The sequence below is a fragment of the Schistosoma haematobium genome, chromosome 2 (assembly GCF_000699445.3).
Source record: "Schistosoma haematobium chromosome 2, whole genome shotgun sequence".
NCBI classification, from domain to species: Eukaryota; Metazoa; Platyhelminthes; class Trematoda; order Strigeidida; family Schistosomatidae; genus Schistosoma; species Schistosoma haematobium.
Window position 1 is genome coordinate 11,644,164 of NC_067197.1, and position 288,358 is coordinate 11,932,521.

General features: G+C 33.3%; 5 protein-coding genes across 5 annotated transcripts; 4 read left to right on the top strand and 1 right to left on the bottom strand.

Annotated features, from left to right (window-relative positions):
* The first annotated feature begins 636 nt into the window (after window positions 1-636).
* Window positions 637-20,729, top strand: POLR3C (DNA-directed RNA polymerase III subunit RPC3). The gene is made up of 16 exons (XM_035732733.2): window positions 637-745; window positions 4,525-4,706; window positions 4,750-4,848; window positions 4,899-5,038; window positions 5,080-5,298; window positions 6,385-6,494; window positions 8,855-8,959; window positions 9,072-9,173; window positions 10,994-11,062; window positions 12,062-12,113; window positions 12,933-12,993; window positions 15,578-15,644; window positions 16,916-16,999; window positions 18,298-18,449; window positions 19,034-19,243; window positions 20,287-20,729. Exons 2-16 carry the CDS (start codon window positions 4,546-4,548, stop codon window positions 20,357-20,359), a joined length of 1,704 nt encoding a protein of 567 aa, XP_035585898.1. The 5' UTR covers window positions 637-745; window positions 4,525-4,545; the 3' UTR covers window positions 20,360-20,729.
* Window positions 20,730-26,439: 5,710 nt separating this feature from the next.
* PDE2 (3',5'-cyclic-nucleotide phosphodiesterase) lies at window positions 26,440-154,536 on the top strand. The gene is made up of 10 exons (XM_051214336.1): window positions 26,440-26,787; window positions 106,386-107,496; window positions 125,271-125,613; window positions 126,927-127,090; window positions 131,620-131,857; window positions 133,713-133,835; window positions 140,829-140,989; window positions 142,238-142,490; window positions 146,688-146,834; window positions 151,653-154,536. Exons 1-10 carry the CDS (start codon window positions 26,754-26,756, stop codon window positions 151,809-151,811), a joined length of 2,733 nt encoding a protein of 910 aa, XP_051067490.1. The 5' UTR covers window positions 26,440-26,753; the 3' UTR covers window positions 151,812-154,536.
* Window positions 154,537-165,490: 10,954 nt separating this feature from the next.
* GUCY2F (Retinal guanylyl cyclase 2) lies at window positions 165,491-213,025 on the top strand (the record flags this gene model as incomplete). The annotated part of the gene is made up of 16 exons (XM_035732732.2): window positions 165,491-165,661; window positions 167,511-167,955; window positions 169,799-169,883; window positions 174,531-174,639; window positions 177,094-177,255; window positions 179,176-179,358; window positions 186,807-186,878; window positions 188,972-189,128; window positions 191,508-191,704; window positions 192,620-192,744; window positions 194,154-194,294; window positions 196,171-196,363; window positions 200,150-200,324; window positions 203,029-203,127; window positions 208,505-208,679; window positions 212,456-213,025. 16 exons carry the CDS (start codon window positions 165,491-165,493, stop codon window positions 212,739-212,741), a joined length of 2,775 nt encoding a protein of 924 aa, XP_035585897.1. The 3' UTR covers window positions 212,742-213,025.
* Window positions 213,026-224,570: 11,545 nt separating this feature from the next.
* Window positions 224,571-242,832, top strand: MS3_00010748 (uncharacterized protein). Its single transcript, XM_051219144.1, has 8 exons — window positions 224,571-224,685; window positions 226,613-226,693; window positions 226,730-226,973; window positions 227,024-227,123; window positions 233,616-233,815; window positions 235,150-235,233; window positions 239,481-239,867; window positions 241,476-242,832. Exons 1-8 carry the CDS (start codon window positions 224,599-224,601, stop codon window positions 241,808-241,810), a joined length of 1,518 nt encoding a protein of 505 aa, XP_051067491.1. The 5' UTR covers window positions 224,571-224,598; the 3' UTR covers window positions 241,811-242,832.
* Window positions 242,833-254,990: 12,158 nt separating this feature from the next.
* Window positions 254,991-281,794, bottom strand: MS3_00006211 (uncharacterized protein; the record flags this gene model as incomplete). Its single annotated transcript, XM_012936368.3, has 6 exons — window positions 281,347-281,794; window positions 264,656-264,807; window positions 263,023-263,459; window positions 261,612-261,826; window positions 258,481-259,138; window positions 254,991-255,142 (listed from the first exon to the last, which is right to left on the bottom strand). The coding sequence occupies exons 1-6, from the start codon at window positions 281,440-281,442 to the stop codon at window positions 254,991-254,993; spliced, it is 1,710 nt and encodes a 569-aa protein (XP_012791822.1). The 5' UTR covers window positions 281,443-281,794.
* Window positions 281,795-288,358: the final 6,564 nt, after the last annotated feature.

Consider the following 288,358-nt stretch of genomic DNA (forward strand, 5'->3'; position numbering starts at 1 on the left):
GTATATACATGATAATCGATTGATATTCCTTTTTTTTCTTCAACAATTACTGTTTTCTGACTGAGATCATGAATCGATGAATGTTAGACAGCCGCTGGAAACCTGGAAGCAATAGATGGGTGTTTCGCGAGCGAACACCTAACCTCTAGAGCACTGAGCCGGCATCCAGCGGTGTTAATGTCTAAATTCCATCGATCTATGAATGACTGCGCAACCATTCGTCCATTGACTGAGGTGGGTACCTGTCTCTAACCGACACAGATTGAGCTCCACTGGTTACGGACAGAATTCCTACACTTGAATAGCATACGGAACTGGAAACAACTGTCGACCGATATCGAAATCATAATCTTCAATACGAAGGAAAAGACAGTTCAACTGTACGGAGCCGAAAGTTGTGGAACTACTACAACCATCATAAAGAAGGTAAAAGTATTTATAAATAGTTGTCTACGTAAGATACTCAATGTCCGTTGACCGGATACCATCAGTAACAACCTACTGTGGAAAAGGATAAAACAGAATCCATCTGAAAAAAAATGAAGAAAAAACGTCGATGAACGGATCGTTTTGTGTCATTTAATGGAAAGAGTTCATTCGGTATGTACAATAAAAGAATGTAAGGATATTTGAGGTATTCTGCAACCAATACGAACATCAAGAGTCCACTTACCGGTCTTTCGAAAATTGTCAACAGTAACATTGGAATTTGCGGTGGATTTAGATTGCTGCGGTGTTTTTTCGCGTGGGTTTGTTTCAAGTTCTTGGCAGAATACAGGCTATCTTTTTCCTTTTTATTTCTCATTCGAAATCCGAGTTTTTATCATTCACTGCTCAAGCTGAATCCTGACCATAATGGTGTTGTTATCTCTTCAATAATATTAATAAGTGCATCGATTTTTATATAAGAATAGCCTATGTACTTTTTGCACTTTATTTTTTAATGAAAGTTCTACATTTATCCTCATCGAAATTTCTTTTAATTTTACTTCTTGAAGGGTTTGGAAAAGTTTCATTGCTTCAAGTCGTTACATATGTAACAACTGAATAGAATATTCTATACACTTGTACTTGCAGCCCATGATGGTTTTAATTGTCACGCTCAAGGAATTGAAATCTAAGCGTGTAAGACACAAATAAGGATAAGGAACAAAAGGTTTTTGATTGTGGTATTATGAACAGCAGTATGATATTGAGGACTAGCAATTTACGGCAATCAGTCAGCTACAACGTAGGACCAGGCACATATGTGCGTCGGTCCAAGCTGCCATACCTCATCGGCACAACAAGATGAACACCGGATTCATAGTAGTTAATTCAGTGGTGGTAGTATATAAAAGAAATATTGCATATAAGGACATAGTACAGAACAAAAGAATTAGTTCGTAGAAAGAAAGATATAAAGCGATTTTAATCTCTTAGTTTAAGGGAAGACAGAGAGTGCACACACCGACGCCTTTGTGATCTATTCTGAGCCATGTCACTCAGAGTCTCCAACCATTGTTTACGATATTCACACGGACCCCAACCGAGTAGTCTGCATCTACTAACATGGCTTAGACCAGAAGTTAGTAACTTCAAGCACTGATGCCACGTTTTGGTTTGGCCGCCCCTAACGTTCTTCCAGACATCCCCAACACCGGTTAGCAATGCGCGTTGTGGTAATCGGTGTTCAGGCATACGCAACAAGTGGCCCAACCACTTCAGTCGATGAAGATTTACAACCTCATCAACTGATTTACCATAATCCCCTAATACCCTACACGTCTAACCTCACTATTACTTATCCGGTGATCCCAGAAGAATCAAGCAATATTTTTAAGACATCTGTGGTCAAATGCCAGTAGCTTACGAGTATCTCCAACTCTTGATGGCCACGTTTCGCAGCCGTAAAATAGAACAGAACGAACTGCCGCGCAGTATACTTGTCCTTTTATTGATAGACGGATATCTCGCCTTCGCCAAATGTGACGCAAGTTGGCAAAAGCCAATCGAGCTTTTCGAATCCGTGCTGAGATTTCGTCCGATACCAACCCATTAGGGCTGATCAGACTTCCAAGATAAGTGAAGTTGTCAACGCGTTTGACTACTTCATTCCCTATCCTTAGTTCAGGTGTTAACGCAGACCAGTCCTGAAGCAACAACTTGCATTTAGAGGGAGAGAAGCGCATTCCAAACATCCTGGCATTGTTGCTCAGTGTTACCAGAAGACTCTGCATTTTGTCAGCGTCTTCACCAAACAGGACTATGTCATCTGTGTATTCTAAGTCGATAGGTGGACCTCCTGGAAGGAGATCAATGCCCGAGAATCCAGTCGGCGAAAACATTATTTCCATCAGTAGGTCTATGATGAAGTTAAACGAAAATGGAGAAAGTGGACAGTCTTGACGGACACTACTTCAGGTTGCAAAAACAGCAAGTTAAAGAAGTAGACATACAGGTTAAGCTGATTTTCAGATCTTCAAAGACCTGATTTATTTACCTGACTTTAACTGATGTCAGCTTATGCCTTACTGACGTCAGTAAGTTATGCTTATTACGCAAGTGATTTCATTGTACTTCTCCAATCAATATTCGTTTATCTATTAAATGATGCTCAATGCATCTGTGGTACTTCAGTCGATCATAGTTTACGATCTCATCAGTCGAAATTCGCCTGTTTCTTTACTCCTAATATTGGCACTCAGCCTCATCGCTGATGGAAACTATGTTGTTTGGGTGTCCGAAGTCTATATTAGAACCTGAAAATTGCAAGTAGCCCCCTCACAAGTCAGGATAAGAAGAACAAAGATTTGATCGTTCAATTCATGTAACAGTCCTAAATATGATTGGTTTCGATTAGCTGTTTTCGAGATGGAATAATTAGGGAAGCTATGGTCGTGGAACTTACATTAGTGGGGGTGGATGATCGGTTATAACAGGATTTTCAACTACGTAATCATGAACAGTCGATGGCAGTGACCTGTGGTATATGATTAGGTCCAACTTCCAAATGTTGCTATCACAATACAACAGAATATTGTACTAAAATACGTAATCACCAAATTCGCAAAAATTTAGTGGGATACCAGAGTGAACGCTTATCACATTGAATTGGTTGATTATCTTAGTCTTCTTATCGGGGTAGCGATTACGGTTGTTTTTTTCTGCACTCAGTGCATATCTACTCCTGTTGTCACAATGATCCTCTCAGTTATATCACAAATTATGTGAATCACTGAAGTTGCCCAACATGACTGAGTCAGTGGTCTGTTTTTTTCGCTATCGTCCTACTAACTCCCAAAGTCTCAAACCCATCATTCGTGACGGTTGTGAACAATTGTTTTTTTTGCTTCTTGCTTTTCCCTTTTTTGTGTACTGAAATACCACAGGTGTCTTGCCAGATATTTTATGTAAAGTACGCCTAGATGAATTTCTTGGTGTCCATTTAAAGGGAGCTATGAAGACCGATCTTTTTCCCACAAGTAGCTGAACGTTGCTCAAAATCATTGCTACTGTTTGAAAAAAATTGTTTGTTGTGTACTGCTCCTCACTAATCCTGGTTAGTGTTTTGTCCACCACATCTAACAATTCCTCTGTATACTTAGTAAAAGGTACTAGTCAAGAATTAGTGATTCACTTTATAGTTGCAGCAAACAGTTGGAATCGTAGAGTCGGAAATAGCAGCTTAATGTTTTTCATCTTAGTGAAGTTCAATTCTTTAGAAGTTGGAGCCATTTTTCATAACCACCACGCTGACGTTTAGGAGGAGACTAAGAAAATTCCAGTCTGCGCTACAATCACCGTAAGCAGGGACTTGAAACATGCGATGATAAACATCCTGACCCATCCGAGTATTTACATTGGATAACTCAAAGATGACTATTTACTCGAAGTAGCTATTTATAAAGTAAACTAGTTTTATTTTCCAGATCCGTGATCAGTGCTTAAGTAATGCTAATCAACTCTCCGTTTAAATATAAATCATTAGCCATTTGATCATGGGGACATGTGAATTCACATTTAATTGTGCTGTACATGTTATTCTAACCCTAAGCTCTCGGTACCATAACGTTTCCATTTGATTTTATTATATTTAGAGTGTAGCATTATGAACCTACGGGATAGTGTCCCAACTAATTAAATCTAGCCAACTAGTTATTTTTGACTAGTTGAAGAATTATTGGGGATGAGACGTACTCTCATATCGTCACGCTATAATTAGTCTTGATGGTTCAATTATGTGTTTCATTCTGCACAACTTTTTTCATAGGTTTTCAGGTATAAGTCACTCATAATTTTATACTTCAACCTTAATGTTTACAAGGGTTCGACATACATCATTTTTGGAGGTCATCGGTCCGATCGTCGAACAATATGTTTGTATATATTCATATAAAAAGTAAACAATATGTGCAGCTAATTACAATCCACAATAACGCATCTCTTAGCTCAAGATTTTCTAACTGGTTAACTTTTTATATATTTAAATACATCACAAATATATTTTATATACATCATGATCTCGAGTTTTCTTTGTTTTAGGGACAGACCAATAATTTTTAAATGTCAGACACGGCATCTGAATATGCATGTTATATTCTAAATAAGTATTTTGGTGAAGCTGCCACAGTAAGCACACATATTCTGTGTGTTAAAGGTTCATCAAGTTTGTCGGAAATTTTAAGGGATTCTCACAAAAAGTTACACTCAAGTCGAGTTTGCAAGTTAGTCTTCTTGTCCTCATAATTATTAATAACTGCATTTTAGATGCCTTATTTCACTTATCAGACATTCCATGTTAACTATACAGAAAGATTCGATCTTAAAATACAGTTTAAATTATGAACGAATATTTTTTGTGCCAAGGTAATGATGATATTAATAATTTACTGACTTGGATATTGTTCTTCATTTAGACTTCCATTGCTTTGCAAACTCGTGTTTCATTACTATGGCAAGGTTGCTGAGCAGGCTATGATTTATTTCTCTATGTTTGGGCGTGGATCTTTAAGTGACCTGTTAGTGTATTGTGTTAAAAAGCATCTTCATAGTAAACGTAATTTGGCTATTCTTCAGTACTTTTAATCTATTATAAAGTCCCTGTAGAAGAACAACACAGCTATGTCGAAGCTTTAGGAACCACTGTGACTACTCTTGTTAAAACCAATGTCCTGCAAATTGTAAATCCGAAGCTGTGGTCAGTTGAATCTAACAAGGAAACTAATGTATCGGCTGTACCTTCTCGAACAGCTGAAGCACCTGTACATGTCAATGTCTCGGAATCTGAAATGCAAATACCAAAGGACGATATATGTGGTTAGTTACCTGAACTATCCTAATTCACTTCCTTCCTGCCTTCCTTGCGCGATTTACCATGCTAGAAGTAATATTAATTGACTTTTGTCTACACATCGTCTCGTTTTTTTTACAAGAGCTGTTATACAGATCAATAATTTCGTTTTACTTATTTATTTTCTAATTCATATTACCGGGTACGTGGCTTGGTATCTATGCACTGATGTTTCTTAATATTGCTGATTATGCAGAGATTTATCTTCAAAAGTTTATTTTTACCAACTAATCAAAATATCTGTTTCCCAGCCAACGTTTTCTGTGTTTTTATATCGTATTTACAAGCAATTTCAAATACCAATTATCGACATAAGAGGTTTGCTTAGTAACAATTTGTTGTTCATCTGAGATTAAAGTAGGTCTGAGAATCCAGATGTATTTCATACAAAGTCTCTTCAATTGTATAATAATTAAGTATATCTTTTCGATGTTTCGGCAGCATGCTGTTTACGAAATTCTATGGTAGGAAGTAAATCCATGTACCGTTGTTTCCATGACTACGAGCCTACATTACATCAGGTATTAATCATGTTATTTCGGCTATGGAACTATTCACTCTTGAGATATTTTCTAAATATCGACTATCGAAATACTTTCTTACTTCCCAGCTGTTAACTGTTCAGATGTCTGGCGTTTAAACCGGGTTGGTGTGTACTGAGGATTCACCTACGGGAGTGGAAAAAACCTGATTCCAAATCAATAGTACACATAGGCTTCATAGTCCTGAAGGAACGAATTGCGTATGAACCTATTGTTGGTCACCGGCTACCATGGATCAAGAGTTTCTAACGTTGCTCCCTTGTCTCGTGGATTAGACCTCTGGGTCAAAGGCTCAGGGAGTGACTCTCCAAGAAAAGCACCTACTTCAGCTTGGGTATCTGAGCAGTATTCAAGGCCGCACACAAATTTAATGGTAACTACTTTGTATTGCACATATATATTTTGGCGCCCCCTTATACTAATGTCTACGTGCTTGAATAAATGAATAATAAACAGTGAGTGATAAACTTACTAATGTTGTTAAATGAAATTTATTTATTTTTAATTTAGAAGCATTACATAATTACATTTCTAGTGGATTTGTTAACTGGCCTATTGCAAATGAAAGAAATAATGAACCAGTGCGTAAACGTGTAAAACGTTATGATGAATCATCCGAGGTGATTTTATTAATTTTTCCATAAGATTTCAACATGATCCTCTAAATGCTTTAAATTAATCCTAGATACTCATTGTTGTAAGTAGTATAAGTTGTTTGTACACCAGCTGAGTAATGGTTATGGTATTCAGTCTTCAATCACTAGGTATCATGTCTGAACCCCATCCATCTACTTAGGCCTTGTCAGCTGGTTAATATTGGTAGTCCTGGCTGGAATATGGATGCTGTACTTGGTGAGTCAGCCATCTCGACTTGTGATGAGTATAGGTCGTCCAATTATTTCATCTAATCACTTTTGAATAGTTGGCTCATATTTATTCGATCAGTTGATTATTGATTCGTAAATTGTGGCCATACTTTGAGTAAGGGTTTATTCACTCTGCTCACAGTCACGGTTTCTCAAAGCGAAGTAGATAGAGCAGGGTGTAAATTAAGCACCCATTGATCGCGATTAGACTGTTGATTACGACAAAAAATGAACTTGGACGATTAAAATCTTGTTTGAAAAAGGTAATCTAATATACTGTTACCTGGAAAACTGATGGAAATCACTAATTGTTATCGGTTAATACCTGATGAGTGAACAATGACTTTATGAATAACATTGTCATGTGATACTCTTCCTGATTGGTTTATTTATTCATAAAAAGATTCTGTAAATAATTTTAGATTGGGAATTTGTATGGAAGGCATTAAACAAAGAAGTATATTTGTGAAAATTTCGACAACAGAAATTGGGTATTGGACAAGACTGCTAGGGGATTTCGCAAAAAAATTTATTTATTGACCATGAACCTGTTACATATATTAGTTAGTGTTTTTATTTGCAAGTTGTATTTATTACTTGGGGTGCTGTTAGAGGTGTCCGTCAAGGCTGTCCACTTTCCCCATTTTTGTTTAACTTCATCATAGATCTACTGATGGAAATAACTTTCTCGTCGACTAAGTTCTCGGGTATTGATCTCCTACCAGGAGGTCCACTTATCGACTTAGAATACGCAGATGACATAGTCCTGTTTGGTGAAGACGCTGACAAAATGCAGAGTCTTCTGGTAACACTGAGCAACAATGCCAGGATGTTTGGAATGCGCTTCTCTCCCTCTAAATGCAAGTTGTTGCTTCAGGACTGGTCTGCGTTAACACCTGAACTAAGGATAGGGAATGAAGTAGTCAAACGCGTTGACAACTTCACTTATCTTGGAAGTCTGATCAGCCCTAATGGGTTGGTATCGGACGAAATCTCAGCACGGATTCGAAAAGCTCGATTGGCTTTTGCCAACTTGCGTCACATTTGGCGAAGGCGAGATATCCGTCTATCAATAAAAGGACAAGTATACTGCGCGGCAGTTCGTTCTGTTCTATTTTACGGCTGCGAAACGTGGCCATCAAGAGTTGGAGATACTCGTAAGCTACTGGCATTTGACCACAGATGTCTTAAAAATATTGCTTGATTCTTCTGGGATCACCGGATAAGTAATAGTGAGGTTAGACGTGTAGGGTATTAGGGGATTATGGTAAATCAGTTGATGAGGTTGTAAATCTTCATCGACTGAAGTGGTTGGGCCACTTGTTGCGTATGCCTGAACACCGATTACCACAACGCGCATTGCTAACCGGTGTTGGGGATGTCTGGAAGAACGTTAGGGGCGGCCAAACCAAAACGTGGCATCAGTGCTTGAAGTTACTAACTTCTGGTCTAAGCCATGTTAGTAGATGCAGACTACTCGGTTGGGGTCCGTGTGAATATCGTAAACAATGGTTGGAGACTCTGAGTGACATGGCTCAGAATAGATCACAAAGGCGTCGGTGTGTGCACTCTCTGTCTTCCCTTAAACTAAGAGATTAAAATCGCTTTATATCTTTCTTTCTACGAACTAATTCTTTTGTTCTGTACTATGTCCTTATATGCAATATTTCTTTTATATACTACCACCACTGAATTAACTACTATGAATCCGGTGTTCATCTTGTTGTGCTGATGCGGTATGGCAACCTGGACCGATGCACATATGTGCCTGGTCCTACGTTGTAGCTGACTGACTGACTGTATTCATTACAGATTTATCGCCATCAGAGTACCTTTAGAAACCAGGAGACAATAAACTACTGCTTCGTCTTAGTATGTGAGTACTCAGCATTGTGCACTAGTGACGTCACCAGGAATCTAACCCAGAACATCTACCATTCCATTAATTCCTGGTTTTCAAAATTTCCCCCAACCGAGATAAATTTTCCTCATACATACAACCTGCAAATTGCATTGATCTCCACAAACCCTTTCAATTATTATCTTTTAATCAATCATTTTAGCTAATCTTTAAAAAATAAAATGATGTCTTGTTTTAATTTTCTTAACTTCAGTTAGTGAAATCTCTTAAATTGGTGGTCTGTCCAAATATTAAAACATTAGAGACAATGTGGAGAGATCGATTGATATGTCAGCTGGCAAGTGAAAAACTTGGTGAAGTAAGCTCTTTCTTGTTCATTTTATTCTGCTAGTACATCTGTTGAATCTTCCCTCTTTTCTTTGGGGAGGGGGGTAAAGTACTTATAGATCATCTTTTCTTTTCTGATTTAGATATGCGGTGATATTCTTTCACATTTATTATGTATTGCTACAGCTGCTAATAGGGGCACAGGAATCACCTCTACAGAGTCAGGAGCCGTTTCACGTTCAGAGGTTGGTCTACATATTTCACTTTTTTCATAGTATGGATCATTAACAATAAATGATATAATTTATTCTATAGTTTCTTATATGTATATACAGTTTCCTGAATTTGATTCTTTCATGTGTAAACAGTAATATTTGAAGTATTGAATTGAATAATGAAATTTTACTCACTTTTTACCATTTGTGGTTCATCTTATCCTTTATTGAAATAGTAAATACCATAACAAAATCACAATTTTTTTTTCATAATTATGATTCAATTATTTTATTTACTTACGCCTGTTACTTCCAATGGAGCATAAGCCGCTGACCAGCATTCTCCAACCCACTCTGTCCTGGGCCTTTCTTTCTAGTTCTATCCAATTGTTTTTCATTCTTCTCACGTCTGTCTGTCTCCATTTCTCGGTGTAATGTGTTCCTTGGTCTTCCTCTTTTCCTTTGGCCTTGAAGATTTCATGCAAGGGGTTTCTTTGTGTTGTTTTACTTGCCTCATATTAAATTTTCCAAATGAATAAATTCTATTTTGTATATATTTTGTTTCAGTTAAAGTGATTACCATGTCATTTTAGTCTAACAATAGTATTTACCATATGTAATATTTGATAAGAATCTTATATTCAAAGCACTCAATGATATAGAATACGACACAATTCTTACTTTAAAAAAAGGATAGCATTGTGAAAAATTTCATAGATACTGATCGTTTAATAAATTTAAACAAACTGAGAAGGTTCACAGAATAACATGGATTTATTTCAAAGTTTCTCATTCGCTTCAAACTACCCATAGTTACAGTTATACCTACACATTAATCAGGGAAGTTGAGTTCAAAACGAAACAGAGGAAAACAGACAAGAAGAACAAAAACACGGGTAATACAATAGTTAAAATTGTTCAGTATTTACATGTTGAAAGTAAAGTTAGTCATATAAGAAAGTGGATGGCATCAAAATAATGAGATAGTGAAAAAAGACATTTTTTAACAACTAAATGATAATCAAACTGAGTCATAAATGTCAGTGGAAATTTCTACTATATATGGTAAAACAAAATAAAATAAGATTATGTAGTTGACAACTGTTGAAACAATGTAATTGTTTTACTATGGAAACAAGAGGTTTAGCATATTTTATTTATACGATTGTCAAATGGAAAGCGCTTAATAGTAATGGCCTTTGGAAAGCAAAGTAAAGGCGATGTTTGCTGCTTCTTAGGATTAGAGGCACCTACGTTATATCTACTGTCCATTAAATGCCTAGTGATCGCACTTGTAGACAGTTTACTTGTTTAAAACACAGCTTTCGAGGAATATGTTCATAAACCTTGTAAATGTGCTTCTGTCAGTCTTTCCTACTCACTTGCTGCTTCAAGTACAATGAAATTCATAAATAAATTTGTAGTTGATTTTGGAAAAGTATTGATCCACTTGTGATTGGTTAAGGGAACATCCGGTGTTATATACTGGAAATCGTTGTGCTTCAGGGAAGCTTTTTAGTTTTTCCTTAATCATTTAATCAAATTTGAATACAAGACTGATGAAGACAACTGTAAAGAAAAATCTGTTAGTTAAGATATAATTAATGTGGATATATCAAATAATAGCTATCTTTAAGAAACGACATCACTTTATATAACTGAAACCAACAATTAAATGAATTTATGAACTGAAACTATGTCTTGAGGTCTGTTCAACATAATCCGTTTTTCAACATAATCCTCCTATCCTTGATAACAGCGTGATAAAATATGCGGTAGTTTTGTTCATCATAAATAATGATTTGCCCTTCTCTTTAACTTTTCTGTAATTTGCTTATTTATTACGACAGCTTTTGCGAAGTATGCGAATTGTACCGGATCATATATCCTCGTATATATCCTTATTGATAGATGATGAGGTAATTATGGTATGCTTTTTTGCTAGTATTAAATGTAAGCATTTTAATTATCAGTGTTTTTTGCACGCTAAGTGAATTTATAGTACTTCAAGCTAATCGTGCACAAAATTAAAATCCATAATCAACACAATTATTTAGCTTTCGGATTCAGTGAAACGTGAATTGTTATACTCTTCACTCAATCCACAAAAATTTTCAAATATCTACCGTCACCTTTTGCATTTTCTTTGAATACTTCAGGGTTATTTTTCCTCCACGTTGTTTGAACGTATAAAATTTGCTACTTCATGGTGCTGTATAGGCCCCATAACCTCAACGTCTATGGAGAGATTTGTATTATCTCGTAACATTTTCTTAGTGTTTTCTGTCTTTGGCAATATAGTCGAGAGCCTTTGGGACTTAATCACTAAGACATATCTGTCAGCTTAGAGATTTCTTTGGTATTTTAAGGACTTAAACCTACATTAATAATTAATCGTCCGAACTATGATTGACTCTCTAAAAAATAGTTTTACATATGAGTGAGTTTATTGATTTTTAGCAATCAGTGTAAATATCTCAATCGTAAAGTAATCTACTCGCACTCTAATGGACTCAGTAAATAAGTCTCAGACAATGACAGGCTCGAACCCAATGTTAAATATTCACCTCTCTAAGACTCCATAGAGTGATTTATTCATAAATTTCTTACTGTCTTTATAAATAACATCATATCGATTGATATATTCCATCTTCAGGATTTATGTGCTCAACAATTAGTACGAGATCAGTCAGTAATCAATATGATAGAATCATCTAAAATTCAGTATAACTTTTACTTATGTATTCAATTACTTTAAAAGTTGTAAATCAGATAAAAAATATAAATAACTTGTAACTAGTAAAGTGTTTCATTTAATCATCAAGAAGTGTTTCAATCAATGTCTTATCCTTATATTTTGATAACTGCATAGTTATTATTTATTTATTCATTTCTAAAGATTTCCTTTTTTTTTGTAGGTAAAATTCCTTTTACAACAACCTGGATTAGCTGGTTACATGTACACATGTCGTATTCCTTTTTTTGGTCTTTGATGTTTCAACACCAATTGAGAATACTTACCATTTTAGAGTTTCACAACCACGTCATTTACATTGAGGTGAAACAATCAAGATTATTACTAAAATAGTGGAATAGTAAAATGAATGCATTTATGTCAGATAAAAACGTATAAAACCATTTTCCTAAACTTTATGATCGAAGGGAAGACAAATGATGAAAGCATTCATTAGTTAGCAACTATTTTCGAGAATATTTCCAACTGTTGGTTATATTAATTACGTGTTCTCCAACTAGAGAAAGTAGAAATAGCATTATTTGTACTTCATGTTGGGTAATTTTTTTCAACTTTTATTACTTTACTTATCGCTCTTGAGGTGTTTGACCAGGATTCTTCAACCAACTTTGTTCTAAGCTCTCCTTTCTAGTTGTTGTCAAGTGTAATTCATTCCTTTGATGTCATGACTTTTCAAACTTGTTACAAATTAATCAGTAGTAACATTTCAGCTAAATATTCTTACTTGATCCATGATTGAGAAATTAATTTATCGCTCTGATGTTTTCAGTATACATTTTTTTCTCTACATAGAAACGATAGTTATTTTTAGTGCATAACTTTTGTTTACAGTTATCTTTTCCAATCAGTGAAAAATGTTCATTTCAGAGAAAGAAATAAAAATATAGTACTAATGTCAGTAGTGAAATATTCACTCAAAGATGTAAAAAGATAACAGATTTTACGCATTATCTATCACATTCAATATACAGTGAAATGTTTAGTTTTGTCATTTATATTATTGTAATAATTTCCTTAACATTTAATAATATCAGCTTATAAATATGTCATTAAACAACTATTTATCAAAAATGTGGAGTATATCATACAAATCCTGTAAGTTGTTTTCTTATTTTATTTTTTAATACTTTTATGGTTTTGATTGGGATCATGAATCGATCGATGTTAGACCACCATTGAGAACCTATAAGCGGTGGACGGCCGTTCCGTCCTAATATGGTACTCCTAGGCGTTGCCCATCCATGATCTCTCACACGGGATTCCAATCCAGGACCTTCGGTCTCGCGCGCAAACGCCTAACCTCCAAACTAATGAGCCGGCATCCAACGGTGTTAATGTTTAACTTCAACCAATTCACGAATTTTCTGGTTGAAAACTTCACTAGTTGCCTTTTCTAATTCCTTCAATAGCACGCCATTTTTGTAATAAATCACCTGCCGTTTTAATTTGAGACGGAATATGAGTACATACATGTGATATAATAATTATACTCACTTCCCCTCACAAAAAATTTTCTTTGCCTTTAGCCGAGATGAAGGAACATCAAATTTGCACTATCATAGTGACAAGCACTTAACAAAATAAAAGCCAAGGGAATCCGTAATAGTAGAAAAATCAAGCATAGAGAATACCTTTTGAAAGGAAAGAATGAAACCAAGAAATCAGGGATATATAAAATAATACTTAGACTCAAAATTTAAAGAAATGTGAGCACTGCTGCACTCAAATGCCCTGGCATGACCGAGGGTGGGGTGGGCCCGCCATCCCTCTCGAAATGCTCTCACACGGCCACGCGTATACAGCCTCTGCCAGGGAAGTCCTACCCAATGCCTTCTCGTGGCATTATTGTTGTTTACGAAATTAAGAGGACGGAAAGCGAATGTCCGGCGCTTTAACCGGATTCCAAACCAATGGTACACATGGGCTCCAGTATCCTGAGGGAACAAATGGCGTATGAACCAATCGTTGGTCACCGGCTACCACGGGACTGCATCTCCTCACGATACTCTACTGCCTTGTGGGTCAAACTTTTAGGTCAAAGGCTCCGGGTGTGGACCCCTAAGAAAACCATCTGCTTCGGTCTGGGCACCCGGGCAGTATCACAGCCCTCACACAAATCGAATGATTTATGTGGCGCATATCTACTTGGTGCCTCCTTGTACCAATGTTTATGTGTTTAAATAAATAATAATAATAAAATAATACTGCTGCACCACTACGTCCATTTTTCAACTGAGCTATATAGTTTTGATTTGTTGTTTACGACTTAATATGTGAGTAGCTAAATCGTATAGATCAACTTATCAGAAAGTATTTGGAAACCGAATATATAAAATATTACATTTATTACTGAAGTTCATAATAATAATAACGTCTAGGTATATGTTACTTAAAACGTTAAATTACATCTATGAATGACACTCTAACATGTATAATCAACTTAGTATAGCTTTTGAAGTTAAGTTTTGTTAAATTTCAATCCTTTTTAATTATTACTCACTGAACATTGAAATAATACTGAATCATAGTTTTTTGTCAAATTCGAAATTTTTTGAACCTACTCACCATCAGTTTCAAATGTTGATTTTTGTTTAGTCACTTGGGTTTGCGAAGCATGTCTATAGGCCTCTAGTGAATATATCATTTGTGTTATTATGACCATGATTCATATATGTGCAGTCAGTCAGTCAGTAACAACGTAGAACTTCGTACGTACGTACATCAGTTCGAGTTGCCACACCACATTAGCACAGAGATGCAGTGGTCGGTTCAAATCCCGTAGTGGTAGAGATAATAAGAGTATAAGCAGTAATCAGGAAAATTAGTGTTTGGAGATGTTATTTAAAGAGTATAATCCAGTGAAATAAATTTGGAAAGAGAAAAAAAAGAAGGGGACATAAAGAAATCAGAAGATTAGAATTTGGGAGAACACAGAGAGTGGATGCACCTGCGCCATTGCAAACGATTTTGAGCCATGTCATTCAGGTTCTCTAACCATCGGTTGCTATCATCTCGCGGTCCCCAACCAGGTAGTCTACACCTACCAACATGACTCAGTTCACTTGTCAGTGACTTCATGGACTTGTGCCATGTTTCGGTTTGGCCGCCCCTAGCTTTCTTCCAACCTACTCCTATACCACTGAACATAGCACGTCGAGGCAGTCGGTCGTTGGGCATACGTAACACGTGTCCCAGCCATCTCAACTGATGAAGTTTCCCCACTTCATCAATCGATTTGCCATCCTTACCTAGTACCCGTTTCCTAACTACTGCGTTACTTACTCGATGGTCCCGGGATATACGAGCAATGTTTCTAAGACACCTATGATCAAATACTAGTAATCTACGGATATCCTCTACTCTTACCGGCCATGTTTCACTGCCATAAAGTAGGACGGAACGAACTGCTGCGCAGTAAACACGTCCTTTGGTTGATAGACGGATATCTCGCCTACGCCATAAATGACGCAAGTTGGTAAAAGCTAGTCGAGCCTTCTGTATCCGTGCTGAGATTTCGTCACACACCAGACCACAAGGGCTGATGAGTTCATATATGTGCTCAATCCAGTATATTTTATTCTTGTCTATCACTCATGATAAAAGGTCTTACGTTATCTATAGCTGGCTGTTGGTCTACTATAAATTAACATTTTTTTCCCGTTTTTATTTTGAAACTTAGCTTTGAAAGTAATGGGTTACGTATTTTCCGATTTCTTCTGCTTTCTGGACCTTCAAATTTAGAAGAGGTGAATGAATACTAGTTTTGATGCTCAACTTTTCAGTAGTTTCGATATGAGTACATATTTTCATTTTGTTTTCCTTCGTAATAAATTATCTTATTTTGGTGATGATCCTTTTTCATAAAATAATCACACATTCATAAAATATCTTGTTTATGCTTACTTTGATGGATTGTGGTCGATTATTATCGTTTTGAAATATCTAATGTTCGGTTTATTGGTTAAACCCCTTTTTATGGACAACAATTTTTACATAAATTTATCCATAGTGTAATAATAGTTATGTTGTTTTTATAGAAGCATCAAAATATCATTATTAGAGTTTGTTTTCGTTTAAATAGCACACAGCGAAATAACATTCACTTTTTTCGAACAATGTCTATGTGGACACTGTTGTATGGCTTAAAGTGGAGTGCTTGAATTTTTAAATAATTACCGAAATGCACTAAATTAAGTAAAGTTATGTACTACTGGGTACATTTTATCAGTAACACAACCGAAACACCCTGAAATAATAATATTTCAACTAGGTTTACGTTTTATTAAACTCTTTCAATTATTGGAAAATGGAATATGCTTTGTTAGATCAATGAATTTCGATCAGCATTAAAGTATCGTTAACATGACACTAATTACTATCAAACGATCATTTAATTTATGTTTATTTTTTTATAACTGACTATTTTAAACGAGATATTTTCATTCTGGTATAAATTGACTGCCATGATGTTGAAAGGAAAGTAGTAGTTTCGCTGTTTTGATCATCACATTTCTAAATGGCCAAATTACTATGAGCATTATCACAGTTGTATGAAAGAGAACACTTTCTTGATTCATCGACCACATTGCAATTAATTAGCATAAAGCTTCATTTTCATTTTGTTTTGTAAAATGTTTTCACTTAATGTTATCTACTTTCCGAATTAATCATATTATTTCATTTTTGTATTGGTTGTTTGAATCTTCGCATTGATGTTTAGGACTACAACTGACCAGTCTCTTATTAGTATATATGCATCCTATGCGGATTGCCTCAATATCCCTTTAAGTCACAAGTATTATAAGCAGATATCGTATTATCGTTATTATTATTATTATTATTATTATTATTAGATTTATTTTCATTTCTTACTCTTTATTTTAGACTTCTAGAAATTATCTCTACATCTCGCTTGTTCTTTTATAGTTAACTTCTTAATTATACAATTAAGTGTTGAATTTCCTTTCTTGCCATCATTTTTTCTTTTGTTAAATCATTTTCATTGTGTTCTCTATAGGTTGAACGAAAAGTATTGCTTCCCCAAAGTGATTTCCGACGAATACTACCACGTATGGTATCTATGGGACTTATTACAACAACTGTAAGTTGTAATTTACATATTGACTTATGCATAAATGTTACCAATAGTTTTACTAATATTGAGATTGTGGAAAATGTTTATGGCTCAGGGTAATGATTTCCAGGATGTTTCATTCTGTGAGCTGGATGGTTTGATCATTAAGTTTACATTATCTTTGCCGACAATACCATCACTACAGACGTCAATAAGAAATGAATTGTTAGAATTTCTCCACAATATTGACTATCTCCTTGTTCTGTTGACCGAGAAGAATTTGTTTGGTTGTTATCCATGCGTGTGCGTGGGCGTTATTCACATGGTTGTTTTGATTGTTTCCACCTATAACCTTGGGGTTGTTTATCCTTTTCCTGACTAGTTGGTGGATTAGGCTAATTTCAATGTCTATTGATTGATCTGTTACCAGAGTGTCATGCTTCTAAGAATTCACTAGCTTTCTTTATGTGCCTTCTGTCCAGTATCTTAACAGTTTTTCAATTGAAATCATGTTCATGGTTGTTCATATGTATTGGTTTGAAAGAAGTTGTTTCTTGGCATTTAACTACTAGATGGTGTTCATGTAGACGTAGACGGAGCAGGTGATCGCTTTGGCCTGTTTAGGGCTTCTCATAATTACTGAAAATGATGTTTTTTTTAATGTGTTGTAATTTGGTCTGGATAACATCCATATTGTTTTAATGGCCGAATCGTTCGTATAAGTTTTATTACAGATCCTTCAAGCCGTCGATTAGTCTAACGATTATTACATATATCTTTACAGTGTCTTTGGAATTACGGTAAAAAAGTGTTGTGTATTGGAATAACGAAAAATCAATGATAAAATGTAGGCTGCAGCCGTTGGTAATCATTCCTGTTGTGTCCCATACTAAAGCGAAACAAACTGTCCAGTGCTTCGCAGTCTTCAATAGTTTTCTGACTAAGGTCAGTTCATGAAATAAATTATAAAACTAGGGAGATAGTTGAATTCTTTATAGAAAATCTCTAAAGCTGATAAAAACTGGTTAACATTAATTCCGTTGCTACATAATTATCAATTTAGGGAAATAAACTTCAAATATTATGAAACTTTAGTTTTAATTAAGTTGCTTCTGTATTATAGAATAAATTGACTTGGTTTATAAATACAAATTATTAAAATCTAGTTTCGTGGCCTTGATGCATTGTTCTCACTTCGAGATTTGATGTTCTTTAGCTGTGTAACTTGCTGAATAGTTAGTTTTTGTTCTTGAAGGAAATCATTTTTAAGGGCAATTGAATAGTTATATATATATTCATCTTCTATTAATCTATAAATATATTAGGAACTATCGCGAACAAAGGAATACACAGCAGACACTATCTTTTGTTTGTATTCCATCAATTTGTTGCAAGTTGCTCGATTGGTAATTGAACTTTCACAACATGAGGTTTATCGTATCTCTTTGCGTCGTGATTATGAATTTTCACAGAAAAGGTATGCTATTTAATTTGCTTTGTTGTGTTGATTTTTAAAGCGTGTAATATGATATTACTCATTGTTGTCACATCTAATTTTCAGTCATTGATAATATCTTCATCTAAAAGAATCTGAAGTTCTTGTAGTTATATATATATATATATATATATATATATATATATATATATATATATATATATATATATATATATATATATATATATAGACCTTAAACGTTAATACTGTTGGATCTCGACTCAGTGGTCTAGAGGTCAAGTGTTTGTGCGCGAGACCGGAGGTCCTAGGTTTGAATTCCGTGTGTATGGTCGTGGATACGCACTGCTGAGAAGTCTCATAGTAGTACGAAACGGTCATCCAGTGCTTCCAGGCTTTTGTTGGTGGCCCAACATTGATCGATTCATGGTCTCAATGAAACTCCAACAATCTCCACAACCCTATACTTACAATTCTTAAAAATTGTTATCTCTATTATTCAAACCTTGATATCGATGACTTGTCTGTCAAATTGATGATCCTATAAATTGAAATCATTGTCAAATATCTGTACTTGTGATAGTTGTATATATGTTTTCCCTTTTCAGTCGTCTAATTGAACAACGTTACCGTATTGAATCTCTTATCCTGCAACATCAGGCTAAGTTGAATGAATACAACGAATCATCGTCTAGTGCATCTCTAAATGATTCGAATGAGTCTGAATCACAACACAAAGAAAGTATAGAATCTTTGAAATCTTCAATAACACCTTCTGAACTGCATCAATTAACAGTTTTGTCAGATAAATTATCTAAGTAAGAACTATTTTCAACTTTTTTCACAATAATGTCTTTTAGAATGTTTTGTTGCATGGTTTGTTTTCAGTTTATTTTAACTCACCTTGTTTTATTTCTTTATGCGCGTTTTATTGTTTGTTATTGCGTTCGATTAGTTCATTATTGAATAAAATTTTAATGCTTCTTTGAAACACAGATTTGTCTTAATAGTATTAAACATACTTTTGTTAATTTATGGAAGCATGATTCTGCGATATACTCATTTTTTCTAGGTTGTAAGGGTGGCATCGCCAGTTGCTGAGTTTATTTCTACTTAATCACTTACGCATGTTGCGCTTCGTAGAGGAGTATAGGCCACCCGTCAGGATCCTGCATACAACTCTGTTCTAGACAATCCTTTCCAGTTGCTACTCATCCTTTTCACATCTACTTCCGATTATCGACACAGTGTGTTCTTTGGTCTTCCTCTTTTCCATTTCCATTCAAGATTTCAAGTTAGCTCTTGCCTCGTGATGCAGTTTGGTGATTTCCGTAATGCATGTCCTATCCACCTCCATCGTATTTTCCTAATATCCTCTTGAGCTGGAAGCTGGTTTGTTTACTCCCACAGTAGGCTGTTGCTGTCGGTATCCGACCAAAGGACGTTGAGTATCTTGCATAGGCAATAGTTTATAAGTACTTGTACTTTTGATTTCATTCTGCTGCAGTAATATTTCTGTAAAAAATACCGCGAAGAATAAGCTTAAGTTGACTTTCATCGACCAGTTAATCAATCTGTTTTGTTTGAAGTTGGACATTTATAGACAATATATCTTCATATGGATGGCCTAGAAGTCGTTTTACTGGTAGGTGATTCGTCTCATTCTGTTAACTGCGACGTTGATCAATATTACTGCGATACATTTGATAACGTTTACAGATATATATATGAAATATTTACACTTCATCTTTACACAAATAAGAAATGAAATCATTAGCAAACCTCTTGCTTTTTATTTTTTTATTAACAAGTCTATATATTCATTGATTATCTTTGATTTTAATTTCGTTTCATTTATTAGGTTAATTAACTGTGAATACAAATGTCATACAGCATGGTTTGTAGCTGATCTTTTTCTTCGTTTACATTCTTGATTACATTAAACGTAAAAATCTATGTTCTCCAGTTGTATGTAAATAATTTTTATGCTAAGTTACCCAAGGTTTCATGATATATAGGACATAAATGAATCTTGTAACGTTTTCATAATTTCAAAATATATATTACTGTTTTAGGAAATGACGTTTTGGTTTACCATCGCTATTGTAACGAGTACTTTGTATTTATTCAAATAAAGTATTAAAGTAACTGTGTATTGCTGTCATCTTTTTCTGTTTAAACGGTCGTATAACGATAGCTTTTTCTATGGCGTCTGGTGTTCATATAGGCCCATTAAAATTTGAGGCTAAATAAGTAATTTTAGAACATGAATTCGACCAACAAGAACGTTAAAAGTAGTCGGGGTTTGTGTATTATAAGCAAGCCTTCGTGGTATTATTGGTCCTCTTGGTATATATCTTCGTTGATGACATGATCATTTTTCATTTCCTTAAGAATTGCTAACAAGAGACTAGACTTAAAACCTGTTGTCCGTTCGATTAAATTTTCAAATTGAAAATGTGTATGGAGTTTGTTAATTTTCTCACTCACGCCTATATATTGAAGATTTGAATCTAAGAGAATTTGGATCATATACGAAATATTATCGATCTAATTCTTAGTCTAATGCAGTGTTGCAGACTGGATTTGTATAAGTCTAGAAATAGCTTATGTAGATATGTAGCATCGACTGAACGAACAGTCCAAGCAAAATCTAAAGTTGCAGTAAATTTATAGTCCAAACACCGTAAATTTCTGGTATTTGTATTTTCTATTTGACCATGGATATCTGCAAATAGAAATTAAGCTGGCAGTGATGAAGTAAGGAAAAAAACATTCTAGGTGATGATTCCTGACGTTAAACTGTGTATGAATTGATTAAGCCAGACGATGAAATTATATTCGACAGCTGATCGATTTTTGCCTACATATGCTACAGACATATGTGTTTGCAGTACATTGTAGCTATACTTACGAGGAGTTGGTATTTTAAAAGATATATCATATAGGGACACTAACATGCTACTGATGCTTGTTAAATAACAATGATATACCTTCATAATCGTAGTTGAATAGTTATTTCGATCAGCTGACCGACTTAGTCGAAATCGAATACTACTCAACATTGAGATAAGACAATAAGTGTTCTCAGTAATTGACAAACTTAAGCAACGATGGAGATGAAAAAGAATAAGTTTAGGATGCATTCATAATGCTAGTCTAGCAGACCATTGACGTAGACGATCTGTATCAAATGTTTGGAGGCTACTCGAGTTAGATGACGGTTGTGTTACCAACCACCTAACACTGAAGTCACACCTCGCGGTTAGTATCCGACGTAGATTATCCTTTCGTTGTATCCCGGCGCTGTGGCTGCTTTGATGACTGTAAAACACGAATGACGTCATTACATAAATATATTAAGGGTAGCTACAAGCAACAAAGTGCGAGCACCTCGTGGGTCAGTCCATGGTACGCAATTAACTGATGCTCCTTGGTCGTCCTTGATCTTGAGTGGTGGACTGTTCGATACTCAGCGACCCGTTTACAGATTGATTTAGCTAGGGCCCAGAGACATCTCACTGCCTCTACAATACTCTATCACTGAATTGGACGGCCATTTGAATCGACACTATACTCGTCGGGGGCAGTCGCTTTCCATAGGTTGCCGAACGATGGATAGGAATGCTCTGACCATTGCTGAGATGTAAGACCGATGGAAAAAAGACGGCAGCCACTGGTCAGGAAATAGCAAGTAATGATAAATCTGGGAATGTTAGATTTGTTGATGTGCTAAAAAGTATGACTTTCAGGTTGGGTTAATGTTAGGCAGTTAACGATGACAATAAAAAACTATGATATTTTCAAGTTCCCTCAAGCCTTTTTGAAATAAATTGCATTGTTAAGTGACTGAGTTTCTCAGATAAGCAACCTTCAGTCCTCTGCAAGTGTGAAGATACTATATTGATAGTACTAAAAGTGTGTTATTAATTGGTGCAGATGTTTGTATTAACATTGATTTATAGTAGAGAGTTAGTCTGTATCGTTGAAATGTCGAATTATATCTATACATATGTTACAACTTATTTTCTCCCTCATAATCATATAGACAGCACCTATTTTTATCATGTAAAGATTTATTCATCCGAAAGCGTCGTACAATAAGTCACATATATTTGTGGCACATAAGCTTATTTGATTTCAATGCCTTATAAGTGCTCACATTCATAGACAAACATCTCTATACTATCTCAATCTTGATACTTGCAACTGACTTGTATACACCATCAGTAAGTATGTATGAATATGAATACTTGGTCTATTGCAAATCAGAGTATTTTACTCACGGTTGCACTCGCGTTTGACGAACTACCGTTAGCTATCTGACCAAAATCCATATAATTAACACCTCTTACGTTTTAAAATATTTTGAATAATAATTCGTATGTATTAGTTTTATTACTGAACTTTGTCACAGGCTTTATGAAAATTGGATAAATCTCCCCGTAACTAAATAAACGAATTAAAATGAACAAACCAACTAGGACACTAGATCGAATTTTTCCTCTCCATGGTTATACTCCTGTTACTTCATCTAGCCTAATAATAAAAATGAAATTGGAAATTAATAACTACGGACAGAATGCCGACATTAAAATCAACTTTCTAGTCTAAACCAAAGATAATACTATTATCAGAATCTTTACAACATTGATTACTTTTTTGTTTTTAAGCACAACGTACTCATACTACCCATATGTTAAGCCAATAACTAACGATTATTTCCATGCAGTTTAAAGTAACTTGGTGTAGGGCCAGCAAAATGTCACTAAGCCCTAGCCAAATCATCCGGCATTTGGGTCATTGAATATCGAGCAAATCGTCGATCCTCGTCAAGGTCGGTGACAACCAACACGCATCAGTTAGTCATATGCCATGGACTGGCCCATGCGGCAGTAGTCTTACTTTCTCTTGTTTCTACTTTAACTAATATATTTCTGTAATGATGTCCACTGTGTTGTACAGTCTTCAAAGCATCTGTGGTACCTTGATACGTCAACGGGGTAGTCCACGTATGGTGCCGACCATGAGGTGTGACTTCGATATTAGCTAGTTTGTCACATCATTCACGTCTAACTCGAGTAGGCCTCCAATCATTTTCGACATAGATCATCTACGCTGGTGATGTACATTAGTAAAATATCTCCATATTTGATCATTCTTCTTTATTATAATCCCACTTTGTTTACCTCTCATTTTAAGTGTATTAACAATGAAACCAAACATTCTGAAATTGCTGCCGCCCTACTTCTGACTTACTTTTCAGTTTATTAATGCCTGGAGGACTCCTAATATTCTTTCGGTAACCTCTAGAGAGCGACAATCCCACGTGATTTGGTATCGAACCAGAATTACGTCAATTCTGGGGAGAGAGAGAGAATGTTGTAGTGACTCACTTATATCACGAGAACACGATTGGTTTAATGAAAACAATTATTATTATAACCAATTGTGCCAGTGACCGTTTCAATGTGCTCTTTGTTTAACTCTGCTAAAAACATACATTATACACACTTTGATTGTGACCTCGCGCGAATTCGGTTACATTCTGTAACCAAGCTTGTATCCCGGCACGATCTCGGTACTCTTTCGATACCATGAGATCGCCAGCAAATATATCTCGACTTGGTCCATTAACTGCCTTCTGATATTTAGCTTCCGTGGGATTTTATGGATTTATTTGGCGCGCATTCCTTTGTAGTGGTGTTCATAGTCAACTGGGACTCGACCCCACGCTACAGTGTAATGGCATTTATTCCCAACCACACGATCTTCAAAGCTGAGTGTATAGTCACTGAGGATTTAACACTTAACATGTAACACTAAGAGAAAACCGACAGTGGTAACGTGAGAGAAAGGAATCGAATTGGCACGGCTCGACCATGCAGGCGTGGTCAATGTTTATAACGTTTTTCTTTTTGTATCCAATATGCTACCCTATTACCGGGACATATGTGCTCTTCGAAAATGTTAGAAGTCATATTGCTGATTGTCACGGTAGGACGAGTCGGTGTGATTTCTGCGTAAGATCTTATAGGTTAGGCAGTCACATCATGATAAATCCACCATTTTGGAAATAGTTCTATTATTGTTGTATTACCATTGATGAACTAGACCATATTAATGTGTATATTTGGCAGGTTAACTGGAAGTGCAGAAGTGAAATCATGAAGTTATCGATCAACTTTTCGTCAGAGCTTTGAGTGCTGATGATTTTCGTTATAATAAGTAAAGGAGAAAACAAGGAAACATAAGAGAACATAAGAAAACAGGACTGTCACTCCAGACTCATGTCAACAATATTGATGCAAACGCTGTCAGTGGTGGTGTAGAAACAACACTGTCGTTTTCAGTCTGCAAGATATTTGCTTGACTGTATAAACTGATGATTCGTGCGAATGATTGTGCCGTCAGACCGCCAGTTGAACAGGACAGTTATTATATCGTCGAGTATGTGAAAATCTGATTTATGTGTTGGACTGATTTGATAGATTACAGCCACGAGGAAAAGATACTTCATAAATCGCGGAAAGTACGACGTTGAAGTAGAACAAATGAATAAGTTAGGATGTGCTCAAATGTCACAGCGAAATAATTTATATTGCTAGTTGATGTGAACGTTAGTTTGCGTAATAATAATGTAAGAGTTGGATGCGTAAATACAAACGTATACGAAGATTATAGTTAGTTTCGTCAAGAATTTTAGACGACGTTTCGATGTTTCTCAAACCCGAAATGCAAGTTAATAAGCCGCAAATGGAATTAAGATGACTTACATGCAATAGAGATGTCGAGTCATGGTTTGCCGTATGAGATCACATTAAATGTGTAGCCGTAAATAAATACCCAAAGTCAATAGCTTTGTAAGTCCTCGATATTTCGATGTTGACCTCGTCAGTTTTTGTAGACTCATCTAGTTGAAACCTCCTAGCTACGTATCCGCAACTGTTCAAGGATGGGTATGCCGTGCTTCACATCCTCCACAATCTATAGCCAGCTTAGATTCATCACTTCTCGATACATCAATAGCTTATCAAATATATCTTCAAACCTCTTAGTTTCCGATGTTTGATTTGGCCGGGTTGGTACATCTTGATAATAAAAGTTGTTACTGATTTTGGTGCTGTCAAACTCCGAATACTTGTGGCATCTTTAAATGCAAAGCGGATAGTAAACATTAGTTAAAATGGCAAACGCCAATGTAACCAAAGTTTGGGAGCTTCAGATAACGTAGCTATTTCGTAAACAGCTGATGCGGAAAGCTTATTATCTAGCGTCAAGTAACATATTTCTTACGGCAATACGACGAATTATGTAGTTAAGTTTTAGATTAAGATTGCTTGTGTACATTCAATATGTTTTTCTACAGTAATGTCGACTTACAAGGCATGAATATACATGGTTTCGACCAAAAAGTGACGGGAGTAGGGTTAAATGGCCCGCAGAGAAGAGAGAATAGGAAGCAAATGACTGTGAAAATGACGGTACAAAATGATGATTTATCTCATAAAAATAGACTGAAACGATTCATCCTATATCTTCTGCTATAATGTTAATTCCAAAGTTGTAGTAAACTGGTTTTCCACATTTTATTAACTTATAAATAGGAATAGGGATTTTCAGTACTGCGTGCAGTAACTATTGACGTGCCTCACTTGAATTACTATAGTAATCCCTGAAGACTATATATATTTTTTCACGCGGAAAATACTTTCAAAGAATGTTAGGACTGAGAAAGGAAGTTTTAGAGTTTGGTTCAAACTATTAACTAATAGGTAAGATGCTGAGACATTAGACTACTCAAATTCTTTAAATAGGCCACTGCACACCAGACTATCCCTCTCCAACATTGGACCATAAGTTTCACGACATCTTTCCTTATTTTTTGCTGCTGAAAATAGATGGATCTTACATATACTGTGACAAAAAATATGACAGGACTATACTTTACCTTTGGTTTCTTTTTGACCTTGAGTTTGTTTGTACACGTAAGAAAGAACTATTCACTTGGTTACGCGTCACTTAAGTTTAATCATGTGTTACCCAGATCCAGATCTAGCTCTTTGAGTAACACTATATTCCATATTTATGGTCATCCACTTCCGGGAACATCTCAGTGATTTAACAGATGAAATAAGCATGTATGTTTAAAACAGTTTGAGACTCGAGAAACTAAACATTGTCACAAAATGCACAAATGTTTCATTCGTCTTTAAATCTGCAATAATTGAGTTGAAAATGATTGTTAAACCGTCATAAAAAGGTGGCATTCAGTTTCGAGTTTGTGTTTTTATTGGGATGTTTCAATCTTGTTAATATTTGTGCCAAATGAGTGTGACGAAGTGTGAAGAAGATATTACCTGTAAGTATGCTATTCACTTATGTAATGATTCTTGAAAACTTTTATACTATAACTTATCATTCGTTTCAAGTTCAAAGAAAGAACTGTGCTTCCTTGAAGATTTTTGAAACACAAAACCTGAGCACGACGTTCATATTCTATACGAGCGATACGCAAAATATAAAGTAAAATACTCATTGACCAACTATAGGGTGCCTTCACGCAGAAGTACTACATATATTAGTGACTCTCTAATGACTTTAAATTTCGTCTTAGACTGATGAAACTATGATCTTCGTAAACACAACCGTTCATTAGAACATAGTAATAATAATGTGGTCAATCGAGTGTCTACAATTGATTTCGCATTGAAACTTAAATATTCAATGATTTATTGTATACTTGTATTTTCAAGCATTTATGGAACAACTAGCATTCGTTTTCAATATTCATGTATGGGGAACTGATTCGTTTAGTGGAGTACTTAATAAGAGAATTAGTTAGGGATTGTATCGCTGACAAAACACCTTGAAACTGTTCACTATATGAAAGATGAACCCCTTCTATTCCTCCAGATCTCGAATTTATTTGTTCATACTTTTTCACCCTAATTTTTGGGCAAATTTCTGGATCTGTTCTTTTTCTTTAATGTCACATTATTCCAACCTCTTAATGATACACTTTATGATTATCGTGTGCAAATGTGCTGTGGCAACTAAGTCAAAGAATATGTGTCACTCTATGCTGACGGTGATTGAATATTTTAGACTTTTTAGAATCATATGAAGCTAACATTCCATGTTCTATACCTGAACGTTGATCACCCCTCACATTACCTTAAGACAAAAACTAGCCACATCTAAATTCCTTACTTATTATATTAAAAACAATATTGTGGGGCGAATTCGAAGCTGGGAGGAGTTTTGAAAGTAGCATACAGGAATTAGCAAAAAATATCTGCTGTTATTGGTCAGAATTTGATATCAAGAATTGCTTGAGAAACATTACGCTTACAGGTCGTTGATTGAAATGATTCAGAATAGGTTATATTTATTAGTAGTCGTAACTTCACTATGAAGTGCGTGTAAACACAACTCACTTGCGCACGTTTGTGAATAAACTTATTATTTTTACGTACCAGAGGAGTTAGTGTTATTTAAAAGCACCAAATCTACAATTGGTTGTTTGGCGTTTTTAAATAACATAAAGAGTTTGATGCGTTTGATTACAGTCATGATTAGCGTTGTAACTAACCTTTGATAACCGATTTCAGATTAAAAAGCTCAATCAGGGCTACTCTAAAGGTAATGGATTTAAAATTGCACAACGTGTACAAGCAGTATAAAAAATATCAGCTCTTACTACGAAAGTGTAAACAACACAGAATAATAAGTAGTAAAATGATTTTTTGAACTAAAAATGGTTTGGGGACTTTAGAGGTGGTTAAATAATTGTAGAAAAAATTTTAAGTTCATAACTCCTGCCCTGGCTCATGGAGTTATTTTTAAAGATAAAGTGAGATATTCTATCAGTTAATCAATTACTAAGAAACCTAAACTCAGTTTTCCATGTCGTTCTGCACAACCGCCATTGTTATCTTTTCTGCTTCCTTGTTATTCATCTTCTTAAAGTACTTTTGCTGTACCTGTGGGACAAATATAAACGTGAATATACACATATATATGCCAGATTCCACTTATTTTGTGAATAAAAACGTTGTAAACAAACACGAACCATACTCTGAAATAATATTTAGCGTCGGCTTTTTTAGAATATGCATTCATCTTGACCATGGTGACGTGTCTATTTTTACTTTGTCCAATCGTTTCATATTTATGTGTAGAAGTATCTATTGAACGATACATGGGAAGCAGTACGCACTTTATACACGTACTTATATATCACTTAAATATTATATTCAAGCTGAAAATTTGTAGTTGTAAGTTGTTAAAATAACTCCACACTAATCAGGCCTCTGAATATTAGTTCTGAATCATTTTTATTATATGTACTGTATCATACATTAAACGAACATTTTAAATGTTTAAATTTGTCAATGTTATTTAATGTCTACTGTGTATATAAATAACGTCACTGTAATAATGTAAACACTAGCACAGATAATAAATATCTCTATTTACACACGTATGTATTGGGTGTGATAAGAACTTTTGCATGATTTGAATCGGGAATCATAATTATTCCTAGTGAAAACTTTAGTCTGAAATATTTCCTGACTGATAGAACTGTTTTAGCTCTATGAAGTAAATGTATTATTACGCTAGTCTTGAGTTTTCATCTCTTTACTCTATTCAAGTTTCGAACATACTTAAATTCTACAACTATTTGTAAGATTAATAGGGTAGGTTATAACAAATTGACATAGATTTAATGCAGTTGCCTGGTTTGGTGAGTTTAAATTGGAGTTACATTAACATTATAACTCGTAAGGATTGAATTCAAAATTCTAACCACTATTTTATGTCTTGTAAAAGCTTTATTTACTTAAGTATTTTGCAAATGAAACTGTTTGTGATCTCGTCTACCAACTAAAATACAATCTTTTTGCTACAGTCTATGAATGATATGCTTTAGCTTATTCAATTAAGGCAGCCTGATAATATTACCTTATTAAATATCTAATTATGTATTTTGTAAATGAATTGCATAATACATAAGTAATATTTATGACATTTTGACATGGAACTCAATTCGGAAATGATCACAATCGTTTATAACACAAATAATCTCAATGATATAATATATTTATCACTGATAAAACTAAATTCCTCACAGGTAAACAATACAATTTCTGAATTTCAAATACTTTGTGAATCATCTTAAGCTTATTGAGAAAAAGAAAACAATCTCATCATAGATGTGGATTATTATTATTTTTTTGTTTTATAAAAAAACGAATTTTATTTTGTCTCTAAGAAGAAACAAAACAAACTAAAACGTTAAGATTGATTTCCTGCTCTACCTCCCCCTATTTTTTTTGTTTTATTTATCTTGTAAAATATAATTTTTAAATAAACCTTTTAATTAAATTATAATTATTATGATGATAATAATAATTAGAATCTATTTCTAAATTATTGTGTTAGATTTGAATGAGAAAACAAAAAATATTGCTAAATAATTAATAAGTAGCATTACATCCTTGATTAGGCTTGTTGTGTTCATTGAGTACACATTCCAATTTTGTTACTCTCTCTGCAATGTGTTTGTACATGTGTGTGTGTGTGCACGCACGGGCGTATGTGCTCATTTAGTCTACAAATAAATGTTGATATTGTTTCTTTGTTCTTCTTATGAAAAACTGATGAATTTACGTCATTCCTGGAAATTGATAATAATAAATAATTACCATTTATATCATTCAATTCTAATCATGTGATCGGTGTTTTTCATGATGAAAGACTTTATCCTAGAAAAAAAAGAGAAAAAAAACTCTGAAATTCTTTCTTTGTTTCTAAGATGGAAAGAATTATTGAGAGTTGAACAATAGTTTAATAATTAGACGAATGATATTTTCAAATATCAGATTGTTGTAGGTATTAATATTTGTTTAATGTTTTGGTCCTCTTTTTTTTCATCTAGCTAGTCAGTTATGATCAATATAGAGTTAGGGAAAATTGTATATTAGTCTTAGCTGGCATATCACGTCTATATGATGAGACAAAATTTGCATAATGAATAACAATAGAATCAAAATAATTGTCATAAAAATGATGATGAGAAAGATGATACATTTTGATTATGGTTAGAGAAGATAAAATGGGTAGGTATATGTGGAGGAATATAAGATCAAAACTAAGTAGTCTAAATCTATCAACATAGCTCAGATTAATAGTCTACAAATTCATAGAATGATGCCGCTTCCTTGTTCGGCCGTCTTCGGCTTTCGTTCTACTTACTCGTACTTTATCAGACGGTGGTAGCTGGTGATTAGGCATATGTGGTACATGTTTCAACAACCTCAGTCTATGAATAATCACATCCCCGTCAACTGATTACCGATATTTACTTAATCATACTCGACACCCTATCTCAACATTGTTCGCTTGGTCATTCAAGTGCTTCCAAAACACTGTTGACCAAAAGCTTGCTGCATATACTTGTCTTCTATTTTTATAGATCATGCTTTATAGTATATCTCATCATTATCTACACAAATCTGTGCGTAGTATATGTATATATATATTCGCTCTAAAAATCGACTTGCAACACTGTTGATATCGGGTGTAGTTAAGCTTCTATTCCGTTTGATATCATTTCCCTTGCTATTGCTTCTCATTTTTGTTGATTTCATTTCACTGTACTGAATCAAAATCTACTTTTACAAAATACGAATTATGTAAACAATTTCAATAGCTAGTCAATACTGTAAGTGATATGGTGACTTAATGGTTAATAAATTTGACTAAGTCTCAAGTTCCAATACCGTTTTACCTAATTCACCTTTTAGTAACCAGTTTCTTTATTATTATTATTATTATTATTATTATTATTATTATTATTATTATTGGCTTTATTCAATATCATATTTTGGGTACAATATAGAATTCTCAGCACAAAGTATTTCAGCAAGTTTCATTTTCTTATTTCTTGATCGATCCTGGTAATAGGTATTGAGTGGTCACCAGTTAGATGTTAACAGTTCAGGAGTTGAAATCTGATTAATATATATTCTTTTCAATGCATATTGTCAGCAACCACAATGTCTCTGATTGAACTGTTTTGTAACTTGTACAACAAAATATCGTAAACTTTTCACAAACTCACCTGAATAGGTTATACAACTAATAGGTATAATGATGACAAGAAAATAGATAACTTGTTAAAATATCCAGATGGCGGAAACAGATAGTTCAGATATTCAAGCAGGCCTCACACTTAAAGTATGTTTTATTTCCAAATTACCTAGTGGATCACTAATTATCATTAATATAAGACGACAGTTATTCTGAATATGTACATAATTTTTTCTGTGTATTAAGGAAATTAAAATCTTTAATACAAGTAAAAAGGTTTTATGCTTCATTTAGATTTGAATAGTATTCCTTCTGATAGTTGATTCAATGTAAGTATAAGCCATTACATATTTCAACTAATGATTTTAAATGATTATTAAGAGGATTTAAGTAACATTTTGTGCAGGAAATAAAACATATACGTACACACACTAAATTACTCTCGTTAGTTCGACTCTTTTAATTATTTCAGTTTATTTATTTTTTTGAAAAATTTCTTCCTTAATCTTAAATCTTATATCATGAATAAAGTTTGGAAAATTAAAATTAATTTTAAACTGAATAAATTTCATAAAATCTTTTATTTAGTAACTTGCTTATGCCTGTTACTCCTCGTGGAGGAACATGGGCCGCCCACCAGCACTCTCCATCGAACTCTGTCCTAGGCAATCCTTCCCAGCTCTTTCCAGTTGTTATTTATCCATTTCACAAAATCTCGTTTGAGTAAAAACATTAATAAATGGTAAGCTCAATAGTTACTAACTTTAGGAAACAGTTTTAGAAGTTCTTATTTCGAAACCATTACCGCTAGAGACCAATTATTTGAAGAGTGGGACAAATGTATTAATCGCTGAAAAATTCCCATTATATTAAAACACAATTATATGAACGAAGAATATTCTTTTTAATGTATTACTGATTGTATTGCATAATGTTACTAGTATATTGTTGATAGACTTTATAGGACTAATCGATACCGTCTCAGTGATTTAAAGGTATCATATTCATCATGAGAATTAATTCTCCTGAGATCAATCATGAAGGAATATTGTTTAGGAGTCCTAAACTTGATCAGAACAATTTTGTAATGCTTATGGTGTCGTGGCTCAAAGAACAGATAATGGCGACCGTCTGTTGCAGCTATGCTCAGATAACCGCCTGTTCCTTGCAAATACTAACTTTAAACATAAGGAAAAACATCTTTTAACATGGAGACCCCCTAATTCGTCCCAACGTTGGACCCAAATAGATCACATCGCTATCAGCCACCGATGGAGGGGCTCGATAGAAGACTGTCGCTCATTCTGGAGCACATGCCTAGATTCAGATCATGCTCTAGTGCGAGCGCGTATTTGCTTGCGTCTTACTGGACGTAGGAAAGACGCTGCAAGGAAACCTCTTAGGGGCCTACTTAATGATAGTCAAACTAAGAGTATATTTCAGGAACAACTAGGAAAAGAGTTAGGCAGCCATGTATGTGATGCCCACCCCGATGCAGCATGGAATGATATCCGAAAAGCTGTGGAAACAGCAGTGATATCTGCTAGTAAGGTAAACCAGAAGATTAGGGAGCAACACTGGATCTCAGCAGCATCTATCGCACTGATAGATGCTCGGAAACTCATTCCACCTGGCTCTGAACATAATGAAAAGCGGAGTCAGCTTAAGCGCAAGCTGACAAGAAGCCTACGCAATGATCGCGAACAGTGGTGGGTAGCGAAAGCAAGAGAGATGGAAAAGGGAGCGACAATAGGTAATAGCAGACAATTGTTCAGACTCGTTAAGGAAACCGGAATTAGGAACCCGACCGTTAGCGAAACAATCTCAGAGAAAGATGGACATATTATTCATTCTCAATCCAGAAGATTGGATCGATGGGCAGAACACTTTAGGAATCAGTTCAACTGGCCTTCAGCCACACTTCGGTTTCCCACGATCTCTAGTCAACCTGAATGGCAAGTTAATGTAGGTCCTCCGTCCCTTTACGAAGTTGAAAAAGCCATAGGAAATCTGAAACGAGGGAGAGCAGCAGGCCCTGACAGGTTTACTCCTGAGATTTTTAAGGATGGTGGTCCAGTATTAGCAATGAGATTAACCGAGGTCTTAGGTAGAATTTGGGAACTGGACGTAATCCCATCTGACTGGTCTCAATCACTGATTGTGCCAGTCTATAAGAAAGGACAAAAGTCCTCTTGTGACAATCACAGAGGAATCAGTTTGACTAATATAGTGTCTAAAATATTAGCTTCAATAATACTTCGACGCCTAATCAAAGCTCGTGAAGAGCAGATTAGAGAAAACCAGGCCGGTTTTCGACCTGAACGTGGTTGTATAGACTAGATATTCACACTACGTAAGGTTCTAGAACACAGACACACGTTCAGACGCCCCACAATCGTAATATTTCTTGACCTTAAGGCAGCATTCAACTCTGTTGATCGTGAGGTTCTATGGCAGTGTTTGTCACTGAAAGGAGTACCAAAGAAGTACATTAACCTTATAAATGCTCTCTACTCGAACACAACCGGTAGAGTGAGAGCTTATGGCGAACTGTCATCAGAATTGATTACCTCAAGTGGTGTTCGTCAGGGCTGTCCACTCTCCCCATTCTTGTTCAACTTTGTCATTGACGCACTTTTAGAGATAACACTCTCCTCATCTAAATTTCCAGGGGTTGAACTTCTACTGGGAGGTTCACTTGTTGACTTAGAATATGCCGATGACATAGTTTTATTTGGTGAAGACGCTGACAAAATGCAGAGTCTTCTGACCACTCTAAGCAACAATGCAAGCATGTTCGGGATGCGATTCTCTCCCTCGAAATGCAAAATGTTGCTTCAGGATTGGGTTACATCGACACCTGAACTAGTGATAGGGAGTGAAGTAGTTGTGTGTCGACCGCTTCATTTATCTTGGAAGTCTCATCAGCCCTTGTGGTCTGGTGTGTGACGAAATCTCAGCACGGATACAGAAGGCTCGACTAGCTTTTGCCAACTTGTGTCATTTATGGCGTAGGCGAGATATCCGTCTATCAACCAAAGGACGTGTTTACTGCGCAGCAGTTCGTTCCGTCCTACTTTATGGCAGTGAAACATGGCCGGTAAGAGTAGAGGATATCCGTAGATTACTAGTATTTGATCATAGGTGTCTTAGAAACATTGCTCGTATATCCCGGGACCATCGAGTAAGTAACGCAGTAGTTAGGAAACGGGTACTAGGTAAGGATGGCAAATCGATTGATGAAGTGGGGAAACTTCATCAGTTGAGATGGCTGGGACACGTGTTACGTATGCCCAACGACCGACTGCCTCGACGTGCTATGTTCAGTGGTATAGGAGTAGGTTGGAAGAAAGCTAGGGGCGGCCAAACCGAAACATGGCACAAGTCCATGAAGTCACTGACAAGTGAACTGAGTCATGTTGGTAGGTGTAGACTACCTGTTTGGGGACCGCGAGATGATAGCAACCGATGGTTAGAGACCCTGAATGACATGGCTCAAAATCGTTTGCAATGGCGCAGGTGCATCCACTCTCTGTGTTCTCCCAAATTCTAATCTTCTGAATCCTTCATGTCCCTTTTTTCCTCTTTCCAAATTTATTTCACTGGATTATACTCCTTGAATAACATCTTTAAACCCTAATCTTTCCGATTACTGCTTATACTCTTACTACATCTACCACTACGGGATTTGAATCAACAACTGCATCTCTGTGCTAATGTGGTGTGGCAACTCGAACTGATGTACGTACGTACGAAGTTCTACGTTGTTACTGACTGACTGACTGACTGGCTTACAGTCAATAACCACGACAAATTCCACCTCTCATCCAAACATGAATATATCTTCGTTACATATAATTAGTTGAAGCCTAAGATTTCATAGCGCCTAAAGATATCCATAATATATTTATCCCACATTTTATTAGAATATGTCTAAAGCATATTTCATATTGCAAAAAATGTTTAGTCTGTGTGTAATTTTGAAAGGCATTCTTTTACCGTCAAATCGACTGAAAACTATTTATCATCACTTCGCTTTGATAAAATATACCAGTTACTGATGTACAAAATGGAACAGCAAGCTTATTTTTAGGTTTTCTAATGTATAAACTTCTAAATTCGTACAGTTCAGTGACCACCACATTTTTACTCCTTAGGCATCAGCATGAAATCATGTTCTATCTACTTTAGCTTAAACATTCAGGTTGTATGACCAGGTCTTTGAAGAAATGTTTGCCTGAAATCTATCTGTATGAATTTACTCTTGATTATTGAACTGTCGAAAATGAGGTGGTAAAAAGTCATTCTTTTACTAAAAATTACTGGTTTTAAATGTATTTTATGCAAACTATCTTACTTCATATAAGTTTCTCGTACATAAGTGTTTCTTTTCTCATATTCCGTTGTATTTTTCTTATAATTAAGATATGTAATTAACGTCATATTTGTCGGATTAAATGAATGAATCATGTGAAGTTCTCCTAAAAGCTTTAGTTTATTATTTACAAGAAGATGAGATTGATGGTCACACCAACAATTAAGATTAAGAATTTCAAGTTTCCAAGTGCCTATTCATCTAAATTAGTTATCGAATAACTTAAGAATTACCTAAGAAGTCTTTTTGGTAGTAGGTTATAAAACACACAATCTACGTCCTTCATTCTGTCATACGACGTTTTGGCTTAATTCATATGAATTCTTGAGTATTTAGCTGACCTTACTTGATTAGCATACTCTACCGCACTAGTTTGAAATGGATTAAATCACATTTGTTTTATTTGAATTCTAATGAGTAATTATTAATTTATAGTTTAACAATGAAAAAAATAGTGTCAAGATATCCGTACAATCAGACGATATAAACAACATAAACTGTTAAATTCCTACTATTATATTAGTAAACACTAATTCACTTGTAAAGTAACGTTTAAATTTAGATTTTTCTCAAACCCCTCATATTGTTCATTAAACGTATACAACCCATCAGTGCATGAATGAGCTGTGTATCTATGGATGTGAATGCAGTACAGAACAACTCATTCCTTCTTAATTAATTTTAGATTTTCATCTACTGTTAGCCACCATTTTGTAAAAAAAACAAAACAAATCAAAAGCACTGTAAAAGTTATCACCAAAATAAAGGATGATCATAGGCATATGATCGTAACCATAATATTAATTAGTTGTATGACATTCTTTGTTTCTGTCATTACTGTTATCATGATTATTAATTTTTATATTGTTGTATAAATGTCATGACTTAATTTTCTCTTCTAATATATTATGTCTATGATCATAGAAATAAGGAACTTGATTGAGCGGGGTAGGGGTGAATGTTATGACGTATACTGACAATTTGGTAGATATTTAATTAAGCTTACTTGAAATTTGATTGACAATTGTTTAATAACCATATATATATATATATATATATATATATATATATATATATATATAATCTCAATTTTTAAACTTGGAATGTAAACAACCGAGAAGATCACCAGAATGCACTTCATTACCAGTAGTATATATTCTCAAAAAGTACAAGAAAATAATCACCTAGAGTGCAAAGTAAAATAATATAGAATTTTAAAGAAATTTTACCTAATCTTAAGTAAATAATAATTTAGTTTTCTATACACAATTATTCCCTATTTATAAGCATAATGACAGTTAGTATATTGACAGATTAACTGAATAGTAATTGAAGTGGTTAAAGAATGATATAGTAGAATTTAAATAATAAATTGTCGATTGTTTTTCTAATCTATGTTGAAATATTTCAAATAATTGGTTGAGATTCATGAGGTATTCACTGTTTATAGTTCAAGACCTTAGGTGATATATGTATATATATGGTGTGAATGTATTAACTGTTTCTCTCTTGTTATGCTAATGCAAAATGTGGTCACTTGATTCATCACAGTTTGGTGTTACATTTACTTATTATTTATAAAAGAAATTACTTGAACGGTTACTTAAATGTATCTGAAGTAAGTATTCGCATTTCAACTTCAAAATTATACACAAAACTGAAGCTATTTTGTTTGATAGTCATCTATACAAATGAAATTGTTTGTAAAACAATTTATTTTTGTCTGTTATTTTAAAGCTACATTAGAACATAACTCATTTAATTGTTGGCGCAAAGTTTTTATTTTATTCCCCGGCTTTTATAATACAATGTGGTATTTTGACGAGACTATAATTTATGGACGAAATAATTAGGTATTAGGTAACAGGTCTCAGATTTTGGCACAAAATTCACTCATCCATTTGGTCAAATAAAGTTTTGACATTATAGCTGATGTCAGTTCGTGATGAAAACCCTAAATCGAATTCCTAACCCTAATCATCAATTATAAATCATAATTCTTATTCTTCACACTAGTTTATAACCCTCATTTCGTCCTAGTTATTAGGTGGACAATCTCAAAGTCACTCTAGCGTCACTCAAATGTCATCCATAAATTATCGTCTCACCGATATTTCCAATGGTATAATAGATTGATATACAGCTTCACCGATTGTTTAATTGTCATATTCTTGTTAATTGGATTTAGAATAACTTATACAGTTTCAAGTCACTAATATGTACATTCAACCAGTTTTTTTTCTTCTATAAAATTTATTCAATTAATATATGCTAAATGGATTCCATGAAGTGATTTAAACATTTCTAATCTGATATCTTATTCAACTACATCACAGAATCTCAATATTGACTATTGAGTAATTACTCATTTTTGAAGTTAAAATATGACTTTAATTATACTACTAATAATGACTGGAAAGCACTAATGTTAAATAAAAAAAAATCCATTTTGGTAATAATTATCAGTTTGTTCGGTCAAAGAGAGTTCAAATTTGAGAGTAACATTGACATTGTAAACTTATTTGATAACATTAGATAAAATGAGGATAGTTGATGAATTTGTTTCATCGTTAAAAGAAAAAAAAAAGGTGACGATACTTGTTTAGTGTAATCATCTCAATAGAAAAAAAAAGAAATTACTGAAGCAATTTGGAAGACTCTCTTGCTCTCGCACATTGTACGAGCATTCAATGTACTTAAATTAATTGTTGCTCTGGTTGTCAGAAGTGGCACTAACCTCGTGATTTCTGAACGAAATCAACTTTCACCATAAAGCATCATAACTCTTCTAAATGCAGAGCTTCTGACTCCCAGGGCAGAGTTTAAATGGTTTGAATTATTTTTCTCCGGTTAGCGTTTTTTTGGCGAGTTAGTTTACTACGGGATGGGGTCTCTAATCCTATGCTCAACCCTTCCCCATTATCCGGGCCTGGGACCGGCAGTTTCCCCAGGGGTCTCCAGGCAGAGTTAGAGAAATTAGTAGATTTACTTAAATGTTCGTACGAGTAGTTAATGTGACTATATTAGTGTAAAAACTGCCATAACATTTGAGTTCCACAAAGTTTTTCTTTTTTTTCTAAATATAATATTTGGCTGAATCATTTCATATCTCCTTAGATAATTATTAAGAATTATACATCTTACATAAAAACGGATATTTAGGTATTTGTTCTTTAGTTAGATGATCTATTAATATTACTGCTGGTCACTTTTTAATATTTTTTAATGACTACACTTTCTAGGGTGATAGTCATATTTTCACCATTGAAGCAATGATTTCAAACAATGTAACAAATTAGAATTAGATTGCTATGAAAGGTGATGAAATGTAATAGATTCTTTATGCAACACCTCATCGTCTTTGGAACAGGGAACAAGTAGAGAACAGCATGAACCATAATTAGGTTGAGAGAAAGCTCATTGCTAATCATTTGTCTATGAAATCATTGACAATTAAACAGAGCCATGAATATAAACTCAGCCTACCTGGTTGCGTTTCGCGTAATTATCGTAAACAGTATTTGGAGACATTGAATACAAAACACAGAATGGTTTGCAATGGCACAGATGTATTCTCTCTTTGTCTCCCCTTAGATCCTAATTCTCGAAATCTTCATATACCTTGGTTCTTCTTTCAATACCTTATCTTTCCTACTACTACTGATTAGTAGTTTTGACAATTATATCTCTCCGTGCTAATATGATGTGAAAACTTTAATCGACGTACATATAGTCTAAGTTCTGGGTTTATGACTGACTGATAAACTTCATTCTAAATAATAGCACAATGAACCCAAAAAACCTCAATGTTAAATGTCATTTTTTGATTTATATAACTCAGAACAGGCAAAAGAAGTTTTCTTTCTTGTATTCAATTCTTAAAACTATAGAAAAATTAGTCAATAAAATGTTGGCATAATCATATTAGTATTAACTTGTCCTGAAATGACCTATCTATTCAGTGTTATTTATTAATACAACAATAATCACAATAATAACACCAAAACACAATCAAGGGAGAACTATCTACTTTTGGCTGAATAATTTATTGATTGATAATGATCTGAGGTTATATTGATTCGTACAAATACGCCACGTCTTAGAGTTTGTGAATAGTAAAATTTGATGATTCTGTCAACTGTTACTTTAAAAAGATTCCATGTCTAGAATATTTTAACAAGGTTACCGTATTCATGATTTTACATGCTAACCTGATACTTTTAATCTTAGCTAATTTAAGTAGTGATATTTTTATTCTTCCAATGTTATCAAATTTTCTTTCAAATTTAATAATATTTGGTTTAGAATACCTCATTCAGGGAATAGCATGTCAGATAATCTAATTTAAGATGATAATGTTAATCTAGCTGGTTTTCATTTTTCGAAGTCTCCTGGCTTATGTATAGTCTTTCACTACTAATTTACCAAATATAGATTCTTATGCTTGTCTTTAAACTTCACTCTAAGTATGAGGACCAGTGATTGTAACCAAGTTGATAGTACCGAAGTAGGTAGGGTGGAGTTTGAACCTGTTCTACATTGGCGGTAACTCAAACTTTTAACACCTGAGACGCATCTCCTCTAATAAGTTATTGTATTTCGCTTCTCGTCTCACATCCCCGTCTTAAAATGTGACAACACGAACTGATGTTCATCTGTGACAAGCTCTGTGTTGTTCCTACAACTGACTGACTAGCTATGATATGAGGTAAATTCTAAGAATTTGTAAGAATTCCTTTGTTGTTTAGATATTTTAATCTGTTTAATTTCATTTTAATTAAGTTAGTAAGTGATATGGATTTGTTTTCATACTACAACATGATTTATCACTACAACTCTTGCTATTCAAAAGTAAATGGTGAATTCATGCATACTTAGTGTTTCATACTCAGTTCGAAGGGTACATCTTTTATTATACGGTTGTTGAATACACCAGGTAAGATACGCTTAGTTTATACCAATAGAAAACTACTAGGCTCCAAAGTCCTAATTGGTTTAATTCACTCTGATATGTAACTGACAGCGTACTATTTAGTCTTCACTGTTGGCCGAACGATATATGCTTAGGGAAAAGTATAGTTCAGTCGGTTGTGTAACATGAAAACTTGTGAAAATAGTCTTTTGATGCGTCAGTTTTGACATTTAATTTAAACAATTCCTGCCTTTATTTGGCGCGAAAATGAATTCCACTAGGTAGATGAAAGAATGAAACAACTAAAAATGTCTACTAATTTCACAAAATACTGAAATCAAATTGCTTCAAGTGAAAAAAAATCGTTAGATGAAGACGTAAACGGTGAAGCACATCTGTGTTGGGTGTGACGGCGGTACTGCTGAAGTCAACAGATGATCGCGCAATATCATAAGTCGATTGAACTTAGGCCTTTACATCATTGGATCTTGGCTTAGTGCTCAAGAGGCTAAAAGATTTCTGAATTGTTTACCTGACTTCAAAATACATTATAAGTGTGTGAGCTAGTCCTACTATCGAATTACTCAAACAAAAATACGATTAGTGTGTTTGAACCCACCTTAACCACTAAACTACTACATCAACAAGTCTGAAATTAGTTGTTGATTTCCGTCGTGAGACTTCCGAAAAAATAGATGAAATATTACCACTTCATCCAATTATATTAAAATTTCTATAGATTAGAAATTGTGTATCAATTGAGTGATTAATGAATATGACCAGTTACTGTAAGGTGATATTTAATCTGAAGTATGTATTTTCTGACCCTCGTTTGATATAATTGTAAAAAAAACAGACAATAAGACAAGTACACTGGTTAACCAGATGACTGATTAAACCTCGGTAAGTGGAACTAAATTGAAATGTTTTCACCTCATTTTTTCTGTCCCAAATGACTCATTTAGTGGTAAGATCTTAAATATCGTATAAACGATATTTGTTTTTCATTATCATATTATGCATATTTATGTATTCATTGTCCTTAAATTAGTAAGTATATGTTAGTGTTTTATATTGTGTATGTTTAACATTGGTGACCGCATTTACCTCAGTCATACCAATATAGTAGACAATTCATTTACATACCTGTTATTATGCGTAAGATTTGATCGTATTGAAGAGATAATTACATTTGTAAGACGTTAATATTTATCAGGGATTCTAAAGTAATCATGTGCTCACTAGTGAATAATTTCAAGAGGTAATTTCCGAATTTCTAATGAGAAGCGGTCACTAGTGGAGCCCAACTATTCCATGAGTGAGGCAGCCATGCATTCATCTCATCGAATGGACGTTTCGTAATATTACCTATTAATTAAAGTCAAAAAATATTCAAATCATTGTATGCAAAGTTAGTGGTCTGGAGATCAGGCTTTTGCTGCAATGCCTGGAGGGCCTAAATTTAGTCCCCGATGAATTCTTGTAAAGGAGTTCCATCCTGGAAAGAAACAGCTATTCAGTGCTATCTAGTTTTTAATGATTGTCTAACTAAATCCAGTTCCCGGTGTAAATTTCAAAGTAACTTTTATTATTACATAATCTCAACTGAACGACCCTTGGAAAATTATAGAGGATTGTTCAGTTATCTCGCCTTTGTTTGGAATTTTTCATCAGTGTGGATTGACGTTCCTCCCACACACATTGCCAAACCAACTACAATTAGATCTCTTACCTGATATGACACCTATAAATAATTAAGTTAAAACAAATTTAATAGTTCACATTGCTAGCTTAAGTTATTTCGATTGCATATTAATTTGGTGATAGACTAGTCTTCGTTCAACCTACTCTTATAATTACTAGAATACTGTATCAGGGTAATTAATGACACCTAGGCTTGTGTAATGTATACCTAAACCATTTTAAGTAATAAACTTTTGAAATGTTACAAGTCGATTTTTTCTATATGTTTCGTTCATTACAGTTAACCTCAAACTTATTCACTCGGTAGTTAAAGGAATGCTTTAAATATATATATCATCAAATAATAACAGTAGACAAATATTATTATTGTTATTCACATATCATATCTCACAATTATAAGGTAATACTGATTGAATCTTCCAACCGAAAATTATACTACTGTATTAGGTGAGAATAGACCAATTTACTGTTTAATGCAAAATTGCAAAATGTTCTTTCATAAAATATGAAAATCATACATTAAATATTTCATTTGCAAATCCTCCATCAACTATACTTTACATCCTTCATAATTCTTTCAATTCTTTTATGTTTCCCTTTCTGTTTTCTTCAATTCAATCTTCTTTTGATAGGCATTCTCTTTTTTCTGATTGGTGTTACATGCTACTTATATCTGTCGACATAAGTAGCATACACTATATGTCTAGTAAGAATTTTTTCCTTCTTTTTTAAGTGAACGTGAATAATACATAACTTTCTAGTTAAGGTTTATTCTAATTAGATTAATCATTGTTTAGTTATGTATAAAAATCGGTGGCATTTACATAAAGTTATTCAATGGCTAAAAATTAAAAAAATATTTTCATAATCTGAAATGAATTAAATTTGGTTAATTTCAATTTAGTGCTCAGGGTAAGATTTTGGACACTTTGTATACCGAAATCATTTAATACACATAGTTCCTTTTATGATCTTAAAGGTAGCAAGAACGAAGATTGGTGCAGAATAATATGAATCCATATTATTTTGTTAGGTTCTCATCAGCTGCTTACAACCTAAAATATTTGAAAATCAACGTTATTACTGATATTAACATATTTATACATTCAAGGGTGGTGAAAGATGAATAAATGTATCATGGTGTAGCAAAGATTCCAATAGAGTTAATAAGGTCATAAAAATTTGTTTCGGATAAATAAAGTTTGAGAGGGAAAGTTCCAGAACAGTGAAATAGCGATTAGAACTGATGGAGTTAACTTTCCCTCTCAAACTTTATTTATCCGTAACGAATGTTTATGACCTTATTAACTGTGTTGGAATCTTCGCTACACCATGATACATCTTTAATTATACTTATATGTTTAAGTATGTCAATAACTGTAATAACATTGATTTTCATACATTTTAGATTGTAAGTAGCAGATGAGGACCTAAGGAAATAGAATGAAGTCATATTATTCTACAACAATCTTTGAAATCATCAAAGATGATAATGAGTTTATAAGTTAAATAATATATATATATATATATATATATTGATGTTTAATTACAGAAATTTCACAGCTCAATTTGTAAATTTAACCGTAATGTTTGTTTTGTTACATTAAGAGTTTGAGTTTCCTTTATTGATTTAAGGTAATTTAAGTTGGTCTAGGCATTAGTTTTATTGAAACTATGCAAGAAAGTTAAAGATTCACATAAAGCGGCTGTCCAGTGCTTCCAGGTTTTCCATGGTGGTGTAGCTTCAATTGACTTATAAATTCAACTACTATAATATCCACAAAACTCCTCACTGAACATAAATAAATGTTTATATTACATTGTCTGGTATAATTTTTCATAGGTAATGCTTTGATTAAAGAAATATGACATATAAATTATTGTCATACAGCCTACTTACTTTCCTATATACGTCTTTCGCCCTTGTGAAGGAGCTTAGGCTATCCACCAGCATTCTTCATCGATCTCTGTCCCAGATAATCCTTTTTAATTGCTATTCATCATACAGCCTGATCCCTCGGTAAGTTTGAATAAAGCAAAAAGAACACATTCTGCAGAATAACATGAATTTGTTATGTTTTAAGGCTTCTGATCAATCGCAAACGACTTAAACTCACATTAGTAATATTATTATAAAATGTTTTACATACCATAATAATCAACAAAGTCCAGTACGAAATAACATAAGAAAATAGAAAAGCGGTTGAAATATTTAACATAACAGTTACAACTGATCAGTAAACAAGATATCTAGATGGTATAAATTCAAGTGACGATGTTAAAAGATTACAAAGTTTTATCACTTATTAAAATCCTCCTTGTCTCTTTTTTGTTCTCACAAATTTATTTCACTGTATTATACTCTTTAAATAACATCTCCAAACCCTAATCTTCCCGATTACTGCTTATACTCTTACTACCTCTACCACTATGGGATTTGAATCGACAACTGCATCTCTGTGCTAATGTGGTGTGGCAACTCGAACTGATGTACGTACGTACGAAGTTCTACGTTGTTACTGACTGACTGACTGACTTAATAAAATCTAGTATAATTTGAATTATAAATTAACTGATAGATTCCAACTATCATTATCTGTTTATTAGTTATTTCTCCGTTTTCTTATGATAGATTGATTAGAATCTATAATGTCATCAATTAAAATTTCTTACTGACTATGTTTCCTATTTTCTTTTTCTTATTTACTCACAATGTTTCTGAAACCATTATAATTAAGATAATCGGTTTTTCATTGAACACCTCCTCTCTTGTCACTAAGCGATAAATCTTTGTAGTACAATTTCTTTTATGAATACTATCCGAACGTTTAAATAATAATAAGAAGTGTGCTTTAAAGATTCTGGATCTTTCATTTAATTTACTTTAAATGAACACTTTACAGTTAAACTATATATCAAATGTTATCAAATGACCAGTAGATTTCTATATTTATCTAATGTAAACTTGATATTTATTATTCATTATTGATTCACTCAATCTGAAAACAAGTAACCCTTGAAATAACCTTGAATGGAGTCAAAAATTTAGTTCATTTAATTAGACAATTTTTCAGTTGCATTTTTACAATTATTATGAATGATTCAGCTTATTGAACTATATATTCTATTTAGTTAAGTGTCCCATTTATAGTATTTGTTTATATGTGTTCCATATTGTATTCTGTCATAAAATTGTTTTGTTTTATTTTTGAAATTTTCTCTATGTATAAATTGTAACTATTTTTGTTCTTTAATTGTTCTGTCTATACTTTCATCATCTTGATATTACTTTCATTATTTTTAAGGTAACATCTAAGTTGTTGAAACTGGGTAAAACAGGTTTGAATTCTATAGGTAGTATCACTTTATTCAAGAGTGTAGGTACATTGTACTTATAAGTGCTAACTAAAATAAAACATATGTTGAAGATTTTCTGACGACTACCTCCAAACACCTGCTATATATATATATTCCTTTATTGACAAATAGATAAACCTTTAGCTTAAAGGCTCCTTAAAGATCAGTTTTGATCAAGGAGTGTTTTTATATCAACAACAAAAAAATTCACTTCACTATGAGTATTACAGTATCATGTTTATGAAATATACAATAGATAAATATGAATGGTTATGATCCATTCTTATATATTATCATTTTCTAAAAGGTAATAGACTAATGCAATACAAAAAAAAATACTAATAACTCTAAGAATCATTAGTAAGAAAACAAAGATTTTTTTCCCCCTATCTATGTGACATATGAGAACTTCATATAACGTTCTTTTTTTTTAAAAAAAAAAATTGAATCAACCACAAGAAAAAATACATCTATAACTTGCCAATTAAAATGATCAACATGTTATAATAAAATAATCAATAATAAAACAATTGGCATACTGTACCATTGTATATCTATATGACGAAATTGAGAACAGTTGCCAAAATCATGCTTAATATAAATGACAATTTTTTTTTCTTAAAAAAAAGTACATTTAATTTATAAGATGAAATGTTTTTAATCATAGTTGGTGATTAAAAGAAAAGAAAAAAAAAGCAACACAAAATAACGTCAACACAATGAAAATATGATACTTATGAATGATGTAAATAATTTCAATAGATTTGTATAATTCTATCAAAATATTTAACAATCAATAGGATACTTTCTGTTGATTAACAATAATAAATAGGCTTGATTACTTACTACATATTGATATTATAATAAGTTAGAATCCTGTGGAAATAATCAATTCTGTCAAGATAACAGATATGACTTAGTGACCAATCGATTATGAATACAGTGGTATTGAGTGTTGTTAAAGGTATGAAGGAGGTTATCACTTCCTGGTTGCCCACAATGTGGAAGGATTCTTCTGGAGATACCTGAAAAGGAAATTGGATTAGAGGTGGTCTTAGTGGCCTGAGAGTGTGACTTCATTGTTCAAGGGACAACTGCTTAAGGTCGGTTACACACGACCTTTTTGTGAGTAATTTTCGTGTTAGCTCCGTATTTGTTGAGATCTTACCGCCGGAGATGAGTATCCGTGGGATAAGGCGAGGTGTGAATTTTTAGGGTCAACCTTTCCTAACCCCACCTCTCCTTGTGGGAAGGCAGCATCGCTCTCATGCTCGTTGTCTGAAGGAAACACCTTACTGCTGTCACACCTCTGTACAGTCACCTATGGTGAAGGCGAGATATCCATCTATCAATTAAGGGACGAGTATACTACGAGTATGCAGTTCGTTCTGTTCTACTCTACGACTGCGAAACGTGGCCTTTAAGAGTAGAAGACACTCGTAAGTTACTAGTATTTGACCACATATGTCTCAGAAATATTGCTCACATCTGCTGGGATCACAGGGTATGTAATAGTGAGGTTAGACATTGATGACGTTGATGAGGCCGTGAATCTTCATCTACTGTGATGGTTGGGCCACGTGTTGCGTATGCCTGAACACCGATTACCACGACGCGCAATGCTGACTAGTGTTGGGAATGGTTAGAAGAGAGTTAGCGTCGGCCAAACCAAAACGTAGCATCAGTGCTTGAAAGTACTTACTTCTAGTCTGAGCCATGTTGGTAGAAGCAGAATACTTAGTTGGGGTCCGCGTGACTATCGTAACCAATGGTTGGAGACTTTGAGTGACATGGCTCAGAATCGATCACAACGGCGTAGGTCTACACACTTTCTGTCCTCCCTTAAACTATGAGATTAAAGTCGCTTCATATCTTTCTTTCTACGAACTAATTCTTTCTTTCTGTACTATATCCTTACATTAAATCTTTCTTTTGTATATTACACCATTGAATTAACTACTTCTATGGATACGGTGTTCATCTTGCTGTGCTAATGTGGTATGACAACTTGTACCGATGCACATATGTGCCTAGTCCTACGTTGTAACTGACTGACTAGTGACTGGTGCCCCTTAATCTAAAAAATAGATCTAAAGTTTTCTACAGTTTGATACGTCTTTGTAACCTTCTAGTAATGTGTATCTATTTTTCATAGGTTTAAAGTTTTCTGTTGACAATCCTCAACTATGTAATAGAGTGATTCTGATGACCAATTACCCTGACTAGTAGTTGAATTAAAACTTGATCGATAGAATTTGATTAGGACTACTTGATCAGCTAATGTCTAATAATATAGAATATTATTTTATGATAAAATACTTCATCAAACCATAGTTCATAGTTTTTATTGCGTTAGAAGATATTTTCAATTATCTAAACTCCGACAACGTACCATAAGTGTAGCATAAAGACATAAAAGAAATTGCTAAGCAAACCAATAAGATTCATGGCTTCGTTAACAAATCATGTTGTTTTATTTGACATTTTCGTATGTTGAGGTACAAAAAATGCATTCATTTCCGTCTTCATAATATGTTTAAGCATTGATGAATCGCTACATATTATTAGATGTAGTTTTCCCATAATTACATTTCATATAGATATTGTCTTGATGAAATACCTTAATAGTTTTTTTTCTTCAACTTTCCTTTTCTTTCGAATTTTTGCGGTTTCCATTAGCTAGGTTATCTGGTATCAGAAATGTTTTATTTTCATAGTTGTTAGAAATCTACTATTTAACGTGTTGAAGTTTTACATCGATATTAATCCTAGCTACTGTAAATTATAGAAACGTTATCAACATCAATTTATCAAAATACGTTGATCATATCCCCCCTCCCAATTGTCGATAAAAGTTTATGAGTCCAGTTTACAAATATAATTCTCAGTAAGATAGTCTCTATCCACTTTCCTTCTTTTTTGTGTTGACATTAGTCAGTTGAAACTGCGCCTAGCAGTTAGATGTAGACGACCTGGTTAAGCCCTACATGATTATCGTAGCCAATGGTTAAAAACTTTGAATGGAATAGCTTCACTTCTATCTGAAGTTTGTGCTGATGATGTCGTTCAGAGGAACGATAAAAGCTCCACGACCAAACCATCCAGCTCAGAGAACGGAACTCCATTAAAATCGTTCTTAATGGTGTAGGTGTATCAACTCCTTTTTCCTTTCCAAGTTTCCAAACTCCTTATCAAATTTTATTTTCTATATCTTATCTTTTCTATTACCACGAATACTGTTTATACTTCTACTACTAAGGGACTTGCTCTACCTTTGTCAATGACGTATAGCAAACTTGAACTTCTTCTGCAATGAAATAACGATTTGACATTTTTGTTCATTTGTTTACTTGTCTTTTTTGGTTATTCGTAAAATATATTATAATTAATACTCTGTCAGTTATACTTTGGTTATTTCCTATTTTATTTTGCTTTTTGCATGTGGAATAATAATGCAGATGGATGGAAATAATGTTTTCTTTCCTAATTTTGCCTTGTCCACAAATTTGTTTTTAGTACTTCTCTGTCTATATCAGTCTTTATCTCATCCTTATTCTTTCTATATAAAGCTTTTTTTCACAATGAAACTTGATACTAAAATTGTGTTTACCGATTGTATGTTTAAAAATGATTTGTCTTAATATTGTTCTGTTATTTATCTACTAAGTGTAATCGGTGAGATTGTCGTTATCATTGTTCACTTGGTATTTTCATGATAATGGCTGAAATAAAACAATAATAACAATTCATAAGTGTTTCGTTCCAATGTTTGAACGACGTTTTAGAGATATTTCCACTTTCAGGATCATAATTGAATTATGAGATACTGATGGTAATTGAATCATAATGAGTAGTTGACTTAGAGTATGAGCTTGAGCACTGAATGTTAAGCTGTTGTATCAGAGTTTCTAATAACCACATTTGTTCTTTCATTCAATCTATGTCCTACTAATTCAAACTAAATATGATTAACCTTACTATTAATAAACTTTGAAGTTTGATACATAGACATACTATAGTACATACACATTGAGCTATTTAAAGTAATAGTGACTTGAGTACTTCATATAAAAAATTATTTATTTCGGGAAATCAATTTTTACTGGGAAAAAATAACCACTGAAGCCTAGGGTAAGTACCACTAAGCCAGGGCACATGTAGTCCAGCAAGAAGCCAGGTGCATGCTCCATTATATATTTTTGGGTCATAATAATGATCATTCCTTATGTTCACCTACGAAAACCTTGTTACGACTTTGACTTCCTCCAAATAGTCAAATTAGGTCATCTTTTTTGCAGCATCAGTTGAGTGGCGAAGTCATTACAACGACACCAATTCAATGACCTCACTAAACCATTCAATCGGTAGTAGCAACGGGCATTGTGTACATCAAATATGCACTCATGAAATGAGAATATACATTGAAGTTTGAAATTATATTATCACATAGTGAATTTATACTTGTTCTTCTTTGAAGTGTTTTCTTACATATCTATTCATCCCCTTTTATTCAATTCATACTTTTGACTTGTTTGAATGAGTTAAATTAAAATGATTTTCATTATATATCTTATTACATGGTTATGATTAACCAAAATTGATTCATTTAAAGGTTGATTTCTTTTTTGTTTGTATTTATTTACCTATTTGCCTAACTTCAATACAGTCATGTAAATAAATGGTAATGAGTGTCAAACATGTACTATTATTATTATTATCATCACCACATAGTAGACTCTTTGTTGTTATTTTCAAATTACCTAATTGTTATCTATTTAAATAAAGAATTAAAAACAATGCAACAATTGAATTGAACTAAACATATTTAATATTCCATTAATGAATACTCTTAAGTTTACCCTACAATTTAATAGTTCTTAAAGGGTGTGGCATATATAGTTAGGTAACTATTGGTTGTTCATTTCAGGAGAAACTAAAAGAAGGGGAGAAACTTAAAATTATCACTAATCAAGAAAAAATCAATAAACACTCAGAATACACTTGAGTTTCATGATAACATGTCAACAGCCGCTAAAAAGTGTTATGCGTATCAGTATAAAAATGATCTGAAGTTCGGTAATCTTGGTCTATATCTAATCGTAATTTCACTTAAATTGGTTATTTTATTATTATCATCATATTACAAAACAGCTTGATTTTGGGTTGCTAACATCCTCGAGCTGCTCATTTTTAAAATGTACACATATTCTACTTATGATGTCTGTTTTAAATTTGGTTTAATAAAGTAATTATACAGTTAAACTAGCTTATTTATTTATATACCTTTATAAAAGAGTGAAACATATCACAATGCTGATTATTGTGTACTTTTAAACGAAAACGCCGCAATGGTTGATATATATATGTCTATAATTTGATGGAACAAGACTAAGTTATTTTGGAATCCATACGTTTAAAGCGTACCACACATACTCTATAATACCTTATTACGAGACGAAAAATATTTCAAGGTTATGACGGGTAGAGAATAAGTGCTTATGTTGGTAAACCATTTAATTGCATTTGATTTGAATATTTATATTGTATGTGTTAATGAGTAAATTGGTTGTAATGTTGTATAGTTTGTCTGATAGACCGCTTTCTGTAACAACATATATATAGTGTTAAATATAACTCTTACGTATGTAATTTATCTTTATAGTGATTTATAGTTACGCAATAAATAATTTGTACCATGAAAATAATTCATTGAAATTGGTTGTTATCTAAATCGAATTCAATGTTTCATTTTGTGGGGTAATTGGTATTTATGAAAAACAAATCAAACGCGTTCATTTGCCTCATTTAAAGAACAATAAAATAACCACGAAATGAGAATCACGAGTTCACACTAATGATCTTCTTTTTTCCGATCAGTAAGACATAATAAATACTAAGATTGAACTGAGGAGTGGCTTATTGATTAACGTAATCAATCTGTAACTTGCAGGTCTTATTTCAATATGAGTAACCGTGTCTTACTATTATCTAGCTGTATAAAACAAACAAACAGTAATTTTGTGGGATCTTATCAAGTAATAGTTAGTGATCAAAATACATTCTTACATCATTCATTCCCTTAGGATAAAGTACACTGTTTATTTGAAATTGGGGTTTCCCGTTATTGCTTTCTTATTTTCTGAAAATTACCTCGGTAAACTTATGGGATTGACTGGAATATCCCTCATAAACGCTGTGGGAAATGTGTCATATCGAAAGATTTCGAAAAGGATAACACGGTGCCTATCTTCTCAAAGTACATTTGTAACTTATCTAATAATTCTTTTAAAGAATATTATTTAGATTATCTGACATCCCTCATAACTTATATATAATATAACTTAACCCCCCTCTCAATTGAATATTTCCAACTTTTACCAGTAATATTGTTACGTATATATTTAAACGAGAACCACTCTGTGAAATAATTACTCTATAGAAACTAAGATCTATGATTCTGGAAAATCATTTGTAAGAATGTTAGTTCGATTGTAAGTTAATATATATCATTGAGCGTTGTTACGTACACAATTTAAACAAAAAACAACAGTATGTAACACCCACAAAAAATTTCATCACTTCAACTTGTCATGAATCCTATCAGCATCTAATGAACAAATTTTCTGGTTAGCGTTTTTTTAGCGAGTTAGTTTTCTACGGGATGGGGTCGCTAACCCCATGCCCAACCCTCCTCCTTTATCCGGGCTTGGGACCGGCAGTAGCCCCCGAAGGGACTCCAGATGGTGTTTAATGAACAAATGTAACTATTTATATTGTGATGTAGCTATACATTTCATAAACATGTTTGAGAATCTCACAACTATATTTTGTTTTGTCTTGATTTATGATTCATCAATTCACTTTCTGGATTTATTAATATAGATTATGTTGGATTAATAGTACATTTATACTAGGTTCTAATTTACTTTTTGTATAACTAATTAACCTTTTAATTCATCATGAACTATATTCATTGTTCCTTACTCTCTTCTATAAAATATACTAATAGTTAAATGGACCAATTATAATAACTAATTCCCTTATATGAATTATACCAATATTTATAAATAAATACTACAAACTGATCAAGAATATTTCGCGTAGTTCATTTACATTATACATTTCCCATGACACTTCTATTACTGATTTATACTGTTATGTTTTGGTTTTTCGATTCAACGGTTCATCTGATCATCAAAATTTTGTATATGTATATGTATGTGTGTTTCATGTAACTAAATTGTATTCGGTAAAAATAATCAACAAGTAGAATGTAATTATCAACTGATGATGCTTACGTCATATATATATATATATATATATATATATATATATATATATATAGGCCTTTTAGTACGATTGCATGTTTGTCCGTAAGACCAAAGTTCATGTGTTCGACTCCTGCTTGTATTATCGTGAATGTGCATTACTGAGGAATATAATACTTAGATAATTTTGGTGTAACTTAGATCGGTTTATGATATCCATGGAACAAATTACTATAAAACATATTGAACCTGTTTTTATTATAGAAGTTCATCAGTGAAACAATATTGTTTTGACAAGATAAAGATGATATGAAAAAACAAATCAACTATAATGTCAAGTTTAGTAAAGACTGAAAAAAATTTATATCTTTATTCGGAATTGGATTACTCTCGTTTGTAATAATCTATTTTACTATATACAATGTAGTCAGTTATGTATGTAAAATTGTATATCTTGTTAGTTATGGCAACATTGAGTTATTCAGATTACTGCTACGAATAAAACATATTTTGTATAGAGTGCCATGGGTATTAGCTAATAGGTTTACCGTAAATTTAAACGAACAGAATGATCATGTTACGCAATATCCTTTTCTATATTCTCAATAACAAATTCTCTTCTTTCATTATTGAGTCTTTTTCGAACTTTACTCACTTTACTTTATGTATCCAATAAAATGGTTATTACGTAACCTCAGTCAGTTACAACGTAGGACTAGGCACATACGTGCATCTTTCCAAGTTACTATACCACATTAGTACAACAAGATGAACACCGAATCCATAGAAGCAGTTAATTCAGTTGTGGTAATATATAAAAGAAAGATTGCATATAAGGACATAGTACAGAACAAAGGAATTAGTTCGTAGAAAGAAAGATATGAAGCGACTTTGATCTCATAGTTTAAGGGAGGACAGAAAGTGTGTAGACCTACGCCATTGTGATCGATTCTGAGCCATGTCACTCAGAGTCTCCAACCATTTCCATGTCTACGTTTATTTCAAATTTCTTCTCTTAGAATTTTCACGTTAATGACAACATAAATATTTATTCAGTTAACGCTTTATAATTGTTCCATAACTGTTCTCGTTATTCTACTGATTTTCATTAAAATAATGATACAAAATATGTACTTCGATTACAACTAATTACTACTATCAGTATAGGGATTTGTGGAGATTGTAGTATTTTCACAGTTGAATTCACTAGTCGATCTAAGCTAGACCACCATTATTACTATCGTCTTCAAGCTGTAATCCATGAAGTAAACAAATTTGTTCTTTGTTTGTTGGTTTTATTTTAGTCGGATATTTCATTACTGGAAAATATACAGTGAAAATAACACATGAAACAATGATATAAATCATCAACTTCTATTTACCTATTATTTTTGTAGTTGTATTCACCAACACAGGTACTTTATGTAGTCATAAAATGCTGTGATGAGGTACAATTTATGGTTAAAAAATCGATATAGCATAGTTTTTAAACAGTTTGTTAAAAAGTCCGATAATAATAATAATTAGATAAGAATCGAGATATAATGGATTCTATTCAACTCCCTTAAATATAGACTATATTGATAGCTAAGGTGGCTAAAAAGAGATAGTATAAATTTTGTTTCGAACATAAAAGTTTAATCTGTTGTAATGTGTCTTAATCAAATCTATCCTGTAGATGTTTACGAGAATGATATGATAGACTTGACGAAATATAATAACTGGATAGAATAGCTTCAAAATGAACATACATACCAGACATCTATCGCCATTTAAATGATAGATTAAAGTGTAACTTTTATTCAATTATCACACCGACTTCGTTAATTCTCACTTCATGCATTATCATTTAGTAATAATCGAAACAGCACTGAACAACAATGCCAGAATGTTTAGAATGCGCTTCTTTCCCTCGAAATGCAAGTTGTTGCTTAAGGACTGGTCTGCATCAACACTTGTACTAAGGATAGGGAATGAAGTAGTCAAACGCGTTGACAAATTCACTTATCTTGGAAGTCTGATCAGCCATAATGGGATGGTACCTGACGAGATCTCAGCACAGATTCGAATAGCCCGTTTGGCTTTTGCCAACTTGCGTCACCTATGGCGAAGGCGAGATATCCGTCTATCAATTAAAGGACGAGTATACTGTGCGGCGTAGGTCTACACACTTTCTGTCCTCCCTTAAACTATGAGATCAAAGTCGCTTCATATCTTTCTTTCTACGAACTAATTCCTTTGTTCTGTACTATGTCCTTATATGCAATCTTTCTTTTATATATTACCACAACTGAATTAACTGCTTCTATGGATTCGGTGTTCATCTTGTTGTACTAATGTGGTATAGTAACTTGGAAAGATGCACGTATGTGCCTAGTCCTACGTTATAGCTAACTGAGTGACTGAAATAGATAACCCCAAAGTAGATCATATCAAGCATGAACTCACATCATTTGTTTCATGTTTGCTACTACCTCTCTACAGAATGTTTCTAGTGTTTACATTAGTTAAATGAACAACAAAATACTAAGAACTATCAGTTGAATTATATCAGATTCGGATTTTTTCAATAATCGGATTTTATACCTATTTCTGTCAACTATCTAAGTTCCAGACATTTATTCATTCAAGTATTATTTTTTCTCTTAAATGACAATACAGTTTTTTCTTCTCTTCTAAAATGTACAAGCTTACTAAAAATACTAACCTCTTTTTTTCTGTTTAGTAAACAATAGAATTATAATTGGTTTACGTCATTATAAGTTAATATTAAATAAGAGAATAGCACAATTGTTCTAATAATAATGATAACTTAATTATAATAATGAATTATAATCAAATATGGAACTAGTATAGAGACATTAAACAAACATTTTACGTAAGAGATAAGAACAATTGAGAAAAGAGAAAAGAAAAAAAACGCACACGCACACACACACACACCATCACCACCAAGTAACTAGTCTACATAAGTTTAAACATTTTGAGACAAGAGAAAAGAAAACAAGACTAATTTAAATAAATATTTTTCCATATAGTAAACATAATTTTTTTATATATATGTATATTAGTTTTAAGTTAGAAGAAAAACTAAAGCTTGGATTTAACATTATTATTTTATTATTTCAACACATAAATATTGTTACAAGTGGGCACCAAATATATATGCGCTACACCATATTTGTGTGTGTGTGAGCTGTGATACTGCCCGGGTGCCCAAACCGAAGCAAGTGGTTTTCTTAGGGGGCCACACCCGGAGCCTTCGACCTGAAGGTCTGATCCACAAGGCAGTGGAGCATCGTAAGGAGATACAGTCCCATGGTAGCCGGTGGCAACGATTGGTTCATACGCCCCTTGTTCCCGCAGGATACTGGAGCCCATTTGCACCATTGGTTTGAAATCCGGTTAAAGCGCCGGACATTCGCTTTCCGTCCTCTCATTTTTGTAAACAACACTTCCGCCACGAGAAGGCATTGAGTAGGACTTCTCTGGTAGAAGCTGTGTACGCATGACCGTGTGAGAGCGTTTGGAGAGGGAGGGCGGGCCCACCCTACTCTCGGCCATACGAGGGCATTTGGGGGCTTTAACATTGGATCATTATTATTATTATTATTATTATTACTACTGTTAAAGCCATCACTTTGTGTATTATGCAACAACTGGTAGAAAAATATCATCCAATTCACAAAATTTGTTCTAATTCGATTGTATACAATCTATAGAGGTTTTTGTTTTTAACCGGTTAGGTTTCATACTATTTGATCACTTATTAGTAAGGTAATATTTAGTCTTTTGGAAATTGATACTCTATATTAAGTATGAGACGACTTTCACAATTGACGATATTATCATTGAAATATTCAGAATATGTTGCGTTATCTAAATTAATAACCCCATGATTAGTTTGGATACAAATTTGACTGGGAAAAAAAATCAAAATTTCAGATTATTGAAACAACAAGTATCAGGGAATTTTTTAAAGCATAAAATTCAGATCAGTAAGAAATCAGTAGATACAATGAATAGATCAATGAATCACAAAGTCAGAGGTCAACCAATACAACATCCATTGAAAAACAAATCAAGATGAGGATAGCTAATTATAAACAAAGCCATTAGAATGATCCAATATATCATTTGCCACGTAGCACCGAAATTCATTTCTACATGAAGCGCTAAACATGCTGTCCAGAATAACAATTAAAGCTCAACAATTAAACCATCTAATTCGAAAAACTTGTCATCACCAAAAGTATCCATTATTTCAAACATAAAATTTCTTGACACTTTTATGATTATTGAGTTCAAACCAACGGCCTTGTTTATTTTCAACGCTGTTAGTAACATCAAATAATTTATTTTTCACAATAAACTATAATATTATGTTTACTTATAGGTCGCATAAATAATATATATATTCACTAAAGCTTTCATTATAAGTGACCTTTCAACAGATATTGGATAGGTTTTAATAAAAATCTCTTTGCTATATTATGTATTATTGAAGTACCATTATATTATCATTCATTCCGTATCCAATACTGAAGTTTGATCCTTAACCATATTAGTATAAACATAGTCTATAAGAAATTTAGTCTGTGGTCAATGTAACAGATGATAAACAGTTAGAATTTCAATTTGAACACATTGATGATGTTAATCCTTTATATATGTATACTAGTCCTTCTCTTCTAATTATCAAACTAAAAGGATCAGTCAAGTAGTTAAGGAACTGAGAAGATACACCTTGGCGATACTTATTATTCATTCATTATTTTTATTGTTCTGCAAATGTTTTACCCATTCTTTACTTATGTTCTTACAGAATTTCTTACTTTTATTAAGATAACTATTCATAATAGACAATCATATTGATAGTTATTTTTATACAGCATCAAATAGTTTATAATAAAATAGAAATATATTACGCCATTAATAACGTAATCAAATAATAGTCTTATATAATATTCTCATATGTCAATTATAAGTCACGTTGTCACTGAGTAGTAATAATGAGATATATGAAAAATAATTTTATACTTAACAACTATTCAGAAAATTAGTAAACAAGCGTAGAGTAAATGACAACAAAAGCTTTTTTATTGAATCAATTATATTGAAAATGTTATATCTTTTAAACTGGATTAAGTCAAAAAGGTCGTCGTCAGTGCTTGGACTTGTAGACTTATATAATCCCCCCCCTCTCAGAAAATAATAACCATTAATCAAAATGTTATTGTGTTGAATAAGTATATTTGCGGTTCAGGGTGAATATCAGTTAGCTATTCAACGTCACAATATCACATCATTTATATTAATGATTGTAGATACTTATGAACATGAGTTCAACTTGGAAATTGTCAACTTATTGGGCAAAAGAAACATAAAGAAAGTCAACATATTGAGATGGTGGAGAAGATTTGTAGCTCAGGTGGATGATTTTGATGGAGTTTTAGAAGCATAACACTCTGATCATATATCAGTCGATAGGTATATCAAAAATTGATTCAATTTACCAAACAATAAGAAAAGTGATAAGCATTTTTAAGGTCAGTAATGAAAACGAATCTAAGCAAACAAATAAACAACAACTACATAACTATGCTCAAGAATCAAACAATTTTCGGGTCAACAGAATAAGCTTATAATTAACCTTGAAGAAACTCTAATAAGTTACGTAGTTAATTATAAAGATAATTCAATGAAGAAAATTATTCTTTAAAATAATTTTGCTTAATTAAGCTTTACGGTCATATTTACAATTAATTAATTGACTAAAGATAGCAGTCTGTAGTAAAACAGAATTTCGCTGAATAATTTTACTTTTCAATAGTCTAGATGCTAAGCGTTCGCGTCTCTCATGCGAGATTGTGGATGAGCATTGCTGAAAAGATCCATACTAAGATGAATTAGCAATCGTCACAACAACAAGCTAAAAACTCTTCTAATTATCATAAATAACTAATAATTAACCATTAATTACAACATTTAATTATTCTGTTCTTCACATATATTAACTAGATAATTATTTTCACCTCAATATTCCCTATTAACTGATTGTTATATGACTTGTAAACGATTTATAACATGATATCACTCCATTATTATTATTATTATTATTATCATTATTATTGATTATTTAACATCACTCTCATTCTCATATATACGATTGAAGAGCATAAGTAAACGAAATCGTTGAAAAAATAGTTTTCTCAGTTGAATCGTCTACATTCTTCTTTAACTTACTTCTTATTCAACCGTATGATAATAATATTGTTTAACTTAGAGAATAAAATACATATAAAGTATTGTTGTTGTAGGTATATATACATTCTATGTATGTATTAATGCGGAAAACTATTTCTATGCTTGGTCAATTTTAGAAAATAACTACACTCTTTGAAAGTTAATGCTTCTCATCTAAAATCACTTCAAGATGTGTTTTTTTCAGTTACTTAATACAGTTTAGCTTAATACGCAACTGATTTGTCACTTTTCTTTTCATTTTTAACATCAATAAGATTTGTGCCTTTCTTGACCTACAGTAAAAGAAGAATCATTGACTGAAATGATCATTTTCTGGTATATTTGTTGATTTCTATGACATTATAATATAATCGGTGTAGAAAAAAATGTTGAATATTGTTAAATGTGTGGAATGTTTCTTTATTTCTGTGTATACATCAAGTTATTCACATTTCACGGACACGAAGAGTCCACTTAGGAGATTTGGAAAACCCTGATCCAAACCAATGTTGCACGTAGGCTCCAGTATCCTGAAGAAACAAATGGCTGTCACGGGACTGCATCTCCTGACGTTGCTCCACTGTCTTGTCGATCAGACCTTTACGTCAAAGACTTCGGGTGTAGCCCCCTAAGAAAATCACCTGCTTCGGTTTGGGCACCCGAGCAGTATCCCACCCTCACACATATCTATTTGGTGCCTCCTTGTACTAATATCTATGTGTGTAAATAAATAAATATTTCAATAGGATGAAATTCATCAAAAATATTTAAAGCTTAAATTCAGTTCATTATTATTTTAGACAATTAAAAAGTTTGTATATTTGTATATAATCCCATTTATTACTTTACAATGATTAGTTTTTATTTGTATGAGCTAACAGAGGTCACTAATTTATTTAGAAAGATAAGAATTATATAATGACATGACAAATATAGATCCCCATTTCGTCTAAATTCAGTTGAACATCTTTCGTAATTACTATACGGTTATGTTATTGTATTGATTATAAGGATAAATCAAATATTCATAGGTAAATATGATTATTACATGTAAATTGATTAATTCAATTGATGTGCATGAGATGAGTATGGTTTCAATGTGAGTGTTATTATCGCACAGTAAAATTCTATCGTAAATTAAAAAAAATTAATCTAGGTTCGGTTTGTATATCCTCAAAGTTCTTTAATTGTTGTTTACTTTTGAGTTTCACATATTTTTTTAATAGACAAACATAAATAATATCAAAGTTGTCACTCACAATTGATTGATCACTCGGTGTTGATCAACGTTATGTGTGTCAGGTCCTTCTTAATGCAGATCGAATACTATCAACCAATTTGTAGTCTGGCCACTAGTCTAGGTGACTCAACATTGCATGCACTATGTTGAGATAAGAGGGTGGTTGGAGATAGTCAACAGGAAACCCTGAACCCGGGTTTCTTGCTATTTGGCACTGGTCAACAAGGTGGACCTATAATGTTTCGGGAATTGATGCCCCCTGACGGATTTGATCCCATATCATCCAGCTTCACAGTTAGAGATGTTACCACTGGGCTATTCGGGCCTCGACTGACCTCCTGTAGTACTGAGATGTATTCATAATTGATTGATCATCGAGTAGTGATTAATGTCATGTGTTCAGGTCCCTAAACCCGCGTCAAGGATTTCCTGTTGACTGCCTCCATACACCATCTCATCTCAAAATTGTCACTATTCTATTATTTTTGTCTACTGAAAATCTAAGAATCTATTAGACAGGTACGATTATTACATAATAAGTTTACGGTTAATTCGTATAAGACACAAGTAAAATGATTTGAAACTCTCAGTAAATTAATAAATGAACTGTTCATTTATTTCATAGTTCAACTTGGAGTTTATTTTTCCACTAATTTCCAAATGTTTTTCATATTCTTGAAAGATAAATTACACATTTACTGTGATAGATCAAATTCATAACATTCAGTAATCGCTTATTTTTAAAGAAAATCAGTGTATGAATACATGTTAAACTAGAATAGTTAAACCTTTAAATCATAGTGTAGTTCTTTTATAGGATTTCGTCAAAAATCTTATTGGATATTTCTGTTATTCAATCAACAGTCCAATATTTTTTTATATAACTTATTTTTATATTGGTTGTTTGAAACTTCTCATTGATGTTTAGAACTTCAATTGATCAGTCTCTTATTGATATATGTGCATCCTAAGTGGATTGCCTCGATATTACCTAAGGTCATAAACATTCTCATCATAGATGGACGATGGCTAACTGTGGAATCAAGGATGCACGTTTCGTCCTATTTGGTTACATGAACACAGTATTTAAATAGATAACTCAATAATGTTTGAATCAAACGGTACTGGGTTCGAGTCCCGGAGTAAACATCAACTTTGAAATGCAGGTGTATCCAATTGACAAGACATAAATAGGACGAAATTAGCGTCCTGGATCAAATTACCAACAACCATCCATATTTGATGATTTATCCCATATATTTGATCCTGTTAATTCTTTTATGAGGTATCCAGGTTTTACTTTCAAAATTATTTTTTAGTAATCATTTAAACAATTTTTTTTGAAATTTTTATTTTTATTTATTATTGATTTTCAATTACTTAATACTTTGTTTATTTTAGTAACTAACTAACTAATGTATCATCATTTCATTAGATCTCATATACATGTTCAATGTTAACTACTTGATTCCATGAGTAAATTTTAAGTTTTATAGTTTCCACCGTATTATTATGTTTATTGATTATAATTATATCAATGTTTATATGAGTTTTACTGATGACTAAATGTGAGCTCTTCAATTTTTGTTTAAGTATATACAAGTTCATATAAACTATGAAAAAACAAAATAATTTTTTTCTGTTGTTGAAAAAACTCATTAGGAGAAACAACCTTTATTTTCTGATTACTTTATAACTAAACTAATTTGTGGATAAGAGTGCTTTTTTTATATTTGATAGATGAGAAAGGTTTTATTATTTTTTGGCTGTAATCAGATCAATCTATTTAATAGTTGTCAGTAATATTTGTTTCTAAGAAAATAATAAGAAACCTATATATTCGTGTTATATATATATTACTTACTTACGCCTGTTACTCCTAATGGAGCATAAGCCGCCGACCAGCATTCTCCAACCCACTCTGTCCTGGAACTTCTTTTCTAGTTCCATCCAATTCTTGTTCATTTTTCTCATGTCTATCTCCATTTCTCGGCGTAATGTGTTCTTTGGTCTTCCTCTCCTCCTTTGGCCTTGAGGATTCCATGTGAGGGCTTGTCTTGTGACGCAGATGGGTGCTTTCCTCAATATGTGTCCTACCCACTTCCAACACTTCTTCCTGATTTCTTCCTCTACTGGGATCTGGTTTGTTCTCTCCCACAGTAGGTTGTTGCTAATAGTGTCTGGCCAACATATCCGAAGTATTTTGTGTAGACAACTGTTAATAAACACTTGTATCTTCTGGATGATGGCTTTTGTAATTCTCCAGGTTTCCGCCCAATACAGTAGAACTTTCACAGATTGAAATCATGAGTCAGTTGAAGCTAGACCACCATTGAAAACCTGGAAGCACTGGACGGCCGTTTCGTCCTAGTATGCGACTCCTCAGCAGTGCGCATCCACGATCCCGCACCACGCGGGGCTCGAACCCAGGACCTACTGGCTTCGCGCGCGAGCACTTAACCATTAGACCACTGAGCCGGCATCCAACGGTTTTAATGTCTAACTTCAACGAATCCACGAAGTTGCGCCACCGTACACCATTGTCTTCAGTGAGTTCCTATCTCACAACAGACCTGGTTGAACTCCACAGTAGAACTGTCTTGACATTTGTATTGAAAATCCTGACCTTGGTGTTGGTTGACAGTTGTTTTGAGTTCTAGATGTTCCTCAGTTGTAAATATGTTGCTCTTGCTTTGCCGATCTGCGCCTTCACATCTGCATCAGATCCACCGTGTTCATCAATGATGCTGCCCAAATATGTAAAGGTTTTTACATCTTCCAAATCTTCCCCGTCAGTTGTGATTGGATTGGTGCATTCTGTGTTGTATCGGAGAATCTTGCCTTCCCTTTGTGTATATTGAGACCTACTGCTGCTGAGACTGCTGCTACACTGATCGTCTTCTCCTGCGATAGGATGGCCAGATCATCTGCGAAGTCCAGATCGTGCAACTGCATCTTATCTATCCACTGTATTCCGTGCTTCCTTTCAGATGTTGACGTCTTCATGATCCAGTCGATCACCAGGAGAAAGAGAAAGGGTGAGAGTAGGCAACGTTGCCTGACACCGATCTTTACTTCGAACGAGTTTGTCGACTGTCCTCCATGCGCGATTTTGCAGTTTAATCCATCATGTGAATTCTGTATGATATTTACTATCTTCCGAGGCACTCCGTAGTATCGAAGAATATATATGTACCTATTCTACTTGTTATATTCATTTTTTCAAATTACTACGAAAGAACAGAACTATGATCATAGAATTTCAAGAAAAGGATATAAAAATTTTAACTTGAATATATAGACAAATATAATTATTATTAGTCTATAATGGAACAAAAGGAGTAATGAATATAAACATATGCAAAGAGTTGAACGGAAATCTTAAAAATAATTAACACATAGATACTATAGTGATTCGTCATTTAACGTTATTGATTTTAACATGTGATTTAGCTTTTCAATCCGAACCTAAATCTCTTTATTATATCAATAAATTTTGTAAACTAACAGTTTGTGAGTTCTTGATTTAATACCACGAAGTGATAGGTAGGTAACTATTCAAGTGAATATACAAATAAATGCATGTGAGCCCTTGAAATACAACTATTTATATAGTTATCACTTTTTAAAAAAATTCATTAATTAATTATTAAACGTGAATGAAATCTCAGAATTACATGAATAGAACCATTTGCTTCTTTTACAGTATATAAATCTGTGATGATTAGAGGTATTTGAATTATTGTATGAATTAAGAATCCCAGACATAACACAATTTAAGGAAGAAGAACAAGAACAAGACGAGCACATACACGAACGTATTGTATTTGGAATTTGAAATCATGAAGTCAGCAATTACAAAGGAATCATTAGTTCATATGAACACTACAAAATCACAATTTCAAATATATTTTACCGCTTTTCTTAATTCTCATAAAATCAGTATGATTGTTTTCATGTTGACAAAACCATTTGCTTAGATATCAGTCTTTTTTCTATGAACTATTTTTTGGAATTCTACACAAGGATGATACAGTTTGTTTACAGAAGGATACAAAACTATTTTGTGCATTTTGGCTTAATGATTAAGCAAAAAGCTTTCTTTTTTTCTAATTTTTTAAAACGTATTTCTGTATAGCTGCTTTTAAAACGTATATTGATCATTTAGGATGTTCACTTGGGTTTAACCATATAACTAATTTAATCTAAACATTCTGAGTTTTTGTCAAATTCGGACTATTATCACTAATGGCTAATATATATATATATATATATATATATATATATATATATATATATATATTAAAAGAAGAATGTATTTGTAAAATCTCAGCGAAAAATTTGAAGTAATTCCAATGTTTCGCCTGGAAATCTGGAATTACTTCGAATTCTTTCGCTGAGATCTTACAAATACATTCTTCCTTTTTAATGTCTCACATTAACTCGGCGCCCAAATACTGTGAAACTATTCGTTCAAATTTAGGCGAGTTAGCAAGTTAGCAACTACCAACATTATATACGATATTTTTTTCATCATCAATATATCACATTTTCATGATGTATAATGATTCATTTCAAAGAGCATCAAAATAAAACTTCATCTACATCAGAGCGCATATTAATCATATTATTACTATTATTATTTTAGTCATGAATGAAGATCAACGTAGATTATGGTACATGTATACATCGATTATAGTCGCCATAACCCATTACCGCAGAGAGATCAAACTGGCAGAGCAAATATCAGACTAGCAATAGTATTAACGGTAGTATAAAAAATTGAGCATTTACAATACAATCCGAGAAAATATAAGTTAATCAGATGATAATCAAATAAATAAAACTTAGGATTTGAAAGAAGTAAAAGAGTATGTGCATCTGAGCCATTACGAACAATTTGTAGCCATATTCTTCAAAGTCTCTAAACATTGGCCACGATAATCACGTGGACCCAAATCACTTCTTCAATGGTCCTAATTTGTACGACCGATGTCTTGAAGACACCTATGATCTCATACTAGTTACCCACAAGTATCCTCTATTTTTAAATTAGGACTGAGCGAATGGATATCTCGTTTAGGTCAAAAGTGGAGTATGTTGTCAAAAGACAACCAGGCTCTCCTAATTCGTACTGAGATTCCGTCAGACACCAACACGCTAGGGTTGATGAGATATACAAAATAAGTAATATGATCGATACACAAAACCATTTCAATCTCTATGCTTTGTCCAAGCATCATTTTCACCTAATAGCTTTGAAATATCCTAGTGTTGTATATTATGCATTCTAAAGTTTGCATCCTATTACATCCTTTTGTAGTGTTAATAGTATAGCCATTGTAATTGATGTAGATCCCTAATGGTTACGAAGATTGAATGAAACTAGTAAAATTGTCTAAATTAATATATATATATATATATATATATATATATTAACACCATTGGGTGCCGGCTCAGTGGTTCAGTAGGTTAAGCTTACGCGCGCTAGACTGAAGGCCCTGGGTTCGAATCCCGCGAGCGGGATCGTGGATGCGCACTGCTGAAGAGTCTTACAATAGAACGAAATGGACGTCCAGTGCTTTCAGGTTTTCAATGGTGGTCTAATATCAGCCGGTTCATGATAATAAAGCAAAGTAATATAATTAGTGGAAATGACTCAGAACATTTTGCTAGTATCAAAATTATTTGTTTTATTGAAATATAATTACAGCAATAATGTGTAGTAATATAATGAGGTTAATAAATGTGCATTCGATTAAATTAAGGAAAATGTATTATTAATTATCAGAAAAAGGTCAGTCAAATATTATTCTGAAGTAGTTCAACTCTTAATGTCTATAATTAATACTATTGTGTTTTTGTAATTTACTATTAAATAAACAATTTCGGATACCTTCAAGCAATGTGTGACAAATTATTAAAAACAATCATTTGATTTTCATATTGCCATACTTAAATACAATATTCAAAACCATTGACCAAAAGGTTTTATGGAAAGATTTGTTATTAAAAGACATAACAATTAAGTATGGTGACTTATTAAGGTCTCCATATTCATATAATATTGATATTCAATCAGTACTTATTATTGTTACAGTTAAAGAAGGTTGAATTTATTAGTTTATATTTTCCTCTCTTAGTTTTTTTTTTGTTTTATAATCAGAACACATTTCGACACTTTGTTTGTCTTGAAATATTCTATTATTCAACTAAATTAACAAATCAACTCACAAAACACTCGATTCAAAAATCATCGGAACTCTGAGATTTTTCGATATAATCCAATATCTGCTGATATGTATAATCATGAAAATCCCAATTAATAACTATTGTCAATTCTAACTGATGTATGTATATACGTGTTATGTATTATATTAATTGATTTATTTATTTTAACACATAGATATTGGTACAAGGGGGCACCAAATAAATATGCGCCACACAAATCTCATTTGATGTGTGTGAAGGCTGTGATACAGCTCGAGTACCCAAACCGAAGCAGGTGGTTTTCTTAGGGGCCACCGCCGGAGCCTTCGACCTGAAGGTCTGATCCACAGGAGATGCAGTCCCATGGTAGCCGGTGACGAACGATTGGTTCATACACCATTTGTTCCCGCAGGATACAGGAGCCCATATGCACCATCGGTTTGGGATCCGGTTAAAGCGCCGGACATTCTCTTTTCGTCCTCTCAATTTCGTAAACAACACCCCCGCCTCGAGAAGGCAATGAGTAGGACTTCCCTTGCAGAGGCTATATATGCGTTGTCATGTGAGAGCATTTCGAGAGGGAGAGCGGACTCTCCTCACTGTCGGCCATACCAAGGCATTTAGTGGCTTATGTATAAAACTTTGACCTGTACAGTTTTTTCGATGACTAGCAACATTATCCAACTACTCAAACCAAAGTAAATGTATTATTATCCAATTTGGAAACTCAATAAAATCAAGACGAGTAGTTTAAGCACTAAGATCGTTTTCAATATAACTACCAAAAGTTACTAGTTAAGCATAATTTCAAACCTAATTTAATCAAACTTATTAATATTTTCTCATTTTTGTTTGCAAAATCATTGATAGAATTGATTTTCTAAAACTGAAACGCATTTAGCTTTATCCGTGAACTAATTTTTATTGAAAGCCTAATGGATGATGAATTGAAACGTGTTCTTGAATGAATCGATGACGACGGAATTCCGTGAAGAATACTTTTTTTTGCTGTTTCTTTAATGCTGTGTAATTTTACAGTAATCATTTTTATCGATTCATACATTTGACAAAGAATATTCTCACTAACCGTAAATGACTGTTGCTTCATTATGTAAATGAAGAAATACTAATTAATATATTATAAATATAATTACATAATTCCAGCCACGGATGGTTAAGTTGATACAGAAAGGAACAAGGCATGTAAAATAATAGAAATAAATTATTCGAAGAGTTGTGGTTCACAAATTATTTTAACCGAACGTTAGTTATAACAATTTCGATAATGTAAATTAGTAGTTTGTATCTGGTGATTTTTAGTAAGAGGACTAAGACATCATGTCTAAGAATGTAAGAAAGCGAGATTCCAATACCATTACAAGGTTTTTAGAATAATCTACAATTAAAGAGAAAGCTAAAACAAAAAGCGCAGAAATACAACAACAATTAGTGTGGTAGATCTATAGTCATATATGCGTTTGGTCATTTTGTAACTTACTAATTTAGATAGATTTTAGTCGAAACAATCAACTGTTCTACGTGAATGCTTACTATAACAAGATCAGTAATAAAACTAGAATATGGAATGAGTTTATTCAGGAATAGCGTAAGTGCTAACAAATGAAATATCTGTACGAGGGTAAATTCAGTGTATATAATTAGTGTAGTGAAGGAGAACACAGGTAAAAACAACCGAATTATATTTTAGAATATTAAAGATCCCCATTGTGAAAATTAGAACAACACATACAGGCGAACAATTGTTTTCAATTAGATCGTCATCACGCTTTACAGAGTTACTTGGTAAAATAGAAAAACCATACTATAGTACTTAATTTGCAAAATGTTCAATAATTGTCTCGAACGTCGTTGTTATTGCATTTCCATACTAATTGCTTTCTATTCTTGCTCTTCCTTTCTTGATCTTCCCAATCTTCTGCTGCCAGACATTACATTCCTGACTCGCGTCATATACTACTTATATCAATATAAGTAGTACGCACCACATTAGTAGTAACTCTGATCTTTATAATTGTACTAGCCAACTGAGATACATATTTGATGGTACATACATTTTAAGGCAGTCTAATAAAAGGAGTAATTGTCAATGAATCACATATACTGTGATAGTATACTTTTGTTGTTGTTGTTGTTGAATAGATTCTGGTAAATCTCTCCACAAGGTTTTCGTTTTAGATCGTTCATAATAATACCATAAGAATTCCTCAAGTACTATTCAATCATACTGATATTCAACAATCTCTTATATTCATCATTTACATTACAAATAAGCAATTCACTGTAATAAAGTAAACAGTAAAAGGATTGTCGATAAATAAATAAACATTTACTGTCTAATTGACAATTAAAATCGATATTATTCATTGATTTTTGAACAACAATAACAACAACAAAACAACAGACTTAATTAACGTGTACATTAGTTTATTTATTAAATCACAACAAGTTAAGCAAATTTTTGTTTCTATGATCAAGCTAATTAATAGTTTCTCATTGAAATCGCATAATGCAACTATATTATTGAACAAGTTATCTTTTTGAAGAAGATTAAATGAATAACAAACAATGAAATAAGAAAGATTAGAATTGTGATTGTTTTTTTCCAATGATACAATTGAAATTGCTAGTACTTGAGATATTTGCGAATACATACTGTTGTACCTCATATATACATATATGACCAATGAAGTCCAATACTGTGTCGGGTAGAGACAGATATTCTGTTGAACGCAATGCTGACTAGTGTTGAGAATGGTTAGAAGAGAGTTAGGGTCGGCCAAACCAAAACGTAGCATCAGTGCTTGAAAGTACTAACTTCTAGTCTGAGCCGTGTTGGTAGAAGCAGAATACTTAATTGGGGTCCGTGTGACTATCGTAACCGATGGTTGGAGACTGTGGGTGACATGGCTCAGAATCGATCACAATGGCGTCGGTGTAAACACTCTCTGTCCTCCCTTAAACTATGAGGTTAACATCGCTTCATATCTTTCTTTCTACGAACTAATTCTTTCTTTCTGTACTATATTACACCATTGAATAAACTACTTCTATGGATCTAGTATTCGTCTTGCTGTGCTAATGAAGTATCGCAACTTGGACCGATGGATATATGTGCCTAGTCCTATGTTGTAACCGACTGACTGACTGATAATATCATGGCATTAACACTGTTGATAGCAAACTCAATAATCCAGAAGTTGTGCGTTTTCGTAAGAAACTGAAGGTCCTGGGTTCGAATCCTGCGTGCGAGATCGTGGATGCGCACTGCTGAAAAGTCTTATACTAGGAGTAAACGGCCACACAATGCTTCGAATGGTGGTCTAACTTATATCGACTAATGAATTTAACTCTTAACAAAATATAAATACATTATAACGCTTCTTGTACATGCAGAATAAACTCCTTGATATATGTATTAAACATTATTGCTATCGGTATTTCTGGAGCATAATTCTGTCAAGAAAAAAAAGCAACATATTTGTTATAATATTGATAAAATAAATGTGTAAATATATGTGTCAGTTGATAAGTAGACATTTTATATTTTTCTTTAGAAGGAAAAATCCTTAACTTTCTTACATGGTTACTGTATATTTGATGTATGATATTCATTAAATAACCATTTAATTGAATTACTCATTAATTGTTGTTTTAATTAATTGATTAATTTTTATTACATAATAATCAAAAGATAAATTGCAATTGAATGTTTGATTTTAGAATGTATCCAACGATTTTACATGAATATTCTGTCGTTTATATTAAGGAATCACACAATTTATGTGTAGCATTTCAGTAGCTTTTCTTTCCCACTGATTTATTTATATGTACAAATTCAAGGTTTATTTTAAGTGAAATTATTATTTACATAATATTGATATGGGTGCATTATTTATTTATTGATTTAAACACATAAATATTGATACAAGATGGCACCAAATAGATATTCACATAAATTATTCGATTTATGTGAAGATTGAGATACTGCTCGGTTGCTCAAACCGAAGCAGGTGGTGGGAGAGCTGGCTCTCCCCACTCTCGGCCGTACCAGGACATTTGGGAGAAAAATCAGTAACAAATATGTCGACTCATTGTTTTCATATCTTGAGTTAAGTAAGCATTACTCCATATTTTTTATCTTTTTTTTCTGGATTATAAATCTTATGTTTAACTTCATTGATGATAAATATTATAATTTCTGCATTTCTGTTTCTAGACTGATCAAATTCATTTTTTAATATTCGATCCAAGTCCTATATGGTGTGTTTTTGACTGACTGATTAACGGTACTAACATTAATACGTATTTTATATTCCTATTTTATATTCAGTTTTCTTTCTAGCTCGCAGTTAATGTTATATGTCTTGAAGTAGTGTTCAGTGTAGCGTACATGTGGGAACTTGAAAAATAGAAGATCGGGAGAAACGAGATCTAACAAGACAATATACTTTAACGTTTAATAATGAAACCAATCGATAATAATCAGCAATGAAAACAACATAAAATTAAGAAAATCTTAAAAAGTTGGTGTAAATTGTGATCAATAAACGGACTCACCAATTATAAAATGAAATGCCCACCACCACATTAACTTTCTTTGACTCTGTTTGACTATGTCTTGTTGATTCACCAATCACAATTTTATGTTCATTACAAAACAATATTTGCCTTGTTGACTCATTTTTCCTATCCTCTAGATACTGTTCGAAACAGATAAAGTTTATCAAGCCAAATAGCTTACTTGTTTTGACTTTGGTTAAACCAAGACTCTGTGCTTGACAGTCTAGAGAATAGCTTAGAGTTACACCTGTAGGTAATTGCTTCCTACACTATAAGATATTGAAAATATTTATTTATTGAATTCATTTTGTGTTATTTATTTAAATATTCGCATTTGATGTTTAGAACCCTAATTGATTAGTCTCTTATTGGCATATGTGCATCGTGTACGGATTGCATTGATAATACACAAGCTATTGGCTATCATGACTCAGTAGTTAAGTGGATAATGTAATGTTACTGTTGGAGACAGATAAAGTTTATCAAAACAAATAGCTTACTTGTTCTGACTTTGGCTAAACCAATACTCTGTGTTCGACAGTCTAGAGAATAGCTTAGAGTTACACCTGTAAGAAATTGCTTCCTACAGTTGGGACTACGTATATATGTTTCTTTTTTTTGTAAAACATTCTAGTTGGTTGTTTTACGTTATGTTAATGAAAAGGCTCTACGTTGAACGGTATACATGACATTTTAAATGAATACAGATACGGATACATGCATCAGTCAGTAGATTGATTGAGGGTTAAAATAAGATTTTTATTTTAAATTGGCAATATTTCTCTATCGCCTATAACATTTTCAGTGAAATCAATTTGTTTTTGTCCTTTAAGATGTTTCATTTTTCTGACTTTATTATCAAGAGGAAAAAAATTCATTTCAATGATTGACATTCCAGTAAGTCCTCCGGAAATCCTTTATACATGAAGTTTTATATTCATATTACAATAAATTATACAATTTTTTTTCTTAAAACATAATGCATTTCTAAGGGAAAGTGTTTTGTAAAGGGGGGGATAAAGAAGAATTGTACGTATATGTTTCTATGGTTACTTTTTTTTCCAATTAGTCAGATTATATTATTCCCTGTTGTCTGAAAAGCATGTGTCTTACATTGACTTGTAAACAAACTGACCAACGTTTCATCCATGTTACTATAGTTGTGTCATATTCAAGTCAACTATATACTCCGTTTGTCCAGGTAAGATAGGTACATTCGTTAGAGTAACAGTAATATATAATCAAATCATTAGTCAATTCCTATATTAAGCAATACAATTTGGATTCAACAGATCGCGTACTGAGATTTATAAAAAAATAGTGTCAATATCAACAAAATGCACATTCTAATGGTCAATTTAAATTTAATTGATCAATGCTACTATACAGGCTTTACAATTCGAGTTGCTTTGATAGCTGCTATATCGATTCAATCAACACAAAATTAGTTTCACTGAGTGTTAAGTGGAAAATCAAGAACTTCATTTTTTGTCAAGGAAATCATAATGCTTAGATTAGACAGTTTTTTGTACAATCTTATTAACAATCTTCGGTCTAATTTTACCTTATATTCTATCCAGTTTTTTTACCATGATCAATAATATGATCTACTGATAATGTAGTTTGGGATTCTCTTCTTTAGTGTTCTTTTTTATTCAGGTTTTAAATGATATTAGCATTATACTGTTGTTTCTAAAGTTATTCTTGCTTATCGAGCTATTGTCCTAGTCTGTGGGTTATATGTTGAATTTTAAGTTATTTATCATTGTGAGATGATATCCTGTGAAGTGACTGAGACTAGTAAAATAGTGAGAAGTTTTCTTCTGTTTTATTTAAAGACTTCTCAACAGTTTAAACCTATAAATCTGTTTAAAATTGTGCTAAACACTCATAGATTCGTGTTGACCATATTAACTTTGGTTGATTAATAAAGTGTCATAAATTCATATTTCCAAATTTAGTCCACTTGCAATATCACCTATCTGTACAGTTGGTATGTGTTTACAGATAGACTATCTGAAGTTTTAATGATACACTTTTGATTGCGAGGCTGACTGTGAAGCAGTCAAACATGGATGACACTGATGATATAATATCGTCCATCAAAATTCGTCTCAACTGGTTAAAGTATCCTCCATTCCATGAAAACTGAAAGTTATTTTATTAAGGTTTGAGTTACATACTACTGTGTACTACTTAGATAAGACGAAAATACTATAAAATCGTTTCTATTTTTCTCCGATTGATATTAGTTTGTGATGTAAAATACTTTCGAATTGAAAGGAGTTCAGTTTAATGACTTCCTGTAGATTTTTCCATAAAATTTAATTTGTATTATCGTTGATTATATAATATTTTGGTATGCAAGATATCTGCATTCACAGCAATAACATTACATTTTTGAATAAATATGATGGTAACTAAGCTTTTTAATTGTAACATAAGTTAAACCTATCAAAACGTGTACAGTTTATTCGTATATTGATTTCTTTAATGCACATTCTCATGCACATCCTTTTCAATTCCTGTTATTCATTTTTTGGCCTCACTTATGGGGTAGGATACGTATACGTGGATTTGTAGTTGCTCTGTTAATCTATGTTTAGCATGTACGCTGTATCAAGTATATTCTGGCATTTTGTTTTCATTGATTTCACGGGTTGAATCTGTATATAAGGGCGCAATGTTCACTGGCGATTTTGCTTTAAGTTTCATTTTATTTGCTTTTTCCACTCGGTATATTGAGATGGACTACAATGTGTTGTTCATAAGTGACCTATATGGATAGCTTTAAATGATTAAAATGAAGTTTCCAGTGAAAATCATACTATTATATGTAGCACACTTAGAAAATAAGCCGAGAAATGATCGAAAACACTAAATTGAGAAAAAGGAATGGATACCGAAACACTTGTTAATTGTAATTAAAAGATTTGACTAATTTGGTTGATATGTTCTTATTCACTGAAGAAAAAAACATCATCTTGCAATAATTTAGATACATGATAGAATTATATTGAGTGTAAAGTAGCAAACTACAATGAATAATGAATATAGTTATTTAACTAATTAACTTGAGACGTATTGCATTTAATAGACAGTATCTACCTTGTTTTAATGATCACCACAGAAAAGAATAAAATTAAGACGTATTTCGTCCTCACTCAAAATTTATTTGGTCGGTTCATGATTTCAATGAAATTCAACAATCTCTATAACCCCAAACTGAAAATATTATGTGCTCACTGGTGACTAGCTTCGATAGGATATTCTCGGAGTTCTAGTGATAAGCTCTGACCACAGGAGTTAAACTGTGTCGAGTGTGAGACAATTACTTATCAAAGACAAAATATGATGGGAGTACAATATTGTGAATTGGTTGAAGTTAGACCTGAACATCATTGGATGTCAGCTCAATGTTCTGATGGTTAAGTATTCGCGTAAGAGACAGAAGGTCGTGGGTTCAAATCCTCTGCAGGAGGTTGTGGATGCACACTACTGGGGGGTCCCATACAAGGACGAAACGGCTATCAAAATCTTAGAGGTTTTCAGTGATGAACGAGCAATGATTGGTGCATGATTTCAATGAAATTCAATAGTCTCCACAACTTCAAACTTGAAATTCATCAACAGATTGTAATTTCATTTAGTTGCATACATATCAAACATAACACGATTGACTTGAACATAGATTCAGTTTAGTTAATATTTTCATTGTTGAATGCTTTATTCCTAGCAAACCGTAACATTGTCCAACGTTTAGCTCAATATTCACTGTACTACCATGTAATTTTATATTATGTAATATTTGAAATCAATTTTACATTTTGTGAAAAACAATTCCACTTAATATCATATCATCATAGTAATAATTCATAGAAGTACCCATTAAAAATAACAAATTGTATGCAAAACACACTTTTTGTAGATCATTTCACCATTTGTTCTGCTTATTTGTGTGTGTGTATGTGTATGTCCATGTGGGCATTTCGTTTTCTGTTTTGTTCCTCTTATTTAAATAACACTTAACTTTCTACTTATTGATTCATCTATTTGAAGGTTCCTTTTTTTGGTTTTGCATGTTTTCCATTACCATTTGTGTGACCTCAATGAAAGATACCAATTACATTTTTTTCTTTTTTCTGTATTCCTTGTTGCGAATTACGACTAATATTGTTTTTTTTTAAAAAAAAAATAAAATAGCGGGAAGCATCTCTGAAGGTGGTGATATGTTTTTTTTTTGTATTTTTCTGGTCTTAAGGCGTAATGTGCTTTCTATTTATTCAAATAGATTCGATTAGAATAATTGTTTAGCTTTAAAAAAAAATTCAGGTTTGATCAATTCACTTCACTTTAGCCTTTGACCAATAATCAGACGATTATCATTCTCAGATGTTTTACGCAAAAATGTTTTATGTAAAAAATAAACTTAATAGAAAGCAAATAATGCTTTTTGTAGTATTGATGCCTTGATTGGATTTAATTTTGTCCACATATAATTGTTAAGCTGGTTAAGAAAGAGAAGTATATGTGATAATCTGAAGTGCTATGACAACTGTATGTAATGTTTAATTTTTCAAAAAATTTGTTTACACCTTGTATCACCTGATCTCATGCACGTCTTTCTTGAACCATTCTGTTTCAGTGAAACACTAGTCGATCTAAGTTAGATAACCATTAAAAATTTGGAGGTGCCTGACGCTCATCTTGTAAAAATATAAGACTTGTTAGGAGTGCTCATTCATGACCTTACAATCAAGTCTTACATCCAAACGTCTAATCATCATTATCACATCATTATTTTTATGTTAATTTTAGCTTTAGATCATAATAATGTCATTATTCAGACTTCGACTTTTAGTACAGATTAACTTAAATATTATCATAACCACTTTCAATCATTTATCAAAGTACTCCAACTTATACAAATTGATCTCCTCATGACCCTGTATTAAAAAATATTCTTTTGGACACTATTGACTACTATTTATAAATGTCACTATGAAGTTTTGTATGGAAAATACTACTGATCAGGATAGAGCAGTATTTTAAAATTATTTATAGTTCTATTCTGGTAAGCGTTTTTTAGTAAGGTTATTTTCTACGGGATGAGGTTACTAACTCCATACCCAACTCTCCTCTTTGACCTGGGCTTGGGACCTACACTAACCTTACAAGAATTACAGGTGGAGTTCGATGGAGAATACTGATAGGCAGCCTATGCTCCTTTACGAGAGAAAACAGATGTTAGTAATACTTTTATTTAGTTTTGTTTCAAAAAAATATAAATAAAATGTTTCACAATAGATCTAGATATTTATATATGTATATAAATTGGCTATTTGATAAGTAATATTGTACTCTGTATTTTCATTTCATACGTTTCATTTATTTCTAAGACATCTGTCTATTGTTTCTATGCTTCCCATCATTGATTCATTCAATCTAGATTTCAATCACTTGTTTTAGGTTAGACAAATATAGAAACGAGCATAAACAATAGAAAAATCTAATACAAAATTGTATAGTTCCACTTCACTAGTTTTGACATCTAAAAAAACATACACACACACACTAGAAAATCAACCGGAAGAAAAGAAAAAGAAAGTTTCTAAAAATGAATGAAAAACGAAAAATAAACTAAGTCAAAGTATGAATAATATGAATTATTAAAAAGGAACTCAAGATTGCTTAGTTAATGGCCTACCCATATGTGAACAGTGTTTGGAATCAAACTAATATTTAAATATTTTCAATCTACACTTATCCTTTTTTGCTTAATGAGCTTTATATGAATCAGTACAGAGGAAACTTCTGTGATTTATAATTACCATTTGATGGGTAAATGAGAGTGCAGTCTGAGTCGCTAATATTATATGTTTATAAGAGTTGAAAGGATAGTCTGTATATGCATTGATATTTATCAAGTTAACAGTTCCGAACATATACAGTAGTTAACACTGTCGATTAGTTGCCTCACCAATATGAAATTGTTATTAGTTAATACAAATATTCTCAAACACAAATATTTTCTTCATTAAGATGATTTCAAAGATCAAACATTTCGTTAAACAAACCATCAACTACTATTATGTCGGCTGAATACTCTGCATTGGTTAGAGAATCTACCCAAAATATTATTCATATGAAGTTAAACAATAAATATAATTATCTTTGACGGTGATTAATTGATATAATCCACTAATTGCTTTAATATCGTTATAAATACCAGTAAGATTATGACAATTTGATGCAAAAAACCAGTATGTCGGTGAAAAGGTTCTATTTGAATTTAACTGTGCCAATGAACAATTAAGTGTAAAAAACAAGTATACTCTAAAAGCTTATTAACGACAGAATAGACAAAACCGAAGGAAAAGAAAGAATACAATGGAACTGGAATGACAAAATATAAAGCAGTTAATATCAAGGTCTGAATAAAATGATATAAGATATGATGTTTCCTATAGCTTTGTCAATAAGCTTTATAATTGTAATCTTCACCTTCAGTAGATAAGTTGCATAAAGTCAATTAATCAAGCAATCAGTTAATCATTTATGAATGGCATAGTACCTGACACAAATTCTTATTTCTTCAAGATATCACAAATTGTATCACAATAGTAAGAGGAAATGAATAAGATAGAAACCAACTAACTCAAAATAAACAATCACGTTTTAAATAAGACTATGAAATAAAAGTTGAAAATATAATGAGATGATATATCTCTGGTTATGTCCACCAATGATGTGACACATAACCGAAGGTTTCGAAGTATAAGCATCTATCACACCGTAAGTCATTACAATTCATGCTACAGACATTAGTATGTCGTTTTCTTTCCACTCCTTTCCACAATATATGTCTCATTGCTTTTTGAAAGGTGTCTCAAATTATTAATTTTATTTATATTTATTTATTGTTATCGTTTATTTTGTCTTCATAAAACTACATATCAATGTAGCTTGCCTTAAAACCCAGAACACGCGTTCCATCCGATTTGAGATTCTTCGACTGAGTGTACCGGCATCTCAGAGTTGATGTTCACTCTGAGATTTGGATTTACTACATTTTACCGTAAAACTCAACGCGTTATCCACCTAGCGATTGATTCCAGAAAGTCTGTCACTTGTACAATGGGTATGAATTTTTGTTGATACTTCCACTTAGTTTTGTAATTTTATACCATTACACAAGTGTGTGACGTTTTAGGATTATTAGATACGTTGACATTATGTTGGAGTTTGAACCGAAATCCCGGAGTAATGACTAACATTTGGACCCAATTATATGCAAGTGATGAGTCTCAAGTAGGATGGAACACAAGTCCTGGATTTCACCGATAGCTGTATTCTTACCATTAAATATAAAATTATATCACTGTCTATGTTCAGTCAATCCGCACAGGATGTATATATGACAACTAAGACTGATCAATTCAAACCACTGCAAACTTAATATTACTGAATATCAATTAAGTGTATCCGAATGAAGAATGCTAAACTTCGAAATTTCCAAGTTTTTATTTTACATTGTCTAATTTTTTATCGTTAAGACTAACAGCTACTCATTTTTTTGACGAATGAAAACAGTTATTGTGGATGATTGCTAATCGCTGAACAAAGTTTTGTCATTAATGTTAGTTCACAATAATTTACAATAATTCAACTGTGAAAATACTACGATTTCCATAAATCCCCATAGTGATAATAATTTTTACCGACTAATTCTTTATCATATCAACTGTACCAGTTTGATTCAATCTATTCATTAGTTATTTTTTAAAAAAAAACTATAAATTTCATCACGGTCGAGAAACGGTAATCATTTAAAACCAAAAAACATTAGACAACTGCTTCGTCTTAGGATACTACTTCATCAGGGGGAATTAAATTACGTCACAAAATGTCGGAAATACAATTTTCTAATATTTGGAAAGTCACAAGAATATATTTGTTACTAACATACATATGCTTAAGCCTAATAGACCACAATTTTTTTAAGGTAAATGTCGTATACAATAATGACGATTTTTCGGTCACAAGATATTTTATGATATCTCCAGTCTACTCAATTATAAATATTCCATTAACGCCTAATCCTTACATTTCATCATGCATTATGATGTCTTAATAAGATTACGAAATATTAGACTGGTTCATAGAAGGTGACGAGAATAATCTTCGAGGAATTCTATAACTGTTAAAATAATGAATATTTAGAAATCTTGAGAGAACTGGCCTAAAATAAATCATACCATTTCAACTATTCATTTAATGTTATCATTCTTTCATACTTCAAATACATAACATTCATATCAGCTATCTAGGTTTCATCGATTTCATTTCTTATTCCTAAATTGTTTTGTTATGATTGTTTATTTGTTGCCTTTTTCTGTGTTATTACGAAATATGTATTCAAACGGATTAGTTAGAATTTTAGAAAAATCAAGGAAAAAATTTCAATTTTTTTTCTTTTTTTCTCTTCATTGTATCATAGTGAATAAATTTGGGCTATTAACTAGATCATCCGTAACGATGATGTACTTTGTACTTGTTTTTGACAATTATTTTATGTGCAATAAAAAACTGATAATAAAATCATATATTTGTAATAACATACTAAGTAGAAAGTTAAGTTTCTGATAATGCAGTATGGAGTAGCCCAGTAGTAAAGTCTCTGACTGGGAAGCTGTGTGACACGGGATTGTATCTGTCAGGGAGAACCAGTTTCCTGAAGATTACAGGTACATTTTGCTAATGAGTGCCAAATAGCACGAATCCCAAGTTCAGGATTTCCTGTTGACTACTTCCAACCACTATATTATCTCAGTATAATCTTATTTAAGTCGTTTCTTCAAACAAACTAGCTTGATATTTCAGTGTGTAAATGTTAGCTAACATAAGCGCTATTTACACATAACATTAACTCTTCATCGAACTGATTCATAGTTTGAAACATCCCACTACTTTGGTGTTTATTTATACTTTTTATAACATAGGCTCTACTATTTTCAGGAGACAAGATTGTACTCCATAAAGTATAAAAAAGGTATATGTTAAATTACTTTGAATGATCTGACTATACCGATTATATAACTGTCTTGATGGGTTCAATATTTTCATGCATCCATATAAATATTACTATATATACATATTGAAGAAAAGCCTGATGAAGATCTAAATGATAACAACTTTGTATTCTTATATGTGTCATTCTAACTTTCAGCATGAATAATTTTGATATTTTGAAATCATCTCCAAGATTTTTCATACACATAGTTCCCTTTATTATTTTAAAGAGAGTAAGAACAAAGGTTGGTGCAGAATAATATGAATTCATTTTATTTCGTTAGGTTCTCATCAGCTGCTTACAACCTAAAATATTTGAAATTCAACATTATTACATATATTGACATACTTATACATAAGGGGGTGATTAAGGAAGAATAAATGTATCATGGTGTAGCGAAGATTCCGATAGAGTTAATGAGGTCATAAAATTTTGTTTCGAATATATAGAGTTTGGGAGGGAAGGTTCCAGAAAATTGAAATAGTGATTAGAAATCATGGAATTAAAACACATTAGACGATTATGTAATGAAGTGACTGAAAGTAGATTAATGTTAATAAAGAGAGATATGAATTGAAATTGGTCACTTATGAATGATGGAATTATAGAATTCAGAAAGAGTTGAAATGACGTAATAAAAATAAATAAAAATGAAAGGGGGTGGGGTGAATGTTACCAGGGCAAAGAAAGATTTATTACTGTTTCTTTTTGTATACAAAGATCTGGTTTTAAACGTTTGATTGTTATTGCTTCGGCGAATTTCAAAAAGTTTGAATTTGATTGTTTGTTGATCACCTTGAAGGACTTCAGTATATCGACTTGGTGTCCTGTGTCAAGGAGATGTCTTGCGACAGCGCTGCTAAATACTTTTAGTCCGTTTGATCTCAAACTCTTTGGAATATGTTCTTTGAATCGGACGTAGGCTCTCCTTTCTGTTCTACCAATGTAACTGCTTTGGCAGATACATGTAAATTTGTATACACAGTTAGTGGTAACATGAAAGGGATACCTGTCGACCTTTGATTGTGTCAAAGAACATGTCGTTTTGGACAGGACAATCAATTTAGCTGCAGGATATGTTTTTGTCAGTGCAGTTTTTAGTCTCATATTGATTGACCCTGTGACATTATCGCCTTTGAACTTGAGTTGAATAAAAACAGGTTTTATATTTACTGTAGTTTCTTTGGGTATTTTATCTTCATATACGATTATTATTGTTACTTTTTCAGTTATAATGTTGCAATGGATCCTGTTATCATCATCACCATCAAAATAGTCATCTTTTAGTTTCTTTTCTAAAAAAACGTTTTCGAATTTTGATTATTTTTTAAACTAATTTCTGTTGTGGGACTCCTCAGTGGCAGTGCGCATCAACGATCCTGTCTCATGAGATTCGAACCCAGAACCTATCAGTCACGCGCGCGAATGTTTAACCTCTAGACCATTGAAGCGATCGGCATCCAACGGTGTTAATGTCTAACTTCAACTAATCCACGAAATTGAGTGACACATCCACTATTGTGTTTAGTGAGTTACTATCTCACAACAGACCCGATTGAACTCCACTGAACACTGCTTCTCACTAGAACTTCAAAAAAAAACTTCTTGAAGCTAGTCACTAGTGAGCATATGTTGATTCATATCAGAAGGGGTTTTTGTGGATATTATATGATATCATATGATTTATTTACAGTAAGATTAACAGTTAGATTTGTATAAATTCAATTGAATTATACCATAACAATAATATTTCAATAACTTATTATATGAACACATTTACCATACTATACAACTAGGTATCGATATTTTTTCATAAGATGTGAATACATGTTACATATGGTTGAAAAACCATTGCTTTCAATATGTCATATTCACAGTCTAATTTATTAAGCTATTCTCCACCATATCAGTAATATATTTCAGAATAAATAAATGTATTTTTATGATATTTTAATGAGTAGAACACTTTGGAATTGATATTTACTAACATATTTCAATCTTTGATTCAATCAGAAGTATAATACGAAAGTTTCTTTTTCATATGGTTTATATAGGTGGAGCCATAAAATTTCACAAATAATAGTAATATATTCTTTTAAATTTACTGAGTATAGTTTGTTGTAATGTTTACTGATAATAATTTAGTGGTCTAGTTGGTTAAGCGCCTGGCGCGAGACTGATAGGTCCTGAGTTCGAATCTCGCGGGGTGCGGGATCGTGGATGCGCACTGCTGAGGAGTCCCATACTAGGATGAAACGGCCGTCCAGTGCTTCCAGGTTTTCTATGCTGGTCTAGTTTCAATTGACTCATGATTTCAATCTGTGAAATTTCTAAAATCTCCACAAAACCTCTTCTGATAATAATGTAATATAGTTAAAGAGAGGAGATTTATCTCATTGTATCACTTCACATATGAATTAATTTATTTATTCCAGGCAAAAATTATTGATTAAGAATTAAATGGTGGCTGGGAGTGAAATCAAAGATGCGTGTTTCATCTTATTTGTGACTTGTCAGGTGGATGTGCCTACATCCCAGAATTGTTGTCCATTCCAGGACTCAAACCCAGTACCATTCGCTTCAAATATCATTACATTATCCACTTAACTACTGAGTCATGATAGCCAATAGCTTGTGTATTATCAATGCAATCCGTACACGATGCACATATGCCAATAAGAGACTAATCAATTAGGGTTCTAAACATCAAATGCGAATATTTAAATAAATAACACAAAATGAATTCAATAAATAAATATTTTCAATATCTTATAGTGTAGGAAGCAATTTCCTACAGGTGTAACTCTAAGCTATTCTCTAGACTGTCAAGCACAGAGTCTTGGTTTAACCAAAGTCAAAACAAGTAAGCTATTTGGCTTGATAAACTTTATCTGTTTCGAACAGTATCTAGAGGATAGGAAAAATGAGTCAACAAGGCAAATATTGTTTTGTAATGAACATAAAATTGTGATTGGTGAATAAACAAGACATAGTCATACAGAGTCAAAGAAAGTTAATGTGGTGGTGGGCATTTCACTTTATTATTGAAGAGTTTGTTTATAGATCACACTCTACAATAGAGTTCATTCTTCATTGACTAATATCTATCACTATGGATATTATTACACTGAAGCGAATTTCAATTTAAATATAATGGCATTATAGCACATATTTTGGACCGTTATCCAACTATTTGCATCGTTCATTACATTGATTACATAATATTTATTTTATTTTAATTTGTCATAAACAAATTAACTTGAAATTTATGGTAAAATTAAATTGGTTTATTATTGTGATTTAGCGATTTGTATCTGTATCAAACAATGTCTAATGGTGTGTATTCAATACTAATGTTTATAATATAAATTATTATTATTACAGAGTCAATGTCTTATCAGTACACATTTGTTGAATATTTATAATATTGACGTAACTAGCAGATAGTTATTTAACATCGCTGAAATTTTATTAATTCACAATAAAAATACTTTAAACGGTACTTTAAGTGAATGGATCAGTATTTGATTTCTAGCACATTGTTAACAAATTACGTATATATATCAGTATAGGGATTTGTCTGAGAGAAAATACCGCATACAATAGACAGCTCAGAAGTAATTAGACAATTTGGACTTCGCAGATGACCTTACCCTCCTATCACATACACACGAACAGATGCAGATAAAGACAGCCAGTAGAGCAGCGGTCTCTGCATCAGTAGGCCTCAACATACACAAGGGCGAAACCAGGATCCTCAAATTCAAAGCGGAGAACAGCAATCCAATCACTCTTGGCGGCAAAACTATGGAAGATGTAGAATCCTTCACATACCTGGGAAGCATCATTGGTGAAGAAGGAAGTTCAGATGCAGACGTAAAGGCGAGGATTGGCAAAGCAGGGGTCGCATTCCTACAATTGAAGAATATATGGAACTCAAAACAACTTTCAACCAATATCAAAGTGAGAATTTTCAATACGAATGTCAAGGCAGTTCTACTGTACGGAGCTGAAACTTGCAGAGCTACTGCCACCATCATCAAGAAGGCACAATAATTTAGAAATAGCTGTCTACGTAAGATACTCAACATCCATTGGCCGGACACCATCAGCAACAGCCTTCTGTGGGAGAGAACAAACCAGCTTCCAGCTGAAGAGGAAATTCGGAAAAGACGATGGAAATGGACAGGAAAAGAGGAAGGCCAAAGAAAACATTACGTCGAGAAATAGAAGCAGATTTGTAAAGGATCAATAGTAACTGGAAACAACTGGAAAGGATTGCCCAGGACAGGGTTGGATGGCGAATGCTGGTAAGCGGCCTATGCTCCTTCATGAGGAGTAACGGGCGTAAGTAAGTAAGTAATAGGGATTTGTGGAGATTGTAGTATTTTCACAGTTGAATACAGGACCACCATTAGAAACCGGAGGGCATTAGACAAATATTTCGCTCTAAATTCGGACTCATCAACAATACGAAACCACGATTCCGCATGCGGGATTCAAACTCAGTACCTTCAGTCTTACTTAAGATTGCTTAACTTTCAGACTTTTGAGCTGGTATCCAACGGTGTTAATGTCTAACTTCAATTATTAAATTCTTTTTGTTTCATACTAGAACAAAATAGCTGTTCAATACTTCCTAATTTCCAATAGTAGTCTAGCTTAGATCCATTGATGATTTCAACTAGAAATATAGATATATCAATGTTACTATTTATGTAGATAATGAATAAAACAATATTGAAATGATTTAATTGAATAATGAAAATTTGAATCCACACTAATAATATAAATATGATAATTAATTATCTTGGCTTTTAATTGTTTGTCCATATTACAATTTGTGTATACATGGTGATTTCATGAAATGAATAAAATTTTATCCATAAAATAGATTGTATTGTATAATCTATGCATAACCTAATTAATGGCAAATAGACGTTTATTATTCAATTTCAATGAATCTATTCGTTGAAATGTTTTGAATATCAATAAAGTAAATCTACTGGATTTTTCATTCGATATACTTGATGGAAATTCATATTGTTTTTGTTTCTTTCTCTTTTTTTTCTTTTTCTTCTTTTTTTTTGTTTGCTAATTAAATTACACAAATTACTTCAATATTACAATTTGTAATTGTATGATTAAATAATGTAAAACATTAATTATAGTGTAAATGTCAAATACGCTTATATAAGTATAAAGGTTAGATATTGTATACAGTTATTTCGAATAAAGTAAAAACACTTTTCATTTATTATAGCAAGTTTTAGTATTGAACGAAATTATATTGTTTCTGTTTTATATAATACAAAAATAATCACTATACAACATTACTATTGATTTCTCCTCTCCACAATCATAATGTACCAGTCTTGCTACCAAGTAAACAAAAACAGATACCTAGCTCTTATATGCCTACCATGTCTTAGTTATGTTGAGTTTTTTTTTCTAAAAATTTTTATTTTAATATCATAATTCTGTTTTTCTCATAAATCATTTGTCAAAGACAATTTTATGTGTTTACGATTGATAAGTACCAAAGTTCGCATACCGAAACATAAATCTTTACATCATAGATGTTACACTATTAATATTACTGAAATAAATACTTAGTCAAAATGATTTATAAACTACTGTTTTTTAAAATATTTTACCTATATTTTATGCGAATGATGCATTCATTATGTATCATCTTGATAACGCCGGTAAGTTAGTGTGATTATATATATATATATATATATATATATATATATATATATATATGCATACATACATTCAAATTCTGTTGGTTTGCAATACAGCCAATTTCTTATTTTTGATATCACGGTTGAATTATTGTCTCACTATCGATTTAGTTGACTCCACAAATCACAAACGCTTGATTGGAAGTTTCAGAAATCTATGAAGTCACTAATGAATACACGACTATTATTTACTTTAATTATAATATATCAATTTGCTTGTACTGTTTTCATTGGTAAATAACATTAATTACTGGAACATAGAAAACAATGAAGCATAATACAGGTGTTTAGTGCTTACTTAGGATATCTCTTAATTGCAAGTCATCAACTGGGTTATTAGATTTCTCAATATTTAATAAAATATTTGTAAAAATTCACTTTTAATTCATACACCATATATTACTACTACCAGGGCATATATCGTTTTTAAAACATAATTCTTTGATAAATTCATATAGAATTATTTCGTTAATACATTAAAATCCAATGAATGTTACATAATAGAAATGAATTCAGCGAGGAAAACTTTCTTTTCGACAAAATCATTTACTTCGGCCAAACATTTGTATTTATAGTTATATGGGAAATATATGTCTATAGAAGGATAGAAAAGATTGCATCATAAATATATTCAAGACCCGTATTATGAGGTTACGCAATAATCAATGGATAAAAAGAGAATCTAAGGATAAAAAGAATTTACGGGTCTTTTTTGATGGAGTTTTGTTCTCTGGGCTGGATGGTTTAGTTGTGGAGAGTTTATCGTTCTTCTGAACGACATCATCAGCACAAACTTCAGATAGAAGTGAAGCGTTCGAATTTCTGCATATGTGTTCCACAGCTTGTCCTGTACACCTCGATGTTGATTGGTTTTTATTGACCATCTCGGGTCAGATAATTGTTTAATTGACAGATATGATGAATGTACAGCTTAAGTAAATGACTTTATTGAAAAAAACAATTTTCTTTGATGAATTCTCTTTATTCCTATTCAATGACACAATTGGTTGTTACATATTTCTTAAGTGAACTTACTTCTTACTCTATTTCGAACTACATATTCAATCATGCTATCTGTTAACACTGAAATCCCTGTGTGACTTGATAATTTCGAATAAATTGAACATTGGCTAAACAATTATGAGTTAATTGATATATTTGTAATATCCCATCGAGTAAAATCACTCGATTTTCTAACGTTTCGTGACTCAGTGTAAACCACTTCTTCAGAGAATATATAACCAAATTAAAATTAACCCAAGTTTAAATAGTGCAAAACAACAACTCAAGAATATTAGGTGCGATTGATCAATATCAATAACATGAATTGATAGTTTATTTGTAATGAAAACAATAATAATCGCCACTGGGATAGTTCAACCGTGTGGTGTGTGAAGTAGTTAGTGTTATGTTTGCTACTCAAATAACGCAGAATAGTGTATAGAACTATGGCACTCGAATGTATAGAACCCCACAGTCGCAAATCAGAAGACAGTAGAATACTGGAGAAATGATTGTCGGATGAGAGTGAGAATGTACATAAAATCATGGTTATTTATAGATATTAGCGTATAATATATCTGCATTATAATTCATTCAACCCGGAATGGTGCATGTGATGCTACTGTCCAATAGTAGCATTCCACGTTGATATTTTAGAAAGCTCCATCACGTTTTGATTGGATCGAACCCTGACCAGGGTAGTACAACCGTGTCGGATATGATGCAGTTACCGACCGAAGACAATGGAAGATAGTGCAATGAATCAAAAAACAGGTTTGAACAAGTCTTGTTCTTGTTTCTTGATTGATCGTACATAATGTTCTTGCGTTCTCCCTCTGTACTATTTAAACTCAGGTTAATTTCAATTTGGTTATTTATTTTCTGAAGAAGTGACTTACACTGGGTCACGAAACGTTAGAAAAAATCTAATTTTTCTATTCATTAAGATATTATAAATATGTTAATTTATTTATAATTTCTAATGTAATTCATAGAGGACATCATTATTCAGAAAAAATGAACGAATATTGTTAACAATCATATATCTAATTAAACATGAATGATGAAACAATTCAATAAACGAAATAATGATTATTTCAAATGAAATTGCTAGGCATTTTATTCTCATCAAATTATGTAATTCAGATCAATCTTAGCTTACAACTAAACAGGAATATGGATTAGATAACTAAAATGATAAGTGTACTGATATGTTCATAAAATGATATCATTTACAGGATTTTATTCAATATCCCTGCCCAAATCTATCCTAGATTTGTTTGTTACGTATGCCTGAACACCGATTACCATGACGTGGAATGCTAACCGGTGTTGGAGATGGTTGGAAGACAGTTAGGGGCGGCCACACCAAAACGTGGCATCAGTGCTTGAAGTCACTAACTTGTAGTCTGAGCCATGTTGGGGGATTCAGTCTACTTGGCTGGGGCCCGCGTGACTATCGTAACCAATGGTTGGAGACTCTGAGTGACATGGCTCAGAATCGATCACAATAGCGCCGGTGTATACACTCTCTGTCTTCGTTTAAACTATGAGATTAAAATCGCTTCATATCTTCCTTGCTACGTATTAATTCTTTCTTCCTGTACTATATCCTTATATGCAATATTTTTAATATATATCACCACCTCTGAATTAACTACTCCCATGAATCCGGTATTCATCTTGTTGTGTCAATGAGGTATGGTAACTTGGACTGATGCATATGTGTGCCTGGTCCTACGTTGTAGCTGACTGACTGACTGACTAATTTTATGAACTGCATGTAATTCGTTTAAATGTTCAAATGTGATATGTTACATCTATGTAGGAGTATGTCATTATTGTCATTATGAAAAAAAGAACAAATAAGTATATTTTAAACCTAAGAGAACAATTTTCCCTATTTCTTGGTTGTCATCGTTGTCCTCGTCGTCTATTCATATGATCTATTGACTAGATTATAATTTACATGGATTATCATCATTGTTTTTAAGTTGTAGGATAAGATTTTTACTCAATTGGAAATATGTTTTTGCTTTCACGATGTCATTCAAATCTTTCAATAGGTGAACAAATTTCTTTCCTTTTTAATTGTATGAACTGAATAGAATTATGCATTATCAATTCAATCTATTTTAAAAGATAACATTAATATATACTATTGTATAGATTGGATTATTACTGATAGCTTTAGTCTCTACGTTTATTGAAATGTTGACTCTATATGTTTTTGTTTAAGGAGAACTATTCTTGTTGTGTGATTAATGTTTTTATGACTGTTCTTTTTTCGGGGATTTATGGCATCTTCAACTGTCTTGATGAATAATCGTTTCAGACATAGTTTCATCATAACTTTTCTGCTTACCTCTGAAAAATTCTATCGGTTAATAACGCAGTTTTCCAATGCAAGTACTAAATGGTAAAATCAATGGATGGAATGTTAATTGGATAGAAGTAGCACAATGATATGATGTGATTGAGTAATGGTTATTTACATGAATGGATTATTAATTTATGCACTCAACTGATTAGAAGTCAAAAACAAGACCACTAATTAGATGAATTTTACTTTTACACAATGAAATAAATATATTTATATATAGAATATGAATATAAAATAAACATGTTAAATTTTAGTAGGTGGCTAGAGGAAATTAGCTTTTATGTCTCTCATTCAATCTAATCGATGAAGATCTGAGTTTAGACCGAATCGAGTACCAATAGTACTACTCTGTTAAAATTCAATGTTTTACATTTCGAGCATCTTCCAATTCACGATTCATCTCGATTATCATCTATTACCTTACTTCCGATATGACTGTAACTCACTGTTCGTAGCTTCTCATTCGAAAATTAAAAATTATCTTTAAAGCTAGCCTACACAAACCTCAGTTTTTTGATCATATCATTCTTCCATCTTTGATGGCTTTATTCTGAAATAAATAGCTTATCATCAGTGATTTTTCGTTAAAAAATACAGTTGTATTTTGTAATGTTAAATATATTCAAAATAATTTTATTCAGCAATTAATATATAGTTTACATATTGGATTGACTGAAGTCAGACATCAAAACAGTTGAACACCGGTTCAGTAGTTTAGAGGTTAAGCTTTTGCGTGTGAGACCGAATCTCCTAGGTTCAAATCCCAGTAGCGGGGTCGTGGATGCGTCCTTTAGTTGGGACGAAACGGCATTCTAATATTTTCAGGTTTGAAATGGTGGTCTAGTTTCAATTGACTTATGAATTCAACTATTACATATTTGAAACATTTAATCATTTACCAGCATAATTAATTTTAGTAAATTGATATTCTGTTCATGAAACTAATTCTTATATCGGAATCAAAAGAAAATGTTATTGTATCGTTTAAATATAAACGTTATATGCCAAAACTGTATATCCGTTCAAATTGCACTTGTTTAAGTGATCTATTTATGTTTAGTAAATGAGCATATTGTCGTTTAAAAGAATTGGTATGTAATGATAAAGGCTTGTTTAAAGGGTTACAAAATCACATTTTTGATAATATCTCAGTCAATCTAATTAGTTTTTTTTCTAAAATTCAAATGACATTTGTTTTCTAGTTTGTTTAGAGGTTTTACATTGAAAAATAAACTAACATCATAAAAGATAAACAACGTTCGAAAAATAACCCTATTAAAAGAATATTTCATTCATTTAATTTTACATTAGGATTATCTAGTCGATCAGTGGTACCTACCCAAACAAATGACAGGCTAACTGTGTTCACGTTTTCGATATTCATCTACAAATTGGGCGTTGTTTCATCTTGGCATACCTAATTAACAGTGATCATATGGTTAATAGAATCGAATCATTTTGAGTGACTTACAGTATAACTTCATCGTTCAGAAATGGAATTTGTTTCTGTCTTCTAAATATGGCTGGAACTATAGGGGTTCGAACTTGTAACCATAGTTTACGTATTCCAAAGTTCATGACACCCCTGTTCTTTTCTTGGTTAAATATTACTTACAGAACGATTTTACTATTTTTTTCTTAGCTTGTAACTACTTGTTATTCTTTATCTCTTTCCGTTTATATGATTCATCATCTGACTATTTACGGACTTATTATCATGTAGTTTGACCTACTTCCTATTTTTAATTATTGACTAGAACTTTTATTATTTCATGATTCTTATCATCAGTAGTAAACCTGACTTGTTAATATCAGTTTGTACGGTTTACCTGTTATGTGTAGTTATACAGTCTATTTCATTGTGACTATTGACTCATAAATTGCCTTGACTGGTTTTATTATCTTCATATGTCTACACAAATATTCTTGAAAATTAAAGAAGATCAAATTGAAAATAAAACTGTTCATTCATTTATGTTAATCTAAATCTGTAGTAAACCATTATCCTTTGATGTTTAAATATTCAATTTGATTGATTGTAAGTTAATTTTTCATGAAGTCTATTCAAATTGTTATACAAAGATGTTCGTGTAGATCCTCTATAAATCTGATGACATGATTTTCTATATAATTTCTTTTATTTGTTACTATAGGGGTCTTGATATAGTTTAGCACCACTGACTGATCTTAGTTAAACGACCATTAAAAACCAGCAAGCTGTGAACATTTGTTCTGATTTAGTATATGGGACTCCAATATTAATTCACAATCATGTGCTTACCAATAACTAATTTCGATAAGGAACTTCTCAAATTCTATTACGAGTCCGTGACTAATGAAGTTTAATCATATATAGTTTTAAGTAATTACCTACTAATCATACTGTAAAATGGTTTCACAATATCGTAAGTTGATTAAAATCAAACATGTAAACTATCAGATGTTGGCTCAGTGGTCTGCAAGCTAAGTACTCGATGCGAGATTAAAAGCCTTAAGTTCAATCCTTGGTAAAATGTTGGATAGGCAGGCGTGAAATATCTCATAGGTGAACGAAGGAGCTCTCGAGTAATTCTTTGTTTGTTTTATGGTTTCTTAACTAAAATCAATCGGTAATGTAATTCATTAATTTGCCTAACACCTAATCTTATAGAAACATTCTTCCGGGTCAGAGAGTAATCTTTACAAAGTATTATGTTTCTCTTTTTTTTCTTTCTATAATTTACAAAAAGATACAGTAAGATTTTAAGTTTCGTTTTACACTACAAACACATTCAAAAATGGTAGAGATCATGAGTCAATTGAAGCTAGACCACCATGGAAAACCGAATCAAAATATTGAATTGCTATTGGATAAAAAGATCCATAACTTCTTTTTTTTAAATCTCTATGATGAATTGGATACTGAAAAAGTTACATTATTCGTAAATTTCAGTCTTTGGTTTTTTCCCCGAATAGAATATTGAAACATTTCAGAAGGGTTTTTTGTGCATATTGTTATTAATTTCAATGGTTAAGATCATGAGTCAATTGCAGCTAGACAACCATGGAAAACTTGAAAGCACTGGACGAACGTTTCGTTCTATTGTGGGACACTTCAGTGGCAGTGCTCATCAACGACCCTGCCTAGCGAGATTCAAACCCAGGACCTATCGGTCTCGCACGCCAACGTTTCACCTCTAGACCATTGAACTGACCGGCATCCAATAGTGTTAATGTCTAACTTCAACTAATCCACGAAATTGAGTGACACATTCACCATTGTGTTCAGTGAGTTACTATCTTACAACAGACACGATCGGTGTTTATTATGAATGCTAATTATAAAATTCCTAGGAATGTATTAGACTTAATTTAATGAAATATAATCTCATCTATGTAAAATGTTTAGTAATTGATTTTATAATTGAACAATGTTTTTTTCAGTTGTTTATCTAAATTTTATTAGTTGAATTCATGAGTCAATTGAAGCTAGACCACCATGGAAAACTTGGAAGAACTGGAAGGTCGTGGTGGTTTAGTTTCAATTGACTCATGAATTCAACCACTAAAATTACTATAATATCCACAAAACGCCACTCTATTTTTGTAAATGTTGTTAGAACCAACGTATCAATTATTAAACTGTAAAATTCTGCAATGTTTTGAGCTGATGAATGTAAATACTATGACGTTTACTAACAACTAGGGGAACTTGTCAATGTTAATACGACTATCACTCATCTATTTTTAACTTCAACTCTGTCCAGCCAACATTCGTATCCAGACAATAATGTTGAATCTATTAGTCTTCTAGTGCAATCTTCATGCTTAATAAGTAAGCAAAAATAATGTAGTGTGGAAGATACAGTTCAGTTAAGAATATAACCAAGAAAACCTTCCTTCGGTTTAGACAGTCCCTCTCTTTCTCATGGTATAAGAAAAAATTACAGCACTGTTGCCATCACCTTTTATTCTGATCCATAAGTGATAATGTTTCTAACCAAGTTGCACTATCTTCAGGACCCTAACTAAAGAGCCTTGATGGACGCACAGATGTCAGTTCTATAGGGTTATATTTCATATCATAGGGTCATAACATAAACCAACCATCGCTTTGTCCTTTCCACACAGTCCCAGCATCAGTGAATAATACACAGTATGAAAGTCACTTATATGACATTTGTGAAACATGTCCAAATGTTAGTCAATTAAATACTAAATCTGACTACATTACTATTGTATTCAGGGTCGTAGTATTACACTTTAACTAAGTGCCTTTATAGTTAAAACGTGAAATTTCAATATTTGAAACTCGGTTCAATTAATCAGTTTGATATTTGAATATATTTCTATTAAGCTAAGCATTTGAAACACACAGAATAAAAACACGAACATTGGACGTGTTATGAAGTATATTCAACATTGACGATCTATAACCTTTCAAAGTCTGCTCTTTAATTAACTCGTAATAATTAAAATGGACAAATTCGTGTTTCAACTAACCATATATATTTTAGTCTGTTATTTTTTGTAGAAAAAATTGTGTTTTGAGTAGACTACTTATTGTAGTTCATTTTCAGTATCTTCAATTTAACAGAGAGAAGTAAATTGAGCATAGTCAAAATTAAGTTTCTTTCTTTTTGTCAAACTTTCATGCTATAGTTGGTTATACTTCAATCCATTGTAAATTCATATAATAAAATTATGCTACATCATACAACACAAGCAAACAAAAGTCTATTTCTCCAACGATAGACTATAACACTAAGTAATGTCTTTAAGTATATGTTTTCATTTACTGATTTTCTCACTGATGAATAGGATAATTTCCTAAGTTCTAATTAGAAAGCATGAACGTTTTTTGACCTTGCAAGGAATAAAACAGATGTTATCGATAACGGTGGATGGTAGTTGTATAATAGTGATACAACTACTGAAAATCAAGAAGTACTGAACATTTCTTTAGTCCTAATATGGAACATTTTGTCAGTGCGCAGAAAAGACGACATTATGGATTGAACTACAGACTTTCAGGTCCCTAGGAGAGTACTCAACCTGTAGATCACTGGGTCAGCGGTCAACAGTTTATATTTCTAACTTCACTCAATCCATCGTATTACGCAACCGATATCTCAATTTCATTGGTGGGTAATTACCTCACATTCGATATGGCTATGGCTTCTCACTACAACCCCGAAACTGAAGTTAAAAAAAAAACTAAACAATAAATGTTTATCGGTATATTAATGTTTTTAACATGAATTAGATTATATATATACGTTGTAGAGAGGCAAAAGTATATATTACCACATCAACTTACGTCATTTAAGTGGTTTTAGATTTGATGTGACCAAAAGAACCTACTGAAAAATCCTTTTTAGCTTTTGTAGTTCTTTGGCTATGGAAAACGTATTTTGAGGCATTTTTCTCCAAACTGTATATATATATATATCGGATACCCTACATACAATTATATTTAGTTATCTTTGTTTTCCTTAATTAACGTTAAGATCAAAACTGAACGTATTATTCATGCATTAACTGTAATATGACTATAATAGTAATACAACTGTTGTTTAACTGTTCACTTTTTTTTCTTTTCAGTTTGTTAGATTACTCTGTTTGTCTTTTGTGTATACATACAGCAAAATGGGTTAGTTTGTAGTGATCACGGATGACCTTAAAATAAGATTGTAAATAATAGTTGTCCTGAGAGTTACACATGTGCCAACATATGTTCATAAATATTTTCACGTCTTCTTATTAATTTCCTTTACACAATAGATTGATATTGGTTTCTTTTCTTTATTATTTTAAAGCATTTTGCATTTATTATGTACGGTAAGTTGGATAAACAAGCCAACAAATCTACATTGAATAATTTGGCTGAAACAAGGGTTTATGCACATCTAACCACCATCTACTCTGAATTGATATGTTTTTTTAGTGTAAGATTAAGTTGGGAATACTATTGTATGTTACACATCAAAATATAATATCAGTCCATGAACTCATTTTACTCAGGATTGAACTGTATCGGGAGTTTAAGTTATTCTTATGATATTACTCTAGAAATTATTCACAAGGGCTCAAATCTATTTACGCGTTATTCTACTCTGAAGCATTTTAGACCTTTCTTTGCTTGATATTAATCCTCCTATTCAAACTAAGATAAAAATGGGTAGATTTCAATATTATGAATAGTTTATATTCAATTACCAACCAACCGCATATGTAAATACGCAGTTTATTCAACATTGTTCTTCTCAATTAACTATGAAGGCTCTGTAACATTTTTTTTGGATAGACACTAACAAAATCATACCTGCGAAATACCTTCCAAGAATAAATCTACATGTGATCATAGTTGTCTTGCTGAAGTTGATATTACAAAGAAAAAAAGAGATTTCTACTGGGCTATGAGATAGTAAATAAATCAATATATTAGTTATTTCAACTTGTCTATGTATTATTTCAAAGGTAGTAGAAATGTGTCATTAAGATTAGGAAACTAATATATTGTTTATTAAATAATATGAGCTAATCGATTCACTATTTACCTTTAAGTAAGTGGATGAAACAAATGTATTACCATTACTGACATTAATATTTTTCAAATATAAACTACTGTTACCACTACTCCTACCATTAATATCAGTAGTATAATGTTTAGTGTTGGCTATCAATCATTCTATGTTTAATTTTGTGTATTGTGAAACAAAATAAACAACAAAATCATAATCATTAAAAGTGTTGTAATACTTATTCACTTACTTATACATATATCATTCATTTATGTGAATGAATCAGTTAGGAATATGAGAAATTGGACTAATTTGATGCACATAACATTATTAGTAGGTATCATTACCAAGGTCTGACTCGATAATTTCGCATGAATTGAACATTGGCTAAACAATTATGAGTTAATTGATATATTTGTAATATCCCATCGAGTAAAATCACTCGATTTTCTAACGTTTCGTGACTCAGTGTAAACCACTTCTTCAGAGAATATATAACCAAATTAAAATTAACCCAAGTTTAAATAGTGCAAAACAACAACTCAAGAATATTAGGTGCGATTGATCAATATCAATAACATGAATTGATAGTTTATTTGTAATGAAAACAATAATAATCGCCACTGGGATAGTTCAACCGTGTGGTGTGTGAAGTAGTTAGTGTTATGTTCGCTACTCGATTAACACAGAATAGTGTATAGAACTACGGCACTCGAACGTATAATAACCCACAGTCGCAAATCAGAAGACAGTAGAATACTGGAGAAATGATTGTCGGATGAGAGTGAGAATGTACATAAAATCATGGTTATTTATAGATATTAGTGTTTGTTATATCTACATTGTAATTCATCCAATCCTCAATGGGTGATGTGATGCTACTGTCCAATAGTAGCATGCTACGTTCGATTACTTTAGGGTCTCTGGAGGCTCCGTCGTAGTTTTTAGAATCTCTCCCAACAGTTGCCGACTGAAGGCAATGTAAGATGGTCGCGTGATTGTTCAAAGTTAGACATAAACATCGTTGAATGTCGACTCCGCTTTCTGAAGATTAAGCGTTCACGTGAGAGACCTTAGTTCCTGGGTCCGAATTCCGTGTGTGAGATGGTGGATGTGCATTGCTGAGGGGTCTCATACTGGAAGAAAAAGGCAGTCCAATGCTTCCAGGCTTTCAATGATGGTCTAACATTGATCGGTTCATGATTTTAATGGAATTCAACTATCTCCACAATTTCAAACTGCAAACGAAATTATTTATTGTGTAACACTGTTTGATAACACTAATTAACTTTTTTATGTTGAACTGTGAATTACGTTTGAACTAAATGTTCATTTACAATGAAGTCAAGTGTATAGACTGAATCACTTGAACTTATTCATTACATATGAACATTGTTAAAATCATAGGATGACATACACTAGAATATCATTAAATATTAGGTCGCATTCAATATGAGTGTCTATCCCCATCAGTAATGCTCTTCCATGACCACAATCATTGTCAATCATTACATGACTTTTAAGTCTAACAGCATTTATATTAAATTTGAACTACTATATTAACATTCATCTATTCAAATTTCCCCTTCATTTATTCAACATTCACGTATTCTATATAATTCAATGGAAATAATTAGTATGGAATTGATCATAATCATTAATTAGCTGAAGTTTTTCTCCTTTTTTTGGTTGTTTTTCCCCTTAGTTTCACCATATATAGTTTATATAAAATTTGATGATTGAATGATTAATATGACACAGTATAATTCACATGTTAGTGAACATTCTCTAGACTATAAAAAAAAACAAAAAAAATAGAGAAAATGACATTTCTGTCTGACAACCATGATGATAATGAGAGTTTTACTGGTAATTGGTTTACTATTAACAAAAAAAAATGTAAAACAAACAACAGAACAATTGTATTATTTTACTTTAAGTTTCATAACTAGAATACAACTATTTATGGTAGTATGTTTTGTTTTTGTTCTGATGTTATGAAGATGTTGTTACTGACAATCTTTTTTTGTTCTAGATTGATAATTAAACGATTAGGTGATCAATCTTTGTTACCTTAAAAACAGACTCTATATATGTAACTAGAATGAAATGAGATATTCTAATGTTTTGTTTCACAATTCGAATTTTCTCTTTTAAGGAAAAAACCCTGATTGTTACAGTTTCAATTCATGTTTATTTTAAATTCTAAAACTTTTGTTGAGTTCAGAATGTGCATATATATATGTAATATGGTCTTATTTAGCTTAATTTAGAAATCGTAAACAGTATAGAACATGACATATGTTCATCACTTAAAGTTGCTGCATTATATTAGCACAGCGGGATAAAGTTTTCAAGACAAATATTAATGATAGTAGGCAAGATTACAGATAGACTTTATAATTCTAGAAAAGAAGAATCGATTCACCCAGTAATGCTTAATAACTTACTTACTTACACCTGTCATCCTTCGTGGAGGAGAATAGGGCGCACATATGCATTCTTCATACAATTCTATCCTGGTCAGTCTCTTCCAGTTGATGTTCATCATTTTCATGTCTGCTTCAAATTCCTGAAGTAGTGTGTTCTTCGGTCTTCCTCTTTTCTGTCTGCCTTCATGATTCCAAGTTGGGGCTTTCCTCGTGATGCAGTTTGAGGAAATCCTCAAAGTATGTTCTATCCACTTCCAACATCTTTTCCTAATTTCCACTTGAGCTTGAACCTGGTTTGTTTTCTCTCACAGTAGGCTGTTGCTGGTGGTATCCGGTCAACGGACATTGAGTATCTTACGTAAACAACTGTTTATATTTACTTGTACATTTTTAATGTATGGTTGTAGTATTCCTCCACGTTACAGCTCCGTACAGTAAGACTGACTTGAAGTTCTCGCTGAAGATTCTGACTTTGATTTTGGTTGATAGACAGTTGTTTTGAGTCCCACATGTTCAACTGTAGGAATGCTCTCCTTGTTTTTAAATTTTTGCTTTTACGTATCTGATCCTCCTTGTTTATCGATGATGCTGTCCAGGTACATGGAAGATTCCAAATCTTCCGGAGCTTCTCCATCAAGTGTGATTGGGTTAGTGTTCTCAGTATAGTATGTGAGGGTCTTGATTTTTCCTTTGTGTATGTTGAGGCTTACTGATGCAGAAGCTGCTGCGTCACTGGCTATCTTCACATGCAGTTGCGAGTGTGTATGGGATAGAAAAGCCAGGTCATTTGCAAAGACCAAATCGTCTAGTTTCATTAATGAATTTGCATCTGCAGGAAGGTCAGTAAATGCTGCTTCGATATACGGTGAATTCAATGTAGCCGGTCTATTTAAGAGTTCCTCGAAGTGTTCCACCAATCTGTTCCCCTTTTCTTGAATTTCAGCGACTGTCTTTCCTTCTTTGTTCTTGAGTGGATGCTCTGGTTTACTATCTTTCCCTTCAAGTTTCTTCGTTGTGTCACATAGTTGTTTCATATTTCCTCCTCTTAAAGCCTTTTTCGCTGACCTTGCTAGCTCTTCCTCGTACAATAATTAAATTATTTTCATTAATACTTATGCAAACATTTACTTAATTCAGTGAAATGATCAACTAAAACTAAGGTCATCAACCTGATTTCCACTCCAGTAAACTTTTCTTTTGTAAATGTTTTTTTCGGCCTATACTTATCAGTGTAATATATGTTCGTTTCCACACAGAAATCCTACTTAATTTATTGAAATAAGTTTAAAGAAGATTGATTTTATACTGATATATTGAAATACAAGAAATTAATTTCTGCAAAAAGATACGTGGTTACATTTTTAATTAAATTAATTAAATTGTAAGTAAATGAAACACAAAAATAGGGTCACAATGAATACATGATAACAAGTATATAGATAATATAAAAGCCAATAACTTAATATAATTTAATGTGTAAAGGTTAAATGATCCGCAAATGTCCTAATATGGCCGAGGACGGAGAGAGTCTGCTCTCCTTGAAATGCTCTCACATGGCCACGTACATACAACCACTGCCAGGGAAATCCTGCTCACTGTCTTCTCGTGGTGGGGGTGTTGTTCACGAAATTGAGAGGACGAAAGGAGAATGCCCCACGCTTTAACCAGGTTGATGGACGCGGTGGGTCCACTAAGAGGATTTGGAAAACCAATGGTGCACATGGGATCCAGGATCTTGAATGAGCAAATGGCGTATAGACAAATCGTTGGTCACCGGCTACCATTGAAGTGCATCTCCTTGCGTCGCTCTACTGTCTTGTGGATTAGATCTTTAGATCGAAGGCTCCTGGTGTGGCCTCTTAAGAAAACCACCTGCTTTGTTTTGGCATCCGGACTGTATCATAGCCCAAACACAAATCAAGTGACGTGTGTGGTGCATATGTACACGGCGCTTCTTTGTACTAATACTTATGTGTTAAAATAAATAAATGGATTATCTCAACCTTGTAGCGGTCAGTAATGAGTAGTTTAGCTAATGATAGATAAAGCGTCTATAGCAAAATATACTGAGTTGGATTTCGGATGTAATCACCAATACTAGAACGCTGTTTCATCTAGTAACCGAGTCCCAAAAAAAGATAAAACTCGTCGTTGATTCTATTACTAACTATAATCCATTTATTTAACATTTAATTTGATTTCTAAATTTTAACGGATTGAATAAATTACCATAGATCAACTCGAACAATTGATAGGTTTGATACTAGAATGTTTAGACCATAGACTAAAATTGTTTTGAAATAACTTTATTTAACTAATTAATCATTCATCTGTTATTTTATTTTGAAAATAAAAGGTTCATTTGAGAGAATGCTTAGATTGTGAATGATTGAGATTTCAAGATATATACCCACTTACTGATAAGTGATACCAAGCTAGTTTGAAACTAAATGGATTTTGTAATTTGATTCAATAGAGAATATTATAACTATGCATTACGTATGTTAATTGAATTTGACGACTATTTTGTATATTATCCGCTTTATGTCATTACCTTGAGTATTCGTAGGCTGTTTTATATTATATGAATGTAATGTTTTTCTCCTGAATATATATGTCACTGCTTTGGTTTATGAAAAGGCATTGTACATTTGAAGTGAACTGACTAAACTTAGGATAGGACCATATCAATTTCAACTCAGTTCCGAATTATTATCATCCTACATGGATAGTACTCAACTTCTTATGAAATTGGGTATGACCATTGAAAAACAGTTTTTATTAGAGAATTAAATATTTTCAGTTTTCAGTGACTTGGCAACTAATTTCAAACTCTGGTTATCACAGTTCTTTGTAAATTATGTTTAGAAACAATACCAAAATGTAAATTCACTTAGTGTTGTTTGCTTGTATTCTCCCATTATTGTTTAGGACTGCAATTGATCAGTTTCATGTTGGCATATGTGCGTCCTGTGCAGATTGCCTCGATATTGCCTTAAGTTACAAGCTTTTTAAGCAAAGATGGATAGTGGCTAGCAGTGGAGTCCAGGACGTGCGTTTCGTCCTATCTGGGACTCATCAGATGGATGTACCTGGATTCCAGAGTTGATGTTCACTCCGCGACTCAAATCCAGTACCGTTCTCTTCAAACGCCATCGTGTTATCCACTTAGCTACTGATTTCTGTTAGCCACCTGATTGTGCAATGGGTTAAAGTTTAAATTCGCCAAAATGTATTACTGATTTTTATTGCATATTCACAAAAGTTGTTAGTTTATTAAACGACTAATAAATATATACCAAGCTTGATGATAATACGCTATAGTGATTATGAATAATAAAGTGTCACTTCGTTACAGTTCACAAAAATGTTTATCTTGAAAAGAGAAGAAAATGTGTTTTTCATTTCACAGTTCATTATGAAATGTAATAAACATATTTTCGGTATGTAATTGATCAGTTTCGGTATGCGCTTATCAAATGATAAACAAATAAGTGTTTAGTTTGTTATTACAAAAATATTCTCTGGGGAAATTCTACATAACAATAAAAAAAGAAAACTATATAAAAGATATGTTGTTTATTTCTAGATTACTAATTAATTACCGTTTAGCTTCGATGGTGGATTGGTTCAAGTTAGACATTAACACCGTTGGATGCTGGCTCAGTGGTCTAGTTGGTTAGGCGCCTGGCGTGAGACCGGTAGGTCCTGGGTTAGAATCCCGTGGGGGGCAGGATCGTGGATGCGCACTGCTGAGGAGTTGCATACTAGGATGAAACGGCCGTCCAGTGCTTCCAGGTTTTCCATGGTGATCTAGCTTCAATTGACTCATGATTTCAACCAGTTAAGTTATCTTTAATTGGTAAAATTTAAGTCTTTCCTAAATGAAAGATACAACATAATAGTCATGTTAGCAGATACAAAATAATGTTGAGTTTTTATAAAATATTCAGCAATCAACACTTTTTTTCTGAGTATTTATAAATGATAACTAGTTTATTGTTATAATTACATTTGTAATATAAAATTGTTCATTCATTTGAACTGCGTATAATTTGACGAAGTTCTGGCTACATCAGAGGTGGTTAGTTTATGCCATGATACTTCCTTTTCTTTTTTTTTTGCAAAAAATAGCTGCATTAAACTCATATTTTTGGGTTCATCACAACTCTATCATTATAACATTAGAGATTTTATCAGATATGTCAGTGACGAAACTACTGTAGTCTTAATAACGTAAGACGAACCCTCTAAACAGAAAGAAGTTTTTGCAACTTGGATTTTCAACCAAAGTATACTGATAAAGTATAATTCTTAAACCATACTATATTCATTGATTGATTTATTGACTGTACAATTCTTCCCTCATTTATTTCTTGACAAGATTATTGCTTTGGTTGTAGGGCCAATTGTACCAGAATTTATAGTCGATTAAAAAATTGTTAAACACAAATGAATAATTTTCATAGTTTAAGTCATGAACTGAAATAAACTAGACTACCATTGAGAACCTAGAAGGATTGTATGGCCGTTTCATTCTAGGATGAGACTAGTCGGTAATCCACAATCACGACCACGTATCCAGGAATCGAATCTATGTCTTCGCTCTCACGCCTGAATACTCAACCTCTAGACTACTGTTGGGATTGATTTGGATAAGTTATACTTAGTTACTCAACTAAAAGAAGACTAGTTTTTACACCTTTTCTTATTAGGCTAAAAATATTCGGGTGATGATAAATTTGTCCATATAATGCTAATTCACGTATTTGTTTGTTTCTTTGAACTATATTTTTACTATGTAATGTCTTGGCATAATTACTAATAGGTTCCATCAAATTGTTTACTAATTTAAGAAAATGTTTGTTCATTTAAGTTTATGTGTTAAACAATCCTTCACATAATTCATAAAACTAATTTTTTATTTCATTTAATTTCACTTTTCGTTTTTCTGATCAATGTCTCAGCAAAGTATTATGATTATTGTTTGGGTGAAAAATAGCCAACAAAGACTCTGAAAAGCATATTATCTAATCAGCATTCACTAGACGTTTTGCCAGAAACATTTACAAAGTGAAAAATTACATGATGAATTTCTGATTGGATGATTAGCTATATTACTACTATGTTTAATAGCGTTCCAGAACCTTCCAGAAACCCAAGGCCATCTAAAATACTTTAAAAACCCTAGATTTTCTGTATATAAATGAACCTTGGAGTAAAATGTTTCTTTCATATTTCGCGCATTTTCTTTCATGTTCAAGTCGCCGTATGGATTTAGCCTGGGGGTCACTAGTAGAGCTTAGGAACCAAATCTAGCGTTCAGTTAGATGACTTATCAACTATTAATGGTACATAATAACCTAATATAAAGTCTACTTCACAAAAGAACAATAAATTTAGAATATATCGTATTCAGAAATCAGAAAGGGTTTTGTGGAGATTTTATTAATTTCAGTAGTTGAAATCATGAGTCAATTGAAGCTAGACCACCATGGAAAACCGAGAAGGATTGGGTGGCCGTTTCGTACTAGTATTGGACTCCTCAGCAGTGAGCATCCACGGTCCCGCACCCCGCGGGACTCGAACCCAGGACCTCATGCTTTTAACTATTGATATTTAGAAATGTCAATCTGTTTATCTAAACTTATTTAAGACAACATGTTCCAATGGGTTTGAATAACGTTCCTTTTATTCATTTAGAAAGAAAAAAAAAGATTTTAAAAAAAAATTTGAAATGATGAAGATTTGCAATTTCTCTCATTGAGACTGCTACAATTGGAGAACTCTCATTGTTATTTTGTAGAGAATATTAACAGCATCGACTTCATTTAAAATTCTGATTGGATTAATAAATTTTGAATTATGTTTTACCATAAAATTTATTATATACTTATCTTTTTTATGATTCATATCATCAATAAGTCATATTATTCTATTAAGTCACTATATTTATTCATTAATAAAAGAACATTATTCGTTTGACTAGACAAAATCAACATGAAGTATGTCTGGTTCTATATTATTTACATAAACAACTAACGAACAGCATTAATCATTTGCTCAAGATAGACTATTTTTTATAGCAATATACCATCATGTGAAAAATTCCCAATTAATATTATCCCTGATTTCATTGAGATTATAAAAAAGAATTCTCATATATATTCATTTTCGCATTAGTTGTCTGAATCTTTGCAACTGATCAGTGTGTTGTTGTGATATGTGCATCCTATGCGGATTGTCTCGATATTGCCTTAAGTCGCAAGCATTATAAGCAAAGATGGATGGCGGTTAGTAGTGGGATCCAGGATGCGTGTTTCGTCCTATTTTGGGATTTGTCAATGGGAGGATTCATACAACCATCATAAAAATGAATTAAACTTCATCCACTGCTAGTCACAATCCATTTCAGCTTATAATATACGTTTTCTTTGATAAGTATACAATTTGACATAAAACAAAATTTATTTAGGTTAGATTATTTAACAACTGGTGTAGCTAATTGAGTTCTGATCTAAAAATGTTTTTCAAGTTCGTAAGTCTAAAATCTGATCTGAGTTACTAAAATCATCTGACTATTTTTCGTTTTCATTAGTGTCACGAGTACAATTTGGAAAACTGAATTTGTTGATCAGTCTAAAAGCTGTCCGAAATAGATAGTTACACAACAGCGATTTAGTCTTCCGTTTTATGATTTCCGTGTCCAATTTAAATGTGTTCGAGACTTTTCCACGAATTTATTCTTCATATTTCATTAACTTTTTTTAATATTACTAATATAACCTACTAAAAACTTACAAAGATTATGATTGTAAATTAAGTCATCATTATTTATTGAGATATTCGAGACTAGTTATTTTGTTGGGACTGGAATGTCAAGTCCACATAGGTTATTCTAGCTTCTGGACAGATCAATCTATTGATTCTTCTCAAGCCATAATTTTACCCAGTCACTTATTCTCTTATCAACCTTGACTGTTTTTATGTAAGTGTACATGTGTGCATTTCCTACTTTACTCATCACATTTTTGTCTGGTTATATATATCGAGTCACGCATCTTTAAAACGAGCTGACTCACTCGCTTTCACCTCCGCGCGTAATTTGGTTTTGCTTCGATTTCGGATTAACGATTGTATGAAATATACGTATTCAGAAATCCATTTTCGGACTTGACTTATTTAATTCCGTTAAACATCAACTGTGTTTAAGTCGATATTTATATACGAGGCTTAGCGGCATATATATTTCAATAACAATCACTCATAATGTCCGAATGGAGTCAGAATAAGAGCCACATTTATTTGTACACAGATATGTTGCATAATCACCTGTATATTATTGTAACTACGAACGCTATATATGAAAATAAAAATCAGAAATACCTGTTTTTGTGAAAAAATCTCATTATTAGATTACTTTACTTCTCAAAATGACCACGAAAAAGTACTGAATAGATATCTCGTTCTAATATGAGACTCCTTAGCACTGCCTATCCATGGCCTTGATAGAAGTCGAATCAAAAATATACAAACTTAACATACGACCACCTAGTTTATACTAACAAGTCCACTACTATCATTCACCTAAACTGGGAATATTTATTCCACACCTAGTAAAGATAATCATCATCGGTTACATCTCTCTAGAGATGAATTGCTAACATTGTAATAGGAAACTGTTAACAATTTTTTGAAAGTGATTAATTGGTTTAAGTTGGTTCTTCAAGTCAATCATCATTTAATTACTAATTTTTCTTCTACACTACTGAAATAAGTAACTAATTTACTAATTGTTTCTCATTCATTATTATTTTTTTTACAATTAGCTGATCATAAAATAACAAACATCACCATTTCACAAAATAATACAAGTGATAATACTAGAATCATATACAGACCGGCAATTAAAACTACAAAGACTTCAACACCATTATCAAGGAAACTGAATTCAGATAATGAAGCTAATCATACCAATAGTTTCTTATCCTTATATACCAGATGCATTAAAAATTCAAATAAACGAAAGAAAAAACAGTTAAATGATAATAACAAAAATAACAACGATCATAATCATCAATCAAATTTTTGTTTAAATTTTTGCCGACATTGTTCATCAAATACACCTTCTTCATCATCCTCATCGTCATCAACATCATCAACCGTTACAACTGAAGCGGGGGCAGCGGTAGCGGTTGTAGCAACGGCAGGACGTAAAGAATCAAATAGTTTTTCACTTCCATTTCCATTGGATAATAAAAATCATGACAGTTTAATTAGTTATACATCAAAAAATACTATTAATCCTGGAATTAAAAATACACTTACTCCTAATCATACAAATAACACTGTAATGTCTGTATCGAATTGTTCAAATCAATTGAATAACATTTCAGTTCATTCTAACAAGAATGATGATAATAATCACCACAAAATTGCTGCTCAAAACACATCTCTACATATAACTAATAGGCAAATAACTGATAAATTACATTGTAATACCACTAATTCTATAGATTATCAAAATAAATCGAACATCATCACTACTGTTATACCATCTATACCTATAATAACTAATATTGAAACAATAAATAATCATAAACATAATTCACCAATGATTATCAATGATAATTCAGTATATTTTAATGATCATTATAAACATTTATTAGAACTATCTAAACTTCCAATATATGATTCAACAAAACTTTGTATTCAATGTCAAAATAATATTCAATTAATTAGTAAAGATTATGAACATATACTACTTTTAACAAATAATCAGGGAAAACACGATCAGATCAATGTTATTAATAATACCATTAATAATATTAATAATAATGGTGTGAATGGGAATATTGAGCATACTACTGACATGATTGATGATATCAAGTCAAAAAAAATCAATGAGATGGAGTCAGACATAGAAGAATACGTTAAACAGTAAGTATTCATGTATTTGATTCCTTTTTTTTGCTCTCTCAGAACTAATGTGAATAGTACATTATTTACAATCTCTATAGATTGTATTATTCTTAGATTGGTTTTAGTTAGTGTACCGTTGAAAATGAAGAAACACTGATAAATGAAGTTTATTAATTAATGCCAGTTTTCAAAAAATCCTTTCAACTAAATTATGTTGTTTACTGAATTGTTTCTGAGGTTTTCATGAGAAACTGTGTTTGTCAAAGCTCAAATATATCTTAGGTTGTTACCATTGACATTGGCTAATCGCTGAGCTATATCGCGAAGTGATTGGGGTTGAAACTATACTACGAGACTGCAACATAGTGATCCTAACGGTTAGACTTGAAAGTCTTGGGTTCAGCTCTTCTATGTATTTAGTAATACACCAAAAGTGATCGATTTGAGACTTACAAATCACACCAATCTTCACAGAACCCCTTCAAGTAAACTATTTACAAGATCCACTATCAATCTTTGCTTATTTACAAAAGCATAATAAAATGATGATATATTTGTGATATCGTAGTGAACAGAATATTGAGTTTGTTGGATTTCGCATCCTAATCTAAGTCTCTGCTTCAGAGAATAGACAAAAATAGTTGAATTAAATTGACATAAGTTTAAATAATCTCAAGAAACAATGCAGAATATTTCGTTCAACTAAATCAGATAATGATTATGTCAATGTCATGTAGTTTTGGTTTAAGCAATTTCGTATGTGTCGGTGTACATACTTGTGAATCTGCCGAAAATCGTCAGTAATATTATTAGGGATTTCACGAATATATCATTATTTTGTTATTAACACTTTACCCAATGCTCAATTTATTTGAAATTATCAAGTAAAACCTCAGTAAGGATACTTGTTTACAAGATCATTCAATATATTCAATAGTTTTGATATATTATAATGGAACTATTTCAAAAAATGGACCCATTTTCACAAGTAAATTAAATGTTATCTTCGTGGTTTCACTATCAAACATTTAAATTGTCACTAAATGTTATCGTTCAGTCATAGTTCCATTCTCGGTGTCATATTGTAGTGAACAAGAACACGGGTGGGGACAACCGAATATTGCGGAGCATCTTAATAAAATCTGAGAAACATATAGTAAATACTTAATTTGCAAAATATCAATCCATTGTCTTAAAGATGACTGTTCCTTTGCAAATATCAATCCATTGTCTCGGATTTCATTGTTCATGTCTTTTCGTTCCGTTTCCGTTCTTTCCTTATCGATCTTCTGCTGAAATACATTCTATGCTTGACCACCGTTATATACTACCTATATGAATATAAGTAACCCACACCACTATATAAGTTAATAAATTCAGTAAAAATAATCCCGTTTTAAATATTGCAATTTTTTGTACAAAATTATGAATAAATAATTTGTATAATTTATATGAAAATCTTCTTGATTTGAAAGAACATTGTAATATGTGTTTAAAACCGTAAATGATAGAATTCATAGATAGCAGCATCATCATCAAAGATGAATTTATGTTTTGCTTTATAAACATTACATCTTAGTATTATTTTACATTTGTTGTTCCTTGATCTTGTGAACAGTGGAGTTCCACCATGTCTGTTGTGAGGCCGTTACTCACTGAAAACAATGGTGGACGGTCACGCAATATTATGGATTAGATGAAGTTAGACATTAACATCGTTGGATGCGAGCTCAATGATTTCGAGGCTCAGCGTTCACTTGCGAGACCGAAGGTCCTTGGTCCGAGTTCTGTATTCAGGATAGTGGACCCGCACTGGTAGAGAAGTCCCACATTAGGACGAAACAGCTATCCAATGCTTCCAGGTTTCTGACGGTGGTCTAGGTTAAATTGACTCTTGAATTCAACTATCAAAGTTACTACAATGTCCACAAACCCCCATTTTGTTATTAGGATTTTATGTTCGTATGAAATAAAGTGCAGAAGTTTTTGCCTATGTACTTTGGTATCTGACCTTGTAGAGTGTATAACTGATCTGATTTTCATATCACCAGTATTCAGTAATGGATCAAGTAGGATTAGAGTTTATGATGGTGCCAATATTAAAATTAACTAATAATTTTCATTCATTACTTTTTCTAAGCGATTTTCGTTGTGTTTACTCATTAAAACCAAACGTTTTTACTATGCACCATATTAATAAATTCACCGTTGTTGTAGATCCTACATTAGTTATAACAGATTGGTAAACAAAATAATATTATATGGACAACTATTAAAGAGACTACAGAACAAACTAAATGATTGTCTAGTTCCACTTATGAACTATTCAACAGTGTAGACCTATCATCTTACAGTGGAACACACTCCGGAAACCAATATTTCACGATAGACATAATTTTTATGCATTCTATTGCTCTATATATTCGATATCTCTTAATATACAATCCATTATCAAATAGCATCAATGAACGGTAATGATTTAATCTAGATTGTTATATAAGTAAATCATCAGTCCCTAATATTCTTTGATTTAGTCTGTAATTCAAAGAAAAGAAAACACATGAATAAGATAATTGTGTTAGAAAGTGCGAAATTGATTTTTCAGGTATCTTTAAAAATATCTAGTGTGATAGTTCCAAATAAGAGCAATATGTACAAATAAACAGTATTGATCTTATTATTAGACTTTACAGGAATATTTATATGTATATATCTGAGAAACATTAAACTAGTCATGGTAACCTATGGGTCAATCATAGACTTCTCATATTTTCAAATCACAAAGTGATATCAGTTAGACTACCTATGAAACAGGTGATGAATTACACTATTGTTTTATCCTACCATGAAATTACTCACCAGTGCGGATCCATGATCTGACAACTGTGAATCAAACTATGAGCTTTCGATCAAGCACGCGAACGACTAATATAAGTTTAGAAACAATAACACTGATCGTAATCAAGTCAAACAAAGGAGGAGTGCTTGTTCAAATGAACATAGCAAATAACATCGATAAAATGAACGGATTTTTGAATGAGTCGACAAAGTTTCAAAAGCTCAGTGGCATTACTGATATAAATATGAAAGCAGAGGGACGGCTGATCAATGAGTTTAATGAGTTGGAAATTAAGGGAGGAATTACTTCAGCCATTCATGATTTACAGAAACCCAGCGGTCAAATACTCCACCATTTTATGTTTCTTGAATTCTAGTCCCCTTCGTCCAGTCTCAAATATGTATAATTCTCCATAACATAAAATTTTCAAGCTGTTAATTGAAATCCTGGATGATTTACACAAATTAATCGGTAATAGGAGCGTTAAAAATGTTTTGAGTTTCATTCCAAAGGCGGAACATTTGGACTTTCACTTCCTTATTCTCCATGGTATTATTAATTCAGACAACTGACTTTATGTTTCTACAACTACTTGACGACCAGATCAATATTGAAATTTCCGGAGTTAGTTTCAAAGGATTACTTTTGAAATTTACAATGAATGTTCATTTTGTGTCGAATAGATAAATTGATGGAATAGTGATTGGTTCAACGTTAGTCTTATTCTTGAAGAATGTTTTCTCGCAAAACTAGAAAATCAACAACTCAAATCTTCGTATTCATATGAAATTTATAAAATTCTAATCTTCTCCTTAGCCAAATTTACCTTGACAAACGATTTTATTTATTATTATCTACCATACTCTTTGTTCATCTATTTTTCCTAACTTCCCTTTTTCTAAATAGACGCTTCATTGACTATTAATTTGAAACACTTCTTAAACGTAATTTTAATTATTTTTAATGGGTTTTATTTCAGCGTTTATTTTGCCAAGTCTTTGACCTACATCCCATTATGAAACACTGATACAAGCCTGTATTGTTATTATTATTATTATCATCATCACAACTGCTACATCTGTCACTATACTATCAAGTTGTACTTTTAGTTTATTACGTTTATTTATGTAATCGAATTTAGTGTAATCATTGACTCAAACTGTCTTTATTGATTCAATATTTTCATGTATATCAGGATTTGGCCTAATAAGGCTCTAGTTGAAAACAATATTGCCTGTTTTTATGTGTTTTCCTAATTTCAATAAATCTACGATATTGCATATATAGTGTTTTTTGACTTGGGATAAGTGAAAACAATCAAAACTAGTCCGTTCATATTAATACATTGCTAGAACCAATAATATTGATCTTTACTTGAAAATGTTATTGCATAACATTTCGGCATCAATATAAAGTTAATATCAAATTAAACGAAATAGTGTTGCTCAGACTTTCAAAGTCTAAAGTTGTATTTTTGTTAAATAATCATCTTGTTTTCTTAGATATCTATAATAACACGTGTAATTGTTTGTATTTCCCTGTTGTTGATATTACGAACGGGATTATATCAGTCTTCATAATGAACAGATTGCTTCGATATTGCCGTTACGTCGCCGGTTTTGAGTAAGGTTGGGAGTTTGAACTGGGTTGACGTCTGCTTATAAAAATCAACACTGGGATAAAGATACACTTATTTGACAAGTACCCAGATAGGAGAAAAAAATTCCTCCTGAAATCCACTGCTAGCCACTATCAAATATTACTTAAAAACTTGTGAATTATTGGCTGTATTGAGGTTGTCATCTTAAGATGCAAATAGGGCAATAAAGACTGATTGATTTTAGTCCTTAGCATGAAAACCCATAGAACTTTGACCTTTCCAAATAAATGACGTAAGTTTGTTCAGAACTGACTCACTTTGAAAGGGTTTGGATTATCCCACTTTTTATATTTCGGCTGACATTTATTCAGTCGTGGTTGGCATATGGACGTCCTGTGAGGGGTTTCCTCGTTAAACCCACTATGACATAAGTTGATACAGAATAAATGGATTGTAGTTGGTAGCTGAATCTAGTACGCGCGTTTCGTCCCATTCGGTACTCGTCAGAAGAATGTATTTGCATCCCAGAGTTGACGTCCACTCTGGGACTCGAACCAAGCATCATTCATTCCAAATATCATCGCTTTACTCACTTACCGAACGTTACTGAGTTCAAGTTTCGAGGTGAACATCAACTGTCGTATGCAAGTATATCCAACTGACGAGTCCGAAAGAGGATGAAACACCCGTCTTGGCACTCAACTGCCAGCTACATTCTATCTATTACATATCGTTTAAAATTGTTATTGAGTAATTCAAAGTTTAAAGTGATTTCTGCTATCACACATGCTTTTACTTCAAACATGGATCTTTTATGTTTTTTTGGAATGTTGATATTCATATCTATTCAGGGAGTTAGTTAACCACAATGCTATGTAGGTTGGCAGGCATTTCATGGTTAGAATTTCATTTTTCTATGTAACTTTAAATAAGCAAACCATAGTTTTTTCATGTAAACTGACTTGAATTTTATTCAGCTCTCTACATTTGCCAACTGTAATATCAATTAACCATTAAATAATTATCAACTAGGCTGATGGTGTGTATAACAAATGAATTCTAATTCATCTTATCAGTGAAATTGTATTCAATTCGTGAAATGTTTGATTGATTACTAGTCTTCAATTACCTTTGTCTATCAACACAAAATCATATTCACTCCTCTGTAATAAATATGAAATGTGCCACAAAATCTGTAAAGATATTTTTTATCATGAGCACATATCAGCTGATGGTGATCATATGAAAGTAAACACTAAATAGTTGTACTGCTCTCATTTAATAAAAAAACGTTTACAACGCACATTTATGACTATATATCACTGGAATGAAGTTTCTTTGATTGAGATTGTGTTTTATTACTTACTTACTTACTTACGCCTGTTACTCCCAATCGAGCATAGGCCGCTGACCAGCATTCTCCAACCCACTCTGTCCTGGGCCTTCTTTTCTAGTTCCCTCCAATTCTTGTTCATTTTTCTCATGTCTATTTCCATTTCTCGGCGTAATGTGTTCTTTGGTCTTCCTCTTTTCCTTTGACCTTCAGGATTCCATGTGAGGGCTTGTCTTGTGACGCAGTTGGGTGCTTTCCTCAATGTGTGTCCTATCCACTTCCAGCGCTTCTTCCTGATTTCTTCCTCCGCTGGGATCTGGTTTGTTCTCTTCCACAGTAGGTTGTTGCTAATAGTGTCCGGCCAATGGATCTGAAGTATTTTGCGTAGACAATTGTTAATAAACACCTGTATTTTCTGGATGATGGCTTTTGTAGTTATCCAGGTTTCTGCCCCATACAGTAGAACTGTCTTGAGATTTGTATTGAAAATCCTGACCTTGGTGTTGGTTGACAGTTGCTTTGAGCTCCAGATGTTCCTCAGTTGTAAATATGCTGCTCTTGCTTTTCCGATCCGCGCCTTCACATCTGCATCAGATCCACCCTGTTCATCAATGATGCTGCCCAAATATGTAAAGGTTTTTACATCTTCCAAATCTTCTCCGTCAATTGTGATTGGATTGGTGCATTCTGTGTTGTATCGGAGAATCCTGCTTTTCCCTTTGTGTATATTGAGACCTATTGCTGCTGAGGCTGCTGCCACACTGTTCGTCTTCTCCTGCATCTGTTGTTGCGTTTGGGATAGAAGGGCCAGATCGTCTGCGAAGTCTAGATCATCCAACTGCATCTTAGATGTCCATTGTATCCCGCGCTTCCCTTCAGACGTTGACGTCTTCATGATCCAGTCGATCACCAGGAGAAAGAGAAAGGGTGAGAGTAAGCAACCTTGCCTGACACCGGTCTTCACTTCGAACGACTTTGTCAACTGTCCTCCATGCACAATTTTGCAGTGTAATCCATCATATGAGTTCTGTATGATATTGACTATCTTCTGAGGCACGCCGTAGTGTCGAAGAAGTTTCCATAGTGTTGTTCTGTCCACGCTATCAAATGCCTTTTCGTAGTCAATGAAGTTGATGTAGAGTGATGAATTCCATTCAATTGATTGTTCCACAATGATCCGTAGAGTTGCGATTTGGTCTGTACACGATCTATCCTTACGGAATCCTGCCTGTTGGTCCTGAAGTTGGGCGTCTACACAGTCCTTCATCCTGTTTAACAATACCCTGTTGAAGACTTTTCCCGGTATTGAGAGAAGAGTGATGCTCCTGTAGTTTTCACAGTTGCTGAGATCGCCTTTCTTCGGTATTTTGACCAGAAGTCCTTCTTTCCAGTCTGTTGGTACTTGTTCCTCATCCCAAATTTTGCTGAAGAGAATGTGGAGTATCCTTGCAGTTGCCGCTACGTCTGCTTTTAGTGCCTCTGCTGGGATGTTGTCTGGTCCTGCTGCTTTTCCACTCTTGATTTGTCTGATGGCCATGCTGATTTCTTCAATTGTTGGTGGGCCAACATTGATTGGGAGGTCCGTGGGTGCTACTTCGATGTTGGGTGGGTTCAGTGGAGCTGGTCGATTCAAGAGTTCTTTGAAGTGTTCTACCCACCTGTTTTGTTGCTCTTCAATGTTGGTGATTACCTTGCCTTCCTTGCTTTTTACTGGTCGTTCTGGTTTGCGGCGATTTCCAGAGAGTTTCTTTGTCGTGTCATACAATTGTCTCATGTTTCCTTCTCTTGCAGCCTTTTCCGCCGTCGTTGCTAAATCTTCCACATATTTACGTTTGTCGGTTCTGATCCTCCTCTTCACTTGTTTGTTTATTTCCGTGTATTCAGCTTGTGCCTTGGCTTTTTCTGCTCTTGTTCGGCTGGTATTGATCGCTGCCTTCTTGTTCCTTCTTTCTTGAATCTTATCCAGTGTATCAACAGTGATCCATTCCTTGTGGTGGTGCTTCTTGTGACCCAGGACCTCATGACATGTTGAAGTGATTGCTTCTTTGATCCCCTTCCAGTTGCTCTCCACAGTAGTTCCTTCTCCATTGAGTAGATCATGAAAGGCCTGGAACTTGTTGCTGAGGACTATCTTGAATTTGTTGAGTTTGCTAGTATCCTGGAGAAAGGCCGTATTGAACTTTTGTGATACTGTCCGCCCCGTTGTCCAGTGCTTCTTGAGTTTCAATTTCATCTTAGCGACCAGTAAGTGATTTGATGCTATATCAGCTCCTCTCTTGGTTCTCACGTCCTCTATAGTCCTCCTGAACGTTTTGTTGATGCAAATATGGTCGATTTGGTTTTGTGTAGTATGATCCGGTGAAGTCCATGTGGTTTTGTGTATGCGTTTATGTGGGAATATGGTACCGCCTATGACCAGCTTATTGAAGGCACATAGATTTGCAAATCTCTCACCATTTTCGTTTCTTTCTCCCAGTCCGTGTCGTCCCATTATGTCTTCATATCCAGTGTTGTCCGTTCCAACCTTGGCGTTGAAATCTCCCATCAGAATGGTCAGGTCCTTTTTTGGGCACTTCTCGACGATTGACTGCAGCCTATTGTAGAATTGATCTTTAGCGTCTTCATTGTAGTCGTTGGTAGGCGCATAGCATTGGATGATGTTCATTGAAATGCCCTCTTTCTTTGTTTTAAACGACGCTTTGATGATCCTTGGTCCATGAGATTCCCATCCTATAAGTGCATTTGCGCTTGTTTGGACAGCATCAATGCAACTCCTTGTGTATGTGGTGCATTTTCTTCTTCATGGCCGGAGTATAACAGGAGCTCTCCTGAAGTTAGTCGTTGTTGTCCAACTTGTGTCCAATGTGTTTCACTGATCCCAAGTACCTCTAGATTGTATCTTCTCATTTCTGCAGCAATTTGGAAGGCTCTTCCGGTGTCCCACATTGTACGAACATTCCATGTACCTAAATAAATGGTCGCTCTGATTGTCAGAAGGGGCATCGGCCTCGTAACTTCCGAAAGAATTCGGCTTTCATCATGAGGCGTCATAATCCTTCTAAATGAAGACCTTCTGACTCCCAGGGCAGAGTTTAAAAGATTTGAATAATTTTTTCTGGTTAGCGTTTTTTTAGCGAGTTAGTTTTCTACGGGATGGGGACGCTAACCCCATGCCCAACCCTCCTCCTTTATCCGGGCTTGGGACCGGCAGTAGCCCCCGGAGGGACTCCAGGCGGAGTTATTGTGTTTTATAGTGACTATTAATTATTGATCTTAGCTAACCAACCATTAAAAAACAAAAAACACTAGACAGTTGTTTCATCCTAATATGCGACTTCTCAGTTGTACATTACCACGACATCACCTGACATCAAACTCTAGACCTTCATCTTTCACGACGAGTACCTCACTTTCAGATAATTCAAGTGATATCCATCTGTTTACATTTCTTGCTTCGATCAATCCACGATATTGATCAAATGCCACGGCATGTCACAAGAACCCTAAGAATGCCCTTTCTAAATAGGTAATTTGTAGTGAACAGAACAAGGGTGGGGACAATCGAATGTATTTAACACAAAACTACAGGACTTGTTAATAAAGTCTAACAATCATAAAGTAAATGCTTAATTTTCAAAATGTCCATCGACTGTCTCAAAATGACTCAGATTTCATTCTCCTTGCATTTTCATACAAACTACATTCTGTTTCCATTCTTTACTGTTCGATCCTCTTGTCTCTCTTCTGCCAGACCTTTTGTTCACGACTAACATTATGTACTATTTATGTCAAGTATCACACACCACAAATTAATGAAAAACTTACAGTTAATTAATCTAGTTAATTGACCAGATTATTCATCTCACTATTCACTTATTTTATTTTATGTACAGGGGTTTATAATATTTAGTTTCTTTCTAAACAATTTTTATTAATTAGTAACATTTCCTTTCATTTATCATATTAGCATGTGAAATCCATAAGAACTTAGTTCCTGTTAATAGTTGTAAAGACAAATTATATGTGGATCTAATTGCGGCTATTATTATTTGATTGTTTCTGAGTAACACGTGCATATACAGAGATGATCATTATAAATCGTCGTATATAGGATATTCCAGTTAAAATTAACTCCATTTGATTTTGAATTTTCGATTTAGTTATGCATTTTGTCGTGTTATACTCTCAGTCAACCAGTCAATTAATCGCAACTTAGATTCTGGGACATACATATATCGATTCAAGTTTCTATGCACCGTAATATGACAGGTTTCAGTGTTTCACGCTCTGTATCGTGAATTGCCCAGTATTGTCACTGTGAAACGGCATATTTCAAATCACTGTTCCAAAAGTACCGCTCTCATTTAAAGACATGGAGGTCACAATTTTGTGCCTGTCCGAGGTCTCAAATGACATTTGATGATCTAGAAAACTGGAATAATGGATAGTTGATACCCCTCGTGGTGAAATTCTAACCGATCTGTTCTATCTGAATTTTGAAATAAAAGTATTCTCTTGAAAATATTGAAAACTTTATGCTTAGGCCGCTCAACTCACAGAAAGCATCTTCACTAATAAACCCTTTGAATTCCATTATCTCTCTACTTGATTACAGTTTGCCATGATAGCCACTTTTCTAAATGATTAAATTTTTTATCAAAACATACACATGAATATACTCGACTTTCCTAACATTGTACCCTTATATTCTAAATACTATCTAGTTAGCTTTATTAACTATTGTTCTTGCATAATTGATTTTCAGTCATCATTATATCATCCTATTATATTTTATTTAAATAAAAAATATGCATTGGGAAGGAATATGTTCGTAGGCTAGATACTATTTTCTTCTAAACTCATTTTTTGCAATGGTTATCCGGTTAATGTCATTGTTACCTCAAGAGATTTAGTTAAAGAGTTGAATATTTATAGGCGAATAATTATTTAGGCTTGTCACCAATTTTATTTTTAGTCACCTTTATTTATTCAATCATTTATCATTATTTACTTTGATGTTTAAAGCATAAACTTATTTACTAGTTTCTTAATAGTTCATTTCGATGATATATGGTTTGTTTATTCAAGACCATAGCATATTGAGGTGGTTGCTATGGTTCTTTTTAGTTTTTACCCTAATTTCATAAACCTAAATGCTTTATTCTTGAATTTGTACTTTAAAATCAAGTCAAACGCATAAAGTAGTATTTCAAAAATGTTCCTTTTTTAAAAAACATTCGGATCACTAATCATGGTTAATTTAGAATCCTGTATAAATGAATATCGTTTCAAGCTGATACTCTATACATCGTGGTTTCGATCAGTCGTAATTGTGAAATCTGTTAAAGAGTATCAAATTAGAACAAAACATTTGTCTATCTGATACAAGTTTTCAACAGTTGCGCAGGTGATATTAGTCTATTATTAAAACCAGACTCAAATTGAAGTAGTCTTCATAAATCATCCAGTTGAGAAAATAACAAGATTATCGGCCCTACAATTTGATACACTTCTATGTATATATGAATATAAATTATTAACTAATCTATATTCTATACTTTATGTGGTTAATAAATAAATGCCTTCTGTCAAGATATTATAAACTGATATTTTATTAATCTTGAAATGATACGATATGATAAATGCACATAGTCATAGTTTGATTTGGACTTGGTAGTTTATAATTTATCATGAGTTAACCGATTAATACCTCATAAAACTTATCATTCCGTAAACCGAACAATAGGATATAAATCATAATTTATAATGCAATGTTATAATACTTTATACCAATGATTTATAGAATAGTGTGCTATGTTCCTTATGAACCGATTTCATCTGAAGTGGACTATTAGAGACCTGGAAGCTACTACATAGCTATCATATGTGTAGTTTGAGATATCTAACCACTTCACACCAATGATTTCACACCGCCCTGAACATACAATCTATGCATGCCTTGTTTTAGTCATTATATAATTAAGTTATGCAGTTGTAATTGATTGTGGTATATAAATGAAATAACGCTACCTTTAATCACCTAGCTGAGAGGCATCGGCGTTAAACAGTGTGTTTTCTTGGGGCTAACATTAAAATAACTGTCGCTTTTTTCCTTTACCCCTAAATGGTTGTCGTTTGTTCAAATAGTTGGTCGATGTTTGTGCTTCTTTTGTTTAACAACTTCAAACTCTAATGTTTCCGATTACTTCTTATACTCTTACCACCTCTACCACTATGGGATTTGAATCGACAATTGCATCTCTGTGATAATGTGGTATGACAACTCGAAATGATGTACGTACATACGACGTTATACTTTGTTACTGACTGACTGGATTTATATACATACTATAATCAACAATAATTTCAAGAAATAAACAATAATCATTTTTATTGCCATTTTTTACAAGGAAGGAAACAACACTAAATTACATAATGATCGTGTTTTTAAGTAAAAGTTCTTTTTTCTGCAATGCATACTTCAATTGAATTTAAAGCCTCAGATATTTTCATTACATAATAAATAATTTTCATCAGCACGTAAGTGTATCTTAGTAAAAAGAAGATACTTTGGTTAATCATAAATAAGATCTTCATTGGACATATATGAAAATAAACTATTTCTTTTCTCTCTCAACCAACAATACGTGTATATCATTATCATATCCTACAAATCAGATAATTTGCAATTTATTGATCACTGGGTGGTGATCAATGTCATAGGTGTCAGGTCCTTCTTGATGCAGATCGAATCCTATCGACTAAGCTGCAATGTGGCCAATAGTCTAGATGGCTAGACATTGCGTGCCCTATTATCAGATTACCGATTATCAGTTCCCTCAACATTACAGGTACACCTTGCTGACGAGTGCCAAATGGCACGAAACCTGGGTCCAGGGTTTTTTGTTGAATACCTCTAGCCACTATCTTAAATCAGATAATGTCATGTGTCTTTTCTTCATGTATTCGTTAAGGTTTCTTGTTTCTTTTACTTATTACATTTAACTGCTGTTACGAGTAGCTTGTCTCTAGAAACCATTATCTTGATTATATATCGTATTTTGAAAGAATTAGATAATGATTTTGTTGTTCAATAAATTATCAAGGTTAGGAACTTGCGTTTAGGAGTAATATGGTTAGGACCTCGGATTCAGGAGTTTTGGAGTTAGTAGTAAGGGCCTAGCTGGATTACAGTACTATGTTCTCCAGCATTATTTATCTATAATTAGTTTAAAGACGTTTATTTACGTGTTAAACGTCTGCAGCATTAACGTTTTAATATATTTTAGAATTGTTTCAGAAGGGTTAGATACTGATTGAATATTTTCTAGTTATTTAATGTCATAATTATCCTTAGAGTCACATAAAAACATGTTTACATCGTAGTTTTACCTTGTATACTCACTGATGAGTATCTTTCAAGTAGTTTCATATACCTTTAGTAACATGTTGTGAAAAGTTAAGTTCAGCAATCACATAACTGAGACAGCTATCTTTGGCAGCACTATCTGATCGTTAAATTTTGTTAATGGTACTTTGACTAAGTACGATACTAATGTTTCTAGAAGTTTTATCTTATACTGGATTGTGAGTCGATACTTTTAAGGATTTCAAACTAAGAAATTTAACAAGAAAATAATATAAGGCTATATTTAGTTGAGACCACACAACAGATAAAAAAAATACAAACTTCATACTTTGACCTTATTATCCATTATCCTTGTATATAGAGTCAACTAAAATAAAACTTGGTTATCTTCACATAAATCAGATCTCGTTAATTATATTTTATGTTTTCTGTTTGCTTTTTCTTTTTTTTTTTAATATCTGCATATCTTGGTTTATTCTAAGGTCACTGAAATGTTCTATTGATTCGACAATTAAATGCTTTGGCGCTTATTTTCACGGTTTATCTAAGAGTTTAGCATTCTTCTCTTATTCATTTTATCTCTAAATTGTCTTCAATCGAATCTTTAACTTCTCATTTTAAACGTTTTTTTCTTCACTGTTTAAATGAATAATTTCTCCTATATATCATTCATTGAAATACGAATACTCAATTTTAATGTGTTTCATTCTAATAAGAGTTGATATTGAACTATTTTGTCTTGAACTATTTAAACGAATATTCGTCAAGATTAGAACGAATAGTTTGACAGTAATTGAGCGCCGAGTATAGAGAAGTCATTATATGTGAAAATTATATTTGAAATAATCTCAGCGATTGAAATTTAAATAATTCCAGCGTTTCGTCCAGCTAACTTGTCTGGACTTCTTCAGGGTAGAATAATCAAAATCAAAATCATCAAAGAAAATCATTTAAATTTCAATCGCTGAGATTATTTCAAATATAATTTTCACATATAATGTTTCATTATTGTTTAATATTCTTTGATTATAGAGTTAAATTTAGTATTCATATATGAAAGTTGAAATATATTGATTCGTTAAATAGGAAATATTACAAAAATATATGTGTAACTAAGCAACAAGATGGCTACCTGTTGGTAATATGTGTTATATTATGTTTTATTAATAAAGTGACAATCTAGTTAGTTATCATTGTTAAAATAACCAACCTGTAATATACAATGTACTAAACTTATATTGATTGTTTTAAGAAGACTACAATGAATAATTATAATTTTATAGTTGAATTCATGAGTCAACTGGAGCTGGACCACCATGTAAAATTTGGAAGAACTGGACAGCCGTGTCGTTTTAGTATGGGACTCCTCACCAGTGCACATCCACGACCCCGCCTCACGAGATTCGAACCCAGCACCTATCGGTCTCGAGCGCGAACGTCTAACCTCTAGACCACTGAGCCGGCACCCAACGGTATTAATGTCTAACTTCAACCAGTTATAATGTTTACTTATCAATTTATAATATAGAACTGTTCACTAGATAAGGTTCTACAGTACACTAATAAATGTGTTGAAATGCTTCTTTGTTATGATAAAACGTTGGTAAAGCTACATAAGTGATAGTGTGTATTACTATGTGATTATGCATTCACAGTCAAACAGCAATGAAACGGAGTTAATAATCAAGGTTAGATATATCTTGTTAGCTATTACAACTACTACGTGTTGATATGTTATGTGTTAACTTAAGCTAATGTATGTTGGTAGCCATGATCATACACTGTTTCTGCCTTGTGATTACCATACCGTTTAAATTAAATTTTAACACCATTCTTATGGTTCTAAACATTAACTGCTGGTGAACACTTGCAACCACAGATTTAAAGCCCAGAACTAGAGGATGACGTCCAAGCTTGGAATGGGAAAGTATATTCCATAAGCCAGAAGCACGAGTGAATAATAACGGACACAAATTAGACGTATATATACAGCATAAAACTGTCCTTGAGAAGCGTAGCAAAAATAGCATACTAAGAATACACAACGGACCAATAGCTTTTAAGATTCTTCCAAGTGGGAAATACGATATGAAAGTGAAAAGTGCGCTTTTGGCGCGAAAACAAGGAAATTTAAATCTCCAAAATAAAATTATAAAGTTTAGGCATTTACCAAGTGAGTTCTGGGGATCTAACGTCCCCAATACCTCCCTCTTTTAATAACGGGGTCCACATGCATTTTGACCGTTTGTCTCCGTTGTTGGAGTGACTACCTTCTGGGTCGTAGATTGACCTGTCGATGTGCTTCTTTCTGTGTCGGGAATGCGGGTAGGCAACAGGTATCCAATAGGATGTCAAGAGGGAGATTCTCTTCTGTCGATGGGCGAACTGGGGTAACCGCTTGCGTAGCTGGTTCTGATATCGAGCCAACCTGTCTCTTCCTACCTCTACCTCGTACATGACATAGCCTAATTTTCCGACCACATGTGCTTCAGTCCAGGGACCATGATTTGGTCTGTAGTCCCAAGCGAACACCGGGACATCCAAACTCGTATGTTGGCAGCCTCTGGAACTTGGTCAGTGATGGCGATGGTGCGGTTTTCGGAAGCATCAGATTGTGGACCATCCTCAATTTTCTTCCCATGAGGATTTGTGCTGGGGACTTCTGCTCGAGTAATACATCACTAGGTGTCGTTCTGTAAACGAATAAGAAGTTTTGCAGTCTTTCCACTGGCGTCCCCTCTCAACTTGATTAGAGCTCTCTTAAATGTATCCGTAAATCTTTCTGCTTCGCGGTTTGATTGCGAGTGGTAAGGTGGAGAGCGGAGATGCTTGATGGATAGCAGTTGGCGGAAATCTTGCAACTGCGTTGAGGTGAACTGAGAACTGTTATCTGATAAAATTACATCCGGTAACCCGTTGAGAATGATCATCTCCGACAAGAGTTGTGTCGTTTTGGTTGTCGTCGGTGGCATAATGGTGACAATTTCTGGCCATTTTGAAAAGGCGTCAACCACGACTAGATAGGTAGTCCCATTGATTGGACCAGCAAAATCTACATGTATCCTGGGCCAGAGATACTCAGGCCGTCATCTTCGCATTACATCTCGCCGCTTGCTGACATTGCGTGCATTTACCTATTAAATCCATGATGTGTTGGTCCATGAGGGGCCAATAAGCATAGCTTCTGACGATGGATTTCATCCGTTCTATGCCAGGATGACCAATGTGGAACTGCTTTAGCACCCTTGATCTTAGGGACTCTGGAACCACTACTCTATCTCCAAAGAGCAAGCATTCATTCACGACGCATAATGAGTCCCGACGGTGGTTAAGCTGCTTCAAGTTACCATCGAGTCCAGGTAACATTGCGCGTGGTCCTTTGTCATTAGGGAGGCAATAACTGCATCTTCCGCGGCCGTATGGTGTTCGCTGATAAGTCGTGGCAGGGCGTCTGCCTGATCAAATTGTTGGCTGTGCCGGTACTGAATGTCAAAATCATAACCCAACAGTGTCAAAACCCATCGCTGGAGACGGTTTGCAGAGTGGGCTGGAACATCAGATTTCAATCCGAAAATTGAGAAAAGAGTCTTGTGATCAGTAAGAAGAGTAAATCTTCGACCGTACAAGAATTTGTGAAAATGGCGTACTGCGAACACAAGGGCGAGAGCCTCTTTCTCTGTTTGATTGTACTTTCTTTCCGCTGGATTTAATGTGCGAGATGCACGCATGATAGCTTTCTCTGTTGTGTCCGGAAACTGGTGTGAGATGACAACACCGAGTCCAAAAGCTGAAGCGTCTGCAGCCACAATGATTGGCATGGATGGGTCATAGTGCGTCAATAATAGTTCAGAGGTTTTCAGCTTGCAAAATGCAGCTTCACACTCTTTTGTCTAGTTCCAAATAGTATTCTTATTCAGAAGATAATTTAGTAGGGCGCGTATGTCATGCATCGACGGAACAAAAGCTGGGTAGTAGCTAATTAATCCCAAGTATGATCGTAGCTCAGAGATATTAGTGGGAGTCGGCATCAGTTTTATAGTTACTTGAACATGAAGTAATTCAAAGGAAATACCTGACAACTTTTCGCAAGTTAATACATGTTTAAATCTTTGTACTGCTAAGTTATTTAAATACATACATAACACTCGGAACAAAATATCATAACCTTGAATAGAACTACCATGGGGTACATATGTATATATATGTCTTCCTTTCATTAACACATTTTACTCAATGTAATGCATCTACCAAGTACAAGTACAGTGTGCTTGGTTGAATTACATGGATACTAATTCTCTAATCAACAATCTATTAGCTATAAGCTGAATATTTCTTTATACTATAAAATCAGTTGACATTTTAATTGTGTATCAAGATCATGTTTTACTTTTGTGTAATCGAAGAGAGATATTCTTAATTACTACAAATATGGAATTTCATTGTTATCAATCTAAATAGTTGCTTGATTATCTCATGTAATTCTCATCAACGTTTAAATATCATTTAAAAAGAGACTCACTAATATCTAACAAGTGTTGGTTTGTTGTTTCATCATCAACTACCTTATATGAGTTCCGTTAAATACCCTCAAATGGTAGTTGTATTCAATTCAAACAATCTATTTTAATTTATATTTCAATGTTCTGTTTAGTGTTCAACAGATTTTTAATCACATCAATATGACAAAGGATGAAATCTGTCAAACTGATTCAAAACCTAATCATAATATTGATAAAAAACAATTATGGGATGCATTTAATACAAGTTATCAAAATCAAGAAAAAATATTACGACCTTCACATAATGATATAAATGCATATCATTTAGATGATGATGTTGATGAAGATGATGATGATGATGAAGAAATGATAGAAACTCATTATGATAATGTTCATAGTTGCCGTAAAATGAACAATTTCTCCATTGATAAAATGGATACAAAACGAATTTCAAAAATCTATAGACAACTTCATAATTTACGTTGTCAAGTTGAAGTACGTAGATGTCATATTTATTGTTGTTTTTTATGCTTGATTTTACAACTAAATTTTAATTTTCTAATGATTTATACTTTAAGTAGTTTCTAATTATTACTATAGAAGGTTTAAATGTAGGATCATAGGATGCCATAGAGAGTTCCATATGTGAACAAAACAAAGTTTTAATGCTTCCAGATATTCAATGGTTATCTAAGGTCAGTCCATAATACAATCTATGAAATTTTAAATCATGTTCTACAGTTATAAAAAGAAATATTGGTATATTTGAAAACTTCAGTAAAATATTGAGCTTCATGTTTGATTTTCAATAGATTTGTTTCCTTACTTGCACAATAAATAAAAACGGAGGTCCAGTTATATGTTGATAGTTTTAGTGATAGAAACTGAAGAAAAAATGGAATTCACAGACAAGTTAATTCAGTTATATGTTAATGTTATATCTAGAAGGTTGTTCTTGATATACCGCATATAACGTGAGCACTAGAACTCCAGAACCCTTCCAAGTCGCGATGAGAAGACAGAATACTAATGAAAGGAATATTATTCCTAGACAGTGTCAACTATATTACAAAACTGTCAGGTATTTATAGTTTTTAGTAAGAACAAAAACATCATTACAGTCCACCAATCCTCATACAGGGGGTTATTAGCATTGTCCAATCGGGGAACTACACGTAGGAATTCTAGAATATTCTTCCAAAAGGTGATTGGATGGAATATCGTCGGCTCCTTCTGAGCCTCCTACAGCTTCCTCGAATTCACCTGAGGTCCGTTGTCACAGTTAATTATCAACGGTTCTGACAAATTGTTTCTGAAGTTGTTTACTAATATATTCGTTTTGTAAATTGTAAAGTATTTGATTCATTTTTGTATTGATTGTTTGAGTCTTTTCATTGATGTTTAGGACTGCAACTGATCAGTCTCATATAGGTATATGTGCATCCTATGTGGATTGCTTTGACATTAGCTGAAGTCACAAGTGAGTCCAAGAGTGAACATTAACCCTGGGATTCAGGTTTATCCAGCTGACGAGTCCCTAATGAAACGAAACATGCGTCCTAGATTCCCTTGCTAACCACCATTCATCTCTGTGTATAATAAAGCATTTGTTTTATTATTGTCAGAAACTCATTTTTAGGAGTGATTATGCTGATCCAATGTTCCAGCTATTACGCTATCATGTGATATTAGTTAGGCTACATAATATACTTACGTTTTTCATTTTAGATAATGTTTTATTTACTTCGAATGATTTCGTTTTTCTGTCTAATAATGTGGCTATTATTTATAAACGTTTGTCTTCTCAGTCGTTCTCCTATCTAAGTTGGCTTGGATTAACCGCAGAACAACCCCCAACCCAGAAAATTCTAGTTCCTGGCTTTAATGCACCAGCTCCAAATCCTCAAATGCACTTGATTCGTCGATCTGATGCAGATAGTCGGAGAAATATACAAGAATTTAAACTTCTATGGTAAATCAATATTTATCGTTTATCATATATATCATATTTAAAAAAGAAAGTTGCATGTTACCATTATTTTCATTCAATTTAACAGCAGAAAAGGTAGTTTTTTGACATAGTTCATGACCTAATATATGGTACTCATTAGAAAACAATTCTTAGAGTATCGTGTCCTCTAGTGTCAGTTGATAAATCGAGATTATCATGTAAATAATTTCACCCAGTTGAATTATTACTATCATTGGCTAGACACCTAAAAATTTCTACTTATCTCAATTTAAATTTAGAATTAATTTGATCAAAATATATGATTGCTTCATGGAGTCGTTGATTGTACTAGTTTGACCCCCATGTTGTTATGCGTAAACTATCTGGTTACAATCCGTTCAATAACCATGATAAGTGGTTTAAGACTTTAGGTGACATAGATAAAGATCGTTCGAAATGGAGTAGATACCTTCAAACTTAATGATAAATTATCTTGAATCTTATTGTTCTTTTATACGTAGCTTTTTCTTTTATCTTTTTCAACCTCATTCACATTGTTCAATCTCCCTTGGTTGAAACTACACTACTTTGATTTTTTTACAATCCATCTTATTAATTTCATGGTTTATTTATTTATTTATTTATTTGAACACATAAATATTGGTACAAAGGGGCATCGAATACATATGCGACAAACAAGTCAGTTGATTTGTATGTGGGCTGTGATACTGCAGGTGTGTGCAAAGCGAAGCATTTGGTTTTCCTAGGGGGCCACTCCTCGAGCCTGTGACCTAAAGATCTGATCCACAAGGCAGTGGAACAACGTCAGGAGATGTAGTTCCATGGTAGCCGGTGACCATTAATTGCTTCATACACCATTTGTTCATTCGGGATACTGGAATCCATGTGCACCGTTGGTTTGGAATTAGGGTTTTCCAACTCTCCTAAATGGACCCTTCGTGTCCACCGACCCGGTTAAAGCTCCGGACATTCGCTTTTCGTCCTCTCAATTTCGTAAACAACACCCCTGCCACGAGAAGGCGGTGAGTAGGGCTTCCCTGGCAGTGGCTGTTTACGCGTGGCCGTGTGAGAGCACTTCGCAAGGGAGAGTGGACTCTCCCAACCCTCGTCCGTACCAGGGCACTTGAGGGTATGGTGATATAATATGAAAACTTAGGCTAATGCGCATATGAGCCTAGCTCCATATCCGTTTAAATCTAAAATTCCTAGTAATTATTTCCTATTAAAACACAATAATCAGTTGTTGAATATATATAATTAACATGTAAGTTGTATTTTTATAAAATGACAAATAGTCAAATTGTTTTTCATCAGTAATTACAATCTAACTAATGAATGTCATGAAACTGTAAATACATAATACAATTTGTTAACACCTCCATTTAATGTTTAGCAGTTAACAGTTCTTAGTATATTATTTGCAATATTTTGAACCAGTCCCGTATTATGTTTATTTCAAGTTGTGGACATTCAAGGGAATCTATATCTAGAGAGAATACTTTCTTTCTAACATTTATTTACTGTCATCCATCATCTGTAAAGTTTTACAACTAAGATTTCGCTCATAATATCGTTTTACATTATATCATATATCTGCTGCATCTATCCCATGTTAATAGTCGTTTTTCCAAAGAAGGCGATAAATGAAGCAAACCAAACATTGTAATGGTTAAGCTTCATCTTTTCAGTAATTAACTTCACAATCTAAACTGTGGACAGCTTATAAAGACTTATAAATGCTATTGCTATAAGGATAGGGTTAAGGAGATTATTAAATTATTGATTGAGATTATGAACCGACTGATGTTAAACCACTACTGTAAACCTGCATGTACTGAACGTCCGTTTCGTCCTATTGTGGTACTCCTCAGCAGTGCGCATTCACGATCTCGCTCGCGGGATACGAAGCCAGGGATTAATAGTGGGTTAAGACATATTTCTATTCTCCTAGTCAAAAGATATAAAACTTAAATGTTTAAGTTAGCTACAACACACTAATTTCCACTATTTCATAAATATGTCGTTTTATCAATCGTTAATATTATCGATGTAACCAGTCGGTTATTTGTATTCTAATATGCCTGTAACAATCTATATTTAACAATCCTATTCTCTAAAGAATACATTGGAAGCTATGCCGTGAAACACCAGAAATTCCAATTTTTTTTTTGTTTTTTTTGCTCATTGCGAAATTATAAAAAATCATCATTATCCATATACTCTGTTTTGTTTAAATATATTAACATCACATGTAGAATAAAAAAAGAAAAACAGACAAACAAATTAACTCTACTTTATCATTTATGCTTAGTTGATTTTTCCACTATTTATATCTTTACTTACTTCTTTTATTGTATAAATGATATTTACGTTATATTTAGTCATATGAACAAATTACTTTAAGGAAAGAAGAGTTAAATTGAATCAAAGTTTTTGAAACAAACACCATCCATCTTTGTTAATGTTAATTCTTCGTTTATGATTACCATTAATCCTTATAATTTTAGTCTGTATTATAACTGATGAGAAGTCATGAAATAGAGGGAATTCAGTTTACTACTCATACTTTGGCGTTTTTACTCTATTTAAATTAAGATCACTTTTTCTTGTGATTGTATTGTAATGAAATATAGCTGATTCAAGATATTGTTTGTATTAAACTATTATTTACTAAAATTTAGTCGAACGCGTTGACAAATTCACTTATCTTGGAAGTCTGATTAGCCCTAATGGGTTGGTGTCTGACGAAATCTCAGCACGGATTCAGAAAGCTCGCTTGACTTTTGCCAACTTACGTCACTTATGGCGAAGGCGAGATATCCGTCTACCAATAAAAGGACGAGTATACTGCGCGGCAGTCCGTTCTGTTCTACTTTACGGCAGCGAAACGTGGCCATTAAGAGTAGAAGACACTCGTAAGCTACTAGTATTTGACCACAGATGCCTCAGAAATATTGCGGGCGTCTGCTGGTAAAACCGGGTAAGTAACAGTGAGGTTAGATGCAGGGTATTAGGGAATGATGGTAAATCAGTTGATGAGGTTGTGAATCTTCATCGACTGAAGTGGTTGGGCCACTTGTTGCGTATGCTTGAACACCGGTTACCACGACGTGCAATGCTAACCGGTGTTGGAGATGGTTGGAAGAAAGTTAGGGGCGGCCAAACCAAAACGTGGCATCAGTGCTTGAGGTCACTAACTTCTGGTCTGAGCCATGTTGGTAGATGCAGACTACTTAGTTGGGGTCCGCGTGACTTTCGTAACCAATGGTTGAAGACTCTTGGTGACATGGCTCAGTATCGATCACAATAGCGCGGGTGTATACACTCTCTATCTTCCCTTAAACTAAGAGATTAAAATAGCTTCATATCTTTCTTTCTACGAACTACTTCTTTCTTCCTGTACTATATCCTTATTGCAATCTTTCTTTTATATATTACCACCTCTGAATTAACTACTTTCATGAATTCGGTGTCCATCTTGTTGTGTTAATGAGGTATGGTAACTTGGGCCAGTGCCTGGTCCTATGTTGTAGCTGACTGACTGACTGAAGTTCGAGTTATTGTACAATCAAGTTATTGCTCATTGTTCAGGTAAATACTTTGAAGACCATTAGTATACTGAACATTAGTCGTGAAGTAAACATGAAACATGATTAGGAGTTTGTTGGTAATTAAATCGTTACTTATTCAAGCCATGTCATGTTACAAGCTTTCTTTCACAATATCCATTTCTATCGTACGTATAATTCAGTCTCTTGACCATGTCTATCAAAAGTGTATCAAAATAATGAATAAATCTATGTAAAGTTTACTTTGAGAAAATTATTCGGTTTATGTTTGTTTTGTTTAATCTCGTTAGTGTTTTTTAGCAAGGTTTTTTTCTACGGGATGGGTTTGCCTACCTTATACCCAGCCGTCATCCTTTACCCGGGTTTGTGACCGACACTAGCCCTAGAAAAGCTACAGGCAGAGTTACTTCGGATTAGGGGATTAGCAATTTTTGAAATTCCGTCTGCTGAACCAAAACGTGACAGTTATCCAGCCCTCTATATTTATCAATGATTGAGTGATAACGTGTCTTCCCTTAAAACTGATCTCCATAATATTCTCTTGAAAAAATGACGATTGATAATAATAGTACACTCACTACTGATCAGTCTACAAAAAAATGTATTAATATGAATTCACCTAATTTGTGAGTAAGAAAACCATGTGTCGATGTACCTTGATAATGATCCTATCTTACCATGAATTAAGTGAAAATGCAAAATGATAACCATATGAGTCGTTCTGGTCTTTAAACCTATATCTCATGATTCCGATATAATGAATAACCTAAAGCTAGGTCTAAACATCTGTCTAATAGTTCTTCAATCTTTATTAATCCAATGTACAAACTGATTTGAAATTAGGTAACACTTATTAGGATATATGTGCGCACATTTCTATGACCGAAACCTATTCTTTTATCTTTTACACAAATATTTATGAATTATTTCCTTGTTAATACATTTTTATATTATATATAGTAAAGAACCTGTTTCTAAAGAAGATTTAATTGAATTACGCTCATCTACTTTTAATAATTGGTCTAGAACAGATGCTCAATTAATACGTTTAGTTCGGGAAATGTTTCAAGAACTTGGATTTATTAAACATTACAATATACAATTACATCGATTAGATTTATGGCTTACTGATATTTATAGACGTTATAATCGTGTTCCATTTCATAATTATAAACATGCATTTATGGTTACACAAATGGTAAGTTAAATTAAAACTTTTATCATTCTCTAATCAATAAATTTTATGTTCATAATTACTTCTTTTCTAAAGTAATTAGTCCCTTTGATACATTTTGATCATGTAATAAGAAGATGAAGATTATCAGAACTATGTGATGAGATATTAGCTCAATACATTTCGAACAATCTGATCACACGCATAATGTACTTTTAGGTTTTGGATGAGACAAGCACCTTGTTCTTTCTCTGATAATGACCTTTGCTGCACAATACGTTTTGTTGATGACTGATTTAAGCCTTCGTTTTGCCTATTTGAATCAACTCTGAATGGTAAGGTGATGTAGACAGGCTTTTTTTCTACCAAACATACATTAGGTCTCATTGTACCACGTACTTTCCATCTATTTGTGGATTGCAGAGGATAGCCATTTTCCATTAATGTTTTAACATGATCATCAATGGCATCATTTGTACAAATAAGATCAAGCCTGTTGAATAGGCACCTTATCAAACCACGTTTGAATTGCACAGGGCAATAACTATAATAACTAAGGTACTGACCTGTCCACGTTGGTTTTCTAAAGATGGATGGTTTGACTGAGCCATCTTCTCGTCTACTCAGAAATATATCTAGGAAGGGAGGGTGATCGTTCTTCTTCTCTTCACACGAGAGACTGATATGGTTTTGGAGTGTACTTTTACTTTGTTTTTGTTTTTTCCAAATTTGTTTTCATTCTTTGTGAAATTAGTCAATAAGTTTAACACTCAATCTAGCTGTTATTGTCTTTGAATTAAATTCATTTTTCAAAATGACTATTCTCGTGTTTCGATATGGTTGGGACTAGTTTTCTTTCAGTCTTACTCCATGCTAACAACCATACGATGTCTGAATATTCTGTGACTAGATATACATACTTTATATTTTTGGCACCTTAGTCAATAAGTATTCAAATCTTAATCATAATATACTTAATGCATTGCTTCCAAATTCGGTACTGCACACTTGATAATTCAACTGTACTTAACTGATTATTCACAATCGCGTATTATCAAATACATGAGACTTGGACATGTCTTTTACCTTTAAAGTTAATCCTTCACAATTATTAAATAATACTGAATGGATTACTTCATAGTCTACTTGTGATTCCATAGACAAATGAATATCTTGCTTGCTCATCAATTAACCAAGTTATTAAAAATTAAACAGTGTCCTTCTATCCATGCTAACATTTCATTAACTATCAACTCTTTCAATAAGCTCGATAAAACAACCATAAGTAGATCTTTCAACAAGTATAACTATTTTAATGTCTGCAGTCAGATCCTGCATTGATTCAGAACAGTTTTGAGCTAACCTTTCATACTTTGATCAACCATCTACTCTATCTCTACATTTATATAAGATGTTTCTTAAATTAGACTTCATTTAATTTTCATCCAATCATTTTATTTGTTTTATATAGTAGTTTATTCTTAATGTTTAGTTCACCATTACTAATGATATTTTATTGTTTCACCTCCTATGCTTTTCATCTGAATAATTTCCCCTCTTGTTGTGGGTCAATTCATGATTGTACCAGAACTTACACTGTTAATAGTTGACTGACTAATATGACTTACTTAAATCCTTGCAAAGCGTTGATCCTGAATATTATATTCATATTTGCCTAAAGGAATCTCAAATTCTCTTTCGTATCACTCGAAACGCTCCGTATAATCTCAGTCTGGTTTCGCTAAAGCGATACATTTTTTTTGTTCTAAAAATAGCTTATGACTTGAACATTATAGCAACTTGAAGGAATTCTTTATATATATATATATATTTGTAACGTAAATGACTATCTAAATGCTGTTTAATTTCTTTGTTTTAGTGCTATGTTTTAATCTGGGGTGGAAATTTGACCAATTTACTTGACATAGATGATCAGCTTATTTTGATTATATCGGCCATCTGTCATGATTTAGATCATCCAGGATTCAATAATGCTTATCAGGTAGGTCCTAGAATAAGATAGAAGTATATATATATATAGTGAGAGAGAGCAGCAGTTACTGAAAACTGATTAAGAGAAAGACAGATAAAGTATACTGTTCAAAACTAAAAATAGGTATAAAAAACATAATGTATAATAAAGAAAACTTTTGATAATTTGTGTTTCTCTTCCTCTCCTCCTCCTCTCTGTCTTGTTTTAAGCTATTTTTTTAACCCTATTTTATCTAAAAATACAATTGTCAGATAATAATTATTTTATGCATTACTAAGTACCATGATATTCATCGAGTCCGATATTCACTTATCTTTAAGTTAATCTCACTTAAAAATCACTGAAAATCAACAAAATGAGTTGTAATTTGATATAACTATTCTTAGTTCAATGAATATCTGGGCTAATTGTACCTGCAATCAAAATATTTCAACAAGTTATCTGTTTTTGTTTGTCTATTAATCACACAACCCATTCAGATGCGTTTATAAAACAGTTCACGACATTTCACTGTACAAATGACAAAAAAGTACTATGAGAGACATCATGATAGCTGGCAATATGCATTGAAAAGAATATACATTAATTAGATATCTATTCTTGTACAGCTAATATCTAACTGGCGATCATTCAATATGTTGTCGTCAGGATCAATAAAGGAATAATAAAAAGAAACTTGTTGAAATACTTTGTGCTGAGAATTCTATATTGTACCAAAACTATAATATTGAATAAAGCAATTAGTAACAATCATCATAATAATAATTTTAGTATGTCATTTTGATTAATGACAACAGTTTGAATGTGAAATTCTCAAAAATGTGAAAATGTGGGAACATTCTAGGGTTTTTTTCTTTTTTTCTCGAAAAAAATCACTGACGCATCTAATAATTGCCCATCTGATTCTCGTTTAGATTCAGCTGTTTTTTCCCATGCATAAACACACATACACACATGTTTTCGAATTGTTTTCACATCCGGAAATATTCTGGGGTTTATTAAAATCAAAAGCTGATTTAAGTTAAAAAAAACCATGAAAATCTGGAAGAATTGGACAGTTTTTTTGTTTTAGCATAGGCCTTCCTAGAATTGCTCATTCACGACACCATTAGAGAGGAATAATGCCAAAACCTTCGGTCTCATACACGATTTTTTTTTACTTCTGTACTGTTGAACCATAGTGTAATTCTGTACATGTCCTTTATAACGAAACGTATATTATAGAAAATTGGAACTGGTTTTTCGAACTATTATTAACGGTTTTTGTGTTGTATAATTTCTGAGTAACTTGTAATGTCTAGTACCATGCCAAAACGGTATGGGTTATTCTAGCTTCCAGACAGATAAATTTATTCATTCTTCATGAGTCACATTTTGATCTTGCTAATTATCTGCTTATTAAACTTCACTGTCTTTATATGAGTGTGTGTGTTAATCCTTTACCCTATTCACCACATATCTGTAACCTATTTTTGTCTAACTATAAATATCCAGTCACGTTTGATTAAATCATGTTGGCCCACTTACCTTCTCCACTCTGCGTAATTTTGTTTCGCTTCGCTCTCTCCTCTTCGTTTCCTCCGCTTCGTTTCTCTGACCATTTGTCTGGATCAACGACTGTATGAAATGTATGTATACGAAATCCATTCTCGTATTTGACTTATTTAATTCCGTTATTCACTAACACGAGCGAAGTTGATCATCATATACGAGGGTAGCTCGGATGTACATTTTGATAACAATCATAATACGATTTAATTGGAGTTAGATAAACGGCCACAATGAAAACGAGATTACTTTGTGTATTTACTCCATTCATTGTAAGATTACGGTTAACTCACTAACTACGGTAACATTATTTGCTACTTTTACTTTGTTGTCAGTCTATTATTTATAGTTTCCTTTATTCATAGCCACTTTGGAATTGTTTATGTATAAGTGTTATTTTTTACTTAATGGTGTATTGGTGTCTTGCATATCTTAATATAAACCACGTGTTTGAAATATAAGTATGTTAAAGGGTAGTTGCTGACTATTGTACTCAACGCCAGGCATAGAGAGGAGCTAGCGGATAGTGGACCAGTCAGAACCTAGCTGTTGGCTGAAGGTCAGTAGTACCGGCCGAGCATGCAGTTGGCCAAGTCAGATACACCAAGCCATGGAGTTTAATTAGAATCAGAATTCTAATAGAATACAAGGAACGTGATATTGGTCTGAGGGTTCGAGACATAACAATATCTAAATTCAGTGAAGAAAGTACATAAGAAGAACATCAGACGATAGTTGAGCAGCATCTTGTACTGATTAGAGTTAGTCCTGCATATTACTGTATGCCGTCTCAATGATCTATGGGTTGAGGGTTTGTCTCGAGACCGAAAGTCCTGGCTTTGAACCTCTGTGGTGGGTAATGGGAGTGAAATGCCAAGAAGTTCTACATTGAAAAACAGTCATTCTGTTCCTTCAGGTTTTCAACAGATGTCTGACTTAGATTGGTTCATGATGTCAATGAGTAAAATTTATTTCATTAAGATCATGAACTGATCAGTGCTAGATCACCATTGAAAACCTGAAAGTACTGGTTGGCCGTCTCATTATAGTACCGGAATCCTCTGCAGTGGGCATCCACGATATCGCACGTGGGACTCAAACCCTTAACTTCTAGTCTGACTTCAACTTATTCATGATATTGCGTGATCATCTTTCATAGTCTGCGGTAGGTAACTGTCACACGCATGGTTGAACTCCAGTGGTCATCGCTTCTCACTAGAACTCCGAAAATTACCACTCGCAACTAATCACTATTTCACATATGATAGTCCTATACTAGGATGAAATAGTCTTCCAATGTCTTCAGGTTTTCAATGGTGGTCTAACACTGATTGGTTCATTGTCTCTATGAGACTCAACAATCTCCACAACTCTATACTTATAAAATTTATTTCTTAGAATAAGAAATACGAAACTATTCTGACGGCATTTTCGGAGATTTAATTGATGTTGTATAATTTAATTATTACATATCTAAACATTAATACAAACCATCGTGTTATATTTTTTCACACTTAAAAATTACATCAATTGGTTTGCTCATCTCAGTTTTTATTAACCTGGTTATTATACTTATATGAAGAGAACTAAATAAACATGGCACATATGAACTGAACTTAGAGGATATACAGTATTATAAAGTTTAAGACACATTGGTACAGGGCCAAAAATTCGTTCATTTTATGTTTAAAACTTGGATCACGACAGAGATACTGCTCTAGAAAGTGATGCTAATTGTCTAATTCATAAAACTGATGGATATAGAGCACTAAGATCTTCAATTGTTTTGAAAAGTTTGCGAAAACTGGCATCAAATGTATTAATGTCTTGATGACTCAATGGTAAAATTTCATATAATTAGTTTCCTTTGTTATGTTAGAAAGAGCAAGAACAATGAACTGAGAAAGAAAACATGAATTCATTCCATTTCATGTTTTCTTGCTCTCTTCTTTGTTAAAAATTCACACATTTTCATTGGATTCATGTACTATGAATTGTATGGTCTTTTATCACACGTTATTATGTCAATCAAACTCATCATCAATTTGTTCCTAAATGGTATAATTATTACAAATAAACATTTTGGCATTTGTTTTAAATAATTGACTAATCGACAGTGGCTGTGAATCTTCACTGACTCAGCTTTTTACGACATGTAAGTACCGCTTACATCAACGCGCCATACAAGTAATTGTAAAGAAAGCTAGTAGAGGTTAAACTATTTCGCAAATCAGTTCATAAAGTGATTGGGTGTTGATCTTAGCCATTTGGGTATATCTAAAACACTTATTTGGAATCTTTTCGGTTGGTGGTTGAGTACTGTGAATGGTATGTCTTAGAATCGTCAAGAATACACCAGATAAATCCACTCTTTATCTTCTTCTAGATCCTAGGCCTCACTGTCCCTTAATATGTACCTTTTCCGTTTATCTTTTTTAACCGTATTCTCATTATAAGCAAAGATAGGTGGTGGATAGCACTGGAACCCACGATGCGCGTTTCGTCTTATTTGGAACTTGTCAGCTGGGTGTACCTGCATCCCAGATTTGATGTGTAATATGGGACTCGAACCCACTGTAGCGTGTGCTACTTATGTCGATAGATATAAGCAGTATATAACATCAATCGAAAGTGGAATGCCTGACAGTAGAAGGTTGTGAGGATCGAACAGAAGTGAACGGAAACAGAGAGTGATTAGCATGGAAATGAAGGAACAACAAAGTCTGAGACAATTGATGGACATTTTGTAAATGAAATATTTAATTTATGGTTCTCAAATTTTGCTAACAGATTCTGTAAATTCTCGTTCAAATGTATTTGATTGTTCCTACACACATCCTCGTTCAGTACACTAGTACCGTTCGCTTAAATAGAATCGAGTTATCCGCTTAGCAGCGGAGTCCTGATATGAAGTGAAGTTCTCAATTCACTTTTATTGGTCTTTTTAATATTCCCATTGATCAATTACAGTCCTAAACACCAATGAGAAGATTCAAACAAACAATGCAAAAAATATCTTAATTGTTTAGTCCTCCTCATTTTGGTTGCTACTTCATTACCTTGACTTCTTTATTATTCATGTTTTTAATCTCATTTTTTCATGGTAATATAATATGACAACTTAGTCTAATGCACATTTATGCCAGGCTATATGTTAACTATGATTGATTTACTGACTACTGACAATTGCTTCAGGGGTTAGTTGTTTGATATGTGATAAACCTTTAAGTATTATTTATAAGTAATTAAATGGATTGAAATAAATGCGATATCCTTACATTCAGTATAATGTTGGTTTGTAAATTTTGTCTGATTTGACAAATAATCACTGGATCTAAACTTGTGTATGAATGAAGGTATTCGAATAATCAATAATTCTCTTGGATCTCTATCAATAGATCCTCTAGTTATCCTTGAAGTCCTATTCCTAGTTAGAGGGCAAGGAAGAAGTTTGTGTTGGAAGTTATTCATCCAATGCGAAAACGAATCACTATTGTAGATTTATATGCCTAAAAGCCGGATCTCAACCAGGTTGATGCAAAGTGTTATTCTGGGTAGTCATTAACTTTAGGGTCGAATAATGTAAGAATAGGGGAACATCCATATTCAAGTTGGTCAGATGATGATCACCTTTGGTTGCAGATTACAACTGGCTACTTGGAAATTGATTTATTCATCTCTAAATTTCATAGTGAGCGTTTTCTTTTACTGTAACAATTTTTGTTAATATGATTTTATGAGAGCCTAGCTGTCAAACTATTTTTATCATAAAGTTATTATATTCTGCAGAAAAGAAAAGAAAGCAAGTTTTAACTAAACGTTATTGCCTATAGTTAACTGGTTTGGCGCCGAAATGAAATTAGTTTATTCTAAATGATAGCAAACTCAGTTGTTTTCTCTATTTCTAAAAATCATCCCTTTCAAAGATGTGCGAGGGTTACCTGTAAGCGAATTTTAAGCATATTTTTGGTAGAAATATGATATTTAAGAGCATTAGCAATAACAGACTACAAACCGACCTGTATTAGGTAACCATTTTAAACTAAGGAGCATAGAACAAACGATTTGTTTTGTTATGGGACTTTTAGCTTAAAGGTTAGACTCTCACTGAGAGACCTGAAGGTCTTTGGCTCTATCCTTAATATGGTTGTGGATGCTCACCGTTCAACAGTTTCATATCAGAATGAAACACCTGTCCAATACTTCCGTGTTTCCACTAAATGTATAACGTTGATTAGTCTGTTGTCTCAGTAATATTCTATAATCACCACAAAAGCCTTATTGTTGGGAAATCCACAAATATCCTTTGTCAAAATCTATAGAGGCTTAGAAAACACCAAGGAGTGTTTCATCTTATCAGCGCTAAATTGAAGCTTCTCAAAAACATCTGGTAAATAATGAATCATGTGTCATATTTTTGACTGGATATCCACGTATACCGTTACTATGTGTAGTGTGTTTCCGGAAATTTATAGTTTCAAGGTTACGTTTAACTCTATAGATAAATACTTTCGATTTTGTTCCCATAATCTAACCTTGCAGTAATGTTCTTACTCCCATTTTGATCCTTTATTTTGTTCGGTGCAGAATCAGCTGGGATCATAGAAAGGAGCTATGAAGTCAGTAATAAGCATCCCGGTAGCAGATTTATCACTTATACTAACAACAGTAGAAATATTTTATCAGAGAGGAAGTGTTGTGCATATAAATCAATGAAATTGTTCATGTGTGTAGATATAAGAAATATTTGAGCTGAACAAACCCGTTTTGCTTAACAGTAAGAGCATGAGAATATTTTGTAGAGGCCAGTTCGGGTAGCTGAATAATTTTTAATCTTCACCTTTTCGATACAGTGCTCCAATTTTTAATAAGAATATCAATTACAGCTGTCGTTCGACAGTATGCTCATAAGATTGTAGTTTATTGAGTGATTAATGTTTGATTTATAGTACATTCAAGCTATCTGAAACATTATCGAACTGTTTATGATTTTAAGTACAAATTTGTTTAACCTCCAAATGGTTTGTAGAAATTAGTCTAGTTTGATAGCTCTGATGGAGAAGTGTTAAAAAGTTATAAGTTAACGGCAATTTGGTCCTGGTTAAATACTCCTTTATAGACGCATTTACAACCCCACATGAGACCACGCTTTTAGGTCTATCACTAGACGCAATGCTACTCATCTGTTAATCAAAATTCCGGTTTCCGATTCCAACTAGTTCTTAGTGAAAACCAAACTAACTATCACTGATTCCTACTTTTGGATGCTAGCTTAGTTTGAAATGACCTTTGTCATGGACTGATAGTAGTTGTGTAATTTGAAGGTTCAAGGTTCGGTTTTTGACAAGGCCATGAATGTGCTTTCCTGGAGAAGTTCCATATAGAACGAAACATCTGTGTATTTCGTTTTGGCTTGCAATAATCCATAATTTGTTTGTTTTTTTCCTTCATAAGATCAATGCTGGAACCGTGTTGGCGATGAGATACAATGATCAAAGTCCATTAGAAAATCATCATACGGCTGTTGCATTTGATTTACTGAGTCATAAAGAAGTCGATCCCTTCTCCCACCTTTCAACTACTATTAGACAACGAATTCGCAAAGGAGTGATTAGGTAATATTATTTATTACAATGATTTAGTTTGACAGTCTTGATTCTTTTTATTTTCTCCCTCCAAAGAATAAGCACTAGTTACAGCTTTCAAATTAGTTGTTTTATCAGTTACGTGTAAAATCATCTTTAAAATATCAAACCTAAATTGACAATTTAATGGTTATTAAAAGGTAAAATATTCTCCTCCAAAAATTCTGATCATTGAAATTCGCACGTGTCAGGAGGTGGATCGAACGTAAATTGATTGCATAATTAGGATCGAAAAATATAGGTTCAGCCAAACTGAGATGTCACATCAGTCCATGAAGTCACTAATCGTCAGTCTGAGTGACGTTTGGAGGTTCGGACTACCTGGCTGTGACTATTGACTAGGGGCCCTTTTTGATGTGGTTCAAAATAAGTCTCAGTGCCAAACATCAATTCACTCTTTGCATCCCCTTAGATCTTTATTTTCGGAATTACCTAAAGCCTTTTATATTGCAAGTTGATTCTTTCTTATCAACATTGGGTTGTGCAGATTGAAGTTATGAACCGATCAAAGCCACACAATCATTGAAAACCTGAAAGCACTGAGCAGCCATTTAGCCCTAAAATTGGGATTCCTCAACAGTGCGCACTCACAAACCCAGGACTTTCGTCACACCCTCAAACGCTTAACTTCTAGACTTGTTCACTATTGAATGCTGGCTCAGTTATCTGTAAGTTAGTCGTTTGCGTGCGAAACCAAGCGTCCAATGTTCGATTCCCTTTTTTAAGGGTTGCAGACGAGCACTGCTGAGAAATCCCATACTAGGATGACATGACCTTCTAGTGCTTCCAAGTTACTAATGATTATGTAACTTTGATCAGTTGGTGATTTCAATGTTGGTCTTTCTTCTGTAACCAAATTTTTTAGGTCTAAAGTTTTCTTGCTGTCATTGATATCTTTATTATAATTTCAATCCAAATAACTTTATTTCACTATGCTTATGTGATTGACTTATGTATGTCTTTCAGATTCTACATTTCTTTTGACTGATCATTGTACTCTTAATTTACTTGACTCTAAAAGTTCCTGACTTCCAACGTAAACGTTCAGAACTACCATTGATTGAAGTGATTTTTATAGAAATGTCGTCACTTAAATAGACTTTTTTTAGTGAAGAATTGAAGCTTACTGTAGAACTAATAGAAGTAACTCAACAGTTCATCGAATCACATTTGTTTTTTTCCTTAACTGAATAAAGTATTTTTTTTGGTATTTCACAGATGTATATTGGCTACAGATATGTCACGTCATAATGAAATATTAGATGAATTTAATCGTCAAGTTTTGACTGATTTAAACGCTGCATGGGAAATTGATCCAAATACAAAAAAACCTACATGGGTTATGAATAAAATACAAAAAGATCTTGTTATGGTCATTATTTTGAAAATATCTGATATATCTAATGAAGCACGTCCTTTAAATGTTGCTGGCCCATGGATAAATCGATTATTAGCGGAATTTTTTCATCAAGTAAATTTAATTGCTACTAAATTAATTTAATTAATTAATTAATTAAAATTTTTTTTCTATTTTTATGTTGTTTCTTTAACATAACGGCTGTCTAGTGTTTCCAGGTTTTCCATAATTGTCTAGTGTCACTTGACTCCTGATCACAACCATTAAAGAAAGAAAAGGAAAACGTTTTGCGCAATGAATTTTACCAAGGAAATCTTGTTTCTTTAACATAACGGCCATCTAGTTCTTCCAGGTTTTCCATAGTGGTCTAGCTTCACTTGACAAATAACCCATTCATTTTCACTTACAGAAAAAAACTGAGATTTTAGACATTGATTGAAACTTTTGCTTATAACATTGAATATCATTTAAAGAGATTGTTCTATTCACCAACTGTTATTAGCTTAATAATATGAAAAAGTAAATCGTTATTTCAATCTAATTTGGTACACTTCAGAAGTGTGTTGCCACAATCTTATATATTTAAGTCATAATCGTGATTATGGTACCTTTAAATTGATTTTTTTAATAAGTTATTGGTTCATATTTTGAATAAGTCTTTTGATCGACTATTAGACACTGACTTTCTAGTTGTTTACTATTTCTCAGATGAGTTCTGCTTTACAGTCTCAGATAGAAAACAGAAGGTGAGGAATATGGAAGGAGCTTTGTTTCGAGGATTACTTTATATGAGACAGAGAATAAATTTGGCTTCTTAGAAACATGCTAAAATTAAGAAGAAATCTGATAATTATTGGATTTGAATAATCCAGACATAATTAGTTATTTTCCAGATTTCTCTTGTACGTTTCTGAAGAACACTGTTCTATCGGAGTATTTTTACCATTATTCCTGATTTTTTGATGAAGCTTTCGAAGAATTACTGAGGTTCTCTAACAATTTTCTATTTCAACCATCTTATCATAGTTTAACAGTAAACTACTTTCCAAAATTTGTGACGTTTCTTAATGAGTCAGGAAATATTTAAATAGTACATAATTAAGCTAAACATTGTCCCATGTGAAGAATTACCCACCGAAGACAATGGAAAATGATCACGTCCGATTAAAGTTAGACTTTTATGCCAGGTTTTCAATGATTGTATGACCGACTTATAATTGATATGAAATTTAACTATCTCCATGTCTTTATGACTACATAACTATGGGTTATCGATTATGTTACAGACAATAATATTGTACTCTGATTTTATCTACGTGTCACTTATTTAGAATAAAAGAAAATAACGTGACTTTATCAATATTATTATATACTTCATAAGTAATCTTTAAATGTAATTATTTCGAGAATACAAGTAATCAAGTACAGATTTATGTAGTCAGTTTCGTATCATTCTTTTGATGTATGAATATTTGATACGATCCAACTGTATACATCGAATTAGATGAAGCAGCATTTGAATTGGTCAATCAGTCAATGGTTGGAAGTTAATCAAATTGATTTTTCATATGCCACTAATTCATTCAATTTTTAAACACTTACATCCACATTATAACTTTGTTACTATGTCCTTTTTTATTCCACTTATAATTTATTATTTAAATGATTTGTCTATTTCAATGAATGATAATTAATTTTCCCAGGTAATCATTTATGAGTGTTGATTACATTCTTTAAAAAAAAAGAAAGAAATAATCAAATTGTATTAGTGTTTGGCGTTTTTTTAGCAAGTTAGTTTTCTACGGGATGGGGTTGCTAACCTCATACCCAACCCTCCTCCTTTATCCGGGCTCGGGATCGGCATTAGCCCTTGAGGGGCTCCAGGCAGAGTTAAATCATATTAGATTACTACAATATTTTTTATCATTGATTCTTTTAGTAAAACGTTACAAAGTCAATATAATTCATTTTGTCGTTAGGGTATAAGATTTAAATATGTGCATTATATACTCATATGATCAATAATAAATTGAATAATACTGATTATGTAACAAATTCAAATGCTTTATAGATAAATATAACAGTTTTACTTATGAAATTGTTCATAATTATCGATTATCTCACTATAACTTTGATGTTTGTTATATATTATTTTCATTTTCTATGATAATGTAATTACAATGTAATCATTAGTCTAAATAATTGAACCGTGTTTCTAAAACTGTTGGGGACGTTAGATCTCCAGAACTCACCTGGAAAAGGACCTAATTATGTAATTTTATTCAGAAAATTTAAAATTTCTTTGTTTTCGCGCCATAAACTCTCCTTTCACCTTCAGGTCGTATTTCCCACTTGGGAGAATCTTAAACGCTATTGATCCGTTGTGTCTTTTAGTATGCTATTTTGTAACGCTTCCCAAGGACGGTTTTGTGCTGTATATATACGTTTTGATTTGTGTCTGTTGTTATCGCTCGTGCTTCTAGCTTTTTACGGAATATACTTAACCGTTCGGACTTTGACTTCTGTCTATAGTTAGCGGGGCTAGAACGCAATAGAATAGCTAGTTCATTGGTCTTTGATCATAAGTATTTGTTCCGTTCGCAGTCTAAGTGAACTGGTAACCGCTTCAAACTTAGCAAAAACACTAGAATCTATCATTATCGACTAAATAGATCTTGAACTGTGTGTATTCTTGTCTTTTTTCTTGATTTCTATTATTAGTATTATTATTACGTTTGATTATTGTAATACAAACATGATGGTTCATTTATTACATTTACATTATAATTTAATGTTAGCTTATTCATTCTATATTCCTTCTTCATTTGCAAACGTGAGATAGAAGTTGGACAACATTATCAAACTCATATTTACACTATATTATCTAGTATTATGGTTCTTCTATTATATCGATATGTTAATTCATCGTTCCTATTTCCTCATTGGAATTACTACTTCATATATATGTATATATATGGGAGAACCAATTTAATTTTCCTTAGAAAACTACAGAGTTCTTTGGTAAAATATGACAATCATACATCAAATACTTCATATGTAAATCTATCATCAACTGTCTTTTATATCCTTCATTATTTTTCTAGTTCCTTTCTGTTCCTCTTTCTGTTTTCTCCAATTCTTAACCTTCTTTTGACAGGTATGTTTGTCGATATAAATAGCCTACGCCATATATATAACTGTACGGCTTGACACTTAATCCATTTCATACACATAGTTCCTTTTATTATGTTGAAAAGATCAAGAACAAAGATTCTAGCTGAACAGCATGAATTCATTTTACTTCTTTTAGTTCTCATCAGCTGCTTACAACCTGTAATACCTAAAAATCATAATTATGTAATGAGTTTAAATTACTTACATGAAACAGTTTAATCGGGAGTTATGTTGAAGACATATTAGTATAGCAAGAATGTAAATAAATTTACTTGTCGAATCGTTTGCCCTAGCGGCGCGAGGTGATAAAGGGACCTGAGAAGTGTTAGTCTGGGAGATAAGAGAGGTATTAGGAGGTGTAGGAAGGATTTGAATGTGACCAACTTTGTCTCGTGTGCTGTTACGGGTATGAGGGCTGATGTCACTTCCTGGCTGCCCACACCGTGGAAGGGTATTTCTTGAGGAACCTGAAAAGGAAATTGGATTAGTGTTGGTCTTGACGACCTGGGAGCGTGACCGCAGAGCCCAAGGGACAACTGCTTGAGGCCGGTCGCGCACGGTCTTCTTGTGGGAGGTTTTTTACGTGTTAGCTCCGTTCTTCAAAGGGCCTTATCTCCGGGGACGGAAATCCGTGAGGTAAGGTGAGGTGTGACACTTTTAGGGTCGACCTTTTCTAATCCCTTCCTTCCTTGTAAGAAGGCAGCATAGCTGCAGATGCTGGTTGTCCAAGGGAAACACCTTACTGCTGTCACACCCCTCTACAGTCAGCAGCACGACTTCGCCTTCAGACCTTGAGTTGATGATTTTAGTCTTACCGTTCTCCAATCGACCTGCCTGGCATGGTAGAACCTACAGGAACATATGTTCCAGCCAATATAGCTCGGTTGGGTCATCACGATAGGCAAGCCCAACCACCGCGTCAAGGTAGCAGCTACGGTCGGGAAATAAATTTACTAGACTGAATATGTAAAAGAAAAGTCTACAGCATTGATTGTGACAACAGTTCAAACGGTTAGAAACAATTGATTACATAATAAGTAATCGATGATAGGAATAAAATGAGTAAGGTTCAGTTATATCCATTAATAATATGAACGTTTCTTTATATTTTCTTTTTCCTAAAATTTTACTTTATAGAGTGATTATGAAAAACTTGTTGGTCTTCCAGTTGCTCCATTTATGGATCGACATAAAGTGACTAAATCAGCCAGTCAATGCGGTTTTATTCGTTTTGTTATTTTGCCTCTATTCGAATCGTTAGCTAAATTATTACCAGAAGTTAAAGTAAGTTTTTTGTATAGAATAAAACAGATAAACTGTCAATCATTTATTATCTATTATGATTGTCAACTGATAAACTGATGTTCTTTACGTCAATATTCGATTATTCCATGAAATAAGTTTTGTTTTTTCAAAATGATTCAGAATTCAAGTTGAAATTCAATAAGAGATAAAATATTGTTACTAATATAAAGAATAATCATCTAAAAAGTGTTTGGAATAATTTTTAGAACTGAGTGGTATTACGAACTGACTTAAGCTTGCGATTCATTGAAAAACATGAAGCATTGAATAGCTGATCTATCGGTAGTGATGCACACCTGTGACGCCATCACTAGGGATCGAACCCAGACCTTTTGATCTCGCGGCGAACGCCCGATCTTTAAACAATTAAGCCGGTGTAGAAGTCTAATTTCGATCATTTAGCGAGTTTGTGGAGCGGATAATTATCTCACAAGCTACATGGATGGATCCCTTTGATCATGGCCTCTCACTTGAATTCTAGAGTAATACCTAGAATTTCGTACTGGTGATCACATGGTCATAATCAATAAAGACGTGAAGCAATTACCCACCGAAGACAGTGAATTACTCAAAATTGTATGGTTCAAATGTTCATTCGCGATACCAAAGTTCTTGGTTTCGATCTTCGGTCTGACCGTGTATGATCACCAGTCTGAAATGTCTTACTACTACAAAAAAACTTTTCAGTGCATCCTGGTTTTGACGGATGTCTAATTAAGGTCAGTTCTTGAAATTTTTAACATTTAATAATCACCAGAACTTTTGTAATGATCATTTAAAAAGACAATACTGTCAAATTTCTATTAGCATTGAACATATTTATATGGCTTAGATCAGCAGCTATAATGAATCTTTGTGAGACACTGGTCCGTGATTTTCCAATATTGGTTAGTCTTATTTGAGAACCTGTGAATACAAAATAATAATGTTAAGTGATATTTTAGGTCATTATTGATAAATTTACATACTTTATAGAAGCATAAAGATTCAGACAAACAAAGAAATTATGATCTTAGAACGAATATTTTTGAAAACAACTTAAATAGATCAGTTAAAAATAAGAAGAACTTAATATAACTAATCAGGGATAAATTATAGATGTATTTGTGTGATTGTTATAGGTCTCTCAGCTTTGTCAACATGACTTTCTAATTATGTATCCTTAACGTTTCGAAAAGTCCATCAAAGCAACCTGGATCCGGTCTAATTAATATTCAGAAGTGTTGTGAACCAATTGATTGTTTGTCCCCAGATAACAACTTATATCAAAGTTGTTATCGATCTTACTGTTTTATTTTTCCGGGTGTTGAACTTCTACCGGGAGATTCGCTTGTTGACTTAGAATATGACGATGACATAGTTCTATTTGGTGAAGACTCTGACAAAATACAAGGTCTTCTGACCACAATAAGCAACAATGCAAGCATGTTCCGGATGCGATTCTCCTCATCGAAATGCAAAATGTTACTTCTGTAATGGGTTGCATCGATACCCGAATTAATGATAAGGAGTGAAGTAGTTGAACGTGTCGACCACTTCACTTATCTCGGAAGTCTCATCATACCTTGTGGTTTGGTGTGTGACAAAATTTCAGCACGGATATAGAAGGCTCGACTAGCTTTTGCCAACTTCCGTCATTTATGCCGTAGGTAAGATATTTGTCTACCAAACAATGAACGAGTTTACTGAGAGACAGTTCGTTCTGTCCTACTTCATGACAGTAAAACATGGCCGGTAAGAGTAGAGGATATTCGTAGGTTACTAGCATTTGATCATTGGTGCCTTCGAAGCATTGTTCATATATCTTGGGACCACCGAGTAAATAATGTAGTTGTTAAGAAACGGGTACTAGGTGAGGATGGCAGATAAATTGATGGAGTAGCGAAACCTGATCAGTTGAGATGGCTGGAACACGTGTTACTTATGCCCAACTACCGACTGCCAAGACGTGCAATGATTCATGGTGTAGGAGTAGGTTGTAAGAAAGCTAGGAATGGCCAGATCCAAACATGGCACAAATCCATTAAGTCACTGACAAGTGGACTGAGTCATGTTAGTAGGTGTAGACTACATGGTTGGGAACCGCGAGATGATAGCAACCGATGCTTAGAGACGTTGAATGACATGGCTGAAAACCGTTTGTAATGACGTAGGTGCATCCACTCTTTGTGTTCTCCCAAATTCCAATCTTCTGAATTCTTCATGTCCCTTTCTTTTTTATTCTCTTTCCGAATTTATTTCACTGGATTATACTCATTGAATAACATCTTCAAACCCTGATGTTTCCGATTACTTCTTATAGTTTTACTACCTCTACCACTATAGGATTTGAATGGACAACCGCGTGTCTGTGCTAATGTGGTATAACAACTCAAACTGATGTACGTACGTACTGACGAAGTTCTACGTTGTTACTGACTGGCTGACTGTTTTATTTTTTTAATCGTATCTCACAATGTGATTCATTATAGTTTGCAAATATTACCATTCATGCATGTTCAGTTAGCTTTTCATTGTTTAAGAAACAAAAACATAAATGTTTTCATAAATTATTCAATATTACTGAATTCCTACTTGATAACTGGTATATGACAAAGTATAAGATTAGCAATTCTTTTTTTTTTTTTCAATATGTGAAATGGTTTTCATCTGTTATTAAATCTAGTTGAGAAACCAAGTATTTCTTTGTTTTCTTTTGTACTTTTGAAGTACTTGTATTGATTATTAATGTGAAAACACATTGATCAAAAGTGTTATAATGAAAGTTTAATGATGTGTACTTTACTAGCCTAAATGAAATCTTTTCTTTTTCATTAAAATTCTATTAATTGGATAGTCTATTAATGATATTTGGGGTTTTTTGTAAGTACTACTTCTAAAATCAGTTGAATAGTATATGTAGTGTAAAGAAAAGCAATTCAAAATTGAGAATATAATGTGAGACTTGTGAGGATAGTTCACGGGTGAACTTGAGGAAGCTCTGCTCAGCTCAGAAAGACCTGAAGATATTCCATTTAATCATCGTTTGGAGGAATATTCCAGAATCCCTACGTGTAGCTTTCCTATTGGACAGATGATAATAACTCCCTGTGTGCGGATTGGATAACTATAATGATGATTTCGTTTTTACGAAAAACTATAAATACCTGGCAGTTTTATATCATAATTGACACTATTTGGAATAACATTTATGTACTACCTTTGAGCGATGCTAAAGGGACTTTGAGAGTGTCCACCTAATAATTAAGACCAAATGAATATTATGAACCTGTGTGAGGAGTTAGAATTATGATTTACAGTTGATGATTAAGGTTATAAATTAGATTTAGGGTTTTCATCACGAACTGATATCAGCTATAATACCAAAACTCTATTTAGCCAAGTTTCGCACCAAAATCCAAGACCTGTTATTTTATAACTGATTGGTTCGCCCATAAACTACAGTCTCGCCGAATGTAACTTTTAGGCTTTTGCACTATATTTATATGTCACTTATTTCGGATAGTTGATATACATTTGTATGTTGCTCAAAACGCAGTAATGCAGGTAGTATATATTCAGTCCTGCAACTTTTGATTGTTTATAACTGACAACTAGATACTACCCTCAAGTTATTACTCCAAGCTTGGTGAACTTACTGGTCAGAAGCTCATCTTTCATTTTCGATCGAGATCCACTCATCTATATTGCTACAGAGCATTTGCATTATAGTTGATATCAGTTCGTAATGAAAACTTAAGACTAAACTCTTACTCATAATCTTAAATATCTAACCTTAATCAGGAACACTGTGCAAATTCATCAAAACTAATTTGGGCTTCTTTTAGTGTTCAGGAAAACAGATAATCCTTAAGGACGAATATATATGCAATTTCTGCCTCTCACATCGACAGTTAGCTGTAGATGATTTGAAAAAAACTTACCAATTATATAAAATCTTCTTATATTTAGTATATCATTGAATGTTTTTTTTGTAAACTAGTTATTTCACAGAAGGTACTTTTTGATTAGTTAAAAATTGTCTGGAAACTGTTTGAGTTTGTTTTAAATTCACTTCTATACTATAATCATAACATAATTACATTCATTTTGTGCAACTCAAGAAGGCTATTGTTTTGTCGGTGAGACTATAATTTATGGACGATCTTTCAGTGACGCTGAAGTGACCTTGAGAGTGAACAACTACTAATTAGGACTAGATGAGGGTTATAAATCAGTTGGAATTCTCATTTACAGCTGATGGTTTGGGTTAAAAATTAGATTTAGGGTTTTCATCACGAATTAACATCAGCTATAATGCCAAAACTCTATTTAACCAAATGTATGGATGAATTCCGCGCCCAAATTCGTGTCTTGTTACCTTGTATCTGATTGGTTCGTCCATAAATTATAGTCTCACCGTTTTGTCTCTCAAATTGCTTGGTGAATAAAAATTAGACTGTATTCTATTATAAATTGACTGTTTCACAAGTGACTAATTTTTAAAATTTACCAATGTAGCTAGTTCATTTTACATTAATCGTTTAGAAAGCTACAATTTTTATTAAGGATATTTTATAGAGTTTGTTGGACCTGAAGGTAATCTTTATCAAGAGCTAATTTCTCATAACCAATTAGTGATAACCATAGAATATAGCTGACAACGTCTGGTTGTAAACTTTTTAAAAGTAGATACACCCAAGATCCTATCATGGAGTGATTTCAATATATGCAACCTTCACAGTAATTATGTTAAATTTACCAAAGGAATGTCTTCTATATTCAATAAAACTTTGTTCTTGTTTTCTATCTTACTAGCCAATTATTGTTCAACCGGCCTTAGAACAATTGGCCTACTATACAGACTTACAAAATAACGAAGAAAAGAAAACCAATACTGATAATCAGAAATCAAATAATAATGAACATCAAAGTGATAATAATGATAATCAAGACAAAAAAGAACATAACAAATGAAATATGATTACTTCGAATGAGTCTACTGATCCTGGACAACTTCCAAGCATAAAGTTTTTCTTTATCGTTACTTTCATTACAGTTGATGATTATTTCATTGTGTCAGTTTAACCATTGAATAGCCGGATATTTCAGTGTTCATGTTTACTGTGGCGAAAAGACTTTTTTTCCCAATAACAATAAACACGTTTACAAATCATTTCAGGTAAATTATCAAGAAATGTACTAATTTTCATTTTGGTGTTAATGTTGATATTTTTTAACGTTATATTGTAAATTAGATGAGTACCTCCTCAGAGGTTCTTTGACTGAATCCCTCGGTCATATCTCTCACCCAAATAATCGCTTTTGCTCAATATCTGTATTATTACACCCTCGGATGATATATATATGCAGAGATCAGAAATTGATTATTGTAAATTAGCTTTTCAAAGAATCTGATATTTATATTTTGAAGTCTACAATTAGTTTTACTTTAAACGAATAAGTTGTATACAAACTGATCTATTTTTAAAAAACAATAATATACTTCTGTTTTTCGACTGTGTACATTAACCTTTCAGCCTTAATCATCAATATATTCTATTTCATTTTGAATCAACTAAACATTTTAGGATACGTTTTCATATTACTTTATTATAAATAAGTAAGCAAAAACAGTGCACTTAAATTTTCTTTCTCATTGGAGCACTTTTTTATTATTAATAAATGAATAAAGATCTTTAATAATCTCTAACTCTATATTTCTTCTTATCTCTACAATTAATTCTACAATCTATATAGTGATAACAGATCTGTTATCTTTGTATTTATTATTTTATAAAACATTACGATTGTTTTATGACATACATTCGCTTATTATGTTTTGTGTTTTATTAAGCATATAGAGACTATAAAATATTATTGATGAAAATATTTATTAACTCAATCCAGCTGTAATTTTAGTCTTTTCCTTTTCTCCGTTTATACAAATTACAACCACCTTGTGTGTTTTTTTTGTCATTCTCTTTTTGTACTCTTCTTTCATCAATATTTTTCATTCTTGTATTTTTAATATTTAAACAGGCAATAAGTTATAATCTTTTATGAGTAAGACATAAATCAATGAAGTATTGTGTATTCCATTCATAATGATATCTTTTTTATGTTAATATATTGTACTTATGAAAATAGAATGGAGCTGAATCTTTTTCAATCTACTGCTTATATAGGATTCTTCAATCTAATTATTCTATTATGTTCATATTTGTTTGTTTGTTTGTTTTAATTGTTTATTGGAATAAAAGCATTCCTTAATTGTTAAATAAGACATTGTAAGTGTTTTGTTTTGTCTATTGTTAACATCTATTCAGTATGCGATTGTTTCTTCTTTCTCTTTTTTTTTTTCGTTGTTTATTTTAAAATATGCACTCAGAAAACAGAAATCTGTATGTTGTTCCTTCTTCTTCACTTTTTTGTATTGAAATTTTTAAAAGAAAATAATGTTTGCTTTTTTATACGATGATTATAGTACAGTGAAGTTTTACTGCCTCTATTCTTATTAATTAATGATACCTTCTATGTTGATGTTTTCATTACTATTTATTCTATCTATCTATCTATTTTATTGTTGTCCATAATGTTGGGTTGTTTTGTTTGTTTGTGTTTTTTATATCTACATGCCTTTTAATGATCTTTTTGTGTGTTTGTTGTACTTTTGTTATTTTTTTTCAAATATTGTAAGCTTCTTTTATACAATTTGCAACTGAATACTCATATATATATATATATATAGATGATTGTTACTTCAGTTGTATGTAATTATTGTCTACATGAAATTAGAATATATTAATAAGAAGACAGTTACTTGGTATTGAAGTTTAAATGTGCTTATTAAATTCGTTAGATATAAATTCAATTAAGTTGTCTAGTGACTGGTGCTATGTCGAATTGACATAGTCTATTCTAGCTTCTGGATAAATCAACTTGTTCAACTTCTTATCAAGTTATATTTTGATCTTGTTAATGATACGGTTATTAACTTTAACTGGTTTTATGTAAGTGGATGTAGGTATATTTCATATCTTACTCATCACATGTCTGTAGCTTATTTTTGTCTGACTATAAATATTGGTTAATGCTTGATCAAATCGAATTGGCTCATATGCCTACTTTATTGAGCGTCGTTTCGATTCGTACATTTTTATTTGCATCACCGATTGTTTGTCTGGATCAACAATTGTATGAAATACACCTATTCAAAATTGATTCTCGTATTTGACTAATATAATTCCGTTATTTAAGTCGAAAATTATATACGACGACTGGTGATATGTATATTTCGATAACAAGTAGCACACGATCAAATCGGAGTCAGATTTAAGGCCAGTAAAATGTTCAGTCGCTTTCAATAACTGTATGAATTTGCATACCAGATGTCAGACCTTCTTTCAATTAAAAATGGTAACCAATGAGATCAGCTGCGTAAGGAGTAGTACTCTGTCAAAAATGAACATAATCGGTAATTAAGCACACTTACAGATACAGATCAATTTATTTCAACCGAATGATTTTGTATACAATATGACACGTTAAAATTTTCGGATTTATCTCATATGTGGTAGGCGATATACATTTCTATAAATAGTCCAAAATATGCAACAAACTACTGTTTTGTGCTATTAAGATCTTATAAGTTCCGCGGCTGGTAACAATTCTTTATGAAAATGATTGCTACAGATTTCTTGACTGATATATTATTATCAGAAGGGGATTTTGTCGATATTATAGTAACTTTAGTAGTTGAGATCATGAGTCAATTGAAGCTAGACCATCATGGAAAACCTGGAAGCACTGGATGGCCGTTTCGTCTTAGTATGGGACAGGATAGTGGATGCACACTGCTGAGGAGTCCTACAGTAGAACGAAACAGTTGTCCAGTGCTTGCAAGTTTTCCATGGTGGTCTAGCTTCAATTGACTCATGATCTTAACTACTAAAATTGATATATTATTATATAAAAATGAGTAAAATCTGATAAATTACTTACATACTCAAATTGACAGAAAAGACAGTAAGTTCTCAAAACAAGGTATCTAATCAATTGTCAAACTTCAATAACTGAAGAAAGTATAGTTATCTAACAGTGTTCAAGACAGAAGAGTCTTTTAGCATAAGATACGGGATATCTGATACGAAACTCATTCCATATCAATGACTTCTAAATAATTTGTTACGGTTATACTACTCACAAGCAATAAACATATTCACTTTGAACAAATTGTTTGTTGTTTGAATAAGTAGATAAGTGAAACTTCTATGATACATACTTGTGTATTGTACTCTGAGTACATCATATTTTCTCATTGGACGCTCAACACATTTTTGTTTACTCTGTTACTATGGTGTATATACTGTGATCAAACAGGCTTCATGAAACTAAGGCCATTCACCAGGTGACATGATATTCATCAACATTTATTAAACATTTATAAACTCTATTCAAATGAACAAAATTAGAACTTTCCAGCAATGAAAGTTTTCATTTCGACAATACCAACTGTACAGTCATATTGATAGTTGACATTTTTGCACTAGCGGTCTATAATAAAATAGAGAATTATTAAGTCATTAAGACAAGTACTGAAAGGCAATCATTATGTTGTGACGTGAGACTGCAGATTAGAGTGAAGCGTTTTATCAATCGCTTCAGTGACACGGAAAACACGTACGAACATCCTAGAGTCCCGATTGGCCCTGCTTCGCTGTCTATCCCAGCCAGTTGAGTCCAGAACACAAGTCTTAGCCTCTGAGATATGAATCATTATATTTCAGACATACTTGTAGTGTTAGACATTAGTTTTAGCCCATAATATATCTTATTCTAGTTTTCGGACATTCCATTCTATTCATTCTACTTGAGTCATATTTTGACCTTGTCAATTATTCGCTTATCAGTCTTGACTGCTTTTTTATATGAGCGTATATGTGTGCACACTTCATATCCCGTGTCTCATCACATGTCTGTAGTTTATTTTGTCTGCCTATAAATATTACGTAACGCCTGGCTAGAAATGGAGTTGGCTTACCAGCCATGTCCCTTGCGCGTCATTTTGCTTTGTTCTACCACATTCACTTTACATACAAAATATATATATTCAAAGGCCATTCTCGTTAATTGACTTATCTAAATTCCGTTATTGGCTAACGTGATTTAAGTCGACGATGATATACGAGAAAAGGCGATAACAATCATTTATACGATCTTGGAGTCAGATCTACGGGCTACTAAAGTGGTGAGCCCTTCAACGAATATCGTCGATCTAAATGATGACAAAATCAAACTACGGGCCTCCACTAAAGGTACACATTCACAACCCATTACATGATATAACACAGAGTTTTCAGAAATCACACAGTGCTCCAACCAAGGATGAAAGTACTTGGCATTATGGTTAATTTGTCAATGGTTCTCAAGGTGTTGTCGGTTAATGATAAAAATTCAGTTGTCCTAAAATGATTCAAATGAATAATCCATCATGATCGTTTTCTGCGTTGTTCTCTGGTATTTTCGAAATTGGTCATAAGAAAATATATAACCCACTAGGAAATAGTTTAAGTGACGTGTACTAACTTCGATGTAATTTTCGCAATTGAAATCATGTGTCTCTCTAAGGTAGATCACCATTAAGAACCTGTAAGCACTGGATGGCCGTTTCATCCTGTCATGATACTTCTCAACAGCACGCATCCATAAATCCGCACACGGGACTCGAATCCATGACCGGTCTTTCACGCGAACGTTTAACCTTTAGACCACTGGGTCGGGATCTAAAAGTGTTAATGTCTAACTTAGATCGACTCGTAGTTTCTACTGTGAAAATACTACAATCTCCACAAATCCCTCATATTGATTTATTGTAATTCACAAACGCACTGGCAGTAAATACAGGAGTCTACAAGGAAGGAATTCAGCTACATGTCTATTTCAATAAAATTATACTTTGATACTAAAATATATCACCAGAAATCCCCTAACACGTTTAACAACGATGGAAGTATGGGAGGAGCAATAAGCACACCACCTATCGCTACAGGTGTTTGAAATCTGTAGTATACTGCTTATCCAGTTTTATAACCATAAGGTTATTAAATTTATCAACAAATCAAATTAGAGTCCTATTAAGAACATTTTCCCTATAGTTTCACATATCGATACTGATAATATGATTGTAACTCCGATGGCTTTTCGGTAATCCGTTAACTACAATCTATAAAGTATCATTTTATGCAACTTCAAGAAACTATACATAACATTTATTGGGGTTCAGACTTTGAACAAAAAGGGAGGACTAATAAATTTGGCTGTGCTATCTGGGATATGTAATAGGTGAAATGTCAAGTGATTATTTATCTCAAACTGATTTATCTATGGCTTTTTCAATATGAGCCAATTTCATTAGCCCAATGAGATGATATTTATCAGAAGTAACATATATTTGAAGAAAGCTAGGAGTGATCAAACAAATACATTATCAATTCATGAAGTCTTTGACTGTTAGATCAGGTCTAAAAAGACGTGAAGATCGTGAATTCGGACGACTAATGCTCATTTCCGAGGAGTCGCATACTAGGAAGAAATAACTATCAACTACTTGATGATATTCATTGGTTATCTAAATAAGATAAATGTATGTTGTAAACCATGTGATTCAACAATCTGTCCCAAGCAATCATAGTAATACCATTAGACTGTTATTCGGGATCGAAATTCAAAGTTTGATTGAGAATATCTTAATGATTTTGTAAATATACCTTCTTCAACAAAGTACTTCGGGGTCAGAAAGGTCTGCTTACTCTCGCCCTTTTCTCTTTCTTCTGGTGTTCGATTGTATTCTCGACTTCGACATCTTAGAGGAAACATGCAATGCAATGGACAGCTCGGAATCAATTAGAAGATTTGTATTTCGCAGACGACCTGGCACTTCGATCCGACACAAATCAACAAATGCAGATGAAGACAACCGGTGTAGCAGCAGTCTCTGCATCAGTAGGCCTCAACATACACAAGGGAAAACCGAGATCCTCAAATACAACATGGAAAATACCAACCCACTCTGGCTTGGTGGGGAGACTCTCGAAGAGGTGGAAAGTTTCACTTATCTGGGTAGCGTCATCGATGAAGGAGGAGGATCGGATGCAGACGTAATGGCGAGGATTGGCAAAGCAAGGGCCACATTCCTACAGTTGAGGGACATATGGAACTCGAAACAACTGTCAATGAATATCAAAGTCAGAATCTTCAACAGGAACGTGAAGATAGTTCTACTGTACAGACCTGAAACTTGTAGAACCACCACAACCATCACCACAAAGGTACAAGTATTTATAAACAATTGCCTACACAAGATACTCAATGTCCGTTGTTGACCGGACACCATCAGCAACAGCCTTCTATGAAAGAGAACAAACCAGCTTTCAGGTGAAGAGGATTTTAAGAAAAGACGTTGGAAGTGGATAGTACATACATTACGGAAATCACCAAACTGCATCGCAAGACTAACACTAACTTGGAATTCCGAAGGGAAACGGAAAAGAGGAAGGTCAAAGAACACACTGCGTTGAGAATTGGAAGCAGATATGAAAAGGATCAATAGTAACTGGAAACAACTCGAAAGGATTGTCCAGGACAGAGTTGGATGGAGAATGCTGATGGACAGCCTATGCTCCTTCACGAGGAGTAACAGGTGTAAGTAAGTAAGTAAGTAAGTACCAGAATACTTATGTTTGCCTGCATACCAATAGTTATAATGTACAAACTTTTTCAATTATTTAATTCATAATCCTTTAGTTTCATAAGCATTTCAAAGTTACATTTATAACAAATATATGAACAAAATAATAATAGGTATATCGAAGAACCAATTAAATACAACTGAAACTGACTCGCAATAATGAGGCGTTACCTTATTTTAATTTTTCTCTTATTTATATTGAAAATAGAGTAAAAGGGAAAAACAACGGGTATATATATATATATTCGTAAGTCAGACACAAAACGAAAAAGAGAACCATAATTCATAACTCATTCATTATTACAAACTGTTATCTTATTCACAATTACATTATTAAATAACAGATATCTTATTGTCTAATTAGACTATTTCAGTAATCATAGCATTTGTTTACATAGAAACAAAAAACAATATATACAATTTACACAGATTGAGTGGTGAGGAACCGATCTCCTTTTATTAAAGTCAATCTATGTATATAGACGTATGAAGAGAGAGAGAGAGAGAGGTAAACAATTTTCGATTTCTTTTCTGAAATGGATCATCAGTTCATTTCATAATAATAATAATGATAACAATAAATTATGAGCATAGTAACAACAATCATTAATGACATGAATTTGTATATGAAAAACTTATTCATTATCCCTAAATTATCATTAATACCATTCATTATCCTCTTATTCATTATGATTATTATTATTACTTCCAAAGAAATAAGTAATATATACATACATATCTAATTCCAAATAATGAAATTTATCATTTATATATTTTATATATATACTTCTTTATTATTTTCTTTATCTCAATTACAAAATCAGAGTCAACCATATCCTTATTCTTATTATTATTTAAGATTATTTATTTTAATACCAAATGATAATTGTTTCTCATCTAATGGATTATTTAATTTTACCGCCAGTATTCAAGATACAATGAATTTAAATATACATCCAATAATAAATAATTGGGCATTTAATAATAGTAATAATCATATTGAACAATATATTATACCATTATCTGATTGTATATTAACTAATAATACCTATATGAATATGTTAACATTATATAGAAATGCTCAACAATATACTCAAATGATAAAACCAAATCAAATTGATTATAATGTAATTATAGGTCCATATCATCCTAATTTATGTTATCAAATGAATCAATTAATTATGTTACCAATGAATGATTGTTTTAAATCATTGAAAACATTCTTATATCATACAAGTTTTCAATGTCCATTAAGTAGAAGTATTACATATCAATCAAATCCATCATTATATTGTTATAATAATAATAATAATAATAATAATAATAATAATAATAATAATGCAAGTCAATATAAATATGATTATACCAATATTGGTAGTTTATCTATTGGTGCTAATAAATATCAAATATCAGTGGCATTAATTAAAATTTTACACTATTTAAATAGATTCAATCTAATAATTCTATATGAAAATGATTATAATGTGAATGATCGTTCACAATTATTTGCCATTGATTTAGCTTATTTATTAATGAAAGATAGTAATCATAATATTAATGTAAAAGCCATTTATGGATGGAATATTGAAAAGAATATATCAAATATTATACAAATAGGAAATGTAGAATATTCTGGTAATGTATTATTATTATTCTTGTTATGATAATTGAATTAATTTTTATAGTGAAGAAGAGCATTGACATGGCGTTGACACATGAACTAATGATAGAGAGTGAAGTAGTTGAACGTGTCGACCACTTCACTTATCTCGGAAGTCTCATCATACCTTGTGGTTTGGTGTGTGACAAAATTTCAGCACGGATATAGAAGGCTCGACTAGCTTTTGCCAACTTCCGTCATTTATGCCGTAGGTAAGATATTTGTCTACCAAACAATGAACGAGTTTACTGAGAGACAGTTCGTTCCATCCTAATTTATGGCAGTGAAATATGGCCGGAAAGAGTAGAGGATATTCGTAGGTTACTAGCATTTGATCATTGGTGCCTTCGAAGCATTGTTCGTATATCTTGGGACCACCGAGTAAATAATGTAGTTGTTAAGAAACGGGTACTAGGTGAGGATGGCAGGTAAATTGATGGAGTAGCGAAACGTGATCAGTTGAGATGGCTGGAACACGTGTTACTTATGCCCAACTACCGACTGCCAAGACGTGCAATGATTCATGGTGTAGGAGTAGGTTGTAAGAAAGCTAGGAATGGCCAGATCCAAACATGGCACAAATCCATTAAGTCACTGACAAGTGGACTGAGTCATGTTGGTAGGTGTAGACTACATGGTTGGGAACCGCGAGATGATAGCAACCGATGCTTAGAGACGTTGAATGACACGGCTGAAAACCGTTTGTAATGACGTAGGTGCATCCACTCTTTGTGTTCTCCCAAATTCCAATCTTCTGAATTCTTCATGTCCCTTTCTTTTTTATTCTCTTTCCGAATTTATTTCACTGGATTATACTCATTGAATAACATCCTCAAACCCTAATGTTTCCGATCACTTCCGATTACTCATACTTTTACTATCATGCACAAATATAGGAACAAAAATCAAACCAATGGGAGACACAACCAAACCAAAGAAGTAAGCAATGACAAATTTGATGTCGATAAGAACCAATCAACATCGAGGTGCACAAAACAAGCTGTGAAACACATTTGGGGAAATTCGAATACTTCACTTCTACCTGAAGTTTGTTCTGATGATGTCGTTCAGAAGAACGATGAAAGCTCCACGTTTACTACTTCTACCACTATGGTATTTGAATCGACAACTGCATCTGTGTACTAATATGGTATGACAACTCGAACTGATATACGTACGTACGTACGAAGTTCTAGGTTGTTACTGACTGACTGACTGTTATCGGAGAGGACGTTTTATTGAGACTTTAGTAGTTCAATAGTTTGATTCATGAGTTGATTAAAGCTAGACCAATATGGAAAACCTTGAAGTACTAGATGGTCGTTTTGCCATAGCATGTGACTTCTCAGCAGTGACTGGCTCCAAGAGATATTTCCTGGAGTTCTAGTGAGAAGCCATGACTAGTAGAGTTCAACTAGGTCTGTGGTGAAATGGTTGGCGGCGCAATTACTTGGATCGGTTGAAGTTAGACATTGACACCGCAACATGTCGGCTCAATGGTCTACAGGTCAGATGTTCTCACGTGAAACCGAAGATCCTGGGTTCTAATTCCGCGAGCGGGAAAGTGAATGATCACTGGTGACTAGTACTATATTAGGACGGAACGGCGGTTCACTGCTTCCAGGTTTTCCATGGTGGTTTAGCTTTAATCGACTGATGAATTCAACTATTAAACTATAATTCAATCCGAAGTTAGCTGTTATTGCAGTTCGGTATCAAAGAAAGAACTCGTGGAAAAAGCGAAACAGTAAACGGGCATTTTGTTGTTGCCTCAATTTTCTGCTTATTGTTAACACATCAACCCATTTAGGTTTGCATGTAAGACATTGACTTTTTATAATGAACACGATACCGTAAACTCACAGATATTATGGTCATAAATGGTCATTCAGATCACTTTAAAGCATACATAAAACCACATTTGTACTGAATAACTTCCCGAAATACACCGATTTAAATAGCTTTAATATAACTAGTAAAACCTACAGATGTTAAAGACCTACACATACTCAAAGAAATATAATTTGAGTCAAATAATTGCATCTTTATCTCTTATGCAGTCGGCACAATTTATAATCAACATATATGCAATTAGTTACATGCTTTAATGCTATAGACTGGATGTGAAATCAACGTTCACTATTATAATCTTTTATATTTCCAATGTTCTTCTATTTTCAAATTGAGAAAAAGTGGGAAAATAAGCTTTGAACTTTATTTCTTGTTTTATTTTGAGCCTTCAAATTAGAGCAGTAAGAACAGAAGGCCAGCCGATTTCCATTAATCATTGGATCTTGAACTAATATAGAGACTAAAATTTATATTGGATTTCTCAACAGCTTTCTCTGAAACTCAGTACTCTGGTAACGGGAATCAGTCGTTCATGAGCCACCGCAAGAAACTTACTTTTAGACATAAAAGACATAATTATGATTCTTGAACTTTACGAGAACGTTATCTCAGGTGATTAAACCTAGATCAAAATAACATACCGATGATGAAGTAATCTTCTAGTAATCAGAATTTAATTAGAAAATAAATCAGACCTTGAATTAAACGACCAAAAATCACTGTTCTAATATACACAATAAATAGCTTAGTTCAATACCATTTCCATTTATTATCCAGCGTTAAAGAAACTAGTTTTAGTGTTCAGACAAAGGCTGTCTACTACATACCCTGACTTTCTTCCTCTACTATCTGTATAGATCGGACTAAGAACATTAAAAAAAGTAGTAAGAGCATGAAACAGAAATTCTGAACCAAGAACATGTAAAAGTATAGCAACCCCACACCATTTTCCTATGTGTACACTAATTAATGATGAAAGTACCACGAGGCAGGGTCGTGGCTGAGCACTGTTGAGGAGTCCCACAATAGGACGAAACGGCCATCCAGTGCTTTCAGGTTTTCCATGGTGGTCTAGCTTCAATTGACTCATGATCTCAACTAGTGAAAGTACTATGAATAAAATCGCTCAGAGTACAGAAAAATATCAGATCACCTGACATATTTAAGTGATTATCACAAAGTAAATGCTTTTAATTAAGGGGATTATAAGATTAAGTCAGTTTCAAGGATCTCCTAACCATTATCGGTTAAAAACTTTATTTCTATAAAATACTTATTAGACGAATGTTAAATAACCAATAACTGTTCATTGTAAAAATCCATTATAATGAGAATACTTTCTTTTAAGTTAACCTTTTGAATGAATAAAGGTACTCTGAGAATGATGTTGATTCACTTCTATTTCTATTATTATTGATATTATTTTACTAAGAATCAATGTATATAATTACATAAAGTATACCCTAAGCTTAGAATAGTTCAATAAAATTAAAAGATCTGTTTTTGATTGAGATCATGAATGGATCAATCTTAGACCGCCATTGAAAACCTGGAAGTATTGATTGGCCATTTCGTCCCAGTATGCGACTCCTCAACAGTGTGCATTCACGATCCTGCATACAAGACTCGAACTCAAGGTTTTTGGTCTCGCGCGTAAACTCACTGCTGAGAAGTCCCATATTACGACGAAACAGCTGTCCAGTGTTTCCAGGTTTTCAGTGATGGTCTAACATCGATCGATTCATCATCTCGATCAAAAACTTAACAATCTCATACTGATAAAATATTTGTACCTATATGATTCTGATATTTTCAATGATTTAAATCAGTATCAGAATGTAAAATAAACCTTCTATCACAATGTCACTTACTAGCGTCATCCTAGTACTTCTGATTATAAATGGAAAAAAAGGTTGTTATTTCGAATTTAAATTATTATTTATCACAGTTTGAAGCAATTAATCCCTTTGATAAATTTCGATAGCGCAAAAGAGAATACGAACGATGTGATGATATATTAGCGCAATACAATTCGAACTAAGGTTTACTGAAGCCTTAGCCATACAAATATTCAACCCCCCTTTGTGTATTCAAAAACAGTTTGTTTTCACCTTAAACGTATCCTGGTAATATTAGCTTATTATCCCGAGTGATGAGGTCTCGAATTGTTTTCACATTATTTTCTTTATTATTCTTGCCTCCTCTTAACCCTCCCCATTTCCAGTCTAGTTGACCTTTTATTTTTATATAAAAATGTTCTTATCAAGTACATTATGCGTGTGATCAGATTGTTCAAAATGTATTGCACTAATATATTGCATAGTTCTGATAATCTTCGTCTTCTTATCACACTATCAAAATTTATCAAAGTTTGCTTATAGCTTAGGTTGGTTTTGAACAAGCTGACTAAAAAAATGATGAAACCATGAACATAGTAGTTAAACAGTATATTTATATATATATATACTTTGATGAAAGATTATTACTATCTCTGAAGAAATGTGTGCACATACCTATAGTATACAAAACTTTCATATTCCTAACGGTGATTTCATATTACATAAGATTTTCTGTTACTTAATACGTTATTATATATATGAGATGGTGGAGAACACTTGTAGCTCAGGTGGATAATTTTGATTAAGTTTTATTCTCTGTGCTGGATGGTTTGATCGAGAGATGGTTTGCTCAGAGAACAAAACTCCATCATAATATGAAATATGTAATATGATTATCCTAGAAACAAAAACACATGGGGTAACTAATAGTAACTGAAAAATGAGTCAGTCAGTTAGTCAGTCAGTATCAACGAAGAAATTCGCACGTACGTACACCAGTTCGAGTTGCCACACCACATTAGCACAGAGATGTAGTTGTCGGTTCAAAACCCGTAGTGATAGAGGCCGTATGAGTATAAGCAGTAATCGGGAAGATTAGGGTTTGGAGATGTTATTTAAAGAGTATAATCCAGTGAAATAAATTTGGAAAGAGAAAAAAAGAGACAAGGATGATTAAGGAGATTAGAATTTGGGAGAAAACAAAGAGTGGATGCACCTGCGCCATTACAAACGATTTCTAGCCATATCATTCAAGGTCTTTAACCATCGGTTGCTGTCATCTCGCGGTTCCTAACCACGTAGACTACACCTACCAACATGACTCAGTCCACTTGTCAGTGAAAAATCAACTTTATATTTACTACGTAATGACAACCTTTGTGTGTGTGTGTATAAAAGACAATTAAATATTGTTCCACTAATTAATATTCGATTGTATTCTTTTTTTCTCCAATTTTGTTTAAATGAATTAGCTTGTATTGTAATTGCTCAACTTTCATTCTATTCTACATTATTAAAATATATCTATCAATGGAATCCGAATATATTAAAAACCATTATGTTCATTGCTTATGATATGACATTATTCTCATATGATATACTTAAAGTATGGAGAAATACTATACAAAATATTGATCATGAATATTTAACAATGATAAATTCTGCATTTGTTTTAACATCTCATCCATATGGTTCAAAATTACATTTAACTGATGAATATTTAAATCAGGTACGCAAAAAACAAAAAACAAAACAACGTTGTTTATTTTATTAAATGTAAATTGTTGTTTAATCGTTGAATTTGCGAATCAATTTAAACTAGTACTTTGAAGTTTTGCATGATGATTTAGCACAAATCGACCCATAAATTCAATTATTAACATCATTTTTTTTATTAAGATCATGACCCGATTGATGTTACACTATCATTGAAAACCTGGAAGCACTGGGCGGTCGTTTCATCCTAATTTGGGACTCCTCAGCAGTTCGCATCCACGTACCCGCTCACGGGATTCGGACCCAGGGCCTTCAGTCTGACGAGCGAACGCTTAACCTGCTGGATCACTGAGCCGGAATCCAGTGGTGTTAATGTCTTACCTCAAACAATCCACGAAGTTGCGCGACCATCTGAGGTAGACAGCTATTTCTACTCGACACAGATTAGCTCCACTGATCACGGCTTCTCAACAGAACTTCGAGAATTTTCTCACATCAATCGGTTCATGATCTCAATCAAAACTTAACAATTTCCACATCCATTAAACTGATACTAACATTATTAACAATCTCTATAAAACACTTCTGATAACTTGTATTTATTATTTTTATGTGAAACATTTCTATTTTGTAATTTATGACATAATATTGTTTTTGGTTTATATTTACTACTTAATTACTATCTGACTGATATCATAAATGTTTGTGTTCACAATAATCAGTAATTAAGTACGAACTAATGTTGTAAGAAAAAAGAAAACCCCAATAAAATCCAGTTATAACAAAATAAAACATCATTCATTTGTTTAGAAATTCTTATTGTTTATACTAAAGTTTCATGTTAAAAATAAAACTGCCTAGAAAAGGAATGAAAGTTTTACGGGTGAACCACTGAACTCAGAGAACGTTATTTTATCAAAAAGAAATATATTGAGTTTAAAGCTAAATATTTACTATGAAAAATGCAGTTCTGTTATAATTTGTGCTCTGTGCCCCTATCAATGTATAACGTAATGATACCGCGAATTAGAGAATAGTGAATTATAGACTGAACCAATGACGCATAAAACACGTACGAGCAGTCTAGAGTCTTTATTGGTCTTGATTCTCAACTAACCCTGCCTGTTAATTCTAGAACAACAATCTTAGCCTCTGCGATGTGAATATTTTATTTCAAACATACTGGGTTTATATACCAGCCGAACAGACTACATCGTACCATAAAATAGGAAACAACATTTGTACAAGATTTAGCTAAAAGTGACTGTGAATGTGGGAGGTAGTAACTAATAGACAGGGCATAACTCAAGAATGGTAAATCGTATAATAATAATCCATAGATAAAAATAAAGGAACACGATATAAATAGTTTAGTTACTTAACAATTAAACGATAAAAATATACGTATAGTATTGGTCCATAAATAGATCCCAAAAGTTACCATTCATTATCGTCATCGGGATATAACAAGTTCATGATGGGATACACATAGACATTAGACTAGGAATACCGATGAACTTCGATTAACGATGAAATCGGACAAATGTCAATAATTGGTAAACCAATCAGGTGATGTTTAGTGTATGACCAACTATTAATTATGATATCAGAAGGGGTTTTTTGTGGACATTGAACGGCCGCATTGATGAGGAGTTCTACAATGGGACGAAACGGCCGTCCAGTGCTTCCAGGTTTTCCATGGTGGTCTAGCTTCAATTGAGTCATGGATTCAACTATTAAAATTATAAATTCTGAGTAGAATTTTACAAATTTTTATTCCATTTTCATTATTAATCCTTATTTTAATCATGATTGCTTCATTCTTTCAAGTTTTCTTTTTTCTCTTCATGTACCATGAACAGAAAGATTATTTAGCAATGAAATTAACATTGGGCATGACAATATGTAATTTTAAACATCATATACAACAAAAGGAACGGGAACAACAATTATCACAACTACAAGCAAATAATGGTTTCTATGCATCATTAAAGAATACAACATTGAAAATTCCAATAAAATCTGATTTAAGTTTAGCTATAACATTTCATGAACATCCAGAACAAAATCAAGCTGCATTAGATTTTTATTTAATTAATGCATACACATGTAATGTTGATATTTCGAATTTATCAATGAATACTACTAATACTACAACTAACAATATTATTAATGATACTGTATGTTTAGAGATATATTCATCAATGATTTGGCCAGATTACAATGTTAGTAGTATGGTATTAAGAAGTGATTGGCAATTAAATGCTACATTACAACAAACTACAACTATTACAGAATGTATTCCAAGTAAGTTTAGTTGTTGAAATGTAACATTTCTCAATCTGCATTCAAGTTAATTAGTTCTATTTGAATAGTGTTTAAGACTTTGGTCAATTTGACTAGTACTTTGCTTGAGAATTCACTAGTTTTCCTAATTATCTAATCTAATATTTAGAATGATCAATTAATTTCGATTATGTATTTATTGAGGACTAATAAGTAGTTGGTATATGAAATTTGAATTTGTTCGTTTCTTTAGAAAAAGATAAAATTCTAGTTTTTTTAATTTGTAGAAGTTACTAACATCGAAACCGTACTAAAGACATTTGATACACGAAATGACCGTTTCCATGTATATTGAATGAAATCAGACATATAAATTAATGGTTGGTATGTCATTTGTTTAAAGGTTAGGCACTTGCAAAAAGACCTGAAGTTTCTAGGTCCAATCCTAGATGGGTTCGTCAATTCACATTACTGACGCGTTCATTATTAGTTCACAACATCTGTCTATTAATACCTGGTTAATAAAAGTCATCTAACAAAGTTCATTTCTTGATGTAAACTATAAAATAATGGGACAATAGACCATATTTTCTACTCGACACAGATATAAACATGTAATTTTCTACAATCTCATTCATAATGATTAAGTTAATGGAAAACTCGCTTTGTAGTACTATCAGTAAAGTTCAATTTGTAGTACTGTAGTGAACGAAAACACAAGTGAAGATAACCAAATGTATTTGAACATAAAATTACAGAATCACTTGGTAAGATCTGAGAACCACGCAGTAAATACATCATTTGAAAAATATTCATCAAATGTCTCAGACTTGAATGTTCTTTCGTTTCGATACCAATCATTTTCTTTCCTCGTTCAGTTTTCTTCGATCTTTTTAACCTTCTACCTCGAGACATTTCACTTTCGATTGATGTTACATACTACTAATAACTCTTGACATCAATAGCACATACTAAGCAAATTTCCGCATTTTTTTGTCATAGTTTGGAATCAGGGTTTTCCAACGATTCTAGGTGGATCCTCCACATCCACTAACCCAGTTAAAGTGCCGAACATTCGCTTTTCGTTCTAATGTAGTGAACAGAACACGGGTGGGGACAATCGGATGAATTTAACACAAAATTACAGGACTTGTCAATAAAATCTAACAATCATAAAGTAAATGCTTAATTTGCAAAATGTCCACCAATTGTCTCAAAATTACTCAGACTTCATTGTTCCTGCATTTTCATACAAATTGCATCCTGTTTCCATTCTTTACTGTTCGATCATCTTGTCTCTCTTCTGCCAGACCTTCTGTTCACGACTAACACCATATACTACTTATGTCAATATAAATAGCACACACCACACTCGCCCCCCCCTTTAAAGCAGTCGTTCTTGCGGCGGTTCATGCTCGCCGTGCCACATCCTTCGTCTCTACAGTCTGTGCTACGCCCTCCGAGTATGCGGCGCGCTGACCTCCGTAGCTCCATCAACCTGCCGGGGCAACAACATCCGACATCCAACTGGCACCTGGGACGCTTAACACCCGTGCTCCATCAGCCTGGTGAGCCATCTACATCCATCTACACCCTCTACAGCCAACGTCGCCCCGCCAGAACAATCCACTCGACGCCACCTCTCCGCACCAGACTGCCCCAACTGGCACCTCAGCTTCAGGCCCGTCTTGTCTCTCTGCTGTTCACGACTAACATCATATACCACTTATGTCAATATAAGTAGCACACACCACACTAAGGTATCAGCAGTTATATTTTAAAAATATTCAATTTCAAATAAGAATAATCTAGTTCATTTAATATATTTTCTTCATTACTTTTTTTCAATTATTTATTTATTTAGATAATGGAATAGTTATGGCTCTTATATTCATGTCTGTATTAACAGCTACAATAGCATTTTCATTAGTTGCTTTCTTGTTAGCAAGGTTAGTTTCAAAATCATTTAATCCTGTCATAAGAAGACTAATTTGGATTATATTTTCAATATTTAGTTTGTTTTATTATTCATGTATAATGATATAATTCACAGTGTGAAAACTGAACTTAGATAAACATTGGCCGTGTTTCTACTCTAAACACTACAATCAAGTTCATGAATGTAATAATTTGAAATGGTTTTATCTATTTAACATGTCTTGACTATTAAAATACTCTCATCTTGGATTCTACTGTTAAATAGTGTTATACGATAATGAAATCTTATAATTAAACATCTTTAGACTGATTGTTCGAAATTGTTCAATGTTAAATAGAAAGATCAATATGAAAATCAAGTAATCCTATTTAGGCTCTGAAACATTTTTTTAATGGTTAGGCAAATGATCAATTGATTATGATACAAATAACCAAACATAATACAAAACCGTTATTGAATAAATTTAATATACAACAGATCAGTCGGTCAGTCAGCTACAATGTAAGACCAGGCATCTATATGCATCGGTTCAAGTTGCCACACCTCATTAGTACATATGTACAGTACTTCAGAATAATTAAGAATGTTCCAAAATAATTTGGAAATAATACAAGATATTTATTCTCTTGATTTTTAAAACTAAAAAAAGGGATTTATGCCTATAAACCTAAAACGTTTCACTGTAAACAGCATGAATTATATCTCAAGTCAGCTAATCCAGTGGTTGAAAGAAGTCATGTCCTCTGAAGATGTCAATGGTTCAGAGTTCGACTTAAGTCATGGTAATGTATATTGGTTGTAGAAAACTTAACAACTGGACCAAATTAGAGCACATTGATAGCTCATCTTTCATAGTTGACTACATTATTTAATTTCATAATAAAATAATGATAATAAGTGAGTAAATTCAAAGTAAATGTCCGACTGTAGCCATGTTCTTTCACTTGGAAATGATAATTGAATTCCTCAATAGGAAGATTTATCATAGAAAAGCATATCAAATATGTTGAAAGGCCACTGACTGTCTTTACTACAGTACTACTGGTAATGTGTAAATGGATAAATAACTGACGTTTGGACATCTTGCTGCAAGTAGTGTCACCTTGCCTTTTTTTATTGAATTTACCCATAAATGCTTCTATAAATAAATTCGTCCTTATTTGATTCTTCTGGACCTGGCTTGTCAACTAAAACACCTTAACTGACTTACAGTACGGAAATAGAATGGCTCTCTTTGATTACAATATTAACATGGCTTCAACGCAGGTTCAAGAATGCCTAGAATTCACTTATCCTCATCTAATTAAAACGTTTGATTGTAGAGCTGTCTGATTCGACCAAACGAAATGAAATAGATGAGTATGTAAACTGATTTATTTTTCCGAAAAGTCACCTTAAACCCGTTCGGTTAGTATTTGAACAGATATAAATAATGATTAAACCTGCTTATTAGCCATTTTCCTAAACCATGTCTACGTGGTATAGTTGACTAGTCCTTCTGGTTATAGAACAGAGAATATAAAATGTCACTTCATGTTCTGCATAACTTTAAGATTTTCTAATATGCAGATTGTACTGATGCTTTTAGGCACTGGCCACGTAGCGAATCGTCAATGGAGTACAAGGAGAATTAGTTGTAAATTACTAGGCCAAAATTGTAGTTAGCTGACCATTAGTCTTATGAATCATCATCAAAGGAAGTGGTCAGAACAACTGTTACAGATGTCTAGACGCTGCATGTTCTGACTTACAATTCTGGATGGAATAATTCCAAGATTGTTCGGACCAAGAAATTCAGTTGGTCACTGAAGGAATGGAGAGCTTCGTAATTCAGATTGACGCAGTATTTACATCTCTAGCTCTGAAAATTGTCTTATGATTCTTTACCGTCAATTGCATTTATTCTTTCTGAAATCGTGTTTTGACAGCTACTACTACTGTTATTATCAATAATACCGCTATACTTCACATTCAAATTTTTGTAGTAATCGATATTATTACTTAAGTATCCTTCACTTTTATCTTGATAATTTCCTCTTATTACCCTGACTTAAACTGTAACAAGCTGTACAGACAGGAACTTTATCAGCTATTAAACTGTTTGTGAAAAACTGATAATTATAGTCGTATATTTTGATCTTAAATGGATAACAGATTATTAACAATTGTATTATCAGTAAAGGGTTGTGGAGATTTTTAAGTTTTCGGTTGAGATCATGAACATACTGATGTTAGACCAATATTGAAAACCTGGAGGCACTGGATGGCCATTTTTTCCTATTGCGGGACTCCTGACCAGTGCGCATCCACGATTCCGCTCGTGAGGGAATTCTCGGGGTTCTAGCGAGAAGCCGTGACCAGTGAAGCTAATCCGTGTCGGGTAGAGTCAGGTATCTTTGAGGTTAGACAATAACACCGTCTCATGTCGACTCAGTGCTCTATAGGTTAAAGGTTTACACTCTAAACTGAAGGCCGTATGTTCGAATCCCGTGAACGGGATCGTGGATGCGCACTGCTGAGGAGTCCCACAATAGGATGAAACGGCCGCTCACTACTTCCAGGTTTTCAATATTGGTCTAACATCAATCTATCATGATCTCAATCGAAAAGTTGTGTTATCACTTTTCAATACCTTGTTGGTAAGATGTGAGTAATAAATTTCCAGACTATAGTATTCATTAAAAGTACTATTAATCGTATCATTAATAATATGGATTAACAATTTTATCATGATTATTAACGGAAAACTTTAGTTCTTTTCTCATAAAGCACAAAGGATATATATTTAACAAATAAATTTCAAAAATACAACAATCATTTAAAATCTACAATCAGATCGAATAGTTTTATTTATTTATTTATTATCCTAACTGATTTACTTTTTTTGCATAGTTACACCCTAGAAGCATTTATTGTTTCCCAAGGTGATTCAAAACATGCACAATTACAAACAAACAGACAGACAGACAAACAAAGAAATAGGCTAGAAATTCATATGATCATTGGAAATAGAATTCCCTTTTCATTCCCCCCCCCCCACGTTTTTAAAAAAATATTTAATATTTAATTATGTTTAGTGCCAATTTCTGCTCTTCACTTATTGTTCTATTTGATAATTGAATTTTATTTTTATCATCCCAAACAACAACAACTACTATTACTGCACATTAAATAAATTCAAAAGTGCTCATGATCTTTTATTCTATATAAGAATTGATTCTTTCAAAAAAAAAAAGGTTTTTTATTTCGACAAAGTACATGCTTTTGTTTTCAAGTTTATCAGTAGTTTACCTATCTTTCTCTCTTTATCTCTCTTTCTCTCTTTTACTCGTTCATTCTATACACACTTGTTGGTTTCAAATTTCCATTCATTAGATACATTTTATTATGTTAATTTTATAGTATGGATCAATTGTGAAAGATAAACTGAGAGGATTTACAGATGGAAAGGTCATCGATGACCAAATGTGAAAAGGAAGGCTCAACTAAGCAAAATATTGCGTTATAGAATAATTTATCAGCAAATGGAGTTACTAGTTCTAGTGAGAAGCCGTGACCATTGGAGTTCAACTGTGTAGGGTGTGAGACAGTTACCCACGGAAGACAATCGAAGATAGTCACACAATAGCGTTGATTGATTAAAGTCAGACATTAACACCGTTGGATTCCAGATTAGTGGTCTAGAGGTTAAGCATTCGCGCGCAAGACCGAAGTTCTTGAGTTCGAATGTCGTGTGCGGAAACATGGATGCGTACTGCCCAATAATACCATATTGGGACTGAACGTCCATCCAGCGCTTCCAGGTTCTCAATGGCAGTCAAACGTTGATCGGTTCATGATCTCAGTTTAGACTCAACAATCTCCATAACTCCATATCGATGAGATACCAACTGATTACTAAGTAGTAGTCAGTACAATGCTTTCTTGTACTTAGTGTTGATCTATAGAATTCGGTACGTACTTAAGACTAAATAACTAAATATCCTAGGTCAATCGGTGTCTGAGTGGTTTAGTAGCAGGAACTATGACTGTAACACTAAATGAAATGGGCTTAAGTCTTACTGAAGCAATAAGTTCAATCCATGTTTCTGACACGTGTTTCTATCGGCATCAAGTTAGTAAGAAATCAAGGTTTCGGATGTCTTGACTTTTGTCTTCAATAAATACACAATTATAACAGTTATAACAACCAACAAATTTGTTTCTCACTATACTTGGCTGAGAATGATTTGACTCAGAAATGAAATTGAATTCACCAGTCTATAAATGTTACTTTCCCACTCGAAAAGAATACTTTACATACTTTATTTAGCCTAAGATTATGTGCTGTATTTCATTCAGTAATTCTTATTTTATTTTCATATATTCTTCAAAATACCATGGATCAGAGATATCTATAAAGATATTAGCATCAATTGTGGCCATTTTCAGGGTTCCATTATCTAACTATCATGAAACGGAATGTTTATTGTTTTCTTTATTCATTAACTAGAAGCCATAAATTTAAGTTACCATTTTGAGTAAATAATCATTTAAACTATAAATCTATATTTATCTGCATTAGAATAAATCTAAACTATAAGTAAATGATACTAATTAATACATGGATATTTCAATTAAAAGAAACCCTCTAATAATTGTATCTCATAATTTCCAGATGTTATCGACGACGGAAAATGTATCGTGAAGGACCTAATAAACTAATTCTTTATCCAGATGATATTGTATTCATGAAAACTCAAAAAACAGTTAAACATACTACACCAGTAAGTTATATGATTTATATTTTAAAATATCATTGCATGAATGTATTTTTATGTGAGATGCATTAGTCTTCAATGTTTTACAGTTAACTGTGATTATTTAAGGTATTGGTCATATGTCAAGCTTTATATTGCTTTATATTGATAGACTCAGTTTCAATTTCTTTACGATCGATCGAATATTCGTGCAAGTAGTTCGTAACAATCTTTCCATGTAATAATTGTCACTTCACGATAAACTTCATTCGTTACGTCATATAACAATCAGTTGACTTTCTCCTATCTGGAACGTTTAGTACTTTAGTTCGCCAATGTATATTTACTGAAATACTGATTGAGTTGTCAATAATAAAGTGATAATGGATGATAAAATCCATTTTATTATGAAATATTTACGTATGTTCCCTGGCAAAACACTGCATACACGCTTATATCTCAGTAACTTTGCAGTAAACCATAACTATATTGAAGTCACGTCATTGCCTGTAATGAATCGTCCTATCATGATAGTCAGTAATGTTGCCTTCAAGAACCATTACGAAATATGTTCATAGTTGTAAAACATTGATATATTCAATATAAAAGCGAACGGTTACTTAGATCTAAAGCATCTTTATGACCAGGCCATAATGTCCCGATTAAGTGTTCCCACGTTGAATTTTCCTGATCTCCAAGTGTTCAACGACTAATGTAAGTCTTTTCAATTATTATGTGTTCAGCTTCGGCCATCCTGTATTTAGAAATTAATGTCTCTACACCCTATACGAATGTTAGATATAAACCCATATCCCACAGATATGGAAAAATCACGGTCTGATATCCGAATTTCGATAAATTTCTTGATTCATCTTGTAATAAAAGTTAACTGTATATTATAATCCAAATTCAAGGATTTAATCAGCATTGCATAAGTCAATAATAATTAAGTTTTCATACATCAATCATCGGATAGAGTTATATAAAGAAATTGATGTGAATATTAGGAAATAGCATTTTATGTAGCTGGCAAATTCAAAAGCGAGAATCATACAAGTAAGCGATCTCGATAATGGATTGAGAAGACGAAGTTTATCGGAATTATGTGATATATTTTCACAATACATTTCGAACAATCTGATCACACATATCATTATCAAAAAGACAAGGTCTATGCTTCACCAAAAGCCCAAACAGCACAAAAGCGATTGTGTCACATTCCATTGTGTCTATCAATTTACATGTATGTGCGGGAACACGTACATAAGGAGGGGCAATCGTGATTTGAAATTAAGGGTGGGTGAACGCACACCAAAATGGCTGCAGAAACAAATGGATTCCAATGGTCAGATAAGATCATAGGATAGACATCATCCTCCATTGCGAAACATTTGATTGAGACTGGTCATAAGGTTGAAATCAAGTCGGCATTTGTTGTGTTGTACAATAGCTTCAAGGACGTATACTAAGGTTTATTGAAGTCCTGGTTATACGGAAATTGAGACCCCCTTTATGCATCCAAAAGCAATACGTCCTTACACTCAACCTATCCTGATAACACCGATTTATTATCTAGAGTGGTTATCACATTGTTTTTGTGTACTTTTTTCTTTGTCACGGCTTACCGTTAACTTGTCTAGTTGACTTTTTAATTTTCATATAAAAATGACTTAACAAGTATATGTGTGATCAGATTGTTCAAAATGTATTACGTAAATATATCACATAATTCTGATAAACTTCATCTTCTCATTGTGTTATCGAAATTTATCAAAGGGACTAATTGTTTTAAAGTAGGCAATCAAGTTTTCAGACATACAAACAAACGGATATAAGTTTATATAACTTATTTATCTAATATATGGTAACAATACACTGTCAGAATATTTTGTTGAATATAGACAATACGAAAATAAACAATATGACCCAGTAGTTTAAGCGTTCGCGCGCGAGACCCTGGGTTGGAATCCCGTGAGCGGGATCGCGAACGCGCACTGCTGAGGAGTCCCACAATAGGACGAAACGGCCGTCCAGTGCTTCCAGATTTTCAATGGTGGTCTGACATCAATCGGTTCATGATCTCAATCAAAACCTAACAATCTCCACAACCCCTATACTGATAATATGAATAATGTTAATTTGAATTAGTTTACATTTACATATGAAGTTAGCGGTTGAAAAACTAGTCATGCTTCCAGTCAAAAGAGAGATTTCTTGATTGACTAATGATTGTATTATATAAAATATATACAAGGTAGAAAAGTATAACATAGCAATTATTGTATGATTAGTCATTTGTTATTACATTTACTGTTTACTTCATGATAACTATCATACAATCTATAAATAAAGTTGCATCGTACAAGTAAACTATCGAAATGTACATAATTCTAACTCGTTTACATGTATATTGATTGTAATTAATTGTTTGTACTTTACTGATTATCTCATTTTTTGTAATAAAAAAATTAACAACCACAGAGTAATGTTGATCTACGTTTTCCAACAATGACTAGTGAAACAAAACTTAATGGATCAACAACCAGTCATATAAATCAAGGTAAAATAGACAATCAAGCAAGATCATTGGTGTCAGTTATGAGTGGTGATGGAATTGAAGATACAAATGTTGCACGTTATAGTGTAAGTACTTAAATATTCAAATGTTTTTATATAATTTGAAATCTGATAGATTACTATGAATCTTTTATTACACTCATAATCCTAATAGGATCCGATGCTCGTTCAGCCATATTTTTAATTGATTCTATTTATAGATGTTAAAAAATATCGGATTCTTACACAGTTGACTAACCGTAAATTACTTAACGTAAAATGTTAAGGTCACTGAGTCGTGGGCACATACTATTAGTGATGTTTTGCCAAGAGGACACAACTATCCATAGCTTCCTAGTTTCCAGCCAAACCCCAACTGAAGTCAAATGACGAGTAAAATGGCTACTAACAATCCCATCACCAAATAATTTTGAACATACTTACTAAATTGAACAAGATAGTGATTACGTTCATTTCAGTTAGAGTCAACTTTGACAAATTAATATTAGATTCCTTCAAAATAATTAACTTTTAATCCTAGTAGTATAATGAACAGATACAGATCTATCAATATACAGGATTTATGAATACTTTAGGATTTTCTTAGTTGAAATCACGAACTTACCTTAGCTATACCACAAGCGAAAACTTAGGGGCAGTGGATGACGGTTTCATCAAGGAATGGAACTCCTCTACAATCTCTACAGATCACACATATTTACAATAATCATCTACACACTGGTGACTAGATTTGAGGTGCAACTCTTGTAGTTCTAGTGAGTTATCCATCGCAGGCAATGGATGGAAGTTGTGGAATATCAGGGATTAATTAAAATTAGGCATTAACACCGTCTTACGTCGGCTCCGTGGTCAAGAGGTTTAGAGTTCGCACTCTAGACTGAAGGTCCTAGGTTCAATTCTCGGGTGCGAGGTAGTGAGTAGTCACTATTAGGGAGTCACAAACTAAAACGAATCGACCATGTAGAGCTCTAAGGCTCTCGATGTTTGTCTACCTAAAAACAGTTCGTGAGTTCAACTACGAAAAATACAAGTCTTTCTATGTTTATGTCTATTGAATAAACTTGATCTATCAAGGTTTCAACAACATCCGTATAATATAGAAAGCTGGAGCAATAAGATATAGGTCAATGACTTTTAGCTCTCTCTGCTAAGCTTTAGAAATCAATTTTATAACTAGAAACATAACTATTCATATGTTAACTGTTAGAAAACTCATAACCGTAACAGCCTGATTAAACATTTTATACACACAAAAAGTTGCATTTTCCTCATATTTATACAACAATGAGAATTTGTAGTGTCGGCAGCCGTGTTAAGCTCACATAGCTTATTCTAGCTTCTGGACAGGCCAGTTTATTCATTCTTCTTGAGTCACATTTTAACCTTGTCAATTATTCGCTTATGAAGCTTGACTGTTTTTAAATGAGCGTATTTGTGTGCACTTCTTTACTTTTGTTCAACTGTAAATATCGATTCACGATGGCCTAAATTGAATTGGCTTACACGCCTTCTTCGATGCGCATCATTTTGCTTTGCTTCTCCTTCTGATCAACGATTGTGTGAAATAGACGTATTCGAAATTCATTCTCGTATTTGACTTTTTAATTCCGTTATTCATTAAAGCGACAGATATATATCTTGATAACAATGAGAAATGATCAACTCGGAGTCAGATCACGAGCTACTAAAAATTAATAAGTTAGCCACTGATTCTTTCTTTCTTTTTAATTCAATACAATTGAGATTTTATGACTGCACCTATATGGTTTTACCACTGAAGTCACCATAGTGTTTCATCAATTAACTCGACAATCCAAATAAGATCAATAATAAACCAAACTTTAATATACAAAAATAGTTTTCTTTGTACAAAACTGAAACTTCTTGTGTAATATGCTACACCAATCAACTCCTCAATCAATATTATCGTGATTGTTTTTCTTTGTTTTTCTTCCTTTTTTTCTTTTCCTATCAACTATATTACAGAATAGTTTAATTTATATAAAACGTTTAGAATTGAATAATGCTGCATTAAAGAGTAAATTTTTAGATCATGTACGTTTGTTAAGAGAGATACGTAATGAAAATGTCAATCCATTGATTGGTTGTTATGTTGATATTAGTGCATTATGCCTGATATTTGATCATTGTACAAGAGGAAGTTTAAAAGTGAGTGAATTATTTTTTTTTGACTAGTTTGATTTGCTTCTTCTCCGAAATGATATTGTTTTGATTGCAATATTTATTTAGAAAGAAAAGAAAAAAGGACTTGAAGTCATTGAAAATGGCTAAATTACTACATTAAAATCATTTAAGTGTCTTTTCAGATGATTGATCACTGGGTGGTGATCAATGCCATGTATGTAAGGTCCTTCTTAGTGCAGACCGAATCCTATCGATCAAGTTACAATGTAGCCAACGGTCTAGGTGACTCGACATTGCCTGGACTATTATCAGATTACCGGTAATCAGTTTCCTTAAGATTACAGGTACTCCTTGCTGACGAGTGCCAAGTAGCACGAAACCTCGGTCCAGGGTTTCCTGTTGACTACCTCCAACCACCATCTTATCAGATGATTTTACAGTGTACTGAAATGGTGTTCAATCTTAAACTACATCAGTATATGGACGAGATAGTTTTATGGGCCTAATTGCTTTTCAAGATTTTTTATATAAAAGATTTTCAATATCTGCTTCATTCAATGTAGTTTTTCATGATGTGTTACATCATGAAATGTTGGTACATGTAAACTATACCTTTTTTATCTATCGTGATCGGTTTGCTATGGATAAATATTCAGTTTCATGTTGCCTGGGTAACAGGACTACGATCATTTCCATCCTCATATTTTATTCATACAACTCAATGTACATTTTATCCTGAAACTTATAAACAATTTTTTTCAAAATTTAAAGGATGTTATATTTGATGTTTTGATTTTCACTGCAGTTTAAGGTAGTGAAATACAAAAATTCTCAATGTCTTCATGATTTAATCCTTGGCTTAAAACTAAAATGGTAGCATTTTTCAGTAAACTCAACGTAAAACAAAACTAATGTCACCAATTCAACCTTAAGTATCAGCCTGTCAGGCTTGGATATCAGTTGACTAACCATGTAAGTAATCTAAATACTCAGGTGACCGATATCATCATTCCCATTAATAGGTGTTAAATAACACTTTCTACAGATCCATTACACGTCATTTACTGATAATGTGTTTGGTGACAACTATGGGAGATGCAAATTCAAGCTATCGAAAGTCAGCTTAGTTAAGATCAAATAAAAAAAGGACTATGAAGTAAATGCTTTTTCAAAAATAATCAAATATCCTTGTAAGACACGTTATTCATTTGATTTAAATCAGTTTTACAGCAAATATATTCGATTACTTATGCGATCATAAATAATCCATCCCTTGTAAAAGATTTCTATCATTTAATTAACTTTGCGTAGTAAACTGTATGAAATTAAAATAAGAGTTTTGAGATTGCGACTCAAGATACCAGTGATATTTTTTTGAAGATAATGGGTCTGACTGCTTTGTTTAACATAATACACATGTACAAACCAAGATGAAACAGCATTTATAACCTCTTCAGTATTTGTCCGTTCTCAGGAAAACTCCCTTTGAAATCATATAATATGTAGTATATATATATTTAATCCTTAATAATTCATAATGATGGATGATAATAAAAAATGCAAGGATTTGATGTTAGAAAACGTTATTAAAAGTTTCATCATCACACAACAAACCGTCTGGAAACGATCTTATTTTCAGATAACAGAGTACGAATTGTTGAATATATTACGATGAAGAGAGAAGACAAGATAATACTTCATCAAATTCACAAACCTTTCAAACAAACAATTAAAAATAATATTCTTTTACAACAATGTTAAAACATGTTCGTAGTAGTACTTCATCATTCTTCCATAACCCTGATACTTAATTTTTATAGACAGTAATTTGGTAGTTAACATATCATTATGATTATTTGTATAGGGTTGTGAAGATCATTGAGTTTTGTTTGGGATCATGAATCGGTCAACGTTAGAACACCACTGAAAACCTGGAAGCAATGAACGGCCGTTTCGTCCTTGTATGAGAGTTTTTAGTAGTGCTCAACCACGATCTAACTCAGTACCTTCTGTCTCTCATGCGAACGCCTAACCTCTAGACCACTGATCTAGGAATCAAAGATCTTAATGCCTAACTTTATGTTGTTTTATTCTTTTAAATTTTCATTATTCGTTATAAATACATTCATGTATTCAGTTTATTTTGCAACTCTTTCATACTAGTCAAGTGGTTAATTGTCTTTTTATACATTTAGCCTTATCTTATTCTCTTCGATTATGTTTTCGATCATTATACAACCCAATTTTGATACCCGATATCACGTAACTCTCTTATTTTCTTTTCAATAAACTACTTTATTTGTTAATAAAGTATATTACGTTTTTGATTGAGATCATGAACCGATTGATGCTAGACCACCTTTGGAAACCTAGAAGCACTGGATGGCCGTTTCGTCCCGTTGTGGGACTCCTCAGCAGTGCGCATCCACGATCCCGCTCGCGGGATTTGAACCCATGGCCTTCAGTCTCGCGCACGAACGCTTAACCTACTGGACCACTGAGCCGGCATCCAATGGTGTGAATGGCTAACCTCAACCAATCCACGAAGTTGCGTGACCATCTTCCATTGCACTGAGGTAGACACTTGTTTCTACCTGACAAGGATTAGCTCCACTGATCACGGCTTCTCACCAGAACTCTGAGAATTTTCTCACATCAATTTGTTTATGATCTCAATCAAAAACTTAATAATCTTCACAACCCCTATGATAGTAAACTATATTACGACTGTACAATTTAAATAAATGTTATCGTCATAAAGAGAACTTTCTTTGCTGAATTGTCTTTCATCTTTACTATACTGTTTAAGGTGAACCAACTTAAGTTAATGAAGTAAATTCATCTTAGAATAAATAAATTACAATTCAGAAACAAACAAAAAATTATAAGGGATAATGAAACATTTGTCTCTTACCCAAATGTTCTATCAATATTCAGTCATATTTCTATGAAGTTATCTATCACTATATGTCATACCCTTTGAATTGGTCTCAAGACCTTTTTTGTTTTATACATGCAATAAAAAATATTTTAAAAGACAGAAACACACCTGAAACTGTATTCTTTCTTCTTTTTTTAAAATTTGAAATGCTGAACTTTACAGTTAAGGTTACAACTAATTGTTTGTTCAGTTTGATAAACACGCGAATTATATATATATATATATATATATATATATGTATATATATATATATATATATATAATATTCGATAATAATATACATTTATGCAAACAATTTAGCATAGGCAGATACTATATACATTCTATTGGAATAATTCACCACGCCTTGTATCTATAACAACGTTTACAGTGATAATGAGACTTGTTTACTATAGTTATTGTTCGCATCAATATATATTTTCCAGTTATATTTTGTTTGTTTCTTTTCTATTTTTAATATATTGGATAACGTAATTATTCGAATATAGAATTGGCAACATTTGTAGTAGTAGTAGTAGTAGTAGTTACTGTTGTTGTTGCTGATGTTCTTGTTGTTATTGTCTTTTTTTTCAGAAGATATTGAACGTCTCTTCTCCTGTTTTAAATGAGCAATTTCATCAATGAAATAAAAAACTATTTTTTTCCTTTTTAAAAATCTCTATGTGATTACCATTCAATCGTGTAATAATAAAATAATAGTAGTTGGGCATTACTTCCCCTTCAATTACATTCAAAACACAGGCGTGTTGTTTTTTTATTGCTGAAAGTTTAGTTTCTTTCGTGATTTAGAGAAATATCTACATAAATATTTACAGGAGAAAATCTTTCGTTTGAATAGGTTTCAACCAAAAAGTGACATATAAGAAAGTAGTTTTACATATAATGATGACTTGTATTGTTTCCTCTAAATAAGTGAAATTACCCCCTCCCCCCCCAAAAAAAGAAAAAACATTGTTTCTTTTACTTTATCTGTGTTCTTCCCCTTTCAATGTCTTAGGCAGCATTCATTTGAATAAATTGAAATATTTAGTTTAAATGTATTAAAAAGAATTTCTTATTAGTCGAATCTTTTTTTTTACCTCTTTCGTATATTTGGTTTAGACAAAGTTTTGTATATAAGCTGAGATGATAGTGGCTAACAGTGGAATCTAGGACTCGCGTTCGAATTCTGGAGTGAACATCAACTCTGGGATACAGATACATCTATTTGATGAGTCCAAAATAGAACGAAACGCAAGTTCTGGATTACACTTCTAGCCGCTATCATCTTACCTTATAATGCTTATGACTAAAGTCAATGTCGAGCCATCCGCACAGGATAAACATATACCAATAAGAGACTGATCAATTGCAGTCCTAAACATCAATGGAAACATTTAAGCAACCAATACAAAAATGAATTAAAGTATCGTATATTTCGGGAAATTTATCTTACGTTGCTCTGAATAATTAACAGTGTAATTGTTCTGAAAATTTTCATTATATGAGAACATAGATACAAATACACATATTTAAGTGTAAAACTATTTTCAATCAAATTAATCCCTATTTTTATGCAACATTTTACAGTCCAAATTAAAATAGCCACGTCCGAAACCAACTAATCACTTAGAATACAGGTGATACATTTACGATTGTAAGTAAAAACCGGTACTCAGAATTATAATGTATAAGTTGCTGGTGTCCTTGACCGGATTATGATTGGTTTTTCGTCAGTCGTAAGTATTAATTATAAAATAATCCAACATTTTACTAATAATTATTTAAACAACAAAGCAATGCTAAATGAATTCACTACTTCAGTGGATAACTCATCGGTATTGAAAACAAATAACACTGGGTTTTAGTTAAATTGTGAAAATTAACATATTGGGGTGTTGAAACATACAGTTGACAACATGGTGTGCGATACTGATGTCGACAGACATAAGCAGTATGTATCATCAGTCGAAAGTAAAATGTCTGAAGGCAGAAGGTTAAAAAGATCAAAGAAAAGAGAACGGGAACAGGGAGTGAAGCAAAGAAGCAATGAAGTCTAAGACGATTGATGGACATTTTGCAAATGAAGTTTTTGGTGTGTTTCTCAGATTTTAAAAAAAGGTTTAAACCTGTAAATTTAAACTCTCATGACAAGTTATGAAAAAGAATGTTTTTTTGGTTCTAAAATATGTATTTGTAGTGTCGATTGTTATGTCAAGCCTTTCTATTAACTTATTTTACAGACAGTGTTATTCGAACGGTAACAATTTGTCTATTTCTTTGTATTATTATGACCACTATCATATCTGTGTAAACGTGTATCCTTGAATCTTATTAATTATCTTCGCTGAACACCGCCTCTTTTCGCCTTGATTGAATTCGACTATAAATATTGAGTAGCGCTTATTTAAATTAAGTCGGTTAACATACCTTCTTCAATTTATCTCGATTTGCTCCGTCTCTAATTATCAATGCTGATCAACGATTGAACAAAATATACGTATTAAATACTTCATTCTCGTATTTGACTTACTTAATTCCGTTATTCACGAACCTAAGTTAAGTCTATAATTACATGTGAGGAATGGCGGCATGTATATAAATCGATAACCATACTCTAACGATCAAATTAAATTCAGATACGCAGAGCTATTAAATATTTATACATGAATATTTTAAAGTATAACGTATAAAATCAAAATCACTTGATAATGTTGTGGTAATAGCAAACTTTCCTCTATGTTAAAATAAGTTGATAATAGTTGTATCGAATAAAAAAGCTCTGATCAGAAGATGAACGAATAAACCCAGTTAACAGATATAATATAATAAGTGATAACAATAAACTGTCATAGATCATTAAAATTCGTTATCTTTGACATATAACCCAGTTACTCATATGTGTGTACATTAAATTTAAATGTAAACAAAATTGGGACATATTTTAAGGCATAAACCAACATGACAGGATGATCATCATACCTCATTTACTAGTCAATAGAATTAAAGTTTAACCATTAGGATTGATCATCGCTTACTTTATTATTTGCGCTACAAAAGCGTATGATACAATTGGTTTCTATATGCAGATTTGCATGTCAATGACAATTACAGTACTCAGTTATAAGGTTTTCTACTAAATACATAGTATTATTTTCCTGATGGCCTATTTAAACCAATAAGGCACATATTTTCCAACTGTATAAGTATCATAATAATTTTTTTTTAATTTTTTATGTATATTAATCGCATAGTTAACTGACATATTTTAAGAAAACTATAAAACCCATCTCGATGCTCAGTATTTCAAAATTTAACCAAAGTTACAAATGTGTTACTTTTCTTTGTTTATCTTCCAATGGAATACGATATAGTTACATTGGGATTTAGGTAAAATATGATATAATCGGTCTACAATAGGAAATCCAATGTAGACATAGTGCAGACAAAATCAACATGTATGAGGAAAAAATGAACTTATCACAACAATTTCTTATTGTAATCAGACATAAAGTATTGAATAAGGATAGTATCATTATTCAGTATAAAAACTGAATGATCATATAATAAATCGTGAATAAATAGCTATAAATGAATAAAACCATGATATATAAGTTATGGACGGCAATTTTCATACTCTTGTAAACGTTGGTATATGAATGTTATCGAAATGCTAGTAAGTTATATATTTCATGGGAAGAAACTAATAGATTATTAATTATGTTTTTTGATTGAGATCATGAACCGATTGATGTTAGACCACCTTTGGAAACCTGGAAGCACTGGATGGCCGTTTCGTCCTGTTGTGGGGTCCGTCAGCAGTGCGCATCCACGATCCCGCTCACGGGATTCAAACCTAGGGCCTTCGGTCTCGCGCGCGAACGCTTAACTTACTGGACCACTGATCCGGCATCCAATGGTTATTACTAATTAATCGTTATTATTCATTGGTAATAAACAGTGTGATATTTATTAATGAGATTGTTTGCTAGCTTTTAATAAATGTTATTCATATCAATCAAAGCCGTAGTAATAATGTAGTGAACGAGAACACAAATGAGGTATAATCGAATATATTTGAATACAAAATTACAAAATATCTTAGTAAAATCTGAGAACCATACAGTAAGTACTTCATTCGCCAAATGTCAATCAATCGTCTCAGACTTGACTGTTCTTTAGTTTTCATATCAATCACTCTCTGTCCTTGTTCTCTTCTCTTTGATTTTCTTAACATACTGCCTTCAGAGATTTCACTTTCGATTGATGATGCATACTATTTATATCTGTCGACATCAGTAGCACATACCATAATAACTTAATTTTCTTATACAAATCCATCTAAAGTATGCATATAAACATAATATATATAATGTTTGTATGTATACAGCTTATAAGACGTCTAACCTTAAGTCATGTAGATATATACTTGCAAAATACTAAGAAAAATTTCAGAAAATTACCTAATCTATTGTGTTACCAATTTTGGTTTTATACTATCAAATATAACACTGTACCAATATTGAATCCTGTTTATTTTCTTTCTTTCAAGGATATAATCAAGAAAGAGTCCATAAATTTAGATTGGGAATTTAAACTTTCCTTAATAACGGATGTCGTCAAAGTGAGTGATATTTTAGACATTTTATTTGTGCATAAATTTTAGTTACTTTGTAAGATTTGTTGTCAACCAAAATAATTGTCATACCAAAAAATGAACGAAAAACAGTGGTCAAACCAAGTGATTGCATCAAATTAAAAAGTCTTTGATCTCTGGTTTGAATAGTGTGATCAAGCGAAACGTTTTTGCGATTGACGTTTACTACATAATATTTAGTTTATTTGACTCAAGTTGATCACATTGAAGCAAACACATCTAACTATTAGAATGACTATAGTTTTATGAATATATTTCTTAATATTTGGCCCTACACTTGACTTGTTGATAACATTGTTGAATTCACGAGCCGATCTGAGCTAGACCACCATTTCAAACATGGGAGCACTGGATGATCCTCGCGGCCTGTATGGGACTCCTCCAACAAAATCATTAACTTAAGCTGTACATTCATATTTACAGTTGTATGGTCAATATATGTTATAGAAGGGAATTAAAGCCAAGGAACGATGCAAATTTGGACGAATTATTTTAGCACGCAGAGTTCGGGCTTGAAATCTGGTCATGTTGCACAGATTTTAACAGAAACTGATTCGATGCCTTTGTGAATGGTAACGACGAAAAAGAATGCTCAGAAATCTTGAAGGCATACGTACATACTTTCTAATGCATGATTAAGATAACTTATTTAAATCAAACAACTTAGGAGCTTAATTCACGTACCAAAGTATGGGGCATTAATTATGGCACATCAACTGAAGTTTAAGAATTATAATCATGAAGTCAATAGAATGAATATTATAGTTTGGGATTAAAAGTAGAAATCTTTGTTTAATTGATGAGAATAGTAAAAATTAAATGTTTTAATATATTCTGCATATAAACTAACGATGACAGTTTTCCAGTTCCTACATTAAAGATTCATGAATACTTAACAATAATATAAGGAACGTATTTTGAAAATGGAACTTTCAATCTTATTGTCAAACACTATGTTAATTTAATAGTTGAATTCATGACTCAATCGAAGCTAAACCAGTACTTGAAGCCACTAACTTCCAGTCTTAGCCATGTTGGTAGATGCAGACTACTTGGTTGAGGTCCGCGTGACTATTGTAGCCAATGGTTGGAGACCCTGAGTGACATGGCTCAGAATCGATCACAATAGCGCGGGTGTATACACTCTCTGTCTTCCCTTAAACTATGAGATTAAAATTGCTTTATTTCTTTCTTTCTACCAACTAATTCCTTCTTCTTGTATCAAATCCTTACATGCAGTCCTTCTTTTATATATTACCACCTCTGAATTAACTACTTCTATGAATCCGGTGTTCATCTTGTTGTGCTAATGAGGTATGGCAACTTGGACCGATGCATATATGTGCCTGGTCCTACGTTGCTGACTGACTGTCTGAAACCACCATGGAAAACCTGAAAGCACAGGACGGCCCTTTCGTCCTATCATAGGAATTCCCAGCAGGGCGCATCCACGATTCCTCTTTGCGGGATTCGAACCTAGGTCCTATCGGTCTCGCGCGCGAACCTCTAAACCACTGTGCCAGCATCCAATGCTGTTAATGTCTAACATCAACCATTACACTATATTGCACAACTGTCTGCCATTGTCTTCAGTGAGCTACTATCTCAAGGCAGACCTAGTTAAACTCCACTAGTCACTGCTTCTTACTAGAACTCCACGAAATACCTCATAAAGTCAGTCACTGGTGAGCACATAATGATTAATATCAGAAGAGGGTTTTGTGGAGACTTAAGCAATTTAATAGTTCAATTTATGAGTCAATTAATGCTAGAACACCATGGAAAACCTGGAAGCACTGGAAGCGCTATATTAATTACTATGATCAATTAAAAAAATATTCTTTCAACAGTTATTTAAAGTAACTTTTTATTATTTTCTATAATCGGAATACAATTGCTTTATTGATGCATTAGAGTAGTCTTGCAATGATTTATATTCTCACTATACATATACATCTAAATAGTATTTACAATATATTACAATTACAATTAAAACAACATCAATTGTATAGCAAATGGTCTGTTTCATAAATAAATATATTTATTTATATATTCAAAAGGGTATGAGATATATTCATTCATCTCCAATTAAAAAACATGGTTGGCTTAAATCTACAAATTGTTGTGTAGATGGTCGATGGGTTGTAAAAATAACCGATTATGGATTAACAGAAATCTTCGGTATTTATGGTACTAAAAGAAAGATGAAAGATGAAGGTATGACAGTAAAGATTACTTAATATTTTGTTATTTATGTTTTTTTATCAAATGATTATTTAACTGATGTTACAATAAGAATTTGTTTAAATAAGAACTTACGTCTAAATTTGATCGAATAGTTTCAGAGTATTTGGGCGCCGAGTTGATGTGAGACATTAAAGAGGAGGAATGTATGGATTTACTTCAAATTCATTCGCTGAGATTTTACAAATACATTCTTCCTCTTTAAGAATTTGTTCTATTTATATACATCGATACTTGTTATAATCTGTTAAATCATATTATCAAACTAATTAGGTGAGACTATAATTTATGTACGGCCTTTGAGCGACGCTAGACTGACCTTTAGAGTGTTCACCTAATATCAAGGATCAACTAAATGTTACAGTTGATGATTAAGGTTATATATAATATTTAAGGTTTTCATCACGAACTGACATCAACTATAATGTCAAAACTCTATTTAGCCAAATGGATGAGTGAATTTCGTGCCAAAATCCGAGGCCTGTTACCTTATATCTGATTGGTTCGTTCATAAATTATAGTCTAGCCAATAATTATTAATTTAAATATATTAAGAAGAAACAAATGATTTGTTGAAATTATTGAAGCCACTAAAGGTGACCGGATTGATCTAAGCTGACTCGACGTCAAAGATCAGAATCATTGGTAAAATGTATATTATTAAATGTATATCTTTTATAGACATAATAATGGTTAGTTAACCAATTTTATTTTTGTCAAATGAGTTTTCCATTAAATTATCACAGACTGTTCTGTTTATTAGATTTTACATTCAAACTTTTAATCATTAATTCATTGCAGAAATGTAACTCCTGAATAGATTTAGAATTATAATCGTTTATTCAGGGAAAAATCCCTTAGTAACGAGTTCATTTTAAAAGCTGCACGATCATATCATGTACGTATGTGTTAAAGAGTTTTAGTGACCACAGTGTATTTGACTCTAGTTTGATCATATGATGATCGTATGAATGGTTGTTATCGAAATATAAATATGTCGCCAATCCTCGTACATAATTATCGACTTAAATCATGTCAGTAAATAACGGAATTAAGTATGTCGAACGAGAGAATGAGGTTTGAATACGTTTATTTCGTACACTTATTGACCTGGATAGACAATCAGAAGAAAGAAACGAAGAGGAGAGAACGAAGCGAAATAGCGCACGGTGGATACGCTATGTAAGCCAACTCGTCTTAATCAAGAGTGACTCGATGTTTATAGTCAGAAAAAAAGTAAGTTACAGACATGTGATGAGTAAGATAAGATGTACACACACATATTCTCATATAAAAACAGTCAGGATTGATAAGTGATTAATTAACAAGATCACAGTGTGACAAGAATTTTATCGAAAACTTCCAATTTTTTATCCTATTTACTAAAGGAAATAACGGATTGACACGAAGATCTATATATAGAAAACATTTATGAGATGGACGTTTTACAGTTGAATCCCAATTACTAAAAAATTGAAATCTCATTCATTGCTTATGCTCGTGATATTATGGGCAACCTTCATAAACTAAATCCACTTTTCAAGAGTAATTACTGTTTAGAAAATTACAGTTTAGGGGAGATATTTCTAAAGAGCTCGATTAGAAAAATATCTAACTCAGAGAACCTCTATATAAACTAATACAGTCACTTTCTTTTGTTATCTGATACGAAGACAATTTTCTAAGAGTGGCCCATACAATGTGTTTATAATAATTTACCTGCTCTCATGAAGCTAGGGACATAGGTCGTTATTAGAGACTACTACTTCATCGCATTCGGAAGGATCTTCCAGTGTGCATTAAGTCATCGATTCTGCAACATATAATCAACATATGACATTCAGTCTCCGATTAATCCTTTCACACTATTTATAAAATTCAGCTAAAGATCTCAAGAGGTGTATGTGTTAACCTCCCTTCTAGGCTTCTTGAGCTCTAACCATCTACAGTTCAAATAACGTGCTTGTGTGTACATCCAGTCAATCATCGTTAAACACAATGAATTGGCTCTAGATTTGAAAATCGAGATTTTTCTTAGTCTAAGCCACAAACTTATTTTGATTAGACAACTACTCAAATCTAGGAGTACTGGATGGATTTTTAGTCTCATTATGGGACTCTCCGGTGGTACGTATCTGCGACCCAACGTCCAAGAATCGAATTCTGCACATTCGACCTCGTATACGAGCTCTTAACTTCAAGACAACTAAGCCAGAATCGAACGGTAGTAATGTCAAAATATAGCCAACTCACGACATTATGAAACCCTCATCGATATTTTTCAGAAATCCTTCTTAAAATTTAATTTAAATCTATATGCTTCCTTTTCTTTTATTAAAACAATAAATACAGAATGGTTATGGACAGCACCAGAACATTTAAGAGAAGAAACAAATATTTATAGTGGCAGCTCGAAAGGTGATGTTTATTCATTTTCTATTGTGATGCAAGAAATTATTACACGGGATGAACCTTATGGAATGCTTGGATTAAGTGCATCAGAAATATTGAGTAAAGTTCGTAAACCACCACCACTATGTCGACCGAAAGTAAGTACTGAAATATTACACTACTGGTTGTTGCTGCGATCCTACTAAATAGTTGAATTAGTCAGTTATACATATTAATTATGGGATTTAGATTTCACACTGTCTAAAACTTGTCTTCATGATATGAATTGTTGATAATCTAATGATTGATTGAAATTCTGAGATGGTGAAGAAGATTTATAGCTGAGATGGATGATTTTGATAGAGTTTTGTTCCATGGGCTGGATGGTTTGGTCGTGGAGCTTTCATCGTTCATCTGAACGACATCATCAGCACAAACTTCAGATAGAAGTGAAGTGTTCGAATTTCTCCATATATGGCTCACAGTTTGTCCTATAGATCTTTATATTGATTGGTTCTTGTTGACCTTAAACCTGTCATTGTTGAAAAACATCTTGATTTATTTTGGTCATATAAACAAATTTTCACATGTTATCTTGATTTTATCCTATCTATCGAATTATTTCAGTTCAAAGGAGATCTTCCAGAATTAATGGTTTACATTATAGCTAGTCTAGATTGTACATTCAATCGGAATAACAATTGGCTTTGTATTTTACTCACCAAAAGGCACGGTCTGAATATCACTTTTTCTCAATTATATCATTAGTTAGTGTTATGATTAATCATTCTTGATTTTGATTACTGTTAAAAGATAAAAACTAAATAGGTAACAATTTCGTACACTAATACGTAATTGTATATTCGAATTGGGGAATACATACAAGCAACAATATACAATCTCTATATTTTACCAAGGAATGATGTTGAAAACTATCTTATCAACAAATAAAAATTCAATCATTTAATTATAACTATTATTATTACTTCTACTACCTCTATAACCCCAGTTTTTTTTTTTTTCAAAATTTTCTCTCATGTTTCATATATTTATGTATTATTTTGTCAATTAAGGTTTCACAGTCTGAAGCTCCCCCAGCTTATTTAGAATTTATGAAACGTGCATGGGCAGAAAGTCCTATAATGAGACCAACATTTGAAGAAATCTATCAACAACTTAGACAACTTAATCAAGGAAAGTAAGTTTATTGAATGATTCGGATATTAATCATCATTACATTTAAATGAATGGAACATGTATGGAATAAAAGTTGGTTCATTGATTTTTTTAGTGAGTCTAGTAACAAAGTTATCTATTAAAGTTATCTACTCGTTATATATTTTTTTCAAAATCTGTTCATTGTCAGCCTTCCATCTTCTGAACATCATAATGATAGGTTTTCCATCATTTAAATTTCATGACATAAATGTATACTTGGATCCATGAAGTCGAAATGCACTCAAAAATACACACAAACAATAAACTCAGTATGTTTTATCAATTAAAACACCACTGTAATGAACATTACTATATCAACTGTCATAAATCTTGTTTTAAATCTGTTTGTCACCTATATTTTCTATTACATTTCCATAGTTTTATTCTTCAATATAACAAATTCATTTCATATTATAATTATAACATGATTTTCACAAAGATAAACGTACAGGTTAACCTTTTTTGATGGAGTTTTGTACTCTGAGCTGGATAGTTTAGTCGTGAAGCTTTCATCGTTATTCTGAATGACATCATCAGCACAAGCTTCAGCTTAACCATATGATGGAGTACTATGTTATCTGATTTCTTAAAATAATTAGAATCAAATTATTTCTCTACCTCTAAATGCTAAACATTAGCTCTCAGTTTCTAAATACCTAACCTCATTTTAAAATGTTTGCTTGAAAAAACCTGATACCACTTTTAAAACTAAACTTCTTGTTTCTTCTGCTAATTACATTTAAAAATCGTTTCAAAAGTAACTGTTAGTTTTAACTATCAATAAATTTCAACTTATCTAAAGTTCTAGTATTAACAGTTATGATTAGTGCTGTAATGGGTGGTGTCCAAAATCTAATACCGATACACGACGTGCTACGCGCTAACCCCCCAAATAACTATTTGAGCAAGAACACAAGAGTTGAAGAGAAAGTATATCGGGCTACAAAATAAAATGCACAAATACTCATTGATATATGTATACAACTATAGCCCATAGAAAATCAATCGATTTATTAGTCAATGATACGTATTTGTCCTTCAAGTCACTTCTGATGAATATCGACTGACCTCCTCATTTGGCTACTTCTGATTAGCTCACGATATCAATTAGTATTTGACCATTCAATGTTTCAATGAATTTTATATGTTTAAAATCGATATCAAAACGATTTATTATTGATGACATCATGAGTTACATGTCAAGAAAGGAAGATTTACTCCAGTTTTCTTTCGAGTTTCTATGACATGTTGATTACCTTGGGTGAATAACTCTCCAAGTGTAGGATATTCAAACTATAGACTAAACTTTATTTAGAAATCTCTTAATAAATATTTATATTATTATTTGAGATCAATATAAAAATAGTCCTAACGATTCGTTTATTTTAGAAAAATCAACATCGTAGATCATATGTTCAAGATGATGGAAAAGTATTCAGCTGACTTAGAAGATCAAGTACGTGTTCGTACAGAAGAATTGGAAACTGAAAAGAAAAAGACTGAATTACTAATAGCAAGAATGCTTCCTCCGTAAGTCTTAAATAAATACAATAATAAAATTTAGCTATTAGTTTAATAAAGTTGCGTTCTCTGAGTAATATAGTTTAATTATGAACAGTTTTCTTTTTAAAAAGAATCATCAGAACAAAATACAGTGAAACATTTCCAGTAAGCATTTTCTGAGAAGTTCAGAAAGAAATATGTCAATAAATGCTATTGATCTTTGATTAAATTTGCTACCCCCCTCATCAATCGCCTTACTATCATTTTACAATTCATATGTATTCGACAACATTCACAAGTGAGACGGTGGTACACTGTCCTGATCATCTAAGAATTTATTGTAGCATTAGACAGTGTTGGTATTTTAGGTTATGAACTGTATTTGAAAGTCAGATGTGTTAACTGATCAGTTCTCTTTTTATTGACTTTGTGTCTCCTCAAACAGGACTGATCCCACTGCATATGTAATGGACGAAAACTAAGGTGGGGAAGATCAATATATTGTTTAATGCAAAATTACAAAATCCCTTCGTAAAATATGTAAACCATCTACGTTCACTTGTCATTTACATGCTTCATGATTCTTCTAATTCCGTTGTTATTTTAATTGCTCCCTATTTTCCTTCCTGTTCTCTTCAATTCAGTCTTCTGTTGGTAGGCATTCCACTTGAGATTGATGTTACATACAAATTATATTTGTCAGCATAAGTAGCTTATACTACACATATATTAGACAAAAATTAAATGATTATAACACTGCAAACATTTCAAATTAATGACGTTGTTTGCGGCCATGTCCATATTGCAACATCAAAATTTCGAAAAATCGAGGTCATGAATATTAATTCTATCTTAGGCATCAGAACTAATCATCCCAACCTGATGAACAAAACAATAGTCATATGCTCAATGCTGACTGGATTTCAGTTAGGTTATTGCTAACTGATAAAGTTTAATTATGTCTACTATAATATAATTATCACCGACCGAAATAAAAAAATCATCGTGTGAAGTTAAAAATGTAGATTATTAGATTTTAACTTAGCTACCTAGAAAAAAATGAATTTAGTAGTTGAATTCATGAGTCAATTGAAGCTAGACCACCATGGAAACCCTAGAAGCACTAGACGACAGTTTCGTCCCAGTGTGGGACTCCTCAGTAGTGCACATCCGCGGTCCTGCCTCGTGAGATTCGAACCCGGAACCTATCGATCTAGCGCGCGAACATTCGATCTCTAAATCACTTAGCCGGCATGCAACAGTGTTAATGTCTAACTTCAACCAATCTATGGAATTGTGGTCTAGAGGTTGAGCGTTCTCACGCGAGACCAATATGTCCTAGGTTCGGATCTCGCAAGTCGGATCGCGGATGCGCACTTCTGAGTAGTCCCACACTAGGACGAAACTGCCGTCCAGTGCTTCCAGCTTTTCCATGGTGAACTAGTTTCAATTGACTCATAAATTCAACTACTAAATTATTATAATATTCACAAAACCCCTCTCTGATTAAAAACATAAATTGACAAATAACATTTTACTCTGAGAAGTGTTATCGCGTTCGGATAATACATATAAGATTATATACAAATTAAGCCAAATATGGCTTCCAGTGAAATTAGGACACACGTTTCGTCTTATTTTGGACTCGTCAGCCAGATTTACTTGCACTCTAGACCATTTCAAATTAAAAGATATAAGTATGGTTTAAAATTTTACGTAAGCTACATTAAACGTTACTTCGAACATTAGTTCATTAAGACTGGTTGATTATTGAATATTTAAGTTTCCTTATACGTTATTCTATGTGTTTTCTTCAATTCCTTTTATGAATCTAATATGCTTATATTGTTGGAAACTGTTTACTCTTTGTTAAAACTTTATTATTTATTCTTATATAAAATAGTGTTGTAGCGGAAACTTTAATGTCTGGTAAACCCGTTTGTCCTGAAGCATTTGATGAAGTGACAATCTATTTCAGTGATATTGTTGGTTTTACAACGATATCTGCATTGTCTACACCATTTCAAGTTGTTGATTTGTTAAACGACCTTTATACAATGTTTGATTCAACAATTGACTTTTATGATGTATATAAAGTAAGTGTTTTTGAATGATTTATGAATGTGAATTGTAAATATTGTACATCATTACTATGTTATCAAGTGTTGTTTGATTTAATTATTTGCCTGCTTAGAATTTATAAGTATTGCTGTGAACTACAAAGCCTCTAGATCACTGATATCAGAACACCCTGGTTTGTATTTTTAACTTCTGTCAATTTTTGACATGGCACAAATTTCAGGGACTAGCAGTTGTAATATTAAAGTCCTTACAATCTATATTCACAAACTTTGTCTTAGAAGATGAATAAAAGAGAAGTAAGCAACCAACCTTCAAGAACAAGTAACATTTAAAATGTGGATGATGTAATCAACTCAAATGCTTTAATCCGTAGTCATATCAGTCACTCGCGTTGAAAGTCTTTTTCTTTGATTTGATCTGTTTATAGACAATGTATTTCACATAAATACCTATGGCCACGAACAGAAGACATTGTACAAATGAATTCGTTTAAGCTTACTCTGGATATAATCATTTGAGCAGTGGAATGAAACAAATCACTGGTCTAAGTAATTAAGTATTTATGAAAAGTATATAGACAATAAATAAATAAATATATTTTTTTGAAAACGATTACAGGATTCATGGCAATATACAAGCATGATCAGGTTGATAATGATAGTAATGTTAAATGGAAAGAACAGATTGTTTGAAGTGTTGTAGTCCAAAGATTGGTAAGGGAGTACATCAGTCACATGCGTTACAACAATGTCAGTGAGCAGTTGGTAACTGTCAATTCTTTTTAATTAGACATCCTGTCGATGTACGAGTAGTGTATTTAGGGTCATTTCCAATGCTACAAAAGAGTATATATGACCACCTCTAAATGTGGTGTATGCTATTTTTGCTGAAAGATATAAGTTGTATGTAACGTCGATCTCAAATGGAATGTATACCAACAGTAGATTGAATTAAAGAGAACAGGAAGGAAAATAGGGAGCAATTAAAATAACAACGGAATTAGAAGAATCATGAAGCATGTAAATGACAAGTGAACGTAGATGGTTTACATATTTTACGAAGGGATTTTGTAATTTTGCATTGAACAATACATTGTTCTTCCTCACAAAGTCTTCGTTAAATTCACAACTAATGGAACGAAACTGTAAACAATGATCACAGAACAACACCAGCGATATTAACTAGAATGAGTCTACTCTTATAAATTTGTTAGGTTGTTTTGTGATCTACCGTTCGGAATAAACATTATATAAATCTGTTAAATTTACCAGAGGTAGTATAAGTGTAAAATATCTTCAGGAAGAGATATTTAATACGTGGCCTCAATAATAACAATAACTAAACATGTCATTTCCCTATCATTTCTTTAGTGGAATGGGATATGCTTAAATATGCAAACACATTTGAGGCATTTTCATAAGAGACGTAAAAATCGATAAAATAGATAAAAGATGGAAGTGATTTTGTTTCATGAACAGATTGTGGCAAATTATTCCAGAGTCTCAAAAATTTTACTTTTAAAGTAATTTATTTAGAATGCGAATTTATAATGAGTCAGCTTCATTAATGATATGGAGTTAGGGATGTGATAACTAGGCGTTTCAATATAGTAGATTGTATCAGTGGGTGTAAATATAATTTATCAGGTGTTTCGAAAAGAAGATAGGCTAGAAAAATATACTGCTTTGCATTAAACGCGAATATATATCAAAATTGAATATTGATCAGATACTGATTTATAAACTGCTAACTTCTAACTGCCGATAGCTAATTGGCAAACTTGACTATCTTCAATTCTTAATAAATCAAAACATGTATCGTGACTGTGATGTAATTACAATCCAAGAATCCTGGGCAAGTGATTTACAAGATTATTGCTTGGTATCACTACAAGATATCAATATTTATTGTCACGATCGACCTAGCAATGAGAAAAGGTGTTGCGACAGTGCAGCTACATTTTTAAACGTGGATTAGTGTCGATCTACTTTTGTACGTTTTCAGTTTTCAAACGACTTTATGGACTGTTTAACTTTAAGATACTATCTAAAACATTTGAATAAACACAATTATGTTCATGTTACGGACTGCACATGATCTCGATATTTACTCCTACAATTTGTTAATTCTTGCATATCACCCATGATTCTTTACTGGTTTCCATTATTCTTCCACGGGCTATTGATAAAAGATTTTGCTGTATTGTGAGGAGCGCTGAAGGTAGTTGGCAGGGTGTGTGGTGACTTTTTTGAGGTCATTATCGGTTTGGTTGTGGATAAACATCTAAAGTCTTGCAAACTCTTGGCAGGTGTTATCAGATACTAACCATCCGCTTCATTTATATCCTTCTCCTTGCATATCTTGTGGTAGGACGAGACGTCAATTCATTAAAATCCATACACACAAGCAAATATATAAAAGCTCTACAATACCTTATCTAGTAAATATTCTATATGAAGAACAGGTTGTTAAAGTTGATCTAGTTAACAACTTATATTCCTAGACATATTTCTAACTAGAACGTTGTACAGGCTCAAATCTTCTTTAGAAAAACATTTCGGTTCGTTCTAGGTCGTTTGTCCACTTACCTCATGTCTAGAATTATGCAGTTATCAATTTCATTCACTTTTTTCCTTTTCTTTGTAAAATAAACTAGTTGATATACCTTGTCCGGAGAATTGTATACAGTACCAAGAATTTAATATTGAATAAGATCATTAATAATAATAAGAATAACATCAGAAAAAGTACCCTCTTTCTTAGAAGTCTAAATAAATGTTACCATTTTGAATGCACGTATGCCAGCGATATTTATGAGTCCAGTAAATCTAACACTCACCACATTCAACAGCCCATACGAAATCATCCCGTTTCCAGTCCAACAACCAGGAAGCCAGAAAGTCTGAGCTAGAATAAATGAAACTTTTGAGAGGGCTTTCATACTTTGAGGAGAAAGTGAAATAAAGCACAATGTGTATAAAGTATTTTACGAGACAAAGAAATCGATGTCAGTTACATGACACTGCCAAGTTCCAAAAATAAATAGCACAATTATTGTTCATATTGTAATAATCATAACAAGTCACTGAGATTTTGTTTAAGTCAACTCAAAAAGCCATTCGCTATCGATGTCTCAATATAACTGAAGCTGATATAGATCATTCCAATTTTATTGGATTTAATAATATAAATTGATCTGACACAGAAGATAAATAAATTATTTTAAGACCTCCATTCAGAAAACGGAAGTTAAATAATTTACGCATTCATAGTCAACCTCTCACAATCACAATACGATAGGTCTCAAGTACTCATCTTATTTAAGCTCTAAACTTACATTAATGATAAAAAACAGAATGAAAGACTACAACGAACTACATTTTGTTAATTACCAAGACACTGTAGATACAATAGCATGTAACGTATTTATTGTTAACTGATAATATCTAATGGACAATGGGGGATATAACAATAGTAAGAACTGTTTAACACAGTTATAATAAGATTCACATGAAGAAATTCATTTCACGTTAAAAGTAACGAGTTTTACCGCCCCACCCCCTTCTACGCATCACAGAAAAAATAGTTTTTACATTAAACTCATTCATGTTTTGATCCATGACTTATTATTTGAATAGGAGCAATTTATAATTCGTGATATCCTTTAGTTAATGTAACGATTTACTGTACGTTTATAAGTTTGAAAGTATCTAGTGATATAACTTTCTAATGCAATAAAATGATTGAAAATTGACAGTTTACCGAATATATATAAACCTATACTTGCTTTGTTTATTAAGGTTGAGACAATTGGAGATGCATACATGGTTGTCTCCGGTTTACCAATACGTAATGGTCAGTTGCATGCGGGAGAAATTGCTACTATGGCTTTAGATCTGTTGAGTCAATGTGGGACATTTGTAATTCGTCATATGCCAGATGTACCACTTCGTTTACGCATTGGATTACATTCAGGTAGATCAACTATTTTAACGTGATTATAAGTTAGTCATGTGAATATTCTCGTACTGCTGGTGTAATCATGAACACTAGGATGCAGAGACATCTAGCTGATGAGTCCCAACTAGGATGAAACGCTCTTTTAATTCCCCTACTACCGACAAATCGATTTATTCTAGAGGATCTTCGAGCATTTCACAACATTTATGCTATATTATTTGTAACAGTAAATATATATGTATAACTTCCAACTAAATACTGAACTGTTTCCACCTAGGCTGATTCCTTTCAGTTGGAGTTGTTATTCCCAAGTTTTTAATTATTGATTGTTTTTAAGCCTTGTGATCGTGCTACTTATTCATATTAAGTAGCATGAATATTATTTAAACAGTTTTCTTACCATACATAGCTAAATTAGTTTTTTTACAATAAGCCACTCATCCTTTGTTTGGACAAATCGGTGGAGTAATTGACATGCATTTCGGTTACTCTCTCTTTTTCTCCTGAGTCTCTGTGTATATTTAAGGTTGAAATTTTTATTATTTTATCCAGTTTTCTGGATTTCTGAACGTAGCTCATAATTCATTTTCTTTAGTCTTAAAAGCTCGTTCCTTACATTGATTAATCCTGTTTATTATTTACGAAATCTCTAGTCTCATTCCTTATTTAACAGGCACTTCATCCATTTGATTGTAATTTTCTAACTAAAAATCACATCCGTCATATTTGATGATTAGATAATATTACAATTTCAAAATTATTTACATAATACATTCCTAGTTGTGGCTGCATCGACCACATATTCACTATTTGTCATGCTTGTCAGCGCCTGACAATGATAGTTTTTCTTGACTTAAAATCACCATTTGATTCTGTAGACCGAGAGGTTCTGTGACAGTGTCTTTCATTAAAAAGTGTACCTCATAAACGTTATGAAGTCTCTATACTCAAACACTACCAGCCGAGTCAGAGCTTATGGCGAACTGTTATCTGACATTGCGACCTCTAAATGCATCGACAACTTCACTTATCTTGGAATTCTGATCAGCCATAATTATTTGGTGTCTGACGAAATCTCTGAACGGATTCAAAAGGCTCGTTTGCCTTTTGCCAACACTCTTTTTCTTCCCTTAAACCATGAGATTAAAATTATTTTATATCTTTCTTTCTATCAACTTATTATTTCTTCCTATATATTATATTCTTATACACAATCTTTCTTTTATATATTACCACCATTGAGGTAACTACTTCTATGAATTCGGTGTTCATCTTGTTGTGCTAATGAGGTGTGGCAACTTGGACCGATGCATATATGTGCCTGGTCCTACGTCGTAGCTGACTGACTGACTGACATAATACTTTCTGACTAGAGGTAAATTTCCACATTACTGCTTATGTTAATAACCGCAAGACTCATTCGGCTGAATTCTACTTGAGATACTGATCACTTCTTGATCTTAAATCTTTTTACTTATAAGCTTTCAATTTTTTCAAAAATGAGACTATCAATCATAATTTTATTCTAATTTAATACATCAAACAGTAGTATTGATCGAAATAGAGGAAATTATCTTTGTTTTATACCATAGGTTTTTCACAGGCTGTGATTAGTCTCTAGTAATAATAACCGCTTTATTAAATACCCCAAGTTTGGTTATAGCAAAGAATTCTTAGAATTAAATATTCATTACTTCTATAAATTCCTTTTAGACATATATCTTATTTGTATTTATGAAAAATATGCATTAAAATATCTTCTAATAGTGTTTATTTATCATCAACACTGAAAGTGTTCAACCATCGTCTTGCTGTATAATCTCAATTTATGCTGCTCTAGTTACACAAAAGAATAGTTTAGAATGAAAACATGCTAACCATTCGAGTTCTTCCACATTTATCTTATAGTACCTGAAAGCATAGCATATTCCGATCACTTTCGATAAGCATCCGCATTAATTTTAGCGCTTTATACATACATAATTATTTCATTAAAATAAATCTACAGTAAGGAACTTTAATAGATGTACAGTTCGAAAATAGGAAGTCAAATGTTTGGTAAGTCCTCCTTGAAACAGTTATGAGCAAAGTGTCAGTTGAATTTCTTCATGGCAATTAAATCATTTGAATGAAATGAAATTTATTCATCGAGTATTCTAACGAAACTAAAATAATCTTATGAAAATCCTTTAAATATCTTGTAGTGGTTGTGCTTCGTTGACCAATCACCCTCGTAACCGTTATCATATAATCCTCAACGGTGTTTGAAATCAGAAGGCAATGAGAAGCAGCGACTACAGTTTTATTAGCAGATAACTCAGACCACAAAGCATTGAGGCAAATGAGTGAGTCAGCAAATCGAGAGTGTAGAATGTGTAGAGGGTAAATGTAAATATATATATATAGTGAAATGAATGGATCATCGAATCAATTAGGCAGTTAATAATAACGCTAGCAGAATGAATATATGGATAGGCGGTAAGCAATGTTCAAGCATACATATTTCATACAAGCACAGCAATAATAAAGGTACAATAAGTTGTTATAGTAAGGATGACTTTGTCAACTAAATAAGTTAACAAAATGGCTTAACTGAGTTAAATGAGAACAAAGTCAATTTCACGTGAGTTGCTATGATCTTACAAACATTATGATGAGTATCTTAGAGATTTAATATTTTACTAAAAAGCATAATTCATTGATAAATTTTTGACTTTAGGATCATGTGTTGCTGGTGTAGTTGGATTAACAATGCCGCGATATTGTTTGTTTGGAGATACAGTGAACACTGCATCTAGAATGGAATCAACAGGATCTGGTAAATTTCAACACAACTATTCCGATATCTTTCTTAAATATCAGATGATGTATCAATTTTGTGACAAAATTAGGAAACTTTAACCTCCTTGTTGTTTTTAGTTTTCGTTTTAAATGTTTATTGTTGAAAACTGTTTCAAAGGTAGAATAATATTGTCTAATATCTGGTTATACACTAGAGAAGTCTAGAAAACTCGTATAAATATTCGTCTTTATTGATCGTCAGGTTGACAATAAGAAGTAAACCAAGACAGGTTATAAAAAGTGTGGTAGATTAAATGACACTAGGAAAACTACATTGCATTCACAGATGTAGACAATTATTCATGATGTTTTATGTGGTAAATTTTTATCATAAATTATGATTCATGGCCGATAACACATTTGATTAAAAGTCACTTTTTGATCACTAATAAACATCTTATTCATAATAAATGATAGTTGAATTCATGAGTCCATTAAAGCTAGACCACCATGGAAAACCTGGAAGCACTGGACGGTTGTTTCGTCCAAATATGGGACTCCTCAACAGTGCGCATCCACGATCTCGTCTCATACTAGGACGAAAAGGCCGTCCAGTGCGTCCATGTTTTTCATGGTGGTCTCATAGATTCAACTATAAAATTATTAAGATCTCCATAAAACCCTTTTCTGATAATAAATCATAGATAAACTTCACAATAGTTTTGATAATTTACTCTAAACTAAATTAGCTTTGTTTTGTCGGTTAATAACCGCATTACATCTAGTCTATTCGGATAGATATGATTTGGTGAAAATATTAAATGTAACATACTGAAAGTATACCCAAATTTAATGCAGTTCAACTATAAGATACCATTTGTTTGAATTATTCGTTAATTCATAATTCTTAACACTTGATTAGAACAACTGATATCTATTTTTGAATCTGTTCTATAGAATCATTCAGGTTTTCAATAGTTAATAAAGAAGGAATGAATTGAGCGAAGAAATTTCTTTTCAATTAGTTTTTCATCATGGTTCTACACTAATATATATACGTTTTACAATAATAATATAATACTCATCGAGTGGATACGTTACGTAATAATTACATAATGACATTTAAATTAACATTGATTAATTGGAAGAGAGAGGATTATTAATATTCAAAGTAATCAAGAAGTTGCTATGTTGCGTAATATAAGAAACAAAGAAGGAATAGAATTTTACCGGATGGTCAATAGGATAGTAGTTACGTAAGAATCAAGAGATGAATGTTGAGAAGTTATAAGGCTCAAAAGCGATAGAATCAAAATTATAAAAATTACAAAAATTTTAAAATAAAAATAAAAAATGGAAGAAGTATGAAAAATAGTTCTTCTGACGGAAATTTTATACTGAAGGCCAGGGTAGAGAAAGTGATTGTACGAATTTCTTTTGGATGCAAAGGTCAGGTTTGTGAACATGGATTGCGATGGCTTCCGCAATGTGCAAAAGGCGCACTCGTAAACCATGTGGTAGATTTGATGGAATATTGTAGATAACCTTAAAAGCTTTATTCACTTCGACTTGATGACTTGTGCCAACCGAGTGAGAGAGAATAGAACTTTTAATCATTTTCACCTGTCCTTTGCTTAGCCATGTTGGATGATGTTCTGTAATGCGGTGACGGACCTGTCGAATTGTACACCCTATGTAACTGGATCCACAGGAGCAGTTGAAACGATAGATACACATAGATTTGGCGAATTCTGGCAGTCTGTCTTTAATGGATGTTCCTATTTTCGGGTGGTTGTAGAAGATGACATTTAATCTGGCAACATTAAATGTTTTTTGTACAGCTCTTCTTAGTTTCTGAGTCATGACTTCTTCAATGGTGTCATTTATGAATTGTAGTTTTATGAATAATACCTTCTTGGGGACAGTGAGTATTTTTGTCCTTGTTTTCTTCTCCGTCATATGTTTTTCGGTGAATTTCATTGGGTACCCATTCAGACTGAGTAGGTTCCGAATATTGTTCAATTCATCTTCAATAGTGTCTTCAGAACAGATCATTCTAGCACGATGTGTCAAGATCTTTATTAAGTTACTTTTGTATCTGATTGGAACTGCACTGTGGAAATGAGTGTATTGACCAGCTGCTGACTTTCTGTGTACTCTTCTTTTTATAGTTCCGTCTGTTCTTCTAGTTAGTTGGACATCTAGAAAAGATATGCTATTATTTTGTTCATCTTCTGATGTAAAGTTAATTGATGGGTGAACGTTATTAAATATATTAAGTAAATTGTGCTTATCATTTTCTTTTTCTAATACTATGAAGGTATCATCTATATAGCGATAATAAGTTGGTAAATGGGTAATTGTACTTTTGAGTGGTCCATTTTCCAGTTTTGCAAGGAAAATATTAGCCAGTAGAGGGCCCAATGGTGATCCCATGGCGACTCCATCTAGTTGTCTATAGTATTCATTGCCAAATCTGAATTGGACGTTCATAGTGCATCTAAGAATTAACTGTTTTATCGAGCATGCGGGAATCGGGGTTTCTATGCGTCTCGCCGTTAGTTCATTGCAAATAAATTCAACCGTTTCGAGTAGTGGAATATTAGTGAATAATGATGATACGTCAAGTGATATCATGAATTTATTCTTGACTGATAGATTTTTTATGTTCTCCACAAATTCAAAGGAATCTTTGACACTATGTCTGACAATTTCTTTGTGTAATGGTTGAAGAATTTGCACCACCCATTTTGCTAAATTATGATACGCTGAGTTATTCATCTCTAATACTGGTCGGTTATGTGTATCAAACTAGGACAAAGTGACCGTATTGTACTACCAGCTTTTCAATAGTTGTCGAACTCAAATCAGTGCTTGATCTCAATGACGTTATCAAACTCGAAACACATTCTTTCGAATTTTGACCATCTAGAAGTCGTTTATGTAGCTAAATAAAATAAACATTTGAAAATTACGTTGTAATAAATTATGTAAATCCGTTATATGTACTTACCTAAGATCCCATCTGTTTTCTCTTCATTAAGGTGAACTACATAATCAAAAACATTAATTTATCAGTTTGACTATTACAAAATTCATAGAAGTAACTCACTCAGAGATTTATTGATAATACAAAACAGTCAGTGTATAAAATTCAAATAGTAACCTTTAATTCTCTATCTAGAAATAAATATCTTAGTTTTCTCTTGAGACGGTGGAGAAGATTTGTAGCTCAGGTGGATGATTTTGATGGAGTTTTGTTCTATGAACTGGATGATTTGGTCGTGGAGCTTTTATCGTTCTTATGAACGATATCATCAGTACAAACTTCAGATAGAAGTGAAGTGTTCGAATTTCTTCACATGTGGTTTACAGCTTGTCCTGTACAATTACAGTTGATTAACTTAAACTAATAACCTAAGTTAAAATAGAGTGATATTGTATCATTTAGAAGGAGAAAAATTGTCAGTCATAAACAAGTTTTAAATATCAGATTGTAAAGAAAGAAAGACATCTTGTGTAATTTAAAAATAAAACTTCTATATCATAAAGCTAGTAGTTGGTACAATGTGGAAAGGAGTAAAAAAACATTGAATTATTAATAATGGAAGGTTAAGATAGCGACAGAATGAGATACTGAACATTCTGTTTTTGTACAAAAAACTTAGGCTTGAATAGATAGAAATCTAGAGCCTCCGCTCTATTCTCTTTGAATCAATTCGCCTAACTGTAAAGTTGATTTTGAAGGAGGATCCTGATGAAACAGTTTGACCCGCATTATCAAGATATCCTAAGATTTAACGTTTGACTGACTTGCATAGTTACTTAGATAGCCAGGGAGAGTAACGTTTGTAGATGTGTTTCGAATGAGATCACTTTATGTGGCTAATATAACCTGTTCCATATAAGCAGGTAATTTGACGGGTGCATATTAGTTTGTCCAAAAGCGGAGCTTTTCTTCTATACAACGACTAATCAAGGACCGACTGGAAAAGATAATACGAAGTTCAGCTGAATGGAATGTCTTTCACAGAGATCTTGAGAGCCTGATTTTCAGAATTTTTACTCCAAGATCTCCTTTAAATTATATGTGCATAAAGAGGGCATAACTCGGTGTCAAAGAAAATCTTTTACATTTTTTTGGCTTTCTACTTTTGTTAATAATTCGCGGTGGTAGCCATTGTTAGTAGATGCCTGAAGTAGTTCATCAAGTTTGATATCAGTCATATCATCATCACAGACTCATTTGTCCTTCGTGAAGAGTGAGTAAGATTTTTCTTTTGGTTCAAAAAAAATCCAACCCTAAAAATTTGTGTTCTACATTAGCTCCCTACATTAGTGATCTTCGAAGAGAATTATAAAATTTCATTTTTAAACAAAACATTCATGAAGTGTCATTCTAAGTTCGACGTTGACTCTTTTTTAAACGTAACTGATTGATAGCAGCTGTTTAATTCATTCAGGATGCTATCGAAATCCATATTCTTACCACAAATGATGAAAGTATTATCTAAATATAATTTGTATAAGATATTAATTGTCAATTATTAGTCTAATTATAGTGCTTTTGAGATTGACAATAAAGAAGCATTCAGCTAGAAGTGAACAGAGTGGTGAAGAATGTTCAGCTTAAATAAATGAAATCACAGGAAAGATAATTTTCTTGGCTAAATTGTCTTCATTTATTCGTTCATAAGCCAATGAATTCCTTTATTAATTAACTAATACAAAACTACATAGAACTTCATGTTACAACATCTCAATAGATTTGATAAAAATACTAATGATAACTTAGTAAATTAAACTGATACTTTGAGCGTGGAACAGATTTCATAGCCCCAATTGAATAACAAACCAAATTTTAAACGAATAAATTTATGAATATGTACATATATTTTTTCAGAAGGAGAGTTTTATGGAGACTGTAGCAATTTAATAATTGAATTCATGAGTCAATTAAATCTAGACCACCATAGAAAACCTGGAAGCACTGGAAGGCTGCTTCATCCTAGTATGAGACTCCTCAGCAATGCATTCACGCGCGAGACCTAAGGTCCTGGGTTCAAACTCCGCGGGCGGGATCGTGGATGTGCACTCTTGAGGAGTCCCATACTAGAACGAAACGGCCATCTAATGTTTCCTAGTTTTAATTGACTCATGAATTCAACTATTATATATATATATATATATATATATGATTTATTGAACCAAACTAACTGCTTATGAATTATGTATCAATTAATTAAAAAGGAAGTTGGAGATCCAGACACAACTATCGACCATTCACACTTTACTCTGTCGTTACAGAATGAACTACTTTGGTTAATTAATTTTTGAAATAATTTCCTTAATTCTTATTCATCATTATATATATAAGTATAATAATGAAATATTCTTATATATTTTTTCTAAAGCTTTTCGTATTCATGTTAGTCCAACTACAAAATCAATTCTGGATATTTTGGGCGGTTATCATTTACAATTACGTGGTAAAGTTGAATTAAAAGGCAAAGGTTTAGTTGATTCATTTTGGTTAATTGGAAAAGATAATTTCAATAAACCCCTACCTGATCCACCGCCATTAACTGAGTAAGATATGAGATTTATATTTAAAAAGTTATTTCCCTAGGCATTATCTGTTTGATGTTATTTTAATGATTATTATGGTTTTTAGAGTAATTTTAAAAAAGAAATTTGGTAAATTATAATAATTTAGGAAGTAAATAACCTTAGATTATTAAATTCATTATGCCTATTAAAATAGTGAAATAAATATCATTATATTCACTTGGTATTGTTTACTTAAATCTTCCCATTGATGTTTAGGAAGCACAGTATGCATATATGCCAATAGGAGACTGATCAATTGAAGTCCTAAACATGAATAACAAGATTCAAGTAAACAATAGCAAGTGGAGTTACACAAGCTAGTGGCTATCAGGACTCAGTAGCTAAGTGGATAACGTGATAGCGTTTGAAGCGAACGGCACTGGGTTCGAGTCCCAGAGTGAATATGAACTCTGGGATGCCGGTACATCCGGCTGACGAGTCCCAAATAAGATGAAACGTGCTTCCTGAGTTCCACTGCTAGCCATTATCCATCTTTGTTTATAAATATTACAATTTCTTTATCAAAATTTGATTGGATCAGATTTATAATGAAAGAGAGTGATAAATAAATATTCTGTTACAATACACGTGTTTAGTAATTAGGATTTATAGGTTTCATAATAAAAAATAAAGTAGATTGTGAACAGATCATCATATGGACTTGAAAATACACATTAGGCATATAAAACACTAAACATGAGAGATAAAACTGGAAAATGAAATATTTTGTTGTAATTTTTGAGGTAGTCAAATATAGATGTCCGTAAGGGAGAACAAAACTTCATGTGTGAAAGAGATTAAAGAATTTTCAGTACAATGTATTCAGATGCAATTTGATATTTATTAGGATAAAATTACTTTTTACTTTAAGATAAATAAGTAGAAACGACTTCAAAACATAATGAAAGATACGGAAATATGGGAGAAAATAGATCAATAACAAAAAAAAGCGATCTTACAAACCGTATTCTATATACTGACCTGAATCTATGATGCGTATAGCTAACACATCTCTAATACAAACGGGATATATTTGTAAAACTCTGATATCATAGATCCAACATCGAAATTTTGTTAGACTAGTTATCACAAAACATAAACCGAGGCTCCAAAATAGTTTCATACGTTTTAATTGGTCAAGCTCTGACTGTTCGAAAGACCCTTTTGTCATTTAATATTCATATTGAAGAAGTAAAGTATACTATTCTTAAGACTAAGACACATATCTCTTGGAAGAAGAGAGAAAGTAACTATTTATTTTGAAATTGTTTGATTAGTCATTGCTAGCATCATGAAAGTTGTTACTTTGACACAACCATTTCATACGGCTCAGCTCATAAGGTTACTGGTTACGTGTTTTCGTGCAATGGAATTTCATAATCAACGAAAGAAACCCGTTAATTCATATTTTAAAAATGGTATTTCGGTGAAAAGAAAGATTCTGGTTTCATATGTATACCCTGAGGAGAGTGTGAATTTCATAGGTACAAACTTAAGTTTATATAAATTTGAGTGTGTTTCATGTATAAGTTTAGAAATAACATAAAAAAATACATTGATGAGTTTTCTAATAGTTGGAGTCAAGCTATACCACTTTATAGTATTTCTCCGTGTATTTTTGTGCTTATGTATTTTGATTAGAATTTAATTTGAATGCCATTCATTAAAGAAAAAAAACAAACCATAAATAAGTAATATCCAGTTTTCCTCCACTTGCACTGTAAACTGAAACGTTTAACACTAACGCTTCCATACTTACGCCAGTTACCCCTCGTGGAGGAGAATAGGCCTCCCACCAGCATTCTCTTGAGAAATCCTTTCCAGTTGTTTCCAGTTACTATTCATCCGCCTATAGCTCTTCTAGGGCTACTGTCAGTCCCAAGCGTGGGGTCAGCATCCCCATCCGATTCATTATGATATATGTTGATAATTGAGTAATTCAATCATTCATTATGACTCCAAATAAATGAATAATATTATTCATTTCATTTCCAAAATAATCGATCTTTCAAAATTAGTTTTAATTAGCTAAATATATATCTCGTCTATTATTGTTATTATCTCTGAGTTTTTTTTCTTTTTTTTTTATTTACTTTTAGGGGAGATAATCATGGGTAAGCTAATTTATTTCATTATTAAAATTGTTTTTATATTGTAGAGGGCTCATTTCCTCTATATCTGACTCCAATAAATGATATCCCGTTAACTGAGTATTTAATGCAGGCTAAATTTCTTAGTAGGATTATGGATCTACTCGAGATTATTCAGAAGCCTGAACGCCAGTTGTAGAGATATTTTATTGTTAAAGATAAAATCCACAAGAGTACAGCGAGCAAGCACACTGTGAAACCAAGAGTGTGTGTGTGTGTGTGTGTTAAAAATCCATATATATTTTTGAGTGTTAATCAAGTGCGGATAAATTTTTGATTATCTGTAATGTTACAACCAATACGAGAATAGATTAAGAATTCATGTGCAGACACGCTCTCAATCATACACACTCAGAAATTAACATAGTGAATTAAGTGTCTGAATTATAGTGAGTAGACAAATAATACATTAGTTGAATGGGTTTGCTACAATATGCACATAGTTTGTATTCATTTACTGAAAAGGTGAAATTGAATCTTTATTTTGATAATAAACACTTTCAACAGTTATCAGTGTCCAATATTCAATATTAAGGAGAAAATGAATTTGATGGAGAAACTATATGATGTGTTACAGATGATTAGTTTATAATCTGATAATTAAAGATTTATAAACGTATTGTAATTCATAGAAACTGTTATTATGAATTAAACTCTTAGAATTAATCGGTATTTGGGACTTATCAGGGAAGTTTACCTGTTATGTTGATATCTATAATTGATTGGTCTCTATTACTAAATATATACTTGCTCAGTCGATCGTCTTATATTGCCCAACAACTAAGAGTTTTAATATATTTAGATCCAAGGAGTACAATTTATATAAACTAACTCTTAGAAAGTGGAAAAGAATACTCAGTCTATCTTACTAATCTTAATTTATACTGTTACAACTATTGAGTGTTCTTTAGAAATTCTAATATATTGAGTATACTTGGTTATAAGAACATATTTTTAATAAGTTGACAAGATAATAGGTATAATCGTTTCAAAATTTTAAATATGTAACATACCGGCTATAATGAGGAACTTATTAGCCGTTCATAAAACAGTATTTATTTATGAAACAATTAATAATAATGAACGATATAATCAAGTTGGATATGTAGTTCGACACCACTGATGAACTCTTACATGTTGAGTTATTTATTATAGTAAATGAGTAAAAGTTAAGGCTAGAAATGAGGAGTTGGTCTAAAATTTTGTTTAGGAGTGTCAGAGTTTAGAGGATTCCAGTTGAGGCTTAGTATTAAGTATTAAGGTTAGAATTCAAGATGAGTTAGAGTGTACTGGTTAAGATTTAGGATTAGGATTGGAGGACAACTTTTGATTCGCAAAATATCATTGATTATGCCCTAAATCATATCATGTATGATCGCAAACATTTTGCATCAGAAACCCGTATTCCTTGTAATTTAGCCTATACAATATATTACATTTACTATTTGATTGTCTTAAGAATAGGTTCCATCAATTTTAAACAATTTACGAACTTGATATACACTACGTTTACTGAATGTATGATGAAATACATGCTAACGTACACTCCTCTCACTTTAAATTTAATTGTTTCCATTGATTTCTCTTTTAATTCTATTTTTTTAGTTTGGCCTCTCTACTTAAACCAGAAGAAATAAAAGCAATGGCTGAAAAAAATAAAGCCGATAGTATTGAATCAGTTGAAAAGTTGAAAAATGAGGATATGCAAACCCACGTAGAAGAAAAACCACATGGTAATAATTCACCTAGACGAAAATCTAGCAGTTATTCAGTTCATTTTACTGGAGAAAATTCCGATCAGCCTATTAGATCTTCACAGAATACTGAACGAAATAAAACTGATAAAACACATCGTAGATCAAGCAAAGGTCCATTGCCTCCAGTTAATTGAAGAAATGGAATGAATTCTAAAAATAGTTAAAATGCACAAATATAATGTAGAATAAGTTTATTCTCTTAAATAATTATATGGTACATGATTTGATCATCAATGTTTAACATTGAATCAACATGTATAATGAATATATTTGGTAGTTTATCACTGAAACAATGTAGAGATAATTTAAACAAAACGATTTACATGCAAATATATAATCTTGATTTTGATTTCAACTAATTTGTACAATGTTTTACATATATAAAGAAAAAAGATATTATTGATCTTTGAGCCTAATAAATTAGTGATTTTATTGTTACTTATTCATACATTTTGTTTACGTTCCATAAGTTTCTAGGAGAAGGGTTTATTTAGTTTCAAGGAAATCACTATTGAAGCTAATAATGATTATTTGAGTTAATGTATGTACCTTGACAGGTTGTTTGTTTTTTTTACGACAGTATATTTTCTCCTTTTATTTGTGTATATGTAAACAGTATATTTGATGTATTTTTACATGAGCACTTATTTGGTTGTTTTATTTGCAGGTTTTATTTTGAATTAACTTAGTGATCGTACAGGAAAAAGAAAGATAATCTGTATTAAAAACTGTCATATATTTTATTTATATTGGGCAATTACCAGCTTACGTAACTTTAATGACATTAGATTGTTCTTGGAACATTAGATACTTTGGGTTTTACATAGTGAAACAGTACTGGTTTAAAGCCATCACCCTATGATTTTCCCAGAAGACAAACAAGGAGGATGGTGGTGATAGTTGGGAGGGAAGGTATATCAAGGCGGCCTGCTTGAGCATCTGGGCTACCTGTTCCTGCCATCTAGATATTTCAACAAGCTATCTATTTTTGTTTGTTTTAATATATCATTATGTCTATTAATCGCACAACCTATTCTGATGCGTTTCTGAAAAGTGTACAACCTTTCGTTGTCAAAGTTACAAAAAGCTCAAAAAGAGAGAATATGGTTGCTGGCAATATACAACGAGAAGAATGTACATTATTCAGATGTTCATTTACTGGACTGCTAACATCTAACTGGCGATCACTCAGTATTTATCGCGAGGACCGACCAAGAAGAGAGAAACGGAAACTTGTTGAAATACTTTGTGCTGAGAATTCTATATTTTACCAATAATATAATATTGAATAAGGCTAATAATAATAATAATAATAATAATAATAATAATAATAATAATTGTTTGTAGACAGAGATGGAGGATTATGTGATCTAAAGTGATTATTTAAAAGGAGAGGATCTTTCCACTTGGGGAGGTGTCACCATCTGGTTAGGATGCTCAATCAAACGCCTTCAAGTAGCAGTCTCTACCAAAACTGTTAAGTTCAGTATCAGTATCGAATGCTTACGAACCACTTACCATAGACACCTAGATCCTTTTACAGTAAGCCCTTATCTGCTGTCGATCATCGATGTGGGTGGTCTGTTCCAATGGTCAGGGTCTACTCAAAATGGACAGAATGATGTGATCTTCTACCTTTCAGCTAGCAGCTAACCTAGAATATCCTCTTGTGATAAGCAATGAAGTAGCTTCCTCAGTGGTAGGTCAGAACAGACATACTCAATAGACAAAAGTATAGGTAAGTAAGAACAGATTACGGAGATAAAACGTTGAATCACTCCTATATGTACCCATCCATGGTGTGTTATTGATTAATTCCAGTTAGTCATCTTTGACCATGGTGACGTACGATTAGCTGTCGATCAACTAGTGATAGGTCATTCAATGTGGAAATGGTTCATCCTGATGCATAGTTTAGCTGTGGCCTAAAAATGTAACAGATCTATGATGCTTGACAGTGCTCTTGTCCGTAAAGCCTTTTCGTTCAAGGCTTCCAGAGTCAGAGAACCACAAATCAGGAGTAAAAGGATTCGAAAATATGTGACAAGCCTTCTAAATGAACTCTTGAATCGGCTTCTTAAGCTCTTCTAATAACTCCAGGACAAATCTACACGTAACTTGAACACGAGGGAAAAGGAGCAAAGTGTGATAAGAACGCTTGTCAAAAAGTTTATTTCATGTGCGGAAGCTCGAGGATACTGTTAGTATTTCAGATGGCATTGATGTTTTGGCAGTTTATGACACCTTACCAAACATAGCAGTACGATAGTTAATCATCCAATCAGAAATGTGACACACGACTCTTCATTTTTTAGATGTTTCTGAGACTCCTCTGTTCAAAGTTGAGTGGATAAAATGTTTCCCAGTGTTTTCAGAGTCTTTTGAACTTTGGTTCTCTCCAACAATATATTTAAGAAATGGTTGACGCATCTTGAAGTATATGGTTTTAGCATACTAGTTGTCGAAAGATGCACCTCACGGTGTATTCGAACGCTATCTGGTTTAAACGCTTTTCCAAATGCGATTGGCTTGAGCTGTATCCAATAAAACTTATAAGATCAGTATCAGTCTCGGAAGCTTACAGAATTGTTTATTATGAGAAATTATTTAACACTAAATCCTTCTCATCTCTTGGTGAAGATCTTAAGATATAAACAGCCACAATTTTAAAATTAATGAGCGTGACATTGGTAAACACTCTACTTATTTCGTTCTACGTCCAACAGAGTTCGTTTATTCTTTCCTATTTCAATTAGTTTCGGGGACATATAACAGAAAAGATACACAATGAGAGGTCTGGTTGTTCAAAGTTATCCTCGAGTTTTCAACTTTTCTGGTCATCCTGGAAAGAAAAAAGTAAAATGTGAGTGCATGTCGGATACAGTTGGACCTAAGTAAGTAACACAATTGTATGAAAATAAAATCCGTATATGTGTGTTTACATACTATGCAATAACACAAAACGTGTACTTGGAAAGTTTGTTTTTGGTTTTTAGTAAAATAATGTATACATTAACATGAACGAATTCAAAATACTTTGGTTTTTGATTTTTTAATTAAAACAATGCATAACCGCATCTAAAATAAAAAAATTTCGAACTTTTCGACGCATGAAATATCAAAATTCCAACGTATTAGCTGTAGAACATGAAGACGAAATCAAAATTAAATAGGCTGGGAAAATCTTCAACACACATCAGTCACTCAAGTGTTCTGTAAATCTTGCGGTTCGCCCAGAGCACGTTCTTGCGGCCGCTCATTGGACATTAGAGACGTGCCTGTTCAATCCTTTTAAAGACGTGGTCGAAGCAAGAATCGGGGATTAGGAATGAGACCAAGGGAGATTTGTTATGACTGATCACCGTAGATTTTTTCAGCTTGAATAGCAACGTTCTTATCCGTTTATTTTTTCACATAGAAGCCCACAATAGTCGCTAGGCTATGAGCTTGATGAATGCTCAGACAATTGAACGACTTGGTCTGTGCAATATATTGAAAACCTTGCAACGATAATCTTTTGACAAAATTGCATGGTCCTCACAAGCAAATGTTTCGCAAAGTAAAGCTTTCATCTCTGATTCCGTTTGCTTGACACGTAATTTTTGAGTTAACGGTGATGACTCATGCTGAAGATCGATGTTTTTTAAGCTGGACAATTTTGAAAATTTCGATCCCTCGGTAACTGTTCAAAGAATCTATATGGGACAAAACGTCTGCAACTAGACTTTCTGCCCCAGAAACCTGCTTTATAACTGAAATAGACTGCGAGAAGTAGTCCAGTTATCTGGATTCTCGATCAGAGTGATTTTCCGTAAGCGAGTTAAGATGAAAAGTATAAGGTTTATGGGCGATGAACAAAGAGAAATTGTGACTTTCCACGGGGTGTTGAAAGTGCCGTACAGCGCAACACATATTTAGCAGTTCTGTCGTATTTTTTCTCCTTACCTCGATATGTCGTCTCGCAGCCATCTCGAAAAGTTTGCCGAATTTCGTTTATACGTTGTTTTATAACTCATCAATTTGTTGAGCCGGATGCGTTTATGACGATACTAATGAGTGCTTGGGCAACATGGTGCGTAGGAATATTTGGCTTGGCGATTCAGGCCTCTATTGTGTAAAATGCTTTTTAGCTTTCCCCTCCAATTTGATAAGTTTTGCAGCTACAAGAAGTTGATCTGTTAATAACCTCGTGACCTGAAGTCAGGTATAATGCATCGATAGAAGCTTGGCAGTACACTGAGTCTATTCACTTGCTTGGTCGGAGTCAGTTCTAGATAATCGAGCATAGCTGCCACACTTTTCACGAATGGCTAATACTTTAACCCCCAATAGTACACTTGACAAAGTCAACTAAGTCGGTTCCAGTCTAGTATTTCTGAATGTTTCCAGTAACACCACACTTTTGAACTTATTAAAAAGTGAGGTCCAGATGTTGGGGATAGGATTCTCTGTCTGTACCTGAGATCGAAAGGTCACTAACATACACGTGCAAAACTTTGGGTTTGGGTCATAAGGATTAGTTCATAGGCTTTAACTGAGATGGTTTTCGAAAAACCGATCAAACCTTTCAGGGCAGCTATCAGGTCGTGAATATTTGATAGCGAGCAACAATCAAGAGTGGTTTTCACATTAAGTTGCCTGTAATGAACATTTAGATGACAACCGTTGCTATCAATTTTAATGGCCGTGTGTAAGGGAGATGCCCATGGGTTGTTTGATGGACAGATAATTCTCAAACCTACTGTATGCTCGACTTCCTTCCCAACAAAACTCAAGTTTCCAGGAGTTAGCCAGAGAGCTTTTAAAAATAAAGTCGGGCCTATAGTTTTGATCTGATGTTTAACGTTGTTCGTTACACGCAGTGATTGAGGTCGCATTTTGTAAATTTCAGGACACTTTTTGAGCATTAGTTGGAAACATAGCTCAAATATAAGAATAATCGTTATCGGGGATAACGTACAATCAGAAAATGAAACTCCATAGTAGGTGGACTTGCGTGAACCCACATTTTGGTGAGCGCACATTTCGTGGTAAGTAGTGGTAGGTTTGTAGTGGGATTGGACCATAACCACACAATCCTCAAAGCTGAATACGAGATTACTGGGAAAATAGATATTCAATATTTAACACGGAGAATTACCTAACGATGGAGAAGGCGCGAACAATGAGTTGAGTGAATTAGAGTTGATCGAACGGCATGGCTCGGTCATGCAGGTGTGGTCCCTGCTGGATGTTATCTTATATCTTCTATTCATATTAAATATATTGTTCTTTCTCTAGCCTAACCTTGTTCTACATCATGTATTGGTAACTGATACGACACAGTGAGTTGGTGTAGTCGATGGTGTGACTTCCACGTAAGATCTTATAGATTAGGCAGTTATATCATGACAAATATACAAATTTAGGATTAGGTCTATTATTAGAGCAGTACTAATATCATAGTAGACCATAGTTCTACAGGTTCTCCATTTGTCGCCTGTAAATTGGAAACCAGATCTTGTAAATGATAGTTGATAATCGCGGGAAGGACACTAACTTCGGCGCCATTATCAGCAAGATAGCGAACCTTCGTCATCATACTGTGATGTATGTCACTTGAATATGTAGACATAATTAGTATGTAACACCAATCAAAAGTGGTAAACGTGGCAGGAGAAGGTTAAGAAACCGACTCGAAGAGAATAGAAGAAGAATCATACAGAATATGAAAGGCGAATGATGAAAATAGGCGAATGAAGTAGTCGATTTATGGTCCTTCCACAACACCAGTGATCTATGGAAGATACCTATATTCACCGTCTGACTTTAATGTGTGTCGATGGGGTTTGAGCGGAAATATTTGTTATGACAGTAGGTTTGAAGTAAGGGGAACTTCAGAATCTCCTGAAACGTCTGGAAAATGTGCCATAGGTGCTGTGGGACTAACAACAAATATGATCATATGCCTCTTACGGTTTAAAAACAGATTTTTCGTGCAATTAGCTTTCAGGGTGTTTTGGGCTGTCAGCAGTCAAGTGGTTCGAATAGTTGTGGACGGAATGGGCTTCCATGTCTAGTAGCAGTGGATCACCAATACCTCCAGGTAGGAACCTAGGTATATTACCGATAATAGACGGGAAAAAATGAAATCGGCAAATCATAATAATATGTTATCCTTAGTCCTTAAGAATAGGTCAAGTTTCCTCTTAAATGACTCAGGAAGTCACATGGACTAGTTCAGTCGGCAGAGAATCCCAGCATTTGACAATTCTTAAGGAGTAGAAGTTGTATCTATAGTCCGTTCTGCTATGTTGTATCTCCAACTTCTGGGTGTTACCCCTTAGGTTTGTATTGGAACTAAACTTAAGCAGGTTTTTAATGGGATGTCCAGAAGTGTTAAGGATACTGTAAGCCATTAGGAGGTCACCTCTAAAACACCTACACTCTTATGGGTAAAGGTTAAGTGATTGGAGGCGATCTTCATAAGGTTTGAAGTCGAGTCCTTGGACTGATTTCGTGGCTCGCCGTTGGATAAGCTCCAGAGTGTCCTTATCCTTTTGGAGTGAAGGAGGAAACACTATGTTTCCGTACTCTAAATGGGGACGAATACAGCTGTTGAAGATTATGTGGAAAGTTCTTCCGTCAAACTGGCCGAAAATGCGCTTCAATGTTACTACTGCAAGGTTTGCTCGAAAGGCATTTTTGTCAAAGTCAAATCGTAGAGTAGCAGGAGTACCAAGAGTGACCCTTCCTGAAACCATGCTGTTGGGGTGAGAAGAAGTTTAAGGATAGTAAATAGCCATGTATACCATCGCATATCGAGGACTCCATGATTTTTGAAGGTATATAGAGAAGAGCCACCGGTCGGTAGCTTAAAGGTTCTCTGCGTCGACCTCCTTTGAAAATTGGTATGATGTGAGCTAACTTCCAATTTTCCGGTAGTTTGCCTCGGCTTAGCGAGTGTGAGAACATCACGCTAAGCGGTGTTGCCAGGGTTGAAGCTGTTCCCCTCAGTATAGCAGAATGAACCATATCCGAGCCAGGAGACATGTCTTTTCTTGGGTGCCGCAGTTTCTGGAAAACCAATTCAGCGCTCAGGTTCACTACGGAAAGTCCTGTGCAGTTGCAGATGAAGCCTTCATCAGTATAGTTGATGTGGGTTGGTTGAAATGTCCGAGAGTATTGTTCAGCCAAAAGGTTAGCGGCGTCGCCGTCGTTATTGGTCGGGCTATTTAGACCGAGCATTTGCGAAACTCCGGTTTTCGCTTGTCGAAGAGAGTCTGCATAACGGAATAAGCCTTTCGGATTGTAGACACATCTGTCGGTAAGCTTTATGTGGCACTGAAGCCTGTCTTCTCTTACAGCATTCGTGTATATGTTCTTTATATGTTTGTATTGCCTGTACGTGCTGTTGCTATCACTTCGTTTGAATTTTGCCCGACAGTGCCTTTTGCGGCTTAGCAAACGAAGAGTGCGGTTCTTGATGACTGTAGGTTGCTTGTAGCTTTTGGGGACCGTTTGAGGAACTAACTGCTTTGTAGCACATAAGAGCGTGTGCAGTAAGAAATCCACATCAAGTTGAAGGTGAATATCCCAATCCACCTGTTGTAGATAGTACCGTAGAGCTGACTTATTCAACCGTTTAAGATTCCAGCTCCTGTTGTTAGCGGGATATCCTAGCTCAGTTTTGCTGACAAAACTGGAGGCTATAACGGCGTGGTCGCGTTTCCCCAGAGAAGCCAGGATTGAGAGATTATCAACTAGAAATTCTTCATTTGTAAATACCCAGTCTAAACGCAACGGTATCTGACTGTTTCTTCAACGAGTTGCCGACTTCACACTTTCGTATAATCCCAGATCCTCAAAGAGGTTGAAGAACCGAGCTTCAGTTGACTTATAAGCTCCAATGTACGTATGTTCTGAGAAGTTGACTCTAGGGAGATTGAAGTCCCTTAGAATCAGGATATGAGTGAAACTGAGACGAGTAGAGCGGGATGGTCCTTCCAGCATACGACTATCGTACTCGATGTCGGCAGTTGGCTTCCTGTAAATGACTCCGACTAGACACCTCGAAGTAGTAGACAATCTTACTGAGCACCATATGGAGCCATCAAGATTGATAAACTCTTGGTTGTGCACCTGATGTACCTCCAGACAAGATCGCAAGTATAAGACTACCCCATCCCATATTCCCGTTTTTCTCCCATTAAGAAGCAAGGACATCCTGAGTATTGCAGGCTCCCGGTCCGTAAACTGAGAAGATATCCAAGTTTCAAATATTCTTATCAGACGAGCCATATTAACATTGCTCATGTAGTTCATCCATTTTATTTGGTAAACTCGATGTGTTCGTATATAAACAGTTTATGCTTTAAATTTGAAATGTCTGGACTTTCCCGTCCCATTTAGGTGTATCAGTCTTATGTGAATGGACAGGTAGCCCAACTATACAAGGTTTTCCAGGTTAGTAGCCCCTGTCCTTTACACGTTTTGTTATGATCAAGACAGTCCACTAGTGGAATTTTTAGCTCCAACTTGTATTTGTGCTTGATCCTGGCGTCTTGTGGCCTATGCGGATGCATATGGATCCCGGTTGGCGACCGGCGTCTGTTGGCACGAAATGCTTACGGAGTTGCAGCCGCCATATGGGAGCATGAGAAGGTTATCTTCATCAGCCGGGGTTTATAATCCCCATCCTTCTTAGCTAGTCTCACCAATTGTTGAGTCAATATGTTCTTCAGCTCCAAGAATTGCTTGATGAATTTCCATTCCCTAATATCAGAGTTTGTGTGACGAGGATCCGTGTTTTCTGATACATCTTGCACGATGATATTTCTTCCGTAGAAAAACTCGTGAGATTCTTTAGGAATGTCTCGGATGGGATTGCGATCAGAATACGGTATGTCGGATTTCAGTAAATGACTAGCTAGCAAGACATCCCCTACGTCGGTAGCATTCTTAAGTGTTACATGAAGTAGCCTCGGGTGATTTTGACGCCTAGAGTCCTTTCCCCGAGTTAGCCGCATGACCGTCAAAGGCTCCATTCTAGGAGGTTCAAGCTTCTTGTTCAATCCTCCCCAGAACATCCCATCATTTTTGTACTGCAAACTGAGAGGAAGGTCAGGATTGTGTTTAAGGTTCATGATTATGAGAGTCATCACGAACCGTTATTGTTTTTCCAGGTTTTCCGGTGCGTTCAAGTTCAGCACCTTGTTGTTTGGAGGTCGAAACACGTTTCTGATTCCTAGACTTTTTGATGACCGGATGAACATTCTTGGGGGGAGTGTGCGGTCAAGTCACCAGTTGATTTCCGTACAATACTTGAAATGTTCAGCTTAGACGGTGACGCATGGTCCTTGTTAGCTCTGTTAACGTGAGTCCAATGACCTGCAGAGTTTTTTGGGAACCACTGTTGCATTCAAGGTCCTTGTGCTGAGAGACCCGAGTTTGCTAAGGGACTCTATTACCGTTGACGTTATGATGGTGCTCAGTTTCAGCATGCCGTCACTAGTGCTAATACATGCTCCATGGATGGTAGACCTGTCGACATCCCTGTTCTTGTTTTCATCGCCCGTCCTTGTTTGCCTACCTGTTTTATGACTGTCTTTTTCCAAGTTTACTAACAACTTATTCCGCACACCTGTCAATAGGACATCGATGTTATTCAGCAAAACTACAGCATCCGTGTTGCACGTAACACATACCCACTTATGATCCGACATGCTGAGTCTATTGTAAGCAGTTGCTGTGAGATCTGTGCACGCTTCATGGAGCCAGCCTTTGAAGTTACCGCACTTCATGACAGATGTAACAGTAAAACGGCATCCAGGTTGTTTGCGTGAATTTTTCATGACTATATTGACATAAACTGTATTATAGATGCTAGTAAAAGCCTCAGACAGTCAGAAAATACACTAAAAAGCACACTTAACACGGGCAAAAGCAGATAAAAACCGATGAGATGAACTGAACTAGCCTTTACGTGAAAAGCTGAAAAAAAACCGAATAGTAAGCTGCGGCGGAACTACAGTTAACTATTAAATTGGATGAAACTCGAAAAAAAACTATTGAACGTATAGCTCAGAATATTCTTTAGATCAGAAATGGTACTTTTGTTGCGTAAGAACGCAGCAAAAGTTTGAGAAATGCAAATTGCGTTGGGACTAAACTTCCCTTTCGAAGAGCGCGCTTTGTCAATACATCTAAGGTTCAGAGAATGAGCGAGAATACTGCATAGATTTTTAATTTCGTTGAGTGTTGACTGACGCTATTTGGTGGAACAAACTTGACGTTAATTCCGAACCTCACGAACTCCCAACTTTTCTGTGACGTTGTTTGTTTCCAAGTCACGCTCTCTCGAGTTTAGATTGATCAATAGGCGGTAATGGCCAATTAATTCCTCATATTAATGTGTCAGATGTCCAAAAGATGCGGAAAATGTACTGTCAGAAAAATGTAAGTAAAAACGAGACCAACTGTACTTGATTAAAATTTTTCCTGAGGTGTACAGACGCTTGATAGTACAGTAAAAAAAGAATCGTTTAAATAAGTGAACAAGATTCTACCTAAATAAAATGTGTCAGCCAATTCAGTTTGCTCCAAAGTTCAACAACCTACTACAAAATGATAAGTATATATGAAATGAGAAGCAACGGTCCTTAGAGAAACAGGGAGCAAGCCTCAGTGTTAACGATATATAGCAGAAGCAATCAGCTTACAAAGCAACTAATGAAGTATGGTAACCAAGTATGCAGATGGCCGGAGGCAACATTAAATAGAACAAACATGGAACAATTTCAACGTCGTCAAAGTATACTCAGTTCCAGGACCAGTAGGTATTGAAGCAAATGATGATTAAAAACAAACTAGAAAATAAGGACTCACAATATAAAAAGAATGAGGACAGGAAAACCATTACGAATAGAGAGGAATAAACATTTCCATATGGAGAGGATTTTCACATAGGCAAATACATATGTAAAAGAGTTTGTAACATTTAGGTCTAGATCTGTATAAGCGCACTTTGCTACAAGAATAATAAACTTAATCTAGGATTTTGAACTTCTCATTATGTGACTATCTAATCTGTCAGACCTAACGTGGAATTCAATTCATGATCTATACTGACTCATCAAATTTCAACAGTCACCGGTCGACAGACAGAGCCAATCCATCAACAACAATATTTTCGAACGTGTCAAGAATCGCTCAAACTTTCTGAGAAAGCCTAGATGAAAAGAGTTTCATAAAAGACCTTTACCGGAAATTCGGTGGCCAATGTAATCTCCTATTCCCAACGGTGTATCTGATGCAGATCCATGTTCCATTTAGATATTCTTGTACAGTTTATCAAGCCTTTGCCTGTTGATTAAATATTCACATGTAGTGCCTTCACTACCGTGAGAAACTAATGTCTTAAGTATCTTACACTCTGTGACGTCTTTCCATTCCAGGAACTCGGAGCTAGTATAACTAGAAGTCACAAATGAGGGGGTTCGAAAAAATATTTGTGGAATGTTTGATGCATATGTTTTTAGCAGACTAGTTGTCTCGAAAGATGCACACCACGGTGTACTCAAACGCCATCGGGTAAGTACACTTATCCAAACGTATCCAACGTGAGATCAGCATCAGATTCGAAGACTTACAGAATTGCTTAATTCGGAGGATTATTTACTACTACAAGACCAGTAACATTTGAAATCATTTTGCTTACACTTCTTATCAAGATCATCAGGATCGTGGCAAAAATAAAGCGTCCCTTCAAAAAGCCACAAAGTCCAAATATCATTACACGTCATTTCGAACCATGAGAACTCAACGGACTATGTTACTAGAATTACTTACTTTACAAAAGTGGCAACATAATGTCGATTTTCAAGCACTTCACATTAAACGCAAGGCCTTATGCAATCTATCTAGGGCATATAACTTACCAAGTTTATGAAACACACATTGTAATTTGAATTGAGGAGCCAGTCAAAGAAACCCGCGGACTTTGCGTTTCTGATGCTACTTGTAGATTTTTTCAGTGTTATCTCAGGAAGTGTGTTTCTTCTTGGAGTAGTTTCGACAGAATCAAGGACCTATGTAGTGGTAAAGCCAGATGATTTTTGTTATTTCGTGTCCGAAACCATTCTGTCGTATTAGACCAATGTTTAGTCTTATAAGATGACAAGTGGTAGCTTGTTATTTCGTTTAATGTGAATATCAATGGCTTTTTCAATTAATTAAAGAAATTAAGTTGCCGGAATTTTACGTTTCAGAGAGGGGTCTGGTCGTATTTATTCGAATGTATGGAATACGAAAACTACAAGGACTGACTAGCCGCTATTAGTTTAGTAGATGTTATTTCAAAAAATGGATTAATAGAATATGTATCAGAGTCAGTAGTCTTTCTAGTTGATGGTGTTATTTATGCATCTCGGTCTTCACCATAATACGAGGCACTGTATTAACTCGAACTGTCAGACTACATTAGTGGGACGAGATGAAACTAACCACATGGATGGGATACCATTTAATTATTGATGATAATAAAACGGAATTAGTGTTGATCATACAGTCCATAAATGAATGTAAATGTATATGTACACAACTCATATCCATGTCGTTCTGTATGGAAACTTTAGCGATTCATTAACTTGTACTATCACCATATAATGGCATTTTAACATTTGCCAGAGACTAAGTCTCATGGTAAAAAGTGCTAAAGACAGTTCAGAAGTCAATTGGCTGTGGTCAGAACCACATCTTTGTTGAGGTTGCTGAAAAATGTTACCCGTTTCAACATAATTCATAAAGTACAGGTTCATATACTCGACTTTGAATTACACCTTTATTTGAAAGCTAGGGACACTACCAAGTTCGTTGATGATCAACTGGATCTGTCGTCAAATTTTCAAGAGTTGAACAACCAGCACCTCTCATCTCTGTCTATATTGCTGTACCATACTGGTTAGCTTGCATGAGTATGAAAAAAGAAGCCTGATATCTGAAGACATGAAATCAGTCCAAGAAGTTCTTAACGTATCTGGGCCTTGTTGGGAGATGTATGTTTCCAGACAAGAGGCTTTCAGAAATACGGGTTAAAAGATGTATTAGTCTAGCGGGTAGGCATCCTTCGGTGAATCCTCCCTTTGAAATATATCTCAAGAATTAGCTTTAACTACTTTTTGAAACAAACTCCCACTCGCTGATAGCTCGATTTGAATTCAATAGCTGAAAATTTGGTTCTGGACTTTTAATTGCTATTGTTCCAATGAATTTCCTGGACGAGACTATGATTTATGAACGAACCAGTCAGACATAAGATGATGAGTCCTGGGTTTTGGCGCGAAATTCGCCTATAATGTTTTAGCATTATAGCTTAAGACAGTTCATAATGAAAACCCCAAATCTAATTCCTAACCCTAGCCATCAACTGTAAATCACAATTCTAATCCCTCACATTGGTTCATAACCCTCATTTAGTCCTAGTTTGTAGACGAACATTCTCAAGGTCACCTTAACGTTGCTCAGAGGTCGTTCATAAATTATAGTCTCATCAATTTCCTGTTACCAAAGCTGAAAGTATATGTCATCAAACGCGAAATCACGCTTAAATAATTCGAAGGTTATAATCAAGTTTATGTGGCCTATTGTCGTTCAGCGGCCAACTTAATTTTAGTTCCTTTAAACATTTTCCTGCAATTCATCGACATTGAGACATGGTCGGACAAATATTGCGTTCACTGTTATAAGTATTTTTCCATCTCGGTGATTCAATACTACGTCTTTCCTAGTGGGCCCGGAAACGGTTCTCACTCTCCAATGTATAATATTTGTTACAAAAGACATGTGAGATGGATTATTCCCTTGTTTCAGTTGAGTAGTTACATGTATAGTGGGGAAAATGTGTGCGGCAAAATCTTTAGCTTTTCTTCAGAATGACTGATATGTATGAACTACATTAAAACTATTGATTATCTCTTGAATCATTTTGAGGTCTGCTACATTACTTGCAGTTTTGTCTTTTTTTTAGCGTAATCTTCCCTTTGATGGAGTTGTAGATAGTTTCTCGGATGCTGTTAGCCTATTTGGGCCCGAAGTTTTCCACAGAGATGTGAGTTCTTGTCGTGTATACTTATTCCATTTTAAGGGTTACTTAGTAATCGCCAGCCCAATTAACGGATGTTCGTTAATTCAGCCTCCACCCATTAATATTAGCTCAGGAGACTTTAACAAGAATTCATCTGTATCTTTTGTCTCTTATTTTGCTTTAATTCAACGCGGTGGATGTGATTTTGATCTAAAGGTGTTGAATGCTCAACAGAAAGGCTATACTGGAGTTATAGTTTTCAACACAATAAACGACAAGATATTTCCTATGAATGGCGGGGAACGTCAGTCCATTATATTTAATTTAACTTTTCGATGATAATTTCCCTTACAGGTGCTAGTCAAATCTTAATTCCATCTGTTATGGTAGATAAACGTGCTGGGTTAAAATTAATGAATTATTCTATCAATAGTTCTATTAATGGCTCAAGAGAGTAAGTGCAAATTATCATTATAAAGTTTTTCATTTAATGATGTCAAACATTTTCATATATAAATCTGCCAAATTATATTTACAAGAGCTAGCATCATCCCATCGCAGATATCCAGGACTGAAGTTTGATCTTTGTCGACGTATGTACATCCTGAAATAATGGCTCTCCACAGCCCTTTTTGCTTTACAAATTTTTAGCACATTTGGATTGTGTTTAGTAACAGAAACCATGGTGTCAGTTTTATCCTATTTAACCAAGATTCAGTTGTGAATACCAACAATCGGATGTTATAAACTACTACGAATAAAGATTCATACTCTGTAGACAAGGTAATGACTATTCAGACTTATCAAGGAAACTGATATTAAAAATTTGGGAGTTAGTAAAAATACTTCAGAAAAAAATAAGACAATAATCCACTGTCAATTCAGGAGACTGGAATAATTAACAGAACACTTTGAAGAACGGTGTAAGTATCATCCAGCTACCCTTCATTTATCTACTACCGGACAACCTGAATGGAATTTCAATATAAGCCCCTCGACTCTTGAAGGAGTAGAAACAACTATGGCTAGTCTCAATGTGAGGGGAAGCAGCACGTCCTGATGAACTAACACCGGAGATCTTTGAGAACAATAGTCCAATTTCGGCTTTTAGATTGACTGGAATCTTATCTAGAGTTTGAGAACTAGACGTAATTTTATATGACTGGTCTCGATCGCTAGTCGTCCCAGTTTGTAAAAAAACGAAAAAATATCCTCTTATTATGATCACAAAGGAATCAGTTTGGCTAATGCAGTATCTGAAATATTAACCTCAATAGTCATCCAACGCTTAACTAGGGCTCCTGAAGAGCGAACTCGAGAGAAGCAAGTTGGTTTCAGACCTGGACTTGGATGTATAGACCAAATATTCGCCCTTCGCTAGGTTTTAGTAAATAGAAATATCTGCTAACTCCTAACCGCAGTTGTATTTCTCGACCTTCAGGCAGCGTTTGACTCCATATATCGTTAGATTTTATGGCACAGTTTACCATTGAAATGCGTACTAGAAAAGCACGTTAACCCTGTACAGGCCCTCTACTCGAATACTACTGGTTGAATCAAAGTTTATGGCGAACTGTCATCGAATTTGCTAACTTCAAATCGCTTTCGTCAGGGTTTGTCCGCTTTCTCTGTTTTTACTTAACTTTGCCATAGATATTCTTTTAGCGATAACATCGTTTGACATTTTAGAAATTGTCCTTTTACTAGGAGGTTTACTTTTTAACTTAAAATGTTGATGTGTGGGCGAGAATGATAATGATTGGTTGTCTGCTTAGTCAGACATGTAGATAGTCTGATAGGTGTCAGAAGAGTTACATACTCCCCTGTCCTTATTATTATTGTGACTCACTTATTATTGACTGTTCATTGTTGTTGGATTGTGTTGGGTTTTCGATGTGGAAATATATTTATGTTGTGGTCAGGCTAATCACGTGTTCTTGATCTGAGTTGTGTTGAAGTCCTGTAGAATAGACACTGGGAGGGGATCTAGTGTAGATACTCGTCTAATGTAAATTAACGTCCCATACGTGTAAAAGTGGGAACCCAACCGTTATAACATTAGACGAAGTAAAACCGAGCGTTATAACAAATGTGCAGATAATGGTTTGGTTTGGTAAACATGCTGACAAATTGCAGTCTTCTAACCACCTTAAGCAATAATCCAAATGTGTTTTGGATATGTTTCTGTCTATTTAGATTGAAAATGTTGGTTATCTCACTCATCTTGAAAGTTTCGTCAGCCCTGGTGCGTTGGCGTCTGATGAACAGTCAGTCAGTCAGTCAGCTACAACGTAGGATCAGACACATATATGCATCGGTCCAAGTTGCCATACCTCATTAACACAACAAGATGAACACCGGATTCATAAAAGTAGTTACTTCAGAGGTGGTAATATATAAAAGAAGGATTGCAATAAGGATATAGTACTAGGAGAAAGAATTAATTCGTAGAAAGAAAGATATGAAGCGATTTTAATCTCTTAATTTAAGGGAAGACAAAGAGTGTATACACCTACGCCATTGTGATCGATTCTGAGCCCTATTTATCGTCTGATGAACTCTCGACACCAATTCAGGAAGCCTTGTTGGTTCTTGCCATACCTGTGTCACTTGTTGCATAGACGAGATCCTCATCTACCGATTAAAAGATGAGTTTACTGTCCAGCAGTTCGCTCTATTTTTCTTTATGTCTATGAAATGGACTTTAAAAATAGAGGATATTCGTAAATTACTAGTATTCGATCATCGGTATCTTGAAAACATAGGTCGTGTAAGTAGGGAATACCGAGTAAACAATTCTGGGGTTACGTGCACAGTACTAGGTGAGTATGGCAAATCGATTGACGAGATATTGATTCTTCATCTACTGAGCTGGTTAGGGAATGTATTACGCATGTCCACTTATCGACTACCTTGACGCACGATGATGACGGGTGTTGAAGGGTGTCGGAAGAAAACTAGGGATACCCAAACCAAGATATAGCATCAGTCCATGAAGCGACTGAATATTGGATTAAGCCATGTAGTTAGGTGGAGACTACCTTGTTGGAGTCCGCGTGGTTATCGCAACCAATGTTTAGACGCTTTGAATGACATGGCCCAAAATCATTGGTAATGGTTCAGGTGTATTCACTCGTTTTCTTTCTTTGGACCCTAGGTTTTTAAGTTCCTCATATATTTTTTCCATTGTTTCACCAATTTATCTTTTTATCGAGTTGTATCATGGATGTCTAATATTTTCTATTACCATTAATACTGTTACTACGTCTACTACTCTTATATTTATCCTAGTAATTCCATCTTACTGTACTAATGGGGTATGGCAACTTGAATCGATATACAAATGTATCAGCTGCTACGTTGCACTTGATTAGGGTCGGGAACCAGGCTATCAAAAAGAAGAGTCAGTAAACGAATTCTCACTTCTCAATAGGCTGATCAAAACAAGAAATCATATGCGAAACCAAACCTCATAAATCAAATGTTTAGTTATCTATCTGATGGCACACAACAACTGCTTACGTAAATTAATTAGAAGAGCCAAAACTGAATACAGGATTCTCACTACGCGTCAAAATGATCAAAGCCGTTCTCTGACCGTTTTCCTTAAAAATAACTGAATAATTTAACGGATATGAAGTAATTAGAGAAGTTACTTTTTGAAAGTGTTAATGATGAGGATAAAGCTCCACGATTAAAACCATCTATTTTGAAAGATATACACCACTAAACGTCCCTTTTATATTATACAAAATCAAGCAAGTAGTAGTAAATAAACTTTCAATCTTACTCTTTTCGGGTGTTCACAATATTTAACTTCACTTGAAAATGTAATAAAAAGCGTAGAATGTGTTGCTAAAGCTTGTCATTGATTTTCTACTTTAATGCTTTTGAAATGCATTGATAACATTTTAAAGGTCAAGTATGACTTTCAAAAACACAACCGTTTTATCTAACCTCACTAAGTAACCTGCCAGATATCTATCACATTTTAATTCAGTCCAGACCAATTGTGTAATAGTTTTGGAGAATAAAAGATTTTTATGTATCGAATTCATTCCTGCTCATCATTAATTGGATCTAGCTAAACATTAGTTATTGGTAATTATCGTTTAAAAAGTCGTATGTTGAACTTCAGTCATTCTTTTTCTACCAACGTACTTGGAAATACACTAATCATCCAGTTACTGTCTGTTCCAGACTATGTTTCACTTATTCGTTGACTATTGTGTTTGGCTTTACTTTAAAGCTAACAGCGAAGTGACTTTCCCCATTCCATTTTTTACTACATTAAAAGAATGAAACTGTTTTAACTCGTGAGAGTTTCCATCCTCCCACTATTTCAGGTACATCCAACTGACGAGTCTCAAATAAGGCGAGAAACGCATCTGAATTTTGTTGTTAGTCACTGTTTAAATTTCCTAAAAAATTGTGATTATGCTTGTAGTAATTTGACTTATTTGCTTTCTAACAGTCTCATTATATGGGCGAATGCACGAAACCTCAGTCATATACACTAAAAACAATGATTTGACCACTCTAAGCAACAATGCAAGCATGTTCGGGATGCGATTCTCTCCCTCGAAATGCAAAATGTTGCTTCACGACTGGGTTACATCGACACCCAAACTAGTGATAGGGAGTGAAGTAGTTGAGTGTGTCGACCGCTTCACATATCTTGGAAGTCTCATCAGCCCTTGTGGTTTGGTGTGTGACGAAATCTCAGCACGGATACAGAAGGCTCGACTAGCTTTTGCCAACTTGCGTCATTTATGGCGTAGGCGAGATATCCATCTATCAACCAAAGGACGTGTTTACTGCGCAGCAGTTCGTCCCGTCCTACTTTATGGCAGTGAAACATGGCCGGTAAGAGTAGAGGATATTCGTAGGTTACTAGTATTCGATCATAGGTGTCTTCGAAACATTGCTCGTATATCATGGGACCATCGAGTAAGTAACACAGTTGTCAGGGAACGGGTACTAGGTAAGGATGGCAAATCAATTGGTGAAGTAGTGAAACTTCATCAGTTGAGATGGCTGGGACACGTGTTACGTATGCCCAACGACCGACTACCTCGACGTGCGATGTTCAGTGGTATAGGAGTAGGCTGGAAGAAAGCTAGAGGCGGCCAAACCAAAACATGGCACAAGTCCATGAAGTCACTGACAAGTGGACTGAGTCATGTTGGTAGGTGTAGACTACCTGGTTGGGGACCACGAGATGATAGCAACCGATGGTTAGAGACCCTGAATGACATGGCTCAAAATCGTTTGGAATGGCGCAGGTGCATCCACTCTTTGTGTTCTCCCAAATTCTAATCTTCTGAATTCTTCATGTCCCTTTTTTCCTCTTTCCAAATTTATTTCACTGGATTATACTCTTTAAATAACATCTCAAAACCCTAATCTTCCCGATTACTGCTTATACTCTTGCTACCTCTACCACTACGGGATTTGAATCGATAACTGCATCTCTGTGCTAATATGGTGTGGCAACTCGAACTGATGTACATACATACGAAGTTCTACGTTGTTACTGACTGACTGACTGACTGATGATTTGAATTATGGTTTAGCATTTTGGGCACTTCATATCCACTATTCATTTCAGTGGTTATTAATTTATTTACTGCATATCTGAAAAGAATTTTACAGTTAAAAGTAACTAGAATGATTTTAATAAATTAAATGTATTCACTAATAATGAAGTAGCAACTCCGCCTGTAGCTCTTCTAGGAACCAGACAACATACCAGCCGAAGCAACGAAGTCAGACATAGAAGTAATTGCAAACATGTTCCACGTTCTATTCAGAAAGATTTGGGAGGAGGAACAAGTGCCAACAGACTGGAAAGTAGGATACCTCATGAAGATACCAAAGAAAGGAGATCCGAGCAAGTATGAGAGCTGTTTTGCAGAGGCATTACACCACTATGAATACCGGTAAACGTTTTCAATAGAAAATTGTTGAACCGGATGAGAGGCTCAGTAGACACCAAACTTCTAGATCAGCAGACCGGAATTCGAACTCAATGGAGCTCGAAACAACTGTCAACCAATACCAAAGTCGAAATCTTTAATGCAAGCATCAAGGCAGTTCTATTGTACGGTGCTGAAAGTTGGAGAACTACTACAACTGTTATCAAAATGTACAAGTATTTATAAACCATTGTCTACAGAAGATACTGAATGTTCGTTGGTCGGGAGAGAACAAACCAGCTTCCAACTGAAGAAATCAAGAAAAGACGCTTGGGTGGGCCGACCATGCATTGAGTAAGTCATCAAAATGCATTACGAGTCAAGCCCTAACTTGGAATCCTGTAGGGGAGAGGAAAGAAGAAAAACCAAGAAACACATTACATCGGAAATCGGAGGCAGATATCAAAAAAATGGGTAGCACCTGGAAAAGATTGTCCAGGAAAGAATCGGATGGAAAATCCTGTTGTGTAGTCTATGCTTCTCCACTAGGGACAATAGGCTTAAGTGAGTAGGTGACGACGTAACATATCAAAAAAGGTTTATTGTCAGTCAGTTAGTCAGTGATATGCCAAGTAAAACCTGACATATATGTGCATCGGTCCTAGTTGCTGTATTACATTAGCACAGCGAGATACTATTATTTCAAGACAAATCCTGGAATAGTACAAGTAATAACATAGGTATAGAAAAAGAAAACAAAACAGGTATAAGAAGATTTCAGGATTAACGTTCTAAAGGAACTCAAAAAGTGAATGCACCTGCTCCATTGCGAAGGATTCTAATCTATTCCATCCATAGTCTCTAACTATTAATTACGATAATCACGTGGACCCCAATCAGGTAATTACTTATCATCACATGGCTACGTTTTACTTAGTTTTTCCCTCAATTTTACTGTTCATTTTATGTCTCCCTTAAATGATATATTCGAATTTAATATTATAATTTTTAATACTTTCCATTTATAGATTTATGATAAGTATCGTAAGCTTTTATGGTTTACCATTGAAATATGTACTTCTTGCACTTTTGATTGTTGTTGGCATTTCATTGCTGATCCTTGTAATTGCATTTACTATTCATTTATGCCGTTTTTGGCGTCGAATACGTCGTGGTCGTCTATCACGACGACATTTACGTCAATTAGTTTTAAAACGTTTTAAAAAAGGTAAGCTTTATTTTTGTTTAAATATATATAAATTTAAGATAATAATTTATTCGATTGTTTTCAAAATCCAATAACTGGTGTATGTGATCCTATTACCAGGATGATATTCAAAAATCCAATCTAATATCGTACATAATCATCATAGTTGGCTTGAAAATTTGCTTAATGGTCAGCATTCACACTACAAAATTGTATTGAACTACTCTCCGAATTCGAATTAACCAAAACAAATAAGTACATCATGTAATTTATACCGTAAAATAATTCGTTTTCATTGAAATATTGGTAAATTGCTTAAAATAAGTAGGTTGCGAACATCATACAGAAACGATATTTAATAGTAAGTGAAACGATACATTGTTTAAATCTCACTACTGTAGAACCTCATACTAACTGTTAACTATGTCAACTAGATTGTCTATTTTTCTATTCGAATTGGATGTGTAACATAGCATGGTTGAGATAACAAGAATATCCAATTGTTAATAAGTTGGAAAAAGTGTAGTATTTGTTGAAAGCAGACTCTTAATGGGAACCATACTTTTGATCAGTCATAGAGGCAAAGGGATAAAGGGTAAATCGGACAAATCTCAGGTCATTAAAAGTTTTCACCCTCACTAATGTTTTCCTATATATGTACGTTTTTGATGTGAGACCTTTTGTAACTCGCTTTTTTGTGGATAAATACAATAGGCCCCTACTCTTTGTTGTGTATAAACTATACTTCATTCCTCAAACTGTATCACACCCGTAAACTGACATAAGATACTCATTTTGCGTAGTTATAGTTGTGCTTACTAAACATTAGCTTATCTTACTTGACTTATAAGTGATTTAAGTTTGTTAAACCACTGGATGATTAGTTATCAACCATTCCGACTTCGGCTTGATCTGCTGGGTAGTATCATTAGCCTTCATACTTTGGATGTGGCTCTTACCCAAATACCTAGTGAATGAATTTATTTACATTGAAATTTTATGAAGTATCCTAGAAGTTAAGGACTTTTCTTCAGTGTTACCCTAGTGATAACTATTAAATAGTGTTAATAGTAGTTGTAGTGGGATAAAGTTTTTGTATTTTTGTTGACCTTATGTGCACGTGTATCAGTTTGTTGCTGTTCTCATAGCACATAAATCTAAAACATTTTTATTGTCAAAAGCAAAGAGACATTCTTTCTCATGCTATGTTACTGAATTTAGGTAGATTATATACTGTTTAATTCATTAATGAAGCGTTAATGAACCCTACTGTTTAATTATCATCTGTCTAGAATGTATTTTTATCCGAATATGCTACTATCTTTTTTCCCACGGTTTATTTCTGAATAAACTAGGTCTGGATCCATATGATGTATGTTGTATATGTCTAGAGGACTATGTGGATCGAGATAAACTACGCCTATTACCATGTCAACACGGTATGTTTATGCATAGATATACAATATTTCGTTCATGTCATTCTGAGTTACTTTTTCTTGTTTTTCGCTTGTCTAGTACTTTTTTATTTTATGAATTCATTCTTTTTTCTTAAGTCATATTGTCATTCCGAGCTACCTTTTCTTGTTTTTGCTTGTCTAGTACTTTTTTATTTTGTGAATTCATTCTTTTTTCTTAAATCATATTGTCCATATCCGATCTTTTCTACTTGCGGAATTAAAAAATTGATCGTATAAAGAGAAATCATGACATCTAATATAATCAGTACTCTATGTAATTTATGTTATGATGAAAACCAGAATATAATACATCAGTATCTGGCAGTCAAAATAGAGGATGAACTGTAGAAAAACTTGATTTTCGAGGTACAGCAACCAATACAATACAAATTGGTTTAACTTCATAGATATGGTAAAGAAAACATGGCTTTCAGGCATACAGAAATTTAGCGAACTGAAAGCGATGTTAGAGTCATAAAAAAGCAAAGATCAAGCAAAAAATTAAATTAGAAAGGAAGGGCACTTGAGGTTATCATTTCTAGTAAAATTTCAGCACCGTGAAACCAAACATGAGAAATCTTTTGATCGTCTTAGCAGGTTAATTGCTGATTATACGTAAACCTGTATATATATATATATATATATATATATATATATATATATATATATATATATATATATATATATATATTAAGAGTGTTGACTTCATTTTGGGCTTTTGCATTTTATTCGCATACATATTTTATTATGTTTTGGTGTCATTCTCCCTCGTTCAAATCATATGATTTAGTGTAGTAGATAGACATATAGCTGTACTCCGTAAATTATTATTCAAGTATATATATATTTTTTTCCAAATTAAAATCTGTGACTTGAAAAATATGCAAGAGATAGTTGTCGATTTGTTTAGTAGAAATAATTTAAAGTTTATTGTCTGGTGTTTTGTTTCTCTCTGTGTGTGTCTGCTTAGTACTTACTGTTCACTTAGTTGTTTGTTTCCATTTCATGTGATCAACACATTCATGTATTTTCCTCTGTATATGCATATTATGCTTAGTGCTGATTAGCAGTAATCGATTTGTTTTGATTATAAGTTACGCTAAATAGCACTCTGAGTTCATTGAATAAAATAATAATTCAAACTGAAGTTTGACTGTCAAGCCTGTGACTTAATAAATATAAATCAAGAGCTTAACGTCATCATTCAAGTTTGTTGTTCAAGTAATCGTTTTCTGGAAATAAACGATTGATATATTTAGTACGTAACGGTAGCACATTTCTTTTGGCACGTGCTTTGCACCTTCTAAGTTTAAATTATTTTCACAAAACTGGTAGAACTCTGTGCCTGCACTCACTCTTGGCAGTCAGCAGTTAGAAGTAGTTGAGAAGTTCTTGTATCTAGGTAGCTATGTAAGTGCTGGTAGTGGAGCGAGTGATGAGATCTATTTACGTATAGTGAAAGCCATGGTGGCTTAAACCAATCTGTGCTATCTTTGGGGCCTTCGTGATGTTGGTTTGGTTGTAAATGGTCGGATTTACAACGGTTGATTAGAGGCGTTTTGCTCTATGCTTGTGAAACCTGGTTTCTTCGAGTTGACGACAATTAAATTTGTTTCACCGTCTTGGAACACCGACTTCGGTGTCTTGGACAAGCCATACGAATAACGTCCCAGAGAATTCCACTCCGTGCATTATTTGCCGACAATACGATCGGTCGGAAATAGCTGAGGGCTGGTAAGTGTATGACATCGTGTTGTAGTGTGGTAGAAAGCTATACGGGCCCGGGACCTGTTATTATTGTTATTTATTATTTGAACACATTAGCATTAGTACAAGGAGGCACCAAATATATATGCGTTGCAAAAAATCATTTAGTTTTTATGGAGACTGGGATACTACTGCCCGGGCGCCCAAACCGCAGCAGTGGTTTTCTTAGAGGGCTACACTCCGAGCCCTTAAACTAAAGGTCTGATCCACAAGTGGGGTGAACAGAGAAATAAAGAAGCCATGACAAACAACAGCTACTCTTTGGGACGTTATTCCGCTTAATTCAAAGTTTCCAATATACTAATATTTAGTTTTGTCCCTAGTTTATTCTATAAACCATAAGCTTTCGTTTGATGTATCGTTTGCTGCCATACCCTTTTCTGTTCCAAAGCTATTATAATTCAAACATAGCCTTTTGTACTTTATTTTTCTACCCTAATGCCCAGTTTGGATGTATTTGTATTTTTCTAATTGTTTGTTCGTTGTGGTTATGTTAGTCATCTATTTATTCATGTATCTTACACTAATCTGAATTGGAGTTGAGAAACGGGAATAAGTCGAGTGATGTTCCAGTTGACTCTTTTCTATCTCACGTCAACCAATCAGGTAGTAAAATAGTTTTCGTCTCTACCCAAGGTCATTAGTCTCGATTCGGACTCACGCATTTCTAGCCCCAAGGTTAAACCAGTTAGCCTATTGTGTCAAGTCCTTAACCTGTATGGAGACAGGTTCTCTCCTCTATATTATATATTAGACAGATCAAGGACGTAACAAGCTAGTGGAGGAACATTAGGAGATGCAGTCCCGTGCTGGTCGAGAATAGGTTCATACTATATTTGTTCCCTAAAGATCCCATGTGCATCATTATTTTAGAATCGGGGTTTTCCAACTCCTCTAGATGGATCCTCTGTACCCACCACCACCTCGGTTAAAGCGTGGGACATTTGCTTTTCGTCCTCTCAATTTCGTTAAACACCCCATCACGAGAAGGCAGTGAGTAGGACTTCCTTGAAATTTGCTGTATACGCGTGGCCATATGAGAGCATTTCGAGGAGAGTTAGCTCTCCTTACCCTCAGCTGTAGAAGGATATTGGGGGTTCTCTCGGTTCTTCGCGACTTTCTGGTTGGGGTCCTAGGGATTGTTCAACACAGTCGCTTGAGACGTTATTAGAAACCAGTGGTGATCCTACTGTAACTTTTTTACTTCCTTCACATAAGTGCGAGGTACTTCTTCAACTGAAAGAACCCTTGTATTTTTCGTAACCGAATTACTATTATTATTTCACTTTTACGCCAATTCCTATTCATTTTCGTTCTGTTTTTATTATACTCATCTTCGTTTCTCGATCTGTACACAATTTCATTTCCTTATCGAGTGGCGCATATATATTTTGGTCCCCCTGTATACCAATATTTATGTGTCTAAATTTATAAAACAAAACACAGTATGCGAAGTTTCTTAGCATACAATCAATTTCAGTCATTACTCTTAGTCAGCCTAAGTGAAATGAAGAACAACAGGAAAAAGCGAGAATGTATATTAAATTTTATGTACTAACTGTTCTTCCCTCCTATTCAACAGATATCAAAATACATAATTTTATAGTAGTCAACACTTGATTATTTTCTTCGTGATAACGCATGTAAGGAAATCTATATATGCATGATCTTCGGTGACCAAAATAGATTTTAAGGTTAAACTCATCAAACTTTCTTTTTAACGGTAACCTACTCACAGAAACTATGTTTCTATTTTTTCGTAAGCAATCCATCGACGTTCATGGTCGTAATTGTATTTTTATATATCTAAGGTAGCCGTAATTTAATCCTTGATCGAACTAATGAGCAGCAGTCATAAGTAAACATCGTTTGAATGATCCAAGTATCTTTGACTTGTTTGTCAAATAATATAGAAGGTAGGAGGGTAAGAATTGTTATCTCAGTCCATAAGTATGTACCGGATAAATGTGGGGTGATAACATAAATTAGAGACCTGTTGTCAGCTAATCACAGTTTAACTAGATCATTATTGTTGACTTGGAAAGCTACACACTTCTGGCCTAACTTGCGAAAAACATGACAACCTTTGTTTATTTGAAATAGCCATCATTTTGAGTTACATGAAGCATTTCTTCGATTTGTAGTAAATCAATCCGGACGATTGATAACTAAGGTGACCTTCAACTTTAAGGTCATTAGGCAGAGTGAGTTTAAAAAGTACACATCAAGTAATGAAAATAAAGAGTGAAGAAAAATCCGAAGACATTAAACATCTTATTCGTCAAAGTAAAGTTGTAGAGTGCTTTTATTTTCATACTTGATTTTTATCATGGCACTACAGATAGATATAAGAATGCATTTTATCTGTCACTTTCGTAGATACAAAATTCTACATGATCTCACCTTTGTCGAATATCAATTCATGTATAGATAGTTATAATGTATATTTTAAACCTTTACAGCTTTTCATATGAAATGTATTGATCCCTGGTTACTATGTAATCGTCGACGTTGTCCAATATGTAATCAAATAGTTGAATTACCCGGCGCACCTTCAACATCTGATGAAACTGAAACAGTAGGACCTAATAATAATAATAATGGTTTTTTACTATACATACCAAGAAGACTATTGAATCTCATTAGACGTCATTCTCATGAATCAATGAGTACTAGACGCCGTTCGGTAGAATCCGATCAATCTAATGAACATTATCAAATTGATGAAGAGCATACTCCGTTACTACAAACTGATGCAATTCAAAATCATCATGTTTGTAGTGATAATGTCATACATAATTCTTCCCTAATATCAAGACGTCCTGAAATTCATTCTTCATCACAAGTTGGTATGTTTAAGCGTACTTTTTTTATATTCTATTTTAGTTTACGTTAACATTATCAATGGATCATGTTTATTTTCGTAACATTTTGTATTGGAAGTCTTCATTGATAATTGCAGCTTGCATCACGTAGTAATTTTGTTTAGATAACCACTGAAAGCTATGGAAGACTGGACAGTTGTTTCGCCCATCTAGTATGAAACTCATCATCAGTGTATATCCACAACTCTGTCCAGGAGTAAACCTAGAACAATGAGATTTTGTAGCGACCTCATCACTCTTTAACCACCAAGTTGACATCCAATAGTTCACAATTCTTATTCCAGTCAATTCGTGATTATTTGAGGGTTATTTATCTCTAAATAGTAGGTTAAAACTTTATGGAGATTTACTGCATATAATTCAAATTCTCAACCCTACAACATTGGATGCCTTCATTAATCAATAAATGCTTATTTATATTCTAGACATTGAGTTCGAATCAGTTATGATAAAGCGGTCAGTTATTTCCTCGAAGATTTATTGTATCTGCAGAAAAGCGTGTAGTAAGTGTTAAACTGAAGGTACCGATTGTATGATAAATACCATATTTTGCGCGTTTGACCACATATTAATACATCATTATTCACAAATCAGCGTAATATATTCTCATGATGACCCAACGTCACCAAATGTAAAGCAAGCACATAGTGGTTCCGTAGATCTATCACCTAGAGAAAAACTTACCAACCTCAGGTAAACTAATGACATTGTTCTACCGTACAATGATACATATGCTATCCGAATCTCACTTAATTAGTTGGAAATCGGCATCTGTACTTTACACCTAAATTCATAGTATGTCTGCAAGACTGATAAGATTCTATCCTTGCATTCACTTTCTGTGCTGAACCTCTGAAAATAGTTTTGTCAGTCCTTGTGATGTCTTGACTGCTGAGATCAGTCTACAGTTAACGAAGTCAGAATAGCTCATTTCAATCTGAGTCACTTTTCTCACCTTCATTATGTTAGCTGGGCTGTAAAATGTCGGGTTTACAGTGCGTCACCATGAGCAGTTCTGCTCTGTACTGGGAGTGTTTAATGACTCGGGGTTCACTCACCATCGTCTCCGGAGAAACGGTCACATTGATTGGTAATATCATCTTACCAATACTGAGGTTCACTAATGTGTTTGGACGCTGTAACTATAAATCAGGTAATGTCACCAACTTTGAGATTTTAATCATGTATTATGAAGGTCGTTGCACTCGCTTCCATACTGTACATTATTTACTCGCTCTAGGATTGTTTGGAAAAGGCGAGAAGGTGTTCAGTTTATCACTTGGCATTGCAGTATGAAAGATGTATCTTGTATAACACATTAATTTCCATTGATTCTTCAAATTAGTCAACTAATTTCATTATAAATTATGAATAAATAATCATTCTGTATCAATAAAAATAATATATTTGTAATATCCCAATGATTAGTAGATATTACAAATATATTACTTTATTTATAGAAATCTACTCAATGTTCAATTTATTTTAAATTATCAAGTTAAACATTGGTAATGACACAAAATCATTCCGTATGTTATTCCAAGTATTTTCAATTTGTTGGTATTTTTTTAGATGAAGATGATGAAATGTTGCGTTCCGATTTGGTTGATCTAAAACAATCATCTGGTCGATCAAGTTCAAGTCCACCGGCTATTGAATCTTTGAATAATTGTAATGATTTAAATAATGATCCTTTCAATATATTCCCATCAACATCATCATCAAATTTAATTCAACAAAAGTTATCTCCAAATTCATTAGCATCATCTTCTATTGAATCAAAAAGAAATACGCTTGAATTACCTCAAATGACCATCACAGTTACATCAAATATATTATCAACTACATTAGAGATGAAAACTGAAGATACAGGAGATGATGTATTAATCACTGATGTTAAAATGTAAGAACCGTATAAAAAATGATTCATATTTATTTGGATAAATAGTATTCTACAAAATTTAATAATGATAAGATTATAATTACCACTTTGTTATTGTATCCAAGTGAATACTCATACAGTATATATAAACAGCAATAATCTTTGTTATTTCACATGGTTTCTTGATTCCCAGTTATTTTCATTGAAATAAGTGTGCATATTATTAAACTATTACTTCATCGTTATCATAGTAAGAGTAATTGTTTGTGTTCTAACTAAAGATATACTTATTATTACTATTGTTACACTATTTCAAATAGATTCCAAGCAAAAAAACATTGTGTTCATGTTCACATCAATTAATTAAACGTAACTACTATAGTTCTTCCAACCAATTTGTATGTATGTATGTATGTATGTATGTATGTATGTATGTATGTATGTATGTATGTATGTATGTATGTATGTATGTATGTGAACGTCATACAAAATAAACTTCATATAGAAGAAAATCTTATTTTATTAAGCTTCACTGTAATATTAATAATAATAATCACAACTACTCCCGTCAGATTCTTTTTGCTCTGATGTTCTCTTTTTTTTAATTCTTGTTCCTTTTTTTTAAATCAATTACATTCATCGTTTCTCTCATTGTTATTTTCTTGCAAAAACGAAGAATTATTTTTGGGCTGTGTTGTATTTTTTAATTAATAATTATTATCATTGAAAAAAAAATTTTTTTTGCACATTTTCCATGTATATGATTTAGTTCACTGTCACAAATAGGTGCAGTAGAGAGATAGATAGATAGAGAAAAGTAAAGATTGAGGAGTGTAATACATAGAGAAACAAGAGAATATTCATTGGAACACAATTTATTATCATAATTTCATTTTGTAAAAGAAAACAATACGAATCAGACTGATCACTTCGTCTCACAATCAGACATTTATTCTCTCTTCAGTTCGTTTTCTTTTTTTTCATCACCACTTCTTTCTGTTTCTTTTTTTGTATACCTATATATGCGAAATAAATTTCTGTGTAATCTTTACGTAGTTTTGTTTTTATTTATTTATTTATAGTTATTTATACTTTTTAAACAATTTTAGTTATCAGAAGGGGTTTTATGGAGATTGTAGTAATTTCAATAGTTAAGATCATGAGTTAATTGAAGCTAGATCACCATTGAAAACCTGAAAGCATTGGACGGCCGTTTCGTTCTATTATGGGACTCCTCATCAGTCCGCATCTCTGAAAAATTCCCATCATGTTAAAACATATATATATGAACGAAGAATATTATTTTCAATAAATTTTCTTCAGGTTCTACAATTATATATTCAAATTACTAATTTGAAAAGTGGCCAGGTTTGAGGCTAAATACATCGTTTAAAACTGTAGGATAAGAATTTAGGATTGTTTATAGTATAAAATAAAAGAATAATGACTAATATATCGTGTTAATAGCGATCTGCTCAAACCCTTCAGGCGGCTGAATGAATAACTATTCGGATGAAAACGCTGGAGGTTTATGTCCAAAAGAAATATGTCCAACCGCTCGTTTAACCTTGGCCAACTGATAACCTAATTAATCTATAGTAAATTTCGTGCAATTGATTTTGTTCATATTTAATTCGGTTAGGCCCTTTTTTAACTTATTTAACGGATAGAGTCAACTATATCACTATACCTTTATTATTGTTTCACTTGTATGAATATGTATGTTTGAGCATTGCTTACTGCATACGCATGTATTCATTCTGCTAGCATTACAGTTATTTAATTGATTCGATGATTCATTCATTTCACTATGTATATATATATACATTTTGATCCTGTTCACTCGCACTCCCACCCGCTTTGATGCAACCTGGTTGCTCAAACCGATATTGAAGGAGCTTCCCTCGAATCTAACTTAGTGTCCCCAGAATTCAAAACCGTTAACCGCTAAGTCATCACTCCGACTATTATTAACTAATCTGACCTGTTTCTAGTTTGTTAGTTGATATATGTAATGGTAACATTACTTATTACTTAGTCAGCATAACTTTATTTACTTTCAAAATTATTCGTATTTTATCCACAAAACGTGCGTGAGAAAATACGTTATCATTTCATAAGGTATAGTTTTTTCGTGACTTTTGATGGTTGAGAAATTATTCTTCAAATTTCATGTTTTTTTCTGTACAATTTCCATATTTGCAATGAAAGTTTTCAATTAATTATTTTAGAATTAAAAGTGAAAGTGTTTTCTTCTTTAGCTTTGTAAAGAATATTACATGTAATGGATTTTATAAATTTGGTTACTGATATGCTACTTGTTAGTAGGTAAATCATTTTATGCAAATTTTGGTAAGATTGATGTGTTCTAAACAAACCGGGTGAATTTTTCATTCTTGCCAGTTATTAAGGTTATTGTTATAAGCTACAGCGGTTGAACAATATTGGATATCTTGTTAAAATTAAATAGTTTTGCTAACTGTTTCACATATTTTGGAGGCAATGTTCATGAGGAACTGATTCAACTAGTAGAATATTAGAAAGTACTGAACAGCCATTCTAGTAACGGTTTGAGATGCCAATAGCACTGGACACTCGCTAAAAACCACTTGATAATATTAAAGTCCTTAGGTGTCATTGGTTTTACTAACCACTGAGTGTTAAACTGATGTTTCTTCATTTCTTAATTTATCCGTTTGTTTTATGATGCAATGACACTAAAATTAAGATGCATTGACACCCAACTGACGAACTCGAAGTATTGCAAAACATGCGTTTTGGATTGTATTACTGAGCACATTTTAAATATATTTCAAAAAACTTGTTAATAAAAGATAATATTGAGGTACGCATTCAGGATGCACATAATTCAATAGAGATTAGTCAAATTTAGACTCGAATATGCATGATGGTAAGGAACACATTTTTACTAGTGCATATAAATGCTATTGAAACTTTAAAAGTGAAAAATCCACAGAGTTATGATTTAGTGCTTTTAAGGATTTTTCAATAAAATTCATATTTATCTAAACGCAAACATCGGTACAAGTAGGCACCAAATATGTATGCACCACACAAATTTGATTTGTGTTAGGGGTGGAATACTACCCGGGTGCCCAAAACGAAGCAGGTGGTTCTCTTAGGAACCGACCCCCCGAGCCCTTGACCCAAAGGTGTAATCCAAAAGGCAGTGGATCAACCTTAGGAGATGCAATCCCATGGTAGCCAGAGGTCAACAATAGATTCACAAGCCATTTATTCCCTTAGGATCCTAGAGCTCATGTTCACTATTGCTTTGGAATCAGGGTTTGCTAACCCCCCCAAGCGGATCCTCTGTACCCACCACCAACTTGGTTAAAGCGTTGGACATTCGCTTTTCGTCTTCTCAACTTCGTTAAATAACACCGCCACGAGAAGGTAGTGAGTAGGACTTCCTTGAAATTTGCTGTATACGCGTGGCCATATGAGGGCATTTCGAGAAAGAGAGCTAGCTTTCCCCACCCTCGGCCGTACTAGAGCGTTTGGGGGCCAATATCGAGAAGTTGATGTATTCATACTTTTTCCTAATCCCAAATTATTATTAGTCTAAACCTCTGTATCTGATACTTCAAAAGTTTTGAGGTCACTGATAATCGTATAGAAACTTTGATTTACGAATCTGAACTAATTTTGAAAGGAAATCTTTCTTATTTAGAATGTGTACAATTATGGAGTGCCAAGGTGCACTAGATAGCTCTTTTACCTTGCTACCATAATTCTCTGCAGTGCACAACTACAACAATTTCAGGGGTCAGTGTTTAAGGGTCTCAGATTTGTGAAAGTATTCAAAAGTCAGTGTTACAATCGTCGTATGCACCAAATCTAACACTAACGTATCTGTAAATATTAACGATCTAGGCTTTTAATCTCTTCTATTTTTAATGTTGTCTTGTTGTTTACCCAAGTTCAACTATGAATATTGTCTTATTCCGAAATAATGCGAAATGGATTCCAATTATTTTGTTTCGTTTTCTGAAATCAAAATAGGTCACTGCTGATTTGTAGAAAATTTAATTAACTATTTGAGATTTCCTTTTAAGTAATTAATTATGTCATTACAGTGATTATTATTATTATCATTATTATTATTCTCGGCACGGTTGAACTCCACTAATCACGGCTTCTCACTAGAACCTGAGAATTAGCTCTGGAAACCAATCACTAATGAGCACATGATAGTTATCAGTATAGGGTTATGGAAATTGTGGAGTTTTAATAAGGATCATGAACCGATAAGTGATAGACCGTCATTGAAGACCTAGAAGCACTGGACGGTCGTTTCGTCCTAGTATGTGACTCCTCAGCAAGGCGCACCTATGATCGCCCACGCGGGATTCGAACCCAGGGTTTTCAGTCTGCGCACGAGCATTTAACCTTAGAGCACTGAGCCGACATCCACAGGTGTTAATATTTAAGTCCGATTAATCCACGATATTGCGCGACCATTTCCCATTGCCGTCGGTGGGTAACTGCCTCACACTTTATACGATTATTAATAATTAAATAAGGCAAAATAGAATATCTTAATGACACCATAGATGTTACCAAATAATCAATGATTCATTTCAATTTATAATCAGCTAGATGTATATTCAAACAAAATGTGAAGTGTTCCAGGATAATAAATGCAATGCAAAACAACTGTTGCTTTGTTTTTATTATCAATTTAGTAATGATTTTGATGTTTATTATTATTTCTAATGAATCATTACAATAAGCAAACTTAATTATCGCATCATCAACATAATAAACGTATTTAAGTGACTGCATAAATAGCCAAATAAATAATGATTAGAAAAAACATCTTCAAGAAATTTGGATTCAGTCCAATTTATTTTGTAAAATACATCTTGTTTTTATTTCATATATGTTTGTTATTCAAATCTTCCGATTGATGTTTTGGACTGCAATTGATCAGTCTCTTTTGATAAATATGCATCCTTTGCGCATTGCCTCGACATTGCCAGTAATTCACTAGCATTTTAGGGGAGATGGATGATGGCTAGCAGTGGAATCCATGACACGCGCTTCGTTCTATTTCTGATATTTCAGCTGGATATGCCTGGATCTCAGAGTTGGTGTTCATTCAGGGACTGGAACATAGTACTTTTCACTTTAAACGCCATCGCGTTATTCACTTACCTAATAAGTTCACATAGCCACTCAATGACGTTCAAAGTGAAAAGTACTGGATTTGAGTCCCGAAGTGTACATCAACTCTGGGATTCAGGTTCATCTAGCTGACAACTCATAAATAGGACGAGACGTGTGTCTTGGATTCCACTGTTAACCGCCATACATCTTTGGATAGAACGTTTTATTGCTTTGAATAAATGGATTAGGACTGACAGTGAAATATAAGATGCGCATCTCATCCTGTTTCAGAATAGTTAGTTGGATGAACTTGTATTTCAGGGTTGGTGTTCACAATGAGGCTTGAACCCAGTATCTTCATTTGCACACGTAAAAACGTAATCCACCGATCTAATAAGTCCAGAGAGCCACCAAATTATCTGATTGTTGTGCTGTTAATATAAATTAGCAGTGCGATGTATATCCATCCAAATGACGTATCCTAAATAAAAAAGGCGTACATCCCATAATTCACTGCTAGCCGCAATACACCTATCCTAAATAAATTGTGACAAAGTGGATTTATCATGACCATCCGTAAAAGATACATATATGCCTAAGAAGACCAACAAACATTCAAACTTAAATGTTAACAACGGCATAACTCAAACTTTTATTAACAATGATATAAACTTCAAAATCAATCGCTTGTGGTGTTAGACGATTGGAGAATATCAGTAGTAGCCAATAATTCCCATAAGATAAAAATTCATACCACACAGTGACTTTCAGCGGCTTCATCATTGAGCTATTTGTGTTGTTCTAAAAATAAGGCGAGATTCCACACAGGTTATTTTCCAGTGATCAATAGGTGTATACACAAAATTTGCCTTATTTAATACTTTATATTTGGTTGAAGTAAAGATTTCTCATCAACAAATGTTCATTGAATCCACAAATTCTTTTTTAATGAGACCTTTTCCCATCGTATATATCTTTAATACGTGAATTCCTAAGTTATCACCCTTCTCTTTTCTAAAGAACAAACCATGAGGAAAATATACCGCCCCTTACGATAGTTTGAATTTCTCAATTATTTGTTCTGTATAATAAAACGTAAGTACACCATGAAGTTAACTTTTCGTGACGGAAAAACTATACAATTAGAAAATAAACGGCTAAATGAATTGAACTGGGTGCCAAAAATTTACTAGTCTTGGGATAACGTTTATTTTCAGATTCTTTAAGGAAATCTATAAATACCAAAACACAATCAATCATTCAGGTTTTTCAGCAAGTCACTGAAGCTGTTATATTTTTGTTCTTTCCTAATATGATTTATCAAGTCCGTAAAAGTTATCACTAAATTTTGGATTATTGTATAGATATTTTTAGGACTCGATAAGCGTATGTAAGCCTATTAATCTCCTTTGTTGTTTATATTAAAATCGAAGTGAAAATGAATCTTCAAACTCAAACAACCATTAAAAATGGTCTCCACAAACGTTTACCAGTTTTAAAGCAATTAGGAATGCATAACTTATAATCAAAACCATCAGCATTTAATCTCCTGAACCATGCATCATTTCTCAGGTACCTTTCATCGCAAGGATGGTTGTGGATCTTAGATTAAGCTATAATTTACCGATTGACACCATAACATAAACGAAGCATGGCTTTGCAACCGGTAAACTTTGGTCTATTAAAGTGCATAATAACTGTTGTGACTGGAACTTGGGTCGATTTTTACCCCGTGCCAATTGTTGTGTCCTTGACTGAAAGATTAGAGAGCAGTGTATTATCGATCGGACCAATGACACGTAAAACACGTAAGAGTCCTTCGTGACCTTCTGGACAACATCAATGCAACTGCTTGTGTGTGCAAATTCTTTTTCATACCATAGTATAACAGCACCTTTCGCGCATCTAGCTTATTCTGTCCAGCTTGGGTCCAATGAGTTTCGCTGATTCCGAGTACTGCCAAGTTGTATCTTCTCATTTCCATTACTATTTGACTGGTCATCCTTGTCTCCCACATTGTTATAACTTGTGACTGAAGATTAGACGGCAGCGAATTATCGATCGGAACAAAGACGCGTAAAACATGTGCGAGCAGCCTAGAGTCCTGATTGGTCCTGCTTCCCTGTCTAGCCCAGCCAGTTGAGTCCAGAACGCAAGTCTCAGCCTCTGAGATATGAATCATTGCATTTCAAGCATACTCTGTTTATATTACCAATTAACCCGACCACAACGTACCAATAAAATGGAAAATAACATTTGTACAATAATTAGCCAGAAGTGGCTGCGAATGAGGGAGGTAGCGATTAACAGATAGAGAATAATTCATGAATGGTAAATCGTACAATAGTAGTTCATAGGCCAACATAAAGCTCATAATAAGAGGGGTATGAATATGAACAGTTTAGTTGCATAACATTTATACGATAAAAATATACTCATAATATTGGTCCATAATTGGATCCCAAAAATTACCACTCGTTATTCTTATCGGGACACAACAATAACATTTATTCACGCTTTTACCTTCTGACCATGGCCCTCCGGCTTTCTTTTTATGGCCAAATTAACAAACACACTACAGACTAGTTGTGGATTTCCGGCTTTCCGATTTTAAGCTTGCTTCCACGCACGATGTAATATGTCTAACTCATCCAATAATGTTATGTGGTATATTTTAAATAACAAACCTTATGCAAGAGATCGATAGCATCTCTGACTTGGTCCCATGCTGTCAAGTGCCTGGATTTTATAATCCTTTCGGAAACATCACTGGTATTCACTACTACTGGACACTCAGTATTAGTTTGAAGAAAATAACAAAATGGTGGTCGCTTTCTGTCACTGCTCTCGATAACATCATACATGTCAATTCGGAACGAACTTGCGCACAGTTAGAGAATTCCAGGCGGTAGCAACATTTATTGTAACTAAAAAACTAACTCTGGTTTCCGATATCTATAAAATAGAACTCAGAACAAAAACGATTAACATTTTGCCACATAAAACAGTCGAGCTTACCTAAAGTAATACACGGACTCGAGTAGCAGCAGCAAAAACCGAAAACATAACGGAATCAGACGAATTAGCCCCAACACTTGGAATACTACGTAAATTGGGGAATTTCAGCACATTAAATTATTAAATTACACAGCTACACCATAAAACAAGCAGAACGAAGCAAGCTGACCACCACTGTTTATCAAGATGATGGAAATGATAATTCTCGCTTCTTTCTGATTGGTCGCTAAGTAGACTGCTAAAATTACGAAATGGAGTTGAGTTTAATTGCGGCCGATTTTACATGTATAGTAGGCCTATTGAACTACTTCATTATTTGTCTACTTGCTGTAATTCAAACAATTGACCAACTATGTAAAATTATTTGTAAGTCTTATTGGACCCATGTCTGCACATCTTTTTCTATTCTCCCATTGGTTATAAACACAGGCAATCAACAATTTATACACAATCGATTAACATTCATAAACATATATAGATTCTTTTGCACTCACAAACACTCGCACTCGCCTCTGTGTGTCTACGAATTTTATGAATTCTCGACCATATACTATCCCTACAACTGATGTTTTAGCTTTTGAATAATCTCGAGTAAATTCGTAATACTGCTAGGAGATTTGGCTTACATAAACACTCAATTAACAGGATATTATTTATTGGAGTCAGATATAAGAGAAATAACCTCTAAACATGCTTACTAATTTTTTAGATGTCTATCATCGGTTTCCCTTTCGTGAAATCGAAGTAACGTGTGTATAAAAACTCATTTTTGTGGCTCCAATTCTTTTTACTTTGGATATAGGCACCCCTTGTGGCCATACACTCCTTATTGTAAGTTGTACATTAGTTCCATGGCGTATTGTGGAATCAGTTAAACAAACATTTAAATGATAAGTAATTATTCATTCTATTTTTTAGGTTCCTTTCTGATTTTCTTTTACACTAGTTAGGTCTTATTTCATATCATAAATCGCATATTATCTTCCCTCTAAACAAATCAATATTTTGCAGTCATCTTATCGTATTGCCTTAATTCAATTTACTCCGTAACCAACATCTTTTATTGTTTTATACATCATGGATTTAAAATAGTTACTTTCTGATTAGCGTTTTTTAGCGAGTTAGTTTTCTACGGGATGGGGTCGTTAACTCCATGCCCAACCCTCCTCCTTTATCCGGGCTTGGGAGCGGCAGTAGCCCCCGGAGGGACTCAAGGCGGAGTTTTAAAAATAGTTAGCTAGAGCCTAATTGTTCCCCACCCTTTAACTAAGTTATGGGTTCATAGATTTCTGTATAATGCTCTAGAAAGAGATATAAAAATAGATATATAATTAAACGTACTTCAATAATAGAAGTGTAATTTTATAAATGATTTTAATACAAAATATAAGTTGAACAGATTCGCGAGTATTTTAGCGCCAGCTAGCTGTCAAATCCCACGAGATATACTCTTTCAAATCAATACACTTAGACAGTTATCGATACAGTTGACTGTGAAGTGTCGTAATATTTACCAAAGAGAATTGTAGAGGCTTGGGACTTGGGTCAGTCAATAAACATATCGAAATCAACGCAACTAATCAACCAATTAGAAAAATCATGGACATTTATCATGTCAGCAAATCAGGTCAAAGAGAATGACAATCAATAAGACAAGAGCCAACAACAACCAATCAACATCACGGTCGTCAGTAGAAGATTATCAATAATCTGGTAAAATCTGGTTATATCATCTCTATATGAAATTAGTGTTGATGATTTTCTCCAGATTGGTGAAGAAAGCTTCACGATTAAACCACGTAGTTCAAAGAATGAAACTTTACCTACCTTTCTGTAGGATCATTTGCAATTCTATCAATCTTTAAGCTTATGTTCCGTGATGAAGTTTTCCATAATATTTGTGAAAGTCCTTGTTATCTTTACTGGAATTAGCTTTACAAAAGGCTGCATTGTGTAAAAGACAACAGCGTATTAATATTGAAGCTTCCTTGCAACTCAACTATTTTTGGTGTATAACAATAGATATTCCTTAAACCAATAGATAGTTGATCGATACCCTCCAGATGTCACTTTCGCATCTATTTACGAACTTAAGTGTTCTTGTGGAAGCACGTATATAGGAAGGACTAGAAGAAGGGTATCTAAAAGGTTTTCCTTACATATTCCTTGTAAATTGTGTTCACTAGATATAATGTACAGTGAACACGATGTAGATATCTCAAAATCAATTAAAACAATTGACAAGGAGCAAACGCCACTTTTACTCCATTTTTTCAAAGATCATTTTCATCAAATTCTTTCGATCTGATCATTGTATACAGAAAGAAATTTGTAGTAAACCTCTTATTGCCATTGATAAGATAGTTACATTGTCAATCAATTTATTTCTTTATTGTACTTTATAACTTAACTTAAAAAAAATTCCACTGATATGCACTCATGGTTTAAATTTAATATTATGCCAACTAAATACCATGATTACCACTCAGTTGTTAACATGTTGTTTTCATTCATTTATCATCTATTTGTTGTTGTCACCTACAACTTCAATCGCCTTCTTTTTATAGCTGCACTTTCAACATATAAATACTTATAAATCTTAACTGATCTATAACATATTTTGGCGCAACTTCGTGGATTGGTTGAAGTTAGACATTAACACCGTTGGATGCCGGCTCAGTGGTCTAATGGTTAAGTGCTCGCGCGCGAAGCCAGTAGGTCCTGGGTTCGGGCCCCGCGTGGTGCGGGATCGTGGATGCGCACTGCTGAGGAGTCCCATACCAGGACGAAACGGCCGTCCAGTGCTTCCAGGTTTTCAATGGTGGTCTAGCTTCAACTGACTCATGATTTCAATCTCTTATTACTTATCTCGTTTTGAACCAAACTTCATTGGTATGTCATAAAAAAATCTTTTTTAGAATAATATCACTAATGTAAATTTAGGTCATTAGCAACTGATAGGAAGCCTGGAGATAAAATGTTATTCTACATATTTCTCTTTATTTCAATTGTGTCCTTCCTTTTACACTGTGTAGAAATTGTCAAGGATAAATTCTTAGGTTTATTGAAGCTTTGGCTATTCGTAAATTTAAACCCCCTTTATGTGTACAAAACCAATTTGTCGTAACCTTGGATTTACCCTGGTAATTAATAAATCATTCTATGGCCTAGGATTATGCGACAATTTCTTATTCTTTTTACATGATGTACAATTGTTTCTCTCCCCTTTGTTAACTTTTTGACTTGAGCTTTCATTTAATTGACCTTTATTAATTTTCATATACAATGCCCTGACAAGTATATGTGTGACCAGATTGTTCGAATTGTATAGCACAAATACATCACATTTCCAATTTCGTTGATTCGTCCATATGTTATGTTCTCGCCAGCAAATCTAGTATAATCTTATACAATTTTGATGTTTGTCTGAATTTAATTAGTTACTATAATAATACATTCATTAATTTAGATAAATTTCACGATCATGATGTCCACTGTTAGCCGGTCTACGTCATCTTTTTACTTCCAAATGAAAGAATTTTTTCAACCGCAAATAGAAAAGTTGTATGGCATTGAACAGCATGTATCATACATAATTTAGACTAATGTCTTATCAGTCCGAAATAGGTTATTATTTATAAGTTGGTAAATACTATTTACTTGTAGATCGGTAAGCAACAAGATAATAAAGTTTTCAGTTTATCTTGTACTTATCGAGACATCTTGTTACAGTATGTTTATGATATTCAAGTGTAACAATATACTGGTATATTCTATGTCAATTTATTTGACTATGCATAGGCGACATGCACTTGAAATCTGTCAGGTTACCTACATAATTAACATTTCATCTCTCTCATGTTCAGAAAAACAATGTTTCTTTGTTTAATCATGAGAAAAAAAGCACAACATAGAATAGCTGGGTATTATCTATTCTCTTGTTTAAAAATCTTTGTATTCAAATTACAGGAATACCAAATACTGAAATGAGTAGCGTAGAAATGAAATAAAACTTTTAATAAGACTATTAACTCAAGTCAATTGTTATACATTCTAACAAAACAGTCAAAATACTCAATAGTATAACAAGATTAGATTATAGGGTATTAAGCTCTGTCAGAAGTGAAGAATATGACAGATAAGTAAGAAAATATGAAGAAAGAATGAGAGAGAGTAGTAGGTAGTATGAGCAAGTAGTTATTTGTGTAAGTATATGGGCTGGGTAGATAAGCAGCTGAAAATAAGTGGAGGAAATAAACTAAGCAAGGATAATACTTATTGCAGCCGGTTATAGATTAAAGAATAGCTGTTATATATACCTTCTGACAGTTTTTCATTTATTCTATGTTTTACCCAATCTGTTGAACATTGAGTTGATTAGTTTAAATGAAAATACGAAATGCTCCTATATTCCCTAATGTGTAATAGGTTAAATATAGACGAATAAATATATTCTAAAAGATCGAGCTTTTAGCCGATAGTTCATAATGTATATTTCATGTTTCAATGCTTCTTGCTATCTTATAATTTAATTCATTGGGTTTTTTTAAAAATTATATTCAAAACTTTTAAGGATTGTGTTCTGTACATTTTTGTCAATCTTTTTATAGCATAGATGTAAATTATACTGACTGACGTCAAGGTAATAATGATTGTGTACGATACAAAACGGTTATGGTTTAAGTCCAAATGAAAAACGGTAATGAATAAATAAGACATAGAGATACATACTCACACACATGTTACACAACAGAGAATAGATGTGTTATACATATCTCATAAATACTCATTAGGGTATGGATAAAACGATGAACAGGTTATTTTGACTAAAAAATATGCAAGGCATAAACAGAAAACTAACAATGCATAATTATTATTACGGTACTAATATCGTTGTATATTGATAATAGCAATGTAAGCATTAATGATAACCACGTAGCAAATTATTATTAAGTCTATCTATCTGTGTATATAGAAATGACAAAATGTTGCATAAAATAACTCTATTCCCTGTATACTTGATTTTCTGACAAAAACAAAAACAAACGGTTAATTTAATTTGCAGTTTGTCCAATTCGAAATTTCACTGGTCTCCAACCAGATTCACTTGGATTATTTAGACGATTTGCTTCGATCGTATTACTACTATTATTATTATTAACATTAGTAATATTAGAATTGTTATTCATTTGTCCAAAGGGTGTATCTACATTATTATATTTTTGAAAGAATATAAAATAAAATCATTTGAATTATTCACATTTATGTCAAATTAGCTAAAACTTAACAATTAGCGATTAATAGAATCAATGTATAATACAAAACAGTGGACTTGTCATTTTGGATATTGTGTTATTCGTTTATACCTGTAAATAAGTTCACAATGACGTAATAATATCTATAATAATTGAGTAATACTGGAGTTGATCAATTATTCACCGTTTGCTTCGTTCTCTTTCACGTATATTATGATTGTATGTAAAACTTGGGCAACAAAATCAGATCTAAGGCTTTCTCGTAGCAATACTGAATAGCAGGAAAAACCTTGATAACAAACTTAAGCAGTTGATGGAAATCGGAATAATCAATCACTCTGTCGTGACGTTGCTTACCCGGGTTCCAAATAGAGGTTCACTGAACCGCACCTGATGTGTATACTTATGTATATGAATTGCAGAAATCTTCGGGCTTATGTAGTTCATATATGTAGACGTATGCGAAGATTATGCATGTGGTGTCGTACAATGGAAATAATGGCTGAAATATCGTCTACCCCTATGTCTAATAAAATCAGCCACCTAATCTATCAGGTCGAAGATATAATAAAGAGATATGCTACCGCATACTATAAAGAGGTAACAAACAACCTCCCCTTAGAGAATGCTTATGCTTATGTGTGTGTCAAGAAGTACTGGAGCGGTAGCTATGGGCTGAATGTAATGTGTAAAAGACAGTTTGCTGTAGCAAATACGTTTCAAAGGGAGCGGTGACACATCTACCCTTCTGAGTGAGTGAGTATACCTATATGTATGCTATGGGATGCATGGGATAAAACTTGTGTGTTACCGGTGTGCATACAACGTGTATTTGTTTACAGAGTAAGTATACCTGTATGTATACCAAGAAACACTCGAATAAAAGTCTGTGTGTTACCTAGTATGCATGTAGACTATACCAATCCAAGGTAAGTAAGAACTTCAAAAAATCCCTTTACCGAAAGACCTGCGTGGCTCGGGTTCCGTACTAAGTAACATCCACACGGTGGGTTTCTGGACCATAAAAACGTGGAATCCTTTCCAAAATTACCTGAAGGCCACATCAGATAATGCTTTATCAACTGGTCTGGCTGGAACACACGCCTTATTTAGGGTCTATTGTGTTATCGTAATTCATGTATATAAACTAATGTGCTTGAGATGGAGACACTTAGTATATGTAACATGATACTAAATATTTAAATGCTGCCTTCCCTTATTCTCTTATTCGGACACAGGGCTGATAATAGAAGAAAGGAACATATTCTCAACCGATGAGGATTGAGTTTTCCCAAGCTCAAGGTTGACCTTACCAGTCAAATCACATGAACAATCGAGGCTTATAAAACTAGTGAAAGCCAAAATAGTAAACGCTGAGTTGGAGAAATTATAAAGAAGACTTTTATTGCCGAATCTCTCCTCAATACATCGATCAAATGTGTAATCTTAATAGTCTCATTCATATCGTATGACTACGGTCCAGCCAATGAGTGAATGTATGACCTGTACGTCTTACGATAGACGCGATAAGTTCATCTTTCTACAAAAACTTTGTTTAGTAACGAATTTTCATTGTTGACTATCAGATTACTGATTAGAATACTAACTAACTTATTAACTAATTAACCTGGTAACATTGAACGATTTTATTCATTCTCATTCTCAATTTATTTATGTTTAGAACTAAAATTAAAATGGACTTTAACTACAGGAAGACATTTTTTCTTACAATTCATTAAGTAGTGATATTTGTATGAATGTAGCTAAGGTAATTGTAAATTTCCCTTTTTATATTCAATAAAGTTATTAATTAGCGAAGTCATTCAAATAATAAGTAAACTACATAGAGTGAATGCAATGAACAGTTCCTATTGTGTTCAGTAAAAACTAGAAAATTTCTATTAAGTGGTTGTTAACTGTTCACAACTATTCATAGCAGATTTAATCCAATGTGTAAAGTTAATTATAAAATTAATTAATACACTTTATATAATTAGTTAGTGGAGTTACTGAAATACAATGTATTTGATTTAATGATTAAAGGAGTAAAAATGTATGCAACCGATCAAACCATAAATCGTTAATTATATATATATTGTAGATAACCTTAAATGCTTTATTCAATTCGACTTGATGACCTATCTCTCTCACTTGGTTGACACAGGTCATCAAGTCGAATTGAACAAAGCTTTCAAGGTTATTTACAATATTCCATCAAATCTACCACATGGTTTACGAGTGCGCCTTTTGCACATTGCGGAAGCCATCGCGATCCATGTTCACAAACCTGACCTTTGCATTCAAAAGAAATTCGTACAACCACTTTCTCTACCCTGGCCTTCAGTATAAAATTTCCGTCATAAGAACCATTTCTCATACTTCTTCCGCTTTTTTCTTTTTAAAATTTTTGTGATTTTGTTTCTATTGCTTTTGAACCTTATAACTTCTCAACATTCATCTCTTGATTTTTACGTAACTACTATCCTATTGACCATCCGTTAAAATTCTGTTCCCTCTTTATTTCTTATATTACGCAACATAGCAACTTCTTGATCACTTTGAATATTAATAATCATCTTTCTTCCAATTAATCAATGTTAATTTAAATTTCATTATGTAATTATTACGTAACGTATCCACTCGATGAGTATTATATTATTATTGTAAATCATATATATATATATATTAGTGTAGAGCTATGATGAAAAACTAATTGAAAAGAAATTTCTTCGTTCAACTCGTTCCTTCTTTATTCTATGAGTTACTAAATTTATACCTCACAGTCTAGTAGGCGAAAATGGTCACCAGGTTAATTTACAATTGACGCATCATTGAGTAGTAGCCAATTTTATGTACATCTAGCAGATTAATACAGACTGAATTCAATCGACTAAGTTTCAGTATGATCACTAGTTTAAGTAACTCGACATCACTTACGCAATGTTGAAATATTGCGCAATAACATCTCTTACTGTGGAAAATAGTGATACATGTTCAAATCCCTTAAAAAGTATGAGTTTCTACAAGATAATAAACAGGCGTTGCTGGTGCGTACCATCTAGCACAAAACGTACGTCTAAGGTTTGTTACAGAATATTTCCAACCACTTAATATCTTCAGGTTAATTTTTGTTTTTAGCAAAATACGCAGGAAGTAACTTATTATACATACCAAGGTGTTTTAAATAGACAGTAATCCATTTGAAGTTATGAATTTTTATGGTTTATACAAACAAATTTTATTTCATTTTTACTGATCAATTATTCTAGAAACATATTACACAACTTACTGTTGTTTGAACTCATTGGTATAAATGGCTTTGGTGTAGGACCAATCAAATTGTCCAAAGGTGTCGGTGTAGTTACCGAACTGTTCGTAGCTAATGAAATTGATGACTTTCTATATGCGTCCAACTCTCCACTATTACTATTATTATTATTATTATTATTATTATTTTGCTTTACAGGAGCTTGCTGTTGTCTCTGCTTCATTTGAAGTTGTTGTTGTGTTTTTGATTGTGGAAGTTTCGAAAGCACTTTTAATTGGTCATGACTACGTACAGTTGGTCCAGGACCAGATGCTACTGTTACATTCATCCTATTCCCTGACTCATCACCATCTTCTGGATTTTGGGCATCCCATTTTACTGCTCTAGCATGACGTTTAGCAAACATTTTAGCACCACGACTATCCGATGTATATAAAGCTGTAGCAATATCGAAACATTTTTGTGGATCTAAATCTGTGTGCAAATTTTTAGGGAATATTTTAATTTTCTCTAAAAATTCTTGTACTGTTTTAGGCTGACCTGGTGCAAATGTCATAGGTGGGGGTGGAGGAACCACTGGCTTCTTAGTTGGTTGAAGTCCAGGAAAACTTGGTGGTGGTGGAGGCGGGGGTGGAGGTGCTTCAGGAGGTGACATATATTTCAACTCTTCAGGACTTGCCTTAGAATATAATTGTAAAAAACTGATCGATAATTATTCAATATTTATTTGATCTATGGTTAAATTTATACACGTAGATGAATTTTATTTACAAGCAGATTTTCAACAGGCTGGAACTAGTCTATCCGTGTAAATAAAATTAATGTCCTTGTTTTTACAATACACTGATGATTAACTCACCTCTGAGATTACCTTACATTTGGTTACTCCTGAGACTACATCTCACTTCTCTAATGAGATTATAACGACTTTGAATCTGGTATTACTGCTATTATTGAGTGTGCTTATTAAACTTGCTTTCGTTTTAGTATTTTTTTCTCTAATCCTTACTCTACATGGGTGATCTTAAACCTTTTCTTAATTACATCATTCACTTCGTGATTGTAAGAATGTACATAGGATAGTTGCTTATTTTCAACAAAATTTACTCAAGACAGTAGGTCATGAAACAATAGATCATAACCATAGACTTATCACATGAATTCTTATTGCTGTTGCATGTAATCTATTTTCGTTTTCTTGCTTCTAGTTGTAGACTCGTAAACGTTCACTGTATTATTCATTTGCAAATATGACATTCCAATCCTCTTTCCAAGAAAATACTTTCCATAGATCTCACACCCTATGCAGTGTCATTCCAACACTCTCATCACGGTATAACTATGCCAATTTCTTTACATATTCATTGTCCTTCTTATTCGTTTTTTTTAAAGTCAATTCTGTGCTTATAGGACTGATAACTATAATAATGTATGCTCCAATGAAAATGGTATACCCTAAAATGTTAACACTTGTAATTATATATTTCACTTGCATCATATACTTCTTATTCTTAATACCTTTACGACAAATATTCGGTCAGAATAATTTGACTGTGTCTTTTTAATGTTACATTCCTTATGCATCAGTCTGATTGACCTGTAAACTGATGTGTATTCTGTAATTATTCACCAAGTATATACATGATGTTACTAAAATAACTAAAGATAAATGAACCGAGTATTTGTATTTGTACAATTACAATCATAATAATTTCAATATGTATTGATTATGTGTTTAGGGTGTCAATTAGTTTAATATTAGCTTAAAATTTACAGTTTATTTTCAGTCCCAGTTTGTTTCATTATGCCTGGCTTGTTGAGATTTTCGTTACTATAGGCTTAAATGTTCTCATTGATTCCTTTTATTCTATTTGTTAATTAATGGTCTCTCTCTCTCTCTTCTCAAAATAGGTTCTAAAGCTTTCGAATCATTAAAGTTCTTATATATTATTCTACAACGTAATATTTGACTGCGATTATTCACAATATTTTCAATAAGCATAATAATATCAAGTAATTGCTGATAAATTTCAGTTCCTTTAATGAATGAATGCTGCACAATTGCGTGTAATTTTCATCAACGATTTAATTTAAGCCTCTAGAATTAGCTGAAACTGCCTGATATTACCACATTAGTGTACAGCGGATCAACACTCAGAGAAAAAACCACAAATATAATATAAATTAGGATTTGAATTATACTTTCAAATGGAAATTGTGCTCTAATATCCCAGCACTCACTCAACAGATGATCGAAAAAGTGCTTTAGAATGCTAGATGCAATATAAAAAAACTCACACAGGACATGAAAGAGATAAAGGTGTTACAAATTTCTTATGAACACCAAGATTTGGATTGTTAGCCCTAATTCGAACTGTATATTAGAGTAAAGCTTGGTGAGGATCTAGTCGGAGACAATATTATTCGCTTATATATGTTATTCTAAATCACAATATAGGAATTTTTCAAATTTTGATAATTACAGTTGTTATATATCATGAATCGTTGGGGACCACGAGATGATAGCAACCGATAGTTAGAGACCCTGAATGACATGGCTCAAAATCGTTTGCAATGGCGCAGGTGCATCCACTCTTTGTGTTCTCTCAAATTCTTATCTTCTGAATTCTTCATGTCCCTTTTTTCCTCTTTCCAAATTTATTTCACTGGATTATACTCTTTAAATAACATCTCAAAACCCTAATCTTCCCGATTACTGCTTATACTCTTGCTACCTCTACCACTACGGGATTTGAATCGATAACTGCATCTCTGTGCTAAGGTGGTGTGGCAACTCGAACTGATGTACATACATACGAAGTTCTATGTTGTTACTGACTGACTGACTGACTGACTGACTGAATCGTTTTAAATTAGAAATACTGTTCACTGGATTCGTCCTTAGTAGTAACTTAAATGATAACACTCTCGCTTTGAATCTACGTATAGAAGAGTTTGTGTGTCTTAATAATAGTAGTTGTAATGTTTAACCCTATTAGCTTATTTGCCAAATGACGATTCATATACTTGGCCATGAGGCAAACATATTACTTAGTGGCTAAAAATCGAAGAGTCCTGTGTACTAAGTTATCATTCCACTTATCAATTTAGGAATTATTTAATCTAAATATTATCAAAAAATTGTCACTAACCAACTCAATAGGATCTGGTTGAGGTTCTGGACCTTCTTTCACATGTTTTTCTGCTCGTTGCCTTTGTTTTTCAAACATACATGCACCTTTTGACTCAAAGTTATATGGATCATGTAAACTATTCGCAACTCTCCTTGCCATTTCAATTTGTTCTTCAATTGTTGGATAATATTTTGTTGGATCAGAATAGAATGATGAATCAGCATAGTTCTTTTCTATGTAGGACAATGAACAAAGAAATTAAAAATGATCTCACTAAGTATTATTTTATTTAATTTTAATTTATTCTGTTGTATCTAACACTTCAATCTTTGCTATACCGCGTACGCCTTGAGAACTCAAACATGAGAACCTTCCAAGTCGTAAGTGAGAAGACGGAAGACAAGTGAGATGTGATGTTATTCCAGTGTCAAATATAGTACAAAACAATCAGATATTCATCGTTTTTAATAAAAGCGAAATCATCATTACAATCATCCAATCCGCATGCAGTGGTTTCTAGTATTTGTTCAAACGGGAAACTACACGTTGAGATTCTGAAATGTTCTTCCAAACAGAGATTGGATGGAATGTCTTCGGTTCTTTCAGAGCTTTTTAGAGCTTTCTTGAGTTCACCGGGAGCCGTCTCCATATATTTGAAATATTAGAATGAATGAAATGTGTGGAAGAGTTTATTATGAACAGAAAAACATACAACACATTTTCATTCTAGGATGAAGTGGGTGAATTAGGGCTTCATGGTCTTCAGTGATTCTGTGGCTGATATTTTTTCAAACAGAAAATCAATTTAAACTTAAAAAGGTTCATTAAAGCCCATTAAGTAAAATTTATTTGGACGGTTTCTTCCTTCTGCATTAGGACGGTTGATTAACTATTAATGGCATGAAGTCCGGTTATTTGTAATATTGCAGTGAGTTGATAAAATAAATTTTATGATGTTTCGTAACTCAGCGTTACCGATTTCTTCAGAGAATAAATAAATAAATTTGGTTAACGAAGGGTTAAGTAGTACAAAGGAACAAAGCAACCTTTTTTAGTACAATCAATCCCAAAACAGATCTGATCACCCTCATCGGAATGACATGACACTAACTTAATCAGACTCTTCTTTGAATCGTTTGTATAGAATATTTTTACTATTCTCTTGTACTATTTAAACTTTTGTTAATCTCATTTGTTTATTTATTTATTCTCTGAAGAATTCGCCAACATTGAGTTGCGAAACATTATAAAATTTATTTTTTCTACTAACTGATATATTATAAATATATAATTAATTCTATTATTAACAATCCACTTAATGATCAATGATCAAATCAAACCATGGTTATAATACCTAGAAATATTTAAAATTTCTTGTAGATTGTCACAATACATGCAAAAACACGTTTCTTTTTTCCAAACAACTTACTTTTAAGCTCTGGTGCAATCGGTGGCACATCAAATTCTCGCATTAATTGTTTCACAGAAACACTTGTAACATCTGGATCATGAGGTATAATAGGTGGATCAATTGATGGTTGTCGTACTGGAGGTGGTATATGTACTGTTTGTACTTGAGGTGGTGTTGGAATAGTCACTGATTTTTGTGCAGGTACGTGTATTGAAACTGAGTGAGATTGTACTAATGGCGGACGTTTAGATTGTACTGATGTTGGCTGAGGTGGAATGTTGTACTCTTGTACAGGTTTTGGTGGAGGTGGCCAATTTCGACGAGCTGGTTTCAGTGGCATATCTTTCTCCCAGAATAACTGTAATTCAGTTGTGGTGATCTCTTGCGGTTTTTGTTTAGACAATAAAGCTTTGTTATCCATATAGACTGTTTCTGAATTTTTATGTCGTTCATATCTTTACAAAAAAATGAATGAAATAGATAAAGATAAAATGCGCAAATTCGCAAAAATTCAAACGAACCGTTGCCATAAAAATATTATATGAGACCATCAGTATAAGGTTGTGGAGATTGTTGAGTTTTTGATTGAGATCATAAATCGATCACTGTTAGACTACCATTGGGAACCTGGATGCACTGGATGGATTTTTCTTCGGAGACTTCTCTGTAATGTGCATCCACGACACCACACGCGAGATTCGAACCTAGGACCTTCGGTCTCGCACTGCTGAGGGGTCTCACACAAGGACGAGACGGCCGTATAGTGCTCCCTAGTTTTGAATGGTAGTCTAACAATGATCGATTCATGATATATATATACTCAACAGAGTAGCCTTTTAGGTTGACTCTAACTTGAAATACTAATCTTTTAATGTGTTTATATATAATTTTACAAATATAATGAAAGTGGCAAACAGCATGTAGATATAAACATAGAAAAAAACACAAAACGAGCATGCATTTAATTAACGACTACAATAATAAAATAGATATATCCAAATAAGGTCACAGTTACTTAGGATAAGAATGTGATTACTAAGAACATAAAAGATGACTCGTTGATCACATGTCATCGGAATTATTTATATCTATTGAAAAGTTCGAATACATTCACATAGGAGTACAGAAGCTGCTACATTAGGTCGAGGAGAATTGAACTCTTTCATGCAATATTGCCACACTAAATAAACAGGAAAATCCTCAAATATGCTAGAAATTTCACTTTTACTGAATATTGTAAAAACGTTAATTATCCTCACATTTAGAATGTTATCTAAATAATTTCATTTTATAGTGTTTGTTAGCATGGTATAGATAATAAATAGATTTCTAACCAAATATTACAAGTTATCAACTGTTTAATCAAATAATTCAAGCAGTGTTAATAGTAGAGGAATCAACCGATGAATTTTTAACTCCCAGTAATTAGTAATGATAAGCATGGAACTCGAATTCAGAGCTCTATTGATGACTTACCGAAAAGCTGTGGCTTTACTAGAAAGGAATCCAGATTTCGATCAATGGGCTCCATTTTTTATTTGGGCAGCCGATTGTTACAGATAATGTGGCTTAAAATCGGGTATATATTGATTTACACGTAGTCATTTAATAATAATTTTCAAATCTCAATATAGGAAGAAACATCACTTACCTTCCTACTATTATTTCTAATGTATAGGATGCAAAATCAATGATTTGTACAGCTTGCTCATGTGACATATCCAATGCATCAACACCATTAATTGCCAATACATGATCACCTTCACGTAATCCTGCTTGTTCGGAAGGACTACGATGCCTTATCTAGAATAAAATTGACGTAGGGTAAAAATTGGAAATGAAAGATATATGGATGTATATTATAAATACAAAATGAATATAAAACCCGTTAATAAGGAAAAACACGTCAATATATATCTTTATGATATTATAGAATATAGGAACCCCTAGATGATAACGATGCATTAATCGTTACTTCATTGAACATAAAACAATAAGATGATTCCATTTAGAATAATCAATGTTTAATGATATAATATGTAAGAAATAGTGGGAAAACGTAAGAAAACTCACACTATTTATATATAGCTAGGAACAAGCCTTTAACCGTTGACTTGTAGAATATTATGTATATATATATATATATATATATATATATATCAGATGTACTACATTTCCTACACCATTCTCATAAAACATTGTTACCAGTATGATACTTTGATTTCAGACGTTTTTAAATCTGATTGATGATTTGATTGATTGATTTTGGTGCTAAGTGTAAAACACATTATCGGTGTATTGGTCGATAAAGTCGTTTGTTTACAGGTAATTGATGGTCATAAAAGATTTGCTTTGAACAAAAATTTATCAGGTGATCAATAAATTTGAAGGAATATTGCAACTTTAAATATGAGCAGTTTAGATTGATAGTATTGAATTTTCAGTATAACTTCATCCGCTATTATCTAGCACTGATTTCCGGGATGTTAAGAGTCTTAGCCTCACAGAATGCTGTTACTCAAAAAATTATAGTAAACTGAATGTTACTCTGTTGTCACATACAACCTAATTGGAATCGACTTTAGTTCTGATTAATATCCCACTTCGAGGTCACTGGTACTAAGCAAGCATAATATTTTCCGAAACCAACCCAATTACAGACTGACTTTTAATTCTACCATTCTACAAAGGTTGTTAATTACTGTTGATTTTGCTTGCCTACAGCTGAAGCTGTATGTATAGTGAAACTGCTTAGTATACTGAGCTGAGTTTTAAGTTGTAAGCTTATCAAATGTTAAAGTAGACTTCATCAAAAATATATACGTTTTAATCATATTGACGTAGATGCATCGTGCGAATAAATGAAGAAGGATTATCATAGAGCAGTATGAATTAATGTCAATGAAAGTATAGAAGAAAACTAGAAAACACGCACGACCTATGCCTCACGAGGGGTAAGTAAGAAGGTGATTTCTCAGAACTTAGCTGTCTTGATTAGAATTGAAAATGTGATTAACAACTCATGTTGTTGGTTGTTTAAAATATGAAAAATTTTAAAGTAATATTTACAAATTACTCTGCGATGACTTCTCGAAACTGGATACTAAGAACTAGATAAGCATGGATGTTCATTACTTTTCAGTGATCAATCACTTTAAAAATTCCGCTTCAACTAGAGTTCAATCAGAATGTGAATAGCTTAGTAGTAAAATTTTTGGTTAATGTACTGAAGAATACTTGCTCAAATCCAAAAGGAGAGTATTGGTTCTCCAAAATCTTGGTGAAATCTAAGTTAAACAGAGCATAATACTAACTGTTTTCCAGCCTAACCAAATTAACATCACGTAGTTATCTCAAAGTTCAGTGATGTTAATTGATCAAAAAAGGAAAGGAAAGTATAACAATCTTACCGGATAGACAAAGTTTCTAAAAGACTTTTTACAACTTAGTCTTGTTTTGTATTGTTTGTCAATAAATGATTTCATCTGAACGACCAATCTTTTTTATAATGGTAGGACGAAATGTGGGTTGGTATCCTGGCGCCATAAATGATAATATATATTTTAATCATATGACCGTTGAAAATTCAACAATAATTTCATTCTGGATAATTAAACTTATACTCTTAGAAATTATATTACTTCTAATACTTTTATCATTACAACAATTATTGTTACTATATTATTAATTTTAAGGTCATTTTCAAGGTGTGTTTGATTGGTTGGGTTGGATGATTAATTACTTGACCTTTAACATTTAAATGTCATCAATTAACAATTACTCGGTCATTCGATTTATTTTTGATTGAGATCATGAACCGATTGTTGTTGGACCACCATTGAAAACCTGACCCTCAAGTCCTGGGTTCGAATCCCGGCAGTGGGATCGTGGGTGCGCACTGCTGAGGAGTCACACAATGAGACGAAACAGCCGTCTAGTGCTTCCAGGTTTTCAATGGTGGTTTAACATCAATCGGTTCATCATCTCAATCAAAAACTTAATAATCTCTACAACCCTATGCTGATCATTCGATTTGTATCATATTCTATTAGATGTCTTCTGACTGATTTTAAGTCGTAAGGTTCAATCCTAAAAAAGACTGATGAAGCGCTTCTACTTCTTCCTTGTTCTAAGTCTTATAACTATGAAAAATGAATTATGGGTAGGCGGTAAACTAATAATGGTACAATGTATGGAAGAAGACAAAAATTGATAACCAATGAATATTAAACAGAATTGAAAATAGTGACAATACTAAATGAATTGTACATTGAATTAATACAAATGAATACTGTATCCTATACGAAATGAATATTGTATTATAAAGAATATTATATTGAATCAATGTTATGCAGAGTAAAAATGAACGCTTTAGTGAGCAAACATAGCACTGAATTGAAAAATAATTTTGCACTTTAGTGTATCCTAACACTAAGATTTCTGATAAAACACATTTCGTGTAAATTTCTGGTTCACCAGGGATCTTAGTACCTGTGCAGTTGCTCCGTAGTATCGAGCCATGGCGTACAGGTCTTATAATACCTTGAATGATATCTGGTTCTCCTGAAAACCAATATAAAATCACCCTCTAGTATAGTAAATTTATAAATATTTGTTGTGTAAATATAAGATGGAAACTTGTATTCTCATGATACTGTAGCACTATTGTAGTGATGTACTGTATGTATGCTGTTAACTTGCTCGCAATACATCATGATTGGTGATGGGGACTGAACAACTGTGTTACTTAGATCTGTTCGTGATTTCAATGAAATCCAAAAACCTCCCCAATCCGATACTGACATTTAAAATAGTATTCAATGGTAAATGAAGTGTGTGTATTCTTAGTTTGCAAAAGAGTGATTACTTGGCAGTTGACATCAATGATTGAGAGTTTAAGATATGAGTGAAAACAGTCATTGCTAATATTTGGATAGTGTCATAAATATCACAAGAATGCAATTATAAGAATAAAAACCATAAGTTTAACAAGTTGTTGCTAAGATGAAAGAACTATTTTTCCCTACAATAGTTAAATGGTTAAATGTTAGAGAATGATTAACAACTCTGAATTTGTTAGATTGATTGAGTTTGGTGAATTACGAAAAATTCACTTGGTTGAATGAAATCTACTTTATGATTAAAGCATCTATTAGGCATTATAGAATAACATTCGTTAAGTAGAAATCACCTCCAATGCAAATGGAACTTGAATAAACCTATCTAGGTAGTTGGTCAACATTTAGATAGAACAGAATTGTCAACTTAGGAAGTATTGTATTCTTTGAGCTAGATTATTTAGTTGTGAAGTTATCATTATCTTTCTCAACAACATTAACACTACCTATTTTAATAAGCCACGTACTTTAAGTGCCTAACGTCTTATCCACTTAGCTGGTGAGTCCAAATACACACTGACTTATGGAATGAAATGAAATTTTAAATTTGTTTGCACGGTTTGTTTATATTTATTCTTAGTTGACTTTACCGACTTCAATTGATCAGTTTAACAGTTAATATCTATCTGACGACTACCAGATATGACGAAACATACAATCTAGATTCCATTGTTAGCCACTATTCAACTCTTTAAATCTTTGACGGACATTTGCAAATAAACATACTTCTTTGTTCACACCATATACTTAAATGCTGATAAATTCAGAATGGTTTTTGTGGAGAGTTTTAGAAATTTCACAGGTTGAACTCATGAGTCAATTGAAGCTAGACCACCATGGAAAACCTGGAAGCACTGGACGGCCGATTCGTCCTAGTATGGGACTCCTCAGCAGTGCATTAACACCGTTGGATGCTGGCTCAGTGGTCTAGTGGTTAAGTGCTCGCGCGCGAAGCCAGTGGGTCCTGGATTCGAATCCCGCCGGGTGCGGGATCGTGGATGCGCACTGCTGAGGAGTCCCATACTAGGACGGAACGGCCGTCCAGTGCTTCCAGGTTTTCCATGGTGGTCTAACTTTAATTGGCTGATAAATTCTTTGACATTTTTCATCAAGATCAAAGCTAACACATCTAACCTAGCTTGTTTTTTCATTAACACAAATATTCTACAATAATATTGTCATAATATCATACTAGCTTTGTACTAGGTAGGACGAAAGATAAATCAAGAGTGAGAGGTGGTTAATGCAAGAACAAAGGCAATATAAAGTCCAAACGAAATTACTGATCTTTCTGAACCTTTTGAAATACCTTGTTTCACCACCATTTGGAATTTTAAATAAACCCACATATTGTTGTTCATACACAAAAAAATCATTGGAAAAGTAATTGATCAACACAAAATCATACACATATGAACATAATTCTAGAAATGAATACAGAACATTGCTGGTAAACATCATTTCTTTCGAATGTATTTATTTCGGTTATCCAAATTTTAGATTAGTATCAAAATTGCCAAATATAAAGGTTAAAATTTAATCGATTGGTAAGTGATAATAACTTGTAGTTAGTTCTATTGTTTAATGTTTACACATATTTGTTATTCATATATTGTAGGTGATGATGTAATTAAATAAAATACACATAATGATTAGAGACTATGGGAAGATCACAAAAACAGAAAGTGTGATTACATTTAATCTTAGATATCAACAATGGAAGAATGTGAATTTTATACGAACATGAATCAGATAAAAAAAGTATATTAGGTGTACAAGCTAAAAGTGAGAATAATCAAAAAGAAGGCATATTCACCTGTATTGATTTTCAAATGGAATGAAAAGTACATCTTGGATACTGTTGAGAATTACTATAGAGTTTTGTCCCTAATGGTAATATTGAAATAGTTCACTTAGGATCTAATATGTACCAATAGAGATTGATCATTTACAGTCCTAATTATCAACAGTAGGAAAAAGCATAAATCCTTACGAGTAATAGTAATAACATATCTAATTATCATTATATATTTTAATAATCATCATGATTAATTGGATTAAGCGTTCTCCTGTTTTTTTTTTTAAAGACCTCTTGTCCATAACACAAAAAAAAGAAAAGATTATTCACATCATTCCCCCTCCAAAATGAAACATATTTTTGATAGACGAATGACCTTACGTGATATATTGTGATCAAATTTGTATTCATTAACTGTTAAGTAGGTGAGAATCGTGTTTATAACTAATTAATCTGTCAGAATTATCAGGTTAATACCAGTAGGGTTTATTAATCTACTTCACGTCTTTAATTTCCTGGTTGTCTTTTATATATACCCTCTGATGAATCATATTAGATACTTCATGTTTCTCAATACTGACACGTTTCAAAGGTTAACTGATTAGTTAATATTTTAGTGTCTTAGAATTTTAATTCAGTTTATTTGATTTTTTTCAACAAAACGGTAATCCCGTCTTAGTTAAATGGGTTAAAATGGAGCTGTTAACCCTTTTTGAATACAAATTTGCTTAACCACATTGGGAGGTGCTCACTAGCCCGAATGTACAAATTCATAGAATATCTGCCAATATAACTTGCTCCATAAGAGCAGTTAAAATGATAGATACAGAAAGAGGTGGCTAGTCTAAGCAATTTATCTTTCAACCTCAAAGTGATAATTCACAATTGATTGCGTGTCTAGTCCTTATTAGTGCAGATCGAATGCTATCGACCATGCTACAATGTGGCCAACCACCATCTAATCTCACAATAGTGCACGCAGTGTCGAGTCACCTAGGGTGGTGGCCATTCGATCTGCACCAATAAGGACTAGACACGCAATCAATTTTGATTACATCTCAGTCCTACAGGAGGTCGGTCACGGCTCGGATAGCTCAATGGTAACGTCTCTGACTGTGAAACCGGGTGACACGAGATCGAATCCGCCAGGAAGCACCAGTTCCCTCAAGATTACAGGTACGCCTTGCTGACGAGTACTAAGTAGCACGAAACCCGGGTCCAGGGTTTCCTGTCGACTACCTCCAACCACCATCTAAGTGATAATTGTAGAACGTGATGAGAAACAATTGAAAAGAATATTCTTCGTTCATATAATTGTATCTTAATATAATGGGAATTTTTCAGTGATTAAAACGGTAATCATTTAAAAATGTCTTAGTTAAGAATGAACTTTTTTTATTGATTTATATAGTTTTAAAAACAATTTCCTTAATTAAATGTTTACAGTTGTACACTATTTATTTAATCAATAATCAATAGTTGTTTAAGAATCAATAATTGATTATTGACATTAATCTGAAAACATTAAGTAGAATATAATTCACTGGTACACTAATTGATTTCCAATTGTTTTCAATAGGTAAGTCATTATTGTATATTGTTAATACAAATGAAATTAAATAATTGTGGATCTAAGTGACTTAAATACGAACCCAGGTGAGCCCATCAATTCCCACAAGAGCACTTATAAGCTTTGATAACTTATGTTCAAGATTTTCGCATGTCTACTTCTGACAGTCAGACATGAAAATATAAACCAAGCCACCTCCAGTTTTTTATACAAGTGAGGACGTTGTTGTTAATCGAATTGTGTAGATCAATCTATGGTATTATCACTATTACGATAGACTAAATGCGGAATCTATCATATTTTCATGTTAGATTGTTGGAGGCAGTCGACAAGAAACCCTGAACCGAGACTTTATGCTAGTTGCCAGCCCTCAAAAAGGCGTACCTCAAATCTATGGAGAACTTGAACTCTCTGTGGCATTCGAACTCTGAGATGTTTCCAATGATCTACTCAGGGACAACTTATCTCTTTCAGGATTGAAATATTTATATTGCTTGATGACAGAATGGTGAACAATGTCATGTTTGTCTAGTCCTTAAGTACTCAATGGTAACATCTCAGACTACGATCTAGAATGATAGGAGTTCAAACCACTTGAAGCGCTTCAACTTGCTCAAGATTCTAGATGCACCTCGTTGGTGAGTTACGATTAGCACGAAACCTGGATCCAATGTCTCCTTTCTAATAACTCTAACAATTTCAAACCTCGAAATGGGTCACATGACTCAGGATATGACCCATAGTACATATGTACTTAGTCTTTATTTACTACTACATAAAATAACAGAATATCCTCCCCCACTTTTTGTAAAGGTGTGTATCGTTTAATAGAGCACTAGATACCCGTATTATTTACGTTTATTAAGCCACAAAAGTCCACAAACAAACTGCCTTATATGTGATCCACCTTTTGACCTTCAAAACTAGCACGATAAATTTTAACTACCACTCTGTTTTTGTAATATATTCCAATCTTCAACTAATGCAAATGATAGTTTTATGTCAGACTTTACATTTCACTGATTTCACAAGTTATGATTTGTGGCTGAAAATTCCAAAGTTTAGTAACCAGCAATCATGAAATCACTCCTAGTCATAGAGTTATCTCGTACAAGTTAATATATCTTGAATATACTCATAAAATCCCATGATATCACTTATTGATGAAAACTATCTATAGATTTTATTTCTTGTTTAAAACTAATCTACCAGTCGTCACCTTAAATAGCATCAAGCAATTATAACAAACAGATCTACTAAAATAATACATTAATTACATTACGTCATTTATCACATGAAAACTAATTATTTCATTTATATATCGGAATTGAACGAAACAATTAGATTATTATCAGAAGGGGACTAGAACCCAGGACCTATTAGTCTCGCGCGCGAGCACTTAACCACTAGACCACTGAGCCGGCGGGGTCGTGGATGCGCACTGCTGAGGAGTCCCACAATAGGACGAAACGACTTTCCAGTGCTTCCAGGTTTTCCACGGTGGTCTAGCTTCAATTGACTCATGATCTCAACTACTGAAAAAGCTTATTAGTTTGAAGGTAGTGAGTTCGATGTTAAATAAACCTAAATGTTTGTGATTTGCGTACTACAACAAAGCACTTATCAAAAGCCTGATGATTTTTAATCGTTAACTCGCTAAATCCAGTCTCTAATGAAGTTATAAGCCGTAACTTAAGAAAGGAGAGTGATAAAAAATTGAAGAGAAAATTTATTTCAAATATTTTGAAATAAATGAATCAATTAGTGATTTACATTAAATTATATGATTTCATATTAAAAATGCAATATGTATATATCGTATATTACTATGATTGTTATGAACAGGTGTACATTGACAAATGTATTGTAGTGTCGGTTGCTATGTTAAGACCATACAGCTTATTATAATATTTGGACAAACCAATTCATCCATTCTCCTGAAGCTACATTTTAACTTCACTTTAGTGGCCCGACATCTGACTCCAGTTCGATCGTATGAATGATTGCTGTTGAAATATATATATATATATATATATATATATATATATATATCGCCAATCCTCGTATATAATCATCGACTTAACTCGTGTTGGTGGAGAATGAAATTAAATAAGTCAAATACGTGAATGAGGTTTGAATACTCATATTTTGCATAATCGATAATTGGAAAGCGAGGCAAAACAAAATGACATACAATGGAGAAGGCGAGTGAGCCAAATCGACTTCATCAAGCGTTAATCGATATTTACAGTCGAATAAAAAAAGCTACAGACATGTGATGAGTAAGATAAGCCATGTACAGACATACGCTCATATACAAACAGCCTTATGGTGTAGTAGTAGGTTGGAAGAAAGCTAGGGGCGGCCAGACCAAAACATGGCACAAATCCATGAAGTCACTGACAAATGGACTGAGTCATGTTGGTAGGTGCAAACTACCTGGTTGGGATCTGCGAGATGATAGCAACCGATGGTTAGAGACCTTGAATGACGTAACTCAAAATCGTTTGCAATGGCGCAGGTGCATCCACTCTTTGTGTTCTCCCAAATTCTAATCTTCTTAATTCTTCGTGTCCCTTTTTTTTCTCTTTCCAAATTTATTTCACTGGATTATACTTCTTCGAACCTTAATGTTTCCGATTACTGCCTATACTTTTACTACCTCTACCACTTTGGGATTTGAATCGACAATGACCTCTCTGTGCTGATATGATATGGTAAATCGAACTGATGTACATACGTACGAAGTTTTACATTGTTACTGACTTAATAAAATAAAGTCAAGGTTAATAAGCGACTTATTGACTCCGAAAGCTAGAATAAGCTATGTGGGCTTGGCATAGCAACCGACACTACAGTATAAACATTTGTTATAAATTACAGATAAATGACATCCTGCTTGTTCAAGTGTAGTTTTGAACATTAATTGAAGCAGGTTGGTGAAGTCTTTCAGCGGTTCTAGTAAAGTGTAAATCAATCATTATCATTGTGAAAAATAATATTAAACTTCGAATTACTGATGTAGTGTCATAAGAGGGGAACAACTTTCAATACGTATCATTGATATAGTGTACTATAAAATATATATTATTTTATTTATACATATTGTTTAGATTTGAAAGATAATGAGTGAATTTTGAGCTGTATTACTGGGCACCGACTCAACGATTCTAAGTAGTTAACAATTTTTCACGAGACCTAAAGTTTCCTGGTTCAAGACCTGGAGTGTAGTGAGTGCAAAAAGTTGAGATGTCCCACACCTGCACTAAATAGCTTTTCACTGTTTGGTATCTTTCAATGGAACACCAACGAAGATTATTCGGTGACGAATACAATTAGCAGATAATGCTTCTTGTTACAATATTGAAATTAAAGGATAAAAAGTAAACTTACATTTGCTTGAGTGACCACAAACTCTACACAAAATCAAAATGAAACCGTAGGATTTCATAGTATGATACTATTATAATTTAACTGGCTTCATTTCATTTTTATTGTTAGGTCATTGTTAGGTTTTCCACATATTTCTACTCATCGGATTTAATGCTCTTCTTCACTTGCTTCTTTGCTTCAATATATTCACCTTGTGCCTTGACTTCCTTTGTTCTTCTTCAACTGTTGCTAATTGCTGTCTTTCTGTTATCTTTTCTTGAATCTTGTTCACGATTTCCATAGAGATCCATCCCCTATGATGTTACTTCTTGCGGCTCAAATTCTCCAGACACGTTGAAGTTAGGGCCTCTTTGATCCCTTTCCAATTGTCCTCCAGATCTTGTAAGGCCTGGAACCTGTTGTTGAGAGTTATCTTGGATTGGTTGATTTTATTAATATCGCGAAGGAAGGTTGTATTGAACCTTTGTACTTCCCTTTATCCAGTTGTCCAATGTTTCTTTAACTTCAGTTTCAACTCGATGACAACCACCTGGTGATCTGTAGCTATGTCAGCTCCTCTCCCGCTTCTCACATCTTCCATTGACCTTGTGAATATTTTACTGATGAAAATATAATATATCTGGTCCTCTGTGGTGTGGTCCGGTGAGACCCATGTAGCTCTGTGTACTCGTTTATGTGGGAATATTGTACCTCTTATAACCATTTTGTTGAATGCACACCAATTTGCAAACCTCTCGCCATTCTCGTTCCTCTCTCCTAGTCCATGTCGTCCCATGATTTATTCATATCGGGTGTTGTCCATTCGAACATTGGCGCTGCGATCTCCCATCAGAATGGTGAGATCCTTTCTTGGGCACTTCGTTATCATTGATTGCAGCCTCGAGTAGAACTGATCCTTATTGTCATTGTTGCTATCACTGATGGGTGCATAACATTGGATAACATTCATCATGATTCCTTTCTTCTTTGTTTTGAAGAATGTTTTGATAATCCTGATGTTATATGCCGACGAGAATAATGAATGATAACTGCTGGGATTTATTTATGAACTAATACTATGCATATATTTTTATTGTGTTAATTTAATGTCTGACAAATAAAACAAAAGAAAACTACTTTTAGACCATATTACATAAGAATAAACATCATGTAATGAGATAAAATAACGCTTTAACTATACATAAATCTATTTTTAACTATTGAGTCACTGATTTCTTTAAGCAATGCTTATTGCTTCAATTTGGTCATCCAATGATAAAAACTATTTTATTCATGGGTGGTCTAACTTCGTATCGGTTCATGATTTCAATGAAATTCAACAATCTTCTTAATCATAAACTGAATATTTTATCCATAAATTACCTTTTTTATATTGGATAAATATTGAAAATGTTAATCCTTTATAAATTTCATTCTCACCTACATTTGACCTTTATTTTAATCTAAAGTTTTATATTTAACTTGAATCTTATTCAATCATCAATACATAAACAATTTATAATGGTTCATTTTCAATCATTATAACAACTATCCACTAACATTCTACGATATAATATGAATCAATAGTTTTCAGATTTTCTTATCGATTCTAGTAGATAGTGTTCGTAACTAATTTGCGCAGTCACATATTTCCTATTTTTTTTAAAAAAAAAAACCCAATCGATATAATGATAAAAGGGAATAGATAGATAATAAGTAGAAGGAACATTATCAGACGATTTGTACAAAGAATGGGGTGTTTATCGCTTGGTGAATCATACGAATGAAGGGTAGGTGGAAAAACAAACACAACAGTTGACATCATTAAGAAATAACTATTAATGATTAATATAAGTAGGTTATTAATAAACAGTTAAATGATATTTCCATTAGATTTTATGAATTTTGTTTTCCTCTCAGTATTAGTACATAGCATGCTGTAACTATCGTTAACATTATAATCAGAATCAACATGTTTATTATTAAAAACGATTTAAAAAGATTTTTAAACTAGTCAACTCAGTTAACTTCCAGAAGACATATATATATATATGTCGAGGAAATCTTTATTTAAGTATAGGTGACGGTAGTCATATTGGTAAGCTAAAAAGCAAATATTTCAGAAACTGGAATCAGGCAATCGAAGATGCATGAGAGGAGACGCCAGTTATCCCTCATTTAGAACTCTACCTGAGATCTAGATTTAATCCTTGGTGGAGTTTTATATGTTCACTGTTGTGAAGTTCCATACTGCTAACTAACTATTTGGTTCTTTGGTATTCGTTTGTTGTGAAAATTGTGCTAATGATACGGAATCATTCCTCTATAATCATTCTATAAAATTAAATGATTAACCGCAGTCAACAAAATTCATACTCAGTTTCTGCTGTTATATAAGTATTTAAATAAATCCACTTAGCTGAGATACTTTAGATGGAATAGGTTTAACATGATACATTCAGTTCCTGTCTGGTATCTAATTTATACGATTTCTCATTGCTTTGAATTATGCTGATTTATCTTAAACTGTTACTTACTTACGCCTGTTACTCCTCGTGAAGGAGCATAGGCCACTCACCAGCATTCTCCATCCAACCCTGTCCTGGGCAATCCTTTCTAGCTCCGTCCAGTTGTAATTCATCCTTTTCATATCTGCTTCTATTTCCCGACGTAATGTGTTCTTTGGCCTTCCTCTTCTCCGCTTCCCTTCAGGATTCCAAGTTAGGGCTTGCCTCGTGATGCAGTTTGACGATTTGCGTAATGTATGTCCTATCCATTTCCATCGTCTTTTCCTAATTTCCTCTTCAGCTGGAAGTTGGTTTGTTCTCTCCCACAGAAGGTTATTGCTGATGGTATCCGGCCAGTGGATGTTGAGTATCTTGCGTAGACAACCACTCATAAATATTTGTACCTTCTTGATGATGGTTGTTGTAGTTCTCCAGGTTTCAGCTCCATACAGTAGAACTGTCTTGACATTTGCATTGAAGATTCTCACTTTGGTATTGATCGACAGGCAGTTGTTTTTAGGTCCATATGTTCTTCAGTTGTAGGAATGTGGCCCTTGCTTTGCCAATCCACGCCTTCACGTCTGCATCTGATCCTCCTTGTCCATCGACGATGCTTCCTAGGTATGTGAAGGATTCTACATCTCCCAGAGTTTCGCCATCAAGAGTGATTGGATTGCTGTTCTCCGCTTTGAATTTGAGGACCTTGGTTTTCCCTTTGTGTATGTTGAGGCCTACTGATGCAGAGACTGCTGCTACACTGGTTGTCTTTATCTGCATTTGTTTGTGTGTGCCTTAAACTGTACTGAAAACCAATACGATAGTAAACAACAACAATTTAACTTCTTATATAAGATTACTTCTCAAGTAACATACATTAGCCAGCACTACACTGACTGATAACAATGTATTAAATAATATTTCATGTTTGTCTGGTCCCTTATGCTAATTAAATTATATCAATTAACTCAAAATGTAATCATTGTTCAACGATGACTCAAAATTTACCCACATCATTGAATACAGGTTCCATTTTAGTTGAGACTCAACCTAAAGAGACCGCTTTTATTCGATTCAAGTGGATTAGTGGTTACATTTTTGATTGTGTAATTAGATTAATTGAGTTTGAATGCCACTGGGGGGAATCGATTCCCCCAAGATTGAAGATACGTTTTTTTCAATCATTGTTAAATAACATGAAATTTATATCCTAGAATTCCTAATGATTGTACCCAATCGTCTGGTTTTGATAGATGTTTTAATTTAAACTGATACACAAATTTCACTCGATACTGAAAATAATTGTTGCACACTTTATTACCTTATTATTTCCCAAGTTGACTGAAGCTAAACTAATGTCCATTCTGAGGGAAAGTCCGTTTGGAAATCTTCGTTTTGATTACAATACATGTACGTATGAAAGTAAATAGAAGCAAATGTTCAGTATTCTCTGATTTGCATTGAATCGATGGTGAGACCATAATTTGAGTAACCTCTGGGCTATATCAAAGTGACCTTGAAATACTTCAGCTACTTACTAGGGCCAGAAATGAGTTATGAATTAGTGTGAGGAAGTAAGATTTGTAGTTGAAGATAGAAATAAGAGTATGGAGCTGAAGTGTGAAATGTCTTCACAAACTGAAATCTGATATAACATTACAATGCCACTTAGTTATACTGTTAGGTGAATTTCGCGCCAAAATTCAAAAGCTACTAAGTTGAATCTGATTAGTTTACTCATAAATTATAGTCCTGACAAATTAATTAACACTAACTTGTAACAACAACTTTTGAAGATAGTCTGCTTAAATCTCTGAGCCAACCAAGTTGTTTTTAACTTCACAAGTATTAGGTTAATATGTTTTCCTAGTTTAATTATTGATAATCGACGAATCGTAATGTACTCATAAAATAATGTACTGATACATTTATAGACTTTGTAACATATCATGATGATAAATATAACGCAGACTTTAAGTGAAAATAGCGTCACAGTTTGTGTATTATCACAATGACCCATTTTATCAATGTTTTGGAGAAATAATAGGTGATTATGTAAGAATTTACGAATCTCAAAAATGCTGAGATGGAAAAAAGAAGGGAGTTCATATTAGAATGATAGTATTGATAGATATTGGGGGTTGAAAATAAACGTCAGTTAATCACCGTTAATTAAAACTATTTGACATACTTTTGTGAATATTTCCAGATTAAAATATGAACAACAAAGTATAATTTTCACAGACTACATTATTCATTCATAATACCTAAACAACCTCTGAAGAACATGAAGCACTGGATTATTGTTACGTCCCCGTATGGAATTCGCAGACAGTGTACATTCATGACTTACATTAGTAAACAGAGCAATACGTATTATTAGCGTTAACCTACATTTCCAGTTTGCTTGAATTTAGAATGTTCCATAACATTTTTGATGAGAAAGTCCTTTAGATAATTGTTTCAGTAAAACTTAATAACAAGCTCAAACTAAACATGGATTGAAAACATGCTAGTTATTATAATGTACTGTATATATTGTATACACAATATTAGCCCTTGCTAATATCCGGAAATGTGAAATTATGAAAATGAATTCCAAAGGTATCAAGACCATGTAGCAATAATAATAATGGGAACGACTAAGCATTGCGAATATAGTTCGATAAGACAGGATGGAAAGGTATATAGAAATGAATACTAAGACTCAAGAGTTTAAGTAATACGAAGAGTAGATCCATCGGTGTCACTATGACTAATTCTGAATCATTTCACCCAAATAACCTAATCAAGTAATCTACATCTACAAACATAGATTGTAACATTTCATTGTATCCTTAGTCCCGCTTCTTATACTTGGAAATAAGAACTACTATGATTCTAACGATGCAGAGTAAGAACAAAAAGACTAGTTCAATGAAAATCAAATCAAGCTCTTTCATATACTAATTTTACTCACTTAATGACTGGTAAATAAACACCATACAAGTGAAAAGATACACAAGATTATTGTAAAATACATACGAAGTTCACAAAGAACAATACAACAAAAACATTTATCACACTAAAAGAAGGTTCATACCTATTATACTGAATGAAAATCACATTTAACTGGTACAAAACATATTGACCTAAAATTACGTTACACTAGAAAACATGTTACCATTATTGTACTGACTATAATGTTGCATCAAAATTAAAATCAATGTTAAAATGTTCTACTGGGAATAAGACCAATGCCATAATATGTCACATTGAGTTCGAAAAAAAACAAACGTAAATCTGTATAAAACGTTATTAATATACTAATCTCTAAATGTCTGATTTGCTCGTCCTCTTATTACAATTAACTTACTGGCAATTATTTTAAGTACATTATACGCCATGGACTAATACAAGTTAATGTATCATTAACAACCATTAATAATTGTACATTCATTTTATCCCAGTTAAAAACACTTCATTACTATGTCATTTATAAAATGAACTAATTAACATAAGAATTCTCAAAAATAAAATTTCTGAAAATGATTTAAAATTTAAATCTGGATCATGATTTTTGTAGAATTGGGATTCAACAAATTTTATAAAATTCACTTGGTATTGTTTGGCTTGTATCTTCCCATTCAGCTTTAAGACTGCAATTGATCAGTCGGTTATTGGCATATGTGCATACTGTACGTATGCCTCGATATTGCCTTAATTCACAAGCTTTTTGTAAGCAATGATGGATAGTGGCTAGCAGTGGAATCCAAGACGCGCGTTTCGTCCTACTTGGGACTCGTCAGCTGGATGTACCTGCATCCATCATTGCTTAAAAAAGCTTGTGAATTAAGGTAATATCGAGGCATACGCACAGTATGCACATATGCCAATAACAGACTGATCAATTGCAGTCTTAAACCTCAATGGGAAGATACAATCCGAACAATACCAAGTGAATTTAAATTCACCCCACTGCACAAGCAAATGGCTATCAGGACTCAGTAGCTGAGTGGATGACGCGGTGGCGTTTGAAGCGAATGGTACTGGGTTCGAGTCCCAGAGTGAACATCAACTCTGAGATGCAGGTAAATCCAGCTGACGAGTCCCAAATAGGACGAAACGCGCGTCTCGGATTCCACTGCTAGCCACTATCCATCATTGCTTACAAATATTATAAAAATTAAATATAAGTTAAGTAAATACATTTCTACTTACCTTAGCAACAATTAACCCTTCCATAAAATCTTCATAAAGTCGAAATCCCCACGGTGGTCCATTACGTAGAATTAATCTTTTCTCTACATATGTCATGTTGTTACTTTGTTAAGACGAGGGTGAAATTAATATTTTTTTCAATTATATCCTGTAAACAATTATATAACCATTGCCAACAATCGTAATAATAATTACAATGACAAATGAATGAATTTGTTTTATTCTATTCGAAATTGTTGAATGTTTCAAGAAGGAAAAAAAGAAGTAAGAATTATTGAAACGATTAAAAATTATGATCAATGATTTAATTTCATATTTTTTTTGAATGATTGTCCACAGTGAAGGTTTAAAAATAAAAGTACTTCGAAATACAGAACTTTCGAAACATCCAGTTTACATAATTATGATTATTTTCATTGTTACTATTCATATTGTTGCGAAATACAAATTGTCATCTACATAATTCAACTGGGTCGTTACTTGAACAAATAGTCTCTTCTTCTTTTTTTTTCTGTCTTTGTATCTTGTTGAACGTAATCGCCTACATTTATATGTTTTTATTCAATAGGAGAAATATCCACAAACTTATTGATTCTAAAAAGGGAATTTCAAATATCAAACATACAAATATAAACATGTACATATTATATCCATATATGAAAACAATTACATATACAATAGGAAAAGTGGTATGTGTGCACAATGAATAAACCAATCAAGTTGCTTTGAAATAATCTTTTTTTCCTAATGAAAAATAATCGTTATAATTGTGTATTTCGGTGTATATGTATATGTGTGGCCATTTCCAACACTTTAAAATTAAAGCAAAATCATATGAGTGGATAGGTTATTTCACTTCATAGCCATTTCAGTGATTTTAACAATGTTGGAAAAAAACAGAAGAATTTCTACTTTTATCTATAGAATGGAAGTGATTGCGAAGTATAGATACATGAGAAAAAACAAAACAATGAATTTTGTCAAAGATATTGATTAATAAAATATCTTTCTGTATAACATTTTTGAATTATTTGTTTGTGGTGATCAATGTCATGTGTATCAAGTCCTTCATAGTGCATATCGAATCCTATCGACCAAGTTTCAATATCGCCACTAGTCTAGGTGACTCGACATTGCATGCATCATGTTGAGATAAGATGGTAGTTGGAGATAGTCGACAGGAAACCCTGGACCTAGATTTTATGCTACTTGGCACTCGTCAACAAGGTGTACCTGTAATCTTGAGGGAACTAGCGCTTCATGACGGATTCGATTCCGTGTCACCCAGCTTCATAGTAAGGGACATTACCACCACCACCCAGTTATCTATCAAATGTAAATACATCGCAGTCGTGCCCCGGATACTCCAGTGGTAACGTATCTGACTGTAAAGCTGAGTGGCACGGGATTGAATCCGTCGGTGAGCATCAGTTTCCTTAAGATTACAGGTACGCCTCGCTGACGAGTGCCAAGTAGCACGAAACCTGGGTCCAGGGTTTCCTGTTGACTACCTTCAACCACCATCTTATAACTTACAACATCATAAGGCTAAACTATTACAAACTACTACGACTAGTTTCATACACTTACTGAATCATTCCTTCTTGAGAGAATATAAACCTTAAAAGTATTTAGTATAGATGGGCTATAGCAAGAAGTGAATTCCAGAACACATGTTTCATTCTGTTTATTTCTCATCAGATGGATGTAAATAAGTCACAGTGTTGATGTTCATACTAGGACTGGAGCCCAGTACCTTTCGTTTCAAACCATCAATATGTTATTCACCGATTTACTAAGTCTACATATTCACTAACTTGGTCAAATGGTGTAATGTTTTCTTCATATACTTGTTCTAAATGACTTGTTTCATAATGGATACACAGATTTAATCTATACAGAATGCATATATGCCAATATAGACTGGTTAAAATCTAGTCTTTAATATCACCAGCGGAGTAACTTAAATCCTTAATGATTTTACTTATACATCATAATGGGAAATAAGAGATATATATGTACGGAAGAAAGGTAGAAATAACCTCGTTAGGTAATTAGAGGTAGTCTACATAAAACTGTGTATCTAGGTTTCGTACTACTTACCACTTGTCATCACGGTGTTCCCGTAATCCTGAAGAAACTGATGCTGCTTGGCAAATGCGATGCCGTACCAATCACCTTCAGAATGTGCAACGTTACCGATGAGATATCTGAGACTAAGATGGTTAAAATGGATGGATCACTAAATAATGACTAATATTATCCGTGACATACCTCTTAGTGCAAATCGAATTCTATCAATAAAGTTGCAGTGTGACCGATAGACTAAGTGACACAACACTGTGCACTATATTTAGAAGTAAGGTCGTTGAAGTAAGTCGACAGGAAACTTAGTGTCCACATTACAACTATATCGGTAGGATAAAACCAACACTCAGAAGGACTTGATAAACATAACGTTACTGAATGCTCAGTGATCAACCAATCAGGAATAACTTTGAAATACACCCATGAATTATAATGTATACATGTTGTAAAAGACTTAAATTATAAAGCATGAGTGGAGTATATCAAAAACTTCAGTAAACTCGTGATTTTCTGTCAATAAAACGTTTTTTTTGTATTACTTGGAGGGCAAGAACAACAAATATTGTAACATATGGCAAATTCATTTCGTTTCATATTCCTAACATCTTGCGTATATGTACATTAAATTTTTTATAAATGATCTATTTTTTGACACATATGTTTGTGTAAGAAACATGAATAAATGAGTTGTTAAGATACTAGTAGGATTTATATGATCTTTTAGTGTTGCCACAACAGCAGTTTTCAATGTAACCTTTCAGTTCATTAATTTATTATGACTTTTTGATATGATCGTGTTAGTTATTTCATACCTGTATTCCATTGGTTGTTCACTCGTATTGACTAATGCATATACTATGATATTCACTGATCTGTTTATCTTTATGTGAGACATACAAAATGTTTTTGGAAACCACGTTTTCTTTTCGTATCGTCGTTGAAGTATCACCGAGTATAAGGCATTTGATTTACCTAGTCGCATTAGATCTGTTCAAGTATGAGAGATATTCCTCAATGATCAATAATTTGAACCTAAGTAAATCATAACAGAAATTCAGTTTGCTACTGAAAAATAATTGTATTCACTCTCTATAATGATTCAAGTTCAATTTATTTAAGAACACAATAAGACAGCTTTCATAACGTAACAAACGACTAGGATCTTAAGTAAATCGTTGTTCAATTCTATAAATTTTAAAGTAATAATGTAGGTAAAATTTCATAGAAAATAATATCCTTCATTTACTGATATCTGTATTGCGTGATGTGCAGTATATCATCCGTCTAATAACGTCATGAACCAAGCCACCTAAAATATTTGTTTGAAATCGCGAAGAACTCTCAGTAAACTCATGACATATTTAGAGTTGTTAGCGTATACAAAGCATGGAAATGATAGCTTTTTACAAACAGGTTAAATGTCTCAATGAAACCTCTAAAGCTTTAGACGATGACTCAAGTCTTGGATGATTGTTTACCTCCCTTGTTCCTAAAAAAAAATAACCCCACAAACTAACGTGATTCCTTTTGCCTTCCTATTACATTCACCAACTGAATGATTGTTGCTAATCAAAAGTTTATAAGATCATCTTGTTAACATTTTGGATTGATAAAACCATGTGAAGTTTTGAGCTAATTGAAACGTATAACATTTGCTATACTTCATGAATGCTTTAAATGATCGGAATGAAGATAGATTAAATATACTGCCATCAACCAAAAGTATTTTGAAATGAATAAGATTGTTGTACCTTGAATTCTAAGAGAAAAAACGAACGATTTTTATCATCACAGTTTGTGTATATTTCGTTGTTATTGAAAAAGTTATACCATATTATGTAATAATTTGGTAATCTCTTCATAAAATCATAATCATGATGATTTACATTTATTATATCTATGTATATAAACATACATTTATAAAAAGAAATACATTTGGGAATTAACTAGTCAACTATTGATTTATTCATAGTACCCTATGCATGAAAGAAAAAAAAATATTAATTCAATTGTTGTACTTCATGTCATACAATACAAAATTTGTTACTTTCACTAATAAATGTAAAGATACACCAGTTTTGTTTTGTTTTGTTTTAAATTTTTATTTTATTTCTTTTTTCTGGTCAAAAAATCTGTTCTAAAAGTCAATGGCTTTTTGAATTGTGTTTCTGTCATGCATGATATATATGAATTAGTTATGAAATACAATGCAATACATTATACAATGTAATTGCCTCTTGATAATAGTCATGATCATCATGAATATCATTTATTGTTTTAGGTAAAGGAAAAATACAATGGTAAAACATTATGATTATATTAAATAATTGCAAACATATTGATGTATTTGTCTTTTGTTTTAGTTCAATTATTATTATTATATGCTAATTGTATACTTTAGTGGTGAACTAAGTTTATAAATCATATCTGTATTGTTCCAGGTGACTAACTATTAGTTTGTTATTAGTTGAATTATACATTGAATATATGAGAATCTCATCACTGTTTGTCTATGTATGATTTTTAAAAAATTCTAAAGATATAAACTTCTTGAAGATATATTCATGAGTTGTTTTAGTGTTATATATGTCATTGATTAGGTTTGTAGCGTCGGTCGAGTCGTGAATAACTATGAACACCACTGCAAGAAGACTACGTGCCAGTTAACCGATAAATATCCCCCGTAAGCCAAATATCAGAAGGCAGTTGATGGCTGCAGTCGAAATGCATTTGTTGGCGATCTCCTGGTATCGAAAGGATACTGAGATCGTGCCAAAGGAGTACAAGTATGGTTGCTGAGCATAACCGAATTCGTGCAAGGTCACAATCGAAGGAAAGATAAATGTCTTTAGTACAGACAAACAAGCAAGTACAGTAAAACAATCACTGGTAAAATTGGTTATAATAATGATTGTTTCCATTTTATCAATCGCGTTCTCTTGGTAAAAGTAGGTCACCACAAGTTCATGGACATTGATTAGATTAACTACACTGTGCATAGATAATGTAATAACATTATTTATGATATCTTGAATAATGTAAAACCACATTCATTGGTTTGTTAATCGAATAGAAGGTGTTCTAAAAATGACAAACTAATAGAGTTGCGTTAAAATTTTACTAGAAACATCAGTAGGATATAGTGAAGATGTATTCAGATGCGATCCAATAGTTCACTGACTTATTTCGATTAAGTTGAAATATAAATTTTGTAAACCCAAGCCTATCCATAACGCTTTTATTGTTCATTAGGTATGTCTAACCTGTTAGATGAAATTATTTCCCTATTTATTTAGTGGATAATCTTTGCGCATTAAAATGTAATTTTCAAGTTTTAGGATTAGCGAATATATTCATTGTTATTTACTTTGAGATGTTATGATCATAAGATGTAAAAAGCTTGAAAGAAACAAATGATTAACGTACTGAGCTAATGTTTAACCACTTGAATGTTTTAAGAAGCGTTGATCAGGGAGTCAGCTAAAGAATAAAATAAAATCAAGAGGAAATATTTACTCAAATCCGAAAACTAAATCAGACTGAGGATAGCGCGATTGAATAGTCAGTATATTGAAATTCAATCTGTGGCTTGGAGTTCAATGATCTCGATAGATTTAATGCTCGTGTCATTCAATCTTATCCAGGGGTATGCACCTTTCATCCCTTTCGTTTGATCCAACGAGTTCAGAATTCGTATGAATGTAGTGAACGAGAACATAGGTGGGGACAACCAAATGTATTTGAACATAAAATTACAGAATCTCTCGGTAAAATCTGAGAACTGTTGTGAAGTGAGACTGCAGATTAGAGTGAAGCGTTTTATCGATCGATTCGGTGATACGCAAACACGTACGGACGACCTAGAGTCTCGATTGGTCCCGCATTCCTGTCTAGCCCAACCAGTTGAGTCCAGAACACAAGTCTTAGCCTCTGAGATATGAATCATTATATTTCAGACATACTCTATTTATATGCCAACCAACCAGACCACGTCGTACCATAAAATAGAAAACAACATTTGTACAATATTTGACAAGTGAAATAAATATCGACCAATAGGAAATGTCTATTTAACGTCCAAGGACACCATTAGACTTAACACGATAATTATTGGTATGCTCGTTTGCATCCCTAACAAGAACCATACAGTAAATACTTCATTTTCAAAATTTCAATCAATTATCTCCAACTTTCCACATCAATCACTCTCTGTTCTGATTTTCTTCTCATCGATTTTCTTAACCTTCTGTCACCAGAGATTTTTCTTTCGAATGTTGATACATACTACTTATATCTGTTGACATCAATAGCATATATCAAACGAGAAATTCAGGAAATCAATTTCAAATTACATTATAAATGATCTGTGAAGTAATGTTTATTTAAATATTTGATATATAATCTGTAAATTTATAAATAGGATGAAGTTATAACTAATTGTTGGTATCATTTTCAATGATTTTTTGATAAATGCACACACTACTGAAAATTACATTCAGTTATTTTGGTACAGAATAAAGCATAAACATGTATTTATTTTTTGTAAGAATCATAAAATTATTAGATGCTCTGGAGACAATGATTTAAAATGTGCTTCACATATCATAACAGAAATTGTAACCTGAATATTGATTTTCATCATACCCACTTTGATCCAGTTTTAAGTTAAGGATAAATTTTCTTTTATTTTATGTACATCCTATAGACATTTTTTGTGTATATATATATGAATACACTGATATAGGTTGTTTTTGATTACTTATTTTTAATTGATATTTCAGGTAATACTTAGGAACTGAGTTGTAGATAATTGAAGTTAATCATATTGTGGAGGTGAAGAAAATCCCCAAAATAAATAGCTCTGTAAGTTTTCGACTTTGGATGCTGATCACATTAGTTTTAATGGACTCACCTAGCTGAAGGC

What these genes read in the sequence shown, in the direction of transcription:
- POLR3C (XM_035732733.2), top strand. Translation starts at nt 4,546, where the DNA reads ATGTCAGACACGGCATCTGAATATGCATGTTATATTCTAAATAAGTAT. An exon ending in CACTCAAGTCGAGTTTGCAA is followed by an intron (nt 4,707 to 4,749) that starts GTTAGTCTTCTT and finishes ACTGCATTTTAG; the next exon opens with ATGCCTTATTTCACTTATCA. An exon ending in ACCAAAGGACGATATATGTG is followed by an intron (nt 5,299 to 6,384) that starts GTTAGTTACCTG and finishes TTTTTAATTTAG; the next exon opens with AAGCATTACATAATTACATT.
- PDE2 (XM_051214336.1), top strand. Translation starts at nt 26,754, where the DNA reads ATGAGTGTGACGAAGTGTGAAGAAGATATTACCT. An exon ending in ATTCGCAAAGGAGTGATTAG is followed by an intron (nt 140,990 to 142,237) that starts GTAATATTATTT and finishes GGTATTTCACAG; the next exon opens with ATGTATATTGGCTACAGATA. An exon ending in AATTATTACCAGAAGTTAAA is followed by an intron (nt 146,835 to 151,652) that starts GTAAGTTTTTTG and finishes CTATCTTACTAG; the next exon opens with CCAATTATTGTTCAACCGGC.
- MS3_00010748 (XM_051219144.1), top strand. Translation starts at nt 224,599, where the DNA reads ATGCTACTTGTAGATTTTTTCAGTGTTATCTCAGGAAGTGTGTTTCTT. An exon ending in TCCTATGAATGGCGGGGAAC is followed by an intron (nt 226,974 to 227,023) that starts GTCAGTCCATTA and finishes TTTCCCTTACAG; the next exon opens with GTGCTAGTCAAATCTTAATT. An exon ending in CCTATTACCATGTCAACACG is followed by an intron (nt 235,234 to 239,480) that starts GTATGTTTATGC and finishes AAACCTTTACAG; the next exon opens with CTTTTCATATGAAATGTATT.